The sequence below is a fragment of the Acinonyx jubatus genome, chromosome D4 (genome assembly GCF_027475565.1).
Source record: "Acinonyx jubatus isolate Ajub_Pintada_27869175 chromosome D4, VMU_Ajub_asm_v1.0, whole genome shotgun sequence".
Classification (NCBI taxonomy): domain Eukaryota; kingdom Metazoa; phylum Chordata; class Mammalia; order Carnivora; family Felidae; genus Acinonyx; species Acinonyx jubatus.
Genome location: NC_069391.1, coordinates 86,443,360 through 86,730,289, shown reverse-complemented (window position 1 = coordinate 86,730,289; position 286,930 = coordinate 86,443,360). Strand labels below are relative to the sequence as shown.

The 286,930-nt window shown below is 37.9% G+C and overlaps 3 protein-coding genes, 1 non-coding gene and 2 pseudogenes across 10 annotated transcripts; 3 read left to right on the top strand and 3 right to left on the bottom strand.

Moving 5' to 3' along the window:
* The first annotated feature begins 17,814 nt into the window (after positions 1 to 17,814).
* Positions 17,815 to 23,483, top strand: RLN1 (relaxin 1). Its single transcript, XM_015064518.3, has 2 exons — positions 17,815 to 18,195; positions 22,994 to 23,483. Exons 1-2 carry the CDS (start codon positions 17,988 to 17,990, stop codon positions 23,329 to 23,331), a joined length of 546 nt encoding a protein of 181 aa, XP_014920004.1. The 5' UTR covers positions 17,815 to 17,987; the 3' UTR covers positions 23,332 to 23,483.
* A 39,229-nt stretch (positions 23,484 to 62,712) lies between these two features.
* Positions 62,713 to 76,430, top strand: INSL6 (insulin like 6). Its single transcript, XM_015064519.3, has 2 exons — positions 62,713 to 63,079; positions 76,020 to 76,430. Exons 1-2 carry the CDS (start codon positions 62,797 to 62,799, stop codon positions 76,373 to 76,375), a joined length of 639 nt encoding a protein of 212 aa, XP_014920005.1. The 5' UTR covers positions 62,713 to 62,796; the 3' UTR covers positions 76,376 to 76,430.
* Positions 76,431 to 83,202: 6,772 nt separating this feature from the next.
* LOC128312254 (26S proteasome regulatory subunit 10B-like) lies at positions 83,203 to 96,105 on the bottom strand (annotated as a pseudogene).
* Positions 96,106 to 98,781: 2,676 nt separating this feature from the next.
* Positions 98,782 to 214,323, bottom strand: JAK2 (Janus kinase 2). Of its 7 annotated transcripts, none has more exons than XM_015064485.3 (25): positions 214,282 to 214,323; positions 213,709 to 213,788; positions 175,311 to 175,560; positions 161,437 to 161,560; positions 155,010 to 155,127; positions 149,840 to 149,985; positions 142,593 to 142,914; positions 141,744 to 141,863; positions 139,068 to 139,225; positions 137,225 to 137,336; positions 134,093 to 134,279; positions 133,322 to 133,449; positions 130,770 to 130,904; positions 129,362 to 129,449; positions 126,107 to 126,234; positions 125,220 to 125,358; positions 123,364 to 123,515; positions 123,062 to 123,212; positions 122,092 to 122,225; positions 114,074 to 114,263; positions 113,106 to 113,230; positions 112,761 to 112,933; positions 103,939 to 104,056; positions 102,503 to 102,616; positions 98,782 to 102,049 (listed from the first exon to the last, which is right to left on the bottom strand). In XM_015064485.3, exons 3-25 carry the CDS (start codon positions 175,534 to 175,536, stop codon positions 101,942 to 101,944), a joined length of 3,396 nt encoding a protein of 1,131 aa, XP_014919971.1. In that variant the 5' UTR covers positions 175,537 to 175,560; positions 213,709 to 213,788; positions 214,282 to 214,323; the 3' UTR covers positions 98,782 to 101,941. The 7 variants fall into 7 exon arrangements, with proteins under 7 accessions (XP_014919971.1, XP_053061314.1, XP_026896950.1 ...); XM_053205339.1 differs by lacking the exon at positions 214,282 to 214,323 and adding an exon at positions 214,110 to 214,133; XM_027041149.2 differs by lacking the exons at positions 213,709 to 213,788; positions 214,282 to 214,323 and adding an exon at positions 175,946 to 176,045.
* Positions 198,007 to 198,114, top strand: LOC113594297 (U6 spliceosomal RNA). The gene has a single exon (XR_003414660.1). It is a non-coding gene; the product is annotated as a U6 spliceosomal RNA (small nuclear RNA).
* Positions 214,324 to 220,794: 6,471 nt separating the features above from the next.
* On the bottom strand, positions 220,795 to 267,232 carry LOC106968165 (splicing factor 3B subunit 4-like; annotated as a pseudogene).
* Positions 267,233 to 286,930: the final 19,698 nt, after the last annotated feature.

Below are 286,930 nucleotides of genomic sequence, written 5' to 3'. Positions count from 1 at the left end.
CAATCCCATAAAGCAGGCATCATTTTATGGCTGTGGAAACTAAGACACAGAGAGCTTAAATTACTTGCCTAGAGCCATATATAGACTTGAATCTAAATGGTTTGGCTCCAGTGAATATGCTCTAAAAGGCCTTGAAAAGGTTAGACCTTTAACACATTCTTGCCAAGCGAAGACAGCTGTGAAAGACAAAAGGTAAACACAGTCAAATGATGATTCAGGACAGAGCTGCTAAAGAGGTGGCAATGAGGGGAGGTTGATTAGGATCCTACCTTTTTACTTCCACTCACCAGGAAACCTATACTCATAAGATAACCCTATTTAGCCCCATTCCTACAGTTGCAAACCCTACATCTATTAGAATAATTACAAAGATATTTCCTGATACCTACTCTGTATCAAGCACTATTGTAGGCCCTAGGGTTACATGAGTGAATGAACAGACAAGGTTGGTGCATCTCAGGCAAAGGAATGTGTTCTAGTAAGGGGTGGAAGAACTGAGGAAAGGAACAAACAAACATGGAGATAAACAAGACCATTTCTGATGGTGATGAATGCTCCAGTAGAAATAAAACAGGATGATTAACAGAGTGATTGGGAGCATGTGGGGAGGGGGGACTATGGATCTGGGACAGTAGGAACTGCCTCTCTACAGAGGTAACATTTCGGCTGATACTTGAATGGTGAATTAACCAGGTAGGGGGACAGGGAAAGGATCTCAGCAAAGGGAAGAGCCAGAGGAAAAACTCTGAGACCTGGCATGGCCAAAGAATAGAAAGGCCAAGCAGAATAGGAGAAGATGAAATCTGAAGGGGGAACACAAGCCATTGTTATAAACAATAGTCATTATACTCAAGCAACTGACCACATATCAACATATGGTCCTGACAGAATCATAGTTGTAGAGAACGTTGGGTGAGGTCTTAAAGGATGCACTGAAGTTCTCCATGAAGGTAAGGAGGTGCAGAACAATGACATGCTGGGCAGAAGAAGAGGCTTGATTAAAGGCAAGACAGGATGTCACGTCCAGGGATTTGCTGCTGGTTCGATTTGCCTAAACTGGGGGGTTCCTCCTGTGAGGGACGTGTTAAGAAATGCACTTGGAGGCACAGATTATCTCTGGAATGGCTTTGGGTTTAAGGAATCTGCATCCTGAGAGTAATGGGCATGAAAGATCTGCACTGGGTTTTACTGGAATTAGTCACTATAGGGGGAAGATCCCAGAGCCCATGCAATGAAGAACGGCAATAGTCCACCCAAGTACTGGCCAGGGCCTGAACTAAGGCTGTGGCTTTGAGCATAGGTTCAGGAAAGTGACACAGAAGAATAGCAAAACTGGGAAACTAGTTTGAGTTTGTGGAGGGAGAAGAAAGTAAGTTCTCTTCATTGAATCATTAGCATGGATTTCCTGGAGGACACGGGAAAGTAGTGATTAGGAGGCACACTGGTGGTCTAAAGGATGCTTAACATCTAGCACTGGTTCATAGACCATGCCAGAATCTGGAATTGCATTTCTTTTACCTTAAATTCAATCATTCTGTCCAAACATTCCTGACAGGGCCCACCGAGAATGGGCTTAAGTGTCCTGCAAAGACTGACTGGCTAAAGACCTTACACAAGATGTGTGTCAGTGTGCAACACATCAGGCTGGGGTCCCTCTGGACCACCAGGACATTCATTTGTATTGGCCTCTCACCCTGGCATTAACCCTGAGTTAGTTAGTAATTATTACTCAATAGAACCTCTGCTAAACACACACACTCACATTTTTGTTTGTGCCTATGGTGGGGCAAAAATCAAAGCAGAGCTATTAAATAAAGGCTTTGCAATTCAACTGTATTAAAATATATTCCAATTGTCTTTTGTATTACTGATTATCCAATGCTTTTCCCCTTATTTATTATTAAACATAATATTTATATTATGAAATATAATAATATTTATAATTGAAAGGACAAACATTTTTGCTCTGACACTCGAGCTGTTAGCCATTTATGTTAATACTTGCAGTAATTACTATTATTATTAAATTCTGATTAGCAACTAGACATCTGACATTTCTTTTTTTTTGAATTTTCTGATTTTTTTTATGTTTGAGAGACAGCATGAGCTGGGAAGGGGCAGAGAGAGAGAGGGAGACAGAGGATCTGAAGTGGGCTCTGAGTTGACGCAGAGAGCCCAATGCAGGGCTCAAACTCACAAATTGTGAGATTGTGACCTGAGCCAAAGTTGGACGATCAACCAACTGAGCCATTCAGGTACCCCTAGACATCTGACATTTCTAAATACTGAACATGATGTGGTCTTTGTTCAGGTAGCTTATATTTACAGATCTTTGTGATATTACAAGAAGAATAAGGAAATTGTTGTAAGAAAATATATTAGAAGAAAAATAAGAAACTAAGGTCTGATTATAAGCAAAGATTTAGAGATTTGAATAAGGGTAACCTCACCCAGTGTCTTTTCAGTGATTAGAAACAAAGCTGGGGAAAATCTCATCCCTATCCTATGTGGCTGTTCATCTTCCCCAAGACACTGCAGACCTAACCAAAGCAATGCAGAGACTCCCTCAGCTTCACGTGGAGGTTAAGTCGTGGTGGGAAGGAAATAAATACGGGCCCCAAAATTTTCTGCACCAGAATGACACTTCTTGGATATCAAATCACTTTATAATAATAAAATAATAGCAAAAACAGTTTATAAAATCACAGTACTTAGCCATTTTGAATGTTTTTAATTCATATTTAAATGAGAGAACTGGGGACTAAAATTACAGGCACTAAAATTACAAATAAACTAAGTTTATATGGTATTACACCCAACTCAGTTTGTGTTTGGGGGTAAAACTGAAGGGTCCTTTATGGTCCAGTACCTAACTTCACTTTGTAAAGATTATAAAAGTGTCCTAAATCTACTGAAAACAGTTTTAAATGACAAATACTGAAGTTATTGTCCAGATGTTAAAAAGAGAAGACCCTTGGAAATGGTCTAGTATAAGCTCCCATTTTTACATTTTCTCAAGAAAATGGAGGCCTTTTGTGATTTACCTAAAATTCCACATCTGGTAATGGTAGTTTGTACTAAAATGTTGGTGTTTTGAATTCCTGACTCTGAAAGAACAGTGACAATGAAAGTCAAAATAAAAAATATGCTTCTATAATATCATAGATACTCAGTCTCAGAGCCTTAGAAGAGGGGATTAGAAGGGCAGGGTTTAGGGCACCTGGATGGCTCAGTTGGTTAAGCATCCAACTTTGGCTCAGGTCATGATCTCATGGTTCGTGGGTTCAGGCCCTGCGTCGGGCTCTGTGCTGACAGCTCGGAGCCTGGAGCCTGTTTCGGATTCTGTGTCTCCCTTTCTCTCTGCCCCTTCCCTGTTCACGCTCTGTCTGTCTCAAGAACAAATAAACATTTTTTAAAAAATTAAAAAAAAAAAGAAGGGCAGGGTTTAGAAGAGGATGAGGAGGGAGCAGACTCAAATTACAAAGAATAATCTACAACCAATGTAATCTGAATGTGAGCAATCTGAAATTCATAATATATTTTATAGACTTTGACAATTTAATATATGCATGTTCAAATGTTATATTCTAGAGACACTAGCCAGAACCTAGATAGTGTTTCTGCTCCACTGTTCTGGGAAAGGAACAAACTCTTGTTGGGAAAATATTATTAAATAAAGCCCACTAGCCAGGGATCACACTATCTCTTGGCCTTGGAGTGTGTTTGTTCTGCAAGAGGATTGGAAATATTCCTTAGGTTTGGCCTTGTGGATGCCTACAGGGGATTTCAGGAATACCTGCATTCTACCAACTGTACAGTTTGCAGAAAGTAGATTCTAGTATTCAGGGATGACTACTTAGCATCTCTGATGATTTTTCTATTGGTAACTTTGGAATTTATGAAGACTGGAGCAGTGCTTGGCCTGCAGGTGCACCAGGAAGCCCAGACTGACTAGGGGCAGGGGAGAGAAAGTGAGAAAGGCCTAGAAAATAAGAAGGCCAAAAACAATGAGTAGTCTTCATGAAGGGATGAAGCTGACTCAAATGCCCCTCATAGTAAACAGCACAAAAATGGCTGCCAGGGGAGCCATTGGTAGGGGGAGTTGAGCCCCTCGGGGACCAAAGTCACCTGTGGGATTCTCTTGCAGCCCAGTTTATTTTGCTGTGCTAACTTGTTCCTCTGGCCACTTGGAAGACAGTAAGAAATGTGTCTGGCCAGGACAAATTCATCATGACTGCTGATAAAGGTAACTGGAAACCTATGTCACTGATAAAGACTCAATGGTGCTACTAAATCTCAGGTTTAGATGACATTTCTGGTTCAAATTTTTCGTCCACAGGTGTCACAGGATTGAATGATGGAGTGCTAACCTCAGTTTATTTATTTTTTTCTTGGAGGACTTCCATTATGACTAGCAGCACTCTGTGGATGTTTTCTGCTCCGCCTGGATGTGAGGGATAGGCAGACACTGACCCTGAGTTGGTATTGGGATTTCATTTGGTGTTAGAAGAACAGAGTTCAGGATGTGTCCACAATGAATTCATGTCCTAGAAAGGATTGGCAATCTGGGATTCTGGTTTGGTGAAGGTTTCAAAAACCTAGAAGGAAACAGTTGTTGAATACATGTGAAAGTCAATGGATCAGAGATACTAGTATACATTGAAATGTGTTAAGGGAGATCTGTGAAAAGCTGTCAGAATGTCAGGATAATACGATTGGGATTTGAGGAATACAGGTGTTTTTTTTCCTTCTCTTCATACCATCCCCACACCATTAATTTACTGCTGATGAAGATGTGACTTGAGTAGAAGATAGAACCAATTCTATTCACCAAGGTGATTTTGAAAAGAGAGCGAGCTTGCTAGGGACCCAATATAGGTTAAAATACTCGACAAGTTCACATCTTCTTAAATTACTCCAGAGAAAAGTTGGCCTCTGGAATGCTTTCTTTTCCTCTTCAAGGATCTAAAACTTTTGAAAGGCTTCCAACTAATGCTACCTATTTCAAACTAGAAACAATAAAAAGACACTTGGGTTTTGAATAGAGTTTGAGCCTATGGATGGTTATGTCTCTGAATTCCATAACCATGGACTACGGACAGAGTACCGGACTGATCTTCCAGCCAGTTTCCTTGTCTGATCTGGAAGCTTAGGACAAGGCTGCCATCTCTGAAACAGCCTGAAAATCTAAGTAGGCAGGTAAAGGGGGTTCTGTTCAACTTCTAACTTTAGTTAAGTTCTCTTCAGCAATTCAAGCAGAGACATCAATTTCCTACTAGGATTGTTTTAGGAAAAGAAAAAATTCAAATAGCCTCATGGATGATGGATAAGACATTCCATTCTCCCTCCCATTTCTTTTTCCTCAGAGATAATCACTTTTATCTCTTTTAGCTGTCTCAGTATAGGATCTCCCTGAAGCAAATTTTGCAATAGTGCCTTGAGCAAGTCATTTACTTGGGCACATAATCCCAGAAACTCTGGTGGGGAATTGGTGGAGTAAGATAGGACAGAGAAAAAAGCTAGTAAATGAAATCTTACCCAGGAAGTTACCTCTGTGGGCAACTTAACCCTGCTGGGGAACTCTGAGAAATGGTTCAGAATAACCCCTTCACCCAGAGTTATCTGACCCCAGAAATGCAAGAGCTGGGGTATAAAAACCTACTTTTGAGTTCATTGGTGGAGGGCTGTTCCCAGTCCATTATCTTTCCAGCACTTAGGGTGTTTTGGCAAAGTGGGCGCTGGAGGCCAGAAAACCTGGAGGCAAGAGACGCAGGTGCTACAAATTGGAAGTCAGATCAACTTAAACTGAAATGGCAAGGGCCAAGGGGAAGTAGTTGAAAACAATTCATATTTTAATACCAACAGTGTTACTTTAACTTTACATCTCTAAGTAACGTTCCAGTGTAGCTATTTCCTAATGTTCCCAACTTTTAAAAAATATAATTTCTTGACACATCATACAAATCATGAGGAATTGCTTTCACCTCTCCCACCTTATGCCGTCTCGCCACAACTGCCACACACTTGCACCCTTCCCAATGATTGACCCATCTTTCCAATACTCTTATGTGATCATTTTGTTAGATCAATGTTCAGGGCTTACACTGTGATGATGACGAACACTTAGCAAAACTGTGCCACGTAGTAAAGTATACTACATTCTCTTTCTTGTTTGGCATCCTGTTTTTCTGGAATTAGTAAGTCTAGTTGTTTCATGTGCTTAATGTTCTATACATTTATCACTTCTGTGGCCATGAACTCTTTGTCAGTTTCTCCCAAGACGTCCATTCACATCAGTTAGTCTATCAGTATCTCCTTCTTGAACAAACTTGCAGACTCCTGACCTGCTCCCATCTGGACTGTTTTCCCTCTACACCTGGTACTCAGCTCTCCCTTCACCTATGGTAGGGGTTCTCTTCTCCTTATTCCTGTGTTGCATCTTTTGTTTCCTATACCCTATGTTGTGCTCCTTCATTTGCTGGAACTCATCCTCCTATAGCTTTCCAAGAAAGAGTAAATGGAGGAAACCTGTTAAGACCTTACGTATCTAAACTTAACAGTTCTTTTTTTAAATTTTTTTTAATGTTTATTTTTTGAGAGAGAGAGAGACAGAGTATGAGCAGGGGAGGGGCAGAGAGAGACAAGGAGACACAGAATCTGAAGCAGGCTCCGGGCTCCGAGCTGTCAGCACAGAGCCCAATGCGGGGCTCAAACTCACAAGCTGTGAGATCATGACCAGAGCCGAAGTCAGATGCTTAACTGACTGAGCCACCCAGGTGCCCCTTAATAGTTCTTTTCTGATGCTTGATTGATGCCTTGACTGGGCACAGAAATTCCTGGTTGTTAGTAATTTTCCATCAGTATTTCTAAGAGATCATCTCATTTTCTTTTTGCACTTCTCAGTCTATTTGTCGATATCCTGAGCTGGGAAGCCTTCCATCACAGATCCCCCTCTTTACCCTGCTTGAGCTCCGACCACACGTGTTGGGCCACTCATCACATAGACAGATGTGCTCCTCACCCACTCACCCCACTCGCCTGCCCCACTGGGCAGAAGCCATCCTTAGCCAGTCAGGCCCACACACCTCTCACTAGGCCACCTTCCATTCCTTGCTGCCCCCAGTGTGGATGGCCTCCTTCACTCCTCTGAGCCACCACTGGACACCTCCTTTGCTCTGCACTTCCTGATGGCTTTAGCATGGAATTATTCAGAAAGAGAAGGGAAGAAGAATGAAGGAACTGAATTTTAACATCTGTCATTTAATTTATATATTCAGAATTTTTGAAACAAAATTACTTTTAGATTTTATGTTAATGATATTGATTTTATAGGCTAGATCCTTTGTTTTAAATGTTTATTTTGAGAGAGACAGAGAGCATGGGTATGAGTGGGGGACGGGCAGAGAGAGGGAGAGAGAGAATATCAAGCAGGTTCTGCACTGTCAGTGCAGAGCCCTATGTAGGGCTTGATCTCATAACGGTGAAATCATGACCTGAGCCAAAAGCAACAGTCAGGTGCTCAACTGACTGAGCCACCCAGGCGCCCCTAGGCTAGATCCTTTTATTTAGAATTTGGATAGAGAGGTTTTCACTAAAGAGTATTTGTGTTTATTGGAGAAAAGTATCCCAGTGAGTTGTTTTGGCAATGTCAGTGAGCAGAGAGTAGGGTTTTAAGGCCAAAGCAACCAAGGAACAAAACCCCTGGTAACCATGGAACCCTGTCCTCAATAGAATAGGACTGAGTCCTGGGCCATCAACCAATTTCTATATGAGGTGTAGACACTTTGGAGAAGTGTATTGGCTCCTGAAATATTTACATATCTACTACTCTGCCAATTAATTGAGAACTTGAGTCTAAACACCACCATTAAAGCAATATATTTTATAACTCACCAAAATATACTGTTATGCTCAATATGCCAGACCATTAGCCTCATAAATTTATTAAATGCACCACCATTTCAGCATTTATAATTGATTGAATAATTCTAACAGTAGTTTTTAATAGCATATAATTTTAGTTATAAATGAGACTGTTCTGTTGCCTCAGTCCAGGGCTTCTTAACCTCACTACATTTGGGACCAGATAACTCTTTGTGGTAGGGGGCTGTTCCATCTTTGTAGGATGTTTACCAGCATTCCTGGGCTCTGCCCACTAGACGTCAATAGCAAGCCTCCTCTATCTTGGTTGGACCATCAAAGATGTCTCCAAATTATCCTTAGTTGAGAACCATTGCCTTGAATTGACAGTTCAATCATTTAGACTCTCTTTTTTTTTTTTTTTTAAGTGTATTTCTTTATTTTGAGAGAGAAAGAGAGTGAGGGCGGGGCAGAGAGAGAGGCAGGGAGAGAGAAAATCCCAAGCAGGCTCCACACTGTCAGCGAAGAGCCCAACAGGGCTCAAACTCATGAACCATGAGATCATGACCTGAGCTGAAATCAAGAGTAGGACGCTTGGACCGACTGGGCCACCCAGATGTACCTAGACTCTCTTTTATCTTTGTTGTAAATGTATATTTTTTCCCTTAACAGTGATGAATAACCATTACTGTTTAGCTTTCCAGGTATACAAAATTAACAGATGACTACTAAAAGATAGCCAGTGATGCTAGGAGCATAAAATGTCAATTTAAAAGGTACTTAGCTTATATTACAACATTTCCACTATTGGGTGTAACCTGATTGTTGAGTGGGCAAAACGAAATCATGTTTACAAAATTTCTCAGGAAACTGTAGTCAGTATCCAAGTGTTAACAGCCCAAGCTTTGCAGATTGAGTCTCAGTTTGAACCCTTCACTCCAGTGCTCACCAGACCTGAACATGTAACTGAATTTCTGTTCTTCTATCACTCAATTTTAATTTGGTGATACTAATATTACTCAGCTCAGAGGTTGCTGAGAGTGACAAAATGAGATAATGCAGACAAAGTATTTGGCAGATAATAGGCATTCAATATTTCCTAATACTACTGTTCTATGTCCAAAGTGTATTCCATGTCTGTTGCTGTTTTCACTCTAGTCTATAACTTGATGAGTTCTAATTGACAAAGGACAAGCAGACAGCTGACTGCAAGCCCTTCTCTGTTTATCAATTAACTGTATACCCTATTTGTCAGAGAACTGACTATTCATTTTCTATGGACACAATGAACATATTTAAGAAATAAAACTAGAGAAAGTGATTTGGTCGGGGGCTATATTTGATAGGTGCATTTAGATGACACTTAATTAAAAAAAGGAATAAAAATTCAAATAACATTTAGTTATGCATTAAACAAATAATATTTATTAAAAAGAATAAAACTGAAATCAGGGCTGTAGAAAATCCAGAATTTTCTGAGTTATCTGGACCTATAGACAAGAAAACCTGAAAGCAGGAAAACAGGGTTTTCAGAGAAAACTGTGCCTTCTAGGGAAGTGGTCCTACATATTCAAAACAGCTGATTACTGGGTCAGATTCACTCATTCTCTGGAAGCAAGAAAGAAGATACGAAGAAGGTCTCTTCATTCATTGTAATTAAACGAGCAGATATTCTACACACACCAAACAGCAGGAAAAGCACCCTCATCAAAAATCAGTCAGTCACTTGTTAGAAACCACTGAATCATAGATGAAGAGAGCTCACAATAATACAGAGGCATAGAACTTGCCCTAGATTTTTCATCAGTTTTCTTCTCCACTAGTCAGCTTAGTTCAGAATGATTCCTTTTGTCAAATGCTTTTGGGCATCACCCTTACTTTTCAAAAAAAAAAAAAAAAGAATCACATCTATCAGTCAATATTAACCAAGAAAAAAAGTAGAATTAAACAAACTTCACTTTATTTATTTTTTTTTACATGAACTAAAATTTTAATAATTACTGATGTGGTAGAGTATATTAATATTTTTGCCAAATACTCTTGTGGCCAGGATGAAATTCCTTTTCAGGACTGTCCTTTCCTTTTTTTTTTTTTTATATGAAACTTATTGTCAAATTGGTTTCCATACAACACCCAGTGCTCATCCCAAAAGGAGCCCTCCTCAATACCCATCACCCTCCCTCCCCACCCCGCATCAACCCTCACAAACCTCACTTTATAAGAAGGGCAATTTGCAATTCTGTTCAACATTGTTTCCATAAAAATAATACTCCTTAAATATCAACAGAATTATATGTATTTCTAAAGCTTTAATATGTCCTCTCTCGCATGCTAATATGTGCTTGAGAATTGTTCGAGAATAGTTAGTAAAGATTATTCTGAGTTGTTTCAAGGTTGGTATAATTGAGCCAGATACAAGTAAATATAAAATATAACTTGTTAATCTCTTCAAATATAAGTGACATGTGATGTCCTTGCAAAATACAAGGTTAACACTGAAAATCAAGTTGGAAGGAATAAAGTATGATTATTTGTGCTTAATAGTCATGACTGAACACCTTTGTATTAATTTTTCACACGTTCCATTGTTAAAAGATCAAAGTAGAGTAATTACTGTGTTTCTATAAAACACTGGCTGGAACCTCAGACAAATTAGAAAACATATTCCCCTTAGCATACATACATATCTGTTTTCCACCATATTAGCATATCCTTATAATACTGACAGTTCTTTACAATACATTTAAAGTATTGCATAACCCACTTAAGCTCAAGACTGGTATATTTAGGAATTCTAACTTTATTAATTTCTTCAGGATTGCATAAGTAACAACTTAAATAGCATTATTCCTAAAATGTTTCATCAGAGTTTTTGGGCAGTGGCTACATGGTAGTTTGTCAACTATTCAGCACACTGGAGACAACTAGTGAGCTTAAAAATACTGATGCCTAGTTCCCGCAATGGGATACACTAATTCAATTGTTTTAGCATGCAACATAATATTAGTGTTTCTTAAAGGACCCCAGGTGATTCTAATGTGTTGAAATACTGGGGAAACTTTGGGCTGGATTAAAGGTCCAGATTGGAAATGGGAGCCATGGACCATTGGCTAATCTGAAGGATCAGTCATCTTAATGAAGAAAAGATTCTAGATTAAGGGTAATGGGGAAAAGGGGTGCCCTGGGGTAAGTCTTACACAACTGCCCAGGAGTTTGTAAAAATGTACAGATGAGTCAATGGGGTCCCATTCTATCAAGCCAGTTTGTAAGTACCAAAAACCCCCTCCCCTCCCCTCCCTTCCCCTCAACTCCCCTCCCTCCTTTCTTTCATTCTTTTATTCTTTCTTTCCTTCTTTCAAAATCATGCTATCCCAAAGAAGGATGGGGAGGATCACACTGAAAATGCATGTCTTTTAATGTTTCTTTATTTTTGAGAGAGAGAGAGCAGGGGAGGGGTAGAGAGACAGGGAGACGCAGAATCCAAAGCAGGCTCTAGGCTCTGAGCTGTCAGTGCAGAGCCCAATGCGGGGCTCAAACTCCTGAACCGTGAGATCATGACCTGAGCCAAAGTTGGACGCTTAACAGACTGAGCCACCCAAGTGCCCCAAGACTTTAATTTATCATTTATTGGGTCAGAGCATCTATGCTCACTAAGATCTATTTTAGGGCAATTGGGTAACTTAGGCAAGGCAACAGTTCCAATGGTTAAAGTGAGACATACCTATTTGTTCTCCATTTCATATGTAGTAACCTCTGAGGATTATAGGGGGTACCATATTAATATGTAGTGGAATCCCCAGGTGTACCAGTAATTTGAGTCCAGTATTATGTCCATGTGGTACCAATTGGTAGATTTCAGAAGATGTTAAAATTAATTCAGAACCTGTGCTGTAGAAGTTTAAGAGCCAATAAATATGCTTTTATCTCTTTGCCATTTATATCATTTTAATAAATTTTAGACTTCCAATTGGGTCTAACTGTGGGCCTCAGTTTTTCTTTTTTTTCTTTTTCCTTCCCCTTCCCCTATAGCCAGGTTCATTTGTTTGTTTGTTCATTCATTCCTTCCTTCTCTTTCTTTCTCCCTCTCCCTTTATTGGTTGGCTACTAAATATAATCTGGTGTCAGGGGGTGTCCTCTCTACCCCATGCTTATTTATAAATATCTTCCCCCAGAGTCTCAAGTATCATCAGGCTCAGTGGTCACCCCCATGGCAATGTTTGCTTTATAGGGTTTAAAGAAGTTTAAATGAACTCCTTTGCTGTGCCACAGGGATGCCACAGGTGTCTTTCCTTGTAACCCTGAGGATCAGGATCTTTGTTGTGACAATAGCATAAGAAGCAGCAGTAGCAGAAGAGGTATTTAAGGGTCCTGCTGTGCTGTCTGCTATTGGATATGTGAATCACAAGCCACCTATTGGCTTTCTTTTCTGCATCTCTCTCTCCCTCTCTCTCTGTACAATTTCTCTCAAAATTTTTCATCTATTTTCTAAAAAATACAATTTGTTGTCAAGTTAGCTAACATACTGTGTACACAGTGTGCTCTTGGCTTTGGGAGTAGATTCCCATGATTCATCGCTTACATACAACACCCAGTGCTCATCCCAAAAAGTGCTCTCCTCAGTGCCTATCACCCATTTTCCCCTCTCCCCTACACCCCTCATCAACCCTCAGTTTGTTCTCAGTATTTAAAATTTTCATATTTCTAACTGCAAAAAGTCATAGCTTTTAGTTTCTGTCTTGATCCAATCATCCATAGTGCAGACCTTCTGAGTGGTTATGGGAAAAGTTCAAAAGACCAGCAGCCGGCCACCCTCTTAGGTAACCATCTTCTCCAGGGAATGTCAGTTAATCTCCCTAGGGTCAAGGTCCACATACAATAAGGTCTTTGGTCTATGGCTCAGATGGAAGCCATTAAGTTCCATGATTGTCAGATTAGCCCTTCGGCATGCTAGCAATCAGCAACACTAAGCAAAACCCAGGAATGCTGGCTTGGGATTTTGCATTAGAAGGGTGTTGACTTACTCCTCTGGTATTTTGGCAGGAGCTGGTACCAAATGCTGCTTCACCTTTTCTTTTCTCATTAGCACCTGGCCACAGGCCTGCAACTGGGGTGCCATGCTTAATTCTCCCCAGGATGGTGGTCTCCTCCTTTTCCACAAAACTCACAGAAAACCAACTCTGAGCCTGTCCCAGGGGTGCACAGTCACCATATCCACATGGCTGCCCCTAAGCTGTCAGTGATGGTCACCAGGATGCAGTGACCACACTGTTGTAGCTGGACCCTTGGTAAGTGGGACTCAAGAGATAATTAGTTAAAGTTAGTTTTCTCTGCCTTTATAGGTGGGATGCTCAGAGACCACCTGCCAGACAAACACAGGCCAAACCCAACAACATGTTAAGCTGTGGTATATTGTAAGTTAACAACAATTCTTATCGGGGGGACAAGAGCATTTTAGGGTTGGAAGAGATGGCAATATTGACAAAGACAAAAAGTGTGTCCAAAACACAAGCATGTAGCAACTGGCAGTTCTGTCTGAGGGGGCCTTTGCCATATCATGATGGAACCAGTCAGTTAGCCAAGAGGAGTTAGTTAAAGCTGACTAGGTGTCCTTGGTCATGAATGGGCCACCTTGTTCATGATCCAAATGTTTTAATTACCTCCTATTCACCCCAATGGTGAGGGAGGAAATTCTGCCCCAAAGTTACAAGGATAGCCACATACAACATTCAACACCCAACACTGGACAGCTGAGACTGTCAGTTTATTAGTCACATATACTCACGGCTCAGTGTAGGAGGACACTGCATGCCACACAAGGCTGAATGAGAGCTGCACTCAGAACACAGTAAACAGCCGGGGGCCATATGAGGCAGGCCTTGTAGTAGCAAGAGGGTGAGGTAAAACTGTAGTTACGACGAGAGTATGTGATTGGCTTCTTTGAGTAATTCCATGAGCTGGCAGGAAAATGAAACCTACTACTGAGGGATGTGTAAGAACTGTGCCTGGTTCTCTTGAGGAGAGTTGTTTGGCTAGGAGAGCCAGACTAAGCTGTGGGAGCAGAGTGTGGTGTGGTGGGGAACTTGTGGTTAGGCCATTTAAGTCTCTCCGTTTCACCAGGTGTCAAGGCAGCATATAATGTTGGGCCTTAATTTTTTGCCCCAATATATTAATATTTATGGTGATCAATAAAACTAGCATATTTGGGGACCTATTATTGAGTGTCTACTATATGACAAGCATGTATCATCAGTGAACAAAACTAAGGTCCCTGTTCACAAGAAGTATGAAGTATACAAAGAGTGGCATAATTCTTTCTCAACATTCGCTTAGCACATACATTGTTGTTTGAGTAGAAATAAGAAAATATTGAAGTTATTTATCTCTTCTAATCTCTTAGAAAATTTTAGAGATTTCCCAAAGTTTTGCTGATAAGAGAACTTTCTGAAGATCCTAATTTCCCTTCAGTTTTTGTTTCAGTCTTCTTGATAAAGCAGCATGACCTGAAGTGAAAGCACAAATATCTAGAGTAGTTCCAAGGATGTCTATGAGACATAGTCAGCACTGATTTCTGATCGCTACTCTTGAAAAAATACAAAGGTTTACCTCTCCTTCTTCCACAGATCCCAATGAAATGATGGAAGAAACATACAAAAACAGATCTGATGCACTACTTATTATCACGGGAAATGAGGGGGACGGTTTGCTACTGACACATCAGAGAAAACAATGAGAATTTGCTACAAGATAGAAAACTGGTAGAAAAAGATTAATGGTGAAATATAAAAGAGCAGAATCTCATGTCTCTAAAAAACTGAGTTTCTCTTAGAACCACAGGCTGATCCCAACTGGATGGAGTGCAGGCAGGAGACCATGAGCAAGGGAATTCAAGAAGGGGCTGTAGAACCTCAGAGGTTGTCTGGAACAAAGTTCTGTGACACGGAGATCCAACCCAGAGAACAAGGGCAGCACCCGGGAAATTTACAGCCTTGATAGGACAAAGATTCAGTCCCAGACACAAAAGGCAATTCCACAGAAACTGCCCTGGCCCAAGTCCCTTACCACCTCTTCCACAAAATCCCTGGAGGCAGGTCTCCTGCTCCCAGAATCTGCAGTCACTGCTTCTTATTAGACGACTGGCTTTTAAGAGGTACAAAGATAATCTGTGGTAAGCCATCTTGTAAAAGCACTCAAATGATTACTTCAGTCTTTAAAATATCTATCTCAAGTGCTACTAATATGTGCCTAAAACCCTCATGAGAAACTAATGAATGCAATCTTCATTTGTTTCTCATATAAAAAAGTACTCTGCTTACACATATATTTATCAATTAGGATTGTGTTCTCTGTGAATAACAGAAGATCCTGTAACAGTGGCTTTAAGCCTAGGGAATCACCCGTTTAGATGTGAATGAGGGTAGCAGGCTCTTCCCTTTCTGGTCAGCTATGCTTAGCATGCAAGCCTTCCTCTTTCTGCTGCTGAAACTCATGGTCCCAAGATGGCTGCTGCACCTCTGGATCTCAATGTCCACTTTAGGACAAGAAAGGAACAAAAAAAGGCTTAGTGTCTGGATCAGAAAAGCAAAGCCGTTGCCAGAAACTTCCACTGCTTGCTTATGTTGTACTGACCAGAAGTGTGTCACATGGACCCTGTTACCTACAAGAGACATCTGGAAACCATTTCTACAACTCAACAACCTCAAGAATCGATCAATAGTTCCGCTTACCGCTTTGTACCTACAATTAAAGGCATTCATGTGTATCTATTAACCTTCACCATGCAGATTAATTCCAACTGGAGCTGGCTGCAGGAGAACCAGAGAAAGGGGGCTTTGGAATCCAGAAGACATGGGCAGGGATCCCAGCTCCAGCACTTACCAGATGTGTGTATGGCATACATTTGATTTTTCTCTTTTAAAAGGTTTCTTTGGGTCTTCTTGTTTTTTAACAACATGAAAGAAATGCCTTTTAGCCATGCCTACAAAGCCTGTGAATCCCACTGTTGTCTGTTACTCTTAACAGCAGAGTAAGCCCCCATCTGGCATGTGCACTAGACAAACTTGTACAAGTTACATGACTACTCTCAACTTGCTTCCTCTCCCTGTAAAATGGGAGAATGGCCCTTTCACTGGATAAACTGCAAGGACTCTACAAGACGACACAGATAAAGTAAAAATGCCCCTTATGACTGAAAGAAAACCAGCCTCAAAGCAGGCTAGTAAATCCTTTTATCTGTTGTTTTACTGAAGATGAGAGCCAAGGATACAGGTTTTCAGATTACTCTGTGGAACTGCCCCAAGTTTATTAGATACAGGGGACTCTACATGCAAAAGAAGAAAGGGTGTGCGTGCTTGCAAGCAGTTCGCCAAGTCACAAGGACAAAGACAAGTCACAAGGTAGAATTTGTTATGGCTGTAACAATTAAGGTTTTTTGACTTCCACAGAGACATGTGAAAGACCCTTAGGTCATCTTTATACATGTTTCTATCATATCTGATTGTTTAAAAATTTTGCTTGCATGCCTTCGCTTAACTGGTTTTCTGGCTCTTCCTGTATTTAATTGTTCCTTGAGGTCATCTGAGATGGTCACAGGAAGCTGGTATCAGTCACCTACTACATTTTTAATGCACTCCACCCCCTCCAAAGCTACCCTCCCCCCCAGAAATTTACATTTTACACAAGCAATTACTTTGGAGGGCAGCCTTGCAAATGGATTATTTTTTGCAATGATTGTGAACCCACAAAAAAACCTTCAAACCTCAGTTTTGAGAAGCCTCTCCCAAACTGCTTGTTTTAGCAAAAACCCATGTAAAAGCACTACCTCTGACCATCTCAAAGCTTTGGTCAGGGCTGGTGTGTGTGTGTGTTTTATTACACAATGCTTAGCATTTGATCAATGCCAAGTGGGTCCTGTTGAAATTAGCAGCAATCTAGAAATGAGAAATATTCTATCCCATAGCTGTATCTGTAACTGATTGTTACTACTTTAACCCAAAGCTACCCTAACTTCCTCCATGTCTCTAGTTTACCTGGTGGAACTGAGGTAATCTGAATACATTATGAACACAAGAAAATAAATTATTGAAAAAAAGAACCTATTTACACTTAAAAGTTACTGTCCATCTAGAAAGATTATTTAATGAGCATATTATCTCAAACTGTTAAATTAGAAGCTCACTAAATACAGTAAACATAAAATACAGTAAAAAAATAGACATGGTTTCTGTGCTGTAACCTATATTATCAAAATATTCTTTCTAGAATTGTGGCATTTTTTGTTTCTGTGTGTGTGTGTGTGTGTGTGTGTGTGTGTGTGTGTTCTCCAGTCTCTAGGGATATAGAAACAATACAATCTGAAATTAAAATATTCAAGTAACTGGTTACAATTAGACTATCTCCCAGAAGAGTCAAGGAAAGTCAGTAGAGAAAGTGCACTGTAAACTTAAGATATCGTACAAACTTAAAGTGATGCATTGATAATTTTAATGTTTTTAACCAGGATTTTAAAAAAAGTCATCAGATATCTCTTTTGCTAGTAATTTTTCCATTCATTCATTGTATTTTTAATGACTGATATACCAGACACTATTCTAACGAACTTATTTAGATTAGGTTATACAACAAATGGTCATGCTGGAAAACTCTGAACTATGAGAATATGGGTGATTTCAATTTTATTTTTCTTGATATAATTTAGTGTAAGGGCCATGCATAACTTTATGATAAAAGAAAAGTTTAAATCTTGACTAACTTTACCTAAAGTATGTGAAATACTTTAAAGGTAAGAAAAGAAAAATATATACAGCTGCAAAAGATCCAAGAACAGAAAGATGGGAAAGTGGAGGAAAGTTGGGGAAGGGGAACGGAGGGCGGGTGGGGTGGGATAGGGGGTGGGGGTTTGGGGGGAGTGAAAGGGGGAATTCCAAGGAGGTGGGTGGGGAAAAGGGTGGGGCTTGGACCACTGACTCAGGTCTAAGTGGTCACCCAAGGGTTATAAAAGCTTGGTTGAACCTGGCCAGGAAAGCAGCCCCAAAGTCCAGCATTGGAACACAGACAGAGACCGGTAGGCGTCAGCGGCTGCAGGCTCTAGCGGAAAGCAAACGCCCAGGGCAGCAGCTTTCTGGTCCAAGATGCTGCGCCTGTTCTTATCCCACCTGCTGGGAGTCTGGCTGCTACTGAGCCTACATGCCAGAGAGATCCCAGCCCGGGAGCAGGAAGTGTTAAAGGCATGCGGCCGCGAGTATGTCCGACTACAAATCCGGATCTGCGGCTCATTGTCCTGGGGAAAGAACAGTCAGCAACACCGGGAACCTCGGCAGGCACCCGCCGCACTCCCAGGTGAGCGCTCCGGCCCCCGCTGCTCCCCACTTCCCATTGGCTGTGGTCGGGCTGTCGGACCATTCGGAAGCGCACCCGCGCTGGGCGGCTCCAGACCGCGCTGGCTTCCCGCGCTTAGCCCTGACTCCGAGGTTGCTGATGCCTAAAAGTTTGGAATTTTCTCTTGCAATGTGCTTTTCTAGTGAGGTCGCACCCGGGATCTCACCAGAGGAAGTGAAAGCATCGGGCACAGCAGAGGCCTTTCCTGAGAGGCACTTGGTGCCCTTCACCTCCTGGCAGTCAGGATGATCGGGATGGGGACGAGGGGGAGCCACAGAGGTGGTTCTGTCGCCCAAAGACCCGCTGGAGGTGGGGGCGCACCTGGGTTGGACACCACAGTCAAGTCCGCAGGGCACAGAGCAGATGGTCGTGTGCGCTGGTTTGAGTGCCAAAGTGCATGGGACTGAACTCGGAGACCACTGCTAGGATCCTGGAGTGGTAAATATGAAGGGTCTTCTTAACAACTCTCCTCCTTTGCAAAAAATCTGGACTGTGGCCCACACCATCGAAAATCTCTTTTAATTTTATTTTTATTTGTAAATTTCATTGAAGGGGAGAGCCTAGCCTCCCACCCTCTTTGCAATGGGCCTTGAAGTTCATTTGCAAGAGAAGGGATTGAAGAGAAAGAAAAAGGCCTGATCCCCTACAGGAGAAAACCTGACCGCTCAGAATTGAGTACAGCTCAAATCTGGAATGGTTTAAACAAACAAACAAAAAAAAACTTTGTTAGTAATACTATTTAGAGAGATAAAATGGAACCTAAGTTTAAGTAGCAATACAAACTTTCACATCTAATCAGTGTAATGGGTTATATTAAATTCAGAAAAGGCAAGCTCAATTATGAATAGTGTTTTGTTTTACAACATGTATGCGATTTATGATAAATCACAACTATATTTTATAGGCTACATAATATATCCTATATTTAAGTGACCTTCATGTAAAATCATTGTGCACACTAAGCACATTTACTTCTCTTTTATGGGATTTAAAGTATGATTATAAAGCTATTTACTTTATTTTTCTATACTGTTGGTCAGAGACTGATTTATTTAATGCAAGTTTTTACATAATGCTTATATTCTACACTACAGAGTTTAGAAATTTACTCATTCAAAGTCGGCAAGACCAGACTGCATTGTGTTTCCTTTGTTAATTCACTTTTTCTGAATAAATAATATGCTCATATTAAAGACTGAAACATACACATAAATACAATAAAAAAATAAAAAACACAGATACTAAAGACTCTGAAAAAATACGTGAATTTAATTAGAAAATGAAAACATCTACATTAAATGAGAAACTGACAGGCACTGTTAATGAAAAATGTATGGGCGCCTGCCTGGCTCAGTGGGTAGAGCATGTGACTCTTATCTTGGAGTTGTATGTTTGAGACCCACCTTGGTGAATTTAGAAAATTTTTATAGTATTTTATGTCACAAATCTACTATATATATTTAACCATTCTTAGTGGACATTTAGGTTGTTTCCAAATTGTTACTTAAACACGATTTTCTGAGCACATTTAAATATAGCTATTTGGCCAAATTTCTGTTTTTGTAGCAGAGTATTGTGATTTTAAAGTTTTTTCAAAGGACTGTCTTCATTGCTACCCAGTACATAATTTAACTGGAAATAAACTAACAAAATATTGCCTGCAAGTGAAGATCAAGAAAAATGCTTAAATTACTAGGTAAGAATCATTTTGGAAGTACATATCAATCAAAATAACTTGTGATTCATGAGCTTATAAAACCTCTATTGTTTAGTTTTTGTTTTGTATTATTGTTAGCTAGCCATTTTTTTTTTACCAGAGTGTATGCAGAAATAACACTCATTGCACCCCTTTAAAAAATAAGAGATATTTTTAACTAAAAGAGGTCTATGTTAGTAATTTTAGTCCAAAATACAGTAATTAAGAGAGCCCCTGGGTGGCTCAGTTGGTTAGGCATCTGACTTTGGCTCAGGTCATGATCTTGCTATTTGTGAGTTCGAACCCCATATCAGGCTCTGTGCTGACAGCTCAGAGCCTGGAGCCTGCTTCAGATTCTGTGTCCCCCTCTCTCTCTGTCCCTCTCCTGCTTGTGCTCTGTCTCTCTCTCTCTCTCTCTCTCAAAAATAAACAAACAGTAAAAAAAAGAGAGAGAGATGTTTATATGAAATCAGGTTGATTAGAATATTATCTTTTATTTACACTTGAGAAGGTAAAGCTGTTGATTGGAAAATGTTTCAAAATAAGTTTAAAAAATAATTTTAATAAAAGAGTGCAATCAGGCAAAAGTAGACAAGTGGAACTACATCATACTAAAAAGCTTCTGCAGAGCAAAGGAAATAATCAGAGTAAAAAGGTAGTTTATGGATTGGGAGAAAGTATTTGCAAATCATATATCTGGAAGGGTTTAATTTCTGACATATATAAGGAACTCCTACAGCTCAATAGCAAAAAAGGTAATAATCCAACTACAAAATGGACTGAAGACATGAACAGACATTTTTGGCACAGAAGACATACAAGGGCCAACAGTTATAAGAAAAAAAGCTCTATATCACTATCATCAGGGAGATGGAAATCAAAACAACAATGGTATCACTTCACAGCTGTCAGGATAGCTATTATCAAAAAAAAAAAAAGACAAGAATTGTTGAGGATGTGGAAATACTAGTACCTTTGTATACTGCTGGTGGGAAACCAAAGCAAAATGGTGCAAGCACTATGGGAAACACTGGGGAGATGCCTCAAAAAACAACAACACAAAAGAATTCCCATATGATCCAGCAACTCCACTTCGGCATATTCATCTAAAACAAATGAAATCCAAATTTTGAAGAGATATTACCACTCCCACATGCATTGCTCACAATAGTCAAGATGTGAAAAAGAATGCCAAAAAACACAGCCTATGAATAAACACAACAGAAACTACAATTGTTTTGCCTAATTCATTAACTGGCATTAAGTATATGGAAAGTTACTAAAGTTACTATTAGTTTTTCTCTGCATTCAATAAGGCCCCGACTAGAGAAGGTTTAAGTTTGAGCAAGGATAGTTTTATGGGGAGATTGAATTAAACTTGGGGTATCTTACTGAAGGAAAATGCAAAAACTTCTGACTACCAAAAAAATGGTACAAATTCTCATCTGTCAGGTTTAGAACATGAATGAAAATGAGCATTAGAAGGAAAGATAAAATACTAGAGTTTGTTTTCTTTCACTTGAAAACTCCCAACTATTGAAGTTTGTTACTGGCTGAAAGGAGAGCATGGAGACCCTTGCTAAAGAACTCACAGGAAAGGGGCCAGCCCCAGAGCATTCATGCCTGCCTGGGTGAGGGGGTGTGATTTCCTCTGATCAATAGTCATCAATGGTTACCCAGAAATCTACAGTCCATTGTTTAGATTTATATATCTTGGCTTCATTGTTTCCACTGTTTCAAGAGCCACACTTTATTAGTAAGCTGAAAAGGACAGTTGGCTGTCCATGAAGAACAGCAAGAACTGATACAGGTTTATACTATAATTTAAACTTCATCTGTGTCTCTAATGTTTCTGGTGCTAAAACTCTCAAAATTGTGTAAATGGAATAGGTAAGGTTAGGAGAGAGTCTACACGACCGAGAGTTTTTTGAGAGCAGGAAATATGTTTCCTTTTTATTATATCTCTTACCTGGCAGTGCCAGAGACATGGAAACAGTCAATGCAGGTTCAACTGATCTAAGAAGAAAGATACCAGGGGCTCCTGGGTGGCTCAGTCAGTTAAGTGTCCGACTTCGGCTCAGGTCATGATCTCACAGTTCATGAGTTTGAGCCCCGTGTCGGGCTCTGTAGACCGCTCGGAGCCTGGAGCCTGCTTCGGATTCTGTGTCTCCCTCTCTCTCTGCCCCTCCTCCACTTGCTCGCTCGCATGCTCTCTCTCAAAAATAAATAAACATTTTTAAAAAATAAAAATAAAAAAAAAGGAAGACATCAGCTAGTTCCTGCGGGTTCCCAGTCCAAGTTCCAACCTTCTTATTTGCCCATCCTGGGATGTGTTTAAGATCAGACTCCCTTAACATGCAGAACTTGTGTGATCCACAACACTGGAACAAAAGTCATACAAAGTACATTAGTTAGTACACACAGCACAACAGATACCAATCTCTTCTTAAAGTCACTGGTATTTTGGTCACTGTTCTTTTAGCCCATTTCTCTAGTAAATGTAAAATACTACTGATTTGGAGTAAATACTCTGGAGAAAAGAAATTGTTAAATAGATGTATGAGGGATGTCAGAGACCAATATCTCCTTTTAGATCAGAGGAGCTGAAAATTCTGCCTTTTTACCTTTATCCTGAGGCAGTAATCTGCCACCATGGAATGTTTGAGAGGATTAAGTTAGAATTAAGTCAGAAGTTAGTAACAGAAGAAAATTAGTCAGGTAAGAAAAATTAATCTGGAGTCAAACTGAGTGTTTTCGATGACCAAGATGACTTCAGAAATGTCAGAGGGAGTCAAAGACTATGATGAAAGCATTAAGGGGACATGAAGAAAGACAGACACAAAGTCTGTGGAGTAAAGCAGAATCTTAGTAATGCTGTAGTAATTTAAGCCGCCCAACTATAATCCGCTAAATTGTTTAATCAGGATACTTGTTAACTCTGTTTTGATGTTTAATTCTATTAAGACAATACTTTCTTTCATGTCTCTGCAAAATTTTATTTTTTTCCTGATGTTCCTTGAGTATTTTTCTCTACCCCCTCCTTTTTTTTTTTTTTTAATTTAGAAATCGTGTCCTCCTCCATCACCAGTGGTGCAGAAGCCTTGAATGGGATGTTGGAATACATTCCTGATTTGCCACAAGAGCTGAAGGCAACACTGTCTGAGAGGGAGCCATCATTCAGAGAACTACAACCTTCATTGAAGGATTCTAATCTTAACTTGGAAGAAGTGGAGAAAAGTATTCTTGGTAGACAAAATGAAGCTGAAGACCAAAGTCTTTCACAATCAGGAAGATCAAGGTTAGATGCACATTCTCGAATAAAGAGATCAGACTATATAAGATACAGTGACAGGTGTTGTAACGTAGGTTGTACCAGGAAAGAGCTTGCTGATTTATGCTGAGATGAAAGTATTGTGTATTTCATCCAGTGTTCACATGTATTCCTGACACATTCACTGATGGTTCTGTCACCCCACTGATTATTAAAATATGAGAAATCATTATTTTGTGTTTGGGTTTTTCATTTGGTGTGTAACAAAATATTCCTTGAATTGTTATAGTTTGTGTTAATAATAACTTTTTATTCCAAAAAATATTTTTGCCTTTTAAATTAATGGTAATTAAATTGGGTTATTGCCTTTTTAATACTGTTAACTTAAAATGACATAATCTTTATCATTTTAAACATATATAATAACTTAAAAAATTTTAATAGATAACTTAGCAAAAACTTATGCTTTGCATTAGTGAATAAGGATAAGCCTATTTTTTAAATTTGTATTTGATAAATTATAATCTGTCACCCACTCTTTCTCCTCTAGACCTAATACCCAAATGTTATTTTACTACTTAATATTAAACAAATTATTTTAATAGCAAAAGAAATAAAAATAAAAAATAATTCAACTTATACAGTGCCTAACACCAGGTACACAAAAAGGACCAAAATGTTTTTAGTGATTTTAAACTCAAATCAGATATACAGAGTCACAAAAGTTGGACTTTTCTTATAGGTTTTAAAAGATGTTTGTGTCTTCTTGAACTATTAATTGGAAACAATCAGATTGGATACTAAATCCATTTAATTTAGTTGGATTTTTCAAACTAGGGTTCTTCTAATGTTAACATCTAAGACATTAAAAGTAAATTATTTTTTAAGAAGAAAAATGAACAGGTATATGGAAGAGAGTGAACAACTGAGTGTCATATATTACAGCAGAACTGTTTAACAAGGGAACAAGCTTTCTGTTCACTGAGAATTTACAAGCCATTTCTATAACAAAATAACTGTGAAATGATATGAAAACTTGTTAGAATAGTAAGTTAACAAATATCTTAGTATTTAGCCAGTTCCTTTGACTTACACACACATACAGTTTTAGGTAGCATTTATAGAAAAGTACACTTAAATAGCAAGTTAATCTCTATCAAATATCTGTAAACAGAATTTAAAAATTTCTCCCAAATTTTAAATCTCCATAATGGTTCACCATAATGAGGCCTTTAAGGTTTATTAAGTCCTAACCAAGGCCACCTTGTAAAACTTCATAAACAGCTGCAGAACCTCAGAGGCTATAAGCCATCTTGGACAAAGCCAGGAAGAATGCTATCTGAAATGGGAAGTCCTTCAAAGGAGAACAACGGCAGTACCCAGGAAATTTACAGCCCCAACACATGAAGAGGCATTCTTAGATACAGAAGGTATCTCCCAAGACCCTGTCCTGGCCTGCATCCCTGATATGTACCTCCATAAAAGCCCTCGAGGCAGGGTTCCTGGTTTCAGAATCTGCATTCACTACCTCTAATGATACGACCACACTTTAAGTGGTACAGTCTATAGTGAACCAGCTACTATATACATTCAAATAATCAGTTAACATCTTCAATATATCTAATTCTTGTGTTGCCAAAGTCCTCCTAAAACTCTCATGCAAAACTAATGGTTGTATGCTTAATTTATTTCTCACATGAAAGTTTTTTCATAGTATTCTCTAATAATTGTATTTCTATGGTGTTGGTTCTGATCTCTCCTTTTTCATTCATGATTTTATCTGTTTGGGTCCTCTCTCTTTTCCTTTTGAGAAGTCTGGGTAGAGGTTTGTCAATTTTTTTTTATTCTTTGAAAAAAACAGCTCTTACATTTATTGATCTGTTTTTTTGGATTCTGTATCATTTTTTTCCACGCTAATCTTTATTATTTCCCTTCTTCTGCTGGCTTTGGGCTTTATTTGTTGCTCCTTTTCTAGCTCCTTTAGGTTAGATTGTGTATTTGGGAACTTTCTTGCTTCTTTAGACAGGCCTGAAATGCAATGTATTTTCTTCTTAGGACTGCCAACGCTGCATCCCAAAGTGTTTGGACTGTCCTGTTTGCATTTTCATTTGCTTCCAGGTATTTTTTTTTATTTTTCTTTAATTTCTTGGTTAACCCATTCATTCTTTAGTAGGATGTTCTTTAACCTACATATATTTGGGGGCATTCCAAATTTTTTCTTGTGGTTAATTTCAAGTTTCATAGCATTGTGATCTGAAAATATGCATGGTATGATCTCAATACTTTCATACTTATCAAGGGCTGTTTTGTGACCCAGTGTGTGATCTATTTTAGAGAATGTTCCATGTGCACTCGAGAAGAATGTGTATTCTGCTGCGTTAGGGTGAAATGTTCTGAATATATCTGTTAAGTCCATGTGGTACAATGTGTCATTCAGAGCCATTGTTTCCTTATTGATTTTCTGCTTAGAGGATCTGTCCATTGTTATAAGTGGAGTATTAAAGTCTCCTACGATTACTGTCTTATTATCAGTAAGTTTTCCTTATATTTGTGATTAACTGATTTATATATCTGGGTTCTTCCACATTGGGGGCATAAACATTTACAATTGTTAGCTCTTCTTCATGGATAGACCCTTTAATTATATAATGCCCTTCCTTATCTATTGTTACAGTCTTTGTTTTAAAGACTAGTTTGTCTGATAAAAATATGGCTACTCCGGCTTTCTCTTGACATCCATTAGCATGATAGATGCTTCTCAGTCCTCTCACTTTCAATTTGCAGGTGTCTTCAGGTCTAAAATGAGTCTTTTGTCAGCAGCATATAAATGGATCTTGGTTTTGTTTTTGTTTTTTATCCATTCTGATACCCTATGTATTTTGATTGGGGCGTTTAGTCAATTTACATTCAGAGTGATTACTCAAAGATATGGATTTAGTGCCATTGTGTTATCTGTAGGTTTCATGTTCTTTGTGATGTTCTCTGGTCCTTTGTAGTCTTTAGAGTCCCCCTTAGGATCTCTTGCAGGGCTGGTTGAGTAGTCACAAACTTCTTTAGTTTTTGTTTGTCTGGGAAAGTCTTTATCTCTCCTTCTATTCTGAATGAGAGTCTTGCTGGAAAAAGGATTATTGGATGCATATTTTTCCTATTCAGCACATTGAATATTTCCTGACACTCCCTTGTGTCCTGCCAAATTTCAGTGGACAGGTCTGCTACTAACCTTATGTGTCTACCATTGTAGGTTAAGGACCTTTTTTCCCTACCTGCTTTCAGAATTCTCTCTTTATCTCTGTATTTTCTCAGTTTCAGTTGTGGTGTTGACCGGTCTTTGTTGATTTTAAAGGGAGTTCTCTGTGCCTCTTGGACTTGGATACCTACTTCCTTCCCTAGATTAGGGAAGCTCTCAGCTATAATTTGTTCAAATAAACCTTCTTTCCCTTTCACTCTTCTTTTTCTGGGACTCCTATGATATGGGTATTTTTTTGTTTCATGGAATCACTTAGTTCTCTAATTCTCCCTTCATGATCTAGTAAATTCCTTTTCCTCTATTTTTCAGCTTCATTATTTTCCATAATTTTATCTTCTATTTCACCTATTTTCTCCTATGCTTCTTCCATCCTCATTGTCACTGTATCTAGTTTATTTTGTATCTCAGTTATAGCATTTTTATATTAGTTCTAGTTCTAGGTCTTTGATCTTTGCAGCAAGAGCTTCTCTGGTGTCTTCTATGCTTTTTTCAAGCCCAGCTATTAGTTTTATGTTATTGTAAATTCTTGTTTAGATATATTATTTATATCTGTTTTGAACAATTCTCTGGCTGTGATTTTTTCCTGAACTTTCTTTTGTGGAGAATTCCTCCATTTTGTCATTTTGGCTAGGTTTCTGTCTTTGTGTGTTTTAAAACCTGTTATGCCTCCCACACTTGAAAGTGACACATACTAATATATATATTAATATATTAAATATATAAGTTAATATATTAAAAAGGGGTCATATGCTGTCCAGGGCCTCGCACTTCAGGAAGTGTTTTTTTTTTGGTACATCTCATGCACTCTGTGTTGCATTTTGGCTGCTCTATCCCACTGACCAGTCCTCTGCAGAGTTCCTCCTTGCTCATCGTGGTTTAGTGTTTGGACCTTCAACCAGATGCACTTCAATTTGTTGAAGCAATTTGTTGGGGAAAAAAAAGGAAAGGCAGTGGGGCCAGCTTGATCCCATAAAAAGTGAAAAATGAAAGGGGAGCCAGAGAATCAAAAAACCATAAGTCTAAGTCCAGAGAAAGAGAAAGGAAAATAAAGAATAAGAAAGAGAAAAGATAGAAAAAAAAATAGAACAAAAATGACTTGCCAAAAAAATTTATATATATATATGTGTGTATATATATACATTTATATATATATATATACACACACACACATTATATATTGACCAACATATATATTGATCAAATAATATATAATAGTATATATGACATATACTATATATTACATACAATATATAGTAATACATATAATATTGACATATATATATATATACACACACACACACATACAGAGAGAGAGAGAGACAGAGAGAGAGACACTAAAAAGAAACCAGAAACTATGAGCCTGATCCCAAAAGAAAAAAAGAAGAGGGAAGAAAGGAAAAAAAAAGAAAACCAGCTGTCTGTTGGTGCCTGGGACCCGTGACTGTGCTGTTCTGGAGGAGAGGCCAGCTGTGTTGGGTCAGTCAGTCTTGCTCCAGTTGATAAGCAGTTGCCAGGCACGAAGGGGTGGGTTGGGTGTGTGTGTGTCCTGCTACTGCTGGGGTCTGCTGCTCTCTGAAGTCCCACCATGTTGGCGTTGGGGGGAAAATGGCATCTCTCCACTCTATATGGGGTATCTCAACCCACACTGTTTAGGCAGCCCTTACAGAAAACCTGGGCAGTCAGCTTGCCCTGCTCCACAGTTCTCCCACGCCTTTTAGGCGCTTGGTTGGGATTCAAAACCCAGCTTGGTGTAGCTCCTCTCCCCTGTTCTAGAGTAGAGCCCCTCTGCCCTGCAGATAAAAGGCCTTTGGCTGGCACCTTCAGTGTCTTTTGTCCTGGGGGAGGCAATAAACCCTCTTCCCAAAGTACTCCAGGAAGGGGACTATTCTCTTCCAATGTGCCCCTGTGATCACTACTGTGCTCTATATACTCCAGACTGGCTCCCTCCTCCCCAGGAGCAGGCGCCAAGGCTCCGGCTTTGCTCCAGAGAAAGCCCTGCACTTCCCAACCTCCAAGTTTCAGCTCCTAAGGCTGTTTGCGAATAATAAACTGGCACTCTCTGTATTTCTTGTTCCCCAATCCATGGTCCAGAGAGGTTTTCCTCTTGTGCTCACTTGATGCCGCACTTTCACAACTGCTCTCTCCCTTTTGTCTCTCCACAGAGACAAATTCACATACATGTGCCTCGATCCTGCCAAGCTGTCTCCCTCCAACTGTGGAGATCCTTTGTCACTGTGCAGATTGATTTCCTGAGTGTTCCAAGTGATCTGACCTCAATACAGCCATGTTTGAGGTACAAAGAAAATCCCAGTCCTCCTACTCCTCCACCATCTTAACTTTCTGCCTCAACATTATTTTCTAAAGAAGTTTTCCGTTTACAAAAAAATGTAGCAAAAAGTACAGAGTTCCCATTTACCCCTCTCACTCACAGAAACAGTTTCCTCTATTATTAACATCTTGTATTAAGATCAGAAGTTTCTTCTTTTCTTTTAATTTTTATTTTAATTCCAGTTAGTTAACATACAAGGTTATGTTAGTTTCAGGTACACAATATATAGTGATTCAACAATGCCATAGATCACCTGCTGCTCATCACAAGTGCATTCTTTAATCCCCATCACCTATTTAGCCCATCCCCCCACCACCCTCCCCTCTGGTAACCATCAGTGTGTTCTCTATAATTAAGAGCATATTTCTTGATTTCTCTCCCTCTCTTTTTTCCCTGTTGGCTGTTTTTAAAATTGCACATATGAGTGAAATGATACGGTATTTCTCTTTCTATGACTTACTTATTTCACTTAGCAATATATTCTCTAGCTCCATCCATGTCATTGTAAATGGCAAATTTTCATTCTTTTTTTTATGGCTGAATAATATTCCACTGTATGTATGAATGTATATTAAGGAGTGAATATATCCTTCTGAATTAGTGTTTTTGTATTCCTTGGGTGAATACCCAGTAATGAGACTGATGCATCATAGGTTATTTTATTTTTAACTCTTTGAGGAACCTCCATACTGTTTTCCACAGTGGCTGTACAAGCTTGCATTCTCACCAACAGTGCATGAGTGTTCCTTTTCCTCCACATCCTCACCAACATCCATTGTTTTTCTGTGTTGTTGATTTTAGCCATTCTGATAGCTGTGAGGTAATTTGTCACTGTAGTTCTAAACTGCATTTCCCTGATGATGAATGATTTTGAGCATCTTTTCATGTGTCTGTTGGCCTTCTGGACATCTTCATTGGAATACATGTATATTCATGTCTTCTGCCCATTTCTTAATTGAATTATTTGGTTTTTGGATGTTGAGTTTTATAAATTCTTTACAGATTTTGGATACTAACCCTTTATTATGTAAGTCATTTGCAAATATCTTCTCCATTCAATAGGTTGCCTTTTAGTTTTGTTGACTCTTTCCTTCACTGAGCAGAAGTTTTTTTATTCTGATGTTAGTCCCAACAGTTTATTTTTGCTTTTACTTCACTTGCCTCAGAAGATATATCTAGAAAAAAAGTTGCTATGGTTGATGTCAAAGAGGTTACTGCCTGTGTTCTCTTCTAGGATTTTTATGGTTTCAGGTCTCACATTTAGGTCTTTAATTCATTTTGAATCTATTTTCGTGTGTAAGAAAGTGGTCCAGTTTCTTTCTTTTGCATGTTGCTGTCCAGTTTTCTCAACACCATTTATTGAAGAGACTGTCCTTTTCCCATTGGATATCCTTTCCTGTTTTGTCAAATTTTAACTGACCATTTAGTTGTGGTTTCATTTCTGGGTTTTCTATTCTGTTCTACTGATCTATACGTCTATTTTTGTACCAGTACCTGCTGTTTTGATTACTAGAGCTTTGTAATATAACTTGAAGTTCAAAAGTTTGATGCCTACAACTTTGCTTTTCTTTTTCAAGACTGCTTTGGCTCTTCAGGGTCTTTGGTGGTTCCATACACATTTTAGGACTGTTTGCTCTAGCTCTGTGAAAAACACTGGTAGTATTTTGACAGGGATCACATTAAATGTGTTGATTGCTTTGGGTAGTATAAACATTTTAACATTAAATGTGTAGATTGCTTTGGTTAGTATAGACATTTTAACAATATTTGTTCTTCCAATCCATGAGCATGGAATGTCTTTCCATTTCTTTGTGTCATCTTCCATTTCTTTCACCAGTGTTTTATAGTTTTCAGAGTACAGATCTTTCACCTCTTTGATTAGGTTTACTCCTAGGTAACTGGGATTGTTTTAATTTCTCTTTCTGTTGCTTCATTACTGGTGTATAGAAATGCAACAGATTTATGTAGGTTGATTTTGTATTCTGCAACTTTACTGAATTCATTCATTTATCAGTTCTAGCAGTTTTTGGTGAAGTATTTGGGTTTTCTATATATAGTATCATGTCATCTGCAAATAGTGAAAGTTTTGCTTTTTCATTATCAATTTGGACACCTTTTCTTTTTGTTGTCTGAGGCTTATGGCTAGGACTTCCAGCACTATGCTGAATAAAAGTGGGGAGAGTGGACATCATTGTCTTGTTCCTGACCTTAAGGAAAAAGTTCTGAGTTCTTCCCCATGGAGGATGATGTTAGCTGTGGGTTTTTCATATATGGGCTTTATTATAATGAGGTATATTCCCTCTAACCCTACTTTGTTGAGGATTTTTATCATGAATGGACGGTGTACTCTGTCAGATGCTTCTCTGTATCTATTGAAATGATCAGACGGTTTTTATCCTTTCTCTTACATGATGTATCATGTTGATTCTTTTGTGAAGATTGAACCACCCTTGCAACCAAGGAATAAATCCCACTTGATCATGATTAATGATTTTTTAATGTATTGTTAAATTTGGTTTGCTAGTATTTTGTTAAGGATTTTTGCATCTATATTCATCAGAGAGAGATATTGGCCTGTAATTCTCTTTTTTAGCGGAGTCTTTATCTGGTTTTGGTATCATGGTAATGTTAGCCTCATGGAATGAATTTGGAAGTTTCATTCCATTTCTATTTTTTGAAATAGTTAGAGAACAATAGGCATTAATTCTTCCTTAAATATTTGGCAGAATTCACCTGTGAAGCCATCTGGCCCTGGACTTTTGTTTGTTGGGAGTTTTTGATTAGTGATTCCATTTTTTTGCCCGTTATTGGTCTGTTCAAATTTTCTATTTCTTCCTGTTTCAGTTTTGACAGTTTACATGTTTCTAACAATTTATCCATTTCTTCTAGGTTGTCCAGTTTGTTGGCATACAGATTTTCACAATATTCTCTTATATTTCCGAGATGTTGATTGTTATTTCTCCTCTCTCATTTGTGATTTTATTTATTTGAGTTCTTTGTAATTTTTCTTGGTAAGCCTAGCTAGAGGTTTATCAATTTTATTGATTTTTTTCAAAGAAACAGCTCCTGATTTCATTGATATGTTGTATTTTTTCCTTAGTTTCTATCATTGTAGATTTGTTCTGCCAGGCTTTGGACTGCTCTCTGGCTTATTTACTTGGATGGGGATGATATCTAGTTGTAAACATGAAATGGGATGAGCTTATGGTCCTCCTATGCCACGATCTTCCCCAGATCATCCGTTTAATCTTACATGAGCTTTGGAAGATTGTATCTATCAAGGAGCTGGTCCATTTAATCTATTATATCAAATTCATGGGCAAAGAGTTGTTCACAGCATTTCTTTAGTATCTTTTTAATGTCCATAATATCTGTCATGATGGACTCTCTTTCGTTTTTGATATTTGTATTGTGTCTACCCTCTTTTTCTCTTAATCTAGCCAGAGGTTTATCATTTCATTGATCTTTTAAAATACAGATTTTGATATCATTGATTTTCTCTATTGACTTCCTGTTTTCATGTTCATTGATTTCTAGCCTAATTGTCTCTACTTGCTTTGTGTTTAACGTGCTATTCTTTTTCTAGTCTCCTAAGGTAGAAGGTTAGATGACTCATTTTGGATATCTCTTCCTTCTAATACATGCATTCAATGCTATAAATTTTTCTTTAAGTGCTGCTTTTACTACATCCTACAAGTTGTGTTTTCATTTTCATTAAATTCAACGTATTTTAAAATTTCTCTTGACAATGTCTATTTGATTCATGTGTTTGATTCATGTTCTATCTTAGAGAGGCTAGAAAAAAGAAAGGTGTCAGGGTGACTAAGTGAGACACTAAAGGGAACCAGAATCAAGGGCAATGTGTCCTTCAGCCAATTATAGATGAAAGTAATTTTGATGCTGTCAGGCATTTGGAAGTTCCAATGGATTTTCTTTAAAGGCAAGACTTTGGTCTGGAACCAAACCAGCAAGATCTCCAAAGTATGCCTGTAATATTTATTTCCCCTTCAATTTTCTTTGATTCATTTGTTGTTCAGAAGGTTATTGTTTAATTTCCATATATTAGTGAATTTTCTAGTTTTATTTTTATTGATTTTTAGTTTCATACCATTGTAGTCAGAAAAAATATTTGGTATGATTTCAGTCTTCTTGAATTTACTAAGATTTGTTTTATGGGCTAACATATGGTTAATCCTAGAAAATGTTCAACATATGCTGGAGAAGAATGTATATTCCACTGTTGTCAGATAGAATTTTCTGTGTAGGTCTATTAGGTCCATTTGGCTTATATTGCTATTCAATTCTTTGGATGGTCTATCCATCATTGATAGTTGGGTACTAAGTCCCCAACTATTATTGTATTTCTGTTTATTTCTCCTTTTAGTTCTGTTAGTTTTTGCTTCATGTATTTAGGTACTCCAATGTTAGTGCATAAATATTTACAATTGTTATATCTTCTTGAAATTTTGACCCCTTTAGCATTATATAATGATTTTCTTTGTCTTTTTTACCACTTTTAGATTAAAGTCTTTCATTTCTGACACAAATATAGCTACCATTGCTTTTTTGTTGTAGTTATCATTTGCTTAAAATATCTCTTTCCATCCCTTCACTCTCAGTATAATGTGTCTTTAAGGGTAAAGTTAGTCTCTGGTAGGTAGCATATTGTTGGAACTTTTTTTTAATCCATTCAGCAATTTTATGTCTTTTGGAGAATTTAAGCCATGTTACATTTAAAGCAAATACTGATAAGTAAGGACGTACTATTGCCATTTGTTAACTGTTTTGGTTGTATTCTGGATTCATCATTCCTTGTTGCTTAACCTGTCGTCTTTGCATTTTGATGTCTTGTATCAATATGCTCTGACTTCTTTATCATGTTCTTTTATGTAATTACTATAGGCTCTTCCCTTGTAGTTACCGTGAGGTTTACATAAAATATCTTAAGGTTATTATAACACCCTAATTTAAACTAAGAACAAATTAAACCACAATAGAATTCTTAAGCTTTACACTTTTACTTCTCTTCCTCACATTTTCAGTTATTAATGTTATAATTTACATATTTTTATATTGTGTAACTAATAATAGATTGTTTATTTATGGTTATTTATACTACACTTGTTCTGTAACATATGAACTAGAATTTTAAGTGATTACACACCATCATTACCATATTACAGAATCTAACTTTGACTACACATTTACCATTACCAGTGAGTTTTATAATGCCTTATGTTACAATTTTAATTAGCATTATTTTAGTTCTATTCAAAGAATTCTTTTAGAATTTAGAATTTCTTATAAGGCAGTTCTAGTGGTGATAAATCATCTCACCTTTATTTATTTGGGAAAATCTATCTTTCCTTCATTTCTGAAGGACAGCTTCACTGGGTATAGTGTTCTTGGTTGGCAGGTTTTTTTTTCTTTTCAATAATTTGAATATTGTCATCCCGTTCTCTTGTGGCCTGAAAAGTTTCTGTTGAGAAATCTGCCAGTAGTGTCTGCCAGTAGTCTGATGGACTACTCCCTTGCATGTAACTTCTCCTTTTTCTGTTGCTGCTTTTATAATTCTTTGTCTTTGACTTTTGAAAGTTTAATTACAATGTTTCTTGGTGTTCACTCTCTTTGGGGTCCTCTGGACCCCGTGGATCTGGATGTCTTCCCCAAGTTTGGGAAGTTTTCAGCCATTACTGCTTTAAATATACTTTCTCTCCCTTTCTCCTTTCTCTTCTCCTTTTAGAATATTGTTTCTTTTCAGTGTGTCTCAGAAGTCCCACAGGCTTTGTTCACTCTTTTTTATTCTTTTTTCTTTTTGCTCCTCCAACTGGGTAACTTCAAATGTCCTATCTTCCAGGCTAATGATTCTTTTTTTCTACACGATTGAGATTGGTTTTGAAGGTCCTTATTGAATCCTTCAGTCTGGTTATGGTATTTTTCAGCTCTAGAATTTCTGCTTTCTTTCTTTTTTATGGTTTCTATTATTTTTGTTGAATTTGTTTTTTCATGCATTATTTTCCTTATTTTGTTTAGTTGTCTGTGTTCAAGCAGTTGGCTAAGTTTAGGAGACTTTTTTGGAATTCCTTTTCTGAATTCTCATAAACCTCCATTTCTTTAGGATAAGTTATTAGAGATTTATTAGTTTCCTTTGGTGCAATATTTACTGATTTTTAAATAATCCTTGATTCTTGACATTGGTATCTGCTTATTTGAGTAAGCATTCTCCTCATATACAAACTTTGCAGGTTTGCTTTGGCAGACATTTCTTCACCAGTCAGTTCAATCTGGATTTCTGGACATGTCTTTAGGTAACATTCGGGGGCAGGTGGAATCTCCTATTAGGGCTTATTTTTGGGTGAGGCAACTGTTCAAGCTCTTGAGGGCAGGTGTGGGGAGGTATGTGCCACTGACTGAGAATAACTGAATAGGACCTCTGGCTTGGTTCCCTGCCCAAGTGAGGCTACAGGATAAGCTCCAGAGTTGCCTCAATTCTCTGGTCAGGCTTAGTAGATGCTTGGGACTGGATACTCGACTCAACAGTAGGTGGGGCTATGACTTATCTCCCCTGCCCTGATGGGGCTGCAATACAGAACTCAGAGCTGCATGGATCATTGTTGTGGGACCTGAACCAGGAAAGAGTATAAACGGAATATCCTGGTCATGTGAGGCCACCAATTTTGCTCTGCAAAAGGGAAACCCACAAGCTGTGTTCTCTGTTCAAGTGCCACTGTAAGCATGGCTGATGGCTGGGCTATGCAGCTTCCTGTGTGCTCTGGTAAGGTTCTCTGGTTGGGCAAGCTAAAGGCTTGTATTCAACAATAAATGGGGCTATTAAATAGTTTCCCTCCCTAGGCATAACAGGAGAAGCGGCTCCAAGGCCACCAAGGTTCTTTGTATTCTTGACTCAAGTTCCTTGTCCAAACAGAAGCACTGACTTTGCTCTGAGGGCAATCAACTCTGCCCACCCATCTCTCAGTTTAAGCAATGCTAGATTACTGAGAAGCTTCTAAGTGTTTTCATCAGCCCTTCCTGTCAGATGGGGCTGGAAGCCATACTCTACACTAGGTGGGGCTATGATTCAGCTCTTCTGCCTGGGAGTGAGCAGACTAGGATCCAAGGTTCACAAAACTCCTTGTTTGAGGACCTGAATCAAGCAGACCTGCACCCCAACGAGTTCCTTGGTCAGAGTATACTACTGACTTGGCTCTGCATATTAGCAAAATCACTGGTTAGGCCCACTACTTGAGCTCACAGATAAGAACTTGGTCCACCAAGATCCAAGTACTAACTGCTTGCAGCCCCTCCCCATGGTTCCAACACAGATTCACCCTAGTTGAGTACTGCAGATTCCCCAGGATACTCTTGGGAGTGCAACCAGTGCAGGAACTCCCATGAAGTGACCCACAATGCTGGTGAAGCTGGATATCCCACGTGGACTCTCCTGACCCACTGGAGGAACTGTAGGCTCAAAGGAGACTTCTCAGCAAGGTGCCCTGTGAGCCTGAGGGAAGGGCAATGCCATCAGGTATAGCTATTCCTCTTACTCTTCTATGTAGTCTTGGTCTCTGTGGTACAGGGGGTTGTTTCAGCCTCATTCCCCTGTTAATGGTCCTAGTCTATGTTCTTTCAGCGTGTCTTGTCCATGGTAGGTGTCAGTTGCTATTCTTAGGAGAGGGAGTGAAGTCAGGAACAATCTACATCGCCATTTGGTGACATCACACCTCAGTTGTTTTTTAAACTAGGGTTCTTTCATGCTTTGAAGAGACTCTAGCATGCATTTTTAAGTGATAAAATAAGTTGTCTTGAAAGACTCTTTCTTCATGTAACAGGTATGAATTTATAAGCACTCTCTGTGTTGTGTGAGAAATATTTAACTTCATTTTTATCACATGAACATAAATTAAACTTCTGCCACTGGGTGGGAATATCATACTTAAACATTATTTTAATAGGACTCTGCCATTAAGCTGTGCCTTGAAACATGCGGTCTTAGCATCAAAGCATCAAACACAGAAGATATTTCTGAAATTCTCAGTTCCCCAGAGTCTCAGAGCTTTCAAGTGAGCCCACTTGAATTATGTAACAGATTTGTATACAAGTATTTGAAAAAGAAGACAATATGGATAGTTACTGAATACTAATCAAAGCAAGGGAGGTGAACTACACATCAACATGTCAAGTCCATTCAAAGACTACTGAGCAGCATAGCAAAACCCAAGAATTCAACTTCATATATATTTGATCATATTTTCCTTCTCCATATGTATATATAGATAAGAAAAGTCAATACACTTATCTGTGCCTCTTCCTTATACCTTGTGAGAAGTATCTGCAAAATCTTTAGAATTACTGGGCATTTACAAATGATGGAAAGAGCGGTTTTAGGAAAATGCTCTTTAGTCCTTCTGATATTCCACTAATTCTTGCTAATGGTTGGTGTATTTATAACTTTTGCCATTTCTTGAGGAATATATAGGCAACTTAAAAGTAAATGGATTACTATTAAGATGTTGCATCAGGGTCTTGGGCAGTCACTAGGTGGTGATTCCTCAATTCTACAGCAAACTGGAGACAAGAGGAAATCCTTAAAAAAAAAAAAAAAAAGATGCCTAGCTTTGACACTGGGACATACTGACTTAATTGTTTTGACAAGCAACACAGGCATGGGATTTTTATTGAAAGTTCTCCAGGTGAATCTAATGTGCTGTAACATTGGGGAATCACTGGGCAGGGTTTTAGGGCCTAAGGTGGGAGAAGGACTATAGACCAGTGGCTGAACTCAAACATAAGTCATGCTACTGAGAAAGAGAATCCAGGTTATAGAAGATGGACTTCATTGGAAAGTTACTTTTTTTTCCTAATAAACAGCTAAAGATTATAAATCCAGTAAGTGTTTAAACAAACTTTGGTACATTGTGTCATAGAATAATAATCAGCAATAAAAAGCAACCAAGTAGTGATCCATGCAAAAACCTGGGTGAATCTCCACAGAACTAAGCTAAGTGAAAAAAGCCAGACCTAAAGGTTACATATTACATTATTCCTTTATAAAGATTCTTAAAATGACACAATTATACAAAGACCTATCTACTGAAGGTTAAGGCCGGGGGTGGGGGGAAGCCTGGGAGGGAATTTGGTATGACTATGAAGATCTTTGTAGTATTGGAATCATTTTATTGTTTAATTCTTTTTGTTCAATATATGAAATTTATTGTCAAATTGGTTTCCATACAACACCCAGTGCTCATCCCAAAAGGTGCCCTCCTCAATAACCATCACCCACCCTCCCCTCCCTCCCACCCCCATCAACCCTCAGTTGAAACCCCCATGGGTTTCTGTTAAGTTTCTCAGGATCCACATAAGAGTGAAAACATATGGCATCTGTCTTTCTCAGTATGGCTTATTTCACTTAGCATCACACTCTCCAGTTCCATCCACGTTGCTACAAAGGGCCAGATTTCATTCTTTCTCATTGCCACGTAGTACTCCATTGTGTATATAAACCACAATTTCTTTATCCACTCATCAGTTGATGGACATTTAGGCTCTTTCCATAATTTGGCTATTGTTGAGAGTGCTGCTCTAAACATTGGGGTACAAGTGCCCCTATGCATCAGTACTCCTGTATCCCTTGGGTAAATTCCTAGCAGAGCTACTGCTGGGTCATAGGGTAGGTCTATTTTTAATTTTTTAAGGAACCTCCACACTGTTTTCCAGAGTGGCTGCACCAATTTGCATTCCCACCAACAGTGCAAGAGGGTTCCCGTTTCTCCACATCCTTGCCAGCGTCTATAGTCTCCTGACTTGTTCATTTTGGCCACTCTGACTGGCGTGAGGTGATATCTGAGTGTGGTTTTGATTTGTATTTCCCTGATGAGGAGCAACGTTGAGCATCTTTTCATGTGCCTGTTGGCCATCCGGATGTCTTCTTTAGAGAAGTGTCTATTCATGTGTTCTGCCCATTTCTTCACTGGATTATTTGTTTTTCGGGTGTGGAGTTTGGTGAGTTCTTTATAGATTTTGGATACTAGCCCTTTGTCCGATATGTCATTTGCAAATATCTTTTCCCATTCCGTTGGTTGCCTTTTAGTTTTGTTGGTTGTTTCCTTTGCTGTGCAGAAGCTTTTTATCTTCATGAGGTCCCAGTAGTTCATTTTTGCTTTTAATTCCCTTGCCTTTGGGGATGTGTCAAGTAAGAGATTGCTACAGCTGAGGTCAGAGGTCTTTTCCTGCTTTCTCCTCTAGGGTTTTGATGGTTTCCTGTCTCACATTCAAGTCCTTTATCCATTTTGAGTTTATTTTTGTGAATTGTGTGAGAAAGTGGTCTATTTCAACTTTCTGCATGTTGCTGTCCAGTTCTCCCAGCACCATTTGTTAAAGAGACTGCCTTTTTTCCATTGGATGTTCTTTCCTGCTTTGTCAAAGATTAGTTGGCCAACTAATCTTTAGAATCATTTTATAACTAGACTATAGCAATGTCAATACCCTAGTTGTGGTGTTATACTATAATTTCACAAGATGTTACCATCAAGGAAAACTGGGTAGAGCATAAACATGATCTTGCTGCATGACCTTGTAAATTTTTTATTACGTTTATTTTGAGAGAGAGAGAAAGCGCGTGAGCGGGGGAAGGGCAGAGAGAGAGAGGGAGACACAGAATTCAAAGCAGGATCCAGGCTCTGAGCTATCAGCACAGAGCCCGACACAAGGCTTGAACCCGCAAGCCATGAGATCATGACCTGAGTTGAACGACTGAGCCACCCAGGCGCCCCTTGCTGCATGATTTCTTACATTCACATATGTGGATTTCCATGATTTCAAAATGTAAAATTTTTAAATTTTAAATTTTAAAAATTCCTCAAAGCCCTAAGAATCAGAGGGAGTAAGTGTAGGTTGTTTCCTGTGGACAATCAGATAAAAGGGTAGGAATCCATGGAAGATATAAAGTAGTTGGAAAGATACTGACTGTGAAATATGAAAGACCAGGAGATTCACTCTTTAAATACCTACTTCAAGTGCTTACAAAGCATGCCTAATACTCTCATGAGAAACTGATAAATGTAAGCTTATTTCACATAAAAAAATTATACCACTTATACATTTGTGTCAGTTAGGACTGTATTCTCTGTAAATAACAGAATATAATGCAACAGTGGCTTAAAGAAGCCTATGGAGTAAACATCTAGCATGCCACTGATGCCAGCAGGCTTCTCTCACTTTTCCAGTAAGCTGTAAGCTTAGCATATAGGCCTTCTTCCTATGCTCCCACCTCATGCTTCCAAGATGACTGCTGCATCTCCCAGTATCAGCGTACATTATAAATAGGGAAAGAAGGGGACACGAGAAGGCTTAGTGCCTGGATCAGAAAAGCAAAGGCTTTGTCAGAAACCTTCACATATGTTCTTATACTGCATTGGTCAGAAGTGTATCACACAAGCACTGCTACCTGCCTGTGTTAATTTTCTAGGATTGTAATAACAAAATACCAGAGACTTGGTGGTTTGAAGGAAAGAAATGTATTTCCTCATAGTTTTGGAAGCTGGAAGTATAAGATTAAGGTGCTGGAAGGATTGGTATCTCCTGAAGGCCTCGCTCCTTAGATAGGAGCCAGCTGCCTTCTCACTGTGTCCTTCCATGTCCTTCTTTCTGTGTGCTTACATTCCAGGTATCTCTCCCTCTTCTTATAAGGAAACCAGTCACATTTGATTAGCGCCTTACCTACATGACATTTAACCATAATTATTTCTTAAAAGACTCTATCTCCAAATACAATATATTCTAAGGTATTGGGGTTTGGGTTTTGGTTTTCTACATATTATTTTGGGGTACACAATTCAGTCTATAACATTCTATCCTCTAACCCATCAAAATTCATGACCTTCTCACATGCAAAAGACATTCATTCCCATTCCAACAGCTCAAAATTCTTTTTAATAAAAATTTTTAACGTTTATTTTTTGAGAGAGAGTTCAAGCGGGAGGAGGGGGGACAGAAAAAGAGGGAGAGAGAAATCCCAAGCTGGCTCCACAGTCACCGCAGAGCCCAATGCAGGGCTTAAACTCACAAACCATGAGATCATTATCTGAGACGAAACCAAAGTTGAATGGTTAACCAACTGAGCCACCCAGACGCACCAACAGCTCGAAATTCTTAACCCATTCTAGCATCAATTCTAGGTCTGAAGTCTTATCTGAAGATCTTCCAAATCACATATGGGTGACACTCAAGGTATGATTTATCCTGAGGCAAAATTCCTTTCTGCAGGACAACCTGTGAAATCAGGCAATTTATATGTTCTAAAACACAATGGTGAGAAACAATGGAATAGGCATAGGATAAACATTCCCAATTCCACAAGGGAAAAATATAAAAAAGAGAAAAGGTGATGGGTTCCAAGCAAGTGTATATATAACATGACAAGGCAAATTCCTTTCGATTTTAATGCTCAAGTATAATCCTTTTTGGCTTGATGCTATGCCTTTTTGACCTGATGGGGCTCTACGTTGGGCAGTTGCACTTTCTGATAACTCTAGGCAAAAGTCTTACCCATGAGACAATGGGAGATAGCAGTCTTGTCTTCTGAAATAAAGGAGGAGGCAGCTTTGCCCCAGGACCTGTGGTGCAGAAGCAGCCCTACCAATCCCTGAATCATCGTTAAATGTCTTGTAGGTAAGGCCCTACCTTCTTTTCCTGAAGAATAATGTTCATAATGGAATAGTTCTACTCTTCCATTCTGTAGAATCCCAGAAGTTCAAGTCTTCTTTCATTTTGTTCCACATTTGTTCTTTTAGTCCAATCTGGACATATTTCTGCTGGCACAGACCCGTCATTATTTCTGGCTTCTGCTTAGATCCATGGGTAATCTCTTTATGGAGTTATTGCATCATCAAGCCACATTCTTGATGGCCTCTCCAGGAGAACTTCTTGTTTTTTTGCAATATGGATAGGTTGAGAATTTTACCAATCTTCAAGTTCTGGTCCATTTTCCTTAACAATTTCTTCAATTTATCTTTCTCCTCTAGCATTGTATTATAAGCACAGAGGCAAAAACAGGCAGCACCTTAAACACTTCACTGAGAAATCTCTTCTGCTAAATATCCATGTTCATCACTTGTAACTTCTACTTTCCACACAACATTAGAAGAAAACTCAGACAAATTCTTTGCCACTTTATAACAAGAATCACCTTTCCTATAGTCTCAATAACATATTCTCCATTTCTGTATGAGATTTCACACAGAAAGCCACCATTACCATTCATGTTCCCACCAACAATCTCTTCAAGGCAATCTAGACTTGTTTTAGGATTCTTTTAAAACCTCTATTATCCAGCTTCTAACTATTATTCAGTTCTAAAACCACTTGCACCGTATTAGATTTTAATCACAATCACGTTTCCATACCAAAATCTGTATTCATTTGCTAGGGCTGCCATAAAAAGCAATACAGTCCAGATGGCCAACAGTAACTTTTTTTCTCACATTGTTGAGGCTGGAAGATATCAAGGTTCCGGCGGGTTAATTTCTCCTGGGGCCTCTCTCTTTGGCTTGCTGATAGTTGCTTCCTTGCTATATTCTCACATGGTGTTTTCTTGGTGTGTACACAACTCCATGTCCCTCTTTTTTTTCTTATAAGGGCACAAGTAATATTGGATTAGGACCAACCTTTATGACCTCATTTAACCTTAATTACCTTTTGACATGCCCAATCTCTTAAAATTGTCACATCCTAAAGTACTGGGGGTCAGGGATCCAACAAATGAATTTTGGGAAGGGAAACACTATTAAGTCCACAATACTACAAGAGACACTGGGAAATCATTCCTAGCACCGACAGACTAAAGAGTTGAGGTAAGCTGAGAGAAGAGATGAAAAAGGGGATTGGGCAAGTCAACCTAAAGTTTTGATCATGCTTGTGGCTCTTACACCACAAATGATTCATTCAAAGATACTGATCTGTATCTATTCACCTTCATCATTTTAGTTAACTCCAACACAAGTTGGATTCAAGGGATACAGTAGCAAAAAAGGAGATGTTAGAATCCAGTAGACATGGGGTAGGACTTACAGATCCAGCACTTAACAGCTATATTCATTAGAATATTTATATCTTTTCTTTAAAAAGGTTTCTTTGCCTCTTTTCAAGGACATGTGAACACGTTAGTTGTGCCCCAAATTTGTGAATCCTGAATTTCTCAGTGACCCTCAACTGTAGGGAAAGCCCACATATTGTACATGTGAAAGCCAAAGTTACACATGACAAGGTCCTTCACCTTTCTCAACTTGATGCCTTCTTTGTAAAAAAAAGGAAATGTCCACATCAATGGACGATATGAGAACTCTAAAAGATGAGTCATGTAGGATGCCCACAAACTAGTCAAGAATTTAATATATGTGTGTTCTTTCTCTTTTCTCAGTTCTAACCTTATGGTCTGCTTAGAGATGCTCTATGATCCATTTAACTTTCGTTCATCAAGATGGCCAGGTCTCAGGAAATATGTCTAAACATTTTATGAGCCCTTGAACTGAAAACTTTATACTCATGTTCTTTACATCTTCTAGAACAGTGCCTATTACATACTAGGTACATTATAAATGACTGTCTAAACCAATAATTCTTTGATGCTTTATTCAATTATTTCTTACTCAAAATGAGTTGATGCTGAAGTAGTTTCTTTTGCCAGTTGACAGAATTTCAAAGTCAAAAATAAAAGCAATTGAAAAAATTATGCTACATCAAAAAAACAATGTGCATGACCTTTCTTAGTTGCAAAAGAAACAAGATGCTTCTTCAGATAAAGCCAAGACATGTTAAAATTATGTATTATCATAAAACATATATGAAAAAGTAAAATTGTAAAAACTTGAAATAATTTATAGTTACATTTTCAATGCAAAGACTTCAATATATTTGTAGAGAATATTTTTCTATTTATGCATGGTATTATTTCCATTTAGGGAGATTAAAGATATTTTACAAAATGTCCTTTAATAATAGAAAATAGCAAATTGGTAGACTGTGAAGCTACAAGCTCTTGTTCCCCTGTGGAAACATAAGCAGAAACTGGCCAAACTAACTGCAGAAAAGTTGTGGAAAACCATGAAAACAATCTAGTTATGATAGCTTAATGAATGTCACCTTCACAACATTAGTGATTTGTGGTATTTTAATTGTTCTTGTCCCACCCTCACATGAAGTGTTAGTCTTGGCCTGGAAGAGGGGGAAGTCTAGTAACTCCCTCTCTTGAACCAGAGTGAAGAGCTGACATTTGTAAGTTATTGTATTTGACAGCTATCCAAAAGACTGGCATTTGTTTAACCCACCTCAGATCTCAAGTGGGAAAGCAGAGGGCACTGCTTATGAAATCTGCAAAGAGTCTACAGACTCACAAAACACCAGGGGCAAGAGATTATGGGTGGAGACATAAAATAGACAATCTCAAGCCTGGACAAGAAGTGGGGCAAAACTCTTCATGGAATTAACACATTAAAGCACCTGCGCACACAGAGTAATGGAGAAACTCACAGGAAGGACAAGGCGAGACACAGGCTCAGGAAAGATATGAGAATAGGCTTTCACTTCTGGCTGTTCTCAGGATCAGAGCAAGTCTAGCTCATTGGTGGAAGGTCATATCAGTTTGGAGACAACCTGCTAAAACTGGTAGAGCAGTTTTTCCAATTGCCCCATTTCTAACAACAACAAAAAAATCACAAGGCATATATAAAGATGAAAATAAAGACCATTTAAAAGAACCATATAAATTGACAGAAACCATCCTTGCAGAAGCCCAGACACCAGATGTACCAAACACTTCAGTAAAACTGTTCTAAGTATACTGAATTAACTAAAGGAAATGACTACAAATACCTAAAGAAAATTAATAAATTAATGTGTCAACAAAATGAGAATATCAACAAAGAGAAAATATGAAAAAGCCAAAAAATAAATTACTAATTTGAGAAGTTACCTATGGGTATCACTAGCAGATTTGAGCACTCAGAAGAAATAATCAGGAAATGTGAAGAAAAGACAATTGAAATAATTGAGTCTGAGAAACAGAATGAAGAAAAATAAACACAGCCTAACAGATTTCTGGGACACTACCAAACGGTCACTATATACATTATGGGAATTTCATAAGATTTAGAGAGAAAAAGTAGCAAAAAATATATTTGAAGAAATAATGACTAAAACTTTCTAAATTTGATGAAAGACAAGAATGTATAATCCAGGGAGCTCAGCAAACTCCAAGCTGGATAAATACAAAATAAACCAAATATACACATCATAATGAAGCGAAAAATGAAAGGCAAAGGCAAGGAAAACATCTTGAAGGCAGCAAGAGGAAAGTTATTTGTCATATACAAGGGCCCCTCAATCACATTATCATTTTACTTCTCGGTGAGAACCTCAGAACCCAGAAACTAGTAGAATGACATATTTAAAGTGCTGAAAGATAAAAACAGACAACCAAGAATTCTATGTATAGCAAACTGTCCTTTGAAAGTAAAAGGGGGTGTCTGGGTGGCTCAGTCATTAAGCATCTGACTTTGGCTCAGGTCATGATCTCACAATTCGTGAGTTTGAGTCCCATATCAGGTAAGCTTAAGCCCTGCTTCAGGTGAGCTCGAGGCCCACTTGGATGAGCCCACTTTTCTCTCTCTCTGCCCCTCCTGGGATTCTCTCTCTGTGTCCCTCACTCATTTGCACCCTCTCTCTTTCTCAAAAAATAAAAAAGTAAAAGAAAAAATAAGGCATATCAGATAAGAAAACATTGAGGGAATTTATTACCGCCACACCTGCCCTAAAAGAAATGCTAAGGGGAGTTCTTCAGGTTAAAATTAAAAAATACTCAACAAAACTCAAAGGCATATTGAAAAATAAATATTTCTCTTAAAAATAAACACAAGGGCAAATATAAAAACCAGTATTACTGTCACTGTAGTTTGAAATTCCTTTTTTAAAATTTTGTATACAATTAAAAGACACAAAGACATAAAAAAAATTACAAAAGTATGGTAGTGTGTACACAATGTAAAAAGAGGTTATCTGTGACATCCATAATATAAAATGGTGAGAAGAGAGTTATATAGAAATAGAAACTTTGTATGGGATTGAAGTTAAATTGGTATCAATTAAAATTAGATGTAATAATTTTAGGACGTTGTCTGTAGTCACCATGGTGAGCACAATAAAATACAGAGAGAATATACACAAAAGGAAATGAGAAGGAAATACACATATATCATTACCAAAAAATCAGAAACAGGAACAAAGATAGTAACAAAGGAAATAAGGACAAAAAGAGCTTTACAACATACAGAAAACAAATAGAAAAATAGGAAAAGTAAGCTTTTCCTTATCAGTAACACTTTAAATATAAATGGATTAAAGTTTTCATTCAAAAGGCTGAGATTGGCAGAATGAATGAGTAAATATATTGTAAGTACATCCAGTCTACAGTAGACTCACTTTAAATCTAAAGACACAAATAGGTTGAAAGTTAAAGGATGAAAAAAAATTTTCATATAAATATGAACCAAAAGAGAACTAGGACTGGTATACACTATGGTCTGAATGTTTGTGTGATCCTCAAAATTCTTATGTTGAAATCTTGATCCCCTATGTGATAGTATTAGGAAGTAGGGTTTTTGGAGAGGTGCTTAGGTCATGATGGTGCTCATGAATGAGATTAATATTGTATAAAAGAAACCCCACAGAGCTCCCTAGCCCCTTCCACTATGTGAGGACACAGCAAGGAGCTGACACTTTGAAACCCAGAAGACAGCCTTTACCAGAACTGAACTATGCTGGCACCCTGAATTCAGACTTCCAGCCTCTGGAACTGTGAGGCAGAAATGTTGCTTATAAGCCACGCAGTCTGTGGTGTTTTATTATAGCAGACTGAACACACTGAGATTCTATACTCCTATCAGATAAAATAGATTTCTAGTCAAAAATTGTTACAAATAACAATACATATTAAGAATGGGGCTTATTCATTCAGAATATATAACAGTTACAAACATATATGTAACAATCTCCAGAGCCCCCAAATCTATGAAGTAAACACTGATAAAATTCAGTGAATAATTAGCTCTACCACAAAAGTTGGATATTTCAATTTTTGCTGAAAAGATCAACAAAAGTGACAAACACTTAGCATGCTGATTAAAAAAGAGAGAGAAGACTCCACTTACTAAAATTAGAAATGAAACCTGGGATAATGCTACTGATTGTAGAGAAGTAAAAGGTACTGTAACAGAATACTACTTACTATTGTATGCACATAAAAGGGATAACAAGATGAAATGAATATATTCCTAGAAGAAAACTAATCTACCAAAATCAATCATGAAGAATAGAAAATCTAAATAATTCTATACCCAGTGGGGATACTGCATCAGTAATCAAATTCTGGCAACAAACATAAAAGCCCAGGACAAGATGGTGTCACTGGTAAATTCTACCAAACCTTTAAAGAAGAATTAAAATCAAACCGCAAAATTTTCCAAAAACTTGAAGAGGTAGAACACTTCCTAACTCATTCTCAGGGACCAACATTACTCTGATACCAAATCCAGACAAAGACACTACATAGAAAACTACAGACCAATATCCCTTATGAATACTGACAACAAAATCCTCAATAAAAAACAGCAAACTGAATTCCACAGAGTATTAAAAGGATACCCACCTCATGACTGAGATTTATTCCTGGAATGCAAGGACAATTCAACATACAAAAATCAACTAATGTAATACACCACATTAATAGAATGATGGCAGGAAAACATGTCATAAAAGAATTTGATAAAATTCAACACCATTTCATGATAAAAAAAAAAAAAACTACCAACAAACTAGGAATAGAAAAACTCTTCCTCAAGATGATAAAGTGTATGTGTGAAAAACCTAACTTAACATCATTCTCAATAGTGAAGGACTGAAAACTTATCCCTTAAGATCAGGAACAAGGAAAAGATGACCACTTTCAGCCTTTCAATTCAATATCGTAGCCAGAAAAATAATATAACAGAAGGGGAGGACAAGGCATGCAGATTGGAAAAGAATAAATAAAATATTATATGCCTGAAGACAATATGATCTTACTGAGAGAAATATCTAAAGATTCCACAAAACTGTTAGAGCTAATAAAAAATTTCAATAAAGTATCAGGATACAAAATCAACATGTAAAAATTGGCTATATTTATATACACTAACAATGAACATCCATAAATGCAATGGAGAAGACAATTCCATTTACAAGAGCATCAAAAACAATACAACACTTAGGAATAGAGCTAAACAAAGAGAAACGTACAAAACATTTGTAAAAAGCAATTAAAGAAGGCATAAATAAATGAAAACACATATGTTCATGGATCGCAACACTCAATATTGTTGAGAGGTCAATACTATCCAAAGTGATCTACAGGTTCAGTGGCATCCCTATCAAAATGCCCATGACTTTTTTTTTTTTTGGCAGAAATAGAACAAAAATAAATAATAATAAAGTTATTTTTTCCTTAAATTTGATTTTAAAACTTTCTACAAAGCTTCAGCTGCAGTAATCAAAACAGTGAGGTAGTGACATAAAGACAGTCATATAAATCAATGGAACAGAACAAGGAGGCCAAGAATAAACTCTTGGTTTGGCCAAATGGTTTTAGAAAAGGGTGCCAAGACGATTTAATAGGGAAAGGACAATCTTTTCAGCAAGTGATGCTGGGAAAACTGGATATCCACCCGCAAAAGAAGGACTTGGACACTGTCCTCACATGATACATAAAATTTAACTCAAAATTTATCAGAGACATAAAGGTAAGAGCTAAAAATAAAACTATTAGAAGAAAATGCAAGAGAAAATCTTGTTGACATTGGATGTGGCAATGATTTTATGGATATGACACCAAAAGCATAGACAACAAAAGAAAATAGATATATTGGACTTCAACAAAATTTAAAACATTTGTTCTCTTGGACGCTGTCCTGAGCAACATATTTATGGATATTTTCCTTAGGCAAGGGAAACAAAAGCAAACATAAACTATTGGGACTACACCAAAATAAAAAGGTTTTGAACAGGGAAGGAAACCATCAACAAAACAAAAAGGCAACCTACTGAATGGGAGAGGATATCTGCAAATGATATGTCTGATATGAGATTAATATCCAAAAAATATAAAAAACTTAACACAAAAAACAAACAACCCAAAATGGGCAATCTAAAAATGGACAGAGGACCTAAATAGACATTTTCCCAAAGACATACAGATGGCCAACAGACATTAAAAGATGCTCAACATGGGGTGCTTAGGTGGCTCAGTCAGTTAAGCATCTTACTTTGGCTCAGGTCATGATCTCACAGCTCATGAGTTCGAGCCCCACGTCAGGCTCTGCGCTGACAGCTTGGAGCCTGGAGCCTGCTTTGGATTCTTTGTCTCCCTCTCTCTCTGCCCCTCCCCTGCTCATGTCTGTCTGTCTGTCTGTCTCTCTCTCTCTCTCAAAAATAAATAAACATTAAATTTTAAAAAAAAAAAAGAAAAGATGCTCAACATCAATAATCATCAAGGAAATGAATATCAAAACCACAAGAGATATCTCATACCAGTCAGAATGGCTAGTATCAAAAAGACAAGAAATAATAAATACTGATGAAGATGAGAAAAGGGAACTCTCATGCACTATCGGTGGGAATGTAAACTGGTATAGCTACTGTGGAAAACAGTATGGAAATTCCTCAAAAAAATTAAAAATGGAAATATCATATGATCCAGTAATTTCACTACTGGGTAATTACCAAAGGAAAAAAAAACACTAATTCTAAAAGATATATGCATCCTGATGTTTACTGAACCATTATTTACAATAGCCAAAATATGGAAGTAATTCAAGTGTCCATCAATAGATGAATGGATAAAGAAGTGTCCATGAATGGATACACACACACACACACACACACACACACACACACACACACACTGGAATATCACCCAATCATTAAAAAAGGATGAAATCTTGCCATTTACAACAAAAGGGATGGACATAGAGGGTATTATGCTAAGTGAGATATGTCAGACAGAGAAAGACAAATTCCATATGATTTCACTTATATGTGGAATCTAAGAAATAAAACAAACAAGCAGAAAGAGACCCATAAATACAGAAAACAAACTGGTAGTTGCCAGAGGTATAGAGGGTAGGGGTATAGGAAAATAGATAAAGGAGATAAAGAGATACAAACTTCTAGTTATAAAATAAGTTATAGAGATGAAGAAAGTACAGTATAGGGAATTTAGTCAATAATATTATAATAACATTGATGGTGACAGATGGTGAATACACATTGTGGTGAGCAGTGAGTAATGTATAGAATTATCAAACCAATATGTTGTACACCTGAAATTAATATGACATTGTATGTTAATTATGCTACAATAAAAATAAGTAGATTTCAAGAAAAAAATTTTTAAGTTTATTTTTGAGATGGGGGGTGAGGGGAAGGACAGAGGATTTGAAGTGCGCTCCACACTGATAGCAGAGAGCCCAACATGGGGCTCAAGCCCACAAAGATCATGATAGTGATACAGTAGAGATCATATCTTGAGATCATGACCTGAGCTGAAGTCGGATGTTTAACCAGCTGAGCTACCCAGGCACTCCCAAAGAAAACACTGAAAAATATTTTTTGTAAATAGCTTTTCCTGTCTTTTTTTTAGTTTATTTATTTTGAGAGAGAGTGAGAGTGGAGGAGGGGCAGAGAGAGACAGTGAGAGAATCCCAAGTAGGCTCCACACTGTCAGCACAGAGCCCAATGTGGGGCTCAAACTCATGAACTGTGAGATCATGATCCGAGCCAAAGTCAAACACTCAACCAACTGAGCCACCCAGGCACTCCCCAAAGAAAACATTTTTAAACATTCATGTATCAAAGGACACTATCAAGAGAATGAAATAAAAACTCACAAAATGGGAGAAAATAACTGCAAATCATATACAAGGGTTAATATCTAGAACATATAAAATTGAAAACAAGGTTTATAAAGAATTTTCAGCATGATATGAAGAGACACCTGGAAATTCATTTCTAAATAATCAATTACAGGGGAACCTGGGTGGCTCAGTCAGTTAAGTGTTTTGGCTCAGGTCTCATGGTTTTTGAGTTCGAGCCCCAGGTCAGGCTCTGCTTAGGATTCTCTGTCTCCCTTGCTCTCTGCTCTTCCTCCACCACCTCGTGCTCAGGCTTGCTCTTTTTCACAAAAATAGACATTTAAAAATATACATTAAATTATCAATTACTTTGCAGAACTTTATGGCACATGGTCTGTTATCCTAATTAGTCAACCCATAAAAATACCTTCAAAATGTCAGTTTTTAAAAGCCTCTCCTAAACTGCTTGTCTTAATGAAAATGTATCTAAAATGACTTGTCTCAACATCCCATAGCTCTAGACAGATATTATGTGAAGAGTTACACAATGGCCAGTATCTGACAAATAGTATTCCTCCAATTATGAGAGATCTAAATCATATATTTTTATTGGAAACTGAGAATCTTTATTAGCTTATTCCAAAAGTACTATAACTTCCCCAGTAAGCCCTCAGGCTTACCTGAGTGGAGCAGATCTAGTCTGACTGGATTTTGAACACACACAAAACAGGTTTATAAACATGTGATCCAATTTGTATTTAAAAGTTTATGTATACTCTGAGAGTCATCTAATGAGCCCATTTCCCCCAAATGTGTTACTTATTTTAAAATTTAAAAAGTGACAAAAACCTGATCACAAAATGCAACAATCACAGAATACCATAAATCCATCATAAAGATAAAGGGTTTTTATGCAAATATGTGTTACCAACATATTCTTCCTGGAATTGTGAAATCCTATTGATTTTTCCTCGGGGTGTGTGCGTGCATGCATGTGTGTGTGTGTGTGTGTGTGTGTGTGTGTGTGTGTGTGTGTTCGTGTTCTCCGGTATCTAGAGATGATAATTACAATTTCAAATAAAAAATATTCAGATAGCTAGTAACAACTCACCAACCGCCCAGGGAAATCAAAAGAAAATGAAATTGGTAGAAAGTGATACAATCTGATTACCCACCACTATAAGATCTTCAATCTGGTGTTAAGATTTAAGAGACAAAACCAGAGGTCCACGTGTTTTCCTAACCCTTATCAGGATCTCCAGAGAGCAGAAGATCCCTCTAATCTTAGGACTCCCGTCCTCTGCAATATGGAATAGAAAAGTCCATGTAAACTTTACACATTATTGTACAAACCTAAAGTGGTATTTTAGGAATTTTAATACTTTTCACAGGACTTGGTTTAAACATCATCAGGTTTCTTTCTTTTGTGAACAATTTTCTGTCCATCCATCACAATACTAGAGACTAATGTGCAAGGAACTACGGAAATCAATCTAATTGTTGTACAGTTTTTTAATGCTTGAAGACGAAATACATATAAACAGGGTAGTTTGTAAAAATAATAGATTATGCAGCAAGTATTAAACTAAGATGATCTCTAGCTGATGAGTTTACAAGGTCCATTTTATTTTTTTAACTATATTTTCTTTTTTTAATTAAATATAATTTATTGTCAAATTGGTTTCCATACAACACCCAGTGCTCATCCCAAAATGTACCCTCCTCAATGCCCATCACTCACTTTACTCTCTCTCTCAAACTATATTTTCTACCATAACCATACCTTTAAATAAGAAAATGGCATTAAAAATTACAAATATTTAAGCATAAAAAATAGCTGTAGAGGAGGGAAGAAGAGGTAAATTCAAATTTTAAAACAAGCAAGGAGTAGAAGAATATTGAGAGCACGTAGGGAAACGGGATGTGGGGAGGGGAGGTGCAGAGGGAGAAACAGTGTTGAGGAAGCAAATTTTGTGGAACCTGTTGGAGAAACAGGGTGGGGCTGGGACCCTTGACTTAAGAGCTGAGTGTTATTAAACCAAAGGCTATAAAAGCTCCCTGGAGCCAGGAAGGGAAAGTATTCTGAAGCCCAGGATAGGTACACAGGTGAGGGCAGTACACAACAGCAGCTGCAGTCCCGAGAGAAAGACTGAAACGCCAGAGCAGGAGGGACCCGATCCAGGATACTGGCCTGTTTTAATCTCATGGGTGGGCGGGCAGGGAGCCTGGCTGCTGCTGACCTGCTCTGTAGAGAAAGCAGGGCCTAGTGGTAAGCGACGAAAAGGTGAGGTTACCTGACACCGAATTCCTAGATAACATAATGATTTTGTGTGAGAAACACCACAGGAAGATCTCCAACATCCCGGAGGAGCTGCTCGGGATCTGGAGCAGCCGGGAGGGAGAGCTCCTGCCCCTGCAGGTCTGCACCTCCCCTTGGTTGGTGTCAGGCTGTCAACAAATGGGGACGGCGGCCGTGGGGCCTGGCTCCAGACCTCACTGACTGCCTGAGCTCAGCCCCACTCTACACATGCAAATGCAAGCAGCGATCTCTTCAAATAGTGTCACTGTGCAAGCGGGGGTTAAAAGTATCACTGTGCAAGCATTAGCACCAGGGGGAAGAGTACTAGGCGGAACCCTGGAAATACTGTATAGTAAGTCACACTGCCCAACTCCAAGTGAGCTTGTTGATGCTCTTGCAAGTTTAATTATCTTGAGGCAATGGTTAACTTTTGGCCTATACAAAATTTTATAATTTTCCTGACTCTCCTTGACACAGATATTTTTCCAGATCTCCCACCCATCTTTCTTAACAGCAAGTCTTATCACCCTCCATCAGCCAACATGCAGGAACCTTAAAAACGATGTCACAAAACATTCCTAATTTGCCACAGAAGCTGAAGTCATCACTGAGAGGCACCTCTCTGTGAGGGAGGAACTACTTTCCCAACAAAAGAAGGAAGTTATCAATATAATTATGTTGTAAAAAAGGTTGTAACAAAAAATTTTTCTGAAAATATGCACAATTGAGTAATTGTCGATTTTTCACCTACCTTCATGTATATTCTCCATGATGCATCCGTCAACGCAATCAGTCATTAATGATTACTAGAACGTGAGGAATCATTATTAGTGTTTACATTCTTCGTTTGTTCCGTAACAATATACAGTCCCTCCACAATGTGCCTCCTTTCAATCTTTTTAATGCTAAAAAAGTCTGTTTGTTTTTAATTACTGGAATCACTGCATCAATTACATTTTTAACTTTATTAACTTCATAATGATTATAAAAACTTAATTATTTAACCCAATACAACTCATTTTGTACACACCTAACACCAGGTACACACAAAAGTAATAAGATGTTTTAATTGATCTTGCCAAGATAGACCACGTGAACATTAAACCACAAAACTTGCAATTTTGTACTTAAGCCCAGTTGTAATTTTTGTCTTGTTGAAATCATGTTTGAAAACAGTCAGGTTCAGTACCAAATACATTTGGAATTTGGGGCCCAAATAAACTCAATTATTTTGCAGGTTAGGGTATTTTCATGCTTCTAAGAGAAGTGACATAAATGAATAGTCCTTTAGATAAGCGAATAAATAATGTTTTATCCTAGAAGAGAGCTAGATTGGTAAACATTCAGGCTCACCATTTCAGAAGTTAAAGAACATTTATGGATGCAAAATCATCTGTGAAATGATATGAACATTTGTTAGAATGGTATCATCTTAGTGTTTAGTCAGAATTATAAGAGTTGAAGACACCAATTCCCATATTCCAAATCCCAAGACATGGCTAATTACAACCTAGCCTCTGAATTTCATCATGTCCTCCCTGAGGCCACCTTGAAGAGCTTCTTCTCATTAAGGAGGCAGAGACCTATACATTATAACTCTTCAGGGAGAAAGTCAACATTTTTCAAGAATCACACTTTCACCATGGAAACTTTGTTGCTGATTTTGACACTTCCATTTGTATCTTATTTATTCCCCAGCACATTGCTCATTGTCAATTCCAAAACTCCATTTGCTCCAAGGTCCCCTCTGCACCCCACTATTCTCCCATCATATTGAACTGATTACACCAAGGTCCTTCGTGACCATCTGGTGACTCAGTTACTCTCACCTTCCATACATACCACTTCTCCTACCCTATCTTTCCTCCATTATAGATGGAAAAGTGCCCCCAAAATATAACCCTCTACCTGCCTGTGTGAGATGTAACCCATACCTTTATAATTCCTAAAAGAATGTGTCTTTGATTAACAGGTATGAATTTGCAAGCATGGTGTTTGCTGAACAAGAAATACCCAGCTTCTTTATGTTTTGTTTTATTTTGTTTTGTTTTGTTTTGTTTTGTTTTTAAGTAGGCTCCACGCCCAACATGAAAACTGAACTCATGACTGAGATCAAGAGTTGCATGCTCTACTGACTGAGCCAGCCAGGTGCCCCGCTTCTTTAGTTTTAACAAATCAATATAAATCCAATTCTGTCACTGGGTTGGAAATTTAGCATCAGACACTATTCTAATGGAACTCCCCCATTAAGCTGTATTTGAAACCCAGGGTCTTAGCACCAAAGCATGAAGTCCCCATAGGTTTCAATGGCTCACCACTATGACACCTACCACCCAGCCTGCATGGTCCCCTCAATTCAGGTACTTGCCTCCATCACTGGGGATCAACAGAACTCTGCCAAGGGTACTTGTTTCTCTGCTCAGAATCCTGTTTCCCTAGGTATATCACAAAGCCATCCCTCCTGAGGTCTCCACCTCTCCACAGCACTGTCACTGAGCATTAACACAGCAGTAATTTGTCATTTCAGGAATCCAGGACTTCAACCTCTTTCTAATGTAAATCTTCTCTCTCTCCTCTCCCTTTCTCCCTTACTCTTATTCTCTCACTCTTACTTGTCCATTGGGCATGCTTCCATACTTTTTGGTTGACTTTTTGGTTGATTTATAGGCCATGGGGGGAACAACTTTAAGCAGCTTCTGCTTTCTGCCACACAAAAGTCTATCAGAGAAGTAAAGACTTAGGCTCTGGATACTTGGTTTAAATTTGAAGTGAAAAGATGCTATGGGAGAAAATATACAAGAAGAAAATACAAGCAAAGAGATATCTAAGAAGAAAAAGTAATAACCCAGTTAATTATCTTGCTATGCACTTTGACCTTATACATTATCAACTTCCCCTTCTGCATGGGAATCTTCCTCTGTTCCTAATATTTTTTATAAGAAAAGAAAACTGTCTTTGCATCAACCCTTCCTCTGCCAAACCAAGAGAACTGCTCCAAGCACTTTAGCACCCACTATGAACTGATCCTGTGAGATTCTACACTAGCCTCCAATCCCAAAATTCAATCTTAACTCTCATCTTCTTGACTTCTCTTTGATATTTCACTCCATTAATGACCCTCTCTTTACATTTACTTCCTGTTGCGCTTTTATGAAATGACATCATTGTGTTTACATCCTTTCTCTTATCTTCTCTCTTTTAATTCCTTCCTTGCTTCTTCCCACATGAAAGTCCCTCTTCTGTCTTGAAACTGTATACCCTACCCATCTATTAAAGAGATGATGAATTGTCGCTGCTTCATCTCACAACTCTTTGCTGTTGACTTCCAAATCTGGATCTCCAGGCTGGAAATCTCAGCATACCTTCAGCCCCATATTCCCATTTACTGTATTAGGTAATTCCTCTTCAATGTTTTATAGTCATCTGAAACGTGTCATGTCTAAATTTTACCGTGCAATTCAATTCCCCTCATTATTTCTCCTCAATGTCATCAGCATTTTTCATTCTCCATAACTCAAAGCCCCAGTCTTTTTAAATTCCTCTCTCTCTCCTACCTCCAGCTTACATTCAACCAGCCACCAAATCCTATGATGCTTCCTTTAAAAATCACTCTTATCAGTCCTTTTGGCTTATTTCCACTCCTTCCATCCTATTCCTAGCTCTCACCAAAAATTCATGGACCAAGTTTCTTCACCTTCTTTTCTTCTCCATCGTCTTCTGTATAGAGTTAAATTATTTACCTTAAGCTTTAATTTCACCATGTTCAGACCTTATCCCAATTAGTTGATAACTTCCTACTTGCCATAGGATAAACAGAATAAAATCCAAACTCCTTAGTCTGAATTTTAAAGTCTCCTTTATTCTCTTGCCATACTTCATCTCCTACTAATCCCAAACATAAGGTATTATCTAGGTTATTTCCCTAGACTATGTCTCGCTCAGTTCCATCCATGCCTTTGCACCTGCCATGTTCCCTTCCTCCTGAGATGTCAGCCCTGCCTCTCTACTGCCTACCTTTCCATCAAAGCCCAGTTAGGTTCTGTCTCCTAGATGAAGCCTTCCAGGACCAGTGCAGCCCACATCAGCCCTTCCCTTCCGTAAATTATTTTAGTTAAACTCTCCACAGTTAATTTCAACATTTAACCAGTAATGTTTTTACTCCATTATGTTTTCAACATAATTAAAATAAGTTTAAGCTTCTTATGCTTAAAGTTATTTCACTTATTTCATTTATAACTCCTAAACACCAAAGACTTTTTCCCCCCAACCGAATTAACGGAAAATCTCTTCTAGGATGGACCAAGACTATATAGACTGCATACTATCCTTTTTGTACTAAAAATAAAAACATGAAAATTGACTTCAAATGCACTCTCTCAAACCCTTGCCAAATTAAAAGTCTGATATCTGATATATAATAGAATACAACATTTTTAGACGACTATTCTACATATTATTTTATTTGATTCTCGCATTCCAACAAAAATAGAGTTGGCAATGATTACCACAGCTGATACTTACTGAGTATTCTCTGTCAGGCATTGTATTTTCTCATTTATTGGCTCACGTATTATTTCATTTTAATGCATTATCTGATTTAACCCTTTAATAGCTTTATCAGAAGGTACTATTATTATCTGCCTTTAACCTCTGCCACATGTTCTGATATTCATGAGACACATAAGTAACCTGTGGTATATGATTTCTGCAGGTTTGTATAGCTACCTAGTCTGATAGCTGGGATCAGGCACTAAGTGTCTTTACTATCAATGGAGTAAATTTTTTTTTTTTTTACATTTATTTATTTTTAAGAGACACAGAGAGACAGAGCACTAGTCGGGGAGGGATAGAGAGGGAGACACAGAATCCAAAGCAGGCTCCAGGCTCTGAGTTGTCGACACAGAGTCTGATGCGGGGCTCGAACTCACAAACTGTGAGATCATGACCTGAGCCGAAGTCAGATGCTTAAATGACTGAGCCACCCAGTCACCCCTCAATGGAGTGAATTTTTAAACCCATTCTGAGGCCACTACCTTAGTTTTGTTTGTTTTTGTGTGACTTTTTTTTCCTCCGAACTATTGTTTCCTTTCATATAAGGTTTTGGTCTCAAAAGATTTGCTTTGATATTATGATATCATGTACCATCATCACCAAACCACATTCTTTTTATTTTTTTGACAAATTATGGTTATATAACGTAGGTTAAGAGTTTGGGCTCCAGAGAGAGACTATTTCTAATCAGGCCTCTGCCCCTTGCTAGCTCTGTCATCTTTGGCAAGTTTCTTAATCTCTTTATGTCTGAGCTCCTTCATCTATAAAATGGGGATAGTTACAGTACTATTTGATATGATTGCTACAAGGATTAAATGGGGTAAAACATGGACAAGCACTTAGATTAAATGGGGTAAAAATGGACAAGCACTTAGTAATCACTCAATAATGATATTATTACCATTCTTTCAAAACACATCTTTGGATATGTATTACTTGTATGTATTCAAGAATACATATAAATGAATATGCATAATAATTCCTGACATGGTAATTCCTCAACACATAAGTGTTTTATTAACATTCTTTCAAAACATATCTTTAAATACATACTATTGGTATGTATTCTGGAATACATACCTGAAGTAAACACCAAAAATAAAGTGTTAACAAGACCAACATTATAGCAGGAGACACACAATAAACTGGACAGAAAGCAAAAGGTAAAGGAGACATTACCTGTATTATAATAATCAAGCAAGCTTATAATTATTATAATTAATTGTATCCTACAAATTTTAAACTAAAAATTTAAAGAATTAAATATGGGAATCCTAGTTCCCATATTAAGGTATCAACATAAAATGCTAAAAATAACTTGAGAAACAAATATTCTAGTATAATTCATAATAATCCCATATTTTATCTTGCATAAATGAAATTCTCATTTATAAATACTCAAGGGTCACCTGGGTTAAGCATCCAATTCTTGGTTTCGGCTCAGGTCATGATCTCACCGTTCCTGAGTTCAAGCCCTGCATCAGGCTCTACGCTGATAATGCAGAGCCTACCTGGGATTCTCTCTCTCTCTCATTCTCTTTCTCTCCCTCTCCCCCTTGTGCACACTCTCTCAAAATAAGTAAATAAACTTAAAAAAAAGTATTTTTTAAAAAAAGAACTTATAAATACTCAAATGTGGTTTATTAGGGAGCTCCCACTTTATGGCAATAACCTGGCATAAAATAGGACAAGATACTAATGAATAAGTCAGGAATTCATTTAGTAATAACTGTAACTCATTCATTCAAAATAAGTTACTTCACTAATAATTTGTTCTGTTCAGTAAATTCATTGGATCTTGCTAATAAGAACAACAATGAGCCAACCAATGTTTCACAAAGCAGGAAAGACTACCCAATGGAATAAAGACAGTCTCTTCAGCAAGTGGTGCTGGGAAAACTGGACAGCAACATGCAGAAAAATGAACATGAACCACTTTCTTACATTATACACAAAAATAAGCTCAAAATGGATGAAAGACCTAAAAGTAACACAGGAAGCCATCAAAATCCTTGAGGAAAAAACAGGCAACAACCTCAATGATCCTGGCTGCAGCAACTTCTTACTCAACACATCTCCAGAGGCAAGGGAAACAAAAGCAAAAATGAACTATTGGGACCTCATCAAAATAAAAATTTCTGCACAGCAAAGGAAACAATCAGCAAAACTAAAAGGCAACCGATGGAATGGGAGAAGACATTTGCAAATGACATATCAGATAAAGGGTTAGTATCCAAAATCAATAAACAACTTATCAAACTCAACACCCAAAAAACAATCCAGTGAAGAAATGGGCAAAAGACATGAATAGACACTTCTCCAAAGAAGACATCCAGATGGCCAACCAACACATAAAAAAATATGTTCAACATCGCTCATCATCGGGAAATACAAATCAAAACCACAATGAGATACCCCCTCACCTGTGTCAGAATGGCTAACATTCACAACTCAGGCAACAACAGATGTTGGCAAGGATGTGGAGAGAGAGGATCTCTTCTGCACTGCTGGTGGGAATGCAAACTGGTGCAGCCACTCTGGAAAATAGTATGGAGGTTCAAAAAATTAAAAATAGAACTACTCTATGACCCAGCAATTGCACTATTAGGTATTTATCCAAGGGATACAGGTGTGCTACTTCAAAGGGACACATGCACCCCAATGTTTATAGCAGCGCTATCAACAATAGCCAAAGAATTGAAAGAGCACAAATGTCCATCGATGGATGAGTGGATAAAGATATGATGTATATATACAATGGAGTATTACTCGGCAATCAAAAAGAATAAATTTGCCTTTTGCAGCTAGGTAGGTGGCACTAGAGGGTATTATGCTAAGTGAAATTAGTCAGAGAAGGACAAATATATGACTTCACTCATATGAGGACTTTAAGACACAGAAAAGATGAACATAAGGGAAGGGGAGCAAAAATAATATAAAAACAGGGAGGGGGACAGAACATAAGAGAGTCTTAAACATGGAGAACACACAGAGGGTTACCGGAGGGGTTGTGGGAGGGAGGATGGGCTAAATGGGTAAGGGGCATTAAGGAATCTACTCCTGAAATCATTGTTGCACTATATGACAACTAACTTGGATGTAAATTAAAACAAATAATAATAAAATAAAATAATAAAAAGTAAAAAAAAAAAGAATAACAACGAACATTAGTAGTTAAGAATGTGTTCATTCATTCCAAAAATGTTTATTGAAGGTCTATTTAGTAGGTATTCTCCTAGGCACTGGATAATAAATATGAGACAAAAATGGTTCTACTTCTTAATGACCTTACAACCAGTAGATAAGTACATAATTAAAAAAAAATTCACCATAGTGCAGTAAAGAACCATAATTATGACATAACTATGAAACAGGGTATAAAGGGGTGCGGGGGGGGGATCAGTTGGTTGAGCCTCCAACTATTGATTTCCGCTCAGCTGTGATTCTGTCTCTCCCTGTGTCCCTCACCTCCTGTCTCTCTCTTTAGCCCCTATGCACACTCTCTCTCTATAAGTAAGAAATAAATAGGGTATAAAAGGAACAAGTAGTCAATTCTCTAGGATTCATTAATCGATCCACTAAATATTATATGAGTGTTAATGCTATTAACATTTCACTTATTATTTGCTATATACATTATCAGTTATAATTATTAACATTAATGTATTATTGAGAACGTAGTATGTGCCAGACACTGTTCAAGGCAGAGGATATCAAAGAAAATGAAACAAACAGAAATCCCTGCCTGCACGGAGCTTACGTTCTGGTAGGAGGAGACAGACAGTAAACAAGTAGAGAAATAAAATATATATAGTATGCCAGGCTGCAATGAATCGCATATGGAGAAACACAAAGCAGGGCGCGGATACAGAGAGTGCAGAGTGAGTGAATGGGGGTATAAACCAAATTGGCCAGGTTCTGACATACATTGCTTGAGAGGCTTTTTTGTGTGCTTTAAACCTTCCTCTCAGTCTAATGAATGTCTTCCGTTCTCGCAGGGCTCACGGCCCACTACAGTTTGGACATTCGCTGTGTTTCCAGGAAGGTGATGACATTATGCTAATCAAATCACACAGATCTTAAAAAAAAAAAAAAAAAAAAAAAAAAATCCGAGTCCAGCTAACTGAACAGCGCCCCCTGACGCCAAGGGGAAGCAGGGCAACGCTGGGAGAAAGGAAAACGGAGAACGGAGATGAAGACTCAGAGGCGGGCGGCAGAAAGGAGACGGAGACGGGGAGTCTACACTGACGGCGCGCGCGGGTCTGCGCGAGTCCCGGGCATCCCGGGGCCGCTCACTCCTCCTCCCGCACGGCCCCCGACTGCCCCCTGCTGGCCGGTACTGCATCCTACCGAGCCACTGCACTTATCCAATCCAATCTTCTCCAAAAGGACCCAGGACCGGTACCCACCGCGCTGCCTGCCCTTCCCCGCCGCCCCGCTCCTACTTTAGCAAAATACTGTTACTCTTAGAAGGCAAACCCCGTAGGGGGTCCCCGTCGCAGGCTTGTTACAATTTGGCAACAGACAATCCTCTGTAATCTCTCGCGACGGCGGCACATTAGCATCCCAGCTGCCCTCCCGGAGGGGCGGGCGGGGTTCTCCTCGGGCCGCTCGGAATCCGAATCGGGCTGGGGGAACTCACACTCGCACATTCCAGCGCGCCCGGGGGCGCCAACACCTCTGACGCCCACCGCGCCAGGCCCTGGGGTACAGGGGGAAGCAAACATGCGCGCACGCAGCTGGGGGGCTTGGGGGCAGACGGTATCAAACAAGCGCACGAACAAACGTGAACGAACTACCGAGGTGCACCCCAACGGGGAGCCCAGAGAACGTGTTTCTGAGGAAGCGACGCCCCGGGACCAACCAGGCAAAAGGGCGGCAAAGGCACTCCGCTAGAAGGAGCAACGCCTTTTCTGATTTTACCAGTTAACCGGCGCCCCACGGCTCACGGACGCGTCTGTCTACAGGGGAGGACAAGAAAAACGAATGAAGGACTTTAAGAACTAGAGCCCGCCACCTACCTGTCTCTGAGAGCCCACGCAGGGCGGCCGCCTCGCACCTCACGCCTCGCACCTCAGCGTTCTCGCGAGGCCCGCACGCGCTCGGAAGCCGGCCAGGTGCGCGTGCGCGGCGCCGGTGGGCGGGGGCGCGGGCACGAGCGCAGGTGCCGGAAGGAGCCGGGCGGCCGGGAGGCAGTTACACCGCGCAGCGGACCCGGCTGCTGGGGCCCCGGGATGCCGCGGCTCCTCTGCCTGTGTCTGCTGTGGCTGGGGCTCCCGTTAGTTCGGTTCTCCCGTGAGCTGAGCGACATCAGCAGAGCTAGGAGGCTGTGCGGCAGGCATCTCATGAAGGAAATAATAAAACTCTGTGGCAATGTCAGCTGGCACTTCTTGAAGGAGGAAACCCCCAAGATCCAGCTGTTTCCCCAGGCCAACGAGAAGATTGAGACCTTCATTCCCGACCTGTTGGAAAGCTCCCAAACCACTTTCCCAGCCTGGGCGAGAGGCACAAACCCAGGTAAAAATATAAACCAAAGGCGTGGTGGTTCACCCTTGTACATTTCTTTACCCCAAATCTGCTCTACCAGGCGGTGAGCTTCCTCGGGTAATGGAATTTGTGCCTAGTACCGAGAAAAATAAAAAATTTTATAAGCCAATGTATTGCCAGCAGACAATGAAGCTTTTTTTTTTTTAACTTAGAGGAAATAAGTATACACATATAAATCTATACATTTATGTAAGAATGCTGCTGCTTCTCCGGGCGCCTGGGTGGCTCAGTCGGTTAAGCGTCCGACTTTGGCTCAGGTCATGATCTCGCGGTCCGTGAGTTCGAGCCCCACATCAGGCTCTGTGCTGACAGCTCAGAGCCTGGAGCCTGTTTCAGATTCTGTGTCTCCCTCTCTCTCTGTGACCCTCCCCCGTTCATGCTCTGTCTCTCTCTGTCTTAAAAATAAATAAACGTTAAAAAAAATTAAAAAAAAAAAAGAATGCTGCTGCTTCTCTAGCTTTCCCTTTCTGGAGTACACTTGTCACCTGGCAAACTCAGCTTTGTCTTTCAAAAACTCTTAGGTTTCATTTTCCCTGTGAGGTCATCGCTGACTCTTTCATAGCTACTCCATTTTCCATCTACCACAATGTCTAACACAGTAGATCTATCTAACCATCATCAGGACCTGCCCCATAATCTGCCCAGCCCTGTGCAGAAGAGAAATACAGGGCGCCTTATTCAAAAGCAAGAAAGGGCCATTGAAGGTACTAAAATAAAAAGCTTCCCCCACCCCTTTTTTTGTATCTCCTCTGCTCACATACACGGTCCATTGTCCCATCAGACTTCACTTAAAAGTTCACATACTTAAGTATACTTCAATTACAAGATAAAATTTTTGAGACGTTCAAGACTGCGACAATAGAGCATTAAGGAAAATGCAAAGTTCTCCTAAGCACTGGGTCTGTGTGACTGCACGAGTCTCACCCCCATAAGGCCAGTCCTGTATACCATACCATATTATAGGGATTATTTCATGCATGTTTTTATCTGAAATGCCTAGCAGAGGGCCTGGCACATAGTATGTGCTTAATATATGCTGAATGTATACTTAATATTTTTACAGTCTTAAGGAAGAATATTCTTGTTTCAGATTCACTGTTCTCCTCCAACTGTTGTTGTACATTTTAGTACCAACATGGTTTGCCATTTTAAAAGAAAATGCACTGCGGGGCGCCTGGGTGGCTCAGTCGGTTCAGCGGCCGACTTCAGTTCAGGTCATGATCTCGCGGTCCGTGAGGGCTGTGAGTTCGAGCCCCGCGTCGGGCTCTGTGCTGACCGCTCAGAGCCTGGAGCCTGTTTCAGATTCTGTGTCTCCCTCTCTCTGACCCTCCCCCGTTCATGCTCTGTGTCTCTCTGTCTCAAAAATAAATAAATGTTAAAAAAAAAATTTTTTTTTTAAATAAAAGAAAATGCACTTTATGTGTAGGCTGTCAATAGCACAGTGTCATTGAAATTATTGCCTTTAAAGTAATTAATTTGATTTGGACAAATTTTGCTACAGGCAAGATTTCTGAAATTAAGGAAAGAAACAGACTATCGTGCCAAAAAAACACCTTCCTGTGGATGACTGAAACAAATTAAGTTGCCTTCCACATCATAGGTGCTTGTTAACTTCTTATTTCATAAATGAATGAACAGAACTCATCCCATTCTTCCTATTGCTGCTAAGGGGATGAAAACTTTGAAAGAAATAGCAGAAACCATCAGACTGAATCTTGATCATTTTCTACCACCAAACCTACCTAATGTAAACTCACTTTATTTTGCTCTTATAATGGAAGAAGGGTCTCTTCCCAGCCTTCCACTTGTACTCTAATTCAGTGATTCTCACACTTTAACACGCATATGATTCACCTGGGGAACAAAAACTGTGAACATACAGGTTCTCATTCAGGAGGGGCTTGGGGGAGGTCCTGACAGTCTACATTTTTGCAAACTCCCAGAGATGCCTGATGCTCCCACTACCTATATTATACTCAAAATTTTACGTTCAGACATCCAAGCTGGAGTTGGTTATTTATTTATTTATTTAAGTGTTTATAATGTTTATTTTTGAGAGACACAATTGAGCGGTGGAGGGGCAGAGAGAGAGAGGGAGACACAGAATCCGAAGCAGGCTCCAGGCTCCAAGCTGTCAGCACAGAGCCCGTCGTGGGGCTCGAACCCACAAACCCCGAGACCATGACCTGAGCCGAAGTTGGATGCTCAACCGACTGAGCCACCCAGGTGCCCCAAGGCTATTAAATTTTTTCAGAGTAACTTTAAAACTCAGAGCTGATTAATGACCCCTTTGTTTCAGGTATTATTCACACTTCCCTGGAGGAATAAATGCCAATAATTCAATGAGGAGGGAGCTTCAGTGGAACAAGATTTGTAGGAAATAAAAATGTATCTTCTTTTTAAAAAATTTTTTAATGTTTATTTATTTTTGAGAGAGAGTCATAGTGCAAGTGGGGGTGGGGCAGAGAGCGAGGGAGACACAGAATCCCAAGCAGGCTCCAGGCTCCAAGCTGTGAGCACAGAGCCTGAGGCGGGGCTCCAACCCACGAACTGTGAGATCATGACCTGAACTGAAGTTAGATGCTTAAATGACTGAGCCACCCAGGCACCCTGGAAATAAAAATGTATCTTACAACATTTTAGAACTGTCATGTCCATGGAAACATGTTATTGTGGGAACTATGTAAAGGACAGTTTTCTGAAGTGGAAATGTCCTGTGGCAATAAAGCTACAGTTGTTTTAAAATGTGTGGGAGAATGAAAAATGGATTTAAGTTATCAATACGAATTTGCGTCAAGTTCACTTTTTTAATTTGCAAATTAGTTAACATACAGTATAGTCCTGGCTTCAGGCGTAGAACCCAATGATTTATCTCTTACATATGACACCCAGTGCTCATTCCAAAAAGTGCCCTCCTTAGTGCCCGTCACCCATTTAACCCACCCCCACCCCCACCCCCATCAACCCTCGGTTTGTTCTCTATATTTCAGAGTATCTTATGATTTGCCTCCCTCTCTGTTTTTATCTTATTTTTCCTTCCCTTCCCCTATGTTCATCTGTTAAGTTTCTCAAATTCCACGAGTGAAAATTATATATCTGTCTTGAATTTGTGCCAAATTTTTAAAAATTATTAATCTATAAGGAAAGATGACAATCTATCCTATTAATTTCCAGTGAATAATTGTAAGTTGTAGAGAGGTATGTGTTCCCAATAGAGAATGTATAATTATGCCATTTCTTTTGCATTTGAATGTGGCTTGAAAAGTTGATCAACTTTAACTTGTACTAGCAGGACACATTTCTATGTTAGATCAAGTGAGTTACCAACAATTTTAATCTTCTGATGATATATTTGACTCTGACACAGAGAAAGATATTTTGGTGCACTGATATCAAAAAAACTTTTTGGGGGGCGCTTGGGTAGCTCAGTCAGTTAAGTGTCCAACTTTATAGATTTACTTTTCACATTAGGTTCTTAATTCTTCTGGAGACCACTGTGTCTGTTATGGCTAGGATTACTATCTTAGTTTTTTCAAGAAGTCTTATTTTGCTCTACAAAAGCAGCTAGTTTTCTGAACACTATCTACTATATAATAATTTTTTTCCCATTGACTTCTAGACTCACCTTTATTGTTTATTGTTTGCCTGAGTTTTCCTAGTCTATTTAATTGGTCTTTTTGTTTGACCTCGTACAATTACTATACTGTTTTTAATGATATGACTCTGTAGGATGTCATTTATAGGAGGGCACATCTCCAATGTTGTTGTTTTTTTTCTCTTAAGATTCACTAAGCTAATTCTCGACCTTTATTCTTCCCTATATATTTAAGAGTAAGTGTACTGAATTTTTTTAAAAAATCCATCTTCCAAGGAGTGCCTGGTGGCTCAGTCAGTTAAGCATAAGGTCTCAGCTCACGTTGTGATCTCGCAGTTTGTGAGTTCGAGTCCCACATGGGGTTCTCTGCTGTCAGCGCAGAGCCTGCTTTGGATCCTCTGCCCCACCCCCTAAAAAAATAAATAAGCATTAAAAAAAATCTGTCTGCCTCAACAAAATATTAGCAAACCATATTCAACAATGCTTAAAAGGATCACCCACCACAATCAAATGAGATTTATTCTGGCAATTCAAAGATGATTCGGTATTTGCAAATCATTCAACATGATACATGAATAAAATGAAGGATAAAAATTGTGATCATCTCAACAGATGCAGAAAAATATTTTGACAAAATTCAACATCCGTTTATGATAAAAACTCTCAACAATATGGATTTAGAGGGAACATACCTCAACATAGTAAAGGCCATGTATGAAAAACCCAGAGCTAACTTCAGACTCAATTGCAAAAAACTGAGAGACTTTCCTCTAACATCAGGAACAAGAAATGGATGCCCACTCTCACCACTTTAATTCAAAATAGCACTGGAAGTCCTAGCCACAGAAATCAGACAAGAAAAAGAAATAAGAGCCATCCATATTAGTAAGGAAGAAGATAAACTGTCACTATTTGCAGATGACATGATACCATACATAGAAAACTCTAAAGACACCACCAAAAAAACTATTAGAAGTAATAAATAAATTCAGTAAAGTTGCAGGGTACAAAATTAATGTACAGAACTGGTAGTGTCTCTATGCACTAATAATGAAGTAGCAGAAAGAGAAATTAAGAAAACAACCCCATTTAGTTTTGCACCAAAAGGAATAAAATATCTTGTAATAAACTGAACCAAGGAGGTGAAAGGCCTACGTTCTGAAAATTATAAAAACATTGATGAAAGAAATTGAAGACGACACAAACAAATGGAGAGATATTCCATGCTCATGGATTGGAAGAATTAATATTTTTTAAATGTACATACTACCCAAAGCAATCTATAGATTCAGTGCAATTCCTATCAAAATATCAACAGCATTTTTCACAGAACTAGAACAAATAACACTAAAATTTTTATGGAACCACAAAAAAAAAAAATAGCCAAAGCAGCCTTGAGAAAGAAGAATAAAGCAGGAGGAATTACAATTCCAGATTTCAAAATATACTACAAAACTATAGTAATCAAAACAGTATGGTTTCAAACAGAATGGCAGAAAAATAGACACATAGATCAATATAAAAACAAGCTAGAAAGCCCAGAAATAAACCCATACCTATATGGTCAATCTATGAGAAAGGAAGAAAGATATACAATGGGGAAAAGATAGTCTCTTCAGTAAATTGTGCTGGGAAAACTAGACAGCTACCTGCAAAAGAATGAAACTGGACCATACACAAAAATATATTCTAAATGGATTAAAGACCTAAATGTGAGACCTAAAACCTTAAAACTCCTAGAAGAGAACAGGCAGTAATTTCTTTAATATCAGCCAGCGGAACATTTTTCTAGATATTTCTCCTAAGGCAAGCAAAATATTTTTGCAAAAGCAAAAATAAACTATTGGGACTTCACCAAAATAAAAACTTTTGCACAGCAAAGGAAATCATCAACAAAACAAAATGGCAACCTACTTAATGAGAGAAGATATTTGCAAATGATATATCTGATAAGGGGTTGATAGTCAAAAAATAGAAAGAACTTAGACAACCCAACACCAAAAAAATAAACAATTTAAAAATGGCCAGAGGACCTGAATAGATATTTTCCCAAAGAAAACATATGGCCAACAGACACATTAGAAGATGCTCAACATCACTAATCATCAGGGAAATGCAAAGCAAAACCACAATGAGATGTCATCTCACACCTATCAGAATAGCTAAAATCAGAAAGACAAGAGGGGTGCGTGGGTGGCTCAGTTGGTTGAGTGCCTGACTCTTGATTTTGGCTCAGGTCATGATCTCATGGTTTGTGGGCTCAAGCCTGCATCAGGCCCTATGCTGACAGCACAGAGCCTGCTTGGGATTCTCTCTCTCCCTCTCTTCCTCTGCCCCACCCCGCTCTCTCTCTCAAAAATAAACTTTAAAAAAACACAAAAAGACAAGAAATAACAAGTGTTGGTAAGGATGTGAAGAAAAAGGAACTCTTCTGCACTGTTGGTGGGAATGTAAATTGGTATAACCACTGTGAAAAACAGTATGGAGTTCCTCAAAATTAAAAATAGAAATACCGTATGATTCAGTAGTTTCACTTATGGGTATTTACCAAAAAAAACCAAAAAACACTAGTTCAAAAAGTTATATGTGCCCTTATGTTTATTGTAGCATTATTTACAATAACCAAGAAATGGAAACAACCCAAGTGTCTACTGATAGATGAGTGGACAAAGAAAAAGTGGTATACACACACACACACACACACACACACGCACACATGAATATTATGTAACCATAAAAAGGATGAGATCTTGCTATTTGTGACAACCTAGATAGACCTGGAGGGTATTATGCTAAGTGAGATAAGTCAGACTGAGAAAGACAAATACCACATGATTCCAGTGAACATGAATAAACAAAATGAATACACAAATGAATAAATGAATAAACAAATGAATAAACAAAAATAGAATCAGACCTATAAATGCAGAGAAGAAACTGATGGTTGCCAGAGGAAAAGGATGTGGAGAGAATGGGCAAAATCAGTAAAGGGGAGTGGGAGATACAAGCTCCCCGTTTTGGAATGACTAAGTCATGGGAATAAAAGGTACAGCCTAGGAAATACAGTCAATGACATTGTAACAGCATTGTATGGTGCTATATGGTAGCTATACTTGTGGTGAGCATAGCATAATAAAAAAATAAAATTAAAATCCATGTGTAATTTTAATTGAGATGCATAGAATATATAGATTAATTTGAAGAAGATTTATATCTTTTTAAAATAAAGTAAGCATGGGGTACCTGGGTGGCTCAGTCTGTTGAGCATCTGACTCCAGCTCAGGTCATAACCTCAAGGCTCGTGGGCTCAAGCCCCACATCAGGCTCTGTGCTGACAGCCTGGAGCCTGGAGCCTGCTTCGGATTCTGTGTCTCCCTCTTTCTCTGCCCCTCCCCCACTCACGCTCTGTCTCTCTTTCTCTCTTTCAAAAATAAACACACAAAAAAAGTTTTTAAAGTAAGTGTGGAATATTTTCATATTCTATCATTAGAATTTTAAAGTTTTCTCAGGAGAGACTTTCTGTATTGTATAATCCTTAATACTTTGTTTTGTTGCTATTGTAAATACTTGCTAATTGTATTTTTGTTAGTGAATTTTGGTTAGAAAAATGCAAAGGATTTTTACAGGTTGATCTTTATTAAGTAATTATGCAGAACTATCTTCATAGTTCTAAGAGTTTGTTTCTATAGATGATTCTATCAATTACAAATGATAGTTTTGTCATTTCCTTTCTAAACCTTACACCAGTCTTTTTTTTTTTTTCCTTCTAGCATTAGCCAGGTCCTGTAGTGCTGTTAAGTAGTAGTAATAGTGTGATGTCTTGTCATGTTCCCAATTTTAAAGGGGAGTGCATTTAAATATCTCCATTAGGTATAATGTTTATAGGTTTATGTTATATAATCTCCACCAAGATAAAGGAGTTGCTATTTTTTTAATCACTAAAAGTAGGGCTGAACTTTTTTAAGGCCTTTTGGGGGACATCACTTTGCATATTAATATGATTTTTCTTTTACTAATTAATTCACCAAATACTTCTTGGGTACCTGCTAAGTGCCAGGCACTTGGGATATATAAATGAACAAAGCAAAGATGTCTGGCCTCATGGAGCTTGTGTAGGAAGTGAACATAATAAATGAGTAAATATTCAGAGGTGATAAGAGCTATAGAAAAATAAAGAGTGAAGGAGGATAATAAGGGAGATCAGGAGTGAGGGCAGCTGGAGGGTGGGTTATAGGATTAAATAGTGTAGTCATGTCAGGGCTCATTGAAAAGGTGAGGTTTGAGAAAGGAGGAGGTAAAAGATTCAGGCAAGCAGACAGCTGGGGAAAGGGTGTTTAGGCAGAGGAAAGAGCAGAGTAAATACATCTCTGCCCCGTTTATGCAGGGAACAGCAAGGCTAGTGTGGCTAGAGCAGAGGGAGTGAGAGGTACTGGGCAGGCCTAGGGCAATTGTTTAGACCATCGTAAGGATTTTGGCTTTACTCTGAGTAAAGGCTTTCAAGCAGAAGAATGACATTAATTGGCATTTTAAAGGGATCACTCTGGCTACTGTGTTGAGGACAGGTTGTAGGGAGGCAGGATTAGAAGCAGAGCCCTGCTTTGCAGGGTGCGGTATTAGAGACGATAGCTGCTGGATGAGATGGTAGCCGTGGAGGTACTGGAAGTTGTTTCATTCCAGATATACTTGAGCAGATTCTATGTAAACTATGAGAAAAAAGAGAATTCAAGAATGATTCCAATATAATTTGTTAAATGTTTATTTATTTATTTTGATAGAGAGAGAGAGACAGACACCAGAGGAGGGACAGAGACAGAGGAGACAGGATCCCAAGCAGACTCCATGCTGTCAAACAGAGCCCAACATGGCGTTCGATCCCAAGAACCATGAGATCACGACCTGAGCCAAAAATCAAGAGTAGGACGCTTAACTTACTAAGCCACCCCGCTGCCCCTCAATAATTTTTTTGAAATATGATCCCAGAATTTTTGCTTTGAACACCTGGAAGCATAGGGTTTCTATCAACTGAGATAATAAAGGCCTCACGTGGAACAGGTCTAGAAGACTATCAGTAGTTCAGTTTGGTGCATGTTGACTTTGAGACACTGAAGTGGAGACTGAGTAGGAAGGAAGTAGGACATAAGAATCTGGGAGTTGGAAAAAATCTTACTTGAAGATAGGAATTTAGGAATCATAGGTACATAGATGATTTTTAGAGCCATAAGACTGGATGAGATCACCAAGAGAAGAGGTGTAAATAGAAAATAGTACCAAGGACTGAGCCCTAGGGGATCAAGATTAAAAAGCTGAAGAGGAAATATTTGCAAAGGAGACAGAAAAGGAACAAATAGGTGGGAAGAAGAGAGAAGGTGGTGTCCTGGAAACCAAGTGAAGAAAGTGAGTTCAGATGAGAATTGGCTGTTGAATTTAGCAACAGAGAGATCATTTGTGACCCTCAAAAGAGAAGTTTGGTGCAGCAATGCAGGAAAAGCCTGATTAGAGAGGGTTTAAGGCAGAATGAGAGAAAAGGAATGAACAAATAATAGAACACTATGAAGGAGTTTTGCCATGGTAACTGGCAAGGTAAGCAAGGCCAGGAGACATGGTTTTGGCTTTTTTTAAGTGGGAGAAATAACATTTTGTGTGCTTATAGGCATATTCAATAGGCATGAAGCGCTGATGATGAAGGATATAGAACAGCATTGCTGGAGTGGTGAGAGGAGATGAGATCCAGTCCATAAATGGAGGAACTGGCTTTAGAGTGCATAGCTCACCTGTGTAAACCAGTAGGAAGGCAGAATGTATGGGTACAGGCTGTAAAGGTGAGTAAAAAAAAATGGTGAAGGAACCAAATGCAAGTCTCTTATGATTGCTTTCCTTTTAAGTAGAGAGCAAACCCAACTGAGAGTGAGTAGGGGGCTTAGTAATTTGGTAAATTGCATTGATATATTTTTAGGGTATTGACCTATCTTTGAATTTCGGGAATAAACACTTTCTCAATATGTTTGTAAAATATGTGTATGGATTCAGTTAACTAATATCTCATTTAGGACTTCCACATAAACATTTATAAGTAAATAGGCTCATGTGTTGTTGTTTTTTAAATCGTGTTGCTCTTATCCAGTTTTGGAATAAAGCATACACTAGGTTCACGAAAGATGCTGGCCAGGTTTTGCCTTTTTCCTCTTTTCCTGGAACAACCTGTATATGATTAGAATTTACTGTTCCTGAAAAGCAGGTAGAACCTACTTCTAAAACCACCCATGTCTGTCTTTCTAAGTTTTCTGTGCCAGTTAAGGCATCTCATATTTTTCTCGTGATTCATCCATTTCATCTTGATTTTTAAATGTATAAGCATTCCTCATATTCACTTATTTAAAAACACAACTATTGTTCTTTTTTGTTGTCCGTTTCAACTCTTTTTTCTTGATTAGTCTGGCTAGAGTTGTATCTATTAATCCTTTTAAAGAACCCGTTTTGGGTTTCTAAACACAGTGTTTGGGTTTTGTATTTCACTGATTTCTTACCTTTTCACTATTTGGGCCCCCTCTGTTACTCTTTTTTCAAATCCATTTATCTGAATGCTCATGTTAACCTTTCTTGCTTTCTGGTGAGTACAGCTTGTTTCTCCTTAAATTCCCTCCCCAATTTGACATGTAGTTCATTGACTAGTCTTTAGCTGCCTTTACTCGTGAAAGAGTTTCCTTCTTCTTGTTTTTTCTTTACTCTTTGAGTGACAGAACCTGGCACATCCCAACAGGAAGCTCTTCCTTCAATGTGCCTAGACAACCTAATTTACTTTCTCCCTTCAGTGTACTCTGTTAATAATGACCCATTTTAATCAATCACGTATTTATCTGTCTTAGATGACTTACTATTCAGTATCTTTAATATCTATCCTAAAGTTTAAATGTTCCACAATTCAGCTTCAGCATTTTAAATACAAAGTTAGTGGGGCACCTGCGTGGCTTAGTTGGTAGAGCATGCAACTGGTAATCTCAGGGTAGTGAGTTCAAGCCCCATGTTGGGTGTGGAGCCTATTTTAAAAATAAATACATGCATATATACATATATAAAGTTAGTAAAAGGTGTTCTAATAGGACTCTAACTATAACTTATCTAAATAACCTTAAGAAAAAATGATAGGGGATATAGTTATTATAGAAACAAGAGGTAGGAAAGGACTTGGAAAGGCTCTGGAAAGCCTAAGGAATTGCATCAACTTTAAAAACCACTTTCTCTCTTTTTCTCTCTCTGAATCTTTTCTCCTCTAGTATTTATGTTCCTTTTTGGCTTTAGCTTGTCATGACAAGCTTCACAGTCCCCTTTCAGTTTGGGTTCTCATTAATCTTTTTCTCATTACTTCTTAGTTGTAAGTTCACAGAGAGGAAATTGATTGGGCCAACTCATGTTTTCACATGGCATGGATTGTTGGCCACCATAGTTGATTGGTTTCTTTGGGGTCAGGTACTAACAATCTCCAGTCTGTTCAACTGTGGCTATAGCGTAGAGTCATGTAGTTCAGAACATGACCGTCTAAGGGCTGGCTCCACAGCAGTGATTATAGGCAAATATATCCTTCTAGAAGGGATAGTAGATAGGCAAGGGCAATGATGGAAATCCAACAAGCCTCCAAATAATTACCTTCTGGATTGATTGTGATTTTTTCCAATAATACTGAGTTAAGAGCAGTATAATAGCAATCAGTTCATTGAGCATATCACCACTTCATTTCCTTGTATTTCAACAAAGACCAAAATGGCTTCCACTAGCCCCTTAGTTATAAGATGTGCATAAAAAGACAAATACAGCAATCCCACTTTATCTGCAGGGGATATACTCCAAGACCCCCAGTGGCTATCGGAACCAAGGATAGTACCAAACTCTACATATGCTGTTTTTTCCTATACATACATACCTACAATAAAGTTTAATTTATAAATAAGGCACAGTAAGAACTTAATAATAAAATATAACATAAAACAATATACTGTAATAAAAGTTATGTGAATGTGGTCTCTCTCAAAATATGTTATCTGTCCTTACCCTTCTTGTGATGATGTGAGATGATAAAATGCCTGTGTGCTGAGATGAAGCGAGGTAAATGATGTAGGCATTGTGATGTAGCATCAGGCTACTACCGACCTTTTGATGCTCTGTCAGAAGGAGGGTCATCTGCTTCCAGACCACAGTTGACTACAGGTAACTGAAACCAGGGAAAGAGAAATTGCTGATAAGAGGAGATTACTGTAACCCAAGTTAAAAATGGGCGAAGAGTTTAAATAGACATTTCTACAAAAAGGATATACAATAAGCACATGACAAGATGCTCAACATCATTAGTCATTAGGTAAATGCAAATCAAAGCAACAGCAGGCACCACCTCACATCTCACTAGGATGACTATAATCAAAAATGGAAAATGCCAAATGTTGATGAGGGTGTGGAACAACTGGAACCCTAGTATATCAATGGTAGCTCTGTAAAATAGTGTAGACACTGTGAAAACAGTTCGGTGGTTTCTCAGAAAGTTAAACAAATTTACTGTATGATCGAGCAGTTGTACTACTATGTATACACCCAAGAGAATTACAGACATACATTGAAACAAAATCTTATATGTGAATATTCATAGCAGCAGTATTCATAATAGCCAAAAGGTGGAAACAACCCAAATGTCCATCAACTGATAAATGGATCAACAAAATGTGGTATATCCATACAATGGAAAACTATTCAGTCATAAAAGAAATAGAATGCTGATACATGCTGCAACATGGATAAACCTTGAAAACATTTTGCTCAGTGAAAGAAATCAGACATAAATGGCCACATGTGGTATGATTTCATTTCCAAAATAGGCAAATCCTTAGAAACGAAGAGTAGATTAGTGATTGCCAGGGGCTGGAGGAAGAAGGAAATGGTGACTGCTAATGGGTATGGGGCTTCTTTTTAGAGTGATACAAATGTTCTGGAATTAGACAGTGGCGATGGTTGCATAACCTTGTGAATACACTAAAAAACACTGAATTGTATGCTTCAAAATACTGAATTCATATGTGACTTTACATGCGACTGATATCTCAATAAAAAATGTTTTTGCATAAAAAATGTGTAAAGGTTTCTAAGCTTTTTGGTAGGAAAATACTACCTACAGCTGTTTTAGTTGAAATACATATATTGCTTTCAAAAACCATTTTATTATTTAAAATGTGATTCTTTTTAATAATTAGCAGACTTTAGTATTCTAGTATTATTAATTTTTTCAGCTAGAGGATGATTTTAACAAGGTAGGATTTTCTTCTTGTCTCTCAACAGTTTCTACTTCTGCCTCTGCGGAAGAAGCCATAAACAGTTTGGAGATGTCACTGCCTGAGTACAGATATAAAAGGGCCAACTTGCCACCAGAGAAGACAAGAAAATTGTCCTCATCACAAGATATCAATCAATATATTCATGAGATCTTAGAATTTCGGAAGATAAACAGAAACAAAATTAAAACCTTAAGCAGTGTGTTTTGGGGGAACCATCCCCAAAGAAAGCGCAGGGGATACTCAGAAAAGTGTTGTCTTAAAGGATGCACCAAAGAAGAACTCAGCATTGCATGCTTTCCATATATTGATTATAAAAACTTACAGAAACATGCACCATCAGTTGTGACTGAAATATACTAACCATCATAGGAATGATACTAACTTAATAAAAGCTTAATATATTTATTTTACTTTATTTTTGGTCATTGTCCTTGTAGGTTCTTTGCTGTGAATACCATCTGAATGTACTTGCAGGCACTTAATACTTTCTGTGTTAATAGGAATCTTGGTATTTTCTTTGGTAACCCCTATTTTTCATATATTTTTATATTTGAAGAAGATCTTACTGGCAGTGGCATGATCCATGTAGACACCTTAAGCATTATCTGTTCATGCTTGTCATTGTGCTTGAAACTCTCTCAGGCTGCATTTAAATGGCTTATGGAATGTTCCGCATTCCATCTGTATGACATACAGACTGACGCCCATGACCATTTTAGGCTCACTCCAGTATGCCAGGACATCTGTCCGACCACGTTAAAAATAACTAACCAACTACCACTCCTAGTAGGAGCTCTTATACTGCAATAGTAGGTACACTTTTAATTCCTTGAGTTTTATTATAGTAATTGGTCAGAAAGTTTCTATTGAGGACTTAAAGAGAGTTCAGCGAATGTCTCGAGATTACACAAATCTCTCCAGGATACTATGTCTTTGCTGTGAAGGTACTGATATAATGTGATACTCCCTTTTGGCTTGGTCAGAACAGAGTGCTGACCTAGTTGGCAGTGTTAGCATCCCCTGGGAACCTGTTAGAAATGCAGGTCTCAAGTCCCACCCCAAAACTACTGAATCAGAAACTCTGGGTGTGGGGCACAGCAACCTGCATTGTTACAGGCCCTCCAGCTCATTCTGATATCGGTTAAAGGTCAAGAACCACTGGTAAAAGTCCTATAGAGTATTGTTGAAATCCTATATTTATGTGCTTGCATATCTCAACTCAATATGATGTTATAACACGAAGTTTTTGGTGTATTTTTTCCACTCTTTGTCCACATGTGAAATATTTTTAATGGTACAAATCAGAGAAAAACTTAATCCATAGAATCCAAATTGGAATTCTTAACTTTCCACCGTTAATTAGGAAGTAAGCATCATTTGAAATATTTCTCAGTTTCTCAAATATGTACTGTAATGTTCTTTACAATTAAATTTTTTATTCCTATTTGGTGCTGTTATTTCTTAGGAAGGTTCTTTTTCACACATATTTATATCATATACACTTATAATGCATTAATAAATATGTCTAAACTTTTTGAACAATTCCTGGGTAGTCTACATTCAGTTACCTTTCTAAATATGGGGAGCCACCTGTTTAGATACAAAATGACAGATCACATCATGGTTTAGTGGTGGATTAAGTCTTCTGAGCATTAGATGAAAATGCAACAGTGAGAATTGCCTATGCTCAGACCAAAACGCAGCGATGCACTTGAGTCCAGTTTGAATTACAAGTTTGTCCTTATAGTGTAAGAACAAAAATACAGGAGACAGAGGAGTTGAGATGGCAGAGAATAGGGGGACCAGGATTTCCCTCAGCCCTCAAACACAGCTATGTTGAGGTCAGATCACTTGGAACATCCAGGAAATCAATCTGTGGAGTGACAGATCGCCACAGGTGGAGGGAGACAGCTTGGCGAGGACAGAGGTGTGAGTATATGAATTAGAGCTAAAATGGTGTAGGCACAAAGGGAAGGGAACCCCTTCTGTGGAGACACAAAAGAGACAGGCCGTGGAAGTGTGGTATTGTGCTAGTACAAGAGAAAAACCTCTCTGGACCAGGGACTGGGGAGCGGGGAATACGGACAGTGCCAGTTTCTATTTTGCAAATAGCTTCAGGAGCTGAAGATTGGAGTTTTCAGCCCACCTTGTGAGCACACTTCTGGTGGGGAGGGAGCTGGCCGGGGGTGCAGTAACAATCTCAGGGGCACACTGGGAGAGAACAGTTTCCTTTCTTGAGTACTGTGGGAACAGGGTTTATTGCCTCCCCAAGGATAAAAGACCCTGCAGGCACCAGCCAAAGGCCTTTTTTTTTTTTTAATTTTTTAAACATTTATTCATTTTTGAAAGACAGAGCATGAGCGGGGGAGGGGCAGAGAGAGAGGTAGACACAGAATCCGAAGCAGGTTCCCAGGGTCCGAGCTGTCAGCACGGAGCCCAACACGGGGCTCAAACTCACAAACTGTGAGATCATGAACTGAGTCGAAGTCAGCCCGCTTAACCGATTAAGCCACCCAGGCGCCCCTTTAGGCCTTTGATCAGCAAGGCTGAGTGGTGCTATGGCAGAACAGAATCTGCCAGGTGCAGGGCCCTTTGAGACATAGGGTTTTGAATTCCAGCCCAGCGCCTAGGACGGGTGGGGGACCACAGAGCAGGGCAAGCTGACTGCCACTATTCGGGGAGGGCTGCCTGAACAACATGGTTCAAGATACCAGGTCTGGGGAGGAGAGACTGGGGTGTCACCATAGCCATTGTTCTCCCCATCACCAACACTGCAGGGCTTCAGGGAACAATACAGCGGCCCCCAGTGGAGGTGGGACCTTTAACACTAAACCCTGCCCCTCCGTGCCTGGCAACTGCTTATCTACTAGAGTGAGACTGACAATGAGTGAACAGACAGCCTCTCCTCCAGACCAGCACAGCCACGGTCCCAGGCACCAACAGACAACTAACCTGTGGTTTTGTATGTTAGTCTGCTTGCCTTTTTTTTTTTTCTTCTCTTTTTCTTTCTACCTTCTTATTTCCTTTGGAATAAGGTTCATAGTTTCTGACTTGATTTTTGGTTAATTCCTATATATATATATATATATATATATAGTGTGGCACTTCCTCTAAAATTATAAAAATAGAATTACTCTAAGACCCAGCAATTGCACCACTATGAATTTATCCAAAAGAAACAGGAGTGCTGATTCGAAGGGGCACATGCACCCAATGTTTATAGCAGCGCTATCAACAATAGCCAAATTATGGAAAGAACCCAAATGCCCATCAACTGATGAATGGATATATACATATACTAGAATACTACTTGGTGATGAAAAAGAATGAATCTTGCCATTTGCAACAACAACGTGGATGGAACTGGAGGGTATTAAAAGTAATACTTTTAATAGTATTATTAACTAGCAAAGTAGCAAAGTAAATCAGTAAGGGAAAGACAAATATCACGTATTTATTCATATGTGGAATTTGAGAAACTTAACAGATGACCTTAGGGGAAACGAAGGAAAAATAAGATAAAAAGAGAGAGGGGGAAAACCATAAGAGACTCTCAAATACAGAGAACAAAGTGAGGGTTGCTAGAGGGTGTTGGGGCAGGGGGTGGGTGATGGGCACTGAGGAGAGCACTTGTTGGGATGAGCACTGGGTGTTGCATATAAGTGATGAATCACTGGAATCTACTCCTGAAGCTAGATTTAAGCTAGTTAGAAGTTAGCTACCTTGAGAACAATAAAAAGAATAAAAGTACAGTTTATTAGCATACTGATATACACACATGAAAAGTCTGAATTAGAAAAGTATGAGATTAATAACCAAGTGTGTTATTTGCATAGCTGTATATGTCCCTACTCACTTTAATATTTTGTATGTTAGGATGATTTAAATTTGTTCTTTGGTTTAATGTCTACCTTGTAATATTTATAATTGTGCTAGCAATGATTTTGTGCATTTGGAAGCAATACTCACATTTTTCTTACAGACTCCTTAGAACAATCCTGAAGCAGGAAAAAATGAATGGAAGCTGTGATACTTTGAGAGTAAGCAACTTTTTGAGGCTCCTTTATGTTACTTCCTAGTTAGTAGAGCTGGGTCAAGATTTTGATCCCAGCATCTTGTTCAATAACCCTCGGGTCAATAAAATCATGAGCTGAAATCATTCACACATATTTGTTTGGTGTTCATTGATTTGGTCTCTGCTTTGATTTCTACTTTGATTTGTTGGCTAGTAGTTGTTGGCTCTCAGCCCTAAATCTCCTGTATTTTTCTGTGATGTTGTTACTCGGATCCTGTACACCACATTTTGCCTTTACTAGCTGGCTTCCTGTTAGATTCTGCCAGTGGGGCACTAGAGAGAACCCTTTCCCCTCTTGCTCCCTATTTCTTTCAAAATCACCCAGCAGCATTTCTACCCATTAGCAGTGACAGCTTTTTTCATTTTATCCTCAACTCCCACAACAAGCATCATCTCCTTCCCTGAGAGATACCAATGCCAGCTGACTGCCACCCCTTCCTCAAAAATGTGAGCCCCATCTCTGTGGGGGCCCTTCCCCAAGCCCCTGTAGTACCAGCACCAGCTGGGCAGACAATACATTCTCCTCAGAGATCTGGGTCCCCACTCCATGGGTGCCCTTCCTCTAAGCTTCCATGTTCTGATAACCTTAAAGTCTTTCCTTTGTGTAGGCATGGTAGCTGCCTCCTAAAGTTTGTTTTATGTGTTGTTTTGTTTTGTTTTCTAATCTCAGTGTTACTTTGCTATTTGAGTTCTTTTTTGGTCCTCTAATACAAATCTAACTCTTTGTGTTAAATTTACTCTTCAAATACCTGATGTGATTCATGTTTTCTTGGGTGGGCTTCAATGATAAAGCCCCTGACATTGGTTTAGAAAGTGGTTTTGAATTGTTTTAAGGCAAGGATGGTAGTAAACGGACTTCATCTCAAATGGAAATTCCAAATGCTTAGTAGTGGCTTGCCCATTTGCAAGTCAATCCTGGCCCAGATTACCATTACCGGTATGGATGCCTTTCCTTTTGTAGAATGTAAATGGAGTCATACAGTACATACTCATGCTGGGCTAATTTCACTCAGCATAAGGTTTCTCAGATACATCTGTGTTGTTGCACGAATCAGTAATTTGTTCAATTTTGGTGTAGCATTCCATTACATTAGGAATAAAGCTGCTATGAAATTCATGTACAAGTTTTACTGTGAACGTGTTTTTATTTCTCTTGGGTAAATCTGTGGGAGTGGCAATGCTGTGGCATATGATAAATGTATATTCAACTTCATAAGAAATTGTCAAGTGATTTTCCAAAGTGAGCTCCAGTTGTCCCACCTTTTCACCAACACTTAGTATTATCAGTCTTTCAAATTTTTATGTTTATATCTTTTACAAACCTGAGTTTTGAATATATTTAGCCATAAAGTGCAAAAGACTGGATCTTGACTTACATATGTCTTGACATAGTCTTTTCAATTTTAGCTAGTGTAGTGAGGATGTTGTACTATCTTACTGTGGTTTTAATTTGCATTTCTTCATGAGTAATGGTGTTGAGCCTCCTTTCATATGCTTATTGGCCATTCACACATCTCCTTTTATAAGGTGTTTGTACAAATATTTTGTGTCGTTTTAGTTTTTTTTTTTATGAATGAATTGTAAGGACTTCATAAATTTTGTTTGCTTTGTTTCAGGAGAATTTAATGATTCATCCCTTACATAGAATACCCAGGGCTCACGCCAACAAGTGCCCTCCCTAATGCCCATCACCCCACTCAACACCCCTCCAGCAACCCTCAGTCTGTTCTCTGTATTTAAGAGTCTCTTAATGGTTTGCCTCCCCATCTTATTTTTCCTTCCTTTCTCCTATGTTCATCCGTTTTGTTTCTTAAATTCCATGAGTGAAATCATACATTTATCTTTCTCTGACTGACTTATTTCACATAGCATAATACATTCTAGTCCTATCCATTTGTTGCAAATGTCAATATTTCATTCTTTTTGATCACCAAGTAATATTCCATTGTGTGTGTATGTGTGTGTGTACACACACACCATATCTTCTTTATCTGCTCATCAGTTGATGGACATTTGGGCTCTTACCATAACTTGGCTATTGTTGATAGTGCTGCTATATAAACATTGGGGTGCATGTGCCCCTTTGAATTAGCATTTTTGTATCCTTTGGACAAATTCCTAGTAGTGCAATTGCTGGGTCTATTTTTAATATACTATTTTCCATACTGTTTTTCAGAGTGGCTGCACCAGCTTGCATTCCCACCAGCAGTGCAAAAGGGTTCCCCTTTCTATGCATTGTCACCAACATCTGTTGTTTCCTGAGTTGTTAATTTTAGCCATTTTGACATGTGTGGGGTGGTATCTCATTGTGGTTTTGATTTGTATTTCCCTGATGATGAGTGATGTTGCACATCTTTCCATGTGCCTGTCAGCCTCAGGAGGTCTTCTTTGGGAAAGTGTCTGTTCACATCTTTTGCCCATTTTTTCACTGGATTATGTGTGGTTTTTTGGGTGTTGAGTTAGATAAGTTCTTTATAGATTTTGGATACTAACTCTTTTTCTGATACTTTATTTGCAAATAACTTCTCCCATTCTGTAGGTTGTGTTTTAGTTTTGTTAATTGTTTTCTTTGCTGTGCAGAAACTTTTATCTTGATGAGGTTCCAATAGTTCATTTTTGCTTTTATTTCCCTTCCCTTTGGAGACATGTCAAGTAACAAGTTCCTGCAGCTGAGGTCAAAGAGGTTGTTGCCTGTTCATAAATTCTTCATGCACGTCCTTTGTCAGCTATAGGAAAAGCAAATATTTTCTCCCACTCTGTGATTTGCTTTTCATTCCCTTAAAGTATCTTTAAAAGAGAAATTTTAAATTATGATGAAGTTCAATTTATCAATTTTTCTCCTATAACTGGGGTACTTTGCATTTTGTAGCTAGCAAATCTTTGCCAATTTTGTTACAATATTCTAAATTTTCCTCTAGAAGTTTTATAGTTTTAGCTTTTATGTTAGGTCTATAACCCATTTGAGATGATTTTTGTGTATGGTGAAAATAGAGGCCAAGGTTCATTTTTTCCAAGTGGCTAACCAGTAGTTCCAGCACATTGATTGTAAGACTGTTCTGTCATCCAGTCACCTTGGCATATCTTACAAAAATCAAATGACCATACGTATGATACGGTATTCCATTTCATTAATCTCTACATTTATTCTTATGTTGACATTACACTGTCTTATTACTATGGCCTTATTTTAAGTCTTAAAATCAGGTAGTCTAAGTTCTCCCACCTTTGTTTTCTTTTTTAAAAATTGTATTGCCAGGGTGCCTCCTGTTTGGCTCAGTTGGTTAAGTGTCTGACTCCTGATCTCAGATCAGGTCTTGAGCTCAGGTCTTGCTTGAATTCAGCATTGTGAGTTCAGGCCCCTTGGTGGGCTCTGCATTGGGTGAGGAGTGTACTTTAAATAAATAAATAAATAAATAAATAAATAAATAAACAAACAAACAAACAAATAAAAATAATTGTATTGGCTATTCTTGGTCCTTGCTATTTCCATATAAATTTTAGATCTGTTCATTTTTATAACATTTTGCTGAGATTATGATTGGTACTGCACTGAACCTATAGATCATTTTGAGAATTGAGTTTTCTGATGTATGAACGTGGTATGTCTTTCCATTTAGAAATAAAATACTTAGGGATACACTTAACAGGATATTTGTAAGTACTGTACACTAAAAATTACAAAATAGTGTAGACCATTTTTTGGCCTTCAATTTCAACATGATTTTGTAGTTTTTAATGTACAGTACTTACAAATATCTTGTTAAATGTATCCCTAAGTATTTTATTTCTATGTTATTTTAAGTGGTATTTTGAATAATTTTACTTTTTAATTGTTGCTAGTATATAAAAATAGTAAATTTTTGTATTTTGGTCATCCTACAATATAATAAATTCACTTAGTAGGTCTAGTAGGTTTTTTGTTTTGTTTTGTTTTGTTTTATAAATTGCTTAGGATTTTCTACACAAATAATGTCATCTATGGGTAGAGGCAATTTTATTTCTTCCTTTCCAATATGAGGTCTTTTAGTTCTGTTTTCATCCTCATTGCATTGCCCAGGACCTCCAGTACAATGTAGACTAAGGAGTGAACATCCTTGCCTTGTTCCAGTCCCAGGGGGAAAGCATTCATTCTTTTACCACTAAGTGTGATATTAGCTTCATTTTTGCAGATGCACTTTATCCAATTGAAAAAGTTCCCTTCTATTCCCAGTTTGCTGAGGGTTTTTTATCATGAGTATTGAATTTGTTTACTGCTCTCTCTGCATATGAGATGATTATATAGGTTTTCTTCTTTATCTTGTCAATATGGTGTATATTTCATTGATTTTTTTGAAGGTTAAACTAACTTTGTATTCCTCAGATAAAATCTAAAGTATCTGTGGTGACATATTCATATTTTTTCCCTTTTTCCTGGATCTTTTTGCTACCCATTAAGGGTTTTTGTGTCAATACTCATAAGAAATATTGGTGTATAGTTTTCTTTTATCTTTTTGTTTCTGGTATTAGAGTAATGGGGGCCTCGTGAAGGTAGTAGGGAAGTGTTGGCTTTTATTTTCATAAAGAATCTGTGTAGGATTATCGTATTTCTTCTTTAATTCCTGAAATTTACAGAGACTTTGGATTCAAGTTTTTAACTATATTTTTTTTAATGTTTGTTTTTTGTTTACTTATAGAGACTGTGAGTAGGGAAGGGGCGGGGGGGGGGGGGGGAGAAAGAATCCCAAGCAGGTTCTGTGCTGTCAGCATGGAGCCTGAGGTGGGTCTCAATGTCACCGTGAGATCATGACCTGAGCTGAAATCAAGAGTTGGCCACTTAAACACTGAGCCACCCAGGCATCCTTTTAAGTTAAAAATTTTTTAGTCTATTTGGCATTTTTTCTTTCAAGAAATCAGTTGTGTCTAAGTCCTTAGTCATATTTATTGGCATAAAGTTCATATTTCCTTCATGATCCTTTAAATGTTAGTAGGGTATGAATAATAACCTCTTTAATTACCGATTTTGGTCATCTATGTCCTTTTAAACTTTTTCTCTTGATAATTCTACCTGAAGTTTATCAACTGTATTGATATTTTCAAAGCAGCAGCTTTTGCTTTCACTTGTATTCCTTCATTTTTTTTTTTTTTGTTTTGTTTTGTTGAATTATACTTCTAGCTTTAGTTCTTCCTCTTTACTTACTTGAATTTAATTTCTGGTGCAATTGGTGTCTCAGTTGGTTAGGCCCCTGACTCTTGATTTCAGCTCAAGAAATCAATGTGGGATCAAGCCCCACATTGTGCTAGGCATGGAGTCTTCTTGGGGTTCTCTCTCTCTCTGCTCCTCCCCCACTTGTGCTCTCACTCCCAAAATAAATGAAAAACATTTTTAAAATGTCCTTTGTTTTCTTGTTTCTGAAGTTATTTATACTTTTCTTCCTTATTAATAGAGGAATCTAAAGCTATAAATGTCACTCTTATCACAGCTTACCTGCATACGTATTTTTATGTTTTCATTACAATTATTTTGAAAGTAGGTTTTATGCCCAACATGAGGCTTGAACTCATGAACATGAGATTAAGAGTCATATGCTCTACCGAGTCAGCCAGGTGCACCTACAAAATATTTTTTATTTTCTCTTGTATTTTTTCTTTGACTCAGTTTAAGTGTCCTGTGTTTCACAGCATGTACTGAATATCTTCCTTTTATTGATTTGTTACGTTGTTGACAGAGAAGAATATTAATCTTTCAAGATTTGTTGAGAATTGTTGTATGGCTCAGCAAATGCTTCATCTTGATGATTATTCTATGTGTACTTGATATGTGTATTCTGCTCTCGTTGGGTGGAGTGTTCTATAAATGTCATTTAGGCCAAGTTGGTTGATTTGCATTGTGTTCAATGTCCTATATATTTACTGATCTTGCTCTCATCTTACTGCTTTGTCAATTAAAAGTGTTGAAATTTCTAGAACTGTGTATTTGTTGATTTGTCCTTTTAGATTACTTATATTTCATGTCTTTCAAAATGCTGATAATACTAGGCGCATGCCATGTCTTCTTGACAAATTGCTTTTGGTTATTATATCTCCCTTTATCATATTCCTGATATTCATATAGTCACTCCCAACTTGATTAGCATTTATATTGTATATAATTCTTCCATCTTTTTTGTTTGTTTGTTTTTGAAGTAGGCTCCACACCCAGTGCAGAGCCCACTGCAGGACTTGAACTCACAATGTTGGGATTGAGACCGGAGCTGAGATCAAGAGTCCAATGCTTAACCAACTGAGTCACCCAGGTACCCCTCCACCTGTTTGCTTCTTACGTATCTTCATCTTTAACATTGGTCCCTTGTGAACAGCATGTAATTGGTTCTTGCCTTCTCACTGAATTTGACAATATGATTTGTATTTGGAATGTTTAGATCATTGATTAATTTAATTATCAATATGATTTGGGTTTAAATCTACGCTCCTGCTATTTTGTATTTGTCTCATTTGATCTTTATTTTTCTCTCCTTGCATTCTATTGGGGTGATTTTTTTTAATAATTCCATTTTATCTCCTATATTACTTAGCTATTTCTCTTAATTTTTGATATTTAGTAGTTAGATAATTTTGATATTTAGTAGTTGCTCTAGAGCTTACAATATACATCTTTATCGCAGATTACCTTCAAATAATAATATATCACTTCACAGGCAGTTTAAGACTTTTTCAGCAATATATTTAATTTCTCCGTCCTGTCTTTTCTATTTGTTATATCTTTTACTCTACATCTATTACAAATTGCATAATAAATTTTCATTACTTTGTTTTAAATAATTTTTATTCATACATTTTTAATCATTATTGCCATCGCATACATACATCTATAACTGATTATTAAGTCAATGTGTCATGTAGCCATCAAAAATCTCCAATCCAATTGATACTTTAGCTTCTTGGAATTCAGGTTTGTAGTCCAATCTAGACTTTAGCTACTCAAAACCAGCTACTTCTGATTGCTTTCATGAAGTGTTTCTATACTACCAACTCATGATCGGTATGAATTATAAATATGCCTGCTTCAGTGCAAACATTTTTCAGGTCTGCTCCATTACAGCCATCTGAAAACCTTATAAATGTTTCTAATAATCTATTTTATCATGCTTTGTAATGGTACCTCTGTAGATTTGGGGGATATCTAACCTTGCTTATAAATAAATGTATATTTTTTCTATTTATCTGGAGACAGCAAAGCAGAATCCACTGCACTTGTTGATAGCCATGATCATTTTAACTATGCAGAGTATCACATCCATCCATTTGAGTAACTCATAAAGTCCTCTCAACCTATCAGCTGAAGTACTTCCAGGAGACCAGTATCCACCAATGGCATTTTTTTTTAATCCATAAAAATGATGCATGACTGATGATTCCTAATGTAAACATTTCTTTGATCAAATGGGCGCTTTCACCAGTGTACTTGTCTACAGTACAACCGTACACTACGATTAAGATATTGCATTCCAGTTGGCTAACAGCAGCTCTTGCCATTAGTGTTTTTCCTGTTGGCCCAGATAACAAACAGCTTTTTGGAGATATTATTCCTATAGTGGAATAATTCTAGGTTTGTAAGAGGTACTTGTATTGCCTCTGAATTCTCTGATCTGTTCAGATAATCCCTCCACCTCAGAAAAAGAAATATTCCTTACATCCTTATGAGACATGCTGTAAGATCAGTGAATCTTGGTAAATATCGATGTAATCATATCCAAAGCAACTCTTGTTCCTGGATGCTGCTTTTTTCAAGCTAACCATGACAACTGACAATATATTTTGGCTCTTTTAACAACGAATTTTTCAATTAACTTCTAAAGTACTTCACGCAGTTTGACCCGACTTGGGTGATTGTAGGTCCTTCGGTCATTTTCAGACTTTTCATACTGATCGGTAAGTTCTTTCAATTGCTCCCTTAACTGTTTAAGACTGTTGTTGGTCTTCTTGTGCTCCACCATCTTTTTTGCGACAGCACTGAAGCTCAGGATCTCTATGGTCTGCCCTGATGAGATGTCATCACTCATAGGGGATGCCAAGAATGGCCATGGCCATTGGGGTGGAAGAAGTGGAATGAAGGAGGAGAGGAGCACTGGAAAGTGGGGGATGGATGGCTCTGCTCAATCCAATTCTCTTTCATGGAAATCAGAAATAAAACATTTTATATTTGCCCTCATATTCACCAAAGGCTCTCTATATTTCTTTGTTGTAGGATCAAGTTCCCATGTGATGTAATTTTCTGTCTGAAGAATATCCTTTATTATTTCTGGGAGTACAAGTAAGTGGATAGATCTTCTCACCTTTGATTTTCTTTACATTTTATTTATTTTTGAGACAGAGAGAGAGAGAGAGAGAGAGAGAGCGAGCACAAGTGGGGGACAGGCAAAGAGAGAGGGAGACACAGGATCCGAAGCAGGCTCCAGGCTCTGAGCTGTCAGCAGAGAGCCCGATGCAGGGCTTGAACCCACGAACCGTGAGATCATGACCTGAGCCAAACTCAGTTGCTTAACCGACTGAGCCACACAGGCGCCCCTGATCTTCTTAAAAAGTCTTTAAGGATTTTTAAAATATAATTCTAAGTTAACAGTTTATAACGTGCCCTGATGTATTATGTACATTCTGCTTAAGATTCATGATCTTCTTGACTTTGTAGGCTTATTGTTTGGAATTTAGAAAATTTCATTCTTTAAATAATTTTTAAATTTCCCTTCCCCTTTTATTTTGGGGCTCTAGGGCACAGATGTTATACTGCCTGATAGTAACCCACAGGACAGTGAGACTGGTTTGTTGTTGTTTTTCTCATTGTGCTTCAGTCTAGATACCTTCTATTGTTGAAACTATCGCAAGGCTCACATCATTTATTTCCCTTCCCTTAGGGATCACAGTTGAGCCAATTATCCAATGTCTGTATTTAGATGTTTCCTATTTGACCAGTTTTCTAGTTGCTTATAGGGGAAGGGCACATCTGGTTCAAGATCCTCCATCATGGCCAAAAGCAGAAATTTTAGCTACATTAAAAAAAAAAAAGGTAATCAAACCAGACATGGGTGTACCATCAAATTACCAGTTTTGACTAGTAATTTCACTTTAAACTTCAGTGAGAATAGTTAATCAGAGGAAAATGCTCTCGTGTTTCTACTACCAAATCTAAAACCTACTTGTATTTACCCCATTTTACCATCTTCCCTCTAGTTACAAATGGAGACGTGTCCCTGATGAATTAAAGACTCATTTTTCTCTTGTGCTTTGGATCCCATTCAAAATTTCACTCCTTTTAAAATTCTCACTCCATCGGTCTCTTTCTTCATGGCTCACCCCATCAGCATATAAACTTGATGTACTATCTCTCAAATAAAAATCAAGAATTTTCTCTTCTTGTCCACTATCACTTTATTTTCCCGTTCCCCTTCATGGAAAAACTTCTCAAAGAGTGATCTACAGTTACTGTCTTTACTTCCTTACCAACCTCATAACCTCTTCAACCTGATCCAGTCTGGAAGCTGTCCTCCAACTATACTGAATTTACCCATCAGTTCATTGTGGCCAATTCACAAAGCTCCTATTACTTGATGCTTCAGTAAACACATTTAAAATGATGGACCACTTTTTCCCACTTAAACCCATTTCTCTTGCTTTCATGAAATTCGACCCTGCTTGTTTTCCTCTTATTTCACTGACCACTCTTTGTCTTTCTTTGCTGACTCATCCTCAACCTAACCTCTAAATATTAGATTGTCTCAGGTCCCGATCCTCTATTCATTTCCTTTCTGTAACAACACTTCCTTATGTTACCTTAACTATATCCATTATTTTAAATGATTACCTACATGACATCTCTACTTGGAAAAATAATGGACATCTTAACATGTCCCAAATGGAATTCTGTCCAAATTCCCTCCTCCCCCACATAAATAAATAGCTCATCCATAAACCAAAACCAAGGAAACATTCTTGATTTGTTCCTGTCATTTCTTCCACCCAATCCATCACTTGGACCCATTTCTACTTTTTTCCATTTCTTTCCACACCTCCCTAGTCCTGAAAGTACAAGATACTTTCAGGGAATGAATGGTGAATAAACCAGTTTGGCTGGGTTGGAAATTACTGTTGAGGAGTATTAAGAGATAAATCTAGGTAAGTCAGTTTGGGACTCATGTTGGAGGACTTGGAATGACAAACAGAAGCCTAGTTTCTGGGAGAACAGAGGGAGTTATCCCTCCTGGGGATAATTCTCCTGAAAAGTGGTACTTTTTCAGTAATTTAAAGTATGTTGACATAACGGTTGTTAAGATTATGATAAAAAGATGCTAGTGAAAGCAGTATGAAAGTAATATCAGGAGCCAAGTGGAAAAGGTGGTCAAAGGATTGTGTCTTTTAAAAAGGGGGGAAACACTTTCTTCCTCTCCAACCCACAGGGCAAGCCCTACACCTATTGATGTTAAACTATGGCTCTGCCTCTAGTGACAGTCTGGGGTGCTGGACTTCATGCTCTAAGGAATGGGAAGAGGTGTAAAGCCTGAGCAGAAAAGGGATATGGTTAAAACTGTGCTATGGGTAGAAAGACCTGACAGTGATGTGCAGGACTGAGAAGGTAGGAAGACTAATTAGGTTATTACGATAGTCCAGGTATGACAGGGGACTGGTGAAGAATACAGTGAGAAGAAAGAATGAAAAGAGAGTGCAAGAGATAAAAACCATAGTCAAAGGTTTTTACTCAGGGGTTCTGAGCTCTGATGACTTAAGAGAACTGTGTTGTCATTGTTAAGACTAAGTACCTTAGGAAAAGAAACTCTTGGGGAGAAAATAGGGTGAGTTCTGAGAGCTTTGAACTGCTAGGTGTGAACAGTTCTTAGTACGGCTTTAGCTGGTGTAATTCTCTGGGTCATTCAACATCATACAAAATAGATTTGCAATCTTGGTTCTAGGTTAACATTTCCCAGATTACTGATTTGATTCAAATATATTAAATACCCACCTGCTATATTATATGCATAACTGATGCTGCTTCATTTTTTACCTACCACTTATTTTCCTGTACTGTTCATCACAAGTAACATTGTTTTAGAGGTGTGTTGCTGCTTCATGTTCTGCTTTATTCCCCTGGATATATTTGCAAGTTGTCTTTTCAAAGCTAAGGATACAGGGGCACCTGGGTGGCTCAGTCGCTTAAGTGTCTGACTTCAACTCAGGTTGTGATCTCATGGCTTGTAAGTTTGAGCCCCGTGTTAGGCTCTGTGCTGACAGCTCGGAGCCTGGAGCCTGTCTCAGATTCTGTGTCTCCCTCTCTCTCTCTCTGCCCCTCCCCTGCTCATGCTCTGTCTCTATCAAAAATAAACATAAAAAAATTTTTTTAAGCTAAGGATACTTCTTGGTCCCTCCTCAATTAAAAATCCCATATATCTGAACATATTTGTTCACCAACAATGTTTAGCATACGCCTCCATGGTAGGTCCTCAAAAAAAGGTTTGTTAAAAGATTAAATAAGTTTATGGTTTGCTTACAATCCTGGCTCACTTCTTTAAAAATAAGGTAATGTAGCATGTTGAGTATAAAAAGCATTAAATCAGGGGCGCCTAGGTGGCTCAAATTGGTTAAATGTTCAACTTTTGATTTTAGTTCAGGTCGGGATTCTCACGGTGCATGAGTTCAAGCCCCATGCTGAGCTCTGTGCTGACAGTGAAGAGCCTGCTTGGGATTCTCTCTCTCTTCCCCTCTCCCACTCACTCATGCGCATGTGTGTGCACTTTCTCTCTCTCTCTCAAAATAAATAAATAAACATTAAAAAAAATTTTTTTAAAGCATCAGAGCCAGAAGACCTGGGCTCTAGCCTGGCTCTGCTCCTGACCAAATCTGTGACATTTGCAAGTTAAGGTAATTTCCTTGGATTTGGCTTCTATAGCCATAATACGGTTTCATCTAAATGTTGGATTCTCTTATCACATTTCAGTAATACTTCTTCATGTAGCAATTATGGTCACTTTGGAAAATATGGTTCAGTTCTTCAAGCAACCAAAGATATGTCTTGACTTGAGAATGTACTATTTATTTACTTAAATTTTTTTCCCCTAAGTTTATTTCTTTTGAGAGAGAGAGAGAGAGAGAGAGAGAGCGAGCAAGGGAGGAGCAGAGAGAGAATCCCAAGCAGGCACTCAATCTCACAAACCATGAGATCATGACCTGAGCTGAAAGCAAGAGTCAGATGCTTAATGGAGTGAGGCACCCAAGTGCCCCAAGAGTGTTCAATTTAAATAATGCTTCCTTGTATTGTGGCAGAGTACTCTCACAGACAAAGGTCGCCTAGTCCAAACTTTTTAAAAATCCATTTACTTTCTTTCTTTTTTTAATTTATCCATTCTAGTGAGACAGAGACAGCATGAGTGCGGGAGGGGCAGACAGAGAAGAAGAGAGAGAGAATCCTAAGCAAGCTCTGAGCTGCCAGCACGGAGCCTGACGCAGGGCTCGAACTCATGAAACCATGAGACCGTGACCTGGGCCGAAACCAAGAGTTGGATGCTTAACTGACTGACCCACGCAGGTGCCCCCCAAATTCACTTACTTTCAACTTTCTTTCATCATCCAGCAAAAAGTAATATTATCCCTTATACTGCTCCTTCTGTAAAGACTTACTTTCTACAGCTTATCAAATTATTGTCCACTTAAATTCCTTTGTTTGGAGCATGGGATGTGCAGTAATACAACTAAAAATATATTCAAATAACATCCACTGGGAACTGAAATGATTTTGTCTTGCTACCTGGGCTGTATAACCATGAGTCACTGCAGAAAGCTTATCTATTTTTTTTTTGTTTATTTATTTTTGACAGAGAGAGACAGAGCATGAGCAGGGGAGGGGCAAAGAGAGAGGGAGACACAGATTCTGAAGCAGGCTCCAGGCTCTGAGCTGTCAGCACAGAGCCCGACGCGGGGCTTGAACTCACAGACCGCGAGATCATGACCTGAGCCGAAGTCGGACGCTCAACCGACTGAGCCACCCAGGCGCCCCAGAAAGCTTATCTATTTTATTGCTGCTTTATATGTATGCTACCAAAGCTGCGAAAGGCAACAGAGTGAAACGGTTCTAAACCCTGGCATTGGAGTCAGACTGCCTGTGTTCAAAATGCAGCACCTCTTCCTTCTACATGTGGGACTTGGAATTTATTGTATATTGCTAAACTTAAGTTTCCACACACTTAAAATGAGAAAAATAATAGTGCCTGCCTAAGAATTGTATGGATAAAATGAGATAATCAATGTAAGAGGATCCTAACTGTTCCCCAAGTGATACACAGATTTAATGCAATCCCTATCAAAATCCCAACATATGCAAAAATCTATATTTTTTTTGCAGAAACAGAATAACCTAAAATTCATATGGAATTTCAAGGGACATCAAAAAGCCAAAATAATTTTGAAAAAGAACAACAAAGTTGGAAGTCTCACACTTCCTGGTTTCAAACTTACTACAGAAGCTACTGGTCATCAATACAGTATGGTACTGGCATCAGGGCAAATAGGCTAATGGAATAAAACAGAAATAAACTCTCACATATATGATCAAATGATTTTCAACAAGGGTGCCCCAAGATTACTCAGTGGGAAAGGACACTCTTCAACAAATGCTGCTGGGAAAACTGGAAATCTGTATGCAGAAAGAGGAAGTCAGACCCTTACCTTACACCATGTGGAAAAATTAACTCAAACTGGATTGAAGACATAAATGTAAGAGCCAAAGCTATAAAACACTTAGAAGAAAACATAGGGAAAAAGTTTCCTGACACTGGGTTTGGCAATGATTTCTTAGATATGACACCAAAAGAAGAGATAAATTGGAATACAATGAAATTGAAAACTTGTGCTTCACAGGACACAGTCAAGAGAGTAAAATGGCAACCCACAGAATGAGAAAAAATACTTGCAAATTACAGATCTCATGAGGGGTTAATATCCAGAATATAAAAAGAACTCCTACAACTTAAAAAAGTTCAATTTTAAAACGAGCAAAGGACTTAAACAGACATTTCCCCAAAGAAGATGCACAAATGGCCAAAAAAGTGCACATTAAAAGATGCTCAACATCATCCATCATTAGTGAAATGCAAATCAAAACCACATTGCTGTAACACTTCAGACCACACCCTATGGCTACCAAACGAAACCAAACAAAAAGTGTAGTGTTTTTTTAATCAAAAATGAGTACTTGGTCTTCTGGGTCAATTTCACAGCATACATATGATCTTTATTTGGCCTTGCTTCTTTCCTTTTCCCCTGTGGAAATTTCATTTTGGCTTTATATACAGTTACATGACATGGCTTTAATATCAAAAAGTACTTTCTTATTATCTCCTTGTATAACTAAGAAGCAAAACTGTTAATGCTGCATATGATCAAAATACGCTATGTTAAATTAAGTTTTTAACAGGATTATTATATCTGATTGACTTATTGTGAGATGTAAAAGACAAGACAACAAAATGATACTCAGGGATTTATCTCCAACTGAAGAAGACCAAAGTTTTGTATCTATTAAGGAAAACCTTTCAACTCAGGTTAAAATCACACGACTTTTTAGAAAGATCACATGCCAGCTAATTGTTAGTTCAGATACACTATTTGGAATATTTCTCCCTCATCTTCTCCACCATGAAATTTTAAAAGCACTGCATATGTTTATGTGCTGCGTGTATTTTCTAAACTTAAAAAGAGTAAGACTTTTCATCTTCCAATACCAATATTCACCCTCTTAGAGGTGACAGCTCTTGAAAAAGCATGTTCTAAAGAGAAGCAGTATATGAAACCTTAACTCTCATACTAAATCCAGGCCCAAGATACCTTCTTATGGTTTCTTGCTATCTGAGATCGGGGCCACATCAAACTGGGTTCCCTGAAAACACCATGATTATGGATAATATCCTCAGAGCTTCAGCGTCACTAAATTTTTTTTTTACCTCAGCTTTGTTTGAAAGTTTATTTAACAGAGAATTCTAAGTTGATATACCATTGTGATTCATTTTCACATAAGGCTATCCAGGATTCCTTTGCCCATATCCATATTTTATTCTTTACTCTCAATACATGAGTGGGATTTAGGATTTTACCAAGTCACTTAAGAGGTGATGGCTTCACTACTACGACTATTAACATGAATTACTTGACGCAACTTGAAAGTTGTAGGTAGCTTGCAGTGTTAGTACTGATAAGTGAGTACATAGGTAGGGAGATCTGAAGTGATATACATGCTCACGCTCTGTGTCTCTCTGTCTCTCAGTAATAAATAAACGTTTAAAAAAATTAAAAAAAAAAAGAAATTTCTTCCTCTGTAATAGTAGTTTGGGAAAGACATGGGGCCTCTTTTAGGAATTACAATGGTATACTCAGAGTTTTGGAATCTAACATTCAATCCAAGTCCTTTAATTCTTTTTTTTTTTAATGTTTGTTTATTTTAGAGACAGACAGACAGAGTGAGTGGGGGAGGGGCAGAGAGAGAGGCAGACACAGAATCCAAATCAGGCTCCAGGCTCTGAGCTGTCAGCACAGAGCCCGACACGGGGCTCAAACTCATGAGCCATGAGACCATGACCTAGCTGAAGTCGGATGCTCAACCAACTAAGCCACCCAGGCGCCCCAATCCAAGTCCTTTAATAAAAAGGCAGGATTCAGCTTCAGTTTTCCCTGTCAACAATACCTTTACTCATATTATCAGTAACTCCTACTCAACAAGTTGCAATGCACTTAACCAATAACAGAAAGGAAAAGAAGTGATACCAGGAGATTCATACTATCCTCAAAATTCCTGATTGAAACATGGATTTAAAACATTTTTTAAAGAGAGAGAGGCAGGGTGCCTGGGTGGCTTAGTCACTTAAGCGTCCGACTTCAGCTCAGGTCATGATCTCATGGTTTGTGGGTTCAAGGCCTGCGTTGGGCTCTGTGCTGACAGCTCAGAGCCTGGAGCCTGCTTTGGATTCTGTGTCTCCCTCTCTCTCTGCCCCTCCCCTGCTCACACTCTGTCTCTCCCTCCCTTTCTCCCTCCCTCGGAGATAAATGAACATTTAAAAAAATTTCTTTTAAAAGAGGGATAGTCTGGGATAGTTTTCCCGGGTTTCTCCCAGTTTACAGGAGGTATACATGTTATTAAACTGTTGTTTTTCTCCTGTTAACCTTTTTTTTTTTTTTTAATAGTGGTGGGATCTCACCCAAGAACATAGAAAGGGAGAGGGAAATTCTTTTTCCTTCCCTACAGTTCAGTGACTCATGATGGGACATGCCCTCTGGAGCCTGCAGATAAGTATCCTGGAAAACTGGCAGAAGCTGTTAAAGGAAATGCTTCTTCTTATTTAAATACCTGCTTGCACCATGGAGGCCTGAGATTTCACCTGAGCCACCTCCTCCTGAAATGAGACCCAACTTGTTAACCAATCTAATCTATTCTCAAGACTGAGGAAAGCACTGCTGTTTGTAGCAGGCATCATGGCTTCAAGGTGCCGCCCAGGCCCTCAGGACTTGTGGTCCCAAGGGAGTCGCCACGGTGTGCTCCGTGGCATCTGGAGGTGTTCCTACAGATGATGAGCAGGCTTCTAGGCTAGAGAGGGAGGTCATGATGGCTGCACAGAAGGCACTGGACCCATACAATATACTAGCCCCAAAGGCAGCTTCAGGCACCAAGGAACACCCTAATTTAGTCCCATCTATCACCAACAAGCATCTGTGAAGAGGACAACAGTGCCCTCATCTGGTTCTGGCTGCACAGAGGCAAAGCCCAGCGAATGCCCTGGCTGTGGAACCCCTTATAAGCACTAACTTATAGGTGTGTGCTGTGAACTTTTTTCTTTCCAATCAAGACTGGCCATTGCATTGACTCCTTCTCCCCCCGCCCCCGCCAAAAAAAGACTGAGACTAGTTCAGTGAAACTACAGAGCAATCTATCAATCAACTCAGCTTCTGGACTATAAAATGAATCTGAAATTTCAAAGGCAGACCCGAAAGGAAGCAGACTATGGCACCGCAAAATACGCTTCTTTGGCATAAGGATTATTTTGAGCTGATCATTTTTAAGAAACAGGATATACAGCAAAAGCTCTGGAAATCTAGTGAAAGCTCTTTTATATGGGAAATCTCCATTAGTAAGGGTATTTTCCTTACCAGAAAGACAAAGATGACTCTACTTCATAACAACCTTACTCCTGTTTAGCTGAAGAAGGTACTCAAGTGAGAGCCTGGCCTATTTGGGAAGTTACTCAGTTCTTTTGGGTATCTCACGTATACAGGAGGCATACATGTTATTAAACTTCTGGTTTTTTCCTGTTTTTTAAAAAAAAGAAACGTTCTGGCAGGATTTCTAGGAAATAGTGACTGTTATTTTGTTTTTAAAGTGTTTTCTGAACAGTAGTCAGTAAGTGCAGTCATTTAACACAAACCACTTCCCATTCGGCATTTAGCTTTGGGCCACCAGCAGCTTGCAGATCAAGGGCTTGGACACCTTGGTTATGCAAATTAAAAGTGTTAGAGAGTTCAGTTATTTGTTCCTAAGAATCAAAATGAAGTCTTTGATTCTGTAAACAATCTTCCTTTTTTCTCCAACCAAACATTGAGGGGTCTTAAAAGTTACTAAGGACATAAAATAATAAACTTTGTTTTAAGGTACTTAAAATTTGAGATAGCTATAAAGATTCACTGTTATAGCAACCTTCAACAAAACTATTATGCAGAGGAAGAAAGTATCATCTGTGTATTTCAAGCAGTCAAAAAAGAAAATTTCAAGTACATATTTTCACAACTGAGTGCCTTAAGGATTAGATTTATCTTTCTCATTTTATTTTCTTTACTATAATTTCCTTAATCTCTAATATTTTTAATTCTAGTGAATAAATTCTGACTCACAATATTATACATGCTACTGGAAAATTCACATTCAGAGATTCATATACACTCCAAGCATTTAAAAGAACCTAAGCCTTTTCATTAAAAATACTATCCACCTAATTATCTTTTGTGTGTGAAAAGCATCTAAACATTTTCATTTGTGTATACAGCTGTACTTGAAAGGGCAATTGATCAAAAAATTTTTCTACTGTATACTTTTCATTTGTCTTTCTAGCACTTGTTCTGATAATGTCTTCTCACGTGTGCTGACGATCTGCATTCTCACCTGCCTGCTGTCTCGGTAATATCCTGCTATATAGCATCTTTACCTTGTGACCTCGCTCTGTTTACTGTTATTTACCAAGAGTCATATCTAAAAGCTATGCTTCTGTTCACATTGCTCAAAACCGACCTGCTTGACCCCAGTAAATAGCATCTATAGGCGTGCTTCCTAGGCAAGTATTAAGATTAAAACCATTAACGCAATCTAAGAATATGGATAACTGGAACAGGCCCTCTTAAAGCTCTTCTAATGCTTATTTATGAACCTGCTATAGTTACATTAAAAAAACAGGATGTTAAGCAATCTGCTATGCAAAGAAAGGACTTATGATGGAATAATGATCAACAACTTTTAAAACCATATTAATAAAGACTGGTGTTTCAGTTAGAAATAAGGCATTTCCTTATAGATTTGGAAGACTGAAAAAGAACAGTATTCTAGGGCCTGCACCACCCAAGCAATCCTATATGGCATAAATACAATAGAAATTAACTTCTTAACCTAAAAAATAATACACAGTAATAAAGTAAAACAAAATTGATAAATCACAAAATTAGGTAATTTAATATTTAGGCTATAATGTGCATTTTACTAAAAATTTGATTCATATGAAGAGTTAAAGGCTATATGATATGCATATTACATAAATTTGATTAATATGAAAGTTTTAAAATTCTCTTCTCTGTCATTCTGAAATCTCTCTGAATGTTACTGTCAGCATCATGAAACACTTAGTGCTAGTTATCTTGAAATTAAGTACAACCAACCCAAATCTGGGAGTAAACGCCAAGTATTTTCTCAGATCCGTACTGTGATATTTTTCTCAAATAGAATGAAGCGTGTCACATATAACCCACCCTTTTGTTTGGCTAATCCTGCTGACTTATACTTACTGTTATTACTTATTCTAATACAGAAAACCCAAAGATCTGTAATAAGTGGTACTGAAACATTAGAAAAACTTTCATTAGAAATAATTTAAATACCAGAACTGGAGTGGATACAGAAATGGTCATAAAGAGCACAGAGTAGTTGATAGCAGTCTTAGGAAGTGCTTCTTAAAAAATTGAAAGATATGTTTACTATGATGAAAGGCTTTCTCTGCATATCCCTAAATCAGGGTGTGTGCCCCACTTCCTTGGTTAGGTGACAATTATACAAAAGAAAATAACTTCGGAATATTTATTACATCGGTATTTCAGTTTTGTAGAAACATGCTAAACGCACGATGAAGAAAATAACACAGTCTCAATAAAGTGACCACGTAATGCCACCCCATGGAGAATGGCTCCCCAGGTATAGAACTGTAGGTATTTCCTTATGTCTACTCCATAAAAAAACTATTTAAATAAAATTTAAACATCAGAAGTTATAGTTGTGATAAAAATTTCACTTGACTTTGAAGCAGAAGTCTTGAGTCATGAGAAAGCACTCTTTCACAGCAAGTTATAGTATTACTGGCAGCATATACATAGGTGACGTGAAACAATCACTATTTCCCAAAGTAAGGAGCCATGGACGCATCGAATGATTTATATAAAGACTACATAACTTAATATACTGCAATATTTACAGAATTGTAGAAATCTAAGAAAACCTTTATCCTCATTTCTTAAGAATATTCATTTGAAGAAACATTTTGGCATTAATTGGTACGATAATTACTTACCTATTTCTTGTGCAGAACCAACTGAACAGGTGCAGGTTAATTTCTCTTTATGTATAACCAGAATAAAAATTTAAACACTGCAAATCCTCAGTGAATAATAATTCTCTTGCAAACTCAGAATTTTATAATGAGGTAGTCATCCCACTCTAAAAACTTCAGAACGTTTATATGGGATTACTCTCCCTAAAACTAAAAAGTGAAACATTAAGAAAGAAAAATTTAAAGCAATCTAGTTAATACCTTTGTTTTTAAAAACAAACAAAATGTTATAAACCTTTAAAAATCCACTTTTCAGCACTTAAGCTTCCGAAATCAAGCATATTATACGATGTGCTACTTGTGACTTGTAAAGTAGCAGCATGGGGGATCTCTTAATTGCATTATGTACACAGGTCCTTGAGGAGTCTACAAATAAAAATCATATTCAACTCTCATCACGATATCAGAAATCTTTTAAAATCTAATATACTATCATTTTAGATGTTTTCTGCATTTGGTTACCACTAAAATGCTTTAAAGATCATGTAAAAAGCATTTCTTCCCTTTTCTTTCTTCCCACCAAAAAATTTCAAACTTTATGTATGAGGCATTTTCTTATATAATTTGCATTTCAAAGCCAGCTCCAAAAAATAGATAATCCAAAGCCTTAAGTACAAGTTTAAAAAAAATAGCGTATACCACTGAAAATAAAGTAAGAAACTATTTTCTTTTTAACTGAAATACTAAGTATTTTAAACTTTGTATAAATAACACACACAGACTGCCCCTCTACCATACCACACTCCTTAGGTACAGCGTCTAAAGAGGAGCAGCACTAAAACAAAGGACGACAACAACCAACACTTACATGTATACTCTCATTCTTCTTAGACACATACATTATGAATTTTCTACTGGCATTCTTGAATAAAGTTAACAAGCATACTTTTTCACCAATTTATTCTCATTTCTCCCTTGTATATAAGAATCTCTAACAAAAGTAAATATCTTCAAGGATTTCTGAAATCCCTAAAATATTCTTTAGCAAAAAAAAAAAAAAAATCCTAACCTATCAGGCATCTCAATAAGCATATACATTTAAAAAACAATCTATTTTATGGCTTATGCTTCAATTTAATGCATGACCAAAGTCCCAGGGATTGAAGAATCTTATTAGCAGCCAAGAGCTTAATGGATGACAATATTCCTCACATTGTAATCTCAAAATTTTTAAAGAAAACTATTCACTATAGTCTTAGAAAAACTTGGAGATAATTCTATTTTAAAAACATACTTACCACAAACAAATACAAGGGAGACAAATAAGAAAATAGATTGTGTTGTATCTTTGTAAACTTGTTCCATTTCAAAATGTATTCTTTAGGGTCGGGGAAATTTCCTATACAAGTGAAACTAAATATTTGTTCCCTTTGCTTTGAAAAATATTTACAGTACATAGAACTACAAGCTAAAAGTGTACATCTGCTTATATTGCTGGCCAGTGATATAAATGAACAAGAACACAAGGTGCTTATTCAATTATCTGAGCATTATAATTTGTATAGTGATGTTATTGTAGGTCAACTATGGAAAAATTAGAAAACATTAATGAACACCAGCCCTTGTGTAAAACACCACACAAGATGCCAAGGTATTATACATTCACTGTGGTAAAAACTGTACATATGTATTCTGTGCATCTTCAGCATTGCAAAATTTACATTATAATTTTTTCATCTTTCAAAATTCTGAGTTCAAAAAAGTCTATTTTTTTCTTTTGCCAGAGAAAAGTGATGTTAACTGATTGACTGGGTCTGTGAAACTGCTTATAAAATTCTTTGCTAAGGTCTTTTCATCAATGTCTTTTACTGATGTCCTCGTGAAGAAAACCTAAATTTTGCAAGTTTTGAACAGATATTTCCACATCTTTGCTGGCTAGCATCATGATGTACATAATAATTGTATATGTAATAATAGTCCACAGTAATGTGAAATACAAAACTTTGTTCTGTTAAGTCTATTTTGGTCTCAGAGCGAAGTTCATTTCTTTCATCCAGCCATGTTGTCCCTTATTTGATCAACTCGAAGAGCTAGGTCTCTAAAAGAGGGACGCTGATTTACATTATTGTTCCAGCATTCAGTCATAATCAAATAAATCTATAAAAGAGAACATAAGCCAAAATTATAATGAACACAAGGTGCCATCTTTTAATTGATGAAGACATGAACGGAGAACTAACTTAATTTTCCTATGTAGGCTTATGTCATGGCTATGCCTAGATCCACAGTCATATGATTATCCAAAAGCTTAGCAAATTAAATGTCATCAAGTGACGTGAAATCCTTGTGAAAAGGGAATGAAAACATCTGATGAATGTGGATAAAAAATGTTTTGTGGGGGGCGCCTGGGTGGCTCAGTCAGTTAAGCATCCAGCTCTTGATTTTGGTGTGGGTTATGATCCCGGGGTGTGGGACTGAGGCTGACTTCAGGCTCCAGGCTGAGTGCAGCCTGCTTAAGATTCCCTCTCCCTCTCCCTCTGCCCCTCCGCCTCTTGAAAACACGGGCTCTTCTCTCTCAAAAAAAAAATGTTTTTTTTTTTTTTTTGTTACCTCATCTGGGCATCCATCTGGTCTTGGTAATCTTCCATTATTCTTTAGGAGTTCTATCAAATGAAACACAATCATCTGTCCTTGTTTGTCATTGCCAATCATACGCATAAATTCCTGCAATATAAATCCACTTTTCAATAAGTTTTTTTTTTGGTATATTTAATTTGAACCAGAATTCTTTCTCAACTTCTAGTAAATGTGAAAAATTCTGTATATGTATGTTTTCCTATATGCTTGAAACCTTTTAAAAACAGACTATTTTGAAGATCAAACCTTCCTTTTAGTCATATTTCAGAAAAGACAGTGCCATTTCCATAACTATATTTGACACAAATTCCCTGAGAAGAGCCCAAAAGAAGTGAACTAAAAGATGTTTACTTTGGTTTTTTGATAGTTGTCTTAACACATCATATTATATTTCAGCTGAAATAAAATTTAGATTGTAAAAGAGAACATAATAAAAAGAACACAGAATGAATATTTAAGCATAAATGCAATGGAGATAAAATGCTCGTATGTACAAAATTCCTAAAATTAAAGTCTGAACTATGAGCTAGAGAAACATTTACAACAAACGCATCGCTTATTTAAATACAGAGAATTCTTACAAGCTGGTAAGAAAAATTACTAACATAATAAAGGGCAAAAGCACATGAGATAACACACACACACATATACTGATTTCAAATACCCAAAAACTGTGTACTCAATCACACTAATGGGAGAAATACAAATTAAAATCAAATAACTATAACTTCTATCAATTTGACAAAACTGCATAAAATACTAGCAAATGATAAAATGTATGCTCTTATGCACTGTTATTCGGAGTACAATCTGGTATAGCTTTTCTGAAAAACATTTCGAAATAATCAAAAACGTTTGAAAGAGTTCCTAATCTTTTACTTATAATTACACTTTTATTCTAAGGTGATAGGAGATAAATATTTATGTATGACAATGTTCACTATGTTCATTGAAGTATTACTTAAAAGACTGAAAAATGGAAAAGAACTGAAAACTGGAAAAATGGAAAACTGGAAAGGAACTATAGCATGGATATTTACTTGTATTAGTAAATATTTACCACAAATACAATTTCGAACTTTTGGATAGCATTTTATTGTAAGGATATAGTTTCTGATATTTTCCTTTTTTAATTATCCTTTATTAAAAAAATATAGAATAGACAGGGAAAACTATTTTTAAACGTTTAACTTTTTCAATAACTTCTGGAATGAATCAATTAATTAGGTTTACTAAAAACCTTTTGAAAATGCAAGTTAATTTAATGAACAAGTTTAGGGTTATTTTGTTGGATGTTGTCTTCATCACCAATAAGAGGGTATAAAATGAGTCCTAAGCTTACTATTATTCTCTGGGAGAAGCTTTTCCCACGTTAAAAAAAGCCGACGGTACATAAAAAGCACACTGACCGCTGGTGGACTTTTACTCTTCTCGATGTATGTGAAAAGTTCATACAGAACCACTCCAAAGCTCCAAACATCTGAAGCCACAGAAAACTTGCTCTCTGTCAGTGATTCTGGAGCATACCTATAATGTATGGAAAGCATTTGTAAGACGGTTTCTTGAATTATAATAGCACTGTATGGTGACAGATGATAGCTATACCTGTGAGCACAATGTAACACAGACTTGTCGAATCACTACGCTGTACGACGAATGTAATGAACTAGACTTCATTAAAGAAAAAAAAATTATGTGATATGCCAACTCTAAATTTAACCTGAAAATCATTGGATTAAAAAGGGTAAAAAGAAAAGTTAACATAAGTAGGCCTAAAGCTGCCATCCTCAAAAACGCTCGCTTGCAAGGTTGACAAGTGACTGGCGCCTGGGAACTAGATTTCTGAAGGGCTGCCACAGCTCCTAAATGGCAAGGGAGGCTCACTGTGCCTGAAATGTTTCTGCAAACAATATGGTTTACAATGAACACCTGTCTTCCTTCTGGCAGTCTGGAATTGTGGTACATGCCAGGCAGAGATTTTGTTGGGGGAATTACATGTGTCCCGTGTGACTTTTCTGGGACAGGACCCTTGAAAGTTTGTGTTTTCCTCCAGGTGTTGCCTCAGATGGCTTTTCCCTTCACTGATTTTACTTTATATCTGTTCTCTGAAATGCATCACAGCCATGAATATGACTGTATTCTGAGTCCTAGGAGTCCTCCTAGTGAATCATCAAGCCTGCGGATGGTCTTGGGAAACTGCCAAACAAAGATAACTAAGTACCTTCCTGGAACTCTAAAGTACCTGCAAAGTACCTTCCAGATACTGAAATTTAAAAAAAATAAAATAAGCTGCTCTTTGCAAGCTAAAACTTGAAATGGATCGAGGTAAGTTTCCAACTGGAAAAAAAAAAGCTTCTAAACTGGAACAAGACTAAAAGCTATTAATATAAGCACCTGTTAATCAGAAGGGGGTAGGGAGGAGTGCCTGGGTGGCACAGTCGGTTGAACATCCAGCTTCTGCTCTGGTCATGATAAGATCAGATCATGATCTCACGGTTCCTGAGATTGAGCCCTGCATCAGGCTCTCTGCTCTTGGCACAGAGCCCGCTTTGGATCCTCTGTCTCCTTCTCTCCCCCTCTCCCCTGCTCACGCTCTCTCTCTCTCTCAAAATAAATAAACTTAAAAAAAAAGTGGTGGGAGAAGGAAGCAAAGTCACTGGGGAAAACAGTGTCATTGTCTACTCAAGTCTCAACACTATCCAAGGGAGGATTTGGGCTAATGGAATGTGAATATCATGGTTCCATTGTTAAGTTATCCTCATTATAGAAGATAGTGACAAAGATCTGTTTTAGACTGGTGAGATTAACTATATGAATTATGCAAATTTAATACCTCCTTCAAAATCTGATTTAAGCTTCCTCACTTCCACAGATCCTTCTCTGACTACTCAAGGTCTTAATGAGCTCATGCTACTCAGTTTCTATAGTATTTATTGTTGATACTAGAGAATTAACCATGCTTTTTTATATATATTAAGTTTTTAAAAAATTCTTATCTTTAAATGTATGTTAGTTTTATCCCACAAATGGAATAAAACATTCTTGAAGACATTCTATTTCCCCAACGTTTGCAAAACAGTCTCTTCCTTTGGTTTTCATGAAAGCACTGTCTACAATTTCCTCCCTCATCTCCAAGGCTGTTTTCCTCTCTCCCATCACTTACGTAAGGATAAATACAAATCACAAAGGAAAAAAAAAATCAATTCTCCCTGTGGAAAATGAGGGAAAAGACTCTTTCTCCTCTTAGAGCATTTACTTTAGAAAATTTATCATTGTAAATTCTTTGTGTCTTTTGAAATATAGGTAATTTTTTTTTTAAAGCTTTTGCTTAAAAGCCTCTTGCCAGCTGTATGATCCAAAAATGTTTCTCAAGAACCTGGGAACCACCTCTCCGGAATGTAATCATCAAAGAAATAGCACCCAACCTCCCAGTTTTTGTGGGACAGTAAGAGTTTAACTTCCGGCAGGTGCCTCCTTCCAAGTTGCAAAACTATCTCCTCCCATAAAAATATGAGAAGTCTATCTGTCCTGTGGGTGATGACAATTAGTTAACACAGACAGTCACTTAAGATAAACTATGTGTGATGTCAACTTCTCTTACTTGAGGACTAGCTATTGTTTATCTTGACAACATGTACGTAATGGGTTGAATCTGCTTGGCCACAGAAGGAGGTGAGATTTCTTTCTTGTCTTTACAGTCTCTTAGCAGATCACTTGTGTGATGCACATGACGCTCAGGGTTAAAGCTTATTCAGTAATAAAACTTTCTTTTCTATCTTTGTGCAGAGGTTTACTGAATTGGGAGGAGATTTCATTTCTAATTATATTTCCCCAACACTTTCCTTCTCCATTTTCTAAGTTAGGGTTTCCCAAGGTTCTATCATCAAACCTTTTTGTCAAAACTTTCCATTAGATAATATTCATCCACCTATATACTAATGTCTCCTAAATTTATAACCATATTTTTGAACTTTCTTTTGTGTTTCGACTTACTGAACATTTCCATATTAAATAAGGTTCTTTAGGCAAAGAGAACTCCATTCCCACTTTTCCAAAACCTGCTGGTTATTTTACTTTCCTTATGCATTGAATGCCATCAACAATCTAGCTTACTTCCCAGGTGGAAATCTTAAGATTTTTTTTTTCTTTTGATTTGAGAGCGAGAAAGAGAATGCACTCATATGAATGGGGGAGAGGGGCAGGGGGAGAGTGAAAGAATTTTTTTTTAATGTTTACTTATTCTGAGAGAGAGAGAGAGAGAGAGAGAGAGAGAGAGAGAGACTGACCAAGCAGGGGAGGGGCAAAGAGAGAGGGAGAAAGAGAATCCCAAGTAGGCTCTAAGCTGTCAACACAGAGCACAATGCACAGTTCAATCTCATGACCATGAGATCACAACCCGAGCCAATATTAAGAGTCAGACGCTTAACCGACTGAGCCATCCAGGCACACCCCAGGAGAAAGAGAGAATCTTAAGCATGCTCCAGCTCAGTGTGGATCCTCCATGAATCCAAAAGCCTGCTTCAACAGAAAAATATTCTAGCAGGAGCATTTTTCCTTTATTTTTTTTTCATTTTTAATGTTTATTTATTTTTGAGAAAGACAGACAGAGAGACAGAACGTGAGCAAGGTAGGGGCACAGAGAGAGAAACAGAACCTAAAGTAGGCTCCAGGCCCTGAGCTGTCAGCACAGAGCCTGATGCAGGGCTCAAACTCACAAACTGTGAGATCATGACCCGAGCAGAAGTCAGATGCTTAACCGACTGAGCCATACAGGTGCCCCTCCTTCAGTTCTTAACACCAACACTTAGGACAAGCTAAAACTTGTTGTTAGCTTAAAACAAAGAGCACTTTTGAATAACAAAAGCAATGTAGATAGCAAGATTACATGAAATTATAACTGTTTAAAAGATATGATGGCTATATCTCATGTATAAAAACTGTATGAGTTCTCTTTAATACTTCAGATTTAGTGTTCATTACTCAATAAATTAGTTAAAACCTATTTTATCAACTCATACATCTGAAATATTTATACAAAATTTACCCTCATTTCATTATATAAAACATTTAACACTTGCTAATATAAAAATAAAACTATTCCAACGGCCTAATTAGTTTTTGGCAGTATATAGCTTTCCATTCCATTAAATACACAGGAAAATTTTGATCATGATAAAAATGATGTTATTTCTGATTTTTACACTAACTTATTTAATGTTTCTCCAAAGTCAAACATCAGTTTGATACATATGTCTCCCCAACACAATTACTAAAGGAATAATATTTTACCGTATACATTACTTCATATATTCTAATCTTAGCTACGTTTTATTCTGTATTATTTATTGCAAACTAAGTAATAAGAAAGGACTTATCTTATTTTCATAACAGTATAAGATTAATTACACAAGATATGTATCATCTTAAGCTTATCTTGGCTGCCCTTGTGATTTATTTTTCCAGACATGCAGGGAGAAATAGAGGGCCCAAAGCTTACATAATTTGGGACCTTTCTTTATAACAAAAAATACAAAATTAAGTATGAAACTGAATATTTAAAAATAGAAAAGAAGGAATCTTGAAAGGAAGGTGCTCTGGTGAATATGCTTTATTATAAACATGGCTCCACACGTGTCCTGCAATTTATTTTTTTAAATAATATTTCACAGTTTTTTCTTTTTAATGTTTTATTTTATTTTTGAGAGAAGACAGAGCCAGAATGCGAAGCAGGATCCAGGCTCTGAACTGTCAGCACACAGCCTGACGTGGGGCTCGAACTCACGAGCTATGAGATCATGACCTGAGCCGAAGTCGGACGCTCAACAGACTGAGCCACCCAGGAGCCCCTAATATTTCACAGTTTTAACACACTTACTTCTAGAGTTGAACAATAAAGTCAGATTTTTAAAAAACTTTTAGTATACTTCCCAGAAATTGAGAAAAGGAATGACTTTAATGATTTCACTTTTGAAAATCAAGTGGTTTAATTCTTTACTTTCAATAAAATTCAAAAAAAGAATGGATTTAATGAAGTTGCCAGGTAAGAGTTAATTTTAATGGTACTTCATTGTATACTTTTTTGCTCCTTATCTCAGAAAGAGTCACAGAAATGAATATTGTTATAACAAAACTCTTTCCATTCCTATATACTTATTTACACAACTTTTCTCTGTTCACATCTACAAAAAGGCAAAATAAACAGAATTTAAGCTGAATCTGGTCCCATGATAGAAATTAATATTCATACAGTGATATATGACCTAATCGGAGGGGAAAATAGCTCCATTTATCTTATTAAGAAATACCTCCAGGGGCACCTGGGGCGCTCAGTCGGTTAAGCGTCTGACTTCAGCTCAGGACAGTTCCTGAGTTCAAGCTCCACATAGGGCTCTGTGCTGACAGCTCTCGGAGCCTGGAGCTTGCTTGGGACTCTCTGTCTCCCTCTCTCTCTGCCCCTCCCTCGCTCGTGCTCGCTTGCTCGCTCTCTCTCTCTCTCTCTCAAAAATAAACATAAAAAAAAGAAGTGCTTCCAATAAAAAACTTTAAACAATTATCCAATTTGTAATTTATTTATATTGCATTGGAACACTGTATCCTGATAATAACTTCAATGATAACCCAACCCAGAAGAAAAATGTGAATACTTCTGAGTTTTGTGGTCACAGGAAATTTAAAAGTTAATTTCAATTTACAGTAGCTCCCCCCCTCATCCACAGTTTTGCTTTCTTGGGTCTCAGTAACTAGTGGTTAACCACAGCCCAGATGCAGATGATCCTAACACCACGTCACAAGGCTTACGCCATCCACCTCACTTCATCTCATCATACAGGCACTTTATAACTCACAAAGAAAGGTGAGTTCAGTACAAAAAGATACTTTGAGAGAAAACAAGAGAGAACAATTTCACATAACTTTATATTGTTATAATTATTCTACATTATTAGTTGAAACAATGAGAGTGAAAACACAAATAACCTCTTAGTGTTATTATGAAAATACCTTTGACTTCCTGGACCCCCTAAAACGAGAACCTGGTGTCCCCACACTTTGAGAATTTCTGTTCTCCACCAGAAGTAGATCTCTCTTCCTAAAATATGAATCTCAACATGATATTCCCTTGGATGAGGCCTGTAATTTCCTACCTACACACGGTCTACTGAATGAGGCTTGAACTCATCAACACGGCGTACCAGGCTCAATCCCTTTCGGGCCGCCATCACTCCCCGTTTGCTCTGGGACTGTGCCACTCACTTCCAAGTCCCTGCCCCTCTAGTTCTGGTCTTCCTCCTCAGAGAACACCTTTGCTCTTCTCTACCTGGTAAACTATTAATCAGTAATTGAAATGTCACTTCCTGGTTGTAGTTTTCTCTGATTAATTTAAACCCTCAGGGGAAATATCCACATTCTTATGTTTTCCCATTATATTCTTCATTATTGCACTTATGATATAATGATTGCAATGACTGGCCACACTGCAATGACTGACCACACATTTGATTTTTTTTTTTTTTTTTTTTTTTTTTAATCTATGAGCTCTGAAAGGGAAGGGATAATGAGTAGTGGACCTGTCGGCTGAATATGCCTGCCACATCAAACATTTCCTTTTTAGTCTGGTTTTCTTAGTAACCAAGCACAGTTGTTTGTTGTTGTTGTTGTTGTTGTTGTTGCTTTTCTGATGCTGACCCTATCTTCATATCCCAAGCTCCTTGTATGGTGTTTGGAACAGTAGAAACTTAATAAATGTTTATCAGATTGTATTTATTAAGTATGGCCAAACTGCTTAAAATCCATATAACTAATCTTTATGGATTTCTAGTTAATTCCATTTAACTTCTTTAATTTCTCATCCTGGAAAAAAAGAATTAAATTCATGTATCAATGGACATGTCCAAAGCAGATAAGTATAGATGAGTCTTATTTTCTAGTTTCCTTATACTCTAAAAATAATTAGATGATGATATCACCAGGATATTCCTTAAAACTGTTATTATTATGAAAAATTTCAAACATACACAAATAGAGAACAATAGACATTCATTTCCTGCCTTGTTTTATTAGCCCCCCCATCTCTACCCCATTGAATTGATATGAAGTGAATTATGGACATGAGAGTATTTCAGTCATAATTATTTCAGTATGCATTTCTAAAAGATAAGGGCTTTTCTTTAAAATACTCATAATGTCATTAAATATTACTCTTCTGTATAGTAAGATTTTATTTTAATACCAGTTAATTAACTTACAGAGTAATACTAGTTTCAAGTGTAAAATATGGTGACTCAGCATTTATATATAACACCCACTGCTCATCACAAGTGCACTCCTTAATCCCCATCACCCATTTAACAACCCCCACATCCCCCTCTGATAACCATTTGTGTGTTCTCTGTATATAAGAATATGTTTCTTGGTTTGTCTCTCTCTTTTTTTTCTCCCTTTGTTCATTTGTTTTGTTTCTCAAATTTCACATGAATGAAATCATATGGTATATGTTTTTCTCTGAGTTATTTACTTAGCATAATAATCTCTAGCTCCATCCACGTCTTGCAAACGGCAAGATTTCATTGATTTTATGGCTAATACTCCATTGTACATATATACCACATCCTTTTTTATGCACATTAATTTTATTTCCAATGACACTGGGGTGTATAAAGTGAAATGTGAAGTCTCTCCTAATCACATTCCTCAGCAGTAATCAGTATTTCTAGTTTCCATTCTTTTTTTTTTTTTTTTTTCTTTAGAAAGAGAGAGTGTGCCAGCAGGGGAGAGGCAGAGAGAGAGAGAGGATCTCAAGTAGGTTCCACACTCAGCAATAATCCATTTGTTCTAAATCACTTGTGTTTTCTTACCTAATTTCCTTCCAGACTAACAATCTGTAATAGCTGGGATAAGTTGTAAAATTTACAGATACAAAATAAGTGAAGATAACTAACAGATATGGATGGGCAACGAACTTAGCAGTAGCTAACTAAATAATCTATATATTTCTAATAAGTCTGATGAATCTCAAATTTTCATAAATGGACAGTTTTAGTGTTTATATTAGTAATTCTAACTTGCAAGTCAGAAACCCAAAATGTAAATAAAACATAAAAATGCAAATAAAACCAAAACAAAACCCATCCCTTAACAGAAACATCCGATTTAAACAACATAATCTTAATAGTATTATTTTAGCAAATAAATAAACCAGAATTAAAGTCTATTTAGATTTTATCACAAATCAAAACATTTAAATACATTTTCAGCGATTCATCCCTGTAAAACAAAATGCACCATTAATGAACTAAGACATAAAAAAAGACCTTGCATCGAAGCACAAATCAATAAAAACAACAATGTACTCCACACAAAAAATCAGGTTTGTATGCTCCTCACAATTCACAATTTTAAGTGAAGATCAAAAATTACCTTTAGCTTTGGGGCACCTAGGTGACTCAGTCGGAGAAGCATCTGACTCTTGGTCTCGGCTCAAGGTCATGATCTCATAGTTTGAGTTGGAGCCCTGCATTGGGCTCTATACTGACAGCGTGGAGCCTGCTTGGGATTCTCTCTCTCCCTCTCTCTGCCCCTCCCTCGCTCACTTTCTGTCTGTATCTCTCAAAATACATAAACTTAAAAAAACTACCTTTAGCTTCAAATTGCTATAAAATGTTCAGTTAATGCTGGATTAAAGCACCATCATGGTTAAGAACGCTTAGGGGAGCCTGGGTGCCTCAGTCAGTTAAGTGTCTGACTTCAGCTCAGGTCAGCATCTTCCGGTTCATGAGTTCCAGCCCCACATTGGGCTCTGTGCTGACAGCACAGAGCCTGGAGCCTGCTTCAGATTCTGTCTCTCTCTCTCTCTCTCTCTCTCTCTCTCTCTCTCTCTCTGCCCCTCCCCCACTCACACTCTCTGTCTCAAAAATAAACACTAAAAAAAATATTTAAAAAAAAAAAAAAGAAAACTTAAAAGCACAAATTCTGAGAACAGACTATCTGGGTTTTGAATCCTAATTCTGCCATTTGTCGGTCTTTTGACCTTGAGCAAGCTATTTAATCTGTCTACACTTCAGATATGCTTAAGATGGACAGAATACATATTCTCCAAGGGTTGTCGTAGAGATTAGATGAGATAATCCATGAAATGCATTTAGCCCAATCTAAGCATGATAAATTTTTGCTATTATTATAAATCTATAAATGATAAACTATGAATAATAGTAAATTTTCGCTAAAATATACTCACCAGAATATGGGACTTTCACCAGGTTCTTTCACTTTGTAGTATTCTTTGTCTTGTGGCAAGACTTTGGTTAAACCAAAATCTCCAATTTTAACCCTGTTTTCATTCTCCACCAATATATTCCTTGTTGCCAGATCCCTGTGGATATACCTTTTTGTACCAAGATACTCCATGCCCTATGGATGAAATAACATTTTTATTTCAGCTACGTTTTACAAAGATAAATAATTTAAATGGTCTTTCCTCTATATGTTTCCTTAATTATCAAAGAAAAACTCTAGAGGACTTTGTAACAATTACTTTAGCATGTTCTCTTTACTTACAACAAATAGGCAGGATATTAAGTACCTTGCATATCTGAGATGTATACTGCAGAAGTTTTTTATGATCTATCCGTTCTTTATGTTTTTGGAGATAATCTCGTAAACTTCCATATGGTAAATATTCCATAATTAATCTTAAATTACGCCGGCCTTTTAACATACAAAGGGGAACACAATATTTTACTTTGTCACATTTTATTGTTAGATAATAGAAAACAAACATACATAAAAATGACTTAAAATATATAAACTCTGAGTCTAAGGTAACAAAACTTGATTATAAATTAAGTGCTGTAATAGTTAAGAACACAAGCTTTTTGAATCAAAAAGTTTTGAGTAAATTCCTAGCAGTGCTATTGCTGGGTCATAGGATAGATCTATTTTTAATTTTTTGAGGAACTGAGGAGGGCACCTGTTGGGATGAGCACTGGGTGTTGTATGGAAACCAATCTGACAATAAATTTCATATTTAAATAAATAAATAAATAAATAAATAAACAAACAAACAAATAATTAAAGTAAGGAAAAGAAGCTTTAAAATAGTTATGGTTTAATCTTATGTAACCCTTTCTGCAAACCCAAATAGGCTGATGAAAATTTCCTTTCTCCTCATCTGTAATGAGCAAAAAGTATCCAATTTAAAAAATATTTTCAGAGAAGGGTGCCTGGTTGGCTCAGTCAGTTAAGCCTCCAACTCTTAATTTTGGCTCAGGCCCTGATCTCACGGTTTGTGAGTTCGAGCCTGTCATCAGGCTCTGCACGGACAGGTCAGAGCATGCTTGAGATACTCTCTTTCTCTCTCTGCCTTCCCCACACCCTCAAAAATAAACATTTAGCCTACAATCACCAAGCACAATCTGCAGTGACATAAACACTTCTCTCCTTGGTCACTGGCATATTAGAAGTCCAGACCTTGAGACATTATAGGTTTCTATTACCCAGGATGCCAAGGACATACCTTGAGTTCAAAATAGGTTTCAATGGGCAACATACCAGCACTGTAGCACACTCCCTTGTACTTGACAATGTTGTCATGCTGCAGGGATTTAAGGATTTCAATTTCTCTTTCAAAGTCTCTCAGGTGCTCCTCAGTACTGTGCTGGAGCTTCTTCACGGCCACCACCTCCCCAGTGTTATCTTGTAGAGGGTCATACCGGCACATCTCCACACTGCCAAAATTGCCCTAAACGGCACATCACAAGAGGATAGAAATCTCAAGTTTTCCAGAGAAATTACTAATGAAGTTTAATTAGGCGAAATTCCAGTAGCTAGAATTAGCAGACATATCTCTAAGCTTACATTAGGCAACTTTCAGAATAACAAAAGGAAATAATATTTCAACAGGTAGGTAGTAAATCTATAAATTTGATTTCTTCAAAAGGAATTATAGGCTGAAATATAAACAACTTCAAACAAGCATTTAAACAAATCATGAACATGATTTATTAAGATAAGCCAAGATAATTCCTAAATCTCTATCACTAATTTCCAGGATGATCTTTGCTTCTTCACAATATACCCTTTGATATCACTACCAGTGAGCTGGATGGAACAAGGAAGGGTCTGTTATGGACTGAGTGTCTGTGTTTCCCCCAAATTCCTATGATAAGCCCTAACTACCAGTGGGAGTGTACTTGAAGACAGGGCCTGTGAAGAGGTGATCATAAAGTAAGGCCTTACTCTGATATGGCTGGTGCCTTTGTAAGAAGAGGAAAAGACACCAGAGCTCTCTACCACATGAAGACACAGCCAGGAAGGTGGCCATATGGAGGGAGGCCAAGAAGAGAGTATGCAATAGAAACTGAACCCTGCCAGCACCTTAACCTTAGACTTTCAGCCTCCAGAACTATGAGAAATAAATATCTGTTGTTTAACCCCCAGTGTATGGTATTTTGTTACAGCAGCCTGAGCAGACTAATACAAGGTTGATTTATTTGCTAAAAGTGGAACTCGCAGTTGAAAGGATATGGACATTTCAAAGGTCCTTCACACACGTTGCAGCAGACACTTTTGAAGGGGTGACCTTCACTAGATTTAAGCTCTAATAAGCAGTGGGAAAAATGTCAATTTTATCATATTCCTGCCAACACTAACCATTGTTAATATTTCTAAATCTTTGTCAATTTGACAGGCACAAATCAATCTCACTGTTTAAATTTGGAATGCCTCTACTTTCTTTTGGAAGAAGAAGGTAAAGGCAAACACTGTGTGGGAAGAAAGATTTAGGACAGGAAACCAGAAGAGAATGAAAATGTTTGGAATGGGCAGTCACCACAGAAGAAATCAAATAAGGGAGAATAAAAGAACTATCAATTAAAACAGTCCTAAGTACCAGCTAATGTTGGAAATCAATTTGCAATGGAAACAATAAACATTTATATCTGATTTCTTTCTTAACAGTGTTCGAGAGTTGAAAACACAAATAGAAAAAAATAGTTCAGAATTTTATTGTTCCTGCACCAGGAAATGACAGGGAAAGTTAAAACAGACAATCATGGGAGGGAAGGTGACAGCACTGTGGATAGCAGCGGAAGCAGAGTGTAACTGCTTACCAGGAAGTCTACCTCCTCTGGAAAACGAGAGTTGGATCTAGAAGGTGGCTCACAGGCTTCAGGAACAAGGGTCAAAGACACTGGCAATGACAAAGACACCAAAGGAGGATGTATGTGTTGGGAAGAGTCTAAAGATACAAAGTTATAGTCAAGAGGGAGATTTCAGGGTCTGAATTCCATAAGTAAGATTATTATAAGGGATTACAGAATTCAAAGTGCACTCATTAACATGTTCACAGATTGAGATTGGGAAATTTAAAAAGGTATTCAATGGATGCCCCAAATAATAGGAGGAGTAAGGTGAAGATGAAAACAAGGAGTACCAAAAGTACTTGAAATGTGGATTACCAACCAAGATGTTGGCCAATGATGAGGAGAGACTAACCATATTCACATAGGACTATATATGATGCTGGAGATTCTAACTGTGGAAAAGTAGCAGCAAGGTCCAGATCTGTGTGTCCCAGATCTGCATCAGAGAGTAACAGGTAATAAAGAGGATTTCCAAAAAGCTAGGTTTTAACTGAGGTGACGAGTAAAGAATATAAGTATATGAGGACGTGAGTATAAAAGATCACAAAAATACTCATTTTAGAATTCTGATAGCAGAAGAAAGTTTTCACAATATTTTCTTAACTCTTTTTATGAATATTAAAATATACCATTATTTCTGTTGGTTTAAAAAATATGGAAATAATCTTGAGTACAAATCCCTCCTCTGAATATTTTTACCATGCTGCTAATTGAAAAGAATAAAAGAATGCAGTACACCAAAAATTGTGCTTTTATAAAATGAAAAAGTGATATGCACTTTTGTAGAGATGGTGTTTTAGATTGCTTCAATAAGGCAATACAAATAGCTAGACCACTGAACAATCAATTCTTTCAAATAAGCAAAGATGAAATTAATATTATATTGTCAAATGCAGCTAGAAAATATCTACATTAAAAAACTACCACTAGGGGAGTCTGGGTGGCTCAGTCGGATAAGTGTCCAACTCTTGGTTTCTTCAGGTCACGATCTCAGGGTTCTGGTTCCTTGGCTTTGAGCCTGCCTGGGACTCCGTGCTGTCATTATGGAGCCTGCTTGGGATTCTCTCTCTCCTTACTCTCTGCTCCTCCCCCATTCACTTGCACACATGTGCTCGCTTTCTCTCTCTCTCCTTCTCTCTCAAAATAAACAAATAAATAAATAAACAAACTTTAAAACTGAAAAAAAAATGCTACCACTAAGGACCATACCATTTTCCTTTAACTTCCTACAAACTAAATTACTGAGAAATACATACGGTTGTAAATATATTTTGAAAATGTCACCCTTACAGTCTCCTCAATTTACATTATGTTTAAAATAATGTTAAATCCAAAGAACTGTGTAAAAAACTAAAAATGTTATAAAAAACAGGGAGGGGGACAAAAGAGAAGAGACTCATAAATATGGACAACAAACTGAGGGTTGCTAGAGGGGTTGTGGGAGGGGGGATGGGCTAAGTGGGTAAGGGGCATTAAGGAATCTACTCCTGAAATCATTGTGTCACTATATGCTAACTAATTTGGATGCAAATTTTAAAAAATAAAAAATTAAATTAAAAAAAAAACTAAAAATGTTAAAAATCAAAAGGAAAAAAACTCTTAGCTGCAATAATGGGGAATGTTGTAAATATATTACAGTATATTCACTTACAAAATTATGTTTCAAAAGAATATTAATAATGGGAAAATCCTGATATAACAAATGAAAAATAACGAGAATTATATATATATATATATATATATATATATATTTTTTTTTTTTTTTTTTTTTTTTTTTAAAGTTTATGTATTTGAGAGAGACAGCATGAGCAAGCAGGGATGGGGCAGAAAGAGGGAGAGAGACAGAGAATCCCAAACAGGCCCTGCACTGTCAGCATGGAGCCCAATACAGGGCTCAAACCCACACAGCAAGACATCATGACCTGGGCCAAGATCAAGAGTAGGATGCTCAGCTGACTGAGCCACCCAGACACCCTGAGAAAATTGTATATATAGAATGATCTCCCTTCTGAAGCAAAGTTTGTGTGTATGTGTACAGAGACTGAAGTGAAAGAAATGCATCTGTATTTTCCAATTACTCTGCAACAAATACATGTCACTTTCATAACCGGAAAAAAGTCACTCTAAGAAAGAAAATATACTTTATAATTCTATAGTCTGATCTTTCCTCCTTGCTCATCTAAATTAGCAATGTTTTAATGTATTCTTTCTTACATCTCTTTCTTTTTTTTTTTTAATTTTTTTTTTCAACGTTTATTTATTTTTGGGACAGAGAGAGACAGAGCATGAACGGGGGAGGGGCAGAGAGAGAGGGAGACACAGAATCGGAAACAGGCTCCAGGCTCATAGCCATCAGCCCAGAGCCTGACGCGGGGCTCGAACTCCCAGACCGCGAGATCGTGACCTGGCTGAAGTCGGACGCTTAACCAACTGCGCCACCCAGGCGCCTCGACTTACATCTCTTTCTTAAACACTAGCACATATCGCTAAAATACGTTCATTATATACATTATATCCATACACCAAGATCTAATAAACAACAAAGGACTGAAATTAAAAGCTAAATTGTGTGGAGAGACAATGAATGTATGAATGCTATATGCTTCCAGAAAAGAGGAAAATTAATGACAGCTGGAGACATCTTAGGAAAACCTTTATGGCATAGATAACAATAATATGGGACTCACTATGTAAGGAAACACTAAACACAGATATTTCTTTCCCTTTTATTTAGGAGTATGCTTAGGTTAAAAGTTTAAAGGTGTGTCTGTACATATTTTTACTTGTTTTAAGAAGAGAAAACTGGTGACGTGGGAGAGACTCACAAATGCCACAGACAGAATCTAGGGTAAGGTAAGTTCTGATTCTAAAAATCAAACTTTAAGATTTATTGTATCACTTTATTTATTTTTAATTCTTTAATGTTTATTTAGTTTTGAGAGAGGGAAAGAAAGAGAGAGTGCAAGTGGAAGAGGGGCAGAGAGAGAGGGAGACACAGAATCCAAAGCAGGCTTCAAGCTCTGAGCTGTAAGCACAGAGCCTGATGAGGGGCTCGAACCCATGAACCATGAGATCATGACCTGAGCCGAAGTTGGAGGATTAACCGACTGAGCCACCCAGGAGCTCCTATTATATCACTTTAAAAAGAGATTGTGTCCAATGGTTTTAGAAAGCATTAATTTATTCTTTAATATTATTAATTACTTGCTTTATTTTTTACAAATAATCACTAAAAGTTCTTCACTAATTTGCTGTTAAAATCTCTTTGTTTTTAAAGGAGCCAAAAGATAGTGAAGAGACACACTTTGCTGTCTGGAACATTCATTTTCCAAAAATGGTTGAAAGCTTAAGGGGAGGTGTGGCTGTTAGAATACTGCTCCATTACCTCCCAGTTTATACTTCCTAATTCATTTCTACCCCTAAATCAGTCTCAACCGCCAGCTATGAGAAAGAACATCAATATTTAATAAAGAATAAATAAATAAAGGAGAAATATACAGTTTGCATTATATAATAAGGTAAATGAGGAGGGAAACACTATCATGATTTTTTAAGGAAGTTCAAGTATCTATTACTTTTAGAAAATAATGCAAGAAATCAGAAATTTAAATAAAAGAGTATAGTCTGAATAGGCAGATAGTAAATTATAGGTAATTACTGAACTAATGTAGGCTTGTTATATTAACTTAAACTTTTTTTAAGTAACTCCCATCTATGAATATATGTAGATGCATCACATTTATAGGCCTGTTCTTTTACAAAAGTACATTTTAATAACATAATTTACATACATACTTAAATCTAGCTGAATTTGAATTAATGCAAATATTGAATGAATTAAGCTTAAATTAATGAGATTTTAGGGTAATTATGAATAATAAGGAATTGTATAAAAAAACAAAACATACCCCAATAATGTCAGATAATATTCCTGAAAATAATTTTATAATATTCTTGTATAGGTAAGTATACTACAATTCACTGCAGAACTGTTTGACTTAGAAATATTTATTGGGTAATTTTATTTTATTTTATTTTTTTAATGTTTATTTTTGAGAGAGAGAGAGAGAGATAGACAGACAGACAGACAGACACAGAGCACGAGTTGGGGAGGGGAAGAGAGAAAGGGAGACACAGAATCTGAAGCAGGCTCCAGGCCCTGGGCTGTCAGCACAGAGCCTGACATGGGGCTCGAATCCACAAACCACGAGATCATGACCTGAGCCGAAGTCGGCTGTTGAACTGACTGAGCCACCCAGGCACCACTTTTCTGGGTAATTTTAAACAAATTCCAATCAAGTACTGAATAACAACATAGTGTTGTATCCTATTTTTTAAAAATTCTTACAACTAATAACCAAAATTATGTAAGGGCCATATTAATAGAATTTTACATGAAAAAGCAATCTGTAATTAGAAAAGTATGTGATATCTCAAATAATATTTGAATAGTTCATCAATATACATGAGTTACAATGTTGACACTTGTACCAATTCACACCTTATGAAAATTTTAGAAGTGATCAGTATGAAATTTAATTTAAATAGTGAATGTACTTATCACACTGTTAGTTGCAATCCACCTCCTCCAGCTAAGCTATAAACTACCAAGACAATGGCTATATCCTATATCCATAGTGACCAGTCAGGCACCTGGAACTTAGTAAGAACTCAAATATTTGTATATTAAAGCCACATGAGGGGCACCTGGGTGGCTCAGTAGGTTGAGTGTCCGACTTCAGCGCAGGTCATAATCTCCCAGTTTGTGAGTTCAAGCCCCACGTCGGGCTCTGTGCTGACGGCTCAGAGCCTGGAGCCTGCTTCAGATTCTGTGTGTCCTCTCTCTGCCCCTCCCCTGCTCTCTCCCTCTCTCTCCCTCTCTCTCAAAAATAAAAATAAACATTAAAAAAAACCCCACATCATTTCAGGAAAAAAACTAACAACTAGAAGTAACTCAGACCCTCCCAATGATGTCTGGTTCCTAGATTACCCTTTAGATTTTCATGCACTGGCTTAAAAATTTCTGACTCCTAAAGTGAAGGAATCTACAGTGGATTTTGGAATTTGAAACATTGTTTTCCTAGAAAATGCCCTTATTATCATACAAATGTTCACATATTCATGTTCATATTGACACCTGGGAAAATACAGAAGTATTAAGAAGCTTATTAAAAATACCCACATCAACTGAAGATAATAAAATTTCACTACACATTGTTCCCTTTACTTCAAGTAAGTTGCATTTTATTTTCCAAAACTTTCTGTACAGTCTACCAAAAAACAATCTCTGGGAGATAAAATAATTCACATTAAAAGCTGGGATCCATGGATGAAAGAAATTAAGTGGCCTGTTCAGAACAACAGAGAAAAAATAATTTCAAGGTTTTCATGATTTTGTGACTAGTGACCATGTTACTAATCTATGACTAATACGTCTGGTCATGAAAATATTTGCATATAACTAACAATAAATCAAGATGTATTCAACCACAAACATGTAAGTAATAAATATGATAAGTGAGCTTAGAGGCAGATATTCTGAGCCTGTCAATAACCACGTGAGCGAGCCTGGAAGTAGATCTTGCCCTTGTCAAGCCTTCAGATGAGAATGCAAGGCCTGGGTGACAACTTGATTGCAGTCTTGGGAGAGACCGGGAGCTGGAACCACCCAGTCGCTCCCAAATTTCTAATTCCTAAACTAGGGTGAAAATAAATGTTTGTTCTTTTCCTCTGTTAGTTTTAGGGTAATCTGTTACATAGAAACAGATAACTAATACACCCCAAATACCCACATCTTCTATTTCCAATTTGTAAGCCACATGGTACAGAACTCTATACTAACAAGCTTAGGGGAAGAAAGAGAGCTTACCACTTTAATTGGACCTGTAAAGAACTAAGCTTTTCCTGGTCTTACTTAAAATATGTAGGCTATGTATGACTGTGTGACTTTTAGCAGATAGAAGACTGTCTTGCTAACGAACATGGTCCAGTCAGACAGATTATTTCTTCCTGATACGACTAGAAAAGGAGATAGGTAGAAAGGCTTACTTAGTTATTCCTTTCTCTACTGCATAACTGAAGTGCCTCTACCAAGAAAGAGTCCCACGGTCAAATCAATAGGGGAAATACTAATTATCATCCTCTTAAAGATGTTCAATGCACACTACATGTAAAGTTCTGAGAGGTTCTTCAGTAAAAAGAGCTATTTATTGAACACGGCATTTCTCCAACATCTGATGACTAAGCCTTTTTTCTACAGACACTTCCTAAAATTTTGCGCAAAGTGAAAATTAGAGAATCTTTAAAGCCTTTATTTTCTGAATAAAATGTTCTATGATTATACGTTAACCCTTTACACTTCATGTTAGCCAAAAGGCCGAGAAGCGATATATACGTTAGCTATGTAAAAAAACTCTGACACCTCACCTTGCCAAGCTGCTGTAGAAATTTCAAGTGTCTCTCTTCAAACTGTGTCGGGTCTCGGTCTTCAAAAGCTCCAGAAAACCCAAGGGTGCCTATCCTATTTGGCAACATGTCATTTTCTGTTAATAGCTCGTAATCTGGAGAGAGAAAGTACATGAGTACTGTGGGCTGGCAGATTACATCGTCTGGGTTAAAAGGTATGTATACAAGCTAACCAAAATAATCAATGATCTCGAAACACTAAATACAAATTAATACAGGACAACTCTAATAGTTTATATTAACAAAGTCTTTATTACCCATAACCTAACAGGCTTTCAAAAAAGACTTTTGCAAAGGAAAATTTACTTGCTAAAAACAGGCAGTTTTAGTAGTATTTTTAAGTAAGATTATATTATTTTGACTTCTGCGGTGTGAATGGTAAATAGTACTGGAACAGGAAATACCTATGGGTCAGATATATGTACATTTAGCTACATATTTTAAAGGCGGAGCGGGCAAATAAAAACAAACCTACTTCATGTTTAAAAAAACCACTCAACTATAAAATATAGCTAAAAAAAAGAAAAATTGCTTTTAAAAAGTCAAATAAGCCAAATAAACTTATACAATATACTATTCATTAATTGGTAAGGTAAAACCGGGTTATTGAAGGGGCCTCTGTTAAAAATGGAGAGACTGCTGAATCAAGACAACTAGAATAGGTACGAAGTAGGAAAAGTCATATGAACATAAGAGACTAAGACAGTCTAAAAGGCATCAATGTTCACTATATTGTACACTTGAAACTAATATAACACTGTATGTTAACTAACTGGAATTAAAATTAAGACCAAAAAAAAAAAAAAGATATCGAGGAACTTCTTGTAAGGGATTACAAGAAGATCTTTACAAATTAGTAAAGATTTGTTAAAAACTATGAAGATAGAAAGGGGACCTGGAAAAGCAGTAAGACTATTCCATCAATACATACCTGGAGTAAACAAACTATTAAGATCTCGTATGATGGCTCTGAAAGAAGGTCTAAAATCTGGTTCATAATCCATACAATTATTAATAAGATTTGCTAATTCTGTCCACTTTGGTGCAGGAAGCTGGTGCCTATCTTCATAAAACTGGAGCTTCTATAATGAAAGAACCAGATGAGAAATTGTATAATGTGATAATCAAGCTTTTTTTTTTTTAAACATAAGATAGGCTAAAAAGTATCAAATCATAGGAAAGAAAATCAAGGGTCACAGAGTAAGTCCAACTTCACAGTGGATATAAACTCACTCTTTGAGAATCCAAAGCACTCAGAGGCTTGTCTCCTCCACTGCAGATTTCCCACAAAGTGGTACCAAAACTCCATTTGTCTGTTGCCAAGTTTAGATTTTTAGGATTTTCAATGCATTCAGGTGGTACCCATGGTATTCTCTCCTGAAGAACTTTGAAATGATAGCAATGAAGCATGGTTAAATAGTTCCCACAAGTAAATAATTCTTTAGTATGCAAATAATTTCAAACTGATTTGGATAATCTGGTCTTTTTTGCGGGGCTGTGAGTTGTGTGCACCACACAAGCAAATGTACACATTTACGAGCCACAAGGGACCTTTGAGGGCATCTAATTCATTATCTCAGCTTTAACAATGACAACACTGAGACCCATAAAAACTGAATAATTTGCCTAAAGTCACAAAATTTGTTAGCAGCATGGAGAGAATTAGACTTAGACAACAAACTGTGTATCAACTAAACTTCCTTTCATTGAGCCATAGTGTTTCAACTCGTGTCCAACTCTCTATACCCTTCCTAGGAGTTGTGCATTCAATAAAATTTTTTTCCCATAACACTTGTCCTAAATTGCCTTTTGATTTTTGTATTTCTTTACAATACGTAAATAGTAAAGGTAATGTTAACATCATTCTGAGCTAATGATTCAGGAGCAGTGGCAATTCCAACTTGTACACGAAAATACAAGGACCAACAGACAGATGAATTACTTAATTATCCCAAGATATTCTGAATACGGAATTGATACAGGTAGTCTCTGCTAAGATCATAGAATTTCACAAGTAAAAGTGCTATGGTCTTTTTTGACCTCATCAGAAAACCGTCATCCAAGGAAGGAGACAGCACTTTTAAATCCACCTTCTGGTAATCTGGTATGGATAAACAGAAAAGTAAATAAAATGATATAGAAGAATGAAGGATAATCTGTTGCATCTTTTAGTATATTTTGGTAAAGCAATATGAATATTTTTGCTAATGAAGAGATTAAAGAGTACAGGTTCCTTTCTCTTTCACCGTACGAAGAAATTTTCTCCTTAATTTCCATTCCAAAGAATAAAATTTCCCTTAATATAGGTTCTAAGATCCTATAACATTTTCCGCCTCATTGTCTGTCTTTACTGTCAGAGAAGCTATCAAGTTTCAATACTGTTGGCTCAAATAGGATACATCAAGGCACAAATGTTGATCAATTTACAGTCTACATCTAGTACATTCAATTAGAGACACTAGCTAAGATAATGAAATACAGTTACAACATTATTTGTACCAAGAAAACTCCTTTCAACTATGTGACTGAAATTTTTACTTTGTTAACTAGAAAGCTAACAAACACAAAAGATTTTTTTTCAAGTTTTAAAAAGTCAGAATTAGCTGAATAATTAAACTAAATAAGATCTCAAAGTAGGTAATAGGTCTTCTCAAAATTTCATTTAGTGACTGAAGGAAAGAAAAATTTATATAATTTATTTGTGTCTCAAAGAATATATTAGAAAATTTCACATTAAAAAATTGATAAAATCTGAACTTCCATACAAGCAGGGATTAAAACTGTTTAAAAAATCATTTTACAGTCCATGATAACATGCATATAAGAAAGGAAAAATGGAGACTAGGATGTAACTATAACTTAATTTGGATTGCCAAAAATGGTAGTTGAATTTTATTATTAATCAAGAACATGTTAATAAAAGAGTTTGAGAAAAAAATTAACAACATGCTTTTTGTACCACTGTCCAATAGAGACGCGCAATCACTATGTCATTCACCTGAATCTAATGTAACATTGTGTGTCAGCTATACTCAAATAAAAAAAATCAAAAAGAAAAAAAAGTTAAATGATTTTCCTGTCGAACTTACTGTCCTTTGGCAAAACTGTAATACTAATGCCAGGATCACTAAGTTTGATGAAAGGAGGATTTCCTGTCTTTCTGTCTTCTTCTCTGATAAGCAGAATATTTTTGGCACACACATTCCCATGAATAAGGGCTTTTTCTTCCTGTCAAAGTTAAATGCACATTCAAATATCAATCCACAAATATTTGAACACTTAGTATACCCAAAGTTCCAAAATGGATTTAAACGAAAAAAATAGGGCAGTATTAACTAATAAACACTAATTTGGAACCATGCTTTGACATAAAAGAAAGTTTTACGGCAGCACGGTGCTTTTTGTTTTACTTTTCAAATGACACACCAATCTGCACCCATGATGAAACAAAGATCTTAAAAGTACTCAGTTCCACTTCATTTTCCAAAGCTGCGATTTTAAACAGTAATGAGTACTGTTCCTGTTCAGCGGCAGGACACGGGTGCACTCTGAGGGGTCCGATCACCGGCTGGCCCCCCTGGTATTCTGGTCCTCTGGCAATGCTGCTTTCTCACCACACATAAGGGCCGGTTGTCCGCAGGTACTATAACAAGGGATTTTCTGCAGGGATTTTCTGCTATCCGTAGCCGGCAGAACGTGTTTCTGCGTAATTTTTTATTAAATTCTCTAAACCCAACTGACACAAACTACAGATTGTCTACCAGCAATTTTAAGAGATAGGATGACAAATCTCTTTCAGAAATGATTTTACATAAATAAATATATGCCTAAAATAACCTCTTTCACCAACTAACAGATTCTTTTAAATGACTCAACGTTCATTCACAGATTTCTTTCTTGTTCCTGGGTCAAGATCCTTTCTACATTGCTTTGGAAGACAGAATGTTTTTGATAAAAAATTACACTTAGTACTTACTAGAAAATGCATGGCCCATGCCAACTGTTTAGCCACTTCAAGTTTCCATAATATACTTATAGAATTTTTATTCTTTTTCAGGTATGTATCTAATGATCCAAATTTTACAAACTCCTGAACCAGAATATCTGCATTAAAATATACAAACAATAAGGCTCAAGTACAAATACAATAAAAATACGTGTAATTTTAAACTTTTATAAAATATATTTATAATATATGAGTATTATAGGTAAAGAGATTAAATTATGCAAAATCTACTAATTTAAAGAAAACTTAACAACAACATACCATTGTATTTTTGGGTTTTAGTTTATTCACAAAAGCAAGATATAGGAATCTAAACAATTACGTATATATATAATAATATATAATATATATGTTATATACTTTTCTTAATAATGTTAATATACATATATAACTACTCCAGCATACCTCCATGTATTAGTACTGAATTATGGCTGCTTTTTTTAAACAAATGAAAGTTTCTCAGAGCTAACTTATCTTGCATGATACTACCGTAGCATCCCCCGTTTTTTTTTAAGTTTATTTATTCTGAGACAGAGATAGTGCCAGTGTGAGAGGGGGTGAGAGAGAGAGAGAGAAAGAGAGAGAGAGAGAGAGAGAGAGAGAGAGAGAGAGAGAGGGAGAGAACACTCCAAGTAGGCTCCATGCTGCCAGTCCAGAGCCTCACATGGGGCTGAACTTAAACCGTGAGATCATAACCTGAGTCAGGTTATGATCTTGACCAAGAATCAGACGCTTAACCTACTGAGCCACCAAAGTGCCCCAGTGTCCCCAGCTTATCCGTGGTTTTGTTTTCCACAGCTGCAGCACCCATGGTCAACAGGTTCAGAAGCAGATGATCCTCCTTCCGACTTTCTGTCAGAAGGCAGTAGCCTAATGCTATGTCACAATGCCTACGTCACTCACCTCATTCCATCTCATCACATACATATTTTATCATCTCACATCATCACAAGAAGAAGGGTTAGTATAAAATATGATATTTTGAGAGAGAAATCACATTCACATAAACCTTTATTATAGTATATTGTTATTACTGTTCTGTTATTATTATTATCTCTTACTGTGCCTAATTTATAAATTAAACTTTATTATATGCATACACGTATACGAAAAAAACATAGTGTATATAGGGTTGGCTACTGTCCTCAGTTTCAGGCATCCACTGGGGGTCTTGGAACAATATCCTGCAGATAAGAAGGGACTACTGTATTTAGACATCAAAACTTCCTGAAATTCTTCTTCTACACATAAAAACTTATAGCAATGTCTATTCTATCACAGGCATTAAGGAGAATGTGAGTTTGAACTCCATTCTTCCTTTTAATTTATGCTGCAAAAAAGCAAAAATTTGTTTTGCATGGCTTTATCTTTAAAAGTATATTTTTAAAATAGTATTAAGATATATTTTGCCAGAAAAACAAGGGTTTGCTTCTAAAAAACTCCTGACTTCCTTTAAGACATATAAAAATTTCCAGCCCTGTCAGTATTGACCAAGTTCCCCAAATCCAAGACTATTTCTACATTAAGATATGTTATCTAATAATTAAACTGGGTTTAGGATTTATTTACAGTCATCTAGTACTAATTTGTAATATAATAAGCTCAGGTTCTCAATTTCAAATATAAATTTATTGAGATTATTTTATTGTTTCTTAAGCATAAACAGTAAGTTCTATAAATGAGAAAAAAAGGACTTCATCTTTTTAATCATAAAAAAGGAAAATTAAGATAAAATAAAAACCAAAAAAATTCAAGCAAAAAATTTCAACATGGCATCGTGACACATATCTTTAAAGAAATTCTGACAGACTTTCACACTGTAATCCATGTTAGCTCATGGCCTAGTGAGCAATTCGGGGCCTATGCTACATACAGGCCTATGCTTCACATTATTTGTTTTAAAATGCGTACTGTAGGTCTTACCTCAAATTATGATTCTGCCTGATCTAATATTACAATTACTTAGTTCTCACTTGGTATACATCAGTTTTGGACCTTGCTGGGTAACTAAGACAAATTTAATGACTGTTTTGCTACCCATAGTTAATTTAGAAAACACAATCCATGTACTGATAATTAAGAACTGACCACAGGTAAATTTATGTCACAGCAAGTGTCAAAAAGAGAAGGAAATGAAAAAAAAGAATAAATATCTAAGAGTTACAATGAACAAAGCTTAATGAAACTATTTTATGCGGCACTAAAAACCTACTATGTTTCACAGATACCAACTGACTGTCGTAAGTTCCATTGTTTTATGTGTCGTAAAAGAAAAAAATTGCCAATTAAATAATGACTTATCATTGATTATATCACACATCCCAATTTCAGGTATTTTTAAATGTGAAAAAAGTGTTTCACAGGATCAGTGAAATATACAAGCAAGCATAAGAACTGGAATTACATGCTCTGAAACACTGTTTTCCGACTTTTTAAAGAAATGTATTCTTTCATCCCCCTTAATGAAAAATTATGACAAACATCAATAAAAAAAGAGAGAAATTCAGAACCACTCTAGTCAGGGATAAGTGAGCAGTAGTCTCATTATTGCACTTAGGTTTACTCTCACTTCATCAACCCCCTGAGGTACCTAAATACCTCCACAGAACAGACTTGAAAATCACTGTCTTTGAAAAGACAATCGATTTTCAAAAATATGAAGACATGTTATATAAGCATGGATGCATATTTACTCCACATTACTAATAGAAAATAGAGAATTATGTAATTTTCTGAATGTAAACTTGGTTTTTATGAACAGTCTAAATTTAGCCATAGAATATATCAAATATCAACATCCAATCATTTCAGTCAGTTCCACTACAAATTCAACCTATAGTTTATGTTTTTTACATAATTCCAAATAAATTTGTGCTAAAATGGCCAGCTATTCCAATGACATATTGAACCAGCCACAATCTGTATTGGTATGGTTAACAGAAAAGATTATAAGACATGTTTACTCGAAGATTGCTGTTTGGACATTTTGACATAAGGCATATTAACTGTTTTCTGCATTTTAATTTCATTCATTCATTTCCTTTTTTAGAAGACATTGGTGAACAGTTCTACGATGTTTTTGGTTTCAACAATATTTAATTCCTTTCAACATGGTTTATACTGATACTTAATTATGATCCTGAAATTGAATTTTCTATATACACAACACTAGATGCTCTGAGAAAGGCATGATATGAACATAAGGAAGCCCGTAGTTTTACTTACTTTCCTCTCCACAGACACATACTCCATAATTTAAAACCAAGTGCTTGTGAGAAAGCTGGCTCATCATGCTTGCTGCTTCAAAGAAAGACTAAGGAAAAGAAAAAAAACATACAAAAAATACAAAAGAATTATTGTTTGTGTCTAAAAATGTTCATAGGTCAGAGAGATACTGTCTGTCATAAGAGAAATGCACTTTTTCCTTATTCTCAGGACACAGACAAGGCTAATGCGCTGTGGTTCCCTTAGATGGACTTGACACTTCTATCAACCTCAATGCTAGAGTTCGTTCAGAGAAAGCCCCTGAGAAAGCCTGGAATAAGAAAATATCAGTGAGAGAGAGCAATAGTGGTACAGGGCAATATGAATGATACAAGATCAGCAGCCTTAGACCCACAGCACCTGGAGGAGAGAACAGAGGCAGACGCCAGAGACACTAAGTAAATGGACAAGAGCTTCAAATAACTTCTCAAAGAATCAAGACTGATCACTGTGCAGATAAAAGATCATGACAACTATGTCAGGCATGTTATTAATATCACTCTAACTCAACTAACCTCTGACTAGACCTTCTGGATACAGTTGTGAAGGATCACAACCACCAACACTGTGGTGTCCTGGGTTAGAAAAACTTTCACTTGTATGCTTCACGTCACCTTCCGCTAACATCATTTAAGACATGTTACTCACCACAAATGTTTATTATGTCATGTCTGGTGATGCTTTGCTATGTAAAGGACCCTGACAACTGACAAGCAGGTTTCTGCTGGCTAGCATCTCCAGATCATGCCCAGAGGCATCCGCATTTCACCTGAAGCATTCTTTAGGACAGTGCCTTTCAAAAATTTTTTTAAAAATAGATTAAACCATGGAAGAAATCTGTAGAAACCCATAAAGCTCTGGAGAACCAAGTTTGAAAGCCACTGGCTTAATATATGCAGAAATGTAGTAATACCCATAATACAATGTTATGAGTAATTAGTTTAGAAATAAGTTATTATTTAAAAAATCCTATAATTCTCTACACCCCCACCCCCAGAAAGCATCCTCAGAAAGGTCCTTGATATGTATACTTTTAAAAATTACAGTTTTGGGGCGCCTGGGTGGCGCAGTCGGTTAAGCGTCCGACTTCAGCCAGGTCACAATCTCGCGGTCCGAGCCCCGCGTCAGGCTCTGGGCTGATGGCTCAGAGTCTGGAGCCTGTTTCTGATTCTGTGTCTCCCTCTCTCTCTGACCCTCCCCCGTTTATGCTCTGTCTCTCTCTGTCCCAAAAATAAATAAACGTTGAAAAAAAAATATTAAAAAAAAAATTACAGTTTTGAAAAGCTGCATGCATGAATGTGCTGTGTCCATATGATTGCATATGTTTAAATGTCATAAACTACATGAGCTATACAAAGAATATACACACCTCTGAATAGTTTCTGTGTGCTTTATCCAGAACTTTTAAAAGAACTTCTGTTTCATGCAGTTGACCATAGTCTCCTACTTCTCTTCTTACACCTTTAAAAATTTTTGTAAAAGTGCCTTGCCCAAGGCTTTCATTCTTTAAAAGAAAAAAAGGAAAAATACGAATCAGCAAAGATGAAGAAAGATATAGGAATTAGGAAATATGTTTAATGACAGAGGGTTTTTAAAAATCCATAAGCAAACATTAACTGTACTTTGTAATAAAAGACAGAACATAGGGATTAATGAATAAAGTGCATTTTGGTTCCACCATGTTCTTAAACCCCCTGAATTAGCTATAACTATCACTTTTTCATAGTGTCAGTGTTTACCTACATTTATTTGCATACGAATATTTTTGTTTGCCTTTCATAATAGTGAAAGGAAGTACAGTCTGGTCTGTGGAGGCAGAGAGAGTGTGGAACTCCTAGTTGTATGACCTTTTGCGGCTATTTGATCTCTGTGCTGCAGGTATCCTGGTTTCCTTATCTCAGGAATGCAGATAATCAATTTTGCATATTCTTGTTATGAGCAATAAATTAATAAATACATGAAAGCACTTAGTACAGTCCATACCACATGGACTTGATAAGCGTTAGTGATTACTGCTATCACTAGTGTTTCTTGCTTATCCTTACAAAACAGTTGTTGAAAGACTGCACCCTGAAGTTGGGCTGTCGGTGTTCAAACTGAAGCTCTACTGTTACTGGTTTTGTAATGTTAGGTCATGTAGCAACTCTCTGCTTGCTGTTATTTACAGGAAGATTCAAGTCTTTATAATTCTGTATAATTCCATCTATTGTATCCTTACGGAACTCAGACATCAGTTATTCTTCCTCATTCCACTCTCTGTGTCCCTTAATCTCTTTCATAATTTCCATTTCCTTCTCCCTATCTGCTGCACCTGAAAATTTTTCAGATTTTGCAATTCACTAATTCTCCCTTCAACAATGGATAATCTGCTCCTTATTTTGTTTTAACGTCAATGAGCATATTTTTCACTTCTATATTTTCCTTTCTCCAAATTGTTCTGGTCTTTTTGATAATGTCTTGGTTTTTTCCCCATGTTTTCAACTCCATTTGTGTCTTTAAACATACATATATATTTTATAAACTCAATCTGAAAAGTCTGTTATATGAAGTTCTTAAGAGGTCTAATGTAGATGTTTGTTGGTCTGCTGACTCTTGCCTAATTCTGAATTATTTCCTTGAATGTTTTACAATTTTTGATTACAAGCTCATGTTTATTTTCTTTGTGGGGATTGTGGGTGGCCTAGGGTAAGAGTATGTTCTTCCAAAAAGATTTTGTATTTGCTTCTTCCAAGCATCACAGGGTAACACTTTTATTTTAATGTATTGGCTTAGAGTTTCTCAGACTATGCAGATGGTATAAAGAAATCGAAACTGGAAAGCTTATAGTTACAAATTCTCAGGAGAGACTTTTTTCTCTAAGAACCCAACAAAAGCAGACAACACTCCTTTTCTTCTCCTTTTCCTAGTGCATGAATTTTTCATAATCCATGTTGTTTTACTGGGGATGTATTTATTTGAGGGTCCTGGTTTTATTCTGAGATGGTCTCAATTTTAACTCCTGGTCTTGTGGTGGCCTTGTAAGGCTTGGCCCTTCTTCATGTTGCTTGTGATCTTAATTCCCTTGTTTAATGAAACAAATCCCAACCCCCCAACATCATCCTGCAGCCCAAACATCAGCTCTTATGCACACTTGGTTTTCAGTTTCTTCTTTATTTTTAACTCCATGCATTTCCCTTACTTTCTTGAGAACTTAAGAATTAAGACATAGGTCTTTTGTAGAAGAAGATTTTTATGTTTTAATTTAAGATTTAAAAAGAAATATTTTTAATTTTTTTAAGTTCATTTATTTTTAGAGAGAGAGAGCATAGCAGGGGAGGGGCAGAGAGAGAGAGAGAGAGAGGAAGAGAGAGAAACTCAAGCCAGCTCTGTGCTGTCAGTGCAGAGCCTGATGTGGGGCTCAATCTCATGTACCCATGAGATCACAACCTGAGCCAAAATCAAGAATTGGACACTTGCAGTGCCTGGTGGCTCAGTCAGTTGGGTATCCAACTTTGGCTCAGGTCATGGTCTCACAGTTCATGGGTTCAAGCTCCGTGTGGGCTCTGTGCTGATGGCTCGAAGCCTAGAGCCTGCTTCAGATTCTGTGTCTCCATCTCTCAACTGCCCCTCTCTTGCTTGCACTCTGTCTCTCTGTCTCTGTCTGTCTGTCTCTCTCTCAAAAAATGAATGGGCATGAAAGAATGGGAGGGGAGTGGACACTTAAATAACTGATGCCCAGATGCCCCTTGCTCATTTCTAACTCAAGTTTGGTATCACATTTTCACAAGAAATAAAAATACTTAAACTGAGATAAAATTTTGATAATATAGGTTATAATAGGATAGTTCCAAATGTCACATGAATATAATGTGGGATAGGAAATCAAGAAAACAGTTGTTTTACAAGGACAAAAAGGACAATAATTAGTATCTAATGACTTACAAATATCAAATCTTCATTTCTGATTTTGTGAAACACCATTTGGTTCACATTATTATGCCTCTGTAATGTTGGTGATGTTGGTACATCAGAAACGCCATTGGTTCTAAAGACTAGAAGATTTGATTTATCTGTTTAAAAAAAAAATGAAAAAAATATATATAACCAAACACACTGAGGATATAAACTGCTCCAAAGGAGTAAAATAAAATGTGTTCTATACATAAGAAACACTTACAACTTGTTCATTTCTCCAACAAAGAGAAATTTATTTTAGGAATTTATTCATTGGGCTTTGATGCATTTTAACCAGTTATTTCAAACATTCAAAACTGTAATGATTTCCTTAATTAACATAATTTTTCAGGAATTTTAATAACAATTTTTAATAAACCTCTTATTCCAGGGGATTTATAATCTTACTATCGTTACTTTAAAAGTATAGAAATTAAAATTCTAAAAGAGTATGAAAGTTTTTACTTAGAACAACATACAAGATTTGGCAGAGGAGTCTTTCAGTAAGTGATTTTATACCAAGTGATTGTCATTTCTTAAATGTCATTTCAGCATTATGGAACTTCAACTGACATATAGACTTAAATCAAACTGAATAATCCTATCTGAGGATCCTTATACAAGAGAACAAGACAAAATTAATTTGTGTTTGGAGCTGCTTCTCTCATATTTCTTTTGTAATCGATACACTGAAGATGCCTTTTACCATATACACAATCCATGACCAGTATTTTAATACTAACTAGAAAATTATTTTACCTTTCAACTTTGGGGGGCAGCATTTAGTAAACTGGAAAATTATACTGTCTGAGCGAACAGTTTCCATCTGGTAGCAATTCAAAAGATCTTTAAGATTACTGAAGTTCTTCTTGGTCCCACTGAGGTTGTATTCTCCATTCTCATTTTTTGTAATCAAACAATGCTTATATTCGATGACATTATCTCGCTAAATAAGTTTAATTATAAAGACAGAGGGAAAAATCACAATGGTCGCCACAGTAATTATTGTGACAAAAATGTTATCACAGAAACAACCAACAGAACATTTAGACATATGAAGTGTGAATCCTAACACAGTGCTGGTATAGGGTTAGAGACGTGCCTGGTTCCTCAAAAAGGTATCTGATGATAATACAAACCTTACATAATGGCTCAACAGTTGATTTTCTTAAAAAGCAAGTGAGAAAGCAATGATAATTATAATACCATCCTTAAAAACTTCCCATCATTTACAAGACAAAATCTAAAAGTAACTTATAAATAAGGACTTCCAAGAGCAGGCTTCAGCCTCTACCTCCAACCTCACCTTCTACCGGAGCCAACATATAACCTGTTCTAGCTGTATTAAGCGACTTTAAAAATTTCAAGCAAATGCCATGCTGTTCTCTACGTATGAATATACATCCTCTCCTTCTGAGCAATGGACTTTTAGACACTTCTTTTTTATTTAATTTTTATTCTTGAGACAATGTGAGAGACAGAGTGCAAGCCGCGGACGGGCAGACAGAGGGAGACACAGAATCTGAAGCGGGCTCCGGGCTCTGACCTGTCAGCCCAGAGTAGGACGCGAGGCTCGAACTCATGAACCGTGAGATCATGACCTGAGCTGAAGTCAGACGCTTAACTGACTGAGCCACTCAGGCGCCCCTAGACATTTCTTAACACTAGGGTCAAGTATCATCTTTTCTGTGAGGTACTCCCTAACAACCCTGACCCCATTTCATACGCAAAGATGATTACCCATTCACTGTACCACTACTGTATTTGCATAATTAACTCTCCTGGAGATTTTAATATTTTCAATTTTTCAGTGTTTGTTTTATGTGCTATACTATGAACTTCTTTATTCACCTATTTTTGGAGCTACTTATTAGCATATTCAACCTCCTTAAAACCACTTATGAAATGAAACTGACAAAATACCCCAAATCTTTCCTACTCCAAAAGCTCTTCCTTAATTGCAACCCTTTTTGTTATTGTCTATGTTTGTCTATACTGACTAATTACAATGCTCAGTTTAGTACTTCTTTGGTATATCTTCCTATTTTTGTTTTCCCAAAAGATACATTTCTTAAAGCAGGGTTATGCCATACAGTCTCTAGTATACAGCCCTCATATTAGGTTGAGCAAATAAAGTAAACATAAAAAAAATACATTTTGAATTGATGGTTAAATATGTTGGACTGCTATATATTACAGTAAAAAGATACAATGAAATTAGGATAGATTATTAGTAATATTAAATGCTAAACTTATCAAGTAACCCACCTTATATACTTATGGACAATTAATCTACTCTATATGCTAAATATAAAGTGACTGAGTTTTATAAAAATTAAAATAACTGAATAACCAAAACATTACTTTGTATACTTTTGTAAGTAAGAAAATTTTGGAAGCTGCTATAAAGTTTCTCAAGATTTACACTATGAGGGGCGCCTGAGTGGCTCAGTCAGTTAAGCATCCGACTTGCACTCAGGTCATGATCTCACAGCTTGAGACTCTGAGCCCCGCATTGGGCTCTAGGCTATGGCTCAAAGCCTGGAGCCTGCTTCAGATTCTGTGTCTCTCTCTCTCTCTCTCTCTCTCTCTCTGTTCGCCCCCCACCCCACCACGCTCACACTCTGTCTCTTAAAAATGAATAAACATTAAAAAAAAATTTTTTTTTTAAAGGGAGGGTTAATGGGGGAGTGGGAGGGAGGGGAAAGTGGGTGATGGGCATGAGGAAGGCACCTGTTGGGATGAGCACTGCGTGTTGTATGAAAACCAATTTGACAATAAATTTCATATTTAAAAAAAATTTTTTAAATTAAAAAACAAAAAAAAGGGAAAAAGAAAAAAAAGATTTATACCATGAAACTGCCTTAGAAGTAAGAGTATCTTTTTAGATATTTGGGGTAGTAAACAATGTTAGATGAGATTCAAAATTACCTATATTAACAGTGTGGTTTCATTGTAGTTTTATCCTTAAAATATATACATGGTAGATCATTATTCTTAATACTGGAAAACCACTAGTTAAACAAATTATGTTTATTTGTTATTGACCTATTTCATTCTAATTCTATAACCAATTACCATAAAAGGAAAATTTGTTTCTAATTCATTTGGTTCTGTGTTTTGGTAAAGATCTCCATTTTTGCAAAAAGAGACTTGAAGAGACTTGGTCAAATTCGACACACTAGTAACATCCAAATGTCAAAACATAAAATAAATTTCAGGGACAACTGGGTGGCTCAGGTCATGATTCATGGTTCGCGGGTTTGAGCCCCCCCGTCAAGCTCTGTGCTCACAGCTCAGAGCCTGGAGCCTGCTTTGGATTCTGTGTCTCCCTCTCTCTCTGCCCCTCTCTCACTTGTGCTCTCTCTCAAAAATAAATAAATAAACGTTTAAAAAAATGAAATAAATACCAAATGAAAAGGCATTATAAATAATTTTATATAAATCCTAGGAATTATATCTTATTTTTTTAAGTTTATTCATTTATTTTGAGAGAGTGAGAGCATGAGTTGGGGGAGATCAGAGAGAGAGAGAGAATCCCAAGCAGTCTCCTCACTGCCAGCACAGAGCCTGACACAGGGCCCATCTCATCAACCGTGAGATCATGACCTGAGGCCAAAATCAAGAAATGGACGCTTAACCGACTGAGCCACCCAGGCGCCCCTACATCTTATTTATTGATACAGAATCTCTGAGCTTAACTAAGCATTATTATTCTAGTTATCATATCCAGAGCTGTCATTCTGAGTATTAAAAAAAAGAAAAAATGGTAGATAAACATGAGGGGGAAATTATACAGGCTAAATAAAGATGTTACCTTTGCCAGAGGAGGGGAGTGGGATGGGAAATGAAATTTTAAAAAAAAGTTACCATTTATTGTGAAATACTAACCTCGACAGCAAAAGTCAGAAAATATTTATTAAAGTCCTTAGGACTGCATCGAAGTACATAGAGTCCAGTCTGATTACCTGCTTTCTTCAGTTTACTGATGGCAAAATCCATTCTAAAGGTAAAGAAGTAATTTGAATATTATAGCAAGTCCCATGACACTAAGACCAAAACGTAATCTAAGAGATCAAACGTCAAATCTAAAAGTCTCAGACTTTTTATAAGTCTCCTCTATTTTATATGCTTATCAACTACCTTGTAAGGAAACGTATTACAGTACTTTTTGCGATAAGTTCAAATCAATTTTTAACTATTTCAAAGCTATTTTGCGATAAGTTCAAATCAATTCAAGGGTTTTAAACACAAATAAAAGGTATAGTAAGATACAGAAAATCACTAAGAACATTTTGTTCATTTGAATTTTCTGTCTTATAATTAAAAATTTAGTTTTTTTAAAAACCATGTTCACTCCCAGAAAACTTCATTTAACTATGCAAACAACATATCATAAAACACTTATGTCTTTGCTACCATCGCAATTACTAGTATAAAAATTTATATGCCTTATTTTAGTATTTAATACCAAAGTATAATAGAAGACCTATGGCAAGTGACAAAGATTACTGATTTTCAAATTTTACTATATGTTTTATTGAAGCTGGACATCTTGAAAGAAAAGTCAAAAGGTAATCTATATGAAAGCAGGAAAAATCTGTTTCATTCATCACTGTATTTCTCATACACAAACCAGTGGCCCATATTAGGCACCCAGCAAATGTTCTATAAATAAATGAAAGAATGCTTGAATGGATGGATGAAGAATGAATGAATGAATGGTAGGAGTTTTTAAATACTAAATACATAAGTTATAGAATGTTCAAGTAGTGCAACTTTTTCATAACAACCATACTTACTATTAAACAGATTAGAGGTATAGACAGAAACAAGTCTTAAACATCAGTCCGGATACGTTTTTCTCAAATATTTAATTAAGGGTAGGTTAAGGTCAAGACACGTATGTTCACACTTCCAGTCTATTTCTTCCTTACAAGTCTTTCAAGCCTGGTACCAATCCGAAAGTACATACAGGCTGAGCGATAACTAAAACTTGGGCTAAACAGATGCTGTGCGGGACACTTGGCTTTATCCAGTACTACAGTCAGGGTCTGTCCCTGTGTGGATCCATATGGAGCTAGCAGCCACAGGGCACTGTTTAAGTACAAAGTTATTAAAACTACATTCAGTTTCAAAACCCACTCCCTCAGCTGCACTAGCCACATCGTGAATGCTAACTGGCCACAAGTAGCCAGCGACTACTGTATTGAACAGCACAGAAACAGAGCGCTGTCACTTTCATCCCCGCACAAAGCATTGCACGCCACTCACTCATCTTCAAAACAGGGACATCACAACACATCTTGTGAACACAAGTTTTCAGTAAGAGGAGCTGGATTATCAAAAAACAATGATTACTAAATTTTGCACTGTGGTTCCTCTGCAGTATTTCAAAATTAATGAAATATAAATTGGATGATTTTTTTAAAAAAAATTAACACTCAAGAGTTACTTAAACACACCTAGGCAGCTAAACACCAGGCTGTACAATTTAAGTCTTATAGGCTTCGATACAGAAAGCAAGTGACGTCCTAAAATATTCTAATTATTATACAATCCAATTGCAAGTCAACTTTTGTTAAGGAAAAGAAAAAACTACTTCTGTGAAATTAAGGTTAGTATTTTGTTCCTAAACTCCTAAACCTACGCATATCACTTCGTTGTATAAAATTCTTTGTCAGTATCTAATTGACTTTTTAAAAAAATTACTTTTAAAGTCTGTATTACTCACAAAATCGGGCCATGACAGTTGCTTTGTATATTTTCAAGCACCATCGGAGGAGCTACTTCTTTACAGAGGTAATGATGTGCATCCGCGGTTAATCTGTAATAGCCATCAATTAATGACACAAAGGATAAAGCTTCTCTTAATGAGCTTAGTTCAATTTCCTAAGCAGAGAAAAGAAAAGGAAATAATAAGTATCATTTAAAAGGTCAACTGCATGTTACCTATTGAAAATTCTCTCCACTCCATGTCATTAGACGAATTCTCTTAAATTAATTTTCTTATAAATTGCTCAAATGTCTTTTATGCCTCCCAATTACCCAATATGAATTATAAATTCTTATGTATGATATTTTACACTCCTCAAATATGGGCTTATCACATCTTTCTAGTTCACTTTTATCCATAATTTTGCTGTATTTCCCAATACCCCAATAATTTTGCTGTATTTCCCAATACCCCAATACCCCAATACAAATATGCCAGTCATCTCAATTAGAAATCTATCTGGTCTGATATAAAAGTTGGTATTAATTAGAAATAATAAGTATTTATTTTTACATACCAAGTATACACTACTAAGGTTAAAACATTCATGCTGTAAACTCAAATGTATATAGTATAAAATAAAATCATATATAGCTATGCCATGATTGTATCATACATACGTAAGTGAGCATATAATCAGCCTAAAATGCAACATCTCTTACAATGGAAAAACCCTTATTTAATAGAAGCAACTTGTCCTAAAATCAGGAATAAGAAATAGGAATAGAAAGCCCAATACTTAATACTGTGTTGTACTGTATTTAGTTAACATAATTAGGCCATAGAAAGAAATGTAAGACTAGAAGTATCTCTATTTGGAGATTATATGATTGTGTACTTGGGAAACCCAGAAGAAGACAACTATTAAACTACTACATCACAAAGATAATTCACTGGGAGATAGGATATACAAGTCAACAGCTTTCACACATATAAAAAGTAGTCAGATTGTGTAATGAGAAAATAGGCCCCTTTATAATAGCAACCCAAACATAAAATAGTACCTAAGATTAAACTTAACCAAAAAATGTACAAAATCAATTAAAAGCAGAAAAGAAAATTAGTCAAAGGTTATAAAAAGACAATCTGCAGAAGAAGACATACAAACAGCTGGTTTACAAACACATAAGACCTTGCTCAATCTCAGGTTCTAATTGAGCAAATTAAATATAGCACAGGACAGCGATTTTTATCCATCAGTTTGGTAAAATATTTAAAACCTGATAACATTCAAGGAATCTCCAATGAACATGAGGGTACCAATCTCTCTTCAGGGTAGTGACTTTGTTTCCTTTGGATACACACCCTGAAGTGGAACTCCTAGAACAGGATGCTAAATTTTGTGTGAAGTGTATTTCACCACACTTTTAAAGATAAAAAGAAAGACGGGGCACCTGGGTGGCTTAGTAGATCAAGTGACTGACAGCTGATTTTGGCTCAGGTCACGATCTCACGGTTCGTGAGTCTGAGACCCACGTCAGGCTCCACACGAGCAGTGCAGAGCCTGCTTGGGAGTCTCTCTCTCCTTCTTCCTCTCTCAAAATAAACTTTAAAGACAAAACAAAACAAAAATTTAAAAAAAGGGTCTCCTGGGTGGCTCAGGCAAGCGTCTGACTTTGGCTCAGGTCACGATCTCACGGTTCATGGGTTCAGGCCCCACGTCGGGCTCCGTGTGGATGGTGCGGACCCTGGAGCCTGCTTCCGATTCTGTGTCTCCCTCTCTCTCTGCCTTCCCCTGCTCACTTTCTCTCTCTCTCAAAAACATTAATAAACATTAAAAAAGTAATAACAAAAATAAAGCCAACAGGTCCAAATACCATCCCATAAAGTACATTATGTTACTACAGGATGTTCATATTAGCATCAATGAACTCTTCTAGAAATACTTATTCTTTTATAAATACCACATTTACAGAATGAAGGCATCCCCTGACAGAACCAGGTAAGCAATTTAAGAGCAGAGTATAAGGGAATTTAGTTGCTCCCTTTCAGTTAAAATAAGCAGGCTTTCTAACGACGCTTATCATGCTGAGCACTGTGTGATGTACAGGATTATCAAATCATTATGTTGGACATCTGAAGCTAATATAACATTATGTGTCAACTATACTACAGTAAAAAAAAAATTTTTTTAATAAAAAACAAAATAAGTGGGTTTTCTGAAGCTGACCAAATAAAGAGAAAGGATCATCTTTTAGAACCAATCACGTGTTACAGCTTAGGTAGGGCTAACCTGGGACTGGTTTACGTTTTGTTATGTGAATCCCAGAAAGCACTGTTTTAATGAGGCAGCATGACTGGCATTATGCACATCCCTACTGATAAAAGGAATGTCGTCAGGACTGAGCATTACAACAGCCCACAGCAGGGGAGTGGAGGAACCACTAACTTACCAATCATAAAAATGAGCGAGAAGCACATTAATGCTCAAGACATTCTGGGAAGACTGTGTTGGTAGCGATACAAAAGCTAGCTGTACCCAAAAACTTGCTAAACTGATGTTTACATTTAGAGTTATATTTAAAACTATCATCAGAATTCCTACAAGAAAATAACTCTGGTTTCAGGACTCTAAAACACTTATTTCTGACAACTGTTAAACGTAATCATTATGCAACTATACAGCAAACTCACCAGATTTTTACCATCTTGCTTATGGATAGTTACAATTCTACTTTCATTTGAGCCCTCTTGGTTTCCTTGTTTAATAGTCACATCAATGATATCAGGAAAGTCACAATATAACTGTAAATCCTATAATTAAGAGCATTTGAAATTAAAAACAGGTAGAACTAAGGGAGCCATTTCAAAATAAGACTATGAAGGACATAACATTCATTCCAAATTCTTTAAAATAAAAAAGTATTGACAGCAACAGATCAGCATTAAATGGGATTCCCTCCCTTGACACTCTAACCCTAAGACTTACTGTGTCTTGTTTACCAAGAACTATGCTACAGTACCCTTCAATCCAATCAACATGGATAGGAACTATTGTCAGAAAGTTGAAGTTTAACCAAGAAAGAATGAATGTACTCTAATAATAATCCAAGAACATAGATATGAATAAACTTAAAACTTGTAGTGTCAGACTTAAACAAATAACAAGTAGACATCATCTTAAAATCAATTAAAATTAAACTTTTCCAATTACACTTTATGATCGTGCTTATTATCAATAACAGTAAAATTTTAAAAAGAGGCAAAACTACCTTAAAAATCACTTTTAGAATTCAAGCCCTTTTGGAAACTGTAAGACCACCATTACTAATATTTGTCATAAAAAATAAATAAAAAACCATTTAAGAACAATAAGAAAAGAACTATAGACATGACCTTGATGGTTTCACAGTATTAAAACTTCCACTTTTATCAATGAGAGAAGAGAATCACAAGTTCATGTTTCAAATGAGAAAAATTACTTTGTTTCTATTGCCATTCACTTAAATTAACAAAGAAGGAGAACATATCATTAAGGATTACCTGTTCTGTCAGTGTCTCACTTTCTTTATGTTTCCCTCTTGACCACTGAATTCCACCGTTTCCAGTTATTACAATGGTTGCAAAAATCTCCTCACCTGAAGGACCTCTTCCAGGTTCTTTTACTTCAAATTGCTCTGTGTAGAAGGCAGACTGAAGTGTTTCCAGATTTATAAGATACTTAAGTTTCAAGTTTCTGGCAGTGGCTTTGCAATGGCTGAACTGCTCAATAAATCTGCGAAATCTATACCTTATTCTCTTCCTTGTCAAAATATGATAGTCTTGGATCTTTGCTCGAACACATTTTGGTAAGAATGTCTTGTAGCTATGGATAAAGAACACACAGAGAAAGACAAAACAAACTGGAACACAAATCTAAAATGAAATTGAAAGAGAAATTAGCACCTTTCTCCACGACAGGTAAATGCAGCAGTGCAGGAAGTAGTCAAGTGGAGAAAGGGGACAGGGCTGGCACTGATATAATATAAATCCTGAAGGTTTTGTCTGAAGACGTGAAAATATACAAAAATGTTACCACAAATGTTTAGAACAGGATATGTTAATTTTCTTCCCTAATGAAATGAAGACTTAGTCTAGTTAATAATGGAGTCTCTAAAGATTTGTTTTCTCTGATCATCTTACATATCATTTTTTGGGCACTGTGTTGCAAATATTTCCTATGATGCCATACACCAAAATGTATCTGAATTCTGGAAACTGTTACATTTTGTTGGAAGCCACTGTTGTTCCTTATGCAAACATATTTCTTTGGTATACATTATTTTCTAGGTCATTTTCAATAACTCCTAATAATTCCTTTGCAATCAAAACGATTCCACTTAGAAATGACTCTTTAGTAATTCTGCCTCTATGTAAAACACCCTAAAGAAGAGAGATAACTTCCCTCCTGCTCAAATATCTGACAAATGAAGAAAATTTTATTTCTGAAGGTACAACTACATTAAATTTCCATGCCTTCCCATGTGCTAATCCTTCTTCCCATCACCTGTCTCCTATCTGGTTGGCTCTTACTTATTCCAAAAGTCCCAGCTCAAGCATCATCCAATCCAGGTAACCTCTCTCAATGACTATATTAGATGGTCCTCCCTTTGTCAGACAGTATTCTGTGCACCATTCCATAGTATCACTTATCACTCTATCCTGTACTTCAGTATTTATAGCTAGTACTTGAGCTGACTCATGCTGAGAGCTTATTATTACAACAGAAGACTACTGAGCTCACTGCTAAAGAGCCATCATTAAAGTTTAAGTTATATAAGGCTATAAATAAATTATGTTAAAAATATAGGTAATACTCAAAATGTATCACTTCCGAATTATTTTACATTTAAAATTTTATTTTACATTTTACTACTAAGCTTTTGAGGTTGTTTACATCTCTCATACATGAGGGGTGAAAAAGACCGGCTATTGTTCGTCTCTTCCCAATTCTACATTCTGGCACGTCAGGTTGATACCCTGAAACTGGCCATAGACAGGATTTATACCACGTATATCAGCAAAGACAACAAACAAATCACATCTTTGGTTTTTTCGAGAACTGGCTGTTACACATGGGCCAGCAAACCCCTGCTTTTCCCTTCCCTAAAGTACCTGAAGCCCCCGGAGGAACACTCTGTTCCTTACTTGACTAGCACAGCTGCTGGAGACTCACTGATGTGGCAGACAGGCCAGGAGAAACTCAGAATCACCAATTTCAAACATGCTTGCGGCATTACCATCAGTTTTACAACACTTCTCTGGTTCAACACATTCTCCGAAGTTCTACAATTATGTCCACCCTCTGAAATTTCCCCAAACCGCCTACCTTTCGTCTGCCTGAACCCTCAGCTGAATTCCTCCTTACTTTCATCAAGCGACTTCATCTCTCTCCTAGAGGTAAAAAAGCTTCTTTAAGCAGAGCTCCCTCAATATCCGGCTAGCAAACCTACAGACATGTGCACTCATTCCCTCCTCCTTCGCACCTGCTACGATGAATGACGTAAAGTCCCTTCTTTGATTTGTATTTACCTGGAGCCTCTCTCTTCCTCTCTATACATCCACCCTCTGGGATGTTTTACCCTCTTGATCCTCTTCGATCCACAAAATACCACTGTCGGCCCCACCTTAAACGTAAAATCTCTTTATCCCACATGTCCCTCCAACTACGGCCAATCTGGGCTGTTTTTTAGAGTTTATACAGCCATTTCCACTTATTCTTCAATTCACTCCAGTCTAACTTCTGATCCATCATTTCACAGAATATGCTTTTGCTAAAATCAAGAAAAACTTCCAAGTTGCTAAAATCAAATTTCCACATTCGTCTTATTTGTTATTTTTCAGTAGCATCCTACTGCACTGTTAAGGAGTGGCACCTCTCCTTAAACTCTCTGCCCTTAGTTTTCCTGATTTTATTCCTGTCTCGTGGGATACTCCTCAGTCTTCTTCACAGGTTCATTCCCCTTTGTCTGGTGACTAAATGTTAAAGTTCCTCAAGACTTTATTATGGGCCCTCTTCTCTTATTTATACTCTCTTTCTCTCTAGATTCTCTATATCCAAATGACTCTGATGTGTGTCTGCAGCACTGACCTCTAAACTCCCTATCCGTATCTTCCACATACAAGTCAATCTACACATTTAATTTCAATGTCCCCAAAACTGCTTAAACGATGTGTCAAACCAAACTCCTGAGTCCTGCTAATGCCCCTAAAAGATCCTCTTACAGCTTTCCTATCTAAGTAAACAGCACCAGTAAGCATCCTTGGTGACACATTCTCCTTCAATCCCCATTATTCCATTCATCACCACATTCCCCTGATTTACCTTCTAAATATTTCTCTTAGTTGCCCACTTTTCTCATTACCAACTCATTACGAACAGCATCGCCTGGAGGAAATACTGTAATAGCCTTACTCTCTGGGCGACCAGCATTTTCATTTACTCTTTCCACTGTCTGATTTGTTTTCTACACTGGAGTCATCGGGATCTTTTAAAAACACAAATTTAATCATTCCACCCTTGCTTAATCCTCTTGCATATTTTCCGAGTGTTATTAACCTTGTCAACATAGCTCTAAGGTCCTAGGTTCTGGTCTAGCCCCTGCTTCACCTCCTGCTAATAACTCTTTGGGTTCTAGCCATAGTGATTCTCTTTACTCTTCCTATGCTCCCTTCTGCTACAAGGCCTTTTCCACGAGTCTCCACACAATCCATCACCACTCCCCACTCTGCCCATTAAATTCTACTCTTTTTTCAGATTTTAAAAGTCACACTCTGAGGGCGCCTGGGTGGCTCAGTCAGTTGAGTGTCTGCCTTCAGCTGGGGGCATGATCTCACAGCTTGTGAGTTGGAGCCCCATGTCAGGCTCTGTGCTGACAGCTCGGAGTCTGGAGCCTGCTTCGGATTCTGTTTGTAACTCTCTCTCTGCTCCTAACCCACTCACATTCTGTCTCTGTCTCTCTCAAAAATAAATAAACATTAAAAAAAAAAAGTCACACTCCGTTTCTTTTCATAACAATTAATTATATATAAATAAGCAAATATATAAAATTTAATAAAAGTCTGGATAGCATAGAGGAGAACCTCAGGAAGTACAGAATAAACACTGAAAAGATTTAAAAATAGAATCAGAATACAAAATGATTCTCACTTTATCTACTTCAGTCAAAAACATTAATTACCAGGAGACTTACTAAATTTGGAATGCGATTTACATAAACATTTCACAAAAATGCAAAATACACAGCCATCAATGACTACTTTTTAATAAGGCTTTTGAAAACGTATTTGGATATAAAAAGAGGAATTTAAAATAACACATACAACAAGGCTTTCTACTTTGATGCCTGGCATAAAGGACCCGGCATACATCCTGTGGGAATACCATAGGAATGTGTGATTCCTGAACATGATGAATCCACTTCAGCGTCATACTATCAGAACTAGCTAGATTTGTTAGAAACATTAAAATTTTTTCAAGAGACTTAAAGCTATTAACTCTTGAAGCATAAAAACATTTTTCCCCATGCTTTTCTTATATTGAGTTTTTAGAGAATTCTAAACTTAAGGTTCCTAAAGGCTCTGAAATTGAGCCTTGGCTTAGAAACGATACTATTTTTTGTACTGTGAAATAAAATCTGCATCTTATTATTATAGTTGGAGTAGGATTAGAAACTTTATTATTCACTTAGTTTTTTAGGAAAGGGTGTCCAGTGAGATGAGCTGAGTAGCTCAGTTGCTATGTAAGTGGCCTTGATCCTGGCCTCATATTTACAAACTCAGCAGTCTCCTTTAAACTCTTTGCATTCTCGAGCTCTTTTCTTCCCAACCTTTAGAAACTTAGACTTTAAAGAGCAGATAAAGAATGAAAATACAAAAATCTTATGCATTTCCCTCACTTTCTACACTCTAACACCTAAGCCATCATGTCCAATTAGGAGTTGGCATACAAAACAGCATCTGACACACACACACGCACAAAGAGCTGCACACACACGTACAGGTGCACATGCACACCCAGAGGCATGTGCTCACAGACAGGGACATATCTAACACACGGGTACAGACAAAGAGATGCACCTTACATGTATTTTTTTTTAAGTCTGGGAGGGAATATATATTTTATTATACTAATCAGAGATCCATATCCTAGTGGATATTTCTGAGAACAAAACAGTTTATTTCATTCTGTCAGCAACTTATCATTTATCTATTCTCCCACCAATCTTGAATAGTTTAACACTGAGTAGAGTTTCCTGATTATTTCTCAGAAATAAGCACTAAATGGGAATTCAGAAAACATCAGTTGAGTTAAACTATATTAAAAAGGCAAGCAACGTAGGAATGATTTGCTTAAGGACAGGCAGATAGTATTTATCTAATATTAACATGTCATGGCATAAGAAACAAAAGAAAAATAAATTAGACTACTTCAAAATTTAAACTTTTGTATTGGAAATGACACTTCCAAGAAAGTGAAAAAATGATCCAAAGAATAGGGAATATATCTGCAAATCATACATATAGTAACTTTCATCTGGAAACTTGTAACCAGAATTATGTAAAGAACTCTTACAACTCAATAATAAAAAAAATACTGAGTTGTACATTTATTTATTTTTAAATATTTATTTATTTTGAGAGAGAGAGAAAGAGCATGCAGGAGAAGGCAGAGACAGAATCCACACTAATAGTGTGGAGTCCGACATGGACAGGTTCCGACAGGTTCCACACTCACAGTGTGGAGTCCGACATGAGGCTCGATCTCACGAATCATGAGATAGTGACCTGAGCCAAAACCAAGAGTCAGATGCTTAACTGACTGAGCCCCAGTGCCCTGACTGACATAGGACTTAGGTAAGCCTACGCATTGAAACGAACTGCTAACAAGGAAACTTTTAAACTCAAGGGTCGAACTGTTACTCATGGTGTATGAGCCACCAGTCGAGTACCTGAGCCACCAGGTCAGTCTAATGACTGGAAGGCCAACGCATGAACGAACAAGAATACTTAAAAACAAAGAGGAAACACATTAATTAATACCCTGCAAATTGGGTACGTAACTGTTTTTAAGTTACTTCGTAAAGGAGCGGCCAAAACTAGTTATTGAGAGAAGGACTTAAGAAATAAAGGGAGTTTTAACCAGATTCGTAACACCCTCAAACTTTTAATCCTAAGTATGCAATATGTAAAACATAGATTTAGTCTTGAAATTAAAGAAAAACTCAAAGAACTGTTATAATAATATGTACCTTTAAGAGGAGTAGAAATTTTACAGCCATTAAAGCTGCGCTGGGCTGTAGGAGCAGTATTTCAACAAATCCTATTAGGCATGACTGTCAAAATTCAACATGCAAATGAGTAATTTGGAGAATGTGGAATGTGGATCACTTATAAAAGAGTCTGCTGGATCAGTTATAAGATGAGTAAGATCTAAGGATCTAATGTAAAACACGGTGACTCTAAATGATAACACTGTTGTAGAACTGAAATTTGCTAAGAGCGCTTAAACATTCTCACCAAAAAAACAAAAAAAAACCAAAAACACAAATAAAAAAGATAATCATATGAGGTGATGGATGTGAAAATAAACTAGATGGGGGGAATCCTTTCACAACATATACATATATCAAACCACCATGATGTACACACACTTTCAATCATCTTACAATTTTGTAAGTTAATGAAACTTCAATAAAGCTAATATTTTTAAGAGAATTCCCTGGAGAACAGGTGAAGACTGATATTTGTGGACTTCACTTCAGATTTACAGGATCTAAATTCTTGGGTAGCACTTGGGGCACCTGGGTGGCTCAGTCAGTTAAGCATCCAACTTCGACTCAGGTCATGATCTCATGGTTGGTGGGTTTGAGCCCCGCGTCAGGCTCTGGGCTGACAGCTCGGAGCCTGGAGCCTGCTTCGGATTCTGTGTCTCCCTCACTCTCTGCCCCTCCCCCACTCATGCTCTCTTTCTGTCTCAAAAATAAATAAACATAAAAAAAATTCTTGGGTAGCACTCAAAGATCTTCAAGTTCAACAAGCACCTCAGGTGATACTAATTCAAGCAAAATATGGGTCAATATGCGAGAAATACTGCTTCAGAATTATGTACACACACAATCTGAGGATCTGCTATCAGAAATTATGCCTCCAGGTGTTCTTTTCATCCTTCTGACTTGACTTAGCCTTTTCAAAATAAATGAATCAAATAATTAATAGGTATCAAACCCTGTGATATTTTGTGTAGTACTCCAACTCTTTCCATAATTTTTTTAAATTCTAAGATAAATCAGTACTTGGGATGTAATGTACAATATGATGACTATACTTAACACTGCTGTCTGGTATACAAGAAAGTTTTTAATGGAGTAGATGCTAAGAATTCTTATCATAAGGAAAAAAAATTTCTTTTTCTTTCTCTTTATTTGGTACCTATACAAGATGATGGATATTAACTAAACTTACTGTGGTAACTGCTTCACAAATATATATAAGACAAATCATGATGCTCTACACCTTAAACTTTTAAGTGCTATATGCCAATTATGTCTCAATAAAACTAAAAGAAAAGCCAGAAAAAAGAATTTCTTTTATCTCACAAAGTATGTGTTGTACACAAGGAAGAACAGTTACCCATAGAAGTTTTAATTATGATAAGATCAAAAAGTATCAACACACAGAAAATACAATTAACTATAGAAAAACTCCCAACTGTTCATATTGATGTATATGGATTTGCATAAGGAAACTACCTGATAGAGCTATAGATGTCCAATGGGGTTTGATCCTTCTCTTTGGCTAGTCTCATCATATCTAACACTGCCATTCCAAGACATTCTTCCTGCGTTTCATGAGTCACCGGTATTTTTATCCATCCATGTAAAAAATCATGCCGCCACTAAAGGAAAAAAATTTAGAAGGAAATATACCTTAAATTTCACTATCACATTTTAATCTACTATCGTATTTTAACCTATAATTTCTAGAACATATGCATTTAAAAAGAACGTCAACTCCTTCCTTGATGTTCAATTATTTTGCCACAAAATTTTAGTAAAAGTTTTGTCAATGGAAACTGATTTAAACTGGGTTCCCCATTATACAGTACATATGATGTCAATCTATTTCACTGCTTATATCTTCTCAAGTTATATCCCCTACATAAAAATTACCCAAATTAAAATAGACATTAATTAATTAAATATGTCCTGAGTTCCACATATGTTCAAAGCATTATACTAAGGACTGTGTGAGATACAAATAGAAGTCTCCCTCAAGGAGACTAAAATCTAGCAGGGAAGCTAAACACGTAAACAAAGTATTATAACACCAGATATCTACACTAAGTGCCACACAACACATGTTTCAAGGACTTGAAAAGAAGTTGAAATTATACCAGTTGAGATAATCAGAGAAGGTTTCATGGAAAATTCAAAATTTCATGTAGTCTTAAAAGATGAAGAAATTTCTGATATACAAAACAGGGTGATAAAATAGAAGGAATGATACAAAAACAAAGCACAAGGCATATTTACAGGTACAAACAAGTTTGGTTGGGCAGACAACTTATGTAAGGGAATAGTGTGGACTAAACCTTGGAACACTAAGTTGGAGTCAAACTGAAGGTACCCTTGAATGACTTGATCCTAACAAGCAATAGACAACCATTTTTTTAAAGCATCAGTTTCTCACAGCACCTTTTCTTAAAGCATCATGCCTCTTCCATTGGTAGACATACCAATGATAATAAAAAAGTGCTTTAAGGAAATAATGTGTATTCAAGGAGACTCTGTAAGAGGTACAAATATGAGATAACAAGGATCTGATGTAGGGAACAGAAGACACTAAAAGAGTTTGAAAAAAATGGTAACGTTATCATGATATAAAAAATGAAGAAAAAGAAAAAACAAAAATTTCAAGATTTTGGTCTAGATGATTTAGGAATATGGAAATCAGACTGAACATGTAATGGGAGAAAAGAACAGCAAAACATAAAAAGCACCAATATTCTAAAAAGTAATAGCAATTTTCTTGATAAGAAAGGTAAGAATTACAATATTAGCTGAAATACCAATGTTTAACCGAGGCTTTAAAGAAACAATATGGAGGGAATATACATTTTGTGCTGAGTATCTATGAATTCATTAAAGGGTGTCATAGGGCAGCAATTTATTTATTTACTGAGGTGCTATAAGACAATCCTCAGAAGAAAATGAATTTAAAAGGGACATCTGGGGCGCCTGGGTAGCTCAGTGGGTTAAGCGTCCGACTTCGGCTCAGGTCACGATCTCGCAGTCCATGAGTTCGAGCCCCACGTCGGGCTCTGTGCTGACAGCTCAGAGCCTGGAGCCTGTTTCAGATTCTGTGTCTCCCTCTCTCTCTGACCCTCCCCCGTTCATGCTCTGTCTCTCCCTGTCTCAAAAATAAATAAACGTTAAAAAAAAATTTAATAAAAATAAAAATAAAAAAAATAAAAGGGACATCTGATTTTTGGCTTTTATTGGCTTACCTTTCCCAAATCTATCTTTCTATAGTAATATCTAATGTACTTTATACTTTAGTGGCTGAACTTTTTTTAGTTATTTAAAAATCTCAACATATCTTATACTTTGATGGTGGCACCAGTCAAATCTGCTTTATTTAGTCTATAATATGCATATAATCTAACCTGGTATCAATATGAGCTGGATAAGTTAATTACTACCTTATGTATTTTCTGGGCACAGATTTAGAGAAATAGAAACATTAAGAAATAGAAAATTACATGTGGTATTTATTATCTAGATACAACTTAGGATTCTATTGTGAAATTATTTTGCTGTGCTAGATAAGAAAATTCTTCCTAGGAAGACAAAATTAGAAATCATCCACAATTTTTCTTGATCATAAGTATGAGATATCACAGTATTAATACTACGGTAAAGCAGCTGAATAAACAGTTTAGGAAAATCGTCTTCTTAATGGGATTTAAATTAGCATGCCACCAAAATAAAAACCAGTTCTGCAGCACAGGTGACATAATCATAAAAGAACATAGTCATAACCTCATAGTATCTATTCTCAAAAGCCTATCTCTCTTTTTAATGGCTACTGAAACAAAGGTTTTAAAAGCTACTGAAGCTATCTAAAAGCTGGGTGGTGGTCAAATTATTTTTGACAAGAGCACCAAGATCATTTGATGGAGAAAGAAACAGTTTTTTCAACAAATGGTGCTGGAAAAACTAGATATCCACATGCAAAAGAATGAAATTTGGCCTTTACCTTACACCATCAATAACAGTTAACTCAAAATGAATCAACGATCTAAACACAAGCACATAAGAGCTAAAACAATAAAATACTGCAAGAGAATATAGGGGGAAAGCTTCATGAAACTGATTTGGTAATGATTTCTTGGACATGATACCAAAAGCACAGGTAAATTCAAGAAAAAAAAATCAGATTATATCAAAATTTAAAACTTTTGGGCATCACAAGACACATCAACAGGTGTGAAAGGCAATAGACAGAATGGGAGAAAAGATTTACAAATCATATGGCAGATCGGGGGTTAATACCCAGAATACATAAAGAACACTTACAGCTTGACAACAACCTGATTAAAAAATGGGCAAAGGACACAAATAGTAATGTACCCAATGAAGATGTACAAACCTCCAAAAAGCTTAAGAAAAAAGCTCAACACTTTTCTAATCATTAGGGAAATGCAAATCAAAACCACAATGAGATATCACTTCACATCCATCAGAATGGCTATTATCAAAAAACCAGAAAGTAAGTGCTAGTGAGGATGTGGAGAAACGAATCCTTGTGCAGTGCTGGTGGAATGTGCAGCTGCCACAGAAAACAGGGTAGCAGTTCCTCAAAAAAAAAACAAAAAAACAGATTTACCATGTAATCTAATAATTCTACTTCTGGATACCTATCCAAAGGAATTGAAAGCAGGATCTCAAAGAGATATTTGTACACCTATGTTCTCAGCAGTATTATTCATAAGAGCCAAAAGGTGGAAGCAACCCAAATATTAACAGATAAATGGATAAACAAAATGTGGTCTATACGATGGAATATTAGCCACCCTTAAAAAGGGAGGAAATTCTGACATACTATGACATGGATGACCTTGAAGGCATTATGTTATGACAAGTCAGTCGGTCGTAAGAGAGGAAATGCTGTGTAATACCACTCATATGAGGCACCCAGAGGAGGCAAACCCAGAGACAGAGACAGAAAGCGAAATAGCTGCCAGGGGCCAGAAGAGCATGAGGCATTGAACAAGAGGCCTTGTTTAATAGGTATGAAGTTTCAGTCTAGGAAGATGAAAAATGTTCTAAAGTGAATGGTGGTAATGGTTGCACAATAATGTGAATGTACTTTAATGCCACTAATGTGTCCATGTCAAAATGGTAACTTTTACTAAATATATTTTACTAGAATTTAGAGAAAGTTTCTTGTTCTCATAACCCAAAAGAGAAATATCTTTCAGTTTGTTGCTCACAAACTGAACCAGCTTTCTTAGATATCTTAGAAATATGAGCTGTGAGCAATGCACCCCAATGTTTATGGCAGCACTAGTGATAATAGCCAAATTATGGAGAAAGCCCAAATGTCCATTGACTGACGAATGGATGAAAAACATGTGATACATATATACGTATACATATATACACACACAATGGAATACTACTTGGCAATCGAAAAGAATGAAATCTTGTCATTTGCAATAACGTGGATGGAACTAGAGTGTATTACGCTAAGCGAAATAAGTCAGAAAAATATACACAATTTCACTCATATGTGGAATTTAAGAAATAAAACAGATGAACTTAAGGGAAGGGAAGGGAAGGAAAAACAAGATAAAAAGAGAGGAAGGCAAACCATAAGAGACTCTAAAACACAGAGAACAAACAGGGCTGCTGGAGGGATGTTGGGTGGGGGTGTGGGCTAAATGGCTGATGGGCATTAAGGAGGGCACTTGTTGGGATGAGCACTGGGTGTTAATGGCAGTGATGAATCACTGGGTTGTACTCCTGAATCCAAGACTACACTATATATTAACTAACTTGGATTTAAAAAAAAGAAAGAAAAGAAAAGAAATGTGAGCCATGAGGATCTGTGTAGCTATTTCCTATGATATTTGCAAATCGGCTTCAGAACTCCTTACTCTGACATTTTGGGAATAAGAAGAGCATACCTTTACTCAAAAGCACTAATAAATTTTTTCTTTAGTTTCTACTCCTCAGTCTTATGGCACATAAAAACAGAAGTTATTTAATGACATAACATTTCAATTATTGTTTAAATTAAGGTAACAATAAGAAAACATTATAAAATGTTCAAATACACTACAAAAATTTAATACAGCAGTATTAATGAACAAATAACTAAAACACAGCTCTCAGATCAAGTATTAACATCTAGCCATCCTCTTATGAGGAGCTAAACAAACTATTGTTAACTCACTTTTATATAGTTTCCTACTTTTCTTTACATTTTATTACTCACTATTTAAGTCTGAAATTGTTCAGGAATAAAAAAAATTTTTTTTCTCTAAATTAATTTCGCTGTCTTATATTCCAGACACTTATATCTACGTGAATCATGTGCTATAACTCAATCTGAACTTTGTGAAATCCTTAAAATGTCACAAAGCATTAAAAAAAATAAATAAAAAGCTAATTAAGGGAAGCTTTATAAAATAGATTTTATTATTTATAAGTTATAAATAATAAATTAAAAATTAGTGATAAAAAGATTAAAAACTAGTGATAAAAAGAGTCAATTTTGTTACCTTTCTGTACCTGCTAAGCAAGACAGAACATCAATTTTCCCATAGATGAAGATTTTCCTGATGAAGAGCTACAGAACACAGCAAGATTCTTATCATTTAACACGTATACAAGTAAGATAATATAATTATACCTGAGCAAAAAGGTAAGACATGACAAAGTCATCAAGAAGAGGAGCTTCAGCACCTCGAGACACTCCATGCCGATAGGTTCTGTTGCTGCCATTACAATACCAGTAAGGAAAGTAAAATCTACAAGACAAAACATTCAGTCAGCCTCCAAATAGTTCAAATATAAACATACTATGTACATATAACCACTTCCAGCATACTGAAAGGTATTATCCCATAATCAGAAAACACAGCTAACAGTGTTAAATACAGGTAGGGACAAAAGAAAATCTGGGTAAGACCATGATAATAGTATAGACAGAAGATACAAGAAACATAAGTGTAAAATCAATATGCTTTTTGCTTTTTTTTAAAGTTTATTTATGTATGTATGTACATATTTATTTAGAGGGAGACAGCGTGTGTGTGTTAGTGGCAGAGGAGCAAAGAGAGAGGGAGAGAGAATCCCAAGCAGGGTCCCACAAACTGTGAGATCACGACCTGAGCCAAAATCAAGAGTCGGACACTTAACCGACTGAGCCACCCAGGTGCCCGTGAGCTGCCTGCTTCTATGCACAGAATGCAAAAGCAAGAGGAAACAGAAAAATGTAGAAACAAAATATTAACAAAAAATTGTTTTAATATTAATCCAGTGATATCGGTAGAGGAATCTGAAAATGCTAACTGGTATGAAAACAATGGCTTCTTCTTTTAGGAAATGGAGGTTAATCACCACAGGATACCACTTCACACCTGTCAGAATGGCTAGTATCAAAAAGACAAGAAATAACAAGTGCTGGCGAAGATGTGGAGAAAAGAGACCCTCCGGGCACCGCTGGAAGCATTGTAAGTTGGTGCAGCCATGACGACAAACAGTATGCAGGTTCTCAAAATACTAAAAATAGAAACACCATACAACCCAGTAATTCCACTACTGGGTATTTACCTAAAGAAAATGAAAACACTAATTTGAAATGGGACAGGCACCCCTATGCTTACTGCAGCATAATTTACAATACCCAAGATATGGAAGCAGCCCAAGTGTCCATCAACAGATGAACAGATGAAGTGTGGTATACATACATTATGGACTATTACTCATCAATAAAAAAGAATGCAAGGTTGCCAATGACAACATAGGTAGACCTAAAAGGTGTTATGCTAAGTGAAAGAAGTCATACAGAAAAAGACTAATACCATATTTCACTTATATCTGCCAACTAAAAAGTGAAACAAATGAACTAAAATATAAAAAAGAAACAGACTATAGAGAAAAAAATGGCAGTTGTTTTGGGGAGTGGAACACAGGTGAAATAGGCCAAGAGGATTAAGAGTTACAAACTTCCAGTGCCAAAATAAAGAAGTCATGGGGATGAAAAGTACAGCATATGGAATATAGTCACTAATACTATAATAACTATGGTGACAGATGACAAGTAGGCTTGCCATGGTGAGCATTTCATAATGTACGGAATTGTCAAATCACTATGTTGTATACCTGAAACTAACAGAGTATGTCAACAACACTTCAGTACAAATGAATGAATCAATGAAACAAGCTAAAAACTTGTCCTTCAAAGAAACAAAAAATATTCTCTATTGCTTCATTTACACCTTTACTGAGATATAATTCACATACCTTAAAGTTTACCCATTTAAAGCATACAATTCAAAATGTTTTTTAGTATGTTTGAAACACTGTACAAACATCCCACAATCTAATTTTAGAACATTTTCATCCCCCCTAAAAGAAACTCCATACCTACCAACAGCCATACCCAAATCATCCTAACTACTCTCCACCTCTAAGTTACCACTAGTCTATCTCTATAAATTTGCCTGTTTTGAACATTTTATATAAATGGAATCATATAACATGTGGCCTTTTCTACCTCCTTTCATAAGCATAATATTTTCAAGGACTATCTACATTATAGCAAACATTAGTATTTCATTCCCTTTTTAATGCCCAGTTAATATTTGATCGTATGGATAAACCACATTTTGCTTCTTCATTCATCACACGATGGACATTTGGATTGTTTCCATCTTTTTGGTATTGTGGATAAGGCTGCTAGGAACAGTATGTACAAGGGTGTGGGTGTGTTTTCTACGTCCATCTTTTTCAGGAACAAACTGTTAAAGTGGCTGCACTAGTTTACATCTCCAACAGCAACATGTAAGTGTCCCAATAGTTCAGATCCTTGACAACACGTGGAGAGTTTCACTAAGTTAGTCTTTGGTATTGCTGACTTGGCGTCCATTTTGTTTAACCAAGAGGACTGCAGTGACCTTAAACTGACACTAGCCCCTTCATGCAAGTGCACGCCCTACACAACAGCCCACTGAGTCACAAGCAAATGTGAGTTTCTGATAAAACTTCCCCAACACCCTTGTGGTCAACAATCTCCCCTGTTTTCCAGCACCTAAACCTTAAAAGCCCCTTCAATAAGACTCCCAGGTAGCTTACTAAAGACCAGCTCTTTCGGCTTGAATCGACCAAATTGGGCCTTAGGCAAGGAACCCCAAAGCACTCTACCCACAGACCCTAGGGAAGCCATGTGCCCTGGGTCCTATGTCTCTCTCTGTACCCTGCCTTGATCTCTCCATGTGGCCCCTCGAGGCATGCTGGATACCTCCAGAACCTTTGAGTAATAAACTTTTCTCTTTCAATTTCTCTTGTGCTGTTGTTGAAGCATGGCTCACCATCCAACACCCCGTGCCCTATTTCATAAGTAATAATTAGGCAAATTCATAACAACTTGTTATTGTCCATCTTTTATATCTTTGTCATCCTAACGGGTGAACTGGTGTCCTGCTGTGTTTCTGATTTACATTTCTCTAAAGACTAATGATGTTGATCATCCCTTCATGTGCTTACTGGCTATTTGTATGTCTTATTTAGAAAAATGTCTATTCAAATCCTTTGTTCATATTTTCGCTGAGTTATCTGTCACTGTACTATTGAACCGTTAAGAATTCTTTATGTATTCCAGGGGTGCCTGGGTGGCTCAGTTGGTTAAGCATCTGATTCTTGATTTCTGTTCAGGATATGATCTCACAGTTCATGGGATAGAGCCACAAGTTGGGCTCCATTCTCTCAGTGGAGAATTCTTTATGTATTCCAGATGTAAGACCTTGATCAGATATATGAGTTACAAGCATTTTCTTCCATTCTGTGGGCTGTCTTTTCACATTCTTTTTTCTTTTAAAGCTTACTTATTTTTGAGAGAGAAAGAGAGAGCATGCATGTGAACAGGAGAGGGACAGAGAGAGAGAGGGAGAGAGAGAATCCCAAGCAGGTTCCGCGGTGTCAGCACAGAGCCCAAAACAGGGCTTGATCTCACAAACCATGAGATCATGACCTGAGCCAGTCAAGAATCAGATGCTCAACTGACTGAACAAACCAGGCACCCTTGTCTTTTCATTCTTGACAGCAACCTTTGATGCAGAAACATACATTTTGATGAATCCCAATTAACGTACTTTTCTTTTGTCACTTGGGCTTTTGGTGCCATACTGAAGAAACCAATGTGTACTCTAAGTACACAAAGATTTACTCCTATATTGTCTTCTAAGAGTTTTATAGTTTTAGCTCTTAGATTTAAGTCTTTGATTCATTTTAAGTTAATTTTTGGGGGGCACCTGGGTGCTTCAGTTGGTTGAGCGTCCGACTCTTGACTTCAGCTCAGATCATGATCTCACCATTCATGAGATCAAGCCCTGCGCTGGATTCTGTGCTGACAGTGCGGAACCTGCTTGGGATTCTGTCTCCCTCTCTCTCTGCAAATAAATAAACATCCCCCCTCTGAAAATAAATAAACATTTTTTAAAAAGGCATTTTGGGGCACCTGGGTGGGTCAGTCAGTTAAGCATCTGACCTCAGCTCAGGTCATGATCTCACGGTTCGCAGGTTCAAGCCCTGCATTGGGCTCTGTGCTGACAGCTTGGAGCCTGGAGCCTGCTTCTGATTCTGTGTATGTCTCTCTTTCTATCTGCCCCTCCCCTGCTCACGCTCTCTCTCTGTCTCTCAAAAATAAATAAATAATAATTAATATTCAAAAATAAACATTAAAAAATTGATAAGGGAAAAAATTTGATAAGGGAAACAATTTTTAATTCTTGAGAAGAGATCAGCAAACTCTGGCCCATAGCCCCATTCTGGTCCATTGTGAGTTTTTATAAATAAAGTTTTACTGGAACACAGTCATGCCCATTCATTTACTTCTTATTCATGGTTGCTTTCACACTTTAATAACAGAGCTGAAGAGTGAAAACAGAGATAGTATAGCTTCAAAGCCTAAAATATTTACTAATGGCCTTCTCAGAAAAAGACTGTAGAGCTCTCCTCTACAAACATTCTCAAATCAAAAGATACACTTACTAACTGCAGAAAGTACAGTCATTACAGAAAGTAATAAAAAAAATACTCCCAATAAAATATTGGTATTTTGTCAATCTACGGAGCATGCTAACATGCTTCTTTTACATAATACAACTTTGGGGGCACCTGGATGGCTCAGTTTGTTGAGCATCTGACTTCAGCTCAAGTCATGATCTTGCGGTTTTTGAGTTTGAGCCCTGCATCGGGCTTGCTGCTGTGAGCACAGAGCCCATTTCAGATCCTCTGTCTCCTCCTCTTTGTGCCTTGCCCCCACTCACGCTCTCTCAAAAATAAAAAAATTAAAAAAATAAATAAGTGAAAATAAAATAAATGATACAAATTTGTAAATTCTTAAAACCTGCATAAAAGTCTTACTTTGGATAGATTTAACCCTAGGTACTTTGCATTTTTTGTTGCTATTAGTTGTTATCTTAAATGACCTCTTTTCTGTTTGTGGTGTACAGAAATAGTTGATTTCTTTTAATGTTTGTTTATTTATTTATTGAGAGAGAGAACGCACACACGCACAAGTGGGGAAGAGGGGCAGAATGAGGCGGGGGAGTGAATCTTAAGCAGGCTCCACGCCCAGTGTGGAGCCTGACATGGGACTCGATCCCATTAAAAATCAAGAGTCAGGAAAAAAAGAAAAAAAGAAAAAAACAATCAAGAGTGAGACATTTAACCAACTAAGCCACCCAGGTGTTCCAGGAATAGTTGACTTTTAACATACTGATCATATAGATCTAGCATTCTGCTGAACATTTATTATTGATGCCTATAAATTTGTTTACATTTTCTATGTTAACAATCATAGCATCTCCAAATAATGACTCTTTGCTTCTTTGTTCTCAATTACTAAATATTTTGTGTATTTTTTTGTCTTAACTGTATTTGTTGAGAACTCCACTAAAATCCTAAATAGAACCAGTGGTGGTGGCTATTTTTGTTTTTTATCTTGTTTGTGATTTTAGAGACTGCTTCTGACCTCTTACCATTTGAGAATATTACTTGCTTCTTGCCTTTGGTAAATATCCTTTACCCTTTACCATGGTAAGGATATCTCTCTCGAATTTTAGTTTTTTAAGGCTTCCTTTTCTTTCCTTTTAAAAATCATGAGTGAGTCCATGTGCATTTTTACTATGTAACACTGACTCTGCATGGAATGAATCTATTTCATAAGAGCCATAGATCAAACGTATTTCTTTGTTTTATCATTTTGAGTGGAAAATTATTAAATAAATTAACTAATAATTTGCGGCTGCAAATAACACTGGTAAAATCATACGTCTACTTCAACTCTAAAAAAATTATATATTTTTTAAAGCTTATTTATTTATTTTTGAGAGACAGAGAGCACAAGTGGGGAGGGCAGACAGAGAGGGAGAGAGACACAGAATCCAAAGCAGGCTTTAAGCTCTGAGCTATCAGCACAGAGTCCGACGCGGGGCTCAAACTCATAAATCGTGGAAGTTGGACGCTTAACTGAATGAGCCACCCAGGTGCTCCACTAAAAAAAATTATTAAAAAGAGATGGGAGATTACATTTTGTTGCACAAAATATTGAATTTCCTAGGAAACCAACAATATTCCAAATTTTATTTGGATTTTATTCAGGATTTTATTAGTAAAGGCAATTCACATCCTTTTTAAAATTTAATTATAATACTAAACGGTAAAGTAGCATCCCACCAGAACAGCTCAGAGCATTCTAGTGAAAAAACATTTATAAACACTTCCTCTAGTAGAGAAAAAGTCTTAAATGAAGCTCTGGTCCCTGTTATTAAGTACTCTGCAATTTAAAGATATGTCTGGGGGCGTCTCGGTTGCTCCGTCAGTTCAGCATCTGACTCGAGATCGGCTCAGGTTGTGATCTCGCAGTCCTGAGATCCAGCCCCAGGCTGGGCTCCATGCCAAGCGTGCAGCCTGCTTGGGATTCTCTCTCTCCCCTCTCTGTCCCTTCCCCCACTCATAATAAATAAACTCAGAAAAAATGTACATATATGTTAGATAATTTCTCTCACTTTGCCCTTTAACCACTAAATGAGTCACTTTACTGTAGAAAGCACCTTATTCTGTAGAGTACGTTGTGCCTGGTTGATTCATCTACATGGAAGACATGGTTGGGCGGATACCAGGTCCTTTCGGTTTCACTCATTAAAGCAAACATACTATGATACACGGGCGTGATTCCTAGGAAAGAGGTAAGAAAAGAAATGATTATAGAGCGCAGCAAGTACATTTATGGAACATCTGTAATTTGTAACAGGATTGAAATAACAACTCTTATTCGGCACAAGTGCAGTAGCAATTGACATCTTTTGGTTCAGCATGACTTACAACTCAATTCTTAATTTAATCTTTTTCCCTGCATTTTAAAATATGATTGCTGGAACTCTTTCAAGCAGATTTTTAAAAACATTTTATCTAATATTTTTTAGGTATCTTGCACAGAAAGGTTAATTCAAATCTGTGTGTGTTTTAATTGATAATGAGAGTATCAACTAAACTATTTGGAGATCATTGAATACTTTTAAGAGAACAGCACAACAGTTTTTTTTTTTTTAAATGTTAAATTTTACACAGTGCACCAGTAACTATATTTTCTGCACTTTTTACACTTACAAGGAAAATATTTTAATGTCATCTTAAACTGCAGGGGTATATGATTTTTTTTCAAAGATATTTTCGAAGGTACATTAACAAAGGTTTGAAGACTACTGAATTTTTTAAAAAGCATATGAAACAAAAAGCCACACAATTAAATAATGCACATTATCTCCCAGCACATATAGAACATTCACACATAGACACACACATACACATTCCAATCTTTTGGGGTCTAAGAACAAGTCTCCCAAAGTGCCAGAGAATAATCAACATGTTCTCTAACCACATTTCAGCTAAATCAGAAATGAATACTTAAAAAAATTTTTTTTAATTTTTTAAAATTCAAGTTAGTTAACATACTTAATCCTATATATTTGAAAACATAAGCCTCACAAAAACAAACGTTATTTTTATTCTAGTAATGTTTTGATCTTTTCCACTGTAGACAAAAATGACACCAACTCAACACACTAATAAAGATATAAAATTTTCATTTCAATTATCAACACAACTGTTTACTCATAGATAATTTCAGTAAGTTACATATAAAAACAGTATTGAGTAACAACTTTTAAACTGTATCCTTGTATTCATTCTTGTATTTACACATACTTCTCAATATCTCAGAGATTATAGGAGAAATTATAACAGAAATTAAATAGTACTTATAATGAACAATTAATAACATGTATTAAAAATTATGGAATATAGCTAAAGTGATACTTAAGAGGAAAAATTATAGCTTTAACCTGATTATATCAGAAGATAACAAAGAATGATCTAAGTTATCTAACTCAATACATTAAAAAACAACAGAATAATCTAGAAGACAGTTGAAAATGTGACAGAGCAGAAGTTAACAGAAGAAAGATTCAATAAAGAGAATCAAGAAAATAAAAGCTGATTATTTGCAATAACTAACAAAATAAACAAGCCTTTGTCAAATCTGATCAAGAAAAAAAACCACAGATAAACACTAATGATTTTTCAAAAGTATAACTGGCACACCTGGGTGGCTCAGTCAGTTAAGTGTTCGACTTCGGCTCAGATCATGGTCTCACAGTTCATGAGTGTGAGCCCCATATAGGGCTCTGTGCTGAAAGCTCGGAGCCTGGAACCTGCTTCAGATTTTGTGTGTGTCTCTCTCTCTCTGCCCCTCCCCAACTCATGTTCATTCTCTCTCTCTCTCTCTCTCTTTCCCAAAAATAAACATTAAAAAATTAATAAAAACGTTTTTAAAAGTATAATTATAGGTTATGGAGACAATAAGAGAATAAACAATGACAATAAATTTGAAAATGTAGACAGACAATTTTAAAGCCATATGTAATTTTAAAAAACGGATTCAAAAATAAAAAACTTCAGGGGTGCCTGGGTGGCTCAGTTGGTTGGGTGTCCAACTTCGACTCAGGTCATGATCTCACAGCTCATGAGTTCAAGCTCTGTGCTAACAGCTCAGAGCCTGGAACCTGCTTCAGATTCTGTGTCTCCCTCTCTCTCTGTCCCTCCTCTGTTCATGCTCTGTCTCTCTCTCTCTCTCTCAAAAAAAATAAACGTTAAAAAAAAATTTTTTTAAGAATTAAAAACTTCAAAAGAACTATAACCATTAAAGAAACTATCTACTTACAAAAATAAAGGAGAAGAAAGGAAAAGGAGGAAAGAGAAGAAATAAGAAGAAAGGAAAAACCACCATGAAGCCCAGATAAAATTTATATACTAGTTCAACCAAACATGAAAGACAATTCCAACCTTCAGTATATTATTACAGAGAACAGAAAAAGAGAGAACAGGGAAATTAACATACTTTGTGAGTTTACTTGGACCATGATACCAAAACCAGCCAGATATCATAATCAAATAGACTCACCAAATAGGTACAAAAATCCTAAATATTTTAAATTTTAGCAAACCAAATCCTGCAATGATTCTTAAAAAATAAAAAAAACTAAGATAAAGTTCATTTATCCTATAATAGCAGAGATGGCTAAACTGGAAAAATGTAATTCTTCATAACAATGAATCAGAGAAAAATCTGAAAATAGCAAAATGATATATTTGAAAAGCTGTGTGGTGACTACAGTGATATATATTTTTCTATGTGAAGTATTACTTTAAATATTTTATAACAAAAAAAATCAGAATTAAAAAAGCAAAATAAAAAAATGGCAAAAAAGTGGATATAAATTATTCACAATAGAGCAAATCCATAATTAATAATAATTAAAAATAATTAATAAACATGTGAGAGGATGGTAATACCTAGTGTTGAATAAAATGTGAGTTAAAATTATGTGATATCACTTTATATCCATTCAACTAGCAAAAACAAGAGGGATAACATCTAGGGCTGATAGGATGGCAAGGGACCATGTTACATAATTGCTAGAAGTGTCATTTGGAATAGATTCTAAGTTGGCACAAAAACAGACACTCTGATCAATGGAAAAGAATAGAACAGAAACCTCAGTCATTTTTAACTCTTTCCCTACACACCCAATCAAAGTTATTTTTATTTTTATTTACTAAAGGCACTTAAATGTGGTTCTTCTTTTCCAAACCATTATCTAAGTGTGATACAGTTCCATATCATTCTAGAGCAAGGACAGTCAACATTCCACTAATATTAACAGAGACTCTATTACATAATAAGCACAGAATGGGTACAGGAAATACAAAAAGGAAAAATAGTGCCTAACTTTAAGGATCTCACATTATAAGAGATGAATTCAGACATGCCATTGGAGAACTATAATTCAAAAGGGTCAGTGCCATGACCCAGTGAAGACCACAAAAAAACAAATAAGTACAGGGGAGAAATGAAAAATATTCTTCGCTTGGCCAAATTTTATCAAGGCCCCTCTGAACCCTCCCGAACATGGCCCATACATGTTTTTCCTCGTAGAATCAAGTTTTAGCAAGAATCCTGCTAAGTCCATTTAGCAAACCACCTTAGATATCTAATCAAACTCCTCACCCCTATTATCCTGCAGGTGATATCTGATCACATTGACCTGCCTTTAGCAAGAATCATATTAGGCTGGTTCACTCAGAATCCCCCCAGACTTGATGTCTACTCTTAGTAATTTTCCATTCACCAATGCCCTGTCAAACTTGTTGCTTGGCCACAAAACCCCACTTGTTCAGGCTGTATTCAGAGTCAAGCTCACTTCTATAATGGAGTATCTCCCCTATTACAGTAGTTTATCAAGTACAATCCATTTTCATCACTTTAACTTCTATTCAGCTCTGATTTTAACAGAGGTAGGTCAGATGAAGTAAAGACTTCAGTGAAAGCTTCTGAAGAGGTAATGCCTAAGCTGAAGACAGCACATGAGGATCTGGCCATTCTATGTGATGGCAAGCCGAGCACATAAAATATTGCATAGGCATGGACGATCGGCAGCAAATGCTCCTGAAGCTAAATTAGCTATGCAGAAAAGAGAGGTGCCATACAGCAGAGAGCTGCAGACAGGATGAGCAGATCACCTGGCTGGACCAAGACAGGTCTGCTCTGTCTACTGTCCCAGAATAATTATTAATAGCCTGTCTTTACACCTCAAAAGTGTTCCAGTTTAAACAGTGATAATCTATAAAATATTAGCTTCAAATCTGATATGGGTGAAGTCTGAGTTCAGGTATTTACTAGCTAGGTAAACTTGTGGTAGTTAATCTCTCTAAGCTTATGCTTCATCTTCTAAAGGATAAGGACAGAAATCTGAGTTCAGAGGATAGCTGGAAGGAAAAAATGTGATAATATGGATAAAGTGCTTAGCAAAGTATATGGCACATAACATAGGTTCTACTGTAAAGATCCCAAGGGTATATCCTATCTGGGCTTCGTCAACTGTATAAATAAACAGGTTTTTGTTTCCCCTAACTGAATAAGCTAGAATGAGGCAGATTAGTATTTTTCAAAATTTAACGTTCATAATAACAACCTGGAGATTGTCTTTTGGCTTCCACGGTTTTTGTTGAAAAGCTTGAAAAGCATGATTTTTGTTGAAAAAGAAAAGATTCTTATTCACGGATTCTGGCAAGGGGCCTGAGAGAGATACTGCATTTCTAAACAAGCTCCCTGGTATTACTGATACTGTTAATTCATGGACCAACAGAGGGATTTAACAGGATACTACATACAACAGAAGATAGGATTAGTCAACAGAAGTCAATAAAAAAAAAAACAAACATAAATTGAAGCACAAAAAATAACAGAATGGGAAGAACCGAACAGAGTATATAAAAGGCATGTAAGACAAAAAAAAAACAAAAAACAAAAAAAACCACACATAAATTGAAGCACAAACAATAACAGAATGGGAAGAACTGAACAGAGTATATAAAAGGCATGTAAGACAAAAAAAAAAAAACAACACACATAAATTGAAGCACAAACAATAACAGAATGGGAAGAACTGAACAGAGTATATAAAAGGCATGTAAGCCATGTCAAATGGACCAAACTTACATGAAATTGAAGAAAGCGCACCCAAGAATTTTCCAAAGCTAAACACACATTGCCCTACAAATTCAGCAAGCTTAGAGAGTTTGAGGGAAAAATAAAGACAAAGAAAACACACAGAAAAGACATTTCAGATAATTAAGAGAGGAAGGTATCTGTCACCAGCAGACCTGCAACACAAGAAATACTGAAAGGAGTTCTCTAGGCTGAAAGGAAGAGATGGCAGATGGAAGCATGGAACTACAGACAAGAATGAGGAACAAGGGAAAGGATCAATATAAAAGAATAATGATTGTTTAAAGCAACAATAATATAAGTGTCCTGTGATGTCTACAGAAGTAAAACACATGATAAATATGATAACAACACCAAAAATAAATAGAAGTAAACGGAGTTGGAATCAGATTTCTGGTTGCTACATTACAAATTTGAAATGGCCAACATTTCAATGTTCAACCAAAATTTGTAAAGCAGGCATAAAAACAGGAAAGTATTCGCATTCACTGGAAAAATTAAAAATTCCTTTGTTTTTGTCACTTGTTTTGGGTGGCAGTTGTTTATTGACTTTTCTAAACTATAAAGTCTATATTCTTTGTCATTTATAGTCCTGAAATCTCAGTTTTTTTAATTAGTGGGATTCTCTCTCTCCTTCTCCCTCTGCTACTCTCCCCTACTCGTGTTCTCTTTCTAAAAATAAAATAAAATCTTTAAAAAATAAAATAAATAAATAAATCTAAAGACATTTTAATTTGAAATGGGAAAGATGGAAAAACATAGCCCACGCAAACAGTAAGCAAAAGAAAGCTGGTGGGGCACCTGGGGGGATCAGTCTGTTAAGCGTCTGACTTGGGCTCAGATCACGATCTCACAGTCTGTGAGTTCAAGCCCCATGTCGGACTCTGTGCTGACAGCTTAGAGCCTGGAGCCTGCTTTGAATTCTGTGTCTCCCCCTCTCTCAGCCCCTCCCCTGCTCACTCTCTCTCTCTCTCTCTCTCTCAAAAATAAACATTTAAAAAAATTTTTTTAATAAAAAAAAAGCTGGGATGGCTATACTAATATCAGACAAAACAGATTTTAAGTCAAAAGTTTACAAAAGACAAAGAACATTATGAAAATTTAAATCCTTAAGAAAATGTAAATATAAACATATACATACATAAGAAATTAGCCCCAAAACATGTAACATGTAAACCAAAAAATGAAAACTGAAAGGAGAAATAGACAATTCAGCAAGAATACCTGAAAAGTTCAATACACCGTTCTCAATAAGACAGAAAACGAGTGGTGCCTGGGTGGTTCAGTGGGTTAACCATCTGCCTTCGGCTCAGGTCATGACCTCTCAGTTCACGAGTTCGAGCTCCACTTCGGACTCTGTACTGACAGCGAAGTGCCTGCCTGGAATTCTCTCTCTCTCCCTTCTCTCTCAAGAAGCTTGTGCTCTCTCTCAAAATAAATAAACTTAAAAAATTTTTAAAAAGACAGTAAAACAAGACTGAAGAACAATAAGAAAAAACAATAAGAAAAACTGAATTGTGCTTTATATAAATCAACTAATAGACATATACAGAATACAACCCCACAAAAGCAGAATATACATTTTTCACAAATGTAAATGGAATATTCACAAGAATAGGCCATAAGTTAGGTCACAAAAGAAATATGAATACACTTATAAGGACTGAAATCATCCAAAATATCTTCTCTGACAAAAATGGAATGAAACTAGAAACCATAACAAAAGAAAAACTGGAAAATTCACAAATGTGTGAAAATTAACACACAAACAATGGGTCAAAGAATAAATCACAAAGGAAATTAGAAAATACATAGAGAAAAATAAAAGCAAAAAAACCAACATATCAAAATACTGAATTCAGCAAAACCAGATAGAGGGAAATTATACTGTAAACATCTATATTAAAAAAGTATAAAGATCTCAAATCAATAATCTCCCTAGATACCATTACTAACTTTGAAAAAAGGAGACTAAACCCAAAGCCAATAGAAAAAAGAAAATAATAAACACTACAGGCAAAGAGAATAGAAAAGCAATTCAGGGGGAAAAAAAAAGAATGAAACCAAACATTGTTTATTTGAAAAAAATAAAGAATACTGACAAGCCTTTAGCTAAACTAAACAAGAAAGAAAGAAAAAAGATTCAAATTACCAAAATCAGAAATGAAAGTGAGGACAACACTATCAACATTACAGAAATAAAAAGAATGTAAGAAAATATGATGAAAAAATATTTGCCAACAATGAGATGACCTAGATAAAATGGAAAAATCCCTAGAAACACACAATCTATCAAAACTCATTTAAGAAAAAAGCAGAAACTATAAACAGACCTATACAAGATGAAGAGATTAAATCCATAATCAAAAACTTCCCAAGAAAAGCTCAGAACCAGATGGCTTCACTGGACAATTCCATCAAGCATTTAAAGAAAAATGACAATAAATCTTTCTCAAAATCTTCAAAAAAAAAAAATAATGAAAAAGTAACGGTTCCTAAACAACTTAATTAGTCCAGCATTACCCTGATACCAAAGCCAAACAAAGACACTACAAGAAAACTACAGACCAATATCCTTCATGAATATAGATGCAAATTTCCTCAACAAAATAGTAGCAAACCACATCCAGCAAAATATTGAAAGAATTATATACCATGTACAGGCGGGATTTATCCCAGGAATAAAAGGGTGGTTCCAGATATTAAAATAACCAATGTAATGAAAGAAAAAAAATGATCATCTCAATTTATACACAAAAAGTAACAAACTCTATACTCCTTAATGAGTTAAAAAAAAAACTTAAATAAGAATTGAAGGGTATTTCCTGAACCTGATAAATAGCACTTATGAAACACCCACAAACAATATCATAATCACCAGTGAAAGACTAAAAATCTATCCTTAAAATCACAAACAAGACAAGGATGCCTACCTTCACCACTTCTATACAACACTGCAATGAGAGTTCTAGCTAGAGCAATTAGGCAAGAAAATAAAAGGCACCCAAATTGGGCAGGAAGAATCAAAATTGTCTTTATTGGCCCATGATATGATCTTATATACAGAAAATAGTTAACAACCACCCCCCCAAAATGTCAGAGCCTATAAATGAATTCAACAAAGTTAAAGGACATAAGATCAACAGGTAAAAATCAGCTCTATTTCTATACATGAACAATGAACAATCCAAAAAAAGTATAATAAAAACAATTCCATTTACAACAGCATCCAAGTGAATAAAATACCTATAAATAAATTTAAGAGGTAAGACTTATACATTGAGCACTATAAAACACTGCAGAAAAAAATTAAAGAAGACCCAAATAGACAAAAAGATATTTCATGTTCATGGATTGGAAGACTTATTTCAATGAGATAGTAGTAGTCCCCGAACTGACCTATATATTCAATGTAATCCCTATAGAAATCTCAGCTGTCTTTATTGCAGAAATTGACAAGCTAATCATAAAATTAATATAAAAATTAAAGGGACTAGGAAAGATCAAAACAATTTTGAAAAAGAACAAGAAAGTTAGAAAACTCACACTGATTACAAAACTTACTACAAAACTATAGTGATACAGAGATTATGGTACTGGCATTAAGACATATAGACCAATGAAACAGAATTGAAAATCCAGAAACAAACCCACTCATCTATGGCCAAATGATACTTTGACAAGGGTTCTGAGACTACTGAGTATGGGAACTCACAGCCTCTTCATCAAATGATGCTGGGATTTGCATGTAGATATCCATTTGATACTGGCTTCTTACAGTTCACTCAATATTTATAAAGTTTATCCATATTGTATCATATATTTGATACTATTTAGCTGAATATCATTCATCCATAAAAGAATAATGTACTGATACATGGTACAACATGTATGAACCTTATAAACACTATATAAAGTGGGGGAAGTCAGGACCAGGTGTATATTCACATGCAAAAGAATGACTGTGGATCCCTACCCTCAACCATCAGCAAAAATGGACTCAAAGGGGCGCAAACCTAAAACTATGAAACTCCTAGAAGAAACTGCAGGGGAAATTCCTCATGAACTTGATTTGGTAATGAATTCTTAGATATGACACAAAAACACAAGCAACAACAACAAAAATAAACAAATGAGCCTTCATTAAAATTAAAGATCTTTGCTTCAAAGAACACTATCCAGATCCAGACAGTGAAAAGACAAAACATAAAATGGGAGAAAAGATTTCCAAATCATATAGTATCTGATAAAGGATCTAGAAAATATAACTATTAACAACTCAGTAACAAACAAACATTTTAAAAGTGGACAAAGGATTTGAATAGACATTTCTCCAAAGAAGATACACAATTGCCAGTAAGCAAGGCAAAGACACTCAAAAGAACTGCTAATCAGAAAAAATATATATATCAAAACTACAATAAGATACCACTTTACACCCAATAGAATGGATAGAATTTTTAAAAGGTCATATAACAACAAGTGTTATTAGGGATGTGGAGTAATCAGAACCCTCACACACTACTGGTGTGAATGTAAAATGGTGCAGCCACTTTGGAAAACAGTCTGGTAGTTCCTCAAAAAGTGAACCGTAGAGTTACAATGTGATCCACAATTCCACTCCTAGGTATATATGCAGAAATGAAATCATCTGTCCACACTGCACACAAATGTTCATAGAAACATTATTCATGGCAGACAAAAGCCTGAAACAGCCAAAATGTCCATCAAATGATCAACGGTTAAACAATACGTGGTATTATCCACACAACAGCATACTATTCAGCCATGAAAGACTTAACTACTGACAGATGTTACAATATGGATGAACTGAGAAACTTAACAGAAGACCATGGGGGAGGGGAAGGAAAAAAAAAGGTTAGAGAGGGAGGGAGCAAAAACATAAAAGACTCTTAAAAACTGAGAACAAACTGAGGGTTGATGGGGGGTGGGAGGGAGGGGAGGGTGGGTGATGGGTATTGAGGAGGGCACCTGTTGGGATGAGCACTGGGTGTTGTATGGAAACCAATCTGACAATAAATTTCATATTAATAAATAAATAAATAAATAAATAAATAAATAAATAAATAAATAAATTACATGCAAAAAAAAATATGGATGAACTTCATGAAAATTGTATGAGTTTAATGGTCTGGAGTTTCTCTTCAGATCACATAAATCTTTCACCTTTTACTAAAGATCTCCTTGGGGTGGAAATTATGAGTATAAGAAGCCAGTAATAAAAGGCCACATATTACATGACTCCATCTGTATGAAATATCTAGATAGACAAATTTATTGAGACAGAACATAGATTAGGGGATGCCTAAGACTAAAGAAGGAAGAGGGGGTGAGAGAGTGATAGCCAATAAGCACAGAACTTCTTTTGGGGTGAAAAAATGTTCTAAAATCAACTGGGGATACTAAAAATTATTTTACCATACACTTTTTAAAAGTATGAAATGTATGATATGTGAATTATTTATCTATAAAGATTTTTCAAGAAAACCACAATGAGATACCACTTCACACCCACTAGTATGTCTATTATCAAAAAGAAAGGTAATAACAAATGTTAATCAAGATGTAGAGAAACTGGGACCTTCATACTCTGCTATCGGAAATGTAAAATGATGCAGATGCCTTGAAAACATGAGGGCGGTTCCTCAAAAGATTAAACACAAAGTTATGATATGACTCAGGAATTCAACTCCTTGTCACAAAAAACACATGTGGCCTGCATGATTCCACTTATATGAAATGTCCCAAGTGTACAAATTCTTAGGAGTAGATTTGCGGTTGGGGGGAGTTGGGGAAGACATGGAAAATGACTGCTGATGGGTAAGAGGTTTCTTTCTGGGGGTGGTGAAAATTGACATGATTGTAGAGCTCTGTGAATACACTGAAAATATTGAATTATTTAACAAAAGAAGGAAGGAGAAGGAAAAGGAGGAGGAGAAGACGAAGATAAAGAAGCTCTCAAAAGCAGCTAGGTAAACCACCCATTACCTAACAGTGCCAGAAAAAGGCCATCACTAAAGAATGCAATAAAATCCAGCAGGCAACAATGTAAATTACAAATTTACATTACAATATCCACCCTCCAATAGAAAACTGTAGGCATTCAAAACAGCAGGAAAATATGACCCGTAACTAGAAGAAACATCAATCAGTAGGACAGCAAGAAATGACAGACATGGTAGAATTACCAACCAAGAAAGTTAAATCAGGTACCATAATATATTCCACTTAATAAAAAAAATGAGGAAAAAAAATGAACATGATGAGGTAATGGAAATTATTGAAAAGCATTCCAAATAAAACTTCTAGAGTAAAAACTGCAGAAGGTAAGTAGACGAGAAGATACGGCAATTGAAACTTACCATTTTGCCCTTGGTACCCCCCAAATTCACATCCTTTTCACATTAAAAACATATTCATTCCATTCCAACAGCCCCCAAAAGTCCTAATTCATTCCAGCATCAACTCAAAAGTCTAAAGTTCTAAGTCTCACCTGAATATCAACTAAATCTTATGTGAGTGAGACTCAAGGTACCATTCAACCTGAGGTAAACTGCACTCTGGCTGTGAATCAGTGAAATCGAACAAGTTAAATGCTTCCACATTACAAGCATAAAACAGACATTTCTGCTCCAGAAGGGAGACAGAGAAAATAAGAAAAGAGTGATAGATCCCCAACAAGTCTAAAACCCAACAGGGCAAGTTCCATTAGACCTTAAGGCTCTATAATAATCCTCTTTGACATGATAAGCTGTTGTCAAGGACCCCTAGGACAGAGGGCTTGCCTACAGGACCCACCGGGCAATTCCTGTCCCAGCAGCTTTACCCGGCAGAGGCTGGGCCCCGAGGCTCCAGGCAGCCCAGCACCTGATGGTTTTGGGTGGCTCCATCCTTGGAAATCCAGGCGGAGGCAGCCATGTCCCCTGAGCCTGTACACTCTCCCCTGCTGGAAACAATACCCTCCATCAAAGTTTGCTGCCTGCACCCTCTGGAAGGCAGGGGCTGCACCTGGGGCCGGCAGTGCTCCAAGAAGAGCCCTCAGAGTGAGGCAGCACCAGGCAGCAAGCAGGTCTCCAGGCTCTGGCAGCTTTTGCTTTGAAAGCACTCTGCTCCCCAGGGCGGGCCCTGGCATTAGGAGCTGTGAAGGGAGAGGCCTCTCCCATCAAAGCTCCTAGCGAATGTAGAAACAGCTGAGCTACACAAATCTTAAATGGTCCACTGGCCACATCCTTAGTGCTCTCTTCTAACCACTTTCTCACTTTTTGCAGCATGGAAAGACTGAGAATTTTACAAATCTTTTCAGTTCGCCTTCCTTTTTGCTGAACGGTTCCATCTTTCTGTTCGCATTTTACTAAAGCAGTCAGGAGGAGTCAACCCACACCTTCGAGAGTTTGCTTAGGTAAATACATCTGATTTCTTTGCTCACAAATTCTATTTTCACCAAAACACTAAAACACAATTCAGGCAAGTTATTTTCCACTATGAAAAAAAGGAAACTTCATTTAAAATGGAATAGGAAAAAATAAAATAAAATAATAGAATAAAATAATAAAATATAATAAAATATAATAAAATATAATAAAATTAATATAATATAATATAATATAATATAATATAATATAATATAATATAATATAATGGAGTAGGAAGCCCTGAAGGGGAAGCTCCCCCACATTACTACCTGCCCTAAGAAGCCTACATCACACTCCCTGACAGGAAGAGGCTTACTTTACACACCCCAGCAGGAGGAAGACTTGCTCCTGCCCAGCAAAACCCAGCCAATAAGGACTCTGAGAAAACCGCTCCTCCCAGCTTCCTCCTTTCTCCTATAAAAATAAGCGCTTTCCTCTGTTCTCTGAAGTTGTCTGTGGTTCTCTAGAGTTTGCTGGTCCCAAACTGCCATTCCTCTGCTTTTCCTAAATAAAGTCATTTTGCTGATAAAATAACTGGCTCTTTTGTTTTTTAAGGTCAACGCCACTTTACCAGGATTGCTTTTCCTCTAATTTCCAGTAACATGTCTCACATTTTTGTCTGAGACCTCATCAGAATGGCCTTTATCATACATATTTCTACCAACATTCTATTCAGATTACTTATGTATTCTCTAAGAATATTAAGACTTTCTCTATGGCTCTCCTCTTTTCTTTCTGAGTCCTCACCAGAATCCCCTTTAAAGGTCCGTTCACAGTAAGATAGGCTTTTTCTAACGTGTTCCTCAAAACCCAGTTCCGAAGCTACTTCTACATGTTTCGATATTTGTTACAGCAGTCCCCCACTTGTCAGTACCAACTTTTGAAGCAGTCCATTCAGGATGCTATAACAAAAATACCACAGACTAAGGGGCTTATAAACAACAGAAATTTCTCACAGTTCTGGAGGCTAGGAAACTCTTGGTTGCCTAATGAGCACCCATTTTCTAGTTCACAGAAACCCTCTTCTGATTCATCTTCTTACCATGTCCTCACATGGAAGAAGGGGTGACAGAGCTCTCTGGGGTCTCTTTTCTAAAGGCACTCATTCCACTGATAAGGGATCCACCCACTGACCTAATCACCTCTTGAAGGAACCAGCTCCAAATACCATCACATTAGAGGAATAGATTTCATCACCAACCTTAGGGAAACACAAACATTCAGTCTGTAGGACTAGCCCAAGGCAGATTTACCTTAAATGTACTCTAGTGACGTTCTCCTTTTATTATGTATGTAAGAACATACCCGTCAGTCATATAAGCATTTTAAAACACAAAGAATAATACATTATACATGTACATTAGAGTACTATAATCGAAACAATGATCTATTAACAAGGAGAAAATATATGTTTTTGAATATTTACCACAAGCTTTAGAAGCAGCAACACAAATTTCTTCTGCAACATACTCCCCAGTTGGAAACTTCAGATATTCTCCATCAGCCTTCTCAAGAGAATGATAAAGATACACCTGTAGGAGTGGATCTATTTGCTTCACAGAATTAGCATTTCCAGGAATATCACCATTCTGATGTACAGGAGATACAGATACTCCTTCCATTTCCGTCATGGTAAGGCAAGCCATTCCCATGCAGAGTTTTTCCGGAACATTTGCCTATTAAGAAAAAACAATAACATTACAAAAGAAAGTGATACTGATAAAGCATCCCTCATGTACAAAGAAGCCTTCCCTGAAAGCACTGACTCTGTTAAATTGGTAACTGAATAAATATCGTGTACTATGTACAAAGCACAGTGAGAGGCATTGAGATTATAAACTTCCTGTGGACAAGGCCTATAAAACTGAAGTTTACAACTTAACTGAGGAAACATAATACAGATATGTAATACTAACAAAATGAACAAACAAAATCAGTCACAGGTAACAGGAGAAGAGATCCAACTAGACAACATAAATTCAAAACAAACGAATTAGTGTGACAATTGCTTACTGGGGTCTGCAGGGGGTAAGTAACATTTCAAACTGGGTTTAAACTTACAAGTTTTATTAGAGGAGTTCATACACAGAGTTGACTCTGTACAACAGATTGGATTTATATGAAGGGAAGATGTAGAATATTCCAGGAGAGTAGAACTGTGCTGAGAAATAGAAAGGTACAAGATACTCTAATTAATTGGGCCACAGTGCAGTATTTGAGCAGTTATGCCATTTAGGAAAGGACTAAAAGCAGAGATGAATATCTGTGGCAAAATTGCAACTACATACCCAGGATACATTTTTTCCTTCTTGAGAGGCCCAATTTTTTTAAGGAGAGCAACATACCCCCAAAGAACTGTACTTCCCCACAGATGAACAGCCACATGAACTAGTTTCAACAAATGAGATTTAAGTGGAAGTTGCTGGGTGGTACTTCCAGAACCATTCCTTAAAAGAAAGCAGACCTGGCCTTCTTTTTTGTTTTTTAATTTTTTTAAGTTTATTTATTTGAGAGAGAGAGAGAAAGGGGCGAGTACAAGCAGGATAGGGGCAGAGAGAGAGGGAGAATCCCAAGCAGGCTCTGCACTGTCAGCACAGCCCGACATGGGGCTCAAACTCATGACCTGTGACATCATGACCTGAGTGGAAATCAAGAGCCGGACGTTCAACCATCTGAGCCACTCAGGTGCTCCACTGGACTCCTTTTTGCTTTTCTCTCTTCACTTTCTTCCTACCTGCCTCCGAGCAGGGTAGGGCAGTCACCTTAAAACCAGGAAGAAAATGCCAAGAGAATAAAAGACCTGGCAAACTTAAGCACCTGAATCAGTGTCAAGAATCACCTTTCTACCACAAGACATCTTATTATTTATAATTGAATGCGATCCTAACTGATAGAGTAAAGAATTAAGAAAAGTCTGAATGTCAGATCAAAGAATTTAAGGGGCATCTGGCTGGGCTTAGTCAGTAAAGCATGTGACTCTTTTATTATTTTTTTTAATGTTTATTTATTTTTGAGAGACAGAGAGAGAGCACAAGCTGGGGGGGGGGGGGGGGGGGAGGCAGAGAGAGAGAGAGAAAGAATCCCACACAGGCTCTGTGCTGTCAGCATAGAGCCCGATGTGAGGCTCAAACTCACAAACTGTGAGATCATGATCTGAGCCAAAGTTGGACACTTAACTGAATGAGTCACTGAGGCTCCCACAAAGCATGTGACTCTCACTCTCAGGGTTGTGAGTTCAAGCCCCACATTGGGCACGGGGCCTACTTGAAAAAAAAAGGGATCAAAGAATGTAAACTTTATCCTACAGTCAAATGATGAATTAAAACATGAAGTAGAAACAAAAGCTACAGCAATAGTCTACATAGTAGTAACATCCTTAATTGAAACAGCAATGGTTGAATGATGAATGGTAATATAACAGCAAGACTTCATGCAACCTGGTAACTGACTGAATCCAGAGGAAGCCAGGAGTCCAGTCATGGAATGAATAAGTCACAGGAATAAAAGGCACAGCACAGGGTATGAAGTCAATGATATTGCAGTGAGCACAGCATAACACAGAGAGATGCTACTGATTCACTATTCTGTACACCTGATACTAATGCAACTCGAATAAAAGTATACTCAAATAAAAAAATTTTTAAGCCAGGGGTAAAAGACAATGGGAGGAATTCAAACTTGGAAGATCTATAATACCATTAATGGATATAAGGAAATGAAGACTTTGCCTCTTGACATTGGACATTGGACAAAGGAATAGAATAAGGACTACTCCTTTACACACTTTTGTTTAGAAATGGAAGCAGGACAATTACACCAGACTCTAGCTGGCAGCTAAAACATGAGATTGATATGTGTAAGATTTCCCCATAGACGCCCATTTAAATCATGAGCAGAGCTATGTGAAGGGAGAAGGAGAAAATAATGACAAACACACTCACACAGCATTTCTGAACGTCACTGTACTAAGTGCAGACATTAAAGGAAACAAACATGATGATTAAGTGATGTGCAAGGTGAAATTTAGATCTATAACTAACCATAAGGACTTTATTATATTAAATACTAGAGTTAATACTTAGTTCTTCAAATATCATAGGACTTCTGGTGAGTAAAAACACAACAAAACAAGAAGCTGGCAACTGTTAAAACTGCAAGATTTTTGAAGTCCAAAAGCAACTGGATATACAAATTTAAACAATTTTAATTTGCTCAAAAATATAAAATTTTTAAAAATTTTCTTGTAACTTACTATACTCAAGTGCTGTCTCTTCTATACTCAATTACTGAAATTCATCTAAAATGAACTCTTAGCCATTAAGGGGCAAATTTGCAAGAATTTCATCAATTTGTGCTCACCATTGTTTTGGACCATATGCTTTCCTTCTGGACTTTTTTCTGCTGAAATGTATCTTTTAGCAGATCTCTCAGTGAGGCCTTAACAATTTTTAAGTTGCAGTCTTATTTGAAAAAAACCTTTCCACTATATTGACAAAACTGTGAGATACTTAGCATATACAACATGATTGACACTGTATACACGGTGAAATGACTCCCCATCACTGAACCAACATATCCATCACCTCATGAAGTTACTTTTTTTAAGTTCTCTTAGAAAATTTCAATTATACAATACAGAAAAATTTCAATTATGCAATACAATGTTCTCAACTATAGTCAATGTGTTATATTAGATTTTCAAAACTTATCTATCTTATAACCAAAAATCTATAGCCTTTTACCAATTTCTCCCAAATTCCAGTCCTTAGCAAGACTTTTCTACTATCTGCTTCTTAGAGTTAGACTTTTTTTTTTATTACACATGTAAGTGGTACCATGCAGTATCTGTCATTCTGACTTATTTTACTTGCCCCTAAGGTTCATCCATGTTGTTCAAATAATGTTTATTCCTTTTTTAAGGCTGAATAATATTCACGTGTGTGTGTGTGTGTGTGTGTGTGTGTGTGTGTGTGCGCGCGCGCGTGTGTGTGTATACATACTTCTTCCTTTCTGATTTGGATGCTTTTGATACAAACCCATATGCTTTACTGATAACAATTATAAAGTCTAGGAAAAACATCTTAAAAACACTGAAGGCATTGCCAAGCAAACAAAAGCAGATACAGCAACTACAGGGGATCTGACCCCTGAGAGAAAGAAAAACAGTGAAGGAGGTCCTCATTTACCCATATTTTTTTTTAATGTGTATTTTATTTATTTTGAGAGAGATCAGGGGGCAGGCAGAGAGAGGGAGAGAAAGAATCCCACACTGACAGCATGGAGCCCAACATGGGGCTCAAACCCACGAACTGTGAGATCATGACCTGAGCCAAAATCACAAGTCTGATGCTTAACTGACTGGGCCACCCAGGTGCCCCCACATCTATCCACCTTTTATCCTAAGGAAACTACACAGTCTTTGTAGTACCCAATAGTTGCTGGAGAAAAGGACAGAGCTATTATACAAAGCTGTAGTCTTGCTGGCTGGAAGAATCAGGGAACAAACTCTGGAGGTGGTAAACAGATAGAAACTGAAGGCAGAAATCCTGGAAAGAAAAAGAGTCTTTTTTTTTTTAATTTTTTTAATGTTTATTTATTCTTGAGACAGGGGGTGGGAAGGAGGGGCAGAGAGAGAGGGAGACACAGAATCTGAAGCAGGCTCCAGGCTCCAAGTTGTCAGCACAGAGCCCGACGTGGGGCTCAAACCCATGAACCGTGAGATCATGACCTGAGCTGAAGTTGGACGCTCAAATGACTGAGCCACCCAGGTACCCCAGAAAAAAAGAGAATCTTGAGGGGCTCACTCCTGTATTCCCATGCATGGGATGAAAACCCAAAAAGCCCAGGGAGAGGCAACAACTAAAAATCTAAAAGATATAGGAAGAGATTTCAATAGCTATCTGATTCTGGAGAATCAGAGTTTGGATGTAGAAGGAATTGGTAAATATTTCAGGCTTTTCACTGAACCTCCAGAAAAACCGCACTTGAGAACCACATATCAGAAATAAGGGCAAAACTGAAATGGACAGTCCTAACAAAGCCTAAAACTAAGTCTCCACAGGATCAAGGTAAAGTCCCTGCTAGAACAAAGCCCTACACTTCAAAGAAAGACTAAAATTCACACTGCCCAGAGTTTGTACAAGATATCATCCACAAGAGACAACAGTCAAGTGAAATCTATTTAACATAAAGAAAAATGTGATGTAGAGTCAAGAGATAAAATATATAGAAATGGGACTGACAGCAAACCCAAATGTTGGATTTTTTAAAATGTGTTTACTACGATACACATGCAAAAGAATCAAAGATAAATGCATGAAGACATAGAAATCATATGACCTATACAATATTGAGCAATCTAACACATGTGAACAAGACAGAAGATAATATTTGGAAAAATACTGGCTAAGTTTTTTCTAAATTTGAAAAAATCAAACCATGAATAAAATCGTTCATGTAGCTCCATTCACTAAAATCCCCATATAGTCATATCATAGTCAAACTGCCAAAAATCATAGAGAAAAGTCTTAAAAGTAGCCACTTAAATACAGAAGAGCTAAGATAAGACATACAACTGACATCTCATCAGAAACAATAGAGACCAGAAGACAACATGCTGCTAGGGAGGAAAAGGAGCTAAAATTTGAACCTAAAATTCTATAGTCCACAAAAAAAACCTTTAAAACTTAAGCTAAACAAATATATTTTCAGATAAATGGATACTGGGAGTACACATCAACAACAACAACAAAAAACTTTAAGAAATGCTTAAAAAAAAAGTCCTCTGGATTACAGGCAAATGATAAGTGATGCAAATTCAGATTTGTAGAAAGGAATGAAGAAGTCAAAAACGGTAAATATGTGGGTAACTATAACATTCCATTTTTCTTCCCTTTCTTGAATTATTTAAAAGACAATTAACAATTGTTTAAAAACATAATGATAATACCATATGGTAAAACTTGTAATAGATGTAAAAGCAAAAGATATGACAACGGTAGCCAAAAGGACGGAAAGGAGTAAAATAAAAAGTTTATGTGAATATATTCATGATAGCTTGGAAAAATAAGAAACAGTGCTATCAGCAAAATCAGAAAGAATTTTGAAGAACTGATGGAAGATAAAAAGTAGACAGGAACAGATGGCAAAGAAAACAAAGTGTAGGAAATAAATAGATTCTATTTAAAATACACACAGAAGAAGGCTTTTAATAAGCATTAAAGTTTTCTGCACACACATACAAAAAGAATAAATATGCCAAGATAATCAAGGATGACCACACACTGGAGGTGAAGGGGGATAGGAAGAAAGCATAAAAGAGGAGGACAAAAATGAACAGCAAAAACTAACACCAGAAGAAACAAATACAGGGAAGAGAATATTTTGAAAAATTCTCCTTGGGGATTGCCTAGGTGGCTCAGTCAGTTAAGTGTCCAACTCTTGAGTTCAGCTCAGGTCACGATCTCAGGGTTGGAAGATCAAGCCCACATTGGGCTCCGAGCTGGGCTGGGCATGGAGCCTGCTTGGCATATTCTTTCTCCCCCGCCCTTTCTTCCCCTCCCTCCCTCTGCCCTTCCCCCTGCTTGCAGGCACACGTGCTCTCTGTAAGTAAGTAAGTAAGTAAATAAATAATGAAATGAAATAAAATAAAATAAATAAAAATTCTCCTTGGTATCCTCAGAGAGATTCAGAATTTTTGAAAACATAAAGCATCATTAGATGATCACTAAAAAGGAGAAGAGAATGAAAATAGTTAAGTTTTAAAAAAATGACAATTCAGTGGAAACACTGAATAACACAACTGGAGACCAAATAATTTGGAAGACAAAGTCAAGACAAACTCCCAGTTTCCTAGATCAAGAGAAAGAAATATGAGCAAAAACTAAATAGGGAGCATCAATCCAGGAACTCCAAGAGCTCTAGACGGCAGAAAAAAGAAAACAGACCAGAATAAAACATTTAAGAATAAAAGAAGAAATTTCATTGGTGTTAGAGATGCCTACATTCATATTAAAATAATCTTCTGAGAAGAGATAGTTTAGTTTTAAGAACGCTTAACTCATAGAAGTCAAAATAAAGGGTCAGAACACCAAAGATGGTAAGGAAACTCTAAACCAGTTCAACATTTGACTCAATACTCAGAACTTCTGCCTATATATATAAATACAGCTGATGAAAACACACATGCACTGAGATTGGTCTATCTTGAAATTCATAAACTCTAAATTCAAATGGGCCTTTAGTGCTGTGCACCTACAATCTACTATTTATTACTTTATTTCCTTAATCTATTTACTCTCCCACTTTTCTAATCAACTACCTCATACCTTATCCTTACTCCTCTACCACCAAAGCTGCCATTCCAACTCTTACTTTCCACTCCCTATATTTCACTGAAAAATACAATCAAAGGGGACACCAACAATGCATCCTTTTCAAATGTACCTGGAAAATTTCTGAAAACAAACATGTTCTACCATAAAGCAATTGCCAATAAATACTAAAGGAATATATTAAAAATATGAACAATGGAGCAAGCAACCATTTTATCTATATAAGACCCATAATGTTGGTTTAATGTTGCATATACTATGATTAATTTATGTAATTCTTTTTTTTTTTTAATGTTTATTTTTGAGAGAGACAGAGACAGAGAGACGGAGCACAAACAGGGGAGGGGCAGAGACAGAGGGAGATATAGAATCTGAAGCAGGCTCCAGGCTCTGAGCTGTCAGCATGGAGCCCGATGCGGGGCTCAAACTCATGAACCATGAGCCGAAGTCAGACGCTTAACTGACTGAGCCACCCAGGCGCCCCTAATTTATGTAATTCTTAAAAATATTGAAGAAATAACAACGTTAGAGGATAACATAAAAAAGTGAAAGCGACCTTAATCACTACCTACTCTTTTTATTCTCTGAAACAACACTCTTAGTTTAATAAGAATTAATAAAGAAGTGCTTTAAACTGCAAAATAGGACATAAGATAATCAGTAACACTCAATACTCTGTAAAATCATGTTATCCTTAATAACTTCAGTCAAAAAGAAAAAATATATTAAAAAATACAAAGCTCTGCATTTGAACTGATGTAAACTTACTAACAGTGTTCAAATCAAAAATCTATTATGGAAACTATGACGACTTACAAAAGTATCACGACATGTACTTTTTTATCCTTATTTATTTATTTTGAGAGAGAGAGAGTAAGAGCATGCAAGCAGGAGAGAGGCAGAGACAGGGAGCAAGAGAGAGAGAATCCCAAGGAAGCATCCTGTTGACAGCAGAGAGCCCGACATGGGGCTCGATCTCATCAACCGGAGCTTGCTCTCAACCCTGAGATCATGACCTGAACTGAAATCAAGAGTCAGGCACTTAAGTGACTGAGCCACCCACGTGCCTCCACAACATGTACTTATTAACCAGTATGTTCTCTTATCACAATGGGATTAAACTAAAAATCAATAACAAAAATGATTAGAAAATTCCCACATATTCAGAAATTTAGCAACACACTTTTAAAGAGCAAATGGTGTAAAGAAGAAATCAAAAAATACTTTAATTTAAAAATGGTAAAAATATGAAAGAAATGCAATAAAAGTGTTTACTAGGATATTTAGTCTTAAACTCATATGTGAGAAAAGAAGGCTAAACAAAATACAGAATGAGCTTTTATACCAAGAAATTAGGAAAAGAACAACCAATTAAGCTAAGAACCATAGAAGGACAAATATTTAAGAGCAGAAATCAGTGGGGGGGAACAAAAAGAAAAACAAAAAGTTGGCTTTTAAAAAAAGCCATTAATACAACTGCTAAAACACTAAAATGATTGATTTTTTTAAAAGAGAGAAAATAAAGGACCAATATCAAGAATTGGAAAGGAGACATCATTAGCAGAGCTTACAATATTAAAAATATGTTTTTTTAATTTTTTTAATGTTTGTTTATTTTTTTGAGACAGAGAGAGACAGAGAATGAACAGGGGAGGGTCAGAGAGAGAGGGAGACACAGAATCCGAAACAGGCTCCAGGCTCCGAGCTGTTGGCACAAAGCCCGACGCGAGGCTCAAACTCACAGACCGCAAGATCATGACCTGAGCCAGAGTCGGACGCTCAACTGACTGAGCCACCCAGGCTCCCCAAAATATATAGGTTTTTTAAATTTATTTTTATTTATTTCAAGAGAGAGATGGAGAACAAGCAGGGGAGGGGTACAGAGAGAGGGAGACAGAATCCCAAGCAGCTCCACACTGTCTGCTCAGAACCCAATGCGGGACTCCAACTCACAAACCATAGTAAGATCATGACCTGAACCGAAATCAAAGAGTCAAATGCTTAACTGACTGAGCCACCCAGAAACCCTGAGATTGACATTATTAGTATCAATGGTTGCCAGTAGGGGAAACCAAGGTAGAGAGAAGTTAAAGAAGGTAACTTGAACCCATGAACCATGACATCATGACCTGAGCCAAAATCAAGAGTCAGATGCTTAATCGACTGAGCCACCCAGGTGTCCCTAAAAATATATGTCAATATAGGAACATCCTCCAATAAGCCTGAAATATTTGAAAAAAGGTTTTCTCAAACACACAACTTTATCAAAATGGACAAAGGAAGGAAAAAACACTGAAAAAGGAAGAAAGATATAATTTCAAACTTTTAACATTAAGTAAATTGAATATTTAACTTAAAACCTTTCCACAAAGAAAATTCATCGCCTATTGACTTTCTTAGTGAATTTTTCCAGACATCTGAAGAATGAAAAAAGAGCTTACACAAACTATTTCAGTAAATAGAAATTACAAAACACTTTTCCACATATTTTAAGAGTACAGTATGAACATAATACCAAAATGTAATAAAGTTGTGACAAGGAAAGAAAATTATATGTAAATATTTCCTACAAACATATATGAAAAAAATAATGAACAAAATACTAGCAAATTAAATTTAATAATATTTTAGAGACTAACAAATCTTAACCGGGTTAGTGTACCCCAAAAAAGCAAAGCTATTTTAACATTAAAATATCAATCAACAGAATTTATCATATTATTAGAATACATGAGAAAGTAACATATGATCATTTCGATAAGTGTAGAAACTAACTCTAATAATGTTCAACAATGGTTTGTGATTAGACACTCTCAGCTAACTAGCTATAAAAGCATACTTCCTCATTCTTATAAAAAATAACTATAAAAGAACTTAAAATACTTAATGGTTAAATATTGATCTCATGCTTCTTGAATTCAAAAACTTAATTAGCATGTCTATAATCATGACTTCCACTTAATATTTTATTTTATCTTCATTTTATTTTATTTTATTTTTTGGAGAGAGAGCACAAGCGGGAGAGAGGGGCAAAGGAAGAGAGAATCTTAAGCAGGCTCCATGCTCAGCACAGAGCCTGTTGTGGGGCTCAATCCCACGACCACAGGATCACAACTGGAGCCAAAGGCAACAATGAAACACTCAAGTGACTGAGCCACCTAGGCACCCATAAATTTTTTTTTTTTTTAGAGAGCAAGCACGCACATAAATGGCAGAGAGTGGCAGAGGGAGGGAGAGAGAGAAGGAGAGAGAGAATCTCAAGCAGGCTCCACACTTAGCACAGAGCCCAACTTGGGGCTCAATTCCACAACCCTGGGATCAACCTGAGCTGAAATCAAGTGTCAGGTTGCCCATCACTCAACATTTGAGTGGAGGTACCGGCCAGCACAATAAAGCAAGAAAAGGAAATAAAAGGTATAATGATTACAAAGGAGGAAGTAAAACTGATATATTCACAGATGATATGACTATGTATGCAGAAAAATTTTAAGAATATAACAATTACTAAATGAAGTTAGAAAGGATAGTACATACAAAATCAATATACAAAATTTAATTGATTTTCATATACCAGAAACAAATTTAAAAATGAAGATGATTAAAAACAGCATCATTAACAATAATAACAGAGAGTCAAGTGTTTAGGAATAAATCTACTAAAATATCTGTAATAACTCTAATAAAAACTATAAAACACTGCTAGAAAAAATAAAGGCCAGTTAAATAATGGAAGAATAGAACATACAGATATAAGAGTATAGAAAAACTGGGGGTGCTTGGATGGCTCAGTAGGTTAAGTGTCTGACTTTGGCTCAGGTCATGATCTCCCAGTTCAGAGCCTGAGCCTCCCATCGGGCTCCACACTGCCAGTGTGGAGCCTGCTTGGCATTCTCGCTCTCTCTGCCCCTCCCTCACTTGCACTTTATCTCTCAAAACAAATAAACTTTAAAAAAAAAAAGACTATAGGAAAACTCAATATTGCTCAGGTAGCAACTCTTCTCCAAATTGATATATAGAGTCAACACGGTCCCAATTAAAATCCTAGCAGCTTATGTTATGGTAATTTACAAGTTAATATCTCCATGGAAAACAAAGGATTACAAGAGTCAAAACAATCTAGAAGAGCCAACTGGAAGGATTTACATTACCAGACATCAAGATTTACTGTGAGGTTAGTATAATTAAGTCAAGTTGGTATTGGCATAAATACAGAAAAATAAGAGTCTCTCTTAAAAACTGAGAATAAACTGAGGGTTGATGGGGGATGGGAGGGAGGAGAGGGTGGGTGATGGGCACTGAGGAGGGCACCTGTTGGGATGAGCACTGGGTGTTGTATGGAAACCAGTTTGACAATAAATTTCATATTTTAAAAAAATATAGAAAAATAGACCAAAGGAACAAATAGAGCTGAGAAAAATATCCTCACATAAGATAACCTAACTGAAAACAAATATGGTCAACTGCATTTTGGTGGAAATGTCAGTCTTTTCAGTAAAAGTATGGCAGTCAATGGCTATTAAGTGGCAAGAAGAAAAAGCAATCTTGACCTCCAACTTACACCAATACACAAAAATATTAATTTGAGATAGATAACCAACCAATAAGTAAAAGGTCATATAATATTCCAGAAAAAAATATCTTCATGACAGCTTTTAAAACAGGACATTAAAAAAAAACTACAATAAATAGATGTATATATTAGACTTCTCATATGCATGTAATAATAGTTTCAAGTCACATGAAGCAGAAAAGTAAAGAAAGAAATAGGCAAAACAACTCTAATAGCTAGAAATTTTAATACTGCTCTGTCAGGAATTAACAGAAGTAAAACAGATGAAAAAAATAAGAATATTGAAGATCCAGGGGCATGGGTGACTCAGTCAGTTAAGCGTCCAACTCTTGATTTCGGCTCAGGTCATGATCTCCCAGTTTGTGAGTTCGAGCTTCGCACTGGGCTCTGCACTGACAGCACAGAGTCTGCTTGGAATTTTCTCTCCTCCTCTCTCTGCCACTCCCTCACTCATTCTCTCTCTCTCAAAAAGAAATAAACTTAAAAAAAAAAGAATACTGAAGACCTGAACATCATTAACCAACTAAACATTTACATCACAATATACTTAATAACTGCAGAATGTACATCATTTTCAAGTGTAAATGGAATAATGGAATAAATGGAATACTAAGTTATATCATATGCCAGTCTAGTCTATAAATTAAGACTCTGTTTCCTTTGCTGTACAGAAGGTTTTTTTTTTTTTTTTTTTTTGTAGTCCCAACCGTTTATCTTTGCTTTTCTTTCCCTTGCCTCAGGAGACATATATAGAAAAATATTGCTACAGCTGATGCTGGAGAAATTACTGCCTGCACTCTCTTAAGGATTTGCACGGTTTCAGGTCTCACATTTCGATCTTTAATCCATTTTGAGTTTATTTTTGTGTATGGTGAAAGTGGTCTGCTTCAGTCTCTTCCATGTAGCTGGCCAGTTTTCCCAAAGCCATTTGTTGAAGACACTGTCTTTTTCTCATTGTATATTCTTTCCTTCTCTGTCAAAGATTAATTAACCATATAATTGTGGGTTTATTTTTGGGTTTCCTGTTCTATTCGATTGATCTCTATGTCTATCTTTATACCAGCACCATGTTTTCATTACTACAGCTTCATAGTATACCTTGAAATCTGGGAGAAGGATGCCACCAGTTTTGTTCTTTTTTTTCAAGATTGCTTTGTCTATGCAAGGTTTTCTGTGGTTCCAAAGAAATTTAAGAATTGTTTATTTGAGTTCTTTGAAAAATGCTGTTGGTATTTTGATAGGGGTTGCATTAAATCTATATATTGCTTTGGGAAGTATGGACATTTTAACAATATTTGTTCTTCCAACCCATGAGCATGGAATGTCTTCCCACCTCTTTGCATCATCTTCAATTTCTTTCATCAGTGTTTTACGGTTTCATAGTACAGATCTTTCACCTCTTTGGTTAAGTTTATTCTTAGGTATTTTCTTATTTTTTGGTGCATCTATAAATGGAATGTTTTCTTAGTTTTAGTTACTGCTGCTTCATTATTAGCATATAGGAACACAGCAGATTTCTGTCCATTGTTTTTACATCCTGTGACTTTACTGAATTTAGTTACCAGTTCTAGTAGTTTTTGGTGGCATTTTTAGGGTTTTCTATACATAGTAGCATGTCATCTGCCAAGAGTTAGAGTTTTGCTTCTTCTAGCAATTTGGATGCCTTTTACTTCTTTATGTTGTCTGACTGCTGTGGCTAGGACTTCCAGTACTATGTTGAATAAAAATGGTGAGAGTGTATATCCTTGTCTTGTTCGTGACCTTAGAGGTAAAACTCTCAGTTTTTCACCACTGAGGTGGCTGTGTGTTTTTCATATAAAACCTTTATTATGTTGAGGTATGTTCCCCCTAGACCTACTTTGCAGAGAATTTTTATCATGAATGGATATTGTATTTTATCAAATGCTTTCTGTGTGTCTATTGAAGTGATCTTACGGATTTTATCCTTTCTCTTACTAATATAATATATCACACTGGTTGTTCTGTAAATACTTTACCATGCTTACATTCCAGGAATAAATCCCACTTGGCCATGGTGTATGATTTTTCCAATGTATTGTTGGATTCGGTTTCCTAAAATTTTGTTAAGGATTTTTACATCTATATTCATGAAAGATAGTGGCCTATAGCTCTCTTTTTGGGGGACGTCTTTTTCTGGTCTTGTTATCAGGGTGACAATGGCCTCAATGATGTTTTCCTTCCTCTTCTTTTTTGGGGGGAATAGCCTGAGAACAATAGGTATTGACCCAAAAAGTTTGACAGAATTCACCTGTGAAGAAATCTGCTCCTAGACTTTTGTTTCGGGAAGTTTTTTGATTACTGAATCAATTTCATTGCTGGTAACTGTTCTGTTGAAATTTTCTATTTCTTCCTGCTTCAGTTTTGGTAAGTTATAGGTTTTTAGGAATTTATCCATTTTTTCTAGATTGTCCAATTTATTGGCATAGACAGGTTTTCATAATATTCAGTTTTCATAATATTGATATTATGTTACAATTCTTTGTATTTCTGTGGTGTTGATTGTTATTTCTCCTCTTTCATTACTAATACTGTTTATTCAAGTTCTCTCTCTCTCCCTCTCTCTTTCTCTCTCTCTCTTTTGATGATTTCTGGCTACAGGCTTACCAATTTTGTTGATCTTTTCAAAGAACCAGCTCAGGTCATGATCTCACAGTTCAAGAGTTCAAACCCTGCATCAGGCTCTGTGCTGACAGCTCAGAGCCCAGAGCCTGCGTCGGATTCTGTGTCTCCCTCTGCCTCTGCCCCTTCCCCAGGCTCACTCGCTCTCTCTCTCTCTTTCAAAAATAAAAATAAACATTAAAATAATAATTGAAATTTCTCAATAATTTCTCCAAAGAAAATGGAGAAAACAATTTTATACTTTATTTCTTGGCTATTGGAGAAATAAATAAAAATATTACATAGTAAAAAAAAAAATAAGAGAAGAAAAACTGTTAAAAAATAAAATTTTTGAAATACAGCTAATGTGATGTTTAAAGGGAAATGTGTATTTTAAGTACTTATGTTAAGAAAGATGATCTGGCATCCATGATCTTCCTAAGTAGCTAGAAAAAGAAACCAGAGAAAAGAGAAGAAAGTAGTAATGAAGAGCAGAGAAAACAGAGAAAATCAATAAAACCAAAAGTTAGTTTTAGAAAAAGATTAATAAGATTTATATCTCTAAGTAGAATGATCAAAAATGAAAGGAAAAAAAAAACACATGAGTTATCAACAGCAGGAATAAAAGCCGAATATCACTACAGATCTTATAGATACTAAGTGGAAAAGGGATTACAATGATTTATACCAGTAATTTTAACAAAACTGATATAGAAAGAAACAGAAAACATGAATTGTATCATACATATATCTGTTCAATAAATCAAATTTTTCATTAAAAATCTATCCACAAAGAAAACGCCAGGCCAAATCACTTCACTGGTAAAGTCTGCCAAAATTTAAGGACAAAATAATACCAATTCTATACAAACTCTTACCAAAAACAGAGAAGCAGGAAATACTTCCCAAATTATTTTATTTTATAATCATTACTCTGATGTCAAAGCTAGATGTGAGTATCACAAAAGGCAAATGTTTCTCAAGAACATAGCAAAACAATAGAACATGGAACCAGTAACACATAAAAAAGTCAGAAAATCAAGACCAAGAGGGGTTAATCCCAGGAATGCAGTTGAGAATGATGTCTAAATACAATTTCTCACTATTCCCGTTCACACTGATTCTAGTTTTGCTTCTTCAATTTAAAACAAAAATGTATGGTTAAGGGCAAAATGTACAGTATGTGAATTACATCTCAATAAAACTGTTTTTTTTAAAGTACATCTATTCTTAGAAGAAACATAGAAAATGTAAAACAATTCCCCCAGATAGCTGTTAGCATCAAAACAAAGTTTTGTTGTCTTTACCTCTTCTCATTCCTACTTTAGTTTGATCAGTTTCTACCAGATATCTGGCTACCCAAACATACTTTTAAAGTTCACATTTTGGCCAATTATATCTAATGCAATACCTCCCTAAACCATAATCAAACATCCAAGTATAGCGACAGCCAAGAAAAGTTACATAACATGAATTGCACAAGGGCAGAGAAAGTCCAATTTGAGCTTCTTGTCAATGGTATTGGGAACATCATGTCTTCAACAGAAATCATCAGTTAGTAAAAATTTGGATCTACTTATCAGCAACTATTGTTTAAAAAAGGGCTTGGATATTTTTTATCAGACAGAATTTCCTATGGTAATGACAAAGAAACGTTGGCTAGGAGGATGCTTCAGGCATAATGTACCTACTCTTCTGTTTCCCTACATTCCTCAAAGGCTAAACTAACATTTGAGGAAAGACAGCTAAAAAGGGAACAGCAAGAAGTATCAATTATTTTTTAGTCTCATCTACTTTTAAGTTATTTGTCAGTTTAAGAAATTGGCTTTATTATACACTCCCATCTAAAGTAAGAGGGCCTTTTTCTAAAAACCCATGTTTTGATTTCCCTTAGTTTTTGCTTCTATCACCTCTTTCATTAAGTAGGATTTTTCTTTGATATGATATTATTTAAAAAATAAATTTTTTTTAAAGTAGGCTCTGTGCCCAATGTGGGGCTTGAACTCACAACCCTGAGATCGAGAGTTGTATGCCCTACTGACTGAGCCAGCCAGGTGCCCCTAAAAATGTCTTAATTAGCCTCTAGGCTAACGTTAAAACCACTTTGATATACATTTCATAAAACATTTTAGTACTGATTGCTAATTGCTAATATCTGGAATATATTTAATTAATCTGTTGGAAGTTAGCTATATTTCCTTTAAGTGTATGTTGGTTTCCATTATTCGCTATTAATTATAAAGAATTAAAAGTAGAAAAAAATCACTTAAAACTTAAAACCAATGTTCACAGAATGAAGCCGATTTTGGAAAGTATACCACAGTAATCTATAACTGTCATAGAAATTTCCTGGTGATACAGTAAAATATAAAATTCTACTTTATGAATCCTTAATAAAAGAAGATAAAATGTCATTATACTGCACTTACTCATATATTTCCCTTCTCTTTACAAAGGTATTTTAGGAGTAATTCAGCCAAAATGTAGATAAAACAGGTATGTATCAGATTTGTTAACTTAAGAGAAATTCTGGAATTTTTAAACTTGCTCGCTCATGTCAAATTTTCTAGTCTAAATATATTCCATCACTTTTCGGTTTACATATTATTGTATCACCTGACTTTATCGCAACTTATTTAATACTCATTTACACATTCAACATTTTCCAAAAGAAAGAGACAATCCTTTGCCTTAAAAGCTCTTCATCTGAAGGGAAAGGAAATAATGTGGACAGATATAAAACAATACATAAAGTGTTGCAGGAACTGTAATATTCGAATACACAGGGGGAAAAGGACAGGACTGTGTACCACATAGGTTTACCACATAAACCTACCTTAATTACCAACTGGACATTCAGAGAAAGGGAGGAATCAACCTGAATTTGAGATTTCCAACTAAGCAACTAGGTATAAAAAAAGTAATGCTACGCACCAAGATAGATAACAAAAGTAAGTTTGAAAGGAAAGAGGATTTTTTTTTTTATTTTATTTTTGAGAGAGAAAGAGAGAGAGAACGAGTGTGTGAGCACACAAGCAGGGGGCGGCAGAGAAAGAGAGGAAGACACAGAATCCAAAGCAGGCTCCAGGCTCTGAGCTGTCAGTGCAGAGCTTGACGCGGGACTGCAACCCACAAACCATGAGATCATGCCCTGAGGTGAAGTTAGACATTACTGACTGAGCCACCCAGGCACCCCAGGAAAGTGGATTTTAGATATTTGGAATATGAAGCACCTATAAGACCATTAAAAGGAAGATTCGCAGTAATCAGCTTCATATATGAGGAATTAAGAATAATTTCTTGGTTTGGGGTTTGGGAGGCTGGGTGTCCTGTCTTAGAATTCACAGAGTAGGACATATGGAAGAAAAATAGCTGTGGAGGAATGATGAATTCAGTTTGGCACATAATGAATCTCAGTTACCAATAAGACACCCAGACTGAGATATCACATAGGCAGCTAGATTTCCAAAGGCTAAGAAAAACATTACGTGCTTTTGTTAGAGATTCCAAAGTCATTAGGCATAAAGTATACATGATGCCCAGATGTAAGATATATAAGATAAAAAGAGGGTTGGATATCAAATTCTTAAACCCAAACATTTAAGAATTATTTATAACTGTCAGAAATGGGAGCACATAAAGAGGAATGTAGCAGATTCTTGAAACAGTCGAGAAGTAGGAGAAAAGCTGGAAGTGTTCACTTTGTGCCATTTGTATACTTCTGATTATTGTGCTTTTCTGTATAAATTTTAATAAAAATAGAGTTCCTTTTAAAAAAAGAAATAAAAAGAGTATCACAAGACAAATTATCAAATATTATGAAGAGGTTAAATAAGATAGAAGGGAAAAAAATCCACTGAATTTAGCAATTAAGAAATTAGCAAAAGACTACCATAGATAAAGGATGGGAAGGGTAAAGACCCCTCCCACAAAGTCTTTTCCTTTCATTCTATACTATTATTTTGAATCTTCTAATCTCATGCATGGTGTTCAACTTAGAATTCTTACCCAGCAGAATAAAGTAATTTTCAAACATCCGAATATTCAAAGTTTACCTCAAAGGCAGCATTTCAGAAGTTACTTTCTTAAGACATACCAACCAAACCAAAGGAGTAAATCAAAAAGATGACAACAGGTCCAGAAAATAGATCCAACCCTGGAAAGAAGTAGTTAAGTCACATGATGACAGACAGCTGGGCAGCAGGCCTGAAGCACACTCAGCCCAGCGAGAGGACTCTGGAAGGAAGACTTCAGAAAAAAGTGGTATCAGACTGCTTGCCATGAAGCACTTAAAAACAAACAATACAAAACAACACAACACAACACACCCACAGAGGATATAATAAAGGAAAATAACAGGGAAAAAAAAGGGAAAAAAAGGTAATTCCAATGGAAGAAAACTTGACAAGAATGAGAATGAAATTACAGTATGCTCCTGGCTCTACAACAAATAATCCTCAATATAACACTGTTACTGTTTTGCAAATTTGGAATCGCCTACAAAGAACTAAAGTGCCCATTAACGTTACTAGACTCAATGTAAATGTTCATTTTGACATAAAAATACAAATGCTTAACGCTGAGAAGTGAAAGCAAGAGGTAGCTAAAGAGAATCTTGGTAAAGGTACATTAATCCTAGAAAGTAAGAAATCAACAAATATTGTCTACGGTTTCTGGAACAAGAAATAAAGTTATAATATACTACCTTAAGTTACAAAGACATCAAATACAGTGATATGAATAAATATGAGGAGAAGGGGAAGGAAACATTGGTATAGGTGAAACAGATTGAACTACGAAAAGTTAACAGTCAAAGCTAACTTTCTCTGGGAGAAAAGGACTGAAGTCAGAAGAATAAAACTTCTCATTGTAACTGTTTTTGCATTTTAAGCTCTTCTGTGTGATCTGATTTTTAAACCAATGTATATGAAATATCTGGGGAAAAAATTAAGAGAATAATTAGGAAATAAGGAAATCAAGGTGGCATGGCTATTTTTAAGAGTGAAGAGCTGGGGCCCTTGGGTGGTTCAGTCAGTTGAGCGTCCGACTTTGGCTCAGGTCATGATCTCGTGGTTTGTGAGTTCGAGCCCCGCATTGGGCTCTGTGCTGACAGCTCAGAGCCTGGAGCCTGTTTCAGATTCTGTGTCTCCTCCTCTCTCTGCCCCTCCCCTGCTCATGCTCTGTCTCTCTGTCTCTCAATAATAAATAAATGTTAAAAAAAAAAAAAAAAAAAGAGTGAAGAGCAGAAAAGAGAAAGGGTAGCTGCTAATGGTCAAAGAGCAGAAGAGAACAAATAATCATAATCATAATCATAATAAGCCAAAGCATAATTCTTAAGCTACCAGAGGGGGCAAACAGTGATAATACCAAAGAAAGAAAGGGAAAACAAAGAAGCAAGGTGTTAGCCCTAGGATGGACAGGGACAGGATCAAGAGCACAGGTATGCAATATAAAAGACCTAAAAATACCGGAGAATATGAGCAGAGATTGGTAGCATTAACAGTTTACCAATCTGAGATAATAACAAGGTTTAATTCGAATGACATCATGAGAATGCAGTACTGCTATAAAATGTGGATGACACTGCAGAGTCAAATATATACTAAGAAACCTTAACATGTCTTTAGCTGAGTTCTTCACCTGGATAATAATATAACCTCATGAAAATGTCAGAAGAAGGAGTATAAAGGAAAACCAAGTTAGATGTCAAAAATTCTCAATAACACAGGAATAGGCAAGAAAAGAGCAGCAAAGGATAACAGGAGGGACTGAGGAAATAAGCTGTATCATATTAATCTCAAAGGATAAGATTTTTGTTTTTTGTATCAGGATAATAAAGAGCTATGGAAGTAGCAATGTAAATACTTCCTCTAGACCCTAGGGTAGGTGTGATGTAATACCTTTAGGAAAGACAACATTCAATGAAAGTAAAGAATGGAAGGAAACATGCTATAGAAAACCCAATTTACAAGGGAAAGGGAAATTTGGAAGGATCCTATAAAAAGGACTGGAAGGCAGTCAACTGAAAAAGTAGAATTAATAAAACAAGAACATGTAAGAAAGTATTTTCTGGCAGTATGAAAATTGTGAATACAATCCAGTCTATAAAACACGAATTTATAGGAAATGCAGAAAACAGAGGACCACAGTACACTATACCATGAAAAGGTTATCAGCAAAATCTACATTGTGGGAAATTATAACTAGTGGAGTTAAAAATAAAGAAGAGAAGAGATGTAGGAAAAATATAGATTGAGACTATAAAGTCACAATGTGTGGACCTTATTTGGATCCTAGTTTAAAAAAATACCCAATGCCATTTGAAAAAGCCATTTATGATATATCAGACAATCAGAAATTTGATTGCTTACTGAATATATAAAGATATTAAGGAATTGTAATTTTTTATTTGTAAAGCTTTTTAAATTTATTTTTGAGAGAGAGAGAGAGAGAGAGAGAATGTGTGTGTGAGAGAGAGAGACAGAGAGAGAGGGCAGGGCACTGGCAGAGAGGGAGACAGAGGATCCAAGCTAGCTCTGCACTGTCAGTGCAGAGTCTAGTGCAGGGCTCAAACTCATGAACTGTAAGATCATGACCTGAGCCAAAGTCGGAATGCTTAACCGACTGAGGCACCCAGATGCCCCCAGGTATTGTAATTTTTTAATTTAAAAAAGCGTTCTTATATTGTAGAGGTGAATACTGAAATAATGGAAGAAATGATATGGTGTCTACAATGTGCTTTAAAATAACACCATAACAGAGAAAGCAGATGGCACAGAAATGGCTCAGGTAATAGGGCTATTGAAGCTGAGTGATTAGTATGTAAGAGTTCATTTCACGATTATGTCTACTTTTGTATGTTCAAAATTCTCCCTAAGAAAAAAGCTTTTTTTAAAGGATGTTTGCTATATTTCACCTAGCATTTCTTTTTTTTTTATAATTTTATTTTGTTTTTTTAATATACATCCAAATTAGGTAGCATATAGTGCAACAATGATTTCAGGAGTAGATTCCTTAGTGCCCCTTACCCACTTAGCTCATCCCCCCTCCCACAAACCCTCCCATAACCCTCAGTTTGTTCTCCATATTTATGAATCTCTTCTGTTTTGTCCCCCTCCCTGTTTTTATATTATTTTTGTTTCCCATCCCTTAGGTTCATTTGTTTTGTCTCTTACAGTCCTCATATGAGTGAAGTCATATATTTGTCTTTCTCTGACTAATTTCACTTAGCATAATAACCTCTAGTTCCATTCACATAGTTGCAAATCTAGCATTTCTTAATAAGAGTGTTTTCAGGTTATTCAATCAGAAAGTTTCAGGAAATGAAATCCCAGATTTTGTTTTGTATTTTACAATTCATCTCTCATGTACACTTGAAAGCAAAAGTTGTTCATAAAATTTATTACAGATTTTTTTCTTTTAAAGATTCTGATCTCGGGGCGCCTGCGTGGCTCAGTCGGTTGGGCGGCCGACTTCAGCTCAGGTCATGATCTCACGGTCCATGAGTTCAAGCCCCGTGTCGGGCTCTGTGCTGACAGCTCAGAGCCTGGAGCCTGTTTCAGATTCTGTGTCTCCCTCTCTCTAACCCTCCCCCGTTCATGCTCTCTCTCTGTCTCAAAAATAAATAAACGTTAAAAAAAAAAAAAAAAAAGATTCTGATCTCTAAATATAGTACAAGTAGTATTAGGTACCAGCAGGTTTTTAAAAATGAAAAACTTAAAAAAGAAACATGTGAAACTGAAATTTTAGCTGAGAGTAAGATGACAGAGGGTGTTTGATTCCTCCTTGCCTGTTTTGTAGAAGAAGTATGCTAAATAACTTTGTGCTTTTTTATAAAGTGAATATTTAAGTATTTATGTCAAAAATTTTTAAGCTAGCCATTAAAAGAAAAGACTTATAAGATCTTTAAATCTATAAGAAGGCAGAAAAGAAGGAAAAAAAGTAAAGAAAATTAAAAGCAAAATAAGATAACAAAAATTTTTAAGTCCAGATGTCAACAAGTACAATAAATGTAGATTAGCCAATTAAAACCACTTTCTAGAAGACAAAGAACATCAGACTGGATTTTCTTTTTTTAATCAAGGTATACAGTGCTTAGAAGAGACACAAAACCATACAGAAAAGTTAACCAAAAAAAGGACATTTTTATCAAACCGACAGGTGCCAAACGGTACTAATCCTTGTTGATCAGAAGCCAAACTACAAACTAAAGGTAACTACAAAATATAAATCAATAAACAAAAGAAACCCTAATGAAAAAAAAAACGAAAGACATGAATAGACCAATAAACATAGGAGAAGATGGTAGATCTCACTTGTGATTAAGTAAATGCAAATTAAGGTAGGATATCGAATTATACCCATACGGTTGTCAAATTAAGGAGTCCAAAGATACCCAGTGTGAAGGAGAAGATATAGAGCAGAAGGACCCTTCAAACACCTGGTTTTAGAGAGCAATTAGGCTACATTTAATTAATCTGAAGATATAACTATTCTACAAACCAGAAATTCCATTTCTAGTTATAACCCTAGAGAAATGAATGTAGTACTGCATCATGTTCATAGTAGCATTATTTGTAAGAACAAAAAAACCACAAATAGTGCTTCCCTTTGACAGCACAGATACTAAAATTAGAACACTACAGAGAAGATTAGCATGGCCCCTGTGCAAGCATGACATACAAATCTGTGAAGCACTCCATATTTTGGGGAAAAGAAGAGAGAGAGAGAGACAAACCAAGAAACAGACTCTTAACTATAGAGAACACACTGATTATTCCCAGAGGGGTAGGTAGGTGGGGAGATGGGTGAAATAGGTGAAGGGGATTGAGAATATACTTAACATGATGAGCACTGAGTAAGGGATAGAATTGTTGAATCACTATATTGTACATCTGAAACCAATATAACATCGTATGTTAACTATACTGGAATTAAAATGAAACTTAATAAAATAAAATAATAAAATAAAACAAATAATCTAAATGTTCATCAGTAGAAAAAAAACACTATATAAATTGGAGAATCTTCATAATGAGAATATTGTACATCAATTTTAATGAATGAACTAGAGCTATATATATGAACACACAGATACATGAATGTCATAAAGATAAGTGAGGTTTAAAAAGCAAGTTGTAGATTGATATTTATGTGTGATGCAATCTGTTTAAACCCACAGTTTACTATATTCTTTATTTATTTATATATTCATAAATTATATTTAATATATAAATGTTATTTATTTATATATTTATAAATTAGTTATGTATTTCTATTTATTACTATATCTTTTATAAATTACATTTATAAATATTTATATTTATATGATATAGATATTTATAAATTATATTTATATATTTATAGGTATTACTATATATACGAAATATATACTTAGTATATACATATATATAAAATAAAAGTTTAAAATAGGCATGAAAATGATACTAACTTCAGGCTAGTGGTTAGTTACCTCTAGCGAGGTAAACAGGGGAGAGACAGGAGTAGCAATAGGTAGATGGGCTTCGACTGTATCTATAATGTTTATTTCTTAAAGAAAATAAGATCCAAAGCAAAAAGTAACAAAATATTGTTAAAAGTGGATGGCAAATACAGACAATTTTCCTAATTTCCTATATGTTAAGAATATTTAAAAAAAAGTATTTTTAAATACTGAAATGAAAACAAAGAGGAAGAATATAGCCTTTGGTTTGGGACGCAAGTTTGAAATGGAACTGGGTTTGAATTCTGTCCCGTGTGATGTTACTCTGAAGTCAGTTTAATCTTTCTGCACTCAGTTTCCCTCATTTCTTAAAACAAAGAATAATAATAATGGCTATGACTTCTGAGGATTGTTGGAATGATTAAACACAATAATCCACCTGAACTAACCTCATCCAGAGACTAACACTTTCCCTTCTCTTCACACTTTATTAGACAATGCTAGAGCTTTTCTTTTCCTTTTTTTCTTTTTTTTTTAACATTTATTATTGAGAGACAGAGAGACACAGAGACACAGAGCGTGAGCAGGGGAGGGGCAGAGAGAGGAGACACAGAATCGGAAGCAGGCTCCAGGCTCCGAGCTGTCAGCACAGAGCCCGACGCGCGAGGCTCGAATTCACAAACTGTGAGATCATGACCCGAGCCGAAGTTGGTCACCCAACAAACTGAGCCACCCAGGCGCCCCTAGCTTTTCTTTTTCTTTTCCTTTGTTTTCTTTTTTTCTCTTTTCCTTTTTTTCCCTTTCCAATAATATAGGCAGCGAAGATGAAAAAAGTATGGCAATTCATATATGTTGAAAAATAAAACTGCTGAAAAATGAAACTTCTCATTGAAGTTTGGTCACACTATCCCCTAAGAGATGATGTCTTAGTTTAAATATTCCTGGAAGCAAAACCTCATACAGGATTCAAAAATAAATTAGTTCTGAAATTCAGGAAACTACGACAGAGAAACAGAGAAGTGGTATAAGAAAGGGAAGGCAGCCTATAAACTGCACTCTCAAACCAGCTACCAGAGTGAGCCTAATCCCTCAGAAAGGCTCTAGAAAACAGTATAAAAAGCATAATATCTCAGAATTATCCCATCCCAGGGATGAGCTGTAGTGTTTGTACAATAGCAACCCCTGAAGAGTTAAGTGGCCGAGGGCTACACACAGGAGTGTTAATTTCACAGCGCTTCTGGCCTGGCCGCCAGAGCATTGGAAGTATGGCTTCCTACATTTTCAAGAAGAGTCAGCTGGTCAGAGATGCAAACACTAACTCAAGCACACTGAAGCTCCCAGGGGATAAAGGTGGATCACTGACAGCACCAACTACAGCCATGCTATACAATGATGCTATTATTAAAGAGAACAAAAGGAGAAAAGGAGACAATGTGGTCTAGGCTCTATTGACTAATTGGTCCAGAACTTGTTCTTCCCTCAACTTCTGCTTGAAAACAGTAACACTAATTTTGATTACATTAATTACATGTAAACTGATTTAATTTTGTAGGTTCTTTAGAGACTGAACATTCTTCTTTGGTCAAAAATGGAATGTCCAGGTAACATGGCATAAGAAAAATGAATTCTAGATATAAAATTATTCAAAATACAGGAAAATTAATTTAGGAAAAAAGCTTTAACAGAGATTGCTTTTTAAGTATTTTTGTCTCATATTCACACCATCTAATCCATTATGCTGCTCATTTTGTTTGAATATAAACATTACATTAAAAATGTTATAAAGTCAGAAGTGGTAGACACTATCACAGTAAGCACATCTAGTATGAAACCATGAGTTTGAGCCCCATGTTGGGCTCTGTGCTGACAGCTCAGAGCCTGGAGCCTGCTTCAGATTCTGTGTCTCCCTCTCTCTCTCTGTACCTCCCCCCTCACACTCCGTCTCTCTCTCTCTCTCTCTCTGTCTCAAAAATAAATAAACATTGAAAAAATTTTTTTAAACGTAATAGTACAAAAGGACTAATGAAGACATGTCTGGGATAACACAAGAATCTGACTTATTAGATAAGACGTGTGTATCTCCTAAAAATGAAGATCCTATTAAATTCTGTGTGAATGTATTTGATAGGCATTTAAAAGTTCTTACGATTAAGGATGGGATTTTTTTTTTTTTTTTTTTTTTTTTTTGCATAGCTTGTAGTTCAAACTATCCGCTAGAAACAGTATACAGGCAAAAAAAAAGAGAAGTTAGTCCTTATTTTTCATTGAATTCTCCTTATTATTGGTGAAGATAGCTAGGTATATTTGTTGTCCATGTGTATTTCTTTATGAATTGTGTCTGGCTTTTTCCTATTTTTCCTTTGTTGTATTTGTCATTTTTATAATTTACCAAAGTTCTTAACATATTTGTCAGAAAAGTAATAAGAAGAAATTTACCCATCGTATATTAAAATTTACTATAGGGGTGCCTGGGTGGCTGAGTCGGTCAAACATCTGACTCTTGATTTTGGCTTAGGTCATGATCTCATGGTCATGAGAATGAGCCCCGCATCAGGTTCATATGCAAATTTGCACATGCAAGTTTAATACAGATAAACCATATTGTTAGTTTTTAACAATTTAAATCCAAAAATAGAATAAGAACAGACTCAAAGTTAACAAATACCCATTCATCAAGTACAAAAAATAACACCTCACAATAAAGCCAAAAAGAGTAAAATAAAAACAGAAAACCAAGGTTAAATCCAAGTGTAAAATAAGAATAAAGAAAGAAATTGAATAGAATAATCAAATTAAATAATATGCACAAAGATCTGCTTATATCCCTAAGCTGTTGACTTACTCATTTTATTTTCAAACACTGGAATACCTTCCATATGCTAAACATTGTACAGAACTTCAAAATAAAGAAACTGATAGAACTATTCCCTGACCTAGAAATCACAGTAATTTCACAGAGGCCACTGTTAGAACAAAACAAAGGCTGGAAACAGACTCAACTATATACATAATTTAAAATATCAGTATTTCCCATAGCAAAGATAGATTATTTGATGCCAGTGTTAGAACAATCACCTGAGGGAAAAAAGTTGGATCCCATTTTATACCTTGCACTAACACAAATTCCAGATGGATCAAGAAAGCATGGGAAAGTTTCAAAATATAATTTCAGAGTAGAGAAGAGATCTAAGTATAATTTTTTAAAAAAATAATAAAAGCAATGACTAACAGAAAGAATAGCATAAAAACCAAAAATGGGGGCACCTGGGTGGCTCAGTCAGTTAATTAAGCATCCAACTTTGGCTCAGGTCATGATCTCATGGTTGGTGAGTTCAGGCCCCACATTGGGCCCACTGCTGTCAGCACAGAGCCCATTTCAGATCCTGTTTCTTTCTTTGTCTCTCTCTCTCTCTCTCTCTCTCTCTCTCTCTCTGCCCCTCCCCCGTTTGTGCTCTCTCAAAAATAAATAAAACATGAAAAAATAAATAAATAGAATTTATTTTAATAAATTGATGCTGCATATATTGCTCCATTTCTCAGAAAAACTCCAAAGATATCAGGGACAGATCAAATATGGTACACCAACAAAAAAACTGCACAGCATAACTGCCTAAGATAGGCAAGGCTAACAGCTACTGTCCAACCTTCAGCACACAGCAACTCTGTTCCCAAGACTGTACTAGGCCCATCAAGAAAAGCAGTCAACAGCAACATCATAGACATAGCATCATAGATTCCTGTGCCAATCCCTGTTTTATTTTATTTCATATTTTTGAGAGAGAGCACGAGCACAAGCAGGGAGAAGGCCAGAGGGAAAGAGAGAGAATCTTAAGCAGGCTCCACGCTCAGCACAGAGTCCAACACAGGACTCAATCCCACGACCCTGGGATCATGACCTAAGCTGAAATCAAGAGTCAACCAACTCAGCCACCCAGGTACGTCCAAACCCTGTTTTAAATCAGTGATTCTCAGCCTTGTCCTCAAACTAACACCATAGGCATCACCTGGGAAGTTGTTAAAAATACAAATTCTTAGGTCTCATTTTAGAACTGCTGAGACAGAAACTCTGAGGGTGGTACCTAGCAATGTATGTTTCAGTCAGCCCTCTAGGTAATTATGATAAACCACCAGGTTAGGGAACAATTCTAGTACAGCCAAAGAACAGATGAGGACCCTTCTGGTTGTATTCACATATTTAAAGGGCACTGAGGGGACTTAATGAAAGCAAAAAAGCTTTAACAAGGCTGTCCACAAGGGTTTAAAGGCAAGTAAGGACAATGCTATTGAAAACTCAATAAAAGGATACCCTTGTTATATAGTAAAGTGTGGCAAAACTAGCACCTACAGTTAACATGGGAAATGTAATATATACTTAATGAGTTAAGGAAATTCTAGGTAGAATGTTGAAGAAGCAGCTGGCTTCTTCTAGCTGCCTTTGTAATTAAGAGATTAGAGAGGTAAACTAAAGAATGAGCCACTTTTTGAGTGCAATTTCAAGGAAGGGTTCAGAACATCCTTCCCAGCCAGCAGACTATTCTTAAAGTAAGAAAGGGCTTCCCGACAAAGATAATCTACAGTGGGACTATAAGATCCACAGTTAAAACCTCAGAAAGATCTGGGGCACCTGGGTGGCTCAGTCAGTTGGGCGTCCGACTTTGGCTTAGGTCTTTATCTCACGGTGCATGGGTTTGAGCCCCGAGTCAGGCTCTGTGCTGAGAGCTCAGAGCCTGGAGCCTGCTTTGAATTCTGTGTCTCCCTCTCTCTCTGCCCTTCCCTACTCACGCTCTGTCTCTGTGTCTCTCAAAAATAAATAAACATTGAAAAAAATTAAAAAAAAAAAAAAAACTTAGGAAGATCTAAGCAGCAAATTGATCCTTTCAGACAAAAAATTTTCTAAGGATCATTTAAGGGAATTGTTGCACAGCACCCTCACAGTTAGCCGAAGATAAGAAAAAGCTCCTCTTAAAAAAGATTTGTAGGTATGGCTTTTGTCTGACGGAGCAGATTATGAACTAATACACAGGAAGTCCATGAAATTTTTTTAAAAATTATTTTATTTATTTATTTTTTATTTTATTATTGTTTATTTATTTTTGAGAGACAGAGACAGAGCACGAGTGGGTTAGGGGCAGAGAGAGAGGGAGACAAAGAATCCAAAGCAGGCTCCAGGCTCCTGAGCTGTCAGTACAGAGCCCGAAGCAGAGCTCGAACTCACAAACAGTGAGATCATGACCTGAGCCTAAGTCGGACGCCAAACCGACTAAGCCACCCAGGCACCCCTCCATGAACTTTTTAAAGGAGCTACATCAGCTTAGAATGAAAGGGGCAGTAACTATATAAAATAAAAGGTGGCTTTTGGACCCTGAAGGACTACAGGCAGGAAGCAAGCTCAGATGGTTACTAAGTTGCAAAGACAGATCAGTTCTTTTGGTGAAACAGAATGATTCAGAAGTGAAATCAATGACCAAAAGAAGCAGTCATGGCCCACAAAGAACAACCTCCAGACAGCAGGATTGCACCCTAGTCAAGAAACTGCCAACGTGTTCCCAGCCAGGTTTCAGAATTGCTATATACTACCATGTGTCTGCTTTGTCCCTCTTTTTGAGCAGGAATGTCCACTGCAATTAACACGTGCCTTTCCCGTCTTGTAGGTTAATTATATGGAGGCATATAACCTACAACTTGTCTCTTCAGAGGTCTTTTGGTTAAAGAGCAATCACTGTCAAGAAACCATATCCGAGGTTCCCAAGGAAACTCAACAGCATCTGGACCTGACTTAGAAGATGAGATACTAAATTCTGAGCTGATGTCCTGGTGGGAGTGAATTAGAGGTCTCTGAGAAGGGGGTTGGTGTATTTTCATGTATTTTGGATGTGGGAAGCATGTGAAGTGCAGCAAAAAAAGGCAAACTATGGCAACAGTATTGTCCAGAGACAGCCATAACAATCTCTCTCATCCTGCATGTTTTCTCTCACATGTGACCTTGCCACTCTCCAATTAACTAGTGGAGTTTAATCCCTGTCCACACTACGTTCACTGAAACGTTCGCTTTTAAATCTCAACTCACCATGTAAGAAAGCCAACTACATGGAGACTCCCATGTTGTAAGAAAGTCCAGCCCGCATGAACATGCTCCAGTTAAGAGCCCCAGCTGAGATCTCACTCAACAGCCAGCATCAACTACCAGTCTTGTAAGTGAAGATACCTCTAGATGATTCTAGTCCCCCACCTTCAAGATACCCTTGGCCAGCAAGTCTTCCCAACTGAGGTTCTAGACATTGTGGAACAAAAACAAGGCATTCTTACATTAACAACTCAGGCAACAACAGGTGTTGGCGAGGATGTGGAGAAAGAGGATCTCTCTTGCACTGCTGGTGGGAATGCAAGCTGGTACAGCCACTCTGGCAAAAAGTATGGAGGTTCCCCAAAAAACTAAAAATAGTTTTAGTTTGACCCAGCAATTGCACTACGAGGTATTTACCCAAGGGATACATGTATGCCGTTTTGAAAGGACACATGCACCCCCATGTTTATAGCAGCACTATCAACAATAGCCAAAGTATGGAAAGAGCCAATGGATGAATGGATAAAGAAGATGTGGTATATAAATATACAATGGAGTATTACTCAGCAATCAAAAAGAATGAAATCTTGCCATTTGCAACTACATGGATGGAACTAGAGGGTATAATGTTAAGTGAAATTAGTCAATCAGAGAAAAGACAAGTATCATATGACTTCACTCATATGAGGACTTTAAGACAGAACAGATGAACATAAAGGAAGGGAAGCAAAAATAATATAAAAACAGGGAGGGGGGACAAAACATAAGGGACTCCTAAGCATGGAGAACAGAGGGTTACTGGAGGACTTGTGGGAGGGGGTATGGGCTAAATGAGTAAGCGGCATTAAGGAATCTACTCCTGAAATCATTGTTGCACTATATGCTAACTAATTTGTATGAAAATTTAAAAAATAAAATTAAAAATAAAATAAAATAAAATAAAATAAAATAAACCAAGGCATTCTTGGTGTACCCTATGTGAATTACTGACCAATAAGATCTGTGAGCCTAATAAAGTGCTGCTTTACATCACTACGCTTTGAGGTGGTTATATCACACAGCAATAGCATCTGGAAATAAGCCAGTAGACGGGAAAATTAATAATGCAGGAAAAAGAGGGAGAAATACAATAGTAAAGTCCTTGAAGGTAAAAGGAGATGGGTTTCTGTACCCAAGCAGGAGAAGCTTAAGATGGGATACTGAGTTCATTCATTGTAAATTTTTTTTAAATGTTTATTTATTTTTGAGAGAGAGAGAGAGAGAGAGAGAGAGAGACCAAGCACGAGTGGGGGAGGGGCAGAGAAAGAGGAAGACACAGAATCTCAAGCAGGCTCCAAGCTCTGAGCTGTCAGCACAGAGCCTGAAGCAGGGCTCGAACCCACGAACAGTGAGATCACGACCTGAGCTAAAGTTGGACATTTAGCCAACAGAGCCACCCAGGCGTCCCTGAGTTCATTCGTTGTAAAGGAGAAAAGGGCAGAGTTTAGGCACAGATACAGGATGACAAGAGGTGTTACTGATGGTAGATTACGTTATTGAGAAATATGGAGATAAATACCAAAAGACACTGTTAAGAGATTTGAAAGTGGTTTACTGGGAAACAGGAATCAGAGATGGGGAGGAGCAAGACGTTGCTGATTTTTGTTATAAACCATAGTACACAGTTTACCATGTTTATTCGTGTTTCTAAAGTAAACAAAGTTATTTTAAAAAAGATTTATTATAGGGGTGCCTGGGTGGCTGGCTCAGTTGGTTGAGCATCCGACTTCGGCTCAGGTCATGATCTCACGGTTCGTGAGTTCGAATCCTGCATCAGGCTCTGTGCTGATGGCTCAGAGCCTGGAGCCGGCTTTGGATTCTGTGTGTCCCTCTCTCTCTGCCCCTCCCGCACTCGCACTCTGTCTCTCTCTTTCGAAAATAAACAAACATTAAAAAAACTTTTTTTAAGATTTATTTTATTCCCTCATTTTCCAAATGAGGAAAAAAAACTAAGGCTCAATGATCACGTGACTGGCTCAAATTCACACACTAGGTTGACAGCAGTTAGTCCCCGATGCCCTTATTTCCAAAACAGGGCACTTCTTCACATCACACTGCCTTTCATATTACAAAATATTACCTAGTGACAATTAATTTTGTAATCAGAATTTATTAAAGTCATTTAGTAAGCAGTAATGAATACACTATTCCCAAGGACTGACAGCAAAAAAGCAGGCCAAAATATGTCCTTGGGAAATCAAAATAAGCATTCAAGCAAAACTAACCATCCAGGGACTATCTGAACCTAGTCTACCTTTGATAGCTATACCATATAGACTTTAAAAACAGATAATGATTCGTTTTGCCCTCTCCAGCTCTCCTAATCTAAATACTTTTAACCATGCTACATTCACTTCAATAAGTTATCTACAAGGATTTCTCTTCCCTTTTAGAAAGTAATGCCTTGGGGTGCTTGGGTGGCTCAGTCAGTTGGGCATCCAACTCTTGATTTCAGCTCAGGTCATATCCCAGAATTGTGGGATCAAGCCCTAAGTCGGGCTCTGCACTGAGTCTGCTCAATGATTCCCTCTCTCTCTCCCTCCACCCCTCTCCCCTACTCTCTCTCTCTCACTAAAAAAAAAAGGAAAGAAAGAAACTAATACTTTATCAGTTTATTTAGATTCTGCCAGTACAAATGCATCCAGAGATCACTTGTCTAACCTGCCAGGCTACTGAATGTCTAATAAGAACCAATGATGGGAATGCAAGCTGGTGCAGCCACTCTGGAAAACAGTAGAGATGGTTCCCCAAAAAACTAAAAATAGAACTACCCTATGACCCAGCAATTGCACTACTAGGTATCTACCCAAGGGATATAGGTATGCTGTTTCGAAGGGACACGTGCACCCCCATGTTGATAGCAGCACTATCAATAATAGCCAAAGTATGGAAAGAGCCCAAATGTCCATTGATGGATGAATGGATAAAGAAGATGTGGTATATATATACAATGGAGTATTACTCGGCAATCAAAAAGATTGAAATCTTGCCATTTGCAACTACGTGGATGGAACTGGAGGGTATTATGCTAAGTGAAATTAGTCAGAGAAAGACAAATATCATATGACTTCACTCATATGAGGACTTTAAGAGACAAAACAGATGAACATAAGGGAAGGGAAACAAAAATAATATAAAAACAGGGAGGGGAACAAAACATAAGAGATTCATAAATATGGAGAACAAACTCAGGGTTACTGGAGGGGGCACTGGAGGGCGGATGGGCTAAATGGGTAAGGGGCACTAAGGAATCTACTCCTGAAATCATTGTTGCACTATATGCTAACTAATTTGGATGTAAATTTAAAAAAATTAAATTAAAAAAAATGTTTAATTCAAAAAAAAAAAGAACCAATGAATGTTGGGGCACCTGGGTGGCTCAGTTGGTTGAGCATCCGACTTCAGTTCAGGTCACGAACTCGTGGTTCCCGAGTTCAAGCCCCATGTCCAGCTCTTGTGCTGAGAGCTCAGAGCCTGGAGCCTACTTCAGATTCTGTGTCTCCCTCTCTCCCTTTCTCCCTTTTTCCGTCTCTCTCTCTCTCTGTCCCTCTCCAGCTCACACTCTGTCTCTCTCTCTCAAAAGTAAATAGACATTTAAAAAAAAAAAAAAAACACACTCAATGTCTACTCACTCAAATAATAAGTACAGGGCTAATTCCCACAAGGAACAGCAGTACATGTATAGTGTGATATAAAAGGACACAGATGAATGGCAATCACTGTCAAAAATACATCCCAGTCTTTATTATGCCTAAAATTCTCATCTTTAGTCCCAGTGATGAGATCTTTGTGTAGAAGTCTCCATTATTCACCCAACTGTCAAATCCAAAGGTCATCTCTTACACTAGAGAGAGCAAAATATTAACAGTAGTGATGTTTGCATGGGAAAACCATAAGTAATTTTCTTTTTCCGCTTTTCTAGATTTCATGTTAGAAAAAACATTAGTATACACTTCTAAGGCCTTTTTTCACATTTCTTAGCAGTGATCAACAATGATCAACATGATAATCATTCCCACCCTCTTAACCTACCCACCCACCTTCCTCTCAGACAGACTGCTTCTTTGTCTCTTTTGTCAATTCCTCTCCTTTCATCCTGTAGTTATGGGCAGTTCCCAAGCCGCAATTTCAGGTCCACTGCTCTTCTTTCTGAGCACTACAATTCCAGCCTGAAATTTCTCTACCAAGTTCCAGTCATCTAGCTATCTATTTCACTTGACTATCTCACTGTTACCTCAACTTCAACATCTCCAAAATCTAAGTCCAGCTGTCTGTATCTCTTCAACCAGCTACTAATATTTTCATACCTATTTTTGTCAGGACGGCCATTTAAAAAACTCTAGTTCCTTCTCTATCACTAACTAGTTGAGTAATTTGGGACACATGTTTAAATCTCTCTGGGTCTCAGATTCCTAATGCACAAAATTCAGAGGCTAGCCCAGATGTTCTCAGACGTCCTGACATTCCAACACTCTTGAATTTCTTATGGCACTGAAGATCAAAACTTCAAAGTCATCTTTGATGAGTTGTCTTCCTCCCTACCCCCAAACCCCACCACATCCTCCTCTCTTATCCAGTCTATAATGAAGTCTTGTGTGACATCTCCCCAGTCCTATTTTCACTAAATCCAAACACTAGGCCTAGATTATCTTCCTTGCTCTACCACTTTTCTTTCCAATTCATACTATACCTAGCACTGTGCCAGTCTGTTTCACCTAAGATACTTTTAGCAAGCTCTTTCTCAATCTAAACTTTTAAAGCTTCTCAGCTGCCTATGAGGCAAAGATTTTCTTCTCATCCTAGCACTCAAGGTATCTGTATTCTGCTTCCAATCTATATTATCAACCTCATTTCTTACTACCCTGCCACACAAACCTTCATTTCACTTAAGTTACTTTCCGTACTGTTCTCTGAAAATGTCATAGAGATTTTGCCTCTGTTTACCACCTATACAAGGTCTTTCCTCTTACACAAAATCAAATCCTGCCTAGTTTTGATTCTACTTCCTCTCTGAAGCCTTCCTTGCTCGCTTCAACTCTAAGTGGTCTCAAATGTCTATAACTTTTATTACTTATTTCCCAGTTACATTTTAAGTTCTCAGTGAAAGGAACCTATTTTATATCTTTCTGCATCTCTTTTGGACATAGCAAAGTACCTTTTACATCGTAGGTATTAACAGATATTTGTTTGGTAACTGACTAGAGTTCCTTTTTAATACATAGCATTTATTGAATGCTCCCCATCTGCTCAGCACTCTGTGTGTTCCTCAAAGCATACACAATCAACTTGAAAAGATATGGTTAACACTAGAGAAATAATCATCAAACAACCCAAGCATAATATATAATTAAACTATGAGAAGATTCTCTAGGACTAAAAAACAGTGGAAATATAGAAAGGAAAAAACTATATTTAGTGAGAAATAGTTTCAGAAATGAGGCAGAATTTTAACTGGGAGTACAGCCATAGTAACAGTACTCATAATAATAGTGGAGATAAATAATTATAATAATAAAAGCTAAAACTTAAGGTGCACTTAATGTACTAGGCACTGGTCTTGAGGACTTCTCATGTATTAATTCACTTCTTTCTCACTACAACCCTATGGAAAAAGTACTAGAGTCATTCTCATTTTTTTCAGATGAGACTGAGACCCGGCTTAGTTATTTCATACGTAGTGAGTAATGCAAACAGATACAGAATTGGGCTTGGTGGAAGAAGGATGGAAAACATAAATGAAAGTTAAAAGATGAAAGAGCATAACTATTATTAGAAAATGTGGAAAGCAGCTTGAAACACTACAGCAGAAAATGCCTTTTGAGGGTCCTTAGACCAAAGACTGAATAAACAGGGCAGGGAGTAATGACAGAGTAGAGTGAAAGCCAGGAAGAGGAAGTTAAATTTAAGAGGTAGAAAGTGGGAAGCCACTGAAGATTTGGGGACAAAGAAATGCCACAATAAGGAGTATTAGTGACACTTCTATTGTGGATAAACAGAAGAAAGAGAAGCTGGACTCTGAGAGGTTGCTATGACTTTCAATATTGTAGGCTGAAGAAACAAGTCCTGGGATTCAGGTGGTAAAGTGAAGTAAGCAGAGATATAAGGGACAAAAGAAATATGAACAGGACATGTTGAATAGGTTAATACAAGAGGTAAATGAAAGATGAAAGCTTAAAGATGATGCCTAATTTAAAGCCTATTATGACCAGGAGAGAAGGAAATTACAGAGGGGTATAAAATGATGATTTTTCATTTAGGGCATGGTGACTTTAAAAAGACAGTCAAGGGACGCGTGGGTGGTTCAGTTGGCTAAACGTCCGACTCTTGATTTCAGCTCAGGTCATGATCTCATGGTTTGTGAGATAGAGTCCCACATCAGGCTCTACTCTAAGAGCAGGTAGCCTGCTTGGGATTCTATCTCTCCCTCTCTCTCTGCCCCTCCCACACTTGTGCTCGCTCTCTCTCAAAATAAATAAATAAACATTAAAAAGAAAAAGAAGAAGAAGACGATGACAACACGACAAGTCAAAAATACAAGCCCAAGAACAGGACTGGAAAAACCAGGAAGTGACTAGAATGACAAATAAGCAATAGGATTAGTTTTAACATGAAAACACTAGGAAGAAGCTATAAATATATTAAATAGGAGAGGAAATATACTAAGCCATGATCAGCTGGTACCAGCAGGATATCAATAATTTTATCAATAACTGTATCAATACTTTTGGTGGGGAAGGGAAACAATTTGTGACCAACACTTAAAAATGCAGTTTTTCCATTTAAAAAGACTTTTGTGTGTATCAGAAAAGCCAACCAAAAGCTAAGGCAAAGGTTCCCAAACTGTCCATTCAGGGAGTTCTTAGTAATATTTTCACAGCACCCCCGAGGCCAAGAGAAATACTTCAGGAGGTAGATTCAAACCATTTAATGTCCTTACAACTTAGTACTTGTTCAGCCTCGTACAACTTCTTGGAATCAAACTGGACATCACACTCTCATTTCCTCTGTCACACTGATTCTCATACAGTAGTTGCTTTTTATGAGAGCAACCTCTAAAGAAACTGCTTTGCAAAGACAGGACATTGTAGAAAGGACTGTGTCAATTTAATGTTGACACTGTGAACTACCTCAAACTAATAGCTCAAGGCTGAGTTCACTGGTGCTCCGGGGCACCTCAGCACACAGTTTGGGAAACTGGGAGCAAAGGCAAGGGGCCTCAAAAGACAGGCGGGGGCGGGGGGGGGGGGGGTGCGGAATGTGATGGGGGAGGAGCAGAAGAAAGTTCTTAGCACACTTAACTTAACCACAAGAGGGCAGCACAACAGTCGGGAAGGAGGCACAACGGTGGGGGCAGGGGGTGTCAAGAAGAGAGAAGAGTTAACCTTTCCATGAAAAGGCTTTAAGACCTGTTAACCATTTCCAGACCTAAAAGTCCTTTATCTCCTTCTACTAAAGAGGAAGAAACACTGGTCCCTGGCAGACCCCCTCGCGCAGGGTCACTGTGTCCTTCTCTGAATATCCTCTGCCTGCCCAGCCATGAGTAGTGGAGCCTTTAATAGTAGCCAAGCGTTGTACTATTTTGCATGCATGATCTTACTGAATCGTTACAACAACCTTCTAAGAAAAGTGGGGCTCAAGGAGAGTTTAAATAATACAACTATAAAGTGGCAGGAACACCAGGATTCAAACCCAGATCTGACACCAGGGCCAGCGCTCTTTTCCTATTCTGCCTCCAAAGCATCCCGCCATTCAGCAACAGCCGGGGGAAGGAGACACAAGATATCACGTTTCCTTCTCATACCTGAGGCACCTGCCTCGAACCCGAGGAAACACCAGTATAGGAAACAAACTATTCTGTAACTGTCCCTAAAACACGGGCCATTCAGCTGGAGCCAACGCAGGCATTCCCGCGTATCCAGTGACCAAGGGCTGCGGCTTTCCTCTCCAGGTAAACACACCCACTATTAAGGCAAGTGCCGGGCACATCCAGTTTGCAGACATGTCGCACATGCAAACTAGTGATTTTCACACTTGTGCTAAAAGGTGAGGGGGGTGGGGAAAGGGAGTCCAAAGGTTGATTATTCATCTTCACATCTGCTGGGTGTCACACAAGACTATTTGCAGTAGCCCAACAACTCGCTTGCACACACTATTAAGAAACCAAACGCAGTCGTCATCGCTCTTATTCCCACTTCTAATTTCCTTCTCCACATTTCCCCTCCCCTATGACATATTCGGCCGCTCCTGGCCTTTCATTCAGAGAAAAGGAGTTTCTCCTGACAGATTAATCACCACCGGAAAGCAAACTGGGTGAATTCAACCGACACACCAAACTTAGGCAGATAAAACCATCCAAGAAGCATTCAATATGGTAGCAGAAAGCCCAGCACAACAGCTAACGTGTTCTCCCAGTAGGTATCTCTGAGTACTTGAAAATGTCCCTCCTTGAAAGATTACCGAGCTCTGGCTGCTGGAGGAGAAAGGGTTAAGGCCAAGGCTCCCCCCCCCTCCCCCCCACGTAAAGCCTCGTTGCTCTTCTAATTAGCAGGAAAAGAAGCAATGAATGTTTCTTAAAGGATCCAAGAGCAACACTAAACACCCCCCGAACTACCCTCCCCGACCCACATTCTAAGTCCAGCACTGCCATTTTCAGTGAGCCCTGCCTGTCTACACACGTTCCCACCCTTCCTACGCACGCAGTCCACACTCGCCTTCGCCGCCGCCACGGAGCACAGCAGCCGGGATCTCAAAACCCACCTTCGCGGGAAGGGCAGCGGGGACCTTTTTCTTCCGAAGAGCAACAGTTCACATCTTGTTCCCTCGCCTGCTTCTGAAACCTAAAAAAAGCAAGCAGCGGTTATTACCGCAGAAATCCTGGGGAAATAGATGCTCTCCCCTAGGCGGTTCGGACTTCTAGAAAATTTTAAAGAGGTTTAAGGGGAGGGGGGAAGGCGGCTACGAGGCACACATGGATGCAAACAGCAACAGGAAAACACGCCGTTGCAGGCTTCCCCCCCACCCCTTCGAGAGGGAAGATTTTCTTGCCGAGAAGTTTACTGGGCCACTAGCAGGGGGGACCGCGGGCATCAGGAGGTGGGAGGGATGCGGACAGACGACTGCGGCCCCCCAGCCAGAGGCCACGCAGCAATCGCACGCACCAGCTGCACCGATCCCGCGGCGAGGACGCGCCCCCGGGGCCCGCAGGGGCCGCTCCGCCCCGGCGCCCGCCGCCGGCCGAGATCCGCGGGGCCCCCGGAGTGCGCAGGGGTGCCGGGGTCCTCCAGGCTGGGCCCTCCCGGGCCCTCCCGCGCGGGGTCGGCTCCCACTCACATCCCTCGGCGGCGAGCCCCGGGCCTGGCCCCGCGCTGCCGCAGCAGCTCTCCGCCCCGACGCGCGCCGCGAGTCCGGGCCCAGGGCCGAGCGGCAGAGGCGGCGGCACCAACTCCCGAGCGAGCCGGGCGCCGGCCCAGCCTGTCAGCGCGCAGGGAAGCCCGTAGGCGGCCGCCGCTGCCCCCTTCTGCTCCTCTTCCTCTCTCCTTCCTCCAGCCCACACCACTCCCACTTCGGGCGGCCGGGAAGCCCGTCACAGGCGTCGTCTCCACCCTCTCCCGGGCCACACCGGCTTCTCGGCGCCTCAGGCGATACTGGCCCGGACGCCCTATTTGCGTCGGAGTCCGCCTGCAGTCTGGCGGCCCGATCACTGCCGACCGAGACGGTCCCGCGGGCGGGGGCAGGGGCGGGAGTCGGGCACGCGCCCCGGCACTGCGCGTGTGCGCGTGTGCGCGTGCGCCGAGCGCCCGGGCCGCACTTCTCCGGGCGCGCGCGCCGCGGGGCTGGCGGGCGGCGGCCACGCACGGCCCGGCTGCTCGGCCAGGCGGCGGGAGCGCGCGGAGATTCCCGGGGCGTCCCCCGGGCCTGAACGGGCGGGGAAATTGAGCTGGAGCTGGCTAGCCGGGCCGCGGAGCCAGCGGGAGCAGGGCGCCGGGGCCGGGCCCGCCCCTCCCCAGATGGGCGTGTGTGTGGCGGCCGCCCGCCGTGGAGGCGGCTGGGAATGAGTCAGCCCGGCCGGGAAGGCGCCCCCTGCACGCAGCCGGCCACCACACACGTTATCCTCCCGGGCACTGTCGTTCGTTCCCCTTCTGCTTTCGCTTCCACGTTCCTCGTGCCGCGGACCTGTCCTTCCCCAGGCCGGGCCTCTCGGCCCGAGGGGAAGTGGCGCCGAGAGTTGGGGCAGCGTTCACACGCGCAGTTCTGTGCATGTGCGCCCGACTCCAGTCCCTCACCTCTACGAGAATAGGGTGAGGGTGGGACGAGGCGCCCAGCTGCCTGCGGACTGGCGAGTGAGGACAAACATAGCCCACCGTCCCCCAAAGCCCCACTCATTCGTTCAACAAATATCCGCATACCATCCACCAGGTGCCGGACCGTAAGGCCCCCAAGGATGCTATGTAATCACAACGCGCGTTCTACTTGCTCTACCGGAGCGTGGATTCTGATAAAGTGACAAACATACTTGAAACGCATGATGTGCCAGTGTATAATTGCCACTAAGATAAATAAAACAAAGTAAAGGGATAGAAAGCGAGGAGGCAGTATGCTATTTTAGCGAGGGGTGGCCAAGAGAGACCTCCCAGAGTAAGTGACATTTGAGCAGAGATGTGGGGAATGAGAATGCACCAGTCCTGCAACTACCTGGGAAAAGAGTTTCAGGCGGAGGGACTAACAGGGGCAAAGACCCTGAGAAAGGAATGTGCTTGGTAAGTTCAAGGACCTGGAAAAGAGGTCACCGTAGCTGGAGGACAGTGAAGGAGGCAGCAGTGGGTAAGACATGAGGCCAAAGGAGTAGCCTGGAACCCAACTGTGTACGGTCTTTTTCTCATATTAGCCCTCTTTCAATCTGAAACACTGGATGCATTTATAGCCCCTGTTTCCCCACTCACAAATGATGCTGAGCTTCAGGTCTAACTTGTATTTAATGATTTCTCTAAATCAACTCACCAAAGCAACTCCCCCATTTCTTCTTACATAAGACCCATTGCAAAAGGTCTTTCAGCAAATGATAGCAGGATAGGAAATGACTTGAATTCACACTGACTCCTTTAAAGTAAATAATGAACTACAGCCCTCCTTTTGTCATAAAAGGGAGGGATTTACAGGACAATTGCATTCCTACGGTTACTGTTCTGCAAGCAAAATACGCAAGCGAAATACGCTGGAGAGAGAGTCCTTATTTTTAATTTCTAGAAAGGAACTGGAGCTGGTTGGGACTCAGTGGCAAATCGAAAATCTTGGAATATAAAGGCTGAAATTACAAGCAGCAACTATCATGAGAATTCCCTTTTTCTACAAAAGAAAACTGTTACTGGAGTAGAAACCAGAATGCAGGCTCACACAAAGAAGACAAAATGGCCAAGTTGTCTTTGATATCACAGCTAAAGTTAAAATCATCTGAACTGTGGAAATGGAAACATTCTCTTTTGTGAGGAAAAAAAAAATGTCCATTTTAGAACTCTGAAACAGAGCAGAAGCATTCCATGCAGTAAGTGATCTTTCTGTATTTTACAATGACATGTTTGTTCAACCAGACATGGTATCTGTTACTGTCCACGGCCTGTTTGCAGGGGGGAGGTCATTTGTAACAGTGGCTATTGAGGGTTTCTTGTGAGGAAAGGGACTCTTTTTTTATAAAAGTGATTTGGATATGAAAAACAGGTGGACTGGAAAGGAAATACATTATTCTTAAGTTTATGGAATTGAGAAATCTCTACCTACCTGCCCAGAAAGTGACTTGCCCAATGTCATCATTCAGAGAGTGCAAGCCTCTCTTGTCACTAAGGTAGTATGATTTTGAAGTCAATACTGCCCTGGAATGTTGAGCTCTTTTCACACTGTCACATTGTCTAGCTCTTTGTGTGATCCCTCATAGTGGCATAGCTAGAAATTTGCTCCCAGAGCAAATATTTCAGAAAGATTCCCCTATTTTTTTTAAGTTTTTATTTATTTTAGAGAGAGCACAAGTGGGAGAGAGAGCGAGGGAGAGAGAGAATCCCAAGCACAGTGCAGAGCCAGACACGGGGCTCAAACCCATGAGCCATGAATGAGGTCATGACTTGAGCCGGAATCAAGAGTCAGTCGCTTAACCGACTAAGCCACCCAGGCGATCCAAGATTCCCCTATTTTTGATAAGGATAAAAAAGAATTCCAGGAGAACAAACTGGACCAAGTCTTTTGTGACATTCTTTCACACAATATGGAGAAATAAGAAACATGGGTTGGAGAATTACACATTTAGATTCAAAACTGATAATATGGCCATATCTAAAAGTAAAAACTAGCAGCTAATTGTTACCTCTGGGGCGAAGCGTATGGCACACAGCAAGATCCTGCCGTTGGGCTGGAGCAGAGCATGGCAGCCGTGGTCCTTGACTACCACTCCCCAAACCCACCCCTGCAACAAGACTGTGACAGTTATGTGAGATGGGGCTTTGGCTGCTATCACTTTTTAAAGTTCTTAGGTGGTTTGATGCAACGCCAAGGTTGCAAATACACAGCCAAGGGTTTAAGAACTTAAGCTTGAGAGTCTGGCAGACCCAGGTTTCAGTCACAGCTTTGACCAAGGAAGTCGTTTAGATTTTCTAAGCTTCCATTTCCTCATCAGTATAATGGGGATAATAATACCTTCCTTGAAAAGTCATTTTGAAGATTAGATGAAAAAGTATTTTTAAACCCTTTGCCCAGTTATTAAATGTGTATTATAGTTGTGATAAGGACAATTTACAGATCTCACCAAGCTGGGAGGTATAAGAAATATGTTGGATTTTATTAGTAATCCTGAAGCATTTGTCACGATGCGTCACATTACACAGAACTGTGTGGGCTGGAATGATAAGGGCTGAGTTGTAACAGAGATAAATGGAAAGACTTGCATTTGTAAATAAAACAAACAAATAAACAGGGGAGCCTAGGTGGCTCAGTCAGTTAAGCGTGTACTTCAGCTCACGTCATGATCTCATGGTTTGGAAGTTCAAGCCCTGTGTCAGGCTCTGTGCTAATAGTGCACAGCCTGGAACCTTCTTCCGATTCTGTGTCACTCTCTCTACCCCTCTCCTGCTCCCACTCTGTCTCTATCTCTCAAAAATGAATAAACATTAAAAAAACAAAAAACAAACAACTATGCCATTAAATGATGAAATAATGAAAACATTAATCTTAAAATGAGCAAAAAAAAATGTGACAGCAAAAAAAAAAACAAACAACTATGCCATTAAATGATGAAATAATGAAAACATTAATCTTAAAATGAGCAAAAAAAAATGTGACAGCAAAAAACAAACAAACAAACAAACAAACAAACAAACAGGAAAGTCCTTGGAAAGGGAAACAGATTCAAGCAAAGGGTTGGAGATAGACAGAGAGTTACTTTGTTTATTTCCAAGACAGGGAAGATATACTTTTCTGAAGGCAAGGGAAATAGCCATCGAGAGAGGCTGATTTATTCCAGGTCTAGTAATATAAATGAAAAAGCAAAGGCGGGAGTGTGAATCAGGTAGACAGAAAAGCAAGCAATGTTTTTTTGTTTTCTTTTGTTTTGTTGTTTTGTTTTTTACTTTGAATCATCCAGATATTTTAGAATCATTCATTTCAAAGTTTGGTTAGATATGGAAGGAAAAACAAACAGTCCAATACCTCCTCTGCACTTCAGCAGATCCCTGCTGCTATATCAGACCTCTCATCCTTCCTTATAGTCCCAAAGATAAAGGTGTTCCTGGCACACAGGTCCTCCTTGAGATAACCAGATAAATTTAATTTTGATGCATGAAAACCAAAAGTTTTCCCCTCTGTAAACCAGGAATTAATAGCCTCCTTCGAGTGAGAATAATTATTTGGTGACATATGCAAAATGTCTGTTATAATTATGCTCTACTTTGCAAAAATTTTATATTCAAAATAGAGGTATAGTTACAAATTCACTAAAAACTTTATACAAGGATTCATACCATGATTCACTCTTAAAAATAGAACTCCCCCTGGCATAATTGTTAGTTTATTTATAAAGATTATGGACTTATTTATAAAGTTCTTGTTTATAAAGATTATGGATTCTGCCCTCTTTCTCTAGGAATGGTCCTACTTCACCCAGAGTAGCCAGCCAACCTCTAGCCATTGTTATTCTTCATGACCCTCCCCCACCCCACCAGGCTTCTTAATTGCACCATAAGTTGTCACGTGAATCAAGCTGAGCCAATCAGGGTCCCCCTCTTGGGGAAGCCCAAACTGGGATTCAAAGACAGTTGCTCAGACTTTTCTGTTCACTTGAAGCCACTCATGCTCTAACATTAAATCTGCTATTGTGGTGTTACTATCTTTCTCCCTGTACGTGGAGCTGCACAGAAAGTTAGTTTGCTGTGGGGAAAGAGTAATGCAGATGTAAGAGAGGAAAGTGAAAAAGAGAACATACCAAGAATGAGTCCTCATAATGTTTCAGTTTCCTCTTCCTTATAAGGCCCAAAGAAACTTCCTGTATTTGGTATCTTGAAAATATTTCCTTATGACAAATTTGTCCTTTTTACTTAAAGCTAGATTTACTTCCATCAGACTACTTGCAATGAAATAACCTGAAGGAAGACAGATATATAGCATGCTGATGAGAAAAGAAAAGAAAAAAAAAAAACTCTCAAATTATGACAGAGAAGATGTATGTCCTTTAAAAATCCAATTTACTCACAAATTTGCAAGTCTATCTTCAATTATGAAGTCAAGAATAACTATAGAAGGTATTAGTTACAATCTGAGACATTACATAGAACCCATAGGTTAGCCAGAAATAAGCTGCCCTTGAGTATGGTGGCTATTTCCTGCAGGGAAATTTTCATCACCTTCACTGCCTCCTCCCTATCATCACTCCCTCTCAGGGCTGTTGGGTTTTCTTTTCTCCCTTGCTTCATCCAACTTTGTCTTTAACTGAGTTTTGTGAATCTTCTGGGCCATATCTATAGTAATTGCAATGGTCAATCCACTTTAGCTACATTACTGATCAAAAGAAAAATCTAATGTGATATTCAAGCATCATACTGTTGTGTTTAAACACTGTGTATTTCAATTTTACCTATGAAATATACAGCTGGACCAGAAGATGCTACATACAACAGTTCTCAACTTCTAACCCTACAAGACTACATACCTCCAATGTTTACAATTTGTCCTTGAGTGTATTTGCTCAACAAGCAGACCCCTCCCCACGCCCAGTCTCTCTCTCGATGCCTTCTCTTTCTGAGGTTTGGAAGCTGCACCTCTCTATCTCTCCATGATGAGAGTTGGCCAAAGGGAAAGCCAGCATTTTCCTCCCAGCAGAGGCAGCTGGTGCTGAGGGAGCACCTGCTTTAGGGTGGTCTTACTTTCTCCACATTTTTATCTTCTCATTTCTCTTTTAGACCTGACGCCCATCACAGTGGCATATGCCTGAATTTGCTGACTTGAAATTTGTTTTCTTAAAAAAATACACCTGGGGTGCCTGGGTGGTTCAGTCGGTTAAGTGCCCTCTCGATTTCGGCTCAGGTCATGATCTCACGGTTTGTGGGTTCGAGCCCCACATCAGGGCTCTGTGCTGACAGCGTGGAGCCTGCTTGGGATTCTATCTCTCCCTCTCTCTCTCTGCCCCTCCCCCCAACTTGCATGCTTGCTCTCTCTCTCCCTCTCAAAAATAAATAAATAAACATTTAAAAAAAAAACACCAATGTCATTCTGGACTTTTGTTGAGATTATTGTAATTGAATGACTATGAAGTATTTTTTTTAAGTTATTTATTTATTTATTTATTTATTTATTTATTTATTTATTTTGAGAGAGAGAGAGAGACAGAGACAGACAGAGACAGCAAGAGCAGGGAGGGGCATAGAGAAAGGGAGAGAGAATCCCAAGCAGGCTCCGCATTGTCAGCGCAGAGCTCGAAGCAGGACTTGAACTCATGAGATCATGACCTGAGCCAAAATCAAGAGTTAAATATTTGGGGCACCTGGGTAGCTCAGTCAGTTAAGCATCTGACTTTGGCTCAGGTCATGATCTCACAGTTGGTGAGTTCAAGCCCTGCATCAGGCTCTGTGCTGACAGCTCATAGCCTGGAGCCTGCTTCAGATTCTTTATCTCCCTCTCTATTCCCCTCCCCCACTCATGCTCTGTCTCTGTCTCTGTCTCTCTCTCAAAAATAAATGCACATTAGAAAAAAAAAGAAAAAGAGGTAGACTCTTAACCAACAGAGCCACCCAGATGCCCCAGTACTTACTTGTCTTTTTTAAACAAGGAGTTTAGTTTTATTTTCTCTGTGCATTTGCAAAACATTTAGGAGCAACACAGAAAAAAATAAAAGAAAACCTCTTATGAAAAAAAATTACACTAAAAAACGTCCTGAGAGGAATTAGTGCCTTAGCCCTAGTAAGTTACAGCAATTCTGATTGGTCCAAGGAATTGAGAAAGCTATTGGGACCATAGAACAGGAGGCAAGAGAATAAGAAATTACTGAGGAAAATGACCTGGAAGTGGGCCATGAGGGGAACTGGAGGCCGGGAGGTGGGTCTGGGTGGAGGGAGGGGCCCCCACTGGTAGCCATGCGCGGGGGTCTTGGCAGCCCAGCATATCCACGAGGGGGCATGAGTGGAGGAGGCCCAGTGTATCCCTGTGGAGACAAAGACCCGGGTGATCCATGGGAGATCCAAACAGAGATCACTGGAGGGACATGTCCATTGGAGGAGGTTCTGGATGAGGCATTCCAGGGGACAGTCGGGTGGTGGCTGCCTCCCAGAGCCTGGGGCCCAGCATGGGGGTTATTCTAAGCCATGAGAGTATGGTGGGCCAGTTGCATCTGAGACATCCCTAGATGAGGCATCCCACCTGGTGGAAATGGGTGAGGATAGGAGTGTCTGTATCCAGGATGTCCGGCCTCTGGGGTTCTTGCTGATTGTGGGCCTTGTCCTCCAGCCCCAGGAAGCATTGGTGGTGAGGGTATGGTTGGGGGTATCCCAGGTGGAAGGGCTCCAGGGGGCAGCAATGGGGGTGGGAGGGACTGAGGAAGGGTGGAGGAAGCCCAGGCCCCAGTGATGATACCACAGAATTGGGGGGGGGGGGGGGCGAGGGGAGTGGGATGCATCTGCCAACAGCTGATGAAGGCAGTCAGCCTGGGAAAGTGGGTTCTGGGTTGCCAGACGTTGTTTGGATACTGAGCTACAGTGCTTACACTTGGAGTCCTTTTTGAAGCCATAGAACACAGTGATAGGGTGGTTACAGAGATACTGCCCTTCATGGCCTCAACAGCTGCATCCAAAGCATCAAATGAAGCAAAACTAATAATGGCATAATCTTCCGAGTTGCCTGTGTCAGCATCCCACATAATCTTAGGGGTTTGCAAGATCACTCCAAAGGTGCTAGAAGTTATCATAAAGCAGCTTCTCACAAATCTCTGGGTCCAAATTGCCAATGAAAATGTTAGCCCCAAAATCCAGGTTCTTGTGAGCCTTGTTCACCTGTATTGGTTTCCCACTGAGTTTGACCATGTTCGTGAGTTAATGGCATAGTTGGTATCTTCCTCACTCAAGAATTCTGTAGCGTTTGTGCTGCCCTGACTCTATGCTTTGGCATGTGCCTGGGTGGCTCAGTCATTTGAGCATCCAACTCTTGATTTCAGCTCAGGTCATGATCTCATGGTTCGTGGGATTGAGCCCTGGCATCAGGCTTTGCACTGACAGCATGGAGCCCACTTGGGATTCTCTCTCTCCCTCTCTGTCTGCCCCTCCCCCTAACTCTCTCTCTCTCTTTCAGAATAAATAAACTTGAAAACAAAGAATTACACATCTATTATTCTTATTATTCTATTATCTATTATCCGTATCAAAGAGCTAAATACATTTGTTGAACAAGCTTCTTTTTTCTGTTTTGATCTCATAAGTAAATGTTCATACATACTACTTGTGGATAATCCAAATAATACACACTGTATAGTGTACAAAGTAGAAGTTCCCCTTGGTCCTCTTCCCCTAGCCCTCTTCACTTGCCAGAGGTAACCATTGATGACTGTCTGGTGTGTAACTTTTCAGACTTTTTTCTACTACATACCTCCTACAAATGTAGTTTTGAGCCCCATAAATAAAATGGATAATTCTACCTGTTTTTCTGTTACCATTTTTTCACTTATCACATATTGGAGATCTTTCATTCAATATGTATTGCTTTCCTTCACGCCTTTTAACTCTTATACAGGGTCCAATGAAATAGGTGACTTATAATGTATTCAATAATTCCAGCATTTATCAACATTTAGGTTTGTAATTTTCACAATTGAAAGCAGTGCTAAATTTGCACATCATTATATATACATTTCATGGGCACAAAGGTATTCCCTAGGATAGACACGAGACTGTCTGGGCCAAAGGAAATACATATTTAAATTTGGGGGGGCTATTGCCAATTGACTTTCAAAAATCTCAGAGTAGCATATCATGCCCATTTCTCTATAATCTCAATGACTCTGGATATTATGAATCTTTAATTTTAGGTGATTTTAATTCTAAATCACATTAATTCCAATAGTTCAACAAATGTTTACTAAACACCTCTTATGTGACAGGTATCTCGCAGAGTATGTATGTTATACAGCCACTGTTCTACCTCTCCTTGTCTTCCTTTGTCTTTAATATACTTAAAGTAGACATAATAATGCTAGATCATAAAATTCACCAACCATCTAACCAAGCAAGTAATTATTCAATCACATTCAAATATACTTCTGAAATGAGCAGCCTTATACCATTTTTCTTATGGGAAAAATGATTCCTTTGGGAAAATACTGATGACATACAAAGACCAGAGATTTTTACTCTGGTAAAAGTCCTGGGGGACCTTGATCAGTTATTCAACCTTTCTGAACTTCTGTTTCCTAATCTTCCCTATGAGAATAATAGGGGTGCTTACCTTTGAGGACTGATTTTAAGTTATAATGAGATAACAAATAAAAAACACTCAACAAAATCCTGATAATAATAATAGGTGACATCAGAGTCCTTGCAACACACCAGTCGTCCGTCAAGGGCTTTTTATGTATTAAATCACTTGAGCCTCACAACAACTCCGTGAAGTGGTTCATTTCGTTATCTTCGTTTCAAAAGTAAGAAACTGAGGCACAAATAGTAACCTTCCTAGGGACTTCCTTAAATCCTGCAAAGTCAGGACTGAACCCTAGATGGTCACTAGCCTCAGAGCCAACCACACTCTACAGTCTCCTGAATAGGCAGTCAAGTGATAAATACTATTTCCTTTATTCTTCTCTTCTTACGGCAGAGGCTGTACACAACCCTATTTAAAGAATATAAATATGATGATGGAAACTGATTCGTTAAATTCTTAAGGAATCAGGTAATATTATTTACATATAGTGTATAACAAAGGCTCCTACCCAGGGACAGACTCTCGTTTGCTGGAACAGCTCCAGATGCTCCTAGGTTGTAGAGCAGTGATTCTCCAAATGTGGTCCCTGGACCAGCAGTATCAGCACTGCCTGACTTGTCAGAAATGGAAATACTTAAGCCCAAACTCAAAACCCCTGCATAAAATTATGGAGATGAGGCCCAGTCACTTGTGTTTTAACAAGACTTCCAGATGACTCTGATGTAGGTAAAAGTTTAAGAACTACTGTTGTAGGAAATCAATCCATGATACGGGTGAAGTGAAAAGAAAAGAAATAGCCTAAGAGCTCAGAGTGACTTTCAAAATAAACAGATGTGCAGAGAAGAGAGGGAAGGGGGAAAGATGAAAGACAAGTGAGGCCCAAATGCCTTGAAGGATGAACAAAAAGAAGAAATTTTTATTTCATGTTGTGGCAGTACGTGTAGGGAAATAAAAGATGGATGGCAGAGATCATTTTAAAACATTTTGCTTTGTGTTATAAATTAGATGCACTTTCATGCCCTTAAGAAAACAACTTGATTTTCAAGATGGCAATGGAATAGAAGGCTCCTTGCATGTCTTGTCCCACAAACACAGCTAGATAACTATCAAATCATCCTAAACACCCCAGAATTGACCTGAAGGCTGATGGAACAAAACTCCACAACTAAAGAGAGTGAAGAGGCCACATTGAAGAAGGTAAGAAGTGTGGAGAACTACTTCAGGAGAGAATTGGATCACTATTGCTGTGGAGAGGAGGGAGCCATGGTTGTGGAGAAGGGTGAGAGAAAGAGAGAGAAGTACACACAGAAACAGACAAGGAGAACACTTCCCCAAAGCCATTGGCTTGGAAAACGAGAGGGGCTGAATTTTGTGTATTCTTGTAACCAGCAGGGCTTACAGCCTGGAGGTTTTGTGTGTGTGTGTGTGTGTGTTTTTAATTTAAATTTTAGTTAGCCAACATTCAGTGTAATCTTGGTTCCAGGAGTAGAATTCAGTGATTCAACACTTACATACAACACCAGTGCTCATCACAGCAAGTGCCCTCCTTAGTACCCATTGTCCATCTAGCCCATCTCCTACCCACCTGCCTCCATTAACCCTCAGTTTGTTCTCTATAATTAAGAGTCTCTTGTGGTTTGTTTCCCTCTCTTCTCTTTTCTTCCTCCCCCTTCCTATATGTTCATCTGTTTTGTCTCTTAAACTCTACATATGAGTGAAATCGTATGGTATTTGTCTTTCTCTGATTGACTTATTTCATTTAGCATAATATATTCTAGCTTCATCCACATTGCTACAAATAAAGGCTGACTTTTAAAGGTCACTGAACTTGGCTGGGATAGAGCCTGGAGGGCACTTCCCTGTTCCTGGAGAGAAGGCAGACAAAGAACCCAGGAGCAGACAATGTGGAAACAGCATCTGAAAAATGCCTGGGGCACACAGTGGGTAGATTATTCACTCTCAGTCAACACTGCCTCAGTCCAGCACAGTGGGCCCCTCCCCTAGAAGACCAGCACAAACCCCTGCCCACACCACATCTTCTGACCAGAGAGCTCTTCAGGGCTTCAGTTCTGGTGGAGGTGGTATCAGGTCTCATTTCACAAGCAGACAAGAGAACACCTATTTTAACCTCACCACATTCAGGCCAGGGACCAAACACTGCCCACAGCAGGCAAGGAGAGCCTCTACAGATGACTGGCCTGAAAGATAGAGCAGCCAAAACATGCAGCACACACCAGAGAAACTCCCTGAAGCACCTGGGCACTACTTGACCTATTCTTCATAAGACCATTACTTTCAGGAGTGGGAGATATAACTGGCTTTTCTAACACAAAGTAGAAGGCAGAGACTTAGACAAAATGCAAAGATGGAGGAATTATCCCAAATGAAAGAACAAGATAAAGCCAAAGATCTAAGTAAAATAGATATAGGTAACATGCCTGAAGGAGTGTTTAAAGCAACAATCATAAGGATACTCACTGGGCTTGAGAAAAGAATAGAAGACATCAGTGAGACCCTTACCACAAAGATAAAGGAGTTAAAAAAAAGAATCAATCAGAGACAAAGAACGCAATAACGAGACTGGAAACAGGCTTGATTCAACGAACAGTAGAGGAAAGAATTAGTTACTTAGAAGACAAAATAATGGAAAATAATAAAGGTGAGCAAAAGAGATAAACAAGAATTTTGCAACATAAGAATAGATCCAAGGAACTCAGTGACTCAATCAAATGTAATAACATTCATATTATAGGAGTCTCAGAAGAAGAGGAGAGAGAAAAGGGGGCAGACAATTTATTTCAGGAAATAATATCTGAAAATTTACCTAATCTGGGGAAGGGAACAGATATCCAGATCCAGGGAAGCACCGAGAACTCCCATTAAAATCAACAAAAACAGGCCAAAACCAAGACATATTATAGTTAATTCTGCAAAATATAGAAATAAAGAAAAATCCTAAAAGCAATATGACAAAAGAAATCTTTTAATTATAAGGGAAAAATCCATAAGGCAAGCTGGAGATTTCTCAATAGAAACTTGGCAAGCCAGAAGGGAGTGGCATGATATAATCAAAGTGCTGAATGGGAAAAATCTACAGCCAAGAATACTCTATCCAGCAAGGCTATCATTCAGAATAAAAGGAGAGATAGTTTCCCAGACAAGTAAAAACTGAGTGAGTTCATGACCACTAAACAAGCCCTGCAAGAAATATTAAAGGGGACTCTGAGTGCTTGCTTCGGCAGCACCTATACTAAAAAGGGGACTCTGAGTGCAAAGGAGAGACCAAAGTGATAAAGACAAGAACATATCAGAGAAAATCTTCAAAAACAATGACAAAACAAGTAATAAAATGATGATAAATACGTATCTATCAATGATTAATTTGTAAATGGACTAAACGCTCCAATCAAAAGATTTAGGGGAGAAGTATAGACCAACGTCCCTGATGAACATGGATGCAAAAATCCTCAACAAAATATTAGCCAACCAGATCCAACAATACATTAAAAAAATCATTCACCACAACCAAGTGGGGTTTATACCTGGGATGCGGGGCTGGTTCAATATCTGCAAAACAATCATTGTGATTCATCACATCAATAAAAGAAAGGACAAGAACCACCTGATCCTCTCAATAGATGCAGAGAAAGCATTTGACAAAATACAGCATCCTTTCTTGATAAAAGCCCTCAAGAAAGTAGGGATAGAAGGATCATACCTTGCGATCATAAAAGCCATATATGAAAGACCCAGTGCTAACATCCTCAATGGGGAAAAAGTGAAAGCTTTCCCCGCTAAAGTCAGGAACAAGACAGGGATGTCCACTCTCACCACTGTCATTCAACCTAGTATTGGAAGTCTTAGCTTAGCCATCAGACAACACAAAGAAATAACAGGCATCCAAACTGGCCAGGAGGAGGTCAAACTTTCACTCTTTGTGATGACATGATACTCTATATGCAAAACCCAAAAGATTCCACCAAAAAACTGCTAGAACTGATCCATGAATTCAGCAAAGTCACAGGATATAAAATCAATGCACAGAAATCGGTTGCATGCCTATACACCAAAATGAAGCAACAGAAAGACAAATCAAGGAAACGATCCCATTTAAAATTGCACCAAAAACCATAAAAAACTAGGAATAAATCTAACGAAAGAGGTGAAAAATCTATACACTGAAAACTATAGAAAGCTTATGAAATTGAAGAAGACACAAAAAAGTGGAAAAATAGTCCATGCTCTTAGATAGGAAGAACAAATATTGTTAAATGTTAACACTACCCAAAGCAATCTACATATTCAATGCCATCCCTATCAAAATAACATGAGCATTCCTCAAACTAGAACAAACAATCCTAAAATTTGTATGGAACCAGAAAAGACCCCGAATAGCCAAAGCAATCTTGAAAAAGAAAACCAAAGAAGGAGGCATCACCATCCAGGACTTCAAGCTGTATTACAAAGCTGTAATCACCAAGACAGTATGGTACTGACACAAAAACAGACACTCAGATCAATGGAACAGAATAGAGAACCCAGAAATGGACCCACAGATGTATGGTCAACTAATCTTTGACAAAGCAGGAAAGAATATCCAATGGAGTAAAGGCAGTCTGTCTCTTCAGCAAGTGGTGCAGGGAAAACTGGACAGCGACACACATAAGAAAGAACCTGGACCCCTTTCTTACACCACACACAAAAATAAACTCAAAATGGATGAAAGACCAAAATGTACAGGAAGCCATCAAAATCCTCAAAGAGAAAGCAAGCAAAAACTTCTTTGATCTTGGCTGCAGCAACTTCTTACTCAACACGTCTCCAGAGGCAAGGGAAACAAAAGCAAAAATGAACTATTGGGACTTCATCAAAATAAAAATTTCTGCACAGTGAAGGACACAACCAGCAAAACTAAAAGGCAAACAATGGAATGGGAGGAGATCTTTGCAAATGACATATCAGATAAAGGGTTAGTATCCAAAATTGATAAACAACTTATCAAACTCAACACCCAGAAAACAAATAATCCAGTGAAGAAATGGGCAAAAGACATGAATAGACACTTCTCCAAAGAAGACATTTAGATGGCCAACTGACACATGAAAAAATGCTCAACATCACTCATCATCAGGGAAATACAAATCAAAACTACAATGAGATACCCCATCACCCCTGTCAGAATGGCTAACATTAACAACTCAGGCAACAGACATTGGCGAGGATGCGGAGAAAGAGAATCTTTTTTGCACTGCTGGTAGGAATGCAAACTGGTGCAGTCACTCTGGAAAACAGTATGGAGATTCCTCAAAAAATTAAAAATAGAACTACCCTATGACCGAGCAATTGCACTACTAGGTATTTATCCAAGGGATACAGGTATGCTGTTTTGAAGGGACGCATGCACCCCCATGTTTATAGCAGCACTGTCGACAATAGCCAAAGTATGGAAAGAGCTCAAATGTCCATCAATGGATGAATGGATAAAGAAGATGTGGTATATATATACAATGGAGTATTACTCGGCAATCAAAAAGAATGAAATCTTGCCATTTGCAACTACATGGATGGAACTAGAGGGTATTATGCTAAGCAAAATTAGTCAGTCAGAGAAAGACAAATATCATATGACTTCACTCATATGAGGACTTTAAGATCAAAACAGATGAATAAAAGGGAAGGGAAGCAAAAAAAATATAAAAACAGGGAGGGGGACAAAACATAAGAGACTCTTAAATATAGAGAACAAACAGAGGGTTACTGGAGGGGTTGTGGGAGTGGGTATGGGCTAAATGGGTAAGGGGCATTAAGGAATCTACTCCTGAAATCATTGTTGCACCATATGGTAACTAACTTGGATGTAAACTAAAAATAAATAAATAAACATGGTTAAAAAAAAAAAGATGTAAGGTGTCAGAACGTATAAAAAAAACAAGATCCGTCTGTATGCTGCCTACAAGAGACTCATTTTAGACATAAAGACGCCTGTAGATTGAAAGTGCGGAGATGGAGAAACATTTACCTGGAATTTAAACAAAAACTTTAAAAAAAGAAAACATGTATCATGCAAATGGTTATCAAAAGAAATCCAGAGTAACAATACTTACATCAGACAAAATGGACTTTAAAACAAAGACTATAAAAAGCAACAAAGAAGGACATTATATAATCATAAAAGGGACAGTCCAACAAGAAGATCTAACAATTATAAATATTTATGAACCCAACATGAAAGCACCCAGATGTATAAAACAATAACTAATGTAAAGGAACTAATCATTAGTAATACAATAATAGTAGGGGAATTTAACACAACACTTATATCAATTGAAAGATCATCTAAACAGAAAATAAACAAAGGAACAGTGGCTTTTAATGACACACTGGGCCAGATGGAATGCAGAACATTCCATCCTAAAACAGTAGAATATACATTCTTTCAAAGTGCACATGGAACATTCTCCAGAATAGATCACATATTAGTCACAAAATAGGCTTCAAAAAACACAAAAAGATTGAAATCATACCATGCGCCTTTTGGGACCACAGCGCTATGAAACTAGGAGTCAACCACAAGAAAAATTTGGAAAGACCACAAGTACATGGGGGTTAAATAGCATGCTACTAAACAATGAATGGGTCAACCAAGAAATCAAAGAAGAAATAAAAAAAATTACATGGAAACAAATGAAAATGAAAACACAATGTTCCAAAATCTTTGGGATGCAGCAAAAGCAGTCCTAAGAGGGGAAGTATAGCAACACAGGCCTACCTCAAGAAACAAGAAAAATCTCAAGCAACCTAACCTTACACCTAAAGGAGCTAGAAAAAGAACAACAAATGAAGCCTACAGCCAGCAAAAGGAAGAAAATAATAAAGATTCGAGCTGAAATAAATGATACAGAAACTTCAAAAACAGTAGAACAGATCAATGAAAACAGAACCTGGTTCTTCGAAAAATTAATAAAGTTTGTAAATCTCTAGCCAGACTTATCAAGAAAGAAAAGAGCAAGGATCTAAATAAATAAAATCGCAAATGAGAGAGGAGAAATAACAACCAACACCACAGAAATACAAACAGTTATAAGAGAGTATTATGAAAAACCATATGCCAACATATTGTACAAACTGGAAGAAATGGGTAAATTCCTAGAAACATATATATTACCAAAACTGAAACAGGAAGACATAGGAACTTGAACAGATTCACAACCAGCAAAAAAAATTGAATCAGTAATCAAAAACTCCCAACAACCAAGAGTCCAGGGCCAGAGAGCTTCCCAGGGGAATTCCACTGACCATTTAAAGAGTTAATACTTACTCTCAAATTATTCCCAAAAACAGAAAAGGAAGAAAAACTTCCAAACTTATTCTACGAGGCTGACATTACCCTGATACAAAAACCAGATAAGGACTCTACTGAAAAAGAGAACTGCAGGCCAATATCCCTAATGAGCATGGATGTGAAAATTCTCAATAAAACATTAGCAAACTGAATCCAACAGGACATTAAAAGAAGCATTCACCATGATCAAATGGGGTTTATTCCTGGGCTGCAAGGTTGGTTAAATATTTGCAAATCAATCAACATGACACATCACATTAATAAAAGAAAGATAAGAACCATATGATCCTTTCGATAGACACAGAAAAAGCATCTGACAAAGGAAAACATCCATTCATGACAAAAACTCTCAACAAAGTAGGTCTAGAGAAAACATACCTCAAAATAATAATGGACATAAATGAAAAACCCACAGCTAATATCATCCTAAATGGGGAAAACCTGAGAGCTTTTACCCTACGGTCAGGAACAAGATAGGGATGTCCACTCTTACCACTGTTATTTAACATAGCACTAGAAGTCTTAGCCTCAGCAATCAGACAACAAAAAGAAACAAAAAGGCATCCAAATCATCAAGAGAAGTAAAACTTTCACTGTTTGAAGATGACATGATACCACATTTAGAAAACCCAAAAGACTCCACCAAAAAACTCCTAGAACTGATACACAGACTCAGTAAAGTCACAGGATACAAAATCAATTTACAGAAACCTGTTGCATTTCTGTATGCCAATAATGAAGTGGTAGAAAGAGAAATTAAGAAAACAATCCCAGCTACAATTGCACCAAAAACAACAGAATACCTAGGAATAAACCAAACCCAAGAAGAGAAGGACCTGTACTCTGAAAACTATAAAACACTGATGAAAGAAATGGAAGACGACAAAAAGAAATGGAAAAAACATTCCACATTCATGGATGGGAAGAACAAATATTGTTAAAATGTCTATACTACCCAAAACTACACATTCAATGCATTCCTTATCAAAATACCACCAGAATTTTTCACAGAGCTAGAACAAAGAATCCTAAAATTTGTATGGAACCACAAAACACCTCAAATAGGCAAAACAACATTGAAAAAGAAAGTCAACACTGGAGGCATCGTAATTTTGGACTACAAGTTATATTACAAAGCTGTAGTGATTAAGACAGTATGGCACTGGCACAAAAATAGATATCGTGATCAAGAGAACAGAATAGAAAATCCAGGAATGAACCCACAACTATATGGTCCATTAGTCCTCAATAAAGCAGGAAAGAATATCCAATGGGAAGAAGACAGTTTCTTCAACAAATGGTGTTGGGAAAACTGGACAGCTACATGCAAAAGAATGAAACTGGACCACTTTCTTACACCAAACACAAAAATTAATTTAAAATGAATGAAAGACCTAAATATGAGACGTGAAACTATAACAATCCTAGAGGCAAACACAGGCAGTAACCTCTTTGGCATCAGCTGTATCAACTTCCTTCTAGATATATCTCCTGAGGCAAGGAGAAAAAAAGCAAAATGAACTCTTGGGACTTCGTCAAGATAAAAAGCTTCTGCACAGTGAAGGAAACAATAAAACTGAAAGGCAACCTGTGGAATGGGAGAGTATATTTGCAAATGACACATCTCATGAAGGGTTAATATTTGAAATGTATAAAGAATTTATAACTCAATACCCAGACAATGAAAAATCCAATTAAAAAATGGGCAGAAGACAAGAATAGACATTTTCCCAAAGACATACAGATGGACAGCAGACACATGAAAAGGTGCTCAACATTAGTCATCAGCATGGAAATGTAAATCACACTACAAGGGGATGTCACCTCAAACCTGTCAGAATGGCTAAAATCAACAACACAAGAAACATCAGGTGCTGCTAAGAATGTGGAAAAAGGGGAACCCTCTGGCATTGTTGGCGGGAATGCAAACTGGTGCAGCCACTGTGGAAAACAGTATGAAGATTCCTCAAAAAAGCAAAAAATAGAAGTATCCTATAATCCAGCAATTGCACTACTAGGTATTAACTCAAAGAATACAAAAACACTAACTCGAAGGGATATGTGCACTCTGATTTTTATAGCAGCATTATCTACAATAGCCAAATTATGGAAACAGCCTAAGTGTCCATCGACTGATGAATGGATAGAGAATATCTGAGATAGATATGGTATACATTACTCAGCCATAAAAAAGTGAAATCTTCCCATTTGCAATGACATGGATGGAACTAGAAATCTTCCCATTTGCAATGACATGGATGGAACTTATGCTAAGTGAAATAAGTCAGTCAGAGAAAGACAAATCTCATCTGACTTCACTCATATGTGGAATATAAGAAACAAGGCAATGAGCAAAGAGAAAGGCATACCAAGAAGCTGACTCTTAACTATAAAGAACAAACTGATGGTTATCAGAGGGGAGGGGGCGGGGGATGGGTTAAATACAGGATGGGATTAAGGAGGGCACTTGGGATGAGCACCAGGTGTTGTATGGAAGTGTTAAATCACTATATTGTACACCTGAAACCAATATTACACTCTATGTTAACTAACCGGAATTTAAACAAAAACTTTAAAAAAACAACTCAAATTTTCTCTTCAATTATTCATGGGTATTAAACTCATGATATTTGAATGCAGTTACTGTATAATGCCTAGACTATTTGGGGGTCCCTAATTTTATTAAGGTTATGTTGTTACAATGCAATGAATTGAAGTCAGATAGCATTGAGTACATTTAATACAAATCAAACAAATTCTAAAACCACAACGTGTTAGTGTAGAAGAACCTTACTGATCATAGGGATCACTGACTAGATACAATCATCAAGTCTAAATACCATGTTCTATACAGTACAGTGTTTGCAAAGATGATGTAGCCTAGGCACTGCACCTATTTCTTACCTGGTAGCATAGGTGTAGGAAGAATGCATTGCATAAGAACGCAAAGACACCCTTGTAGCTATGAAGGCAGAAATATCTGTCTCATTCCCCATTGCATATCCCGTACCAATGAAGGTTTGACACACAGCAAGTGCTGAGAAATATTATTGTATGCGTGAATTAATGAATAAGAACCCTAGTAGGACACGATGAGGGTTAGTGACCCCTGTACCAATAATACCTCTAATCTATCGAAAACAAATTACCACTTTAACTCCTTGGGCAAAGGTCTGACTATGGAAGTAATGTACCTTCAAGCAGGAATCTGAAGCACAGAAGTTTGGCCTGAAGAAAATGAGTACCAGGGCACCTGGGTGGCTCAGTTGGTTAAGTGTCCGAATTCGGCTCAGGCCATGATATCGTGGTTCGTGGATTTGAGCCCAGCAACAGGCTCTGTGCTGACAGCTCAGAACCTGGAGCCTGCTTCGGATTCTGCGTCTCCCTCTGTCTCTGCCTGACTCCTGCTCATGCTCCGTCTCTCTCTCTCTCTCTCTCAAGAATAGTAAACATTAAAAATCTTTTCTAAAAAGAAAAAAAGAAAGCAGCCAAAGATGACTCCAAGATTTTGGCCTGAGCTACTGTAAGACCACCCTTAACTGAGATGAAGAAAACTGGGTAAGAAGCAGGTATACAAGCTCAGTTTGGGATATGTCAAGTATAAGAAGTTGATTAGGTATTCAAGAGGAGAAGTCACATAAGCAGCTAAATATACTAGACTGAAGTTTAGGAGAGAATATCTGAACTGAAGATATGAATTTGGCAGTCACAAGTATAGATATTATATATATTTTTACATATTTATTTATTTTGAGAGAGAATGAGAGCAGGGGAGGGTCAGAGAGAGGGAGAGAAAGAATCCCAAGCAGGCTCTTCACTGACAGCAAAGGGCTTGAACCCATGAACCATGAGATCATGACCTGAACCAAAATCCAGTCAGAAGCTTAACTGACTGAGCCACCCAGGCACATCAGAAATTATATTTAAAGCCATGGGATTAGGTGATATCACCAAGAGAGTGAATGTGGATTTAGATAGAAAAAGAGAAGAGGTCCAATGAATCTGGGATACTCCAGTGTTCACAGTTTGCAGACATTAGAAGGAGCCAGCAAATGAGATTGATAAGGAGGGACCAGTAAAATAGGGGAAAAATCAATACAGTACAGTGACCTTGAAGCCAAGTAAAGCATTATAAAGAGAAGCTATTCACGATTGCATCAAATGTTGTTACATCAACTAAGAAAAGGATGGAGAACTATCTATTGTATTTAACAACTGGAGGTCATTGATGATGACCTTAACAAAAGCAATTGCAGATTAGTGAGGCAAAATCTTGATCTAATAGATTCAAGAGAGAACGGGCAGAGGATGGTAAATATAGACAAGTATTAGGGGAAGTTTTTATTAAAGAAGAAGAAAGAAATGTGGCAAGTACTGCAAGGGGAAGCAGAGCCAAGAGAAGAATGACTAATTAATTAATTAAGCAATTCTGAGAAATAAGAGCATGTACTGTATTACCTTCAGTACAAAGGTAATAATTCATAATGAGGGAAGGAGAAGGAGAATTGTTGGAGCCATGTCCTTGAACAGGAAGGGGAACAGATCTAGATCACAAATGAAAAGTTTGACCTTACGTGGGAGCACAGAGCATTCATCCCAAATACATTACATTTGGGTCCTTTGAGAAGCAGATGCCAGGATGAAATTAGATGGGCAAGAGATTTATCGGGAGGAACCCGTGTGAAGGATAAAAGAGAAAGGTGGGAAGGTAGGTGGGAAGAGCCTTCAGACCATGATGCAAGTCTGAGATCTGTGAAAGAAAAGAAGAAATAAAAGAGGATTGGGTAGTTATGTGAAAGTTTAAAACCAGAGTTGCCCATGGACCCTGTTAGGAATATACCCAAGAGAAATGGAAACAAATGTCCTCACAAAAACTTATACACAAATGTTCACAGCAATATTATTCATAATAGGCAACAAGGAGAAACAACCCAAGTATCTATTTACTGATGGATGGATAAATAAAATGTGGTATGTCCATATAACAGAACATTGTTCAGCAATAAAAAGGAGGTAATGATAAATGCTACAACATGGATGAGCCTTGAAAATGTGCTAAGTGAGAGAAGCCAGTCACAAAAGACCATATATTACGTGACTGTGTTTATATGAGTTATCCAGGAGGAGAAAAAAATCTATAGAGAACAGAAAGTAAATTAGTGGTTGTCCAAGACTGTAGGGGATTCGCAGTTTGGACAGTCAGAGCTAACAAGCATGAGTTTCCTTTGGATAATGGAAACATGCTAAACATGTTTGGACAGTCTGAGCTAACAAGCATGAGTTTCCTTTGGATAATGGAAACATGCTAAAATTAATTGAGATGTTGGTTGCACAATTCTGTGACTATAATAAAAACTATTGAACTGTAACTGTAAATAGGTGAAGTGTATGGTATGTGAGTTATATCTCCATAAAGCTTAAAAAAAATAAAGGAAAAAAAAAGAGGATCGGGTAAGAAGAGACCCAGACTGCAGGGCTACTCAGAAAGTCTTGGCTGGGTCAAGAGGAAGTCTTCGAGCTGACTGCCTGTAAGAGGAATGACATGTGGGGCAAAAAGGACACGGCTCTCATACTCTCACCATGCTCAGTCACTGGCTGAGAGAGACTCTAGAAGGGAGGTAGAAGTAGGGGGAAAGGGAGGGCTCTCTATGTAAACTCTGCAGTAAAACCATAAGCATGTCAACTGGAGGCCATCAGCCAACTACACGCTTCATGGTAGGTTCCCTTGAGCGGAGAACGTCCATGGCTGCCGAAGAGTAAAAGAAGTCAGGTTACATGGCTACCATACTGACAGAGGAGTCTTCTGTGATTTTACTTTTTCTCTATGCATAGGAAATAAGGTCATCAACTGACAGTGAATCTGGGTGAGAGTGGGTGCAGATGTTGGGGTTTGAAGATAAAGGTGAAAGGTGAAGTCATCTACAAAAGCAGAAGGTTGAAAGGACCAAGAAAATGTAGCTGGACAATCTGGCGGTGTTCAGAGCCTGCTAGATTTCAAGAATTTAAAATGAGACTCAGAAACATGGCTGTGGGGTTTTCTCCACCCACGTTCAGCTGCTCAGGTCAAAGCTCAGAATGAAGAAAGTTCAATTAAAGCAGGGTTGGAGTTTTCCAAGGTGAGTAAGAGGAAGTGAAAACAGGGCAAGGAAGTTGAGGGTGTGTGCAATAACTGATTATAATGGTTGATCATTGAATTTTAATTGGGTAAGCAAGGAAGAGAAGATATGAGGTCAGTGAGGGCAACAGAAAAGTATTAATGGCTTGTCCAGTAGGGGATGGTTGAAGGACTCTTAGTGTTAGGATACTTGAAGGAGTGATCTAGAAACAGAGGAGGTGGAACAACAGAAGGCAGCAGGGTTTCAGGGAAACTTTTGCTGCCAGCTTGCCTACCCTACTCCTATTAATCCAAACATTTTTTTGCCTTTCAAATCAAGGTATGTCTCATGCTCTGGAGAACTATCTTCTGCTGAGTAAGTCTGAGCTCCACAGCCGCAAGGATTCTTCTCTCATACAGCCCCTCGTATATTGTGGTTCACGATTATAGGTGTCTCCTAAGTTGATCAAAAATGGTATTTACATTTCTGTTCTCATCCTCCTTATTGCATTTGGGTAATTACCAAGGCCAAGAGGAAACTGCTGTCTTTTGACTCTGACTCAATTGGTCTGGAAAGAAGCCCAAGCACTGGTGTTTTTAAAAAGTTTCCCAGTTGATCCCAATGGACAGCTAGAGTCGAAACGCAACTGTACATAATGCTGATAAACCCATTCTTAAAATAAGGTGAAATTTATAATATTGGATTAGAATGAATAAACTGCCCTCACCCCCTCTTGCCCTTTAAGATATAGGAATCCAGCAGGCACTGGATATTTAATTTCTGGGGCATTGCATAGCCAGCCATACCCCTAATCATTTCTTCTCTGATGGAGATCTGTAGCTGTGTCATATAGTTAGAGGGGAGCCTGATACATTTAGCAGTCCTTGAAAGGACTCAGATAGAGGCCACCAGTTTATTTAAAGAGAGCTACTCCGTTCAGACAACTTTTTTCCAGAACCTCCTCTGATGAAGACCTCCAGCCTTTTTCTTCACCATTCAGCACCTTGCCTCCCTCCACACAAGAATCCCCAGGAACCCTGCATGTACCAGTCCAGGTCTATAAGGCAAAAATTAGGAGTTGGAAGAGGAGCTACACAATAATTAAAAGTACCAAGAAAGAAGCAGAACCTTCCATGGAATCACTGACTGAATTTTAAAATAGAGCAAAAAGTATTCTTACCTTCATTTATCCCCAAGCATGAGGGATGAGTCATCCTACATGGAACTCTAATGCACCAATACCATACCAGCAAATTAACACACATTAAGGGTGTGACTCTTAATATTGATTTGACCTGAAAGCTACTTCCAGATGCAGTTACTTATATTTCTTCACATGTTTAAAATACTTGATCTTAATACTTAATCCTCAGGGAGCTAGGCAATTTGACAACCAAAGAAATAACAACTGTTATACCATGCTTGTCCCAGAGCTTTCTAGATAGACTATTAGCAAGGAGGAGAATGGAATTAATATCAGAGCCTCATTCGATGGTGTGTGTGTGTGTGTGTGTGTGTGTGTGTGTGTGTGTGTGAATTTTGCATTCATTAAAAAGAAGCATAAGTTATGGGCTAAGAAATGTTACTCTACAGAGGGATCTGTTTACCATTGCAACATAGTGGTTGGCCCACTTATAAAATGCTGAGTATCTGAAGACCACTATTTCTTTCTCTCTTTTAAGTTTATTCATTTATTTTTGAGAGAGAGAGAGAGAGAGTGGGGCAGAGAGAGAGGGAGACAGAGAATCCCAAGCAGGCTCTGCACTATCAGCACGGAGCCCAACATGGGGCTTGAACTCACAAACTATGAGATAATGACCTGAGCCAAAATCAAGAGTCTGACACTAAACCGAATAAGCCACCCAGGCACCCCTTAAATTTGTTTAGAATAGCAATAATCTTTAAAATTTGCCTAATGAAAAATGAAGTTATTTGTGAGCATCTATTTAATGTGGGAAGAACATCCTTAGGCATATTTGTGTTACTATGTGAAATTTCTACAGAGAAATCCACGATACTAAAGAGACCTATGCGTTTGATCAACAAAACTGAAAATGTTGCTTATCTAGCTAGATAAAAGATCTACTTTAACATTAATTTTACTATCAGGCTTCAGACACCTTACCTCTGTAAGAGAGAGACTCTACAACCTGAATTTTTAGTCAAAACCACAGGTACTATCCCTAGTTTTATTTTGTTTTTGTTTTTGCTCTTCATTACTATCATTAACAACCTTGCATCCTTTTCCTTTTCTTTGATTTAATTTAGACAATTTTGAGAGATTACTTTCTTTGGGACTTTTTTTTCAGTGACATTTCTCAAACTTGTTTCATTTTAAAAACCCAGTAAAGGCTTTCCCACTTCCTTTCATATCACAGCTTAAGCCTCAAAAGCCTTAGTACTCGAAGTGGGATCAGACCAGCAGCATCAGAACAACTTGGGAGCTTGCTAGAAAAACAGGAACTTGGGCTCCACCCCAGACGCACTGCATTGGGTACTACATTTTAACAAAATCTGGTGTTATTTTTTATGCACGTTGCAGTTTGAGAAACACTTTGTTAAGTTAAAATATATATTACTTGTCATAAGAATTTTGTCATTAACAGATCCACTGTAGAAAAACTCAAAGTTTAAAATTACTTATGAGGTTGAAGTACAAATTGGTACAATCCTTCCAACATTCTGGTAATAGCATTATAATTTTTTTTAAGTTTTTGTTTATTTTTGAGACAGAGAGAGGCAGAGCATGAGCAGGGGAAGGGCAGAGACAGAGGGAGACACAGAGTCCGAAGCAGGCTCCAGGCTCTGAGCTGTCAGCACAGAGCCTGACAGGGGGCTCGAAACCATGAACTGTGAGATCATAACTTGAGCCGAAGTCAGGACGCTTAACCGACTGAGCCACCCAGGCGCCCCTGTAGTTTTTTTTAATGTTTATTTCTGAGAGAGAGAGAGATTACGTGTGTGTGTGTGTGTGTGTGTGTGTGTGTGTGTGTGTGAGTGAGCAGGGGAGGGGCAGAGAGAGAGAAGAGGACAGAGGATCCAAAGCAGGCTTTGTGCTGACAGCAGCGAGCCCAGTGCAGGACTCAAACTCATGAACAGTGAGATCATGACCTGAGATGAAGTTGGATGCTCAACCAACCGAGCTACCCAGGCACCCCACATTACGAATGCTAAAATGGTTATAGTCTCAGACCTCATAATGGCACTTTGGAAATGAATCCTAAAGCAAGAATCCAATGAAATGCTAAAAGCTTTACATACAGAGAAGCTCCTTGTAGCCTTATCTAAATAGCAAAAAATTATAAATGAGCTAAATATTCAACAATAGAAAAATTGTAAATAAATCATGATAATCTACCAGATATAATTTTGTTCAACAACCAAAATTATGTTCACTAAAATATATAAAATGAACTGAAAATAGTGGAGTAGAGAATCCAGGGCTCTGTCCCTCCGCAAAAGCAACTGATGAGCTGGCTAAAAAAACTTCTAATTTCTTAAAAGTTAAGAAATTAACTTTCGCACAGCTCTGTAACCTACTCAAAAACTTACAACAACCAGAAGATCTAGTAATGAAAGAAGCTGCGGGGAACCTGGGTGGCTCAGTCTGACTCTTGATTTCGGCTCCGGTCATGATCTCAGAGTCGTGGAATTGAGAGCCCCATCAGGCTCTGTGCTGAGAGCAGGCCCCTGCTTGAGATTCTCTCTCTGCCCCTCCCCCTTCCCTTCGGGCACTCTCTTTCTCTCTCAAAACAAAGAAACATTAACAAAAGAAAGAAAGAAGCTGCTGCTTTGTGCTAAGAGACCACTGCAGTGCTTTAAATTGCCCACCCACTACCCGCCATGCCTCAGATTAACAGTGACAAGTAAGTGATGTTAATTAGGAAACTGAGAGAGCCTCCCTTGGTAGGCTAAGATGTGCATTTGGTGATCATCAGCCTCTGTGGACAGGATGAGATCCTGCCTACTTCCTCACACCCTTCTCTCACATAAAGAAAAAGCATCAAGCTTTGAACATCTGAACATCTGAAACTAAACATCACTAATAGAAACTTACTTGGAAAATCACTGACAGTTTGGAAATTAACCAACACAATTTTAAGTACTTCTGTGGATGAAACAAACAGACAAGCAAACAAAAATCACAAGGGAAATTAGAAAATACCCTAATGATTGAAAACGAAAACACAGCATATCAAAAATTTTAGGGCACAGTTAATGCAATAATTAGAGGGAAGTTTATACCATTAATTGATTACATTAGAAAAAAAGAAAGGCCTCAAGTCAAAAATAGAAGCTCTCATTATGAAAATAGAAAAAGAAGAGCTAATTAAAACCAAAGCAAAAAGAAGGTGAGAAATAATAAAGATAAGACTAGTAAGCAGTGAAATTAAAAATAGAAAGACAATAGAAAAAGTCATTAAACACAAAAGCTGGATATTTTTTAAAAATCAACAAAACTGATACACTTTAGATAGACTTATCAAAAAAGAGAAAACACAAGACAAAAACTGCCAATATTTTTATAAGGGGCATCACTGCATATCATATATATATGTGCATATCATATATATATATATATATATATATATATATATATATATATATAGTTAAAGGAACATTAAGAAAATGTTATGAGCAGCATAATGCCATACTCTGGATAATTTATATGAAACAGAAAAACTCTTTGAAAGACACTACCAAAATTCACTAAAGAAGGCGTAGGTAGGGGCACCTGGCTGGCTCAGACAGTAGAGCATGTGACTCTTGACCTCAGGGTTGTAAGTTTGAGCCACATGTTGAGTGTAGAGGTTACTTAAAAAGAAAAGCTTTTTTAAATGTTCATTTGTTTATTTTGAAAGAGAAAGAGAGAGAGAGCATGAGCAGGAGAGGGGCAGAGAGGGCGGTGGAGAAGAGAATCTGAAGCAGGCCACTTTCAGCACAAAGCCAGATGTGGGGCTCGAACTCATGAACCATGAGATCATGACCTCAGCTGCAGTCAAGAGCTGGACACTTAACTTACTGAGCCACCCAGGTGACCCAAAAATAAAATCTTAAAAAAAAAAAAAAAAAGAAGTAGGTAAAATGAATAGCCCAATGTCTATACAATAAGTTTAATTCAGAGTTCAAAAATCTTTCCACAAAGAAAAACAAACAACGACAATGAAAGTGGCCATGAGGGTGACAGCCTGCAACCCTTGTGCGGGTTGCTAGGGCCAGAGGGAGCAATACAAACCTCATTCTCCAAGTCATGTGGTTATGGGTCTCCACCTCTCTGGCAGCTCCCTCAAGGAACTACACAAAGGTTTCCCTTTGTTCCATCCTACTCAGAGCATTCCCAGGGCTGGGGCTACTTCCGGGTAGCTTTTGCTGACGGCATTTAAAGGTAGAGGTATGAGACACAGCAGCCTGGACCAAAGGACAACACTTGAGACAAGAAAGAGACAGACTAGAATGGGAGGGATTGAAAAGCAAATACATGGGGGAATAGGGATTTTAAAAGCTCCCATGTATACCAGGGAATCAAGAAGGTCATGAACATACCCAAGGCAGGACACCCGCTTAGGAAAAGCCCAAGAATACCCAAATCTTTCACATCTAGCTGGCCTGCAAATTCTGTGCAAGCAAAAGTAAAGTCTAAGGCCAAGTTCTGGCAAGGCATTGAAGGAGTGCCTCAAAAAAGAACCAATCTACAAAAGCTGGAAGAGGGTTCTTTTCCACCTTTTCTTTTCTTTTGTTGGTTCCAGGCACTTAAAGTAACTGTCAAAATATGACCTACAGAAAAGACTTCAGTAGCTACACATGACAAAGAATACGCTTCCAAAAAATAGTTTAGAAAAATGACATAACAAGCAAACAACAACCCACAACAAGAAAAAACAACAAACCCTAGGGAGGGGGTAGAAGCATATTTCTATAGTCGCTGCATTACAATATTCAAAACATCCAATTTTCAACAAAAAATTATGAGGCATGTAAGAAATAAGTAAGCATGGCCCCCTCAAGGAAACAAATTAATAAAAACTGTCCATGAGGAGGCTCAGGACTTACTAAACAAAGACTTCAAATCAACCTTTTAATATGCCCAAAGAACTAAAGGAAACCAGGAGAATAATTTCTCACCAAATAGAAAGTATCAACAAAGAGACAGAAAAAGCATAAAAAGGAACTATCTTAGTCAGTTTGGACTGCTATACCTAAGTACCATACACTGGGTGACTTATAAAAAACATGTTTATATACACAACAGTTCTGAAGGTTGGAAGCCTGAGATCAAGATGCCAATACAGTCAGGTTCTGATGAGAAATCTCTTCCAGGTAGCAGACTGCCATCTTCTTGTTGTATCCTCAACATGGTGGAAAGTGAGCTAACTGTTTGGCATCTTCTAAAAAGAGCACTAATCCCCTCATGGAGTTCCACTCCCATGACCTAACTACCTACCAAAGGTCTCACCTTTAAATGCCATCACACTGGGGGATTAGATTTCAACATATGAATTTGGGGGGGGGGGGGAACACAAACATTCAATCCATAGTGGAAATAGAAATGCTGTAGCTAAATATTATAATAGCTGGAATGAAAAATTCCCTAGAGGAGTTTAACAGCAGACTTGAACTGGCAAAAGAATTAGTGAATTTGAATAGGTCATTTGAAAGGATCTCTCTTAGGAGCAGAAAGAGAGAAGAATGAAGAAAAGTGAACAGAGCCTCAGGGACCCTGGGGATACCATCAAGTATACTAATATACACATAATAGGAGTCCTGGGTGACAGGAGGAAAGAGAGATGCAGAAAGAATATCTGAAGAAATAATGGCGTAAAAGCTCCCAAGTTTGATGAAAGACACAAATCTACACAACCAAGAAGCTCAGAGATTCCAAGCAGGATAAACCAAAAGAGATTCATATAGAGACACATTAATGTCGAATTGCCAAAAGCCAAACCTAAAGGGGAAATCTTGAAAGCACCAAGAAAGGAGGAACTCATCATGCACAAAGGATCCATAAGGTTAACATCTGACTTCCAGTCGCAAATCATGGAGCCATGAGGCAGTGGGGTGACATATTTAAAATGTTGAAAGAAAAAAAAGTCAACCAAGAATTCTAGATCTAGAAAAACCTCTTTGAAAAATGAAGGAGAAACTTCTAGTTTCTAGTCCAGCTTGTAAGGAGTTTGGACGTCATCACCCCATTCCAACAACAAATAAAAAGCTGAACAAACAAACAAAATCAACAACTCTTCTCTGATCCATCATAGAAGTGAGTTCACAGGGCAAACTACCACCCAAAACACGGGAGAGACAGGCAGGCAGACAGATACAGAGAATCAAGACTTAACTAGAGCCGGAACTCTCAAGCAGAAACCTTCAAAGGAACCAGTGTCTGGGGAAGAAAACCTACACTGTAACCGACTTGGTTCTCAAGGAATATTGGAGAGAAATGCCCTTTACCATCTGGCAGGAGGAGGGGAAAAGGAACCATTTTGAAATATGGCACAACATTCCATTGTTCTTAATAAGAGCTGCCTCAAGAGAAACTGCTTTACCAAAGCCTCAACTATTGGGGTTTTATCAAGGCCTAAACAACCTAGAGGAAGGGAGATATGCGACTCCTGCCCACTCTAGCCTTACACGTGGGAAAGAGGAAATAACCAATTTTAGCCCTTTTTAGCCATCCAGTCCCACCTAATGGGGAGGGAGAGGGAGAAGTTCACAGCCCAGTGGCACAGACTCACTAAAAGACTAATCAAATATGCATAGAATGCTTGCCCTCTCTCCATCCCCTACCACCACACCACTAAATGCCTATTTACCAGATACTCTTTTATCCATTATACTGTGTCTGGCTTTCAACAAAAATAATTTCAAGCCATATTAAAAGGGGAAAAACAGTTTGTGGAGATACAGCATCAGAACCAAACTCAGATATGGTAGGGATGTTGGGATTACCAAACTGGGAATTTAAAAGGACTGTGATGAATATATTAAGGGCTCTAATGGATACAGATGGGCAATGTAAACAGAGAGAAGGAGATCCTAAGAAAGAATCAAAAAAGAAATGCTAGAAATCAAATATACTGTAAAAGAGATGAAGAATACTTTTTTTTTACATTTTTTTACATTTATTTATTTTTGAGAGAGAGAGAGAGAGAGAGAGAGCAGGGGTGGGGCAGAGAGAGAAGGAGACACAGAATGCGAAGCAGGCTCCAGGCTCTAAGTTGTCAGCACAAGGTCCAATACAGGGCTCAAACCCACAAACTGTGAGATCATGACCTCAGCCAAAGTCAGATGCTCAACTGACTGAGCCACCCAGGCGACCCAAGAATACTTTTTTTTTAAGTTTATTTATTTATTTTGAGAGAGACAGAGACAGTGCGAGTGGGGGAGGGGCAAAAAGAGAGGGAGAGAGAGAATCCCAAGCAGGCTCCACACTGCGGGCACAGAGTCCAAAGCAGGGCTTGAACTCCCAAAACTGTAAGATCATGACCTGAGCTGAAACCAAGAGTCAGATGCTTAATGGACTGAGCCACCCAGGTGCCCCAGAAAATAAGAATGTTTTGATGGGCTCAGTAGTAGACTGGATGTAGCTGAGGAAGAATCTCTGAGTTTGAGAATATGTCAGTAGAAACCTCCTAAACAAAGAGCAAAAATAAAAAAGACTGGGGTAAAAAACAGAATAGAATGTCCAATAACTGTGGAACAACTATAAAAAGTGTACATGTGTGGGGGCGCCTGGGTGGCTCAGTTGGTTGAGCAACCGACTTTGGCTTAGGTCATGATCACATGGCTTGTGAGTTCGAGCCCCACGTTGGACTCTGTGCTGACAGCTCAGAGCCTGTTCAGATTCTGTGTCTCCCTCTCTCTCTGCCCCTAACCCACTCTCATTCTGTCTCCGTCTCTCTCAAAAATAAATAAACAAAAAAAAATTTTTGAAGTGTACATGTGTGAAATGGAAACACCAGAAAGAGAAGAAAGAGACAAAGGAACATAATGGTTAACAATTTCCAAGTTCATGTCAGATACCAAACCACATATCCAGGAAGTTCAAAGAACACCAAGCAGGATAATGCCAAAACAAACAAACAAACAAACAAACAAACAGAAAGAATCCTACACCTAGGCATATCATATTCAAAATGAAAAAAAAAATCAAAGATAAAGAAAAAAATCTTGAAAGCACCCAGAAGGAAAAACTTACCTCATGTATAGAGAAGCAAAAATGAGAATTACATCTGATTCTCCAAAGAAACCATTGAAGCAAGAAGAGAGTAAAGTGAAATACTTGAAGTGTTGAGAGGAAAACAAAATATCAGCCAAGTTTTGGTACCCTGTGAAATTATCCTTCACAAGTGAAAGAAAAATAAAAACTTCACACACAAACAAAAATTGAGGGAATTTGTCACCAGGAGATTTGCCTTGCAAAAAATGTTAAAAGTTCTCCAGAGAGAAGAAAATGATATAAGTCAGAAACTTTGAACTACATAAAGCAAGGAAGAGCACTGAAGAAGGAACAAATAAAAATAAAATTAAAACTTTTATTTTTCAATTCTTAATTGATCTAACAGAAAACAATTTGTTCAAAATAAAAATAAAAGCAATGTATTTGAAAATATGTCCATATATAATATAGAGCATATAATATTATATATATATATCCTTATGTATGTTTATGTATAAGTGAAATGAATGACAGCAATGATGAGAGGGAGGAATTGGGATCACTTTATTATAAAGTACTTATACTGAGCATGAAGATGTATGATGTTATTTGAACTTGGATTAGTTGTAAATGTATACTGTAAACTCTAAGGGAAACCACAAAACAAAGTAAAAAAAAGAATAAGAAGCATGATATATGCTAAGAAAGCAAGAAATGGACTCACATTAGATATGCAATTAAAACCACAAATGGCAGAGGGGCACCTGGGTGGCTCAGTAGGTTCAGTGTCTGACTTTGACTCAGGTCATGATCTCACAGTTCATGAGTTTGACCCTGCATCAAGCTTTGTGCTGACAGCTCAGAGCCTGGAGCCTGCTTTGGATTCTGTGTCTCCCTTTCTCTCTGCCCCTCCCCAGGTCACACTCTGCCTGTCTATCTGTCTCTCTCTCTCTCACACACAAAAATAAAATAAAAACATAAAAAAATTTTTTAAAAAACCACAAATGGCAGAAAAAGAATGGAAGACAAAATAGGAACAAAGAACAAGGGCAATGAATAGAAAACAGTAACAAATACTGTAGATATTAATCTATATCAAAAATTACTTTCTTATTTTTAAAGTTTATTTGTTTATTTTTGAGAGAGAGTGTGTGAGCGGGGGAGAGGCAGAGAAAGGGAGAGAGAGAATCTCAAGCAGGCTCCGAGCTGTAAGCTGTAAGCATGAACTCAAACTCACAAACTGTGAGATCATGACCTGAGGCAAAATCAAGGGATGAAACCTAACCAACTGGGCTACCCAGGCACCCCTATCAATAATTACTTTAAACATCAGTGGTCTAAAAACCCTAATTAAAAATGAAGGATATATTAGGACATACCCAGATAAACAAAGACTGAGGGAGTTTGTCACTAGTATACCTGCCTTACAAAAAATGGTAAAGGGATTTCTCTAGGCTATAATGAAAGGACACTAGACAGCAACTTGAAGCCATACAAAGAACTAGAGGACAATGGTAAAGGTAGCTACATAGGTACACATAAAGGTGAGTAGTACTGCATATTTGGTTTGTACCTCCTCTTTTTTTCTGTTTGATATATATGGCAAGTGCACAAAGCAGTAATTATAATGCTATGTTAATGGGCACTCAATAGATAAAGATGTGATTGTGACAATAACAACATAAAGAGGAAAAGGATGAAGTAGTAAAGAAACATAGTTGGGGTGCTTGGGTGGCTCAGTCGGTTGAGTGTCCAACTTCAGCTCAGGTCATGACCTCGTGGTCTGGTCTGTGGGCTCGAGCCCTGCATCACGCTCTGTGCTTACAGCTCGGAGCTTGGAGCCTGCTTCAGATTCTCCCTCTCTCTCTCTCTCTCTGCCCCTCCCCTGCTCACACTCTGTCTCTCTCTCTCAAAAATAAATAAACATTTTTTAAAAAAAATTTTTTAAAGAAAAGAAACATAGTTTGTGTATATTGTTGAAACTAACTTGGTATAAATTCAAACTTCATTATAGATGTTCATAAAGTTGTAAAGAAGTTATAAAGTTAAGATATTCATTGTAATCCCCAGGGTAACCATGAAGGAAAAAAAATTACACAAAAAAATAAATGAAAAGGAAATCAAAACAATAAAATAGAAAAAAACAAGCAAAGAAATGGCAGTAATGGAATAATTGAGGAACAAAAAGGTATAAGAGATGTAGAAAACAAATATTTCCTTATCAGTATTTTTAATGTAAATGCAATAAAGTCTCCAATTAAAAAGCAGAGATGGGCAGAATGAATTTTAAAAAATGATCTGACTATATATTGCCTTAAAGGGACTAACTTTGTATCCAAAGACATAAACAGGTTGAAAGTAAAAGAAAGCGGGGCACCTGGGTGGCTCAGTCAGTTAAGCATCCGACTTCGGCTCAAGTCATGATCTCACAGTCCGTGAGTTCGAGCCCCGCGTCGGGCTCTGTGCTGACAGCTCGGAGCCTGGAGCCTGCTTCGGATTCTGTGTCTCCCTCTCTCTCTCTGACCCTCCCCGATTCATGCTCTCTCTCTGTCTCAAAAATAAATAAACGTTAAAAAAAAGAAAAGAAAAAAAAAAGAAAGTAAAAGAAAGCAAAATGTGATTCTACGCAAGTAATAACCAAAAGAGAAATGGGATGGCTATGCCAATATAAGGCAAAATACACTTTAAGACAAAAATTATTACAAGAGACAAGGAAGGCCATTATATATTGGTAAGTCAATCCATTAAGTAGTTGTAAAAATTATAAAATCATATACACCTACAACAGATCCCCACAAATGACAGAATTGAAGGGAGAAACACACACAGGTCTACAATAATAATTGGACACTCAATAGTCCATGATCAATAATGGGTAGATGAACAGACAGAAGACCCATAATTAAAACATTGAAAAACACTGAAAATAGTGAAAAACACTACACTCCAACTAGACCTAACAGACATATGTTAATGGAATGAAAACGTTCCACTCAACAACAGCAGAATACATATTCTTCTCAAGTGTACACGGAACATTTTCCAGTTAGAGGGTAAGTGAGGCCACAAAACAAGTCTCAATAATTTATAAATATTGAAATCTTTCAAAGTATCTTCTCTGACCACAGCGGAATGAAATTAGAAATTAATAACAGAAGAAAAAGTAGAAAATTTACAGATACGTAGAAATTAAACAACATGCTCTTAGACAATTTATGGGTCAGAGAAAAAAATCACAAATAAAATTAGAAAATACTTTGAAGGTGGTCAGTTTTAAAACATTAAAAATTTTGTCAAAAGGTACAAACTTCCATTTATAAGATAAATAAATACTGCGGAGTAATAAGCAACATGATGACTAGAGCTAACACTACTGTATGATGTATAGAAAAGTCATTAAGAGAGCAAATCCTTTAAATTCTCATAAGGAGAACATTTTCTTCCTTTCTTCTCATTGCATCTGTATGGTGTTATCATGTCATACAATCATGGTAATCACTGCGATATATGTAAATCAAGTCATCACGCTGGTGATGCATGTCAATTATTTCTCAGTTAAACTGGAAGAAAATAACCATTTAGCTCAAGAAAAAAGAAAATACTTTGAAATGAATAAAAATGAAAACACAACATACCCAAACCCATAAGAATATACCAAAAGCAATGCCACTAGGGAATTTATAGTTGTAAATGCTTACATTAGAAAAAGAAACCGAGGTGGGGCAACTGGGTGGCTCAGTCAGTTAAGCATCAGACTCAAATTCTGATCAAGTCATGGTCTCATGGCTTGTGGGATCAAGCCCTACATTGGGCTCTGTGCTGACAGCATGGAGCCCGCTTGGGATTCTCTCTCTCTCTCTCTCTCTCTCTCTGGCTCTCCCCTGTGCATGCTCTCTCTCAAAATAAAATAAATAAACATTAAGGAAAAAAAAAGAAACCAAGGAAATAAGTTGGGGAACACCTCGTAACGTTGAACAGCTACATATGTTTACCATGCCATTACACTCCAGGTTTATGCCCTACAGAAACACTTAAGTATTTTCTCTTACAGATGTGTACAAGAATGCTCAGAGGAGCAGTATTTGAAATCATAAGAATTTAGAAATAATTAAAATGTCTACTAGCATAAGAACAGATGAGAAATTTTAGTATATGCATACACAGGGGCATTCTACAGCTCTGGAAATGAGTTGTACAGAGCTGAATGAATCACCATAATGATACAATTTAAATATTAAAACAAAACAATACTATATATTGCTTTAATTTAATTTGTATACATATATAATGAAGTATAAAATATAAATAAAATTTGTAACCACTATTTCAAATTCACAATGATGATTAACTTTGGTTAGGAGGTTGGAAATGAGATCCAGAAGGATTAGGGAACAGTTCTCTGAATCGAATATTTTCTATTTTAAGCTGGATTGTAAGTATGTTTCATATTGCTATTTAATATATAATTCTCTCTTCCTCTCTCGATTTCACTCTTTTTTGAAATCACTTCATGATAAAAATAAAATGTATAGATATATACTCTAATAAAAGAAGGTTACCAAATCAATAATATAACTTTATGTGTTAACAAAATAGTTGGGGGGGGAAGAGCAAGCTAAACTCAAATCTCGCAGAAGGATGGAAATAATAAATATTAGAACTGATACAAATGAAATACAGAATAGAAAAACAATAGAAAGTATCAATAAAGCCAAAAGTTGTTCTATGAAAACAGTGACAAACATTCATCAATGTTGACCAAGAAAACAACTATCTGAAAGCACTAGAGAGGAAGCTAAGGAAGGTGGAAATTGAACGGAGGTCTACAGGTGGAAACAGGCAATATCACCAGGAGAGTTTCCTGGTTTTATAGTTCTTGGCCTGAGGACAAGTCTCAGTCAGGGCCAAACTGGGCAGCCAACACTCCGATATAAGACATGCAGTCTTGCTGGTTTAAAGAATTGGGTGAGGGGCACCTGGGTGGCTCAGTTGGTTAGGCAACTGACTCTTGATTTCGGCACAGGTCATGATCTCACGGTTTGTGAGTTTGAATCCCGCATCGGCTCTATACTGTCACTGAGTGGAGCCTGCTTGGGACTCTCTCTCCCTCTCTCTCTCTCTCTCTCTCTCTCTCTTTCCCTCTCTCTCTCTCTCCCTCCCCCACTCATATATGTGCTCTCTCTTTCTCAAAATAAATGAATAAACTTAAAAAAAATTCTTTTAAAGAGTCAGGAGATATGGTTTTGGGCAAACATGGCAGCTGGAAATGAAGGGACAAATCTCAGTAAATACCATATAAACTTTGCCCAAATTCTCTGTTGACCTCTGAATTACACATGCACAGCACATACTCTAAACAACCCAGCTAAGGTAACCGAGATGATTCAGAGCTAAACTGTTTCCCATGACAGGAAAGGCAGACTTTAGAGTTTGAGTTCAGCCAAGTAAAAGTAAAAAAGAAAAATGGTAACTATTCAAAGGAACGTAACTGAATTTAAGTCTTAATGTATTATTTACAATGTCCATAATAAATTCCAAATTACTACACGTACAAAGAAATAGGAAAATGTGACCCATCCCCTCCACCCCCCAAAAAGGTAATTGATGGAAACCAACTCCGAGATGTCTTGGCTGTAGGAATAAACAGTATGCTTCAAGGCAGCCATCACATGGAGGAGCTACAGAGTATAATGCTAAGTGAAATAAGTCAGTCAGTCAGGGGGTACCTGGGCGCTTTAGTTGGTTAAGCTTCTGACTCGTGATTTCAGCTCAGATCATGATCTCTTGGTCATGAGATCAAAGCCCTGCATCAGGCTCTGCACTGGGCATAGAGCCTGCTTAAGATTCTCCCTTCCTCTCCCTCTGTCCCTCCCACACTCACACATACATTCTCTTTCTCTCTCTCTCTCTCTCTCTCTCTCTCTCTCTCTCTCAAAATAAATAAATAAATAAATAAATAAATAAATAAATAAATCAGGAAAGACAGATACCATATAATTTCACTGACGTGGAATTTAAGAAACAAAATAAGCAAGGAAAGGGAAAAAAATAAGATAGAGAAAGAGACAAATCAAGAAAAAACTCTTAACTATAGAGAACAAACTGATGGTTACCAGAGGAGAGGTGTGGGGGAGGGGGAATGGGTTAAATAGGTGATGGGGATTAAGGAGTACACTTGTTGTGATGAGCACAGAGTGATGTATGAAAGTGTTGAATCACTATATTATGCACCTAAAATTAATAATACACTCTATGTTAACTAACTGGAATAAAATGTAAAAAAGAGAATAAAGCAGCCATCATAATAACGCTCAAGGATGTGAAGAAAAATATCCTCATAATGAGTTAATGGATAGGATATCTTAAAGGAAAAAAATCAAAACTGTTAAAAAAAAAAAAAGGTGGGGCACCTGGGTGGCTCAGTTGGTTAAGCATCCAACCTGGCTCAGGTCATGATCTTAAGGTTTATGAGTTTGAGCTCCACATTGGGCTTGTTGCTGTCAGTACACAGTCTGCTATGGATCCTCTGTCCCCCTCTGCCTCTGCCCCTCCCCCGCTTGCACTCTCTCAAAAATAAGTAAACATTTAAAAAAAACTATAAAAAGAACCAAATGTTCTATTCTAGAAGTAAAATATTCTTTACTACCATACTATTTCCTATTTTAGCATTCTAAGAAAGTATTCTAGAAGCAAAAATACAATATGTGGAAAAAAAATGAAATTTCCCTGAGTGGGTTTCAAAGCATATTGACAATGACAGATGAAAGAGGCAGTGACCTTGAAGATAGATTAGTAGAAATGATTCAAACTGAAGAAGAGAAAACAAAATTGGGGGAAAAAATGAAACAGCCTCAGGGACAAGGGACAATGTCAAATATTTTACCATTTATCTAATTAAGTCTCACAAGAAGAAAACGAGTGGAATATGAAAAAATACGTTTGATAAAATAACGACTGAAATTTCCCCATATTTAGTAAAAACATAAACTTACATATCCAAGAATACCAAAAAATTCCAAAGAGGATAAATATGAAGAAAATGACAGCTAGGAACATCATAGTCCAATAGTCCTCAAAAGATGAGCCATGGACGTCTAGAGACATTTGAGATATTTTGGTAGAGTCTTGCAAGGTCAAAACTCTTCAGAATAATATGAAGAGAATATGTACCATTTTCACTGGTTGACATTTACACTAATGAGGCAAAAGCAATAGTTGGTCAAACTGCTGCCACCTTACCACGAATCGAGGCAGTGGTACCAGACTGTAGTAACAGTCATTATCCTCTACACCACCAGAAACTGATTTAAAAAACAAGAAAAGAAGAAAAAAAGCCAGTTTTATTTTATTTATTTAATTAAAAAAATTTTTTTTAATTTTTAATTTTTTATTTTTAATTTTAATTTTATTTTATTTTTATTTTTTTATATTTATTAAAATAAATATATTTATTTTTATTTTTATTTTTATTTTAAAAAATTAAAAAAATTTTTCAAGTTCATTTACTCTTGAAGGAGAGAGATAGAACGCGAGTGGGGGAGGGGCAGAGAGAGAGGGAGACATAGAATCCGAAGCAGGCTCCAGGCTCCGAGCTGTCAGCACAGAGTCCAATGTGGGGCTCGAACCCACAATCTGTGGGATCATGACCTGAGTGAACTTGGTTGCCCAACTGACTGAGCCACCCTGGCTCCCCAAAAGCCAATTTTATTTAAGAATGTGTTGATGAATCAGGAGGTGCCTGTCTTGATGAATCAGTAAAAATTATTAACTTGACTAAACTTTGACCCTTGTGTGTATATCTTTCTTAAATTAATAGACTTGATTTTTTACAGCAGTTTTAGGTTTACAGAAAAACTGAGCAGATGGCAGAGTTCCCACATACTCTCTTTTCCCTACTCACAGTTGCCCTATTTTTAGCATCTTGCCTTAGTGGGATCCATTTGTTATAAATGATGAGCGAATATTGATACATTATTATTAACTGAAGTCCATAGTTTACATGAGAGTTCAGTGCGTTGTAAAGTTCTATGGATTTTGTAGGTCATATAGCCACATTGCAGTATCACACAGACTAGTTACAGTGCCTAAAAATACCCTGTGGTCCACCTATTCATCCTTTCCCCCCTCCCTCAACTCCCTTGGAAATAACTGATATTGTATTGTCTCCAAAAGTTTGCCTTTTCCAGAATGTCATATGGTTGGAATCATCCAATATGTAACCTTTCAGATTGGTTTCTTTCACTGATCAATATGCACTTAATGCATTTAATGCATTTATGCATTTAATGTTCCATGTCTTTTCATGGCTTGATCATTTCTTTTCATTGCTGAAAAATAAATATCCCATTCTACTGATCTACCAGTTTATTTATCCCATTCACCCATTGAAGGACATCTTGGTTCCATCCAAGTTTTGGCAATTAGGACTAGAGCTGCTATAAACATTCATATGGACGTTTTCTCATCTTATCTGCATAATACCAAGGAGTGTGATTACTAGATTGTAAGGTAAGACTATGTTTTGTAAGAAAATGGCAAAATAGGGGCACCCGGATGGCTCAGTCAGTTAAGCCTCTGACTCTTGATTTTGGCTCAGGTCATGATCTCGCCATTCGTGGGTTCGAGCCCTTCATTGGGCTCCACACTGTCAGTGCAGAGCCCGCTTGGGATTCTCTCCCTCTCTCTCTGCCTCTCTCCTGCTCACACACATATTCTCTCTCTCTCTCTCTCTCTCTCTCTCTCTCTCTCTCTCAATATAAATAAATAAACCTTAAAAAAAGATAAAAATTCAAACAGCCCAATAGAAAACAGGCAAAGATTTAAACTGAGATTTCACAAAGGAAAATATAGGAAGCCACAAACACATGAATAAGGGCTCAAAATCACTAGTTAGTGAGACAGTGCTGTAAATGCATCAGAGTGGACAAAATAAAAAGACTGACAATACCAAATGTCAGTGAGGATGCACAACAATAGTAACTCTTAAATACTGCTGCTAAACTAAGCTGTGTGGAAAAACATGGAGGGATGGGTATGTGGGGATTGTCTGGGAAGGAGTATGAGTGAACTCTCTGAAGAGATGAAAATATCCCATCTTGTCATAGGGTTTTGGGTTACCCAACTATATTCATTTGCCAAAATTCATTGAATGGTACACTAAAGCTTGTGCTTTCACTGTATATAAAGCTTACCTCAGAAAAACACGTAAATAAATATTGACCTCTAACGAGTGATAGGCACACTAAATATTGAATGAAGTATACTGATGTCTACAACTTATATATTTTAACTTACATATTTTAAAATGCATTAAAAAATAAGATGGATTGATAGATGCATAGAGGGATCAACAGATGGTTGGATGAATATGTGATAAAGCAAATTAACTGCTAATTGTAGAATCTAAGTCACGAGTATACATGATTCACTGTACAGATACTTCACTTTTTCAATATATTTGACAATTTTCAGAATAAAATGTTGGGGAAAATTATGCATAAAAGGAAATACAATTGACTTCAGATGTTGAAACTCTGGAATATTTTTCAAGTTATTTTATTATTTTTTTAAATGTTTATTATTTATTTTTGAGAGAGGGAGAGAGAGAGACAGAGCGCAAGCAGGGGAGGGGCAGAGAGAGAGGGAGACACAGAATCTGAAGCAGCTCCAGGATCTGAGCTGTCAGCCCAGAGCCTGATGGGGGGTTTGAACCCACAAGCCATGAGACCACGACCTGAGCCAAAGTCAGACGCTTAACCGTCTGAGCCACCCAGGAGCCCCAAGTTATATTTAATGGTGCAGAATAACTTTACAAAGAAAAAGTGCACTTTATGTTTTTTAAAACTTCCTACCATTTCCATGAAAGCAGAAAAAAATAGGTGTTTTTTCCATCATAAATTAATCAGGGGAAGATAGCTTTCTATATAAACATCCATTATAAGTGTAAACTTTAAATTATTTTAATAAGGATAAATTACATGAAGCACAGTTTCTTTGAGCATTCATAGCACATTATATGGATTGCATGAGTCCGATTTTAGATGTCCTCAAAAGCTTCATAGCCTAATTACATCATAGCCACTGAGTGGTTGCAGGACTTTATTTACAAAATGTAACCTCTCTATTAGAGACATCTTTAAAAAGGATATTAAAATGCCTGACTCGCTTCAGAAATACTGTGAAATAAAATAAAATGATGCATACAAAGGCACCTTAAAAAATTAATGATACGAAGTCTGCTGAAATGTTATTAAAACATTTTCCTCTCTTAATCCATGTTGAATGCTGGCCTTTAGAGCGGCATGAATATTACTCTAATGCATTTGTCGAAGAACTGATTAAATCTGTTGCAGTCTTTGTGATTATAAAATCATTGCTCTTACGCACTTAATTACCCTACTTTTGTCTATTCAAGAAAAAAGGAAAAAAGCTCTTATAGCTACAGGGATCTTGCCTCACTTGATTGCTTCCAGAGGGCCAGGCAGTAAAGTACTGAAAAATTGTGCTTTCTTTATTAATTGGGGATAATTAATGCTGGTTAATCAGAACGTGCAACTTCCTTTTTCTTTGTAAAAAGGCAACTAGATTCTGGGCTGCAAAGTGACAGTTCCATTTCAGGGGAAGTCCTCTAAGCTGGGACACAGAATGCCAAACTCTCATGCTTCACTGGTCCCATTTGCCCATCTAGGCAAAGCTAGATGAATTTTCTGAAATTGAAATTACATCCTTCTCTGTTATTGACTAATTCCCTGATCGCTCGTACCTATTCGACTTTTAACCTGACTCTAAAAGCCAGAAAAATTTGGGGGAAAGACTGCTAACTCAAAAATCAAACAGAAAAAACAAGTCGTAACCAATTTTTCCGTAAATCCATTACTTGACTTTCTTCTGAGCCACCAGCTCTCTTTGCTAGAGTTTAACGTTGTTCTCGTGTAAAAAAAAAAAAAAAACCTACCAAGCTTGAACTCAGATTTTATTTTACCCCTTGCCTTTATATTAAAAGAAATAGAAAATTTTTCTAAGAAGTGTTCTCATTTTTAAAAATTAAAACAGAAACCTCTAGTTTAAAACTTTTGCCTTAAATCAGCTTATTTTATAAAGGAAGTCCTATTTTTGTAGAGACCTGTAACATAATCAAGTTTAAAACCACAAGGAACTTCTTTTCTTGAGTCACTTTTTCTTACCAAATAGTGGTTCTTACCAAGTGGTTTCCTTTCAGGGCACATTTTACTCACTGATTACAAACTCCTAAAAACAAGTGGGGTGTGTGTGTGCGTGTGTGTGTGTGTGTGTGTGTGTGTAGCCCAACATTAGAAACTCACCTGCAATTAAACTGGTTCCTACTTGGCTAAACACCCAACATAGTCATAACCAGGAACTGTCATTAAAATATAGTGATGTTGTATGTTCTTTTTAAAAATATATGGTAACTGACTTTTTTAAAAGTTTTTATTAGTCTAATTAGAAAACGGGATATTTTCCACACATGGACATAATTCTACTTATTCTGTAAATTGGTAGGTACTCCTTTTGAAGTATTTGAATTAATCTATTTATATATTATCCCCTATGATAAATTAGAGAAGTGTTCTAAATTATTCAGTCCCTCCCTCTGCCACGTGAACTTCTAATGAGGATTATTTCCCCATCTCATTGATCTTGGGTGCAGTAATGAATCAACTTGCTTTGGCCCACTGCATAATAGCAAATGTGAGTACAGGCCTTAAATAAGTGGCCTGACTTGGCTGCTTATGCATGGTGGTCCACCAGGAAAAGAATGTATCTCAGGTAGTTAATAGGATTATGAAAACACATGGAGCACAACTGATCCCAACCTGAAGCTTTGATACAAGCCTCACTGACCTGCCATGGAAATCGAGCTGTCCTAGCTCATCTACACACCCATGAACAAGGGAAAATAAATGCATGTTTTTGTGACCCACTGAGTTTGGGGGCTATTTGTCACTCAGATCTTACACAAAAGCTGACTAATATATTCCATAGTTTTGTGTGTTCAATGGCATAGACATGGTGATAAGCGACTGACACAGTCATATCCTTATATTAACTCTGGGTCCCCAAATCTGCAATGACCAGGAGCTTTGGAGACTCAAATGATCATGCAGGTCCCAATAACCAGTGTTTCTTGCCACCATCAATGGGAACCCTAGGCCAATTGGAAATACTAGCTAATCTTCCATAATGAAGTTGGAGAAAAAGAAATAGAGTAAAGGAGCCAGCAAAAATGTGTGAAAGCTCCAAAGATTCTGTAAGAGTTCAAGAGAAATAGCAAGAGCAGAGAAGAAGGTATGTATTTAACCAGGTAATCCACCTTCCACTCCACTGGCCAAACAATCAGTGATACAGTCCAGCTCTGAATTCTCTCTGAAAGTCACAGGGCCTGAAGTGTTCCCCTCTGCCAGCGTCTCCTCTCTCTTCCTCTCTCTGCAACTAGCTACATGAGTACTTCTTCCATCCAGAGCTCAGGGTACTGGGAACAGGTATCCCAGAGAAAAGGAGATGGGTTTATGTAGTATCTTTTTAATATTTCAAAAATCTGCTTCTGGGAAGCTTTTCTTCTCTGCAGTCTCTCTCTGATTTTGTTAGAGGAGCAGCACAGGAAGGAATAAGAAGTTGGATACATCCCTGAGATGCTTATTTTCAGAGAGGGGCTATTTACTTTCACATTTGCATATTCTAGCAATAGATCTGTTTCTATTGGTCAAGGTTCATGATGCAATTCTTGGCAACAGTCCAGAGGAAAATTAATTTATATAGTTTTAAAGTGAGGCATTGGGCTACTATCTTGATTAATTATCAAAATGTTCTCCCATCTTCCTATCATCAGAATAATTTCAATGTATTTCACCTATAAATAATTTTTAGGTACTGTAAGAATTTTTCCTATGCTTACAAACTAGTGAGTCTCAACATTTTTCTCCGTTCACACTAATGACTTAAAGCTATTTCCACGAGGGCCATCTAGATTACACAGTGTTTTTTTTTCACAATCATTATTTGTAATGGCCGCCTAATCTCATTGAGTGGATGTACCATAATCTGATTAACAATTTTCTCTTGTTGGATTTTAAAAATTTTTTTTAATTTATTATTTTTGAGAGAGACAGAGCGTGAGTGGGGGAGGTGTAGAGACAAAGGGAGACACAAAATCTGAAGCAGGCTCCAGGCTGTGAACTGTCAGCACAGAGCCCGACGCGGGGTTTGAACCACGAGATCATGACCTGAGTTGAAACTAGACCTTTAACCTAGTGAGCCACCTAAGCACCCCTCTCTCATTGGGATTTTTAAGCTGTGACCAACTTTTTTGCTATTACAAATAACTTTCCTGTAATGGATTATGAACTTATGTCATATATTTTTTTAACCTTTTGATTATTTCTTTAGTACAAATTCCCAGAAGATTCTTTGGGGCCAGAGGATATGAATACTTTAAAATCACTTAATAGCTATTGCTTAAAACGACTTCTAATAGACTTTTGTAATCGCAATGATAATGTATGAGAGGACTTGTTTTACTCTTTCCTAACAAATATTGAATATTATTAGGAATGTTGCTTTGTTTCATAGCCAAATGAATGGAAGAACAAAAGAACTTTATTGTCATTTTCATTGTTACTTTTAATTTATTATTTATTTTTTAATGCTTATTTATTTTTGAAAGAGAGAGAGAGCGTGAGCAGGGGAGGGGCAGAGAGAGAGGGACAAACAGAATCCGAAGGAGGCTCCAGGCTCTGAGCTGTCAGCACAGAGCCCGACGTGGGGCTCAAACTCACAAACTGTGAGATCATGACAAGACACTTAACCGACTGAGCCACCCAGGTGCCCCTTCATTGTTACCTTTTAAATTAAAAGTGAAATGGGACATTTTCCCATGTTGGTTAACTAGATGATCTCCTCTTCTCAATATGTAAATAGATACTATATTTTATTATACCACAAAAGTACTGAAGTAGCTTTCAGGTAGTGCCTATCAATAATAAAACATATGCTTATTGTTTCTTTTTTATGTGGATCTCTATGTGTATTATTCTACAGATTTGTATACAAACCTATTCTCACAGAATGGGTATGTAAGTTGGGAGCATTCTTTAAGAAAAAAAAAACAGAGCAATGGCAAAATCTTTCCGAAAAAATAATTGCTAGAACATTTTATCAGCCATTTACCTTGATCCAAAAGCATTGAGTTTATAGAGGGATCTAATCAACTTAGCAAATCAGCCAAAAACAACAGTACATGACAGATCAAATTCCATTTGAACAAACACCTCACAGAGGGCAGAAGTGGGACCAACAGAGAAAGGCTGAGAGGAGACAAGATTTTTGCTAACGATAGGAAGAACTTTCTAGCAATTAGCTCAAACCCAGATCATGACCGGGCTGCCTGGTGAAGGAGCAAGCTTCATATCACGCTGCTCCAGCAAAGACGGTGTGAGGTAGTTTGGGATAACGCACGGGTACGAGGGAGGCCTGGCGCTGAGAGGATGGATGGTGTGGAAGTCCCTTCCGGCTCTATTTTCCCTAGCACGGCCTGGCCCTCTGGGGCCCAGGAAGAGGGGACCGATTGGTATAGGACAGAGAAAGAGGAAGAACCTGTCCTTCTCCTCTTAAGGCGGGGCTTCCCCTTGCCAGAATTTTGAAATAGTCAGACTTTACCTTGGGCATCTTCCTACTTCCCTTCCTGTACTTTAGCTTTACCATCTCCTCCACACCTCGGCTGCCCCCATGCTGAAGGGGCCCTCACCACCAAGCAGGACCACTCCCACCACATTCCTCCATGCTCTCCAACCATTTCCAACGTCCCATTCTTTTCACACAGGTCGCCTCAGCTAGGTGTGGACCACTTCACTCTAAAATGTGAATGACCAATAGCCCATGACCTTCCCAGCCAGATATGAGTTTACAAAACACGCCGTTTCTAAAACCAATGGCATCTTTAACTGACAACACGTAGTAAATTAAACTCTAATCAGTAGCCCTCCCAGAGTTCGAATCCAAGCTCCATTACTTACTGTATGGTGAACTCGAAGAAATCACGAAGCTACCCTGTGCGTCAGTGTTCTCATCTGTAAATGAGGAAGATTTATTGTTAAGGGAAATGTTGGTTGCTATTCTCCCCTTGGGCCATCCTCCCCACAGAGGTGTGCACAATCATGGATTTCCTGCTGTCTTCCTTCTGTCTCCATTTCAATGTCCATAACCCACAACCTGTGGACTGGAAGGTGAGTATCTAAGCCAGAGTTCGGGTGGCTGAGATCCCTGTGTAAACAGAGGGCTTCCACAAGTTCAGCTGCTCCTACTCTCCCTTTCCATTTCATGGTTTCCTGCCATTACATTGTTTACGTTTTCCCCTTCTATTTTTTTTTTAATTTTTTAAACCTATTTAAATTTATTTTTGAGAGAGTGAGAGCAGGGGATGGGCAGAGAGAGAGGGGGACAAAGGATCGGAAGCAGGCTCTGCGCTGACAGCAGAGACCCAGATGCGGGGCTCAAACTCACAAACCATGAGATCATGATCTGAGTCGAAGTCTGAAATTTAACCAACTGAGCCACCCAGGCGCCCCTACATTTTCCCCTTTTCTTAATGTTCCTTTTGTTATTTTTGTTTGACTGATGGTTGGACTGGGGTGTTATATTTTTATATGTAAGTTTGCTTGACTTATTTTCAATATTTCTGATGTTCTAGTACGTATATTTAAATACCTTTCCTCTTGGGTAGCATGAAGACTATAAACCACAGATTTTGTAAAGTCATACTTCTGTGTCCACTCATCGTTACACGGTTTTTAACTTCCACTTGATTTTCTCCTTAACCCAAGAGTTATTTAGTAACATGTTTTTAATTTTTTTTTTAATGTATGACTTTGGTGGGTATTATTATTGATTCAATTTGTGAAATCTGACTGCCTTTGTATTCTTTAGGCACTAGAAGCCCAGCAGCCATGGGGTTGGGGTGGGGGGCGCCTGGGTGGCTCAGTCGGTTAAGCGTCTGACTTCGGCTCAGGTCATGATCCGACAGTTCCTGATTCAAGCCCCGCATCGGGCTCTGTGCTGACCACTCAGAGTCTGGAGCCTGCTCAGGATTCTGTGTCTCCCTCTGTCTCTCTCTCTGCCCTTTCCCTGCCCTTCCCCCACTTAACGCTCTGTCTCTTTTTCTCAAAAATAAACATTAAAACAATTTTTTTAAAAAAGAAGGCCAGCGGCCATTTGGTGGCTCTGTCTTCTCCAGATCTCCTGTCTCTATATTGGTATCTCTATAAATGATGCTAACTCTCAGAAGTTTATACGAGGTGCAGATGGGCTATAAATGAAAGGATGTTTCATTATATATATTTAAAAAATTGATAACACAGTACAGTGCTTTCAGTAAACGACAGCAACAGGCACCCATTTAAGTGATATTCCGCCACAACAAACCAACTGTGTTCTCTTAATATGGTGAAAACTGATGGAACCTTAATTAAAACAAAAGAATGCTAAACGAGAAAAATAAAAATCATCGTGTGTGTGTGTGTGTGTGTGTGTGTAATGCAACATCTGTGCAGGTAAAGCACTTATCTTCACACACTAAATTAAAATTTGGCAATGTCTCCTACTGGTTTAAGCAAGGGAAGTTTAATTATGTAACTGTTGTTACTTTTATAACCGCATTTGGGAGTTCTCTGCTGATTATAAGATTGCCTTATCGTAATGAGAGAACAGAGGTGACATCCTCCCCAACTGGGCCAGTTGTTTACTTATTTAAATATTTATCTTTTTCCCACAGGTACCAGAGACCAAGTCAGCAGTCGTGTTACTGTTAAGATTAAGAGAACATAATCAACCTTATAACTGGGTCTTAAAAGGTGCCCAGAAAGCACCGGTCTGGGGGTTTCCCAAGATTCAGAACTTTCAGGGCTAAAGTGGGGACAGTCCCAGACTAACCAGAACAGTGGGCTGCCCTAACTCTTTCCCAAGAGTAAACTACAGCATTATCCTGGGCTGATCTTAGCAGCCAGCAGACTAAGCTAACTCCTTGGCTTTGTATGATTTAAGGGCCACCAGAAAGGCCATTCTGCCCTTCAAATGACCCTCAAACTCTAATAGTGCTGTCTTTCCTGACCTGCCATTTCCACCATTCTCCTAAGTTATTCCCTCACATATTTTTCTTTTCAGCTGGAATTAGACATCAAAAACCCAGGCATTAGCTCTAAAGGCCTTTGTTGCAAAGCCCAAATCTGGAAAAGAAGATGTTTTTAAGACTCTCTTCTCATCTCACAGCCCAAGGAGTCCTTTGAAAAGCATTAACATCCAGGGTGGTGCAGGTGACACAGAATTAATTCCAGGTTTCCCTCTGTATCCTCAGCTTCCTCGCTTCTGTATCCTCCCTCAGGCCATCAGTCTCTTTGTTCTATCACCGCTCCCCCCCCCCCCACCCTCGTATAACAAACCCTCTCCCAGAACTAGAGGTCATAGGTGGATTTACACTACAGCGTAAGGTGTAGAATAAGGTTTAGGCCTTCATAAAGTTTAAAGAGTTATTTCTTCGGAGGACACATGCTTTTTAAGTGGGCGTAAAGCCTCTGTTTGTCCTAAGTCAAAGATAAGAGGCACAAAGTAGGAAATTCCAGCAACAGGCATGAACAGCAGAAAATCTGCAATGGCCACACAGTCACTTAGGCAAGTAATCTCCCTGGCCCGCAGTCATACAGACAGTGAAGTAATCTCCCTGCCCATCCAACATTTGTTGAGCACTTACTACAAGCCAGGCACACTGGACTACTGAGATCAAGGAGACAGCAATTCTACCCACAGGCCCCGCTGGTCCAGCGCTGGGGAGACACATGTGCAATAGATGTGTACTGTATAGACGTGTGCCTGAGGTGTGCTGGGAGCAGGCAGGGGGAGCCCTGGGTGACACTACTCAGGGGAGTCAGGGGTTGCAGGGACAGGCACGGCGAACACAGAGTTTAAGCCCACAACACCTGTGCTCCTAAAACCTCCTAAAATTCTCCCTTGACCCAACCTCCCTCTGAAACTGAGTTTTTGAACTCAAAATATCTTCTCTGACTACTAAAAACCTCTAAACATAAAAGTTGGAAGAAAAAATATATAAATTATGTACAATATATAAAATTGAAGTAAATTTCATAGTGTAAATAATTTATGCAATTGTAAAGGAATCACTAACTCAATAAAAACTACTTTTCTGGGGGAATAATGATTCAAAAACCTAAATAAAAGGAAAGACTTTAGCTTTTGTAGATAATGGGCTTGAGGTTTTTTTTTTTCTTTTAAGTTGCTTGGCTTTTATCTCTTTCTGTTTCATTTCCCAGAAATAAACACTGTTTCCATTCCATTATTTCTACTTTCCAATTATATGACATACTAAGTGAATCATCTTTCATGCTTTGTCTCACAATTAAAGCTTTCAACCCACATTCCCCCTTCTGATTTTTATAGATCAGAAATTTAACTAATTGAATTAAGGGGAGGGCCTAAGTTTGTTACTACTTTTTTCAACAGCAGAGCTTGGCACCTTCTTTGAGAAGCACTCCACATTTTCCAGGAGCTCATGGAGATGAATAAACCTGACATTACCCACCTCCATGGTATCAATGGACAAACCAAGACTCATCAAAGGTCAGCTGTGAATGGAAGTCTTGGGTTGCAAGAAGAATCACTCAGGAAAGTTGGAGACCCTTCACCAAACCTCTTGGTCAGACACTGTCTCCATATGTTTACTCAGATGGCAACCCTGAGCACAAGGGGTTAATTAAATCAAAAAGAAGAATTACTCATTAGGGAGAAGTGAAAGGTGACGTCACCTCTAAGGTCCCTCACAAGTCTAAGATTCTGTAAAATTATTTTTCGGGAAGTTTGAGAACCTTGATTTGATGGTTCTTGCCTTCTGCCAGTGAACCATGGATTACGAGTAGGTGCCTCCTTCCATCAGTTGTCCCGCAAGGAAACAAAGGACTGACCCAACTCTTAAATCTGGACTCCCCACTACAGCTGCCACCCCAAACCAGAAATCAGCCCCAAGTTTAACAAACACTGAGTGAGCACGTTATGTATACAGGCTTGTAAACTAGGTCCTCAGCGAGTTTTTAGTAGTTGGGAACACTGAAAAATTTAAAACACCATGAAAGTTAAAAAAAAAAAAAAAAAACTTTAATGTTTACTTATTTTTAAGAGAGAGAGAGAGAGCAGGCGAGGGGCAGAGAAAGAGGGAGACACAGAATCTGAAGAAGGCTCCAAACTCTGAGCTGTCAGCCCAGAGCCCGACACGGGGCTCGAACCCCCCGACTGTGAGATCATGACCTGAGCTGAAGTCAGACGCTTAACCACCTGAACCAGCCAGGCGCCCCTAAAACACCATGAAAGTTTAAAAAAAATACGACAAAAAGATGTCATCTGAAAGTCTTGGACAGTGATAAGATGAACAGATAGTTTACAAGTCCAGCACTGTTTACTAACTGTGTGACCATGAGCCATTATCACTAATCCTTTACCACATCCGTAAAAGGGGGCTTTAATAATTCTTTCCTCATAAAGCTGCAGTGAGGATTCAGCGAGGTGCCCATGCTACATGCTGAACAGGGCCTGGCATAGAGGAAGCTCGACTCCTCCATTTGACCGTCTGGACACCTCCCTTCTCTTCTCCACCTCCCTGGGGGCTGCCTTCTGCTTGGATTTGGTCACCTGAGGGCACCAGGGAGGCAGGAGAGGGAAGATGAGATATATACACTATGGCTCTCTACCTGGAGGGTCATCACAGGGCTGCTGAGGTCTCTCGACAGGTAACCTCAAAGCCGAGATGAGGTGACCGTGCCTGCCTTGGGTTGCCCCTGTCCATGGTTTCCTACGCACTCCCTGTGGCACTGTGAATAGTCCCTTTGTTGACCTCTCCTCAGGTCACCCTGCTGGGGTGCACCATGGGATAAAGTAGCTGTACGGAGCGGCTGTGATTTTTCTTTTTTGGAGTAGAAGTTTAAGCACCAAACAAATTATAATACAGACACTGCGAAATACACACTGTTATGCAACTAAACTCCCCCACCCACAGAAGGTGGTTGGGATACTTCAGACCATTCCCTATTCTCAGACCTCTTCATTACACGCCTCAGGAGTAGCTTTCTCTTTGGGTAAAAGCCTCCGGTCACTTACGGTTTCCCCAATTTAGAAAACAACAATAACTGGGGCGCCTGGGTGGTTCAGTCGGTTGGGCATCCGACTTCGGCTCAGGTCATGATCCCACAGTTCGTGGGTTCGAGGCCTGAGTCGGGCTCTGTGCTGACAGCTCGGAGCCTGGAGCCTGCGTCAGATTCCGTGTCTCCCTCTCCCGCTCACACTCTGCCTCTCGCTCTCCTTCAAAAATAAATAAACATTAAAAAAAAAGAAAATAACAAAAACAATGAGAAATTCTTTAGTGCACATACGTCACTAACACTGATGTTGCTTATCTGAAACGTATTCACCGCCTGTATTCAAATCTAGCTGGATAGCCTGTGTTTTATTTGGCAACCCTACCGGTCATGGGAGGATTTGGACCCTTTCACTCATTGTTTCGTAAGTGCGTATTTAAGAAGACACTTGCCTTTAAAACGGGGTGGGAAAGTCAGGCTTCGTGATGAACCCGTACCTCCTTATGGAAAAATACGTTCACTACCCACCTGAGTTCACAAGAGCGTACAGAGAGGCCAACTCTGGGTCACATTCTATTCGCGACACGCCAGCTGTGTCTGCCCTTCCCTCCATCCCTGCCACGTGCAACTTGTCCTACACACCACTCCTGCCCGAGGAGACTAAGTAGTCTGGCTGGTTGGACCAGGAGAAGGACCACTGCCTGACGGTGACCGAAGTTACCTGGTACAGAAAGGTGAGCTGAACCAATCAGATTTCTGGTACCTCCAGAGAATTTCGACTATGACAATGCGGTCACCAGCAATGGCAGCTGTGGGAACTGAAAAGATGCCCTGATAAGCCTTGTGCAAACTGAATTTGTAAGAAGCAGAAGTTGGGGTAGAGGAAATAGAGTCATCAAAAAGAAAGAATCCAACTGCAGAGCAGAAATCAGCAGACTTGCAAAGAATAGCTAGGGTCTGTTAATGAAGGAGCACCATGGGAAAGCTCCATTCACTCAAGGTCTCCAGAGCATCTCAGGCTGCAAAACCAGCCTCTGGTTCCTGTCTCCTCAAGGCTCAGTTGTGTTGCTTTTTCTTGCGTGGTGAAGGATGCACATCCCTTCTATACTTAAAATACTTCCTTCTCGGGGCGCCTGGCTGGCTTAGTCAGTTAAGACTTAACAACCTTCATTGTTAGGAAGGTCTTCCATATCCAACCACATTTTCATTACCCATATTTCTTTGCCTAATAAAACATGCCTCCAAGGCTCTCCCTCTATGGCCCAGATGCTTTCATCAGCTACTTTGGATTATTGAATATTTCTTATTACCACTTCCACCTTTGTCTGATTTCTCACATTCCTGTAGAGGCAAGTATGGATATAGAAATATCCGTTTAATAAGCTAAAGTGACTTCCACACCTTGGCTGCAGTACACAAAATACAACAATCAACATTTCAGTGAGACCTTGTGCCTGATAATTCAGGAATAACTCATACAAGATCTTGACTGCTTTGACACCGATGACAAAATCATTCCCTTTCCCAATATCAAGCAGTAATAAAGTTGGCAAAGCACATTTGAAACTCCCAAGGAAACAAGTTACAAATGATTCTGTGTAAACAATTCTATGTAAATAAAATGACTTCAACCCCCACTTTTGTTAGATGCGGAAACCTCAGGTTCCAAGGGGTCCTAAAGAAAATGGACAAGGACTCCAATAATGAATACCACCAGGAATTTAAGTATTAGAAGCCAGGGATTTGAGAAACTCATCGGTGAGGCATCTAAAAGACTTGGTAAGTGGGTGTTATTATGACAGGCGGTTCACTTTTGGCATCAGCTTGCCAGATTATATATAAAATAAGAAACACAGAAAAGGAATTTCAGAGCTTCAATCTATTTAACATTTTTTAAAATTTTTTATTAAAAAAATTTTTTAATGTTTATTCGTTTTTGAAAGAGAGACAGAGACAGAGACAGAGCATGAGTGGGGGAGGGGCAGAGAGAGAGAGCGAGACACAGAATCCAAAGCAGGCTCCAACCTCCGAGCTGTCAGCACAGAGCCCGACGTGGGGCTCGAACTCACGGACTGTGAGATTATGACCTGAGCTGAAGTCAGGTGCCCCAAAAGAAAATTTTTTTAAGTTCATTTTCAGTAATCTCTACATTCAACGTGGGGCTCAAACCCATGATCCCAAGATCAAGAGTCACATGCTCTTCCAAAACTGAGCCAGGCAGGTGCCCAGCGTTTCACTAAATTCACTTTTGCTTGAAGCTAGTACATACAATGCTGTGCCCTGCTTAACTGGCACAGTCCATCTGGAAAATACATAGTTCCAGAGCCTCAAAAAGTTGGTAAACTTGTAATGTGCAGGAGTAGTGAATGATAGCAATGTACGTGTAGGACAGCATATAATCCAAAAGCAGTGATGGGAGCAAGAGAAGAGATTTAAACCAATTGAGCAAAGATTTGTGATAATAATTACTCAAAATGTGGCTAATATAAGCAAACTCATGATGCCATTTTAAGGGTTCAATTATGGTGTCTGGTCATGTCAATTTTATAACAAAAAGCATTGAGAGACAAACATTTACAGCAATAAATAGGAACATTTTATTAACAGAAGCCATAATAAAAAATGATAAAAATAATAATCTTGAATTTATGTTCCAAATATAGCAATAAATACATAACATAAAAATGTATAAAAATAAGGTAGAAATGTAACTACAATGAAGAGATTTTAATCCTCTGCTTTCAGAACACTATCAAAAAGAGCATTAATAAGGATACTACAGATCTGAATAATTTATTATATTGCTCAGTACCTCTTAGATAAAGATCTGCAGGCAATCCCTCTCAGGGCTCACAGCCAAGACAGAATTTCCTCTCCTGATGAAGAGATACTCTTTTTTAGCTCTGCAAAACTTTGAAAGTATTTAAGAGAGATTCTGAAATATAAAACCCATGTCGTTTCTATTTTGTTGAGGATGCTAGAAAGCGCAGGGCCAGACTTCTTAACAATGTCATTTCCTTAAGCCATGACTTTTTAATATAGTGTTAATTTCCTCCCTCTCTGCTTGGGTTTCTGCCTTCTAACATGTATTCCTGGTGCTGATCTTAGTGTATCTGTGCTTTTATTCTAAACCACCTGAAATCCTTTTTTGAAAGTAAATCATGAAAAATAAATCAGTACAAATGCAGTCTGAACATGGCATCTAATGACACAGAAAAGTGGTACAGACCTGTTGAAAATCCTTGGTCATCCTTGGAACGGGCTTTTTCAAGCCTGGACAGGACAGACAGGCTTCCCTGGGTCACGGCTTTTAAAGGACTCCTTATTATTTGCATAGACCAGCATTAAAATACATGGCCAATCCTGGTTCAGATGGAAGATCCTTTGGCTGACTATCATACCATCTCTGCTGCTCTTGTTGCAATCTGTGTCTCTGACAAGCCTTATGTGCATGGTCCGTCTCCTCCTGGTTCCTGGCTTGCTGTCCCCATGTTGGCTTCCCCAGCACTGATCTTTTTCCAACATTTACTGGCATCCCTACTAAGAACCATTTTCACCTAGCAAATCCAGCAAGCTGCCTAATTCCTCCAAGAGCCAACTCTTGTCTGAGCCCAGATCTGATCAAGCCTGCCTTGGTCCTGGCACCGTGGGGGACACCATAAGGGTCACATGCAATCAAGGGAATTCAAAACACATGCTTTCTTTCCAAGTCTCTCTATCAATATACAGTGAAGATTACAGAATGAGAAACAACCAGAGAAGCACTTTGTCATTATAATAAAGTATCAATTCCACATATTAGTGCTATAAACTTGAAAAAGACAAAGGCAGATGGAAATGTTAATTACATCTCAAAAAAATCTCTGCAGGAAAAAATACAAATATCTTAATACCTTTAATACCTCTCTTCAAGTAAAAGCTCAACTTTCCACGTTTCTTCTAAATATCTCACTCATTGACTCATCAGCTAGCTATTGGCCATCTACTATGTGTCAGGTTTGGGTTGAGCACTGGGGAGACAAGAGTGAAGGAGAGATAGTGAGCTTATGGTTTAGTAGAGGGGCAATCTGGCTCACAACAGGGGTAAGCACAGGGTGTTGTGGGCGCACAGACTGGCTGTCCTGGGTTCCTGGAGTAGGAGGGGCCTGAAGATGAGGAGGGGCAGGACTAGAAGTTGCCTCCCCTGGGGGTGAGAGCAATGAATAGAGGTGGTGCGGGTGGACACAAGAGGAATGCACAGGGGAGAGGATCTGATGAGGGGATTTGATGAGAAGGAGGGGAGAGGTGTGGATAATAGCAGGCCCTGCTTTCAGCAGAAGAATGGCACCTTCACTGTGATGGGCCACACAGGACGCTTGACGGAAGAGGGGAGATGATGCCTGGGGTCCGTTATGCACGTAAGGGGTAGAGCGGGGGGGGGGGGGGAGAGAAAGGGAGTGGGGAAAAGTGGGGGTGGGGGGAGGTTGAAGACTGATGATCCCAGGACTACTAACATCTCCACTGACCACAGATGCTGGAGCAGAAGGTGGAGATGACCGTACACACTTGCCCTCTCTCACTAGCTGGGTCAAGTTGATTCTACAGCCTTACACCCACCAACTCGGACCACATGGTATGTGTGCTGGAAGGATCCCATTTGCCTGGGCTAGAAGCAAGCTGAGTGCCTTGGAGAAAAATCTGGTAAAATCATCTTTTTTTTTTTTTAAGTTCAATGCAATTCTTTTTTTTTTTTTTTTTTTAATTTATTGTCAAGTTAACTAACATACAGTGTACACGATGTAGTCTTGGCTTCAGGAGTGGACTCCCGTGATTCATCAATTACATACAACACCCAATGCTCATCCCAACAAGTGCCCTCCTCAATGCCCATCACCCATTTTCCCCACTCCCCCAGCCCCCCATTCCCATCAACCCTCAATTTGTTCTCTGTATTTTAAGAGTCTCTTATGGTTTGGATTCCTCTCTGTTTGTAACTTATTTTTCCTTCCCTTCCCCCATGGTCTTCTGTTAAGTTTCTCAAATTCCACATATGGATGAAAACATGTGATATCTGTCTTTCTCTGACGGACTTATTCACTTAGCATAATACCCTTCAGTTCCATCCATGTTATTGCAAATGGCAAGATTTCATTATTTTTCATCACGGAGTAGTACTCCATTGTATCTATACACCACATCTTCTTTATCCATTCGTCATTTGATGGGCATTTGGGTTCTTATCATACTTTGGCTATTGTTGATAGGGCTGCTATAAACATTCGGGTAAATATGCCCCTACGAATCAGCACTCCTGTATCCTTTGGATAAATTCTTAGTAGTGCTATTGCTGGGTCGTAGGGTAATTCTATTTTTAATTTTTTGAGGAACCTCCACTATGTTTTCCAGAGTGGCCACACCAGTTTGCATTCCTGCCAACAGTGCAAGAGGGTTCCCCTTTCTCCAAATCCTTGCCAACATGTGTTGTTCCCAGAGTTGTTAATTTCAGCCACTCTGACTGGTGTGAGGTGGTATCTCAATGTGGTTTTGATTTGTATTTCCGTGATGATGAGTGATGTTGAGCATCTTTTCATGTGTGTGTTGGTCATCTGGATGTCTTCTTCGGAAAAATGTCTATTCGTGCCTTCTGTCCATTTCTTCACCGGATTATTTGTTTTTTGGGTGTTGAGTTTGGTAAATTCTTTGAGATTTTGGATACTAACCCTTTATCTGATAAGTCATTTGCAAATACCTTCTCCCATCCCACTGGTTGCCTTTTAGTTTTGTCGATTATTTTCTTTGCTGTGCAGAAGCCTTTTATCTTGATGAAGTCCCAATAGTTCATTTTTGCTTTTATTTCCCTTGCTTTCAGAGACATGTTGAGTAAGAAGTTGCTGCAGCCAAGGCCAAAGAGGTTGTTGCCTGTTTTCTCCCACAGGATTTTGATGGTTTCCTGTCTCATATTTTAGGTCTTTCATCCATTTTGAATTGATTTTTGTGTATAGTGTAAGAAAGTGATCCAGTTTCATTCTTCTGATATTGCTGTCCAGTTCTCCCAGCATCATTTGTTACAGAGACTGCCTTTCTTCCATTGGATAATCTTTCCTGCTTTGTAAAAGATTAGTTGGCCATACATTTGTGGGTCCAGTTCTGGGTTTTCTAGTCTATTCCATTGGACTATATGTCTGTTTTTGTGCCAATACCATACTGTCTTGATGATTACAGCTTTGTAGTAGAGGCTAAAGTCCAGGATTGTGATGCCTCCAGCTTTGGTTTTCTTTTTCAACATTACTTTGGCTATTCAGGGTCTTTTGTGTTTCCATACTAATTTTAGGATTGTTTGTTCTAGCTCGGTGAAGAATGCTGGTGCTATTTTGATTGGAATTGCATTGAATGTGTAGATTGCTTTGGGTAGCATCAATATTTTAACAATATTTGTTCTTCCAGTTCATGAACACAGAATATTTTTCCATTTCCTTGTGTCTTCCTCAATTTCTTTCATAAGCATTCTATAGTTTTCAGCATACAGACCTTTAACCTCTTTGGTTAGGTTTATTCCTAGGTATTTTATGGTTCTTGGTGCAGTTGTACATGAGATAAATTCCTTGGTATCTCTTTCTGTTGCTTCATTATTGGACCATTTGTATAGAAATTCACAAAATCATCTTCTTGGCCCAATTCCCTGGGGCCTACAACTTTTGGAAAGGAGGAACAATAAAACCTGAGAAATAACTTAAAAAGAGGGATTCTCCAAAAGCCCTAGAGTTGCAGTCCAGAGGCCTCTTTTGCTCTGGTTCTCACTCAGCTTTCCAAAGGTAAGTGCAGGGTGCCCTTCTTCCCAAGTAGAAGGCTCAGGTCCTCTCAGGGTAGCAGCATGTAGGTGACCACATGACCAAGAGTCAAGCCAAAGTAGATTAATGAGCCACAAATAGGCTGGATGAAGCAAACTACTGCCAGCAGCTCAAGAGAAACTGTGGACTGGACCGAGCAGGAATTTTACAGAAGAGAGAATGAACATTGATCCTCACTCCAAGTACAGGGAAAGGCCTTCCTGACCTTTGATGTAAACTTGTCCCGATATATGTGATTCTTGGAGTAAAACTAGGTAGAGCATAAGAATGCTCAGTCCTTGGAAGAGTTTGACAAATCACACAAGTGGAAAGGCCAATCGTATTTCTACTTTTGATCTGCTAATGACTGACTTAGGCAGTTGGAAGTATGGTACCTAATTCAGAGTGACCAACGACCAACAAGAGTCCCACAGTTAAAGGTCTCAGGAGAGATGATGGAGTGTTATTTTTTTTAATGTTTATTTATTTATTTTTGAGAAAGAGAGAGAGACAGAGAAAGAGAGAGAGAGAGAGAGAGAGAGCAGGGGAGGGGCAGAGAGAGAAGGAAACACAGAATCTCAAGCAGGCTCCAGGCTCTGAGCTGTCAGCGCAGAACCCATGAACTGTGAGATCATGACCTCAGCCAAAGTTGGATGCTTAACCCACTGAGCCACCCAGATGCCCCTAATTGGGTGTTTTTGAAAGGAAGAGGAAGAAAACCAAAGATGTAGCCTTTCACCCAGACATGGGGACAAAGTAAATTCAAAGTAGATGAGGATAGAGAAATATGCTTTTTTCAAATATACACATACACACACACACACTCACACACACACAACCCACCACCTTCTGAACTATGAACAGATTAATCTAAATTCTTTTTAAAATTATTCTCTTTGAAAGTAAAAGGATGGAGACATGCAGAAGAAGGAACCTGGACCACTTTCTTACACCATACACAAAAATAAACTCAAAATGGATGAAAGACTTCAATGTAAGACAGGAAGCCATCAAAATCCTTGAGGAGAAAGCAGGCAACAACCTCTCTGACCTTGGCCACAGCAACTTCTTACTCAGCACATCTCCAGAGGCAAGGGAGACAAGAGCAAAAATGAACTATTGGGACCTCATCAAAATAAAAACCTTCTGCACAGTGAAGGAAACAATCAGCAAAACTAAAAGGCAATCGACGGAATGGGGGAAGATATTTGCAAACGACATATCAGATAAAGGGTTAGTATCCAAAATCTATAAACAGCTTCTCAAACTCAACAGACACTTCTCCAAAGAAGACATCCAGGTGGCTAACCGACACATGAAAAAATGCTCAACATCACTCATCATCAGGGAAATACAAATCAAAACCACAATGAGATACCCCTCACCCCTATCAGAATGGCTCACATTAACAACTCAGGCAACAACAGATGTTGGTGAGGATGCGGAGAGAGAGGATCTCTTTTGCATTGTTGGTGGGAATGCAAGCTGGTGCAGCTGCTCTGGAAAACAGTATGGAGGTTCCTCAAAAAATTAAAAATAGAACTACCCTACGACTCAGCAATTGCACTACTAGGTATTTATCCAAGGGATACAGGTATGCTGTTTTGAAGGGGCACATGCACCCCCATGTTTATAGTAGCACTATCAACAATAGCCAAAGTATGGAAAGAGCCCAAATGTCCATCGATGGATGAATGGATAAAGAAGATATGGTATATATATACAATGGAGTATTACTCGGCAATCAAAAAAGGAATAAATTTGCCATGTGCAACTATGTAGATGGAACTAGAGGGTATTATGCTAAGTGAAATTAGTCAGAGAAGGACAAATATGTGACTTCACCCATATGAGGACTTTAAGACACAGAATAGATGAACATAAGGGAAGGGAAACAAAAATAATATAAAAACAGGGAGGGGGACAAAGCATAAGAGACTCATAAACATGGAGAACAAACAGAAGGTTACTGGAGGGGTCGTGGGAAGGGGGGATGGGACTAAATGAGTAAGGGGCATTAAGGAATCTACTCCTGAAATCATTGTTGCACCATATGCTAACCTGTTTGGATGTAAATTTAAAAATAAACTATTAATAAAACCCACAAATAAAATAAAATAAAATAAAATAAAATAAAATAAAATAAAATAAAATTCCCTGACCACTAGAAGATTCAGATTGCAGAACTCTTTGATGAGTCAATGAATACCATTTCCTAGAAAATTTACAGATTGCATCTATGTAAAAACTACTAGCTCTTGCACAGGCTTGGGCATATGTCTGCATGATAGTAAGGGTTAAAGCTGTGAGCATATGGGCACACGGAGTCAAGGGCGAGTCACAGGTGCCCTCTGATTTAGTTTTGACACAAAGAAAGTGGATTTATGGCCTGCAAGCTTCTGACAAGTGTTTCTGTAGCTTGTTCTTAGCACTTCTTTGTGCAGTTTACCCAACACAGAAAGAGAGCCCTTTCAAGATGAGCTTCCAGAGAGGCCCTTCAAGTAATCACTTTCTCAGAGCAAGTGTCCTTTGCCATCTTTCCTTAAAAGCATATAATAATCTATTTCAAGGAAGCCTAAAAGATAGCTCTTTTCCGAGGAACAGTGACTTTTCAAGACCTCTGGGGCAAGAAGCGGAGGGAGGAGGGCCTTTAAAGTAGGTCTGGACTCAGAAGGCTTTCATTTTCCCGAGATTAGTTTTCTCACCTAAATGTCTGCAATAGCCTCCTGATTTGGGGCCCATGGAATTGCATTAAGCAGTGGCCCTGGATGAATACTGTTGCTGTAAAAGAGAATAAAATCTGACTCAGCTTCTCGGAAGCCAGTGTAAAGAGGAAAGTTCAGTAAGAATTGTGTGTAGTTAGCTGAGACAAAGAACTGTAAGCATGTCTGATGGGAAGGAGAGGTTTTCCTGGTACTGAATTCTGAAAGTCCTTGCAAGGGGTCCTACTCAGGAACATTGAGTGATTTGTTGGACAATGTTTTCAACAACAGTTGCCTTGTAAGTGCAAAAGCTGAAATAAATTGTTTTATCTTGTAGTAACCACTCACCAAAATAGAAAGCATAATAGTCAGATTTAATTCAATGACGATTTTGTTTGGAGGTGACCTGAATTGGGTCAAGTTAATGGTCTTCCAGTGATTGAACTTCACTTAAAGACAGAATCTGAAATTAATAGAAGAGTGTGGAGATGGTAGGTCCTGTGAGTTATATTTCCTAAATTCATTTCTCTCCGGGGATTTTTTTTCAAATTAAATTCAAGTTAGATAACATACAGTGTCGTCTTGACTTCAAGAACAGAACCCAGTGGTTCATCTCTTATATATGACACTCAGTGCCCATCCCAACAGGTGCCCTCCTTAATGCCCGTCACCCATTTAACCACCCCCCCCAGCAAACCTCAGTTTGTCTGTATTTAAAAGTCTCTTATGGTTTGCCTCCCTCTCTGTTTTCATCTTATTTTTCCTTCCCTTTTCCTATGTTCATCGTGTTGTATTTCTCAAATTCCACATATGAGTGAAATCATATATCTGTCTTTCTCTAACTGACTTAATTTCACTTAACATAATACACTCTAGTTCCATCCACATTGTTGCAAATGGCAAGATTTCATTCTTTTAACTCCTGTTAAAATCCCCTTTGATTTGATGAAAAAGAATGAAATCAAAGGAGATGATAAGGATCCAGATTATTCTCTCTAGAAAGGTGTGGAGTGTTTATGGTATATACCAGAGGATCAGCAAAACCATACCTATGGGCCAAATCTGTCCGACTATATGGTTTTGTATGGCCCTTGTAGAAAGAATGTTGGGTTGTTTTTTTTTTTACACATTTTTTCTAACGGTTGGAAGAAATCAAAAGAAGAATAATATTTTGTGACATGTGAGAATAACATGAAATTCAAATTTTAGTGTTTATAAATAAAGTTTTAATTTTTTTTTTGAGAGAGAGAGAGAGAGAGAGAGTGAGAGTGAGTGGGAGAGGGGAATGAAAGAATCTTAAGCAGGCATGACCTGAGCCAAAATCAAGAGTTGGTGTCTTAACCAACTGAGCCATCCAAGCACGCTGTCTATAAGTAAAGTTTTATTGGAACACATTTACATTTCGTCTATGAATGATTTCATACTGCAATAGCAGAGTAAAGTCATTGTGGTTGAAAAGCCAAAAATATTTACTATGTGGCTCTTTACAGAAAAAGTTTACCAACATCAGGAATTTATTGCTGATTGATGGCAAACCTCAAAGCTCTTGAGACCAGACAAACGGATTCCCTAGTGGGATTCCATTCCCACTAGGATTCCCTAGTGGGAGCCACACTTAGATTATAGGCCCAAAATAATTTAGAAAGAGAGTCAGAATTTCCTTCAGGAAGTCTCATTTAATCTTTTAACCATTTAATGGTTGGCTTCCCTCCTATTTGTATAGACGACAAAACAGACGTCAGGTATTAAGAGGTGGCACAAACAGATTTCCAGGTACATGAGGTAAAACAAAGCAGGTCTGTAGAATCTTCACTGGCAATGTCATCAAAATAAACAAACATAGAAGAAAATCCAAAAATTTACCAAATATGTAACCGAACATGAGAAAGCACTGTGGATACCTTTAACCTTATTGAAAATTGATCTTAGGCCATAGACTTCAAAACTTGGTTGGTAACCAAGGAAAAAAACAGAAGCAGAGCCCTAAGGAAAAGTAAGTCAACAGTGTCCTAAGAACTCTCAGTAATTATGCTCAATTTACAAATGAAGTGAGAGATGAGTCAGCAGCCCTGGAAAAGTCAAAGTCAAGATTTGCAGGGACAAGCAGGGCAGCTGAGGATGTCAGTTTCCAGGGCATTGTGCTGAGTCGGAGAAATGAATGTGAGGCCTTGGAGGTGGGACCTATTATTGGCTGAGTGGAGAGACATTTTTCCTCTCTTCTGAGGTTCCACATTATTTCAGCAAAGGAACCCAGCTGAAGACTGCACTCAGCCCAGACTAGCTATTTCCTCCCTCGCACCCACACCCGTATTCTTGGTTTACAGAAAAGCGGATAGAAACCAGCATGGTGCTCTTAAAAGGCAGAGAATGGGAAAGATACTCTATTCCTGGTGAAAGTGGAAACAGTGATGATTTGAATGGATGGCACGAGGGAAATGTAAGAGATAATTAGTTAATGCTGAGGAAAAACACAAAGAAATTAAAGAAGTTAAGAGGATAGATGGTACATAAGGAGAAAAATAAAGACAATCCTCTATAAGAATTATCTATAAGGATAACTGGGACCTTTGCAAAAGCTGATGGAAGAGAAATAAATATTCAGAAACATAATTCCAGAGATTTTCCCGGAAATGATAGCAGAACGATTGGAAGTAGCCGCAACACTTTTTAAATGAAGGTTTAACATTTAAAAAAGTATCAACATTTGTTTCCAAGTTAATGAGCTTCAAACATAAAGAATATTTCAGGCACATAGACAGAGAAAACAAGATACCTACAAGGGGGGATAATCGATCAAGTCAGTCTCAAAAAGCTCTTCAGCAATGTTAAGAGAAAAAGACTTTCGAAGTTCTGAGGAAAAAGGTAACCCAGAAATATTACAGACTACAAAGTTGTTGTTTAAACAGGCAGGTATTATTTCTCGAAATTTTAGAGAACTCAGGTCACATAGAACCCATAAAGCCTCTTGGAAAAGCTACTTACCTATATAATCCAGCCAATCAAATCCACTCAGGAATGGGACAGTCACGGTAAAAGGGCTGATGGTGATCACAGAAGTCTTTTAAATTGTAAGTTAAGACTGAACAGCTGGGAGAAACAGAACTCATAAAGAATGCAAACGTCACAATTCCTGGCAAGTTTCAAATATATAAGCAACAAAAATCAGGAGGTGAATGCAAAGGGAGGTAGGAGCACAAGTAGGAGTTCGTATCACCTCTGTTTTCCTAACAAAGGATCCATCTGTAGTGTTCAAAATTAAGCTTGCTTGCCTGCTCGCTTGCCTCCTTCCTTCCTTTGTTTCCTTCTTTATTTTTAATTTATATCCAAGTTAGTTAGCATATGGTGCAATAATGATTTCAGGAGTCGATTGCAGTGATTCATCCCCTACAACACCCAGTGCTCATCCCAACAAGTGTCCTCCTTAATGCCCCTTACCTGTTGAGCCCACCCCCCACCTAAAACCCCTCCAGCAACCCTAACAATACTTTCTTTTAAAAATTACCAACCCCTTTTATTAAAAAATTTTTTTTTAATATTTATTTATTTTTGGGAGACAGAAAGAGTGCAAGCAGGGGGAGGGGCAGAGAGAGAGGGAGACACAGAATCCAAAGCAGGCCCCAGGCTCTGAGCTGTCAGCACAGAGCCTGATGTGGGGCTCAAATTCATTAACTGTGAGATCATGACCTGAGATGGAGTCGGATGCTCAACGGACTGAGCCACCCAGGTGCCGCCCAAAAAGTTACCATTAGTGACTTTCATAATTTCTTTTCTTAACCCTAGAAGGATAGTCTACAAAATATCTCTGGTGGTGAAAAAAGCATTATTTGAAATTCATCCACCCCTTTTGTTTCTATTGCTTTTGTCCAATTCAACTACAATGAAATTTACGGTAAATTTATACTGTGATTTTATATATAATTCAAGCAAAATTAACAGGATTATTTATAACACAGTCCTATGTGTAGGTAAACCCCCAGGAACATTATATTTATCTATTTCTATCCATTTCCTTTCCATCTGTGTGCACAGAGAGATCTGGAAATAATGCCGCCCTCATTTGGGGATATAGAACTTTGGGTGATTGTTGCTTTTTCCCCCCCTTCTTATAGTTTTATATTTCTTGAGCTTTTTTTGTATTGTTTTAGTCACTTTCAAAATGTATACACAGTAAAATTCACTCTCTCTGGTATATGGTCATTTGAATTTAGACACATGCATAGTCAAGTAACTTCCACCAAAATCAAGCCATGGAACTGGTCCATCACCCCAGTCTTAGCTTGTGCTACGTGTTTGTTTTCCACCCCTCCCCCCACTCCCTGCCCCTCAAACCACTAATCCCTTCTCTCTTCCTATAATTTGGGGCCTTTTCCAGAATTTCATACAAATGGAATAACACCATACGTCTAGCCTTTTGGGTCTGGCTTCTTAGCACAATCCATTTGAGATTCATCAGTGGTTCTCAATGTTGGCTGAATATTAAAATCATCTGGGGAGATTTAAAAATCCTGATGGCCAGACCAGAGGTTAAATAAAAATGAGAGTGTCCAGAGACCCAAGTGTCAGTATTTTAAAGCTTTCCTACGTGATTCCATGGACAGTCAAGGGTGTGGACCACTTGACTTCCAAACTGTTCCAAACCCCATAATTTTGTCAGCTTTCTCAAACCTGTTTTCAGTTAGGTTCGCTCTACTGGAGCTGGTTCACCCTTTGCTGGGGGCTGGGGGTGGGGGCTCACTTGTGCATCGTAGGGTGTTGAACAGCACCCCTTGCTTCTACCCACCCGATGCCAGCGGCACACCCCCAGCCCAAGTTGTGACAAACCAAAATGTCTCCAGACTTTGCCAAATATCCCTTTGGGGGCAAAATCACATCTAGTTGAAAACTGCCGTTCTGCTGCAAACCGCAGCAAACCAAACATAATTCAGTGGAATGTAGATGCTCTTATAACACGCCACAGTTTCTTTTGTGTTTATCCTATCTGCTCATGTTTCCACTCCAATTTCATTAAGCAAACTAGGAACAAGCTATTTCCACTTTAATTTTGAGATCAAGTTGCCAACAACCAGCAGAGGGCACCTCTAAATATTGGTTGAGGTTTCTAATTTCTTCTGGGCTCCTGTGGAGTGGTGATAAGATAGAGGGCACAGCTTGGCCCCACAACCCTGGGCGTGGGACTAGGGGAGAGTAGGGAGGAAGACGGGACCGAAGACTCATGAGTGATCCGGGGAGAGAAAAGAGAACAAAAGGGAGCCAGGCGGTCAGAGATGTGGGCCACTGAACTGGTAATTAGTTCCAGAAACTAATAAGGATTCCTTGGAAGAAGTAAGGCTGCCTCCAGGTCCCTGGAAGGGGTATGGAGAAACACCTACCTAGACTTTCCTCCTTTCTCCTGGTCTAACCCAACTGCCCCTGAAGAAGAACACATGACAAACGCATGACATCCTTTCCCGCCCCCCTCCGTGACCTTGTGAGGGAGTCTGAGATAGTGTATTGCAATGGCCTGAGTGCATCACAATCTAAAACTGCTATAATGTGTTCCACTTAGGGTATGCCATCTGGTTCTCTGGAGGGGGTCAAAGTTCCATAAGTCTTGCCTCTTGGCTTCTGTCAGGCAGCCTTTGTGATTATACTGAGTAAAATATCACCACTCCACTCAGTCTTCTTAAGAGCCATAAACTCTTCTAAAAACAGGTCTTCTAAAGTCAGCTTTGATTACGCACTCCTTCTCATTTACCAGCAGGCTTGCCCTTCCCTCTGGTTTGTTTCTTTTCTGATGGCAGCGTATATCGCAAACTCCTTTCACGGGGGGCTTGGTCTGATGGTTAAACAGTTCTAGCCTGACACTTCTCTAGACGTTTGCCAAACCAGAGCGGTGCCCATCTTAAGAGGAGAACAGCCACCTAAGGGAGCATCCCATTCTTCTGCAAATGTATTTTACCATTTTAAAATAACACACATATGTGGAGGAAACTTAAAGGCACCTTACTAAGTGAAAGAAGCTGATCCGAAAAGCCTACGTACTATGTGTGTCCAACAATAGGACATTCTAAAAAAGGACACACTATGGAGATGGTAAAAAGAGCAGTGGCTGCCGAGCATTAGAGAGGAAGGAGGGATGAGCAGGTGATCTTGGAATCTTTAGGGCAGTGAAACTACTTCGTATGATGCTCTAATGATGGATACATGTCATTATACATTTGTCCAAACCCACAGAATGTACCTCAAGAACAAATCCGGAGGCCCCTGGGGGGCTCAGTTGGTTGGGCGTCTGATTCTTGGTCTGGGCTCAGGTCATGATCTCCCAGTTCGTGGGTTGAAGCCCCGCATCAGGCTCTGTGCTGGTGGTGCAGAACCTGCTTGGGATTCTGTCTCTCCCTGTCTCTGCCCCTCCCCCACTGATGTGGGTGCTCTCTCTTTCTCTCTCTCTCTCTCTCTCAAAATAAATAAGTAAACTTAGAAAAAAATCCTGATGCAAACTCTGGATTTTGATTGATAATAATGTGTCAATGTAGGTTAATCATTTGTAACAAACGTGCCACTCTAAGGGGATGATAATGGGGGAGAGTGTGCATGAGTTAGGGCAGGGGGCCTATGGAAAATCTCTGTATCTTCTGCTCAGTTCAGCTGTGAACCTATTACTTCTTTATTTTTTTTTTAAGTTTATTTATTTTTGGCACAGAGAGTGAGCGTGAGCTAGAGAGGGGCAGAGAGAGAGGGAGACACAGAATCTGAAGCAGGGTCCAGGCTCTGAGCTGTCAGCACAGAGCCCGACGTGGGGCTTGAGCTCATGAACCATGAGATCATGACCTGGGCCAAAGTCAGACACTTAACCAACTGAACCACCCAAGCGCCCCATGAACCTGTTACTTCTTTAAAAAGAAAATTCTGTTTCTTTTTTTTAATGTTTATTTATTTATTTTGGAAGAGAGAGAGAGCACAAGCAGGGGAGGGGCAGAGAGAGAGGGAGAGAGAGAGAATCCCAAGCAGGCTCCACGCTCAGGGTTCAGTGCGGAGCCTGACGCGGGGCTGGATCTCACAACTGTGAGATCGTGACCTGAGCTGAAATTGAGAGTCAGATGCTTAACCAACTGAGCCACCCAGGCACCCCAGTAAATTCTATTTCTTAAAAAAAAAAAAAATTATACATACTCAGTACAAAAAAAAATTGCAAAGTACAGAAGAGTAGAAAAAAAGAGAAAATTATCAAAGTTGATTTAATTTGAGGAACAAGAAAATTTTCTACCAGTGTGATATTCCATCATTCTAATTAAATCATTTGCACATTCAAGAGTCCCCATTCAAACATAATTATCTTTGAAGCAAAAGGTTTTAAACTGCAATCGAAATTATTCTTTGGAATACAGGTTAAGAACCGGGGCTGTGGAACCCAGCAAGCCTGCTTTGAGTGCTACTATTCTGGCCATGTATGAGCTGTGTGACCTTGGGCAAATTACTTAAGCTCTTCAGGTGCCAGTTTCCATCAGCTAAAAAATGGGGATGATAATAATAGAACTTAACTCAGAGTTGTTTTATAAGGATTAAATGAATAATGCATGTAAATTCTTTAGGAAACAGTGTAGGGTACTTAGCAAGCAGTTTTGAACCCTCTATCTAAGAACTTTGTAATAACATCTCTTGAACATACACTGGGTTTTAAGAATCTTAAACTTTTTTTTTAAATTTTTTTAATGTTTATTTATTTTTGAGAGAGAGACAGACAGAACACGAGTGGGGGAGGGGCAGAGAGCGAGGGAGACACAGAATCCAAAACAGGGTCCAGGCACTGAGCTATCAGCACAGAGCCCGATGCGGGGCTCAAACCCACAAGCCGTGAGAACATGACCTGACCCGAAGTCAGACGCTTAAGTGACTGAGCCACCCAGGCGCCCCAAGAGTCCTAAACTTTCAATGAGTATTATGGGCTTTGAAGTATTTCTATTTGCCAGTTTCAAAATATACTCAGTTCAGTATAAGGTCCCTAGAAAGCATAATAAAATTTTCAAATAGGTCCTCTAGTCCAGCACCCTTATTTTACAGATGAATAAAATTGAGCCTAGAGAGATTAAGTGCCTGACCCAGTTGATCTCAGAGCTGGGATTCTTTAGAGAAAATATACGAAGACTGGTTCTATATCCACTTTTAAACCAATTCCTTATTCCAAACATAGTTATAATGTTACTTGTTTTGTAGATGACATATCTTGGTAAGTTATAAACTGTAGAAATGTTAAGACCATATGGGTCCAGGTCGGAAAGTTGTTTCTGTCTCTTAAAAGGTGAAAAAGACAACCATGACCTAGGCATAGTTCCTGGCATATAGTTAGTGATTAATAGGGATTGATAATACACGAGTTAATATTGTGAAAAATTACATTTTTTAGTGAGAATGGGGCAGAATACAATTATGCCCACTAGTGAACTATTTATACCCAAAAGCTTGAGGACATTGGAGACCAAATTTACACTTTGAGACAAAAGCTGGGGAGAGACCTGAAAGATAGCACACATGAATGATTATGTCATCTGAGAGGGATACAGACTAGAATTTATTAAGAGGTTAGAAGACACTCTGAATCCACTCTGTGAGAACAAGCTGAGAGAGTTATATGACTTAGCAGGATGGTGATTCATTCAGATCGGAATTTACCCAGAACAGGAATTTAAACATGTGGGGCAATTTTTATCTTCTCTTGCCATTTTGTTTTCCTCCAAGGTGATCTAATGGATGGCGTTACCACATCACACAAATTGAGCAGACTCCAATCAAGAACAACAGAATGGCTAACATGGAGACTACTGATGGCTCCGATATAATGTTATGTCATATTTAAGAAAATTGAAACTCACAACAATCACATATAGATTTAACCAGGCTTCCCCTTGAAATCCCTGCTCACAAACTTTGCCGGTTCTGGTATTTGGGTTTTCGCTTCACAGTAACTTGTTTCACACCAAGACATGAGGTCATCCACTAGACATGTGGTGGCGGGAGTCCATACACTGCTTTCACAGGGCTCGCAAGGAAACCTCTACCGGAACCAAACACCATCAACAAAAAAGAGCGGGAGCAGAGTGTTGCACACTTTTGACCTCAAAAGGTTACCTTGACATGGGACTGGAGAGTCCCTCCCTTCATTTTAAATTAAACTTAGCCTCTTGTCCCAGCTTCCAACCTAATCTTACCTTTTCGGCGTCACGATGGGTCAGAGAGCAATATTAAGGCTGGGAATATATTTAAAGGGAAAGTGACGACTTATTTGGTCTAGCACACGGTCCATCCTCATTAGATGAGGATTCTGACTTTACGAATTCACCTAGTTGCTAAAATTAATTTTGGTACCGGTGCAGCTTTGGGGGTCATTTGCAGATATGCACAGGACAGCAAAAAAATTGAGACATCTGACAGCATACATTCACAGCTGAAGTATAAGAGCAATGCTCTACCTTCTTGTTTCAATCCTCAAGCTGTAAAAGAGAGTCCTTCTCGTGGTCCATTTAGTGCCATGTCTTTCACATCTTTTGTGCTTTTTCCTGGTGATTTTGCAGCTTAAATGACACCTGAGCATGATCCTGAAGTGCCGTCTACTGTCCCTAAGCTCAAGAAGGCTGTGACGTGCTTTATGGAGAAAATATGTGTGTTAGCTAAGCTTCATTCAGGCATGATTTATACTGCTGCTGGCCATGAGTTCAATGTTAATGAAGCAATTGTATATATATTAAGTAAGGTATCTAAACAAAAACACACATAAAACTAGGTTATGTATTGATCAATTGATGAAAATGTGTGACCAGTGACTTGCAAGAACCTAACCCTGTATTTCCCCTGGAGGCAATGGTTCAGTATTTGCTAACTCAGTGTTCACAGCAACATTATAGAACATACCTAGTGCAAGTAAGGAGAGTCAACTGTCTCTCCAGGATAGAGATCCCCAAAGATAAGCTAGTAGTTGGATCAATCGTGCTATGCCTTGATCTGAGACATCAATGACACCCCTCCCAACTCTTGACCCCTAAGCTACCACTGAGTAATAGTAGAGGTGATTTGCACAGGTGGCCTGGCAGTGTGGCCTTTGAGACACAGAAGGAGCAACAGGGAAATACTCTTTCCATTCTATGTTGTCTAAGGCTTAGCAGAACTTTGCTAAATCAGAAGTCTGTCTCCTAGAAGTATCAAGTCAGTAAATGGGTGCTTAGAAAATTCAAAACTATGTCAAGGAAAAGTAAAGTCCAGCAAGCATAAGCAAATACATAAATTTTAGTTTATGAAGTTATGGGAAAATGTTTTGATACATTTCTTTAATTTCTATTAAAAATGCATTGGGGCGCCTGGGTGGCTCAGCCGGTTAAGCGTCTGACTTTGGCTCTGGTCACGATCTCGCGGTTCACGAGTTCGAGCCGCACGTTGGGCTCTGTGCGGACAGCTCAGAGCCTGGAGCCTGCTTCGGATTCTGTGTCTCCCCCTCTCTCTGTCCCTCCCTCACTCACACTCTCTCTCTGTCTCTCTCTCCCCCTCAAAAATAAACATTAAGAAAAGGCATTATAATCACAGTCAGAGAAAAGGGGACTTTTAGCAACGTTTGTTTCATTTCTCCATATGACAATTTTCAGATTATTTTAGTCCTTGGGAAACATGACTTGAAAGCCCTCATTTGCCTTTTGGGGCTTGGTATGTCAATTGCAGTTTTGAGCTGTAGACATCCCCAAGACTACCTAGGTTTAGTTTACTTGGACCTTGCACAAGATGACAAGATGCCGGCTCGAGTTCTTACAGTCTGTTGTCACACAAGAGACATAAGGGCCTTCC

What these genes read in the sequence shown, in the direction of transcription:
- RLN1 (XM_015064518.3), top strand. Translation starts at nt 17,988, where the DNA reads ATGCTGCGCCTGTTCTTATCCCACCTGCTGGGAGTCTGGCTGCTACTG. An exon ending in GGCACCCGCCGCACTCCCAG is followed by an intron (nt 18,196 to 22,993) that starts GTGAGCGCTCCG and finishes TTTTTAATTTAG; the next exon opens with AAATCGTGTCCTCCTCCATC.
- INSL6 (XM_015064519.3), top strand. Translation starts at nt 62,797, where the DNA reads ATGCCGCGGCTCCTCTGCCTGTGTCTGCTGTGGCTGGGGCTCCCGTTA. An exon ending in GGCGAGAGGCACAAACCCAG is followed by an intron (nt 63,080 to 76,019) that starts GTAAAAATATAA and finishes GTCTCTCAACAG; the next exon opens with TTTCTACTTCTGCCTCTGCG.
- JAK2 (XM_015064485.3), bottom strand. Translation starts at nt 175,536, where the DNA reads ATGGGAATGGCTTGCCTTACCATGACGGAAATGGAAGGAGTATCTGTA. An exon ending in GTGCTTTGGATTCTCAAAGA is followed by an intron (nt 123,213 to 123,363) that starts GTGAGTTTATAT and finishes CTTTCATTATAG; the next exon opens with AAGCTCCAGTTTTATGAAGA. An exon ending in AGAGTAAAAGTCCACCAGCG is followed by an intron (nt 102,617 to 103,938) that starts GTCAGTGTGCTT and finishes TTTATATTGCAG; the next exon opens with GAATTTATGCGTATGATTGG.